We start from the raw sequence: 260,009 nt of genomic DNA, 5'->3' as shown, positions 1-260,009 counted from the left end.
CCCCAGCACCGGCGGCCGCGAGGAGGGAGAGACGGGCAGCCGCTCGCTGGGTCGGTGGGTGTTGGGGGGGGGGGTTTGTCCTGCTCTGCCCAGAGGAAGTGCTGCTCCCCCCCCCAGCCCACCTCCGTTGCACCTGCGCGCACGGATCCCTCCGGAGTATTCGCCTCCCGCTCCGAAGGGAGAGGTTTTCGCGAGGCGACGGGCTGCGTCTGGAGGGAAAGGCAGCAGCATCCCGTCGCCTTTAGGGCGCTGAATATGCCTGCGAGGATCCATCCAGCTGTAAATGTCCCCCAATAAATCAGCTGCGCGGCGCGGCGCTCCCCAAGACTCTTCCTGACACGCGCCCGGAGCCTGGGAGTTCAGGCTTGGTGCCTCGTCCCTTGCGGCCTCGCTGGCCGATGTCGCCTCCTTGAATAAAAGTGGACGTACTTGGTTGTTTAGCAGGCTTAGGATCGCAGCCTGTTAGTCGGTGACAGCAAACGCTCCCCTCCCGCCAGTCCCCCTCCCCCGCGCGCGGCCCTTTCCTAGCTGAGCTTTAACGCAAGACTCTCTTCTCTTTGTTGTGGTTGCCTTCCCTAGCAGTTACGGATCAAGCCTCTGAAGTATGCCGCCTTCTGCTCATTGTTGTAAATAATCCTGTATTGTGCGCAGGATAATTTCAAAACCTGCTCGCACCCGCCTTATGCATCTATCTTCTTCCCACCTCCCGTTGGAGCTGGGGGGGCGGGGAGTCGCTTCGTTGGTGATTAAATGGCAATAAGGAAATGTTAAATTTCACCACGGGCTGGATACTACTGTACTCTGTCTGAACTGTGCCCTCCAGATGTTTTGGACTACAACTCCCATCACAGTGGCGTAGCGTGGGTTGTCAGCACCCGGGGCAAGGCAAGTACTTTGCGCCCCCTAACCCGTGGATTTGCGCCCCCTAACCCTAACCCCCAGATGTTGCGCCCGGTGCGGCCGGCCCCCCACTGCACCCCCCACGCTACGCCACTGTCCCATCAGCCTGGGATCGAGGGTAGTTTTAGTCTGAAACAGAGAGGTCCGGCTCTTCATTCCAAGTGGGCCCCAGCAATACTTCGACAGGGTCCTAGAGCCCCACAACTCCTTCCCAAAGCACTGGGCTTTGGGAAGGCAGCACGAGGGCTGGGGGGGGGGTGAGGGTCACCAAAAAAGGGCTACACGTGGCCCTCGGGCCACACATTGGACCACCCTGGTCTAAAATATCTGGAGATTGGCAAAGTCTTCTTTAAATGAAGTAAAAAACCCTGTTCACCTCAACACTTTGTGCGTGCCCTCCCCCACAAATATCCCGTGCTGCAGACTCATATGTGTCAGGAGGGCTTGTAGTCACTCAGCGATACAAGGCCCTTTGCACATGAGAAGCAGCAGAATCATGGGACACCTTAAAAGACTTTGGCTGCCGTCCTAAATAGAGTTACTGGCTGACCCAAGGCATTTAGCTGTCTAAGGTGAAAGAAAAAAATATTTCCCCTTCTCTTCACCTCGCAATCCCACATACAGAAGTCGACTAGGCTGGAAGTTGAATCTTAGAATTATACAATTGTGTAGAGTTGGAAGAGACCCCAAGGGTCATCTAGTCCAACCCCCTGCAATTCAGGAATCTCAACTGAAGCATCCATGACAGATGGCCATCCAAGCTCTGCTTAAAAACCTCCTAGGAAGGAGAGTCTAACAGCTCTTGCTGTCAGAAAGTTTTTTGTGACATTTAGTTGGAATCTCCATTCTTGTAACTTGAAGCCATTGGTTCGATTCCTAGTCTCCAGAACAGGAGAAAACAAGCTTGTTCCCTCTTCCATGTGACAGGCCTTGAGATATTTGAAGCTGGCTATCATATCTCTTCTCACTCTCCTCTTTCTCAGGTTTAACATACCAGCTCCTTCAACTATTCCTCATAAGGCTTGGTTTCCTGTCCCGTGATCATCTTGGTTGGCCTCCTCTGCACATGTTCATGCTTGTCAACATCCCTCTTAAATTGTGGTACCCAGAACTAGACACAGTACTTCAGCAATTACAATGGATCAGTGCCATAGGCACCGACTCCATGGGGCCTGAGGGGGCCCGAGCCCCCTCAAAAATTCATTTGGGGGGGCTCTGCCCCCCAATAATCTCGGGTGCCCCTCCAGCAGAGCGCCACCGCCACCCCTCCCCCAGCCCAAAATGCACAGGGGCGGGCTGCATGCCTCCTGCCCTCCCTCCTGAGCCAAAGCTCCACCCAATTTCCTTCGGAGCTGATTAATAGGCGCAGCACGCTCTCCCCTATTCGCTCACGAGGAGGCGGCACCACTTTATCTGCATATTCATGAGCTTATTTATTATTCATGAGCTTTCGCGGGCTCCCCCAATATTTTTTATAAGTCGGCGCCCCTGATCAACGCCCTCCACTATAAGCAATGGGAGTCAGCTTCCTTAGCAGACACAGGCTGGTTATGATGTAGTGCACACAACTCTTGCCTTCTAACACTTTGGCAACACTCCTCAGTCAACCTGCATCGATCTCCTGAGGTAGCTGCTTCAGTCTGCTAATGAACATGTTGCTTCTGTTTGTTGGGGCGTAGCCCCCAGTGAACACAGTGAAATTAACTTCTGAGTAAACGTGTGGAATAGAACATATGTGGAGTATCATTGTCCTTCCAGATGATGTTGAACCACAACCCCTAACCACCACAGGTCACTCAGGGGCAGACTTTGGTCATCTTTGGTAGTACAGTATGGCACCCTGACGCGGGTGGCGCTGTGGGTTAAACCACAGAGCCTAGGACTTGCTGATCAGAAAGTTGGCGGTTCAAATCCCCGAGACGGGGTGAGCTCCCATTGCTCGGTCCCTGCTCCTGCCAACCTAGCAGTTCAAAAGCACATCAAAGTGCAAGTTGATAAATAGGTACCGCTCCGGTGGGAAGGTAAACGGCATTTCCGTGCGCTGCTCTGGTTCGCCAGAAGCGGTTTAGTCATGCTGGCCACATGACCCAGAAGCTCCCTCGGCCAATAAAGCGAGATGAGCGTCACAACCCCAGAGTCATCCGCAACTGGATCTAATAGTCAGGGGTCCCTTTACCTTTACCTTATGGCACCCTGAACAAGGCCAAAAGCTGGTGGCCCCCCAAGAATCTTCTCAAGGATGGATCTTCTCAATTTTGCACCCCCTCAGCTCAGCACCCTGTGCAGGAGAACCACCCACACCACCCAAAATCCAGCACTGGCCGTTCTTACTGGGGCTGCTGGGAGTGGTTATTCAGCAACATCTGGAGGGCCAAAGGTTCCCCACACCTGATGGAGGGAATTACGTGCTTCACAAGGTTATTGTTTTATAATATTTTATAGGCTAGAGCCTCCGTCAGATGCTCCCTTGTGGACTATGGCCCATGAATGCTTATTTCACAACAAACGTGTTAGTCTTTAGGGCGCCACAAGGCTATTTTGTTGTTTTTGTTGCAACAGGATTTTGCCTCTGGACTTTGTACTTGCCTTTTTTGTCAGTTTCACTCCACATATTTTAGACCTAAACCCAAGCTTTGAAAAAGGCTCAAGGGCTCCCTGTGCCTGTGGAGCCATTACTTGTCGCTTGGGCCACTAGACTTAGGCTAACAAGCCTGAACCCCTAGAGTGCGCCATCATCATGGTTTGGAACTTTTTGACTGCTGTGAGAATGCAAACAAATGGTCTGTCCTGCCCCAGGTCTCCAGCCTTCAAGCAGCAGCTAACCAAAATATGGAGAGCAGCCAAAATGGCCAAATAAACTAAATGCATGCATTTGCTCTTTGCATTGGCAAGAAGGAGACATGATGAGACTCCTTTACTGATTTTCATGAACAACTAAAAATTGGGCATTAGTTTATATGGAAGTTTCCCTATGCCTTAATGAATGGTATGCGTATATTTGACGTGAATGTTTTAGTTGTATGTATACTGTATTGTAATGGAGGGAGGGGGGCACAATATTTTGGGGTCCGGGGTAAGCACCAGTGAGCCCTATTTCTCCCTCCAAGCCATACAACCCCTCCCTCCTCACCTGCTAGCTCTCCAGTGGCTCCATTATTTGCAGGGTTTCAGGACTCAGGTGACCTCTGATGGCTACATACTACCTCCAAGATCATAGAATCATAGAATTGTAGAGTTGGAAGAGACCCTAAGGGCCATCTAGTCCAACTCCCTGCAATGCAGGAATCTCAACTAAAGCATCTATGACAGATGGCCAAAAGATGAGATGTTTCTGAACAGCAGTCACTGGGGAATGACAGTGGGAGAGGACTATTGCCTTCGTGTCCTACTTCTGGACTTCTCATAGGCAGTCACTGTGGAAAACAGGATGATGAGCTAGAGAAGCCATTGATCTGATCCAGCATAGGACTCTCTTATACTCCTGCATTCACCTCACCAATTTCCTTCAGCAGTCATGCCTGTTCTTTCATCATGTCTTGGATCATCTGCAAGCAACCATAACTTTGCTTGGCTGCCACAAAGCCCCATGATAATTCCTAAACCAGCTCCCTTGTGGTCAAGAGAATATACTATCCTTTAATGCAGAGATGGCTAAACTGTGGCCTTGCAGATGTTGCTGGACTGCCACCCCCATTGATCCAACCACGTCTGGAAGGCCACAGGTTTTCCCCACCACTTCTTTAGTACAAGGGGACCTTGGATTCTTGGAAATTAGGGAGTGCTTAACTTCTAAAATGCCAGGCGCTGGGGCTTAACCCTTCCTCAAATGACTGACCTGGATCCCTCATTCCAGCTGTGCCAAGACTGCTTGTCATAATGAATGCCCTGTGCATGCGCTCAAAGGTGCTCTGTGCTCCAAGTCCGTGTTCTGGCACTGAAAGGAGGTTCTTGGACCTGGTTCAAACTGAGTCCTGCAACAGGACTGGCCAAGACCGCCCTTTGGGGCAGGGGAAGCCAACAGGGTGCCCTCCAAACGCTCACCCACTGCAGGCAGCGTGGCAGATGACAAGGGACAGTGGGAGTTGTAGTCCAAAATGTCTGGAAGGCACTACATCTCCTGTCCCTGCTTTAGAGGTCATATTGCTGCCTCTTTTCTCTACTGCAGGCCCTGAGACCTGTTGGGTTTCATTTCCTGAAACAGGGGAAGATAGAAATTTCTTTGGATTGGATCTAGGAGTTTTGGTTGACCACAAACTTGACATGAGCCAACAGTGTGACGCGGCAGCTAAAAAAACCAATGCAATTCTGGGCTGCATCAATAGGAGTATAGCATCTAGATCAAGGGAAGTAATAGTGCCACTGTATTCTGCTCTGGTCAGACCACACCTGGAGTACTGTGTCCAGTTCTGGGCACCACAATTCAAGAAGGACACTGACAAACTGGAACGTGTCCAGAGGAGGGCAACCAAAATGGTCAAAGGCCTGGAAACGATGTCTTATGAGGAACGGCTAAGGGAGCTGGGCATGTTTAGCCTGGAGAAGAGGAGGTTAAGGGGTGATATGATAGCCATGTTCAAATATATAAAAGGATGTCACATAGAGGAGGGAGAAAGGTTGTTTTCTGCTGCTCCGGAGAAGCGGACACGGAGCAATGGATCCAAACTACAAGAAAGAAGATTCCACCTAAACATTAGGAAGAACTTCCTGACAGTAAGAGCTGTTCGACAGTGGAATTTGCTGCCAAGGAGTGTGGTGGAGTCTCCTACTTTGGAGGTCTTTAAGCAGAGGCTTGACAACCATATGTCAGGAGTGCTCTGATGGTGTTTCCTGCTTGGCAGGGGGTTGGACTCGATGGCCCTTGGGGTCTCTTCCAACTCTAGGATTCTATGATTCTATGATTCTATGGATCACAGAAGTGCTGGGATTGCCAACAGAGCAAAACAAAAAATTGACCAGGCTTTGTGGCTTCTGGGGCAGTTGCCTATTGTTATTTTAATACAAAGGCCAGAATTTTGGGCTCACAGCCCACATTTTGCAAGTAACGCTGGAAAGGTTTGGGGGCAAGGGAGTGTAACATCAGTGGCAGCATTCTCATGTAATCTTTGAATCCACAATCATATTTGCTGTTTATTGTTCAGCCTTGTAAAACACACACACACACACACACACACACACACACACACACACACACACACACTAGGCTGATGAACTCAGCACCCCAGAGCACTTTCAAAGGCCCTGACTCTGTTGTCCCTAAGGGAGCAGAGTGGATGGTGAGCAATAGCCACACAACACCTTAGCTGCGGAATCTTTTAGAGATTGCCTTCACACTCACATTCCCTTCTTCATCCCACACTTGGATCAAAGCATGGTATCTGCCAGCAAAAAGCTTTTACTATTAGCTGTGCCTCTGCTGGTGTCTGCCAGGCTCTGCCTGTCCCTGGGTCTGATCCAGCATCTTCTCCCTGGCCTTCCATGTACCAGAAGGTAGTAGGGAATCGAAAGCTGGCAACCTAAGTAAGAGCAGAAGAAGCCGGCAGTCAGGATTCCTGTTCTCTCTGCCTCCATTTCCTGGTGCAAAATGGAATGGCATTGTGTGCATGTGCATTTTGCCACATACACAAATTCACAATTACTGATTTGATTACTTATCTTTGATGGACTAAGAGTCTGAGTCAGTAGAAGATAACTTCCTGTGTTTCTATATTCCTGATTGGCAAATCTGTTGAATTTGTCTAATCTTTTTGTTAAGCTATCTAAATTAGAGGTCAGCACACTACCATAACCTCCAACATTTCTCCGATTAAAATAGGGACGTCACATTCCATAATGATAATTTTACTATTTATACCCCACCCATCTGACTGGGTTGTCCCAGCCACTCTGGGCGGCTTCCAACATATATAAAAACACCATAAAACATTAAAAAACACTTCCCTATACAGGATTGCCTTCAGACGGCTTGGGGTTTGGATAACTCCATACTGTCCAATGTTTCTCCAAGGAAAATAGGGGCATCCTAAGGAAAAGCAGGACATCTCAGGATGAAATCAGAAACCAGGACAGCTTCTCTAAATCAGGGATGTCCCTGGAAAATAGGGACACTTGGAGGGTCTACACTACATCTTGCCAGGGATGCTGTTGTTGCATCCTGCACTGCAGAACCAGCATTGAGCAAGGGGTTAAAAAGACCCAATGACCCCAAAGTTCCCTTCTAAGATTCTAATTGCCCATTCCTCTCATTTGGTGAACCTGAGAGAGGGAGATAAATCTAGCACTCCCCACCCCCAACAGCATTCATGTTTTTACAAACCTCAGTCATGCATCCCTCCCATTCTAAACTAAAAAGTGTCTGATGCTTCAGGCTTTCCTTGAAGAAGGTGCTTCAGTCTCTCCTGGTCACTTTGGCTGCCCTCTTCTGTACTTCATGCAATGGGAGGCCTTTGGTTTAAATAGCCCATTCAGCATTTCATTTGTTCATAACATGAGAACGCTTTTGATCATTGAGATATCTGAACGGAATTTAGTATATGTGCTCAGAACACAATTCTGTGCTTCAAGTTCAAATACTACCTCAGACCCTGTCTTTTCCCCTCAAAATGTAGGTGGAACACATTAATGCACTGTGCTATATACCAGAAAGATTTAGGCAGCAATCCTAAATGCATTTTTTAGTGTGTAAGCCCCACTGGACAAAATGAGACTTAACTTCTGTGGAAGCAGGCGTAAGATTGTGTGGACATTCGGGACCCTGTTGCAAAATTTGCTGCAGCTGTTTCCAAAGGTGCCAGGAAAGATTTAGAACCCACCACAGAGCGATAAATACTCGGAAGAATGAGACATTGCACAGAAAGCAGGCGCTCAGAACCCCCCTCCCCATTTAAAGTTTGAACTACAGCCAGCTTAACGCCTTACTCGTTTTCAGAGGAGCCAGGAAATATGTAAACCATACTCTCCCTTGAGCGTGAGGTATTTCAATGAAATTTGGTATGCATGTTTATGACATAATTCTGTGAATCCTGATCCCTACCTCCAAGTGTGTGTTCAGGGGGCGAGAGGGGGGAGTGGAATGGGGAGGAAAGCTGAAAAACTTTGCTGTTCTAAATAGTATTGAGAGGTGGCTAAATCCATGCAAAGTCATCTTGATCACTGTCATTTTTGTCCCCTCATAATGTTGCATCCGTTGAAAAGGTGGGCTAAATGATGGAGTGATAGGTCTCTTGTGTGAGAACGAGACCCAGGCGTAGACGGTTCCTCTGCTCCCTTGCCTGGCACTCCTGGCCCTCTTCAGCATAAGATAATTTATGTCTCTAATCACTTTGCGTCCCCAGCATGCTGCATAAGCCACCAACCTCCTGAAATAAACAGGATTTGCCTCTTAACCCTGCCCGGGAGAGATCGCTTTAAAAAAAGAATCCAAGCTCAGGCACATGATGCCAGGGAAGGTTGCCAGCCTGGCAAGATCTGTCCCTTCCTGTCTCTTCCTAGGGTGGGGAAGCTTCTCCTTCATGGGGGGGGGGGAGGTGTCTTTCCCACCTCCTCACCTCCTACCCACCGGGGAACAGGATAGACTATTCATGTACAAGCTGGGTTTAAAAAACTCCAGCACACATAGCTTGGTGGTTTGTTTGCTTTGCCTTTGGTTGCCAGAAAAACAGGGGGAAGGCTAAAGTTGTACATCAATTTAAACAGACAGGTTTTGTGCTGGACTCTGCCCCCAGCCCCCCTGAAAAAACCCCAACTGGGCTCCATCCCCAAATTTACAAAATAAAAATACCCTTGGCTCCTTTCTGGGCTCCACCTCCTCCCCAGAGCAGGGCCAGCCTGAGACATTTCGGCACCTGAGGTGAACCCCAAAATGAGGCACCTCTCTTTCCCACCAGGGAAGAAGGGGCGGGTGAAGCTCACCATCAGGAACAGGAGGCGGTGGGGCAAGATCAGCATGGGGATCTGCCGGCCCTGGGGAAACTGCTGCCTGAGGCAGTAGCCTCACTTTTGCCTCATGTGTGGGCCAGCCCTGCTCCGGAAAGATCTGCCTCTGTGAATTCAATAGTTCACATCCTTTTTTATTGTTCATATCTACATCTACAATATGGGGCCAGGGTGGCACTTTGGGTTAAACCACAGAGCCTAGGGCTTGCCAATCAGATGGTTGGCAGTTCGAATCCCCGCAACTTGGTGAGCTCCTGTTGCTCGGTCCCTCATTACCAGCTGTAATGATTAAGATAATTGGGGGGGGGAGAAAGAAAGGTGTAAAATTAAGTGAAAATTAAGGGTGAGGATTTGCTGAATGAATAACTTGAATTGGAATACAAAAAGTGGAGGTATGAGGAGGTCCGAGAAATAAGTTAAAAGAAAATAAGTGAGTGAAATTATATGTGTTTTTACTTTTGTATTTTTTTTGCTTTTTTTGGTATAACCTCTGAAAAGTTAATAAATATATTTTAAAAAAAATAAAGTGAGATGAGCGCCGCAACCCCAGAGTCGGTCAGGACTGGACCTAATGATCAGGGGTCCCTTTACCTTACATCTACAATATTACAAAACGTGAATTTTGGAAAGCACAATTCTATATAGATGGTGCTGTATATACCCTTCGTCATCGATGCTGCCTTCGGGGCGGGGTCCCCACTGAAGGGGCAACACCGAAAGGTGTCACCCCTTTAGGGGCAGCACTTTGGGGGTGGAATGAGGGCCTGGGGCAGCCCCTTTGTGCCAGTGCTCCACTCCAATGAGCTTCTCTCCGCTGGAAGCCAAGCCCAAGAGGGGCTTCTGCTCCTGGCCCTGCAAATGGACTGCCACGCACACCTGTGCTGGCTGCAGCAAAACCTATGCCAAGAGCTCCCACCTGAAGGCTCATATAGGGTGAAAGAGAAGTCAGGATTAGAAACCCTGGCAGATTTTACCACCTGGACGTGTGTTGCCTCCTGCCCTGAGCAGAGGAGAAGCCCCTTACTCAGAGAGGATGTCATCTGTCACAGGGCTGGTGCTCAGCAGCTTCAAATCAAATCAAAAATACAGTGTCCCACCCCCTCTCCCCACCCCCCTCTCTTTCCCATACACAAACACACGCTCAGGTCCTGTTTGTGGGCTTCCCTTGGGGGCCTCTAGCTGGCCACTGTGAGGGAGGGTGCTGGACTAGATGGCCACGAGTCTGATCCAACAAAGTTCTTCTTAAGTTCTTATCTAATAATAGGATTCTTTTCTACATTTGCTTGCCTCCTCCTCCTCACCACTCCTTCTGTTCTCCCCTGCATTATCCACATTAAATTGCCAGAGAGGAACCTGCCGAGCTCCTAATGAAATCCCATAGAAGCACGCCGTGCTTCAATTGTATTGTATAAATAAATAATAATCAGGCCACTCCTTAAAAGGGAGAAGTCCAATATGACCCCATTTCTTGTCCCACTGAGACAAACACACACACACACACACACACACACACACACACACACACCACACACAAAAGCCTCCTGCCCTCAGGCCTTCACCTGAAACTCTCATTGTCCCTGGCTCTTCCAGGCCCCATATCCCATCCCTTTACTTTATGGGAGGAAAGTCATGGCCTTTCTGCAAATGTATGTGTGTGAAGACATGTGTTTTTCAGCTGACACATTCCTTGTCACCTTTCCCAGATGGAGGAAAAGTCACCAGATGGTGAGTCTCGTTTCTTCTGCTGAAAATCAAATGGGATGAGCAATTTTGCAAAAGGTGGGTGATGAGGAAAGGGGGGATTTCCGTGTTGCCCCAGAAGATGATGAGATTTCCACTGCAATTCACACACAAAGCCTTCTGGGGTTTGGCTTTGGCCCACAGACCATCTGGGTTTGGCATGGAAATCTGGCAATGACCCACAGACCAGCTGATTCTTATACAGAGCAGCACAGAAACACTCCAGGGCTTTTCAGTAAAGGAAATGAATGGGAGGAATTGTGGGGGTAAGAAAGGTAAAGGCAGACACTCCAACTCTGCCGTTATATATACCTCACATGACCTTGGGCATGTCACTTGATCTCTCGGGACTTTGCCACCTTGCATGAGGTTTTAATCCTGTGAGTCACTGGTGTAGTGCAATGTATTTCTGATCAAGTTGCAGCCTACAGCGTAATTTAATAAAACCTATTGCTTCCCCCCTTTGCCTCTAGTCTATCGTCTAAATTCAAAGCTTTTTTGCAATACCTGGAAGTTGTCAAATGCTTCAGTGAGTGTCAGTTCTCCTCCCCCAAAAAGGAGGAGAACAGGGGATAAGGAGCAACATCTTTTGGAGCAATGCCCACTAATAGCAGTCTTGGTATTTCTTGTGCATCAACAGAAGCTGATAACATTGCTTCCAGAGGAGTTCAGTTCCATTCATTCATATTATATTTATCTACTGCCCTTCGCATGGTGCTTTACAGTATAAAAGTATTACTGGGAAGGTTGCATATTTTTTTAGACCAAATCGGTATTGAATTGCATCTTTAACTAATTCCTACTGCAGAATTCTAGTTCTGATTTTCTCCTGAGTTTCTCAGGTTCTGCCCTGCAAGTATTTCCATTGCCATCCTGTGGCAACGTGATTTGTCTTTATGATAGTCTTTAAAGTCAAGGAAGTTCTGGCTGAGAAAGCATTGCTGCCTACATGTGGAATGGACGTGGAGCCCCCTACTGTAACCAGGTGGAATTTCATGCCTGTTCCATAAATGGCCTTAGGGCTGCTCAGAACTGGAGACTTGGATGGTATCTCCAGACATCCTTTTTATAATACGTTCATGATTACTTGTTCTTATGATGGCATTTCTACAAGCCATCCTTATGTTCCTATAACAATAATCTAGGAACTTCCATCACTTTGGAACTAACCTAAGTTTTACTGCCTGTGTTTTCTGAATGCTAGTTTATGCAAAAGCACATGAACCTGATCTTTGAAGAGTTTGTAAATAAACCATTTTTAGCTTACCAAATGTGTGGTCATTTTCTACTCTAGGGGGAGTGAGAAATTTTGGAAGGGACTTAGAAGGACATATTTTAAAGGTCTAACAGCCTATATTTCCATGCTTTACTTTGCTGCATGTTTTGTGGTTTTAAATCTCTGCTGGGGTTCTCTCACCAAAAAGCACTTGCCCAAACCTGGATCCTGGCAGGAATTCTCCTTTTTATAACTAATTCTTCTTTGCCAACCAATAGACCAGTGGTGGAGCATAATCTAAAGGGGCTCTGGGTGGGCGCCTGGGGCACACCCCCGACAGAGGTGAGGCCTGTTGTGGCCAGGTGCCTCGCAAGCTGCAGCCTCCCTCCACTGGTGGGTCAGGCTTGGGTCAGCTGCGGCTGGCGGCATTGGGCCACACAAGGAAGCTGTCTCTGCAGCACATGCCAGAGTTAGGTTCCAATGAGGGAGCCTGCTGTGGGGGAACCTGGCTGTGCCCCCTAAAGGAAATGTGCCTGGGGCCACAGCACCCACAGCACCTCCATGCTGCACCGCTGCAACAGACCACACAACAGGTCAGATTATTTGCCTGCCTAGTTTAGTGATGGCTACACTGACTGGCAGGGGCTCTGCCGGATCTTTCCCAATACCCATTAACTGGTGATCCACCCTGAAGTGAGCTGTCCTAGTTAGCTGCTTATGACCCATTTGTACATTTGGTAGGATCATGAAATATACTTGGAGTCGAGTGTGAATTTCATGCTCTTTATTCAGCTCATAGTAACAATGAATGAAACTTCAACCAAAAACGTCTAGCTATATATACATCATTTACACAATGGGCCCTGTGTGATTGGCTAATTCCGGGCTGCTCCTGTAGGCCAATCAGGTTGTGGATTCACCTCCTCCAGAAGCCTGATTGGCTGCTGCTGCAAGCCAATCAGATCGTTGATTCACTTCCACCTGGAGCTGGATTGGGTGGCTCCTGCGGACCAATCAGACTGCTGCGTTCTGGATCCTATTGATCTAGGATTCAAATCAGTACATAACAGATCAACTGATAAAGCTTTTCCTGGATTCTACCACTTCAGGCTGCCAGTTTGAGGTTATGTGTTGGAATGACCCCTTTACAAAATAACACTTCTTAGGGATAAGGAAAGGCTGAATGTTTCTCCCCCAGCTGTGTGTATGTGTGTGTGCGTAGTCCTTTTAGCATTCAAATATGTGATCCCCTACCTCAGTGGAGGTTGATCTGTGCCTCTTTACCACAAGTCCAGGGGTACATCATCATCATTGTTGTTGTTGTCGACATAAAAATAATAAAAAAATTATTTATATCCCGCCCTCCCCAGTCGAAACCGGGCTCAGAGTGGCTAACAACAATAAAAGAAACACAGCATTCTAAAATCAATTCATTCTAAAATCAGTTCAAAATCAAATTTATGGCAACCATTGGGCTAGAGTTCTGTGAGGATTACCAAAGGAGGGGGTCAGAGTGTGCCTTGGCCAAAGGCCTGGTGGAACAGCTCTGTCTTGCAGGCCCTGCAGAAAGATGTCAAGTCCCGCAGGGCCCTGGTCTCTTGTGACAGAGCGTTCCACCAGATCGGGGCCACAACTGAAAAAATATGATCATGGAATCTTGATGGTCTCCCATTCACACACACACAAAATCCATCCATATCAGCCTTTCCCAGCTTTGTGTCCCAGGTGGTGTTGGACTGCAACTTCCATCAGCACCAGCCATCATGGTTCAGGGATGGTGGGAATTGTAGTCCAATGACTTTTTGGGGCCCGAGGTTGGGAAAGGCTGCCTTAAATTGTCTGTTGCCTCAAACACAATGCTTTTCAACATACATGTGTACTGCCGGCAACCATATGCTTGAGTGTGTTGTTGCCTTACTGAAGCAAACATGCCATCTAGTGTCCACGTGTTGCAAAACAGCTCATTTCTCTGCACGAATGCCAACACTGATCTTTCCCTAACTGCCCTTGGAAAGGAGGATGGTCCATAACTTGTGCCTAGAAGTTATCAGTTGCCCTCCTCTCCTAGGTTGCCCGTCCCACACCCCCTCCCCTTCTAGACCATTGTGGACATGAGAGGAGAGGACTATCCCAGGCCAGCCCTACCATTCAGCGATGTGAGGTGGATGGAAGGGCAGCCCATTTTTAGTAACTTGAATTTATTATTGTTATATTTTTTTTACTGTCATAGAGGTGCAGAGACACATGTGCCTGGGACTTTCTGCCTCGGGGGCCAAAATAATTTGAGTGGTTTGTTAGAATTGTGGGTGCCATTTGCCCCAGGCAGCAAAATATCTAGCAATAGACATTGGCCATGGCAAGGCAAGCGGAGCCTCTAATTAAGGCAGGTTATTTCTTTCCGTGATTTTTATCCCGCCTTTCAGCATACAAATCCTTCCAAGACAGCTCACTAGAAACATCAAACCACATTAAAATACACACACATATGCACCAGAATCCTTCCCACAAGACAGTTGGTGTGGGGAGAGAAGGGAATAGTCTAGATGGAACATGTGCAATTGATGGGTGCTGAGGAGCATTGCTTTTGCACTTTCCCTGTTGACTGTGTCAGCATCTTTTGCCATAGATCAGGAATGGGAAACCAGTGGACCTCTGGATCTCAATGTACTCCCGACTCCCAACAGCTTGTATTGCCAGTGCTCAGGGCCAAGGGGCGCTGTCGTCCATCAGTGTCTGGAAGGGCCACAGATTAAGAACAGAAGAAGAGCGCTGCTTGGATCAGGCCAAAGGTGCACCTACTCCAGCACCTGGTTCTCAAAGGGGCCAACCAGAGGCCTACAGCACCTATGATCAGGACTGGGCAAGATTAACGCTTGCAGTGGTGCCAACTTCAGGGGGCCTGGGCTGCCTGGGCACCCACAGAGACCAGAGGCACAGACCCCAGCCCAGTCGCCACCGTGGCACCAGAGTGTGTGCACCCCATGCCGTGCTGCCATGACATCACATGGTGTCATGATGTCACGCCACACAATGTTACAACAGCGCTGCATGCGTGCTGGGCACCCACAGTCTGGGATCCAAGTCGGCACTGCTGAACTGTGATTCAGTTCTTCTATCTGTGTCATCTATAAGAGCCTTGCTGCGTCAGAATATGGCTCAGTCTAGCAGGGCAGGTGCCTTCCTTCCTGCTGAGGAAGAAGGGGTGAGTGAACATCTACATCAGGGCCAAGGGTGGGAGGAGACCAGCAGCATATCTCCCATTTAATAATAAATGCTGCTGCACTGTGAGTGGGGAAGGCCGCTCCCTCCTCAGGCGAATTCCACCTGGCCCAGGGGGTGGGGCCCAGACTGACCCACCACCGCCACAGCTTAAGAGGCCTCATTGAGGCGCTGGGACACCACTGCTGCTGCTGCACCCTGGGCGTTGGGGACGGCCGCTCCCTCCTGTAGGCCCACTCCACCTGGCCTAGGGGGCGGGGCCCACACCCGCCACTGCTACAGCTTTAAGGACACTGGTGCTACTGCAGCAAATGTTAAAAATGTTTTTATATATTTTAAAGTGTTTTAAATGGGTTTTTACCTTTTACTTTGTTGTACCACCGTGAACGGTGGTTTTTACTGATGTATTTTTCTTTTGTTCTGTTTTATTTTGGTTTGGGGTTGGATATTGAGTGGGGTGGGGATTGGTTTTTTTGGGTACAATTGTTTTTGGTTTGGTTTGCTTTTCTATTTTGTAAATGGAGGTTGGTATGAGGCTTGGGATTGGTGGGGCGAGGGAGGTACGGCGGTGGGGGCAGATGTCATAGGCGAAGGGGATCGAGATACGGATATGCTCGTACCCCTTCCAATCTGCGCCCCATCCCGAGGGACGAGGGTAGGGTGAGCAAGGATTACTCACCTCCTTCACTGGTGTTGTGCAATGCCAGGTCTATAGGCAACAAAACCGCCACCCTGCGAGATTTCTTCACCTCGCAGGGGGTTGACCTGGCTTGTGTGATGGAGACCTGGGTGCGCGAAGGGGAAACTGTTACCTTACGAGAGATGGCGCCCCCGGGTTTCTCCGTCCTCCACCAGTCGCGCACTGTGGGCCGGGGGGGGGAGGGGTGGCATTATTAATCCGGGAAGATTGTCCTTTCAGGGCTCTACCATCGCCATCGATCCCCGGCATTGAATGTGTTGGCCTAGTGTGGGGCTCCGAGGAGAACTTGGCTGTCTGGCTGGTGTACCGGCCACCTAGCGCACCAGCAGCCAACCTGTCAGGCCTATTGGAGGCGGTGGCCGGCTGGGCCTTGGAGTTCCCTAACCTATTGGTATTGGGGGACTTCAGCATCCATGCTGATGCCACTCCCTCCTCACAGGCTCTGGACCTGGTGTCTTCCATGGCGACACTAGGGCTCTCCCAGTTTGTTTCAGGCCCCACACATCAAGCAGGCCACACGCTGGATTTGATCTTTGGCGTCGGTATAGATGTGATCATGTCTCCTTCGATGAAGGTGCCATGGTCTGATCACTACGCTCTGAAAGCCAGGATTGATGTTCCACCCCCACCCTGCTTAGGTGGCGAGCCAATTTGGGCTCGCCCGCAGAGGCTGATGGACCCTGATAGATTCTGTCAGGCTTTGCGGGACCTTGCTCCCCCTGGCAACTCATTGACTGAGCTTGTTGAGGGCTGGAATATCCAGCTCCTAGGAGCCATTGATGAGATCGCACCTAGGCGCCCTCTGCGACCCCGCAGAAACCGGGCTCCCTGGTTTACTGAGGAGCTCCGGAAAATGAAGCAGGACCTCAGACGGCTAGAGTGAGTATGGCGGGGTGCCCGTGACGGAGCCTCAAGAACATCTTATAGGGTTTTTATGAAAACCTACGAGATGGCAGTGAAGGCCACTAAGAAGTCCTACTTCTCGGCCTCCATTGCCTCTGCTAGCTCTCGCCCGGTGCAATTATTTAGTATAATTAGGTCTTTAATGTCCCTTGAAGGACAGCCAAATTTAAATAACAATTTGACACACAGCTGTGAGGCATTTGCGAGCTTTTTTGCGGAGAAGGTCCTGTTGCTCCGCCATGACCTCCCTGCCAATTTGGATACAATAAAGGAACTGCAGGCCCCTCGACTGTCCTTGGGTCCAGTATTGGACCACTTTGACCGGATATCCCCAGGCGATGTGGACAGACTCCTCCAAGCTGGAAAGCCCACCACCTGTCCTCTTGACCCGTGCCCGTCTTGGCTGATTAGAGCGTGTCCAGACGAGGTGCGGGCCCCCCTGGGTGATATCATCAATTTGTCCCTTGGCACCGGGATATTCCCAGGGGAACTGAAGGAGGCAGTGGTGCGCCCGCTCTTAAAGAAAACATCATTAGATCCCTTAGATCTATCCAATTACCGCCCGGCTTCGAATCTTCCATTCCTGGGTAAGGTGATTGAGAGAGCGGTTGCTGAACAGCTTGGTAGGTTTCTGGATGAAACATCGGCTCTCGATCCATTCCAGTCTGGCTTCCGCACTGGTCATGGGACCGAGGCGGCTCTGGTCGCCCTAACAGATGATCTCTGCAGGCAGCTGCATCGAGGCGGGTCGGGGCTGCTGATTCTTCTAGACCAGTCAGCAGCCTTTGACATGGTCGATCACGAACTCCTGGACCACCGCCTTGCCGACGTGGGGATCCAGGGCACAGTTCTTCAATGGCTGCACTCGTTTCTCTCTGGTTGGGGACAGAGGGTGGCGCTTGGGGGGGGGAATTGTCATCGTGCCACTCCTTGGTGTGTGGAGTGCCTCAGGGTGCGATTCTCTCCCCGATGCTTTTCAACATCTTTATGCGCCCCCTCGCCCAGCTTGTCCGGAGTTTTGGGCTGGGTTGCCATCAGTGTGCTGATGACACCCAACTCTATCTGTTGATGGATGGGCATCCTGACTCGGCCCCAGACACACTGACCAGATGTTTGGAAGCTGTGGCTGGATGGCTACGTGGGAGTCGGTTGAAGTTAAATCCTTTGAAGACAGAGGTCCTCTGGCTGGGACGGGGCGATATGGGATTGAGGGGGCAACTCCCATCTCTTGCGGGGGTGCAATTAGTGCCAGCATCGTCCGTTAAGAGTTTGGGTGTAATCTTCGATACCTCCCTCTCTATGGAGGCGCAGATTACAGCTATAACAAAGGCGGCATTTTTTCATCTCCGCCAAGCTAAGCAGTTGGCTCCTTACCTCTCTCGCCCTGACCTAGCCACTGTGATCCACGCGAAGGTCACCTCCAGACTGGATTATTGTAACTCGCTCTACGTGGGGCTGCCCTTGAGACTTACCCAGAAACTCCAGCGGGTGCAGAATGCCGCGGTGAGACTCCTTATGGGGTCTTCGCTACGAGATCACATTCATCTGGTACTATACCAGCTGCACTGGCTCCCGGTGGAGTACAGGATCAGGTTTAAGGGGCTGGTTTTAACCTTTAAAGCCCTATACAGCCTAGGACCCTCGTACCTACGGGACCGCCTCTCCTGGTATGTCCCACAGAAGAAATTACGGTCTGCAAATAAAAACATCCTGAAGATCCCAGGCCACAGAGAGGTTAGGCTGGCCTCAACTAGAGCCAGGGCTTTTTCGGCTGTGGCTCCAATCTGGTGGAACACTCTGTCACAAGAGACTAGGGCCCTGTGGGACCTGACATCTTTCCACAGGGCCTGTAAGACAGAGCTGTTCCACCAGGCCTTTGGTCTGGGCGCAGCCTGACCCCCTCCTCTGGCAATCTGCACAGAATTTTGCTTAATGGTTGCCATCAATTTGATTTTAATTAATTTTTATAATGAAAGGTTTTTAGAATGTTGGATTATTTTGATTGTTGTTAGCCGCCCTGAGCCCAGCTTTGGCTGGGGAGGGCAGGGTATAAATAAAATTTATTATTATTAATAATAATAATAATAATAATTTTTATTTGTACCCCGCCTTCCCCGGCTGGAGCTGGGCTCAGAGTGGCTAACATCATATAAATAACACAGTATACATAAAAGCAGCCATCAATTAATTAAAATACATCTTAAAATTAATTCAGACAAATTAAAATCTGGACAAATGGCAGCTATCAAGTTAAGACTGAGAGCGGTTAAAACTTGCCAGGACCAACTGTTTTCACTGATCATATAAGGACCTGTGAACAGGCTGGGATAGTGCTAGTTGCAAGTCTGCAGAACTTCACATACATTATCTCAGTAATCCTCGGAGTACCCCTCTAAGTAGAGTAGCATTATTATTCCCATGTTGAAAATGGATTGGGGTCATAAAATACTATTTTCAAAAAACTATGTTAGGAAAAAATGTGTTAGAAATTTGCCAAGAGGTTGCTAGGGGGCGGGGGGCGGGGGAGGCTGCCAAGGAGGCGGCAGATCCAGTCTCTGGGAAGCGCACCAAAGCTATTGCTGCACCACGGTGGCAGCAGCGTTGGAAGTGGGCAATGCCTCCCTTGGAGGCTGGGTCTGTCACCGCACCTTGTCTCCTGGGTGGGCTGGCCCTGTCATCTGGCAAGGGATGCTCTGAACACCAGTGGCTTTGCATGTGCTTGTGGAGTGGCTTACAAGCAGGGCAACACAGGAACAGCCCTGCCTTGTTCTTTGCCCCAGAATCTGTAATAATAAGAACCACCACCAGATGCTGTTAGGAGGATGTTAGAGAGGCGAACAATCTGCTTACATGTGTCAACAAATAACTGAGCCACAGGCTTGCAGAGCTATTCACATGTAACATTTTAAGAGGGTTCAGTCTGCATACGCAGGAATTGAATGTGCAAATCACCGAGTGTACACACACTTGGCCCTGTGTAGAGACATACTGTAGCTGTGCTCAATACGAGGTGCCACGTGAACAAGCCTGTATTCAGAGTGCTTCACGTGTATGATCTGGTCCTTTTGACAACCATCCCGCAAGGGCAATGAGAATTGTTCTATGATGTCTCTGAATTGCAGTTGGGGGGGTGGGGGGGTGGGAGGGTAGCGCTGCAGCCCAGGGGGACTTAGTCGCGATCTTCCAAGAGAGGACTTCAGCTCCCTCTGCCAAGAGATACACTGCCGCCGCGCGTGGAGGCTCTGCCCGACACCCTGGACCGATCGTATGGCCTCTGAGGGTCCCTCCTTCTCAGGCAGTAGCGGCTCTGGAGTGACCACTCGCGTCCCCCTCCGGCGATTTCCAGCCTCTCCGGAGAGACCACGGCGCCGGCCAGTTATTTCCTTACAAGGCCGGGCCCAGCGCTGCTTTCAGGGAGACGGGCGAGGAGGAGGCGGGTGGAGGGAGCCGGCGCGCCAGGCGTGGAGGCGGGAGGCGGGCCGCTCTGCGTGGCTGGCGGGCTCCGTGGGCCGGGAAGGGGCTGCCGGGCTGGGCATGGGCTGACTCCGCACGGCGCTCCCGCCTGGCTGCCAGCAGGTAGGATGGAGGGCAGCCACCCCGGCTTGGCGGAGGGCAGGGCAGGGCGAAGCGGGGCTGGGGAGGGAGTGGGCTGGGGGGGGCTGCTTGTGTGCGCGCGCGCATCCCACTCCCGCCGCCCCCGCGAGGCGCACGCAGCGCCAGTCTGGGAAGCGCGCAGGACGCGGACGCCGAAGGAATGCAAAGGACGGCGGATTGCGGCGGGAGAGGCGCGCGCGCTGCTGGTGGTTCGGGCAGCGGAGGATCGGGCGCGGGAGTGAAAGGCGGAGAGGTAGGGCAGGGCGGCGGGAAGCCGCGCAGGGCTCGCGGGGGAGCGCGCCCAGCCCTGCGGGTTGCCTCGCTCGCGCCCGGGCCGGCAGGGCGCTCTCTGGCGGCGAGGCGGGAGCCCAGCCCGGGGTCCTGCGGGTGGGGAGCCCCGGGCGGCGGGGCGGGTGCGCAAGGGACAGGGATCTCAGCTCCCCAAATCGTTCTTCTTTGCTGTGTCCCCAAACAGGAGGATCCACCATTTGCTGAATTGTTTGTGTGTCTGTGAATATGTAAGGTTTTCCTGAGCTGTTTTTGTTGTTGCTGAACACATGCGAGACTTGCCTGTTGTGCTCCTGTAGTAGAGCTCCTGCTCTGCTGTTTCTCTGCTTGCTGCACCAAGCTGGCTAGTCGTCGAAGCTTGTATTAGTCCACCAACAGGTTCTTTTCTGTCTCCCCACCCCTCGTCTGAACCCTTTTTATCCATCCATCAGTTTGTCCAGCCATTTTCTGGATTCTTTCAGCCCCCACAGGCTCCCCTTCCCATGGCATGCCCATGTGCTGCCTCCATAAAAATGTCTTTCCTCTTCAGCTAATGCTTCATGTTTTCAATCTTCATCAATATTGTGTACCAACTCTCATCCCTCCATTCATATCTATGCACCAGATCCACCCTTAGCTCACGCTCCCCTCCCATGCCTCCATCCTTATCCATTCATGCCTATTTATATCACTTCATATCCATCTATGCATCCTCAGGTCTGACTGCCACAAAATGAGACGGTACACATGCACGTCCACATTTCAGTTGTATGCAAACACATGTTATTTACACCACAGATTCAAGTGTACCTCCAATGTACGTACATGCAGATTTTCAAAATCTCGTGTACTGGCATACATACATGCAATCATATTCATGCAGTGTTTGGTAATGCATCTGCATCTTCCTTGCGTTGCAGTCTTCACATGCAGCCCCCCAGTGCTTTTTCCTGGGGGGCCACAGGGGTACGCATACCCCTAAACATTTTGTGAATCTAAGTTTGGCCTCATTGAGGGGCAGTATTTCAATATGAGTAGGGAAATGAGAGTATCTCCTAAACATTTTTTTTTTAAGAAAAACAACAACACTGCAGCCCCAAGTTCCACACACATCATTTGGGACTTCACACACGCATTGCTAGCTCACTGTGATCGTAATATGATGCATGATTTATGCAAACATTATGCTTTCCACTCAAATTTCCCAGTATGTTGGCAACATTCATTGCATGCCAAACATTACACTCCCCCAGCATATACCTCCATCATTCATTAAAAATATAAGAGCAGTTGAATACACAGTCATCCCCCATCACAATCAGACACATTGGTCCTCACATGTAGATCCAATGCACATTCAGACCCAGACAGCTATATAACCAAGATATAACTGAGTGTTTTATAACGACCACAATACTCAGGTAAACAAGGGGAGAATGTGGTATAATTATGGGCAGATTATCAGATGGAGTGCAAAGACCTGCTGTTAATCACAATGCCTTGGGCAATTTATTTTCAGCATTTACTGAAAGTTAATCCTCACAGGCTTGTTGTGCAGATAAAAGGGGGTAACGATCCCAGCTATGCTGCCCTAAGATCCTTGAAGGAAGATACAAATGTGACAGTTAAATAAGAACAGTTTGCTAACACACACATATGTGCAGACACACCCGCCTCTTTAAACACCCTGGTTGGCAACACAGTCCCTGGTTTAGGCACAAAATCCACATCCTTCCTAATTCTGCCCCCCACTATATATATATATATATATATATATATATATATATATATATATATATATTTGCTTTCGTAGATTTTCACGGGTACAGGAATGCAGGTTTTGGTGTCTTCGGGTGTCTTCCCGTGTAAGAGTCGGGGTGTCTGTGCGACGTTTCGACGAGGTCTCACTCGTCATCTACAGGCTGGTGCTTTCGGCTTCTTGTTACTGGAACAGAGCAGAGTCTGGTGTTTGAGTTCCTATAAATACTGTTGAGGGGTGTGGTGTATAGCCTCCAACGTTCTGGGCAGAGAGGAAGTTCCTAGATTAGTGTGCCTTTTCTTCTTTTGTTCCTTAATTACTTGAGGGATATCTTGGGTGATTTCATGAGTGATATTCAGAATATCACTGGGTGGGTCATTAAGTGTAGATTAGTTGCTAAAGCTTTCGTGTCTTGACCTCTTGAGCTTGTGAAGAGTTTTTCTGAGAAGATGGCTGTGCTGCATTTAGTTGTGCTCTGGCTTGGCTTCGTGTATAGGGGCGAGCTATGGTTTTGTGCCTTGTGCCAGCCAGATCTGTGTAGGGATTGCAGGGGGGTGCAGCATCCGGAGGTGCCACTATAGTTTGGCTACTGGATGGAGTCTGTAATATGTCTGTGGAGAGGGTCTGGGTTTGGGTCTGGTGTGGTTGATTGGTGACGGCGTTCTGTGTGCCTCTGGTTCTGGTGTCGGTTTTTGTGGGGAGGGCTAATTTCCAGATGTCTGGCAGGCGGGACGTGTCGTCACGCTTGTTCATGTTGTGAGGGTGTTTCTCTATCTCGATGGCTTCCATGATTATTATCTTGTGGTGATGTTCCATGTTAAAGAGCAATTTGGAATCTGCAAAATTAATTTCATGTCCTGTTTCTTTCATGTGTTGGAAAAGAGAGGAAGTTTTTTCTTCATGAAATTAATTTTGCAGATTCCAAATTGCTCTTTAACATGGAACATCACCACAAGAGAATAATCATGGAAGCCATCGAGATAGAGAAACACCCTCACAACATGAACAAGCGTGACGACACGTCCCGCCTGCCAGACATCTGGAAATTAGCCCTCCCCACAAAAACCGACACCAGAACCAGAGGCACACAGAACGCCGTCACCAATCAACCACACCAGACCCAAACCCAGACCCTCTCCACAGACATATTACAGACTCCATCCAGTAGCCAAACTATAGTGGCACCTCCGGATGCTGCACCCCCCTGCAATCCCTACACAGATCTGGCTGGCACAAGGCACAAAACCATAGCTCGCCCCTATACACGAAGCCAAGCCAGAGCACAACTAAATGCAGCACAGCCATCTTCTCAGAAAAACTCTTCACAAGCTCAAGAGGTCAAGACACGAAAGCTTTAGCAACTAATCTACACTTAATGACCCACCCAGTGATATTCTGAATATCACTCATGAAATCACCCAAGATATCCCTCAAGTAATTAAGGAACAAAAGAAGAAAAGGCACACTAATCTAGGAACTTCCTCTCTGCCCAGAACGTTGGAGGCTATACACCACACCCCTCAACAGTATTTATAGGAACTCAAACACCAGACTCTGCTCTGTTCCAGTAACAAGAAGCCGAAAGCACCAGCCTGAAGATGACGAGTGAGACCTCGTCGAAACGTCGCACAGACACCCCGACTCTTACACGGGAAGACACCCGAAGACACCAAAACCTGCATATATATATATATATATATGGAGGTTTTGGTGTCTTCGGGTGTCTTCCCGTGAAGACACCCGAAGACACCAAAACCTGCATTCCTGTACCCGTGAAAATCTACGAAAGCATATATATATATATATATATATATATGCTTTCGTAGATTTTCACGGGTACATATATATATATATATATGTGTGTGTGTGTGTGTGTGTGCGCGCGCGCGCACGCGCAACACAGTCTAAAAAGAGAAAAAGGTTTTACATACGTATTCCCACTCACTGTGTAGTCACCTTGTTTTAGTGAAAGGCACCCATGCAGATTTGATGGCGGCAGCAGCAGCAGATTTAAAAAATAATAGTTAAGAACCCTCTGTCCATTCTGGCTGGTGATAGGTGAGGGGTTGTGGAGGGGTGAGGGACTTCTGTGCCACAAAGACCTCTGGCAGGGGGAGCAGTGGCCTGAGGTCTTTGTGCCACAGGCCACCTCCCCCCCTCCCTGGCCAGCATTAGGTTCTGTGAGAGAACCAGGATACCCATGGCTAGGGGTGGAAGGCTAGCTTTGTCGTCGTCGTCCCCCCAAGTGTGACACTTCCCCTCACTTCTATCAGTGGTATACTTGGGGTGTTGAGTGTTCCTTGCCTCTTAGTGACTCCAACCAAGGAGGACCAAAGTAGATGAAATAGCAGGAGATCTGTGATCGGTACAGGCACTACCCAAATCCCATCAGATTTCCTTATTGAAATTCCCGTATCTGCAGCTACAATTTGCCCCCCCCCCCAATAACACACATCTGGGCACCCTTGTGGTGTGACAGCCCCAGTCTGATTTTTATCCCCACTTGCAGAACTGCTATTTAAAACCCCGATCAATCTCTGCCTATATTAATAAAGAAAACGTCTGTGCTGGCCCTGAGAATCAAGCTTGCCCTTCGTTGCCTTAGCCCATCTAATTGGTTCTGCTTTTTGGTCAACACAATGCCAGGTCCGGGGCTGGTTTTTTTCAAGCCCCAATTGTAATGTCAGCCTCCACACTCCTATGTATTTTATTTCTTCAGTAAATTTTTCTGCCACTCAGGGCAACACTCTCTCAAAGTGGCTTATAAGCACAACTAAAATAATATTAGTTTAATAATAATAATAATAATAATAATAATAATAATAATAATAATAATAATCCAGTTATAAAACTAAAAAGAGCTGCATTTTAAAAGACCAGCAAAACACTTTTTGTAAAACTCAAGATGGAAACAAATAATTTTTAAAGGATATTTAAAAGTCACATGGGTGTGGTATTTTATGTTCCTTTTGTCTTACTTTTTCTTCTTACTTCTTTGGTTTATTTTGTGGTTAAGTGAGTGTATCTTATTGTTTTGTTTTGTTTGTTTGTTTGTAAGTACGCCTAAATAAAATGTTTAATTAAAAAATAAAAATAAAAGTTAACAAATACTTCCTCTGAGAGATAGTTTCAGAGATATGGGGCCACCACGGAAAAGGCCCTGTCTATAGGCTGGGAAGTGGGGCCTCTGAGACTTATCTTAAGGCTTGAGCAGGTTCATATGGACTGCTGGGGAAGTTGATGCTACTCTCTGCCATCTGCAACCCCAGTTTGGATGTTTGTTGGTTCAGTCAGGAAGGAAGTGTAGGCACAGTTACACTCCCACCCCAAGCCTGTCCTACCACCAAGAAGCCACCACAGGCAGTTGGATGTTTGGAGGAATTGAGGTTGGCGGAGTGAGAGACAGGCAGCTCGGATCCATGGGCCTCTTCATCTCAGTGCAACTTGCACAGGCAAACTTCCTGCTGGATTGCAAATTAAGGGGAGGGTGGGGGGCTGTCTTTTCAGTTGCCTTCTTTGAACACCCCAGGTGTGTTGGGTTGGCCCTGATCATGTGCCTGCTTTGCTGCACAATCCAAAATGTGTAGTGATTGTCTTTGGCAGAGGAAAGGGGCAACCCACATATTCTTATTGGGATTTTTCAATGTTTTTAACCACCTCTATGCCCCACATCCCTTCTGTTCCCAGGCATTGGGGCAGACTACACAAATTAGAAAGCATCCTGAGGCCTAGCAGAGATGACACTTTTTAAAAATAAAAAAGAGATATCCTGGATGTATATTTTATACATTACTGTTAACCACTTTGACCAAATTCTATTTTCTTGATAGCTCTTCTGTTCCTTAGACAGGGGTCTGGGTGCTGGAAGTGTATTTTGCCAATCTGTCCCCATAAAAGTGGCCAGATTCTGTAACAAAGTTGACACCCTCTAGCAGCAACTGTTTCACAGTTAAGGAGGGTGTGCGCTCCAGCAGAGCATCACACACACACACACACACACACACACACGTGTATAACATGCAGAGTCCTAAAAGTGAGCAGTGGCCTGCAAGTGTGGAGATGGAACTTTGTTCATGTAGTAACATTTTCTCTGTCTCTTATCACTTAAGCAAAAATTACCTCTTGAAACTACAGGCAAACCACACACCTGGATTTATTTATTTTTAGTTGGCGAACCTTTTAGCTGGCTGTGGCACAGCTCCCATTCATTTCAATGGGGAGTTGGATTTTAAAGCACCCACCAATATTTGACCCAAACTCAACTTCTCTCCTTCTGGAAATTAATAAAAGGAAACCATCTTTCCAAATACTTACTGTACATAATTTTTGTCTGCCATTTCCTATACATATTCTGTCTTCATCTTTTAGCATAGCTATTATTTTATTGTCAATTAGCTTTTGCTGTTGTTGCCACAAACTGCAACTAGCTGCTGCTATAATGTATGGCATTAATTTCTCATTTTCAACTTCTGCATAACCCTTCATATTTATTAGAGGAGGGGGAAGCAATGGTCCTATATTTACAAAATACTTGGTTTTTCTTGGTTCACGTCTTTAGCCTAGGTTTGCAGTGGCCCCTGAAAGAAACAACGCCCAGCAGCCTGGTCTTGCTCCTCTGCAATTTAGCAGTCGTGAGATCTGTAGAAATGAGCAAGCAATGCTTTTCACAGCACATTACTTGTTGATGTCTGCAGGAACTAATAGCACAGGTGCAAGGGCAAATAAAGAAGTAGACAACCCTGGCTTTATGTGGCCTGTTGCTACACAGTGACGGGGGAGAAGAGACTATAAGCTCTTCAGGATGAAATGGCTATTCTCTGTCCCCCCCTTTGCTTATGTGACCATAACAGTGGTTGAATGGCCTCCTAAATAGTCAGGAGATGAATCCCAAACACAATCAGCATTCTTTTTGTGTTGGACAGCTACTCATTACGAAAGAAAGAAAGAAAGAACTTTGCATAAAAATGTGCATATCCTAATTTATATAAAAGGTAAAGGGACCCCTGACCGTTAGGTCCAGTTGCGAACAACTCTGGGGTTGCAGCGCTCATCTCACTTTACTGGCCAAGGGAGCCGGCGTACAGCTTCCAGGTCATGTGGCCAGCAGGACTAAGCCGCTTCTGGCGAACCAGAGCAGCGCACAGAAACACCGTTTACCTTCCCGCCGGAGTGGTACCTATTTATCTGCTTGCACTTTGACGTGCTTTTGAACTGCTAGGTTGGCAGGAGCAGGGACCGAGCAACGGGAGCTCACCCCGTCACGGGGACTTGAACCGCTGACCTTCTGATCGGCAAGCCCTAGGCTCTGTGGTTTAGACCACTAATTTATGTATGTACATGCAAATTTGGAAATAATGATGACAATAGAAATGAAAATATAATAAATCTCACCATAGTGGGGAAGACTTGTGGGCCTGCTCCGTCTGCTTTCCAGGTGCTGCAGATGGACAACTTCAAGGCCCTCTCCCTACTCTCTCTTCTAAGGGCTCTTTATCTTTAAAACTGTTCAAGTGGAGGACACCTTCAAATACAGAGGCATGTTCTCTGAAAGCTTTTCAAATAGGGGATGGTCTTCTGTAAAGTAGGACACATGAGCCCCCTATCTATATACTCTGGCCTCCTAAACCAGCCCTAACCCCAACTGTCAGGAGTGAAGGAATATCAGGGATTACTTATGCAGACCCCTTACTTACTCCATAGATGCATACTGTGCTGTTGCTCTTCCGCTTGGACCCAAAACTGCTTGCACTCTTGAGGAGTGGTGTGTGTGTGTGTGTGACTCCTCTTTTGACATTTCCAGAAATTCTTCCCTATGTATCAACCTAGAGGGCCCCTCAAGGGGGTTAGACTAGATGACCCTCGGGATCCCTTCCAACTCTACAGTTCTATGATTCCCCCGTGGATTCCATGCCTGGCACCAGGTCAGGGCTAAGCATGATGGGACCCAGAAACTGCTGCTAATCAGGTTGGACCAAAACGTTTTGCTGAATGAGGCAAAGCAGCAAGTGGCACCCCCCCCCCATAAGCCAAGATGCATATAGGACCCAAGCAGCGGCGGAGCTAGCCGCTCAGGCACCTGGAGTGGTGCATATGCCATGGGGTGATCCGCCCAGGGGGGATTTTGTCACACACACCCTGGGATGACACCTGGGGCATACTGCCTTCCTACACCCCTGGACCCAAGGCAAACTATTTTTGCACCTGAGGGAGAAAATCTCACAAGTGCTTGTTTCTTCCCTCGACAGTAGAAATACGCAAATCAATTAAATTAATTAGAACAAAATAACAATTTTCTGCCCTTTCATGATACCCCAAACCAGCTGCTTGAGATGGCTGCTTTGCTTTGTCTAATGGTAGGGCCAGCAGCGGATTTTGGGCACCATTCAGGATGGCAGAGTGGGAGGCAGCTGGTTCTCTTCCAGGGATCCCAAGTGCCCAGTGTCGCCTGGGAGACCTCCCATCTCGTTCATTTCAGAAAAGCTCGAACAGAGAACTTCTGAGTGGATCATAGCCAAATTAATACATCTGCATTTGGAGCAGGGGAGCTGTTTGGATTTTCTGCCACAGGCATCAAAGTGTCTTGACCTGGCTCTGCACTGGGCTCTACATTCGACAAATGTTTTATATCTCATGACAGAGGAATGATCTCTGAAGTTTCCGGCCGAAGAAGCCGTGGGAATGAGCTGACCCCATTTCAGTGATCTGTTTTGTGTGTGTGTTCCTTCCGACATCTCTGGGCCTAGCTATTCCTGCGCTGCCCGTCTGAAGCCGTCCGCAATGCCGCTCGGGAAAGGCTGGAAGAAAAAGGTCGAGGACATCACCAGCGTCTACGACATCAAAGAGAAGCTGGGCACGTGAGTGAACCGACAACGGCTAATGGAAGACCTGTGTGGGGCACTCTGTGCCATGTGGGTCCTGCCAACGACACCCACTTGGGAACTGAGGCTTCCTGGCGTTCGTCATTCCTTGATTTTAAAGCCCCCTTTTGCTTCCCATGTTCTGGGCTGCCCCTTCTCTGCTGCCACAGCAGACTTCCTTAACCTGGTGCCCTCCAGAACTTTTGGACCACAAATCCCATCAGCCCCAGATGGCAAAGTAACATCCTCTCTTCCTCCCACCCACCTTAACATCATTTTCTCCCTCTGCTCCCAGCTCAATCCCTGGCCAACTGATCTGAACCTACAGGGCTTCTCTCATGGGGATAAACTTTGGTTTTGCTCTGCCATTCCTCAAAGCCCTTCTCCTTAACTTCAGTTGACAAATCAGTACTCATTTTAAACATTGTCAACATAAGCAAAATTAGCCTTTCCCATGGGTTGTGGTGCCCTTAGGTAATTTTAGATTTCAGACCTCATGGTCTTAAGGGTGGAGCTATTAGGATGGGTAAGGCAGACCACTTATTTAGGAATTTTTAAAGGCAGCTCTGCTGTGTTTGGGCACCCTGCTGTCATTCTGCTGAGCGGAGCCCTGCAGGGCCGCCCCAAAACCCTGTCCTGATGGCACCACTGGGCAGGGAAGGTGATAGGGGCGGCTGTGTGCTATGCTGGCAGCTCACACCTTACCTTCCTAGTTCCAAGCCCAACATGATGCCTCCCTCCATCCTCCACTCTCCACCTGCCCTTCTCTTAGCCCCCTGGTCCTGCCCCATCTCCTCTGCTGCTCCTGCAGTTGGGCACCTGCTCCCCACTGCAGGGTGTCTCTTTCTGCAGAGACACCCCAGGAATGGCGCAGCCTGATGCACTTCATTTGCATGCTGTCATCCTATTGGCTGAACTGGGGGGGGGGCTCTCACACATGTCTGACGTGTGTATGGGACAATAATAGACCAAGAGTCCAGGGAATCGGAAGGGGGGGGGAGTGAGAGCAGCCACAAAGTTAACTCTTCCCTAACTGAGTGTACAAATCTCTCTCCCTCCCCACTTTTGGGGTTTTCAGTGTGGTTAGAATGTGGAATAGAATGGGGTAGAAATAGGTGCCATTTCAGGAGAGGCATGTAATCTGGAACATGACTCAACTCACCCCCTGCCCACCACTCCACAAAAAAACACTTATTCTGCCTGAGCAGGGGAAGCTGCAGGCCTGGGTCCACACAGCTGTTTTCTCTGTAGCATCCAGTGATTGCGAGGGAACTGGCATGTTGCTAGATGTCAGTTTAGAAACCTTTTCGCTGGAGGCAGCTCACACATTTATCCAAGGACCATCAGATCATGAGAAGAGGGAGGGAACTTGGGAGAAGAGGCAATGGAGGAGGACTGGAAAAAATTTAAAGACTATTTGCAAAAGTATTATAAGTTGTATGAAACATAAGACGCCGTATGATTTGGAACGTTAGCCCCAGCAATGAAATTTAATTATTTATGAAATTGATAACATTCATGAAAGAATCAAAGTTTAAATGGGTAAAAATGACATTATGTTATATCTTTAGAGTAAATGGAGAATAAGAGATTTAAACTTAAATTGCAACTGAAAATATAAAGAAACACATGAAATAAGGGTATAATTTGCTGATAACTTTATTATCAAGAATGCATTATGTGGGAGATGTGGGGAAGTCCAATGGAAATTTGAAATAAGTTGTTGAAATGGTGATTTTCTGTTCTTTTTTCTTTTTTTTCTTTTATTCTGCTTTTCCTTTTGTTCTTTCTGTAATTTGGAAAAAATGTAATAAAAATTATTATAAAAAAAAATAATAATAAAAAAAGATCATGAAATGTCAAGCAGTAAACAGAGCTGTGCAAATCTGTTCCCCATGTGATGAAGAAGCAGGATCCCGCTGTGAGCACTTGCAGTAACTCTCAAAAAGTTGTTCCCCTTGTGCATTGTGGTAACACTTGGGTCATTTGCCCTATTAAAAGGAACCCACATCTGATTTAACTTAGTAGTGAAATTCTTAACTGTTTTTGCTGTTGTTCCCAGCACCAGTACGATGCAAGCTGAGGGGTTTTTTTGGACTGGGAACAAACGAATGTTAAGGGCTTCCTGTGAGAAAGTGAGAGAGACAATCTGTGACATTTAAAAGCTGATTCGCTATTTTGCATCTTTTAGGCTGGAATCCTATAGCCACTTTCCTGGGAATAAGTCTCGCTGAGCCAACTCAGTGAAACTCACTTCTGGGTAAACATGCCTGTAGGATTGTGTTGTCAAGGGCTACTGCAGCTGTTTTGATTATCCCACCATCCCTGGCCAGACCATAATGGCTGCCTGCATCTTTACTGAAAATATTATAGCCAGTGGTGCAGTTAGGTAAATTTAGACTCTGGATTTTATGTTTTTATGAGGAACACCTTTTTAGAGTAAAGCGTGCCACATGGGAAAACAGCTCTGTGGCATTGAGGGAGGTGCACATGTGCGTGTGTATGCAGACAGGTGGGTTTATTCTGCCTCTCTCTGATCCTCCTGCTGCCCTTTTCTGACAGAGGGGCCTTTTCAGAGGTGGTCTTGGCACAGGAGCATGGATCCCAACGCCTTGTAGCTCTCAAATGTATTCCCAAGAAAGCTCTGCGGGGCAAAGAAGCAGCAGTGGAGAATGAAATCGCTGTTCTCAAAAAGTAAGTAACTGTGTGTATGTGTGTGTAGAGATAGATACCTAGATATATTCATGTTCCTTCTGGAATACAAAATGCATCCTCAGAATCTGCTTTCATTACTGGGGTTCAACTCTGTTCAAACAATGGTAATATTGCTAGTTTTATTATGTTCCTCAAAGCGTGTACAGAGAACCTTTCCCTGAGTGAGCGAAGTCCAGTCCCTACAGATCTGGGATTGGGGATCTAGGATCCCACTTTTGGGTCAGAGAATGTGGCTTTCCGTTAGACTTTTAACCACCCCCGCCCCCGAGCATTTCCTATGCACTGGGTCTCTTGGTTTTTGAGCAACTAACCACAGGTTCAACATGTTGCAATATTTTTTATAAATTGCATTTATTTCTTAACTTTACTCCAAGGAGCTCAGGTTCCTTCCCCACTCCATCCCAGGTGGGTTAGGCTGAGAGGAAGTGACTGGCCCAGGTCACCTCACTCACTTTGTGGCCGAGTGGGGATTTGAATTAGGGTCTAGCTTGTCATGCAAGCTAAATCTGTTGAAATTCCCTCTTCTACACCCATGTTAAAGATTCAGGGGGAGCCCTTTCCTCTTTGGCATCTGAGCCACCCTAATTTGAATTTGGGTCTCCCCAGTCCAAGTCCAGCTGGACTCACCACGGCACTCTCAAGCCTGGCATGTAGACCCTTGACTGTATTATGTTCTAGACACAAGCCTGTCTCACAGCCAGGGGGGGAATCCAGGGTTTTCTGTCTCATGCCCACTCCTCCATCTCTTAGTTTCTGTTTAATCTCACTGGCACTGCAGGATTCAGCATGAGAACATTGTGGCTCTGGAGGACATTTATGAGAGCCCCACTCACCTGTACCTGACCATGCAGCTGTGAGTAGAAGTCCCTTGTGCTATTCATTTGGGTCTGGGTCGGGGAGTGTCCTCAGAGTGTCTTGGAGATGGCTAGTCCTTTCTGAATTGGCTGGGAGTGGCAGGTGTGACACTGGGTTAGGTAGTTCAAGGGCTGATGGAGCACGTGCAGCTACAGGTATTTAGTACTGCTGCAGATGAGAGCTAAGGGGTTACGGCCTTTGAAGAGACCTGACAAGGGGAGAGAGGAAGTGCTGTGTTGGAGGATCTGATCTCGGCCCATTAGGATCGCTTAAGCCAGGCATGTCCAAAGTCTGTTTTGGGGGCCTAATCCGGCCCGCCAGTCAATTTAATCTGGCCCCCGTGGCAGTAATGCAAAAAATAGCTAAAAAACTTTGGGGTAAAATCCTTAAAAAAGCTCAACAACATTGGTCAGCCCTCATGCATGTTCACTTCATCAAATCTGGCCCTCTTTGAAAAAAGTTTGGGCACCGCTGGCTTAAGCGTCTCAGAATATACCAGCCTTGACTCTTGTTATTGGGGAAGGGCAGGCAAAATCTGCAAAAGAAACTATTGCAGAAGGTAATTTTTGTAGGGGGAGTTAGATGATAGAACACCTGGATCTGGGCTGGCCCAAGACATTCTGTTGCCTTATATAAAAGACAAGATCACTTATCTTCCTCCCAATCCTTGCATTTCATGTACGGGAGTTAACTGGACCTGCAGTTTAATATTTGGGCACCATCTGCACATTTAAAGCCACATTGCTACTTTGAGCAGTCATGGCTTCCCCCGAAGAATCCTGGGAAGGGTAGTTTGTAAAGGGTGCCAAGTGTTGTTAGGAGGCCCCCCATCTCCCACACAGAGCTATAATTCCTACTGTGGTTTAACAATCAATCCCTCTTCCCAAGAAACTCAGGGAATTGCAGCTTTGTGAACAGGGGCCTCCCGCTTGAAATGTAGATGGGGCCTGGAGGTAAGCCACCTGTCTCTGGTTTGCAGCGTGACAGGAGGAGAGCTCTTTGACCGCATCATTGAGCGGGGCTACTACACCGAAAAGGATGCCAGCCAGCTCATCCGGCAGGTGCTGGAGGCAGTGAACTACCTGCACAATCTGGGCATTGTTCATCGGGATCTCAAGGTGAGAGCAGAGGGCCCTGGGATGGTCTGGGGGGGCAAGAGTGGGGGTGCTATACATGATGTCAGGTGTGGGGTAGGTGAGCATGTGGTCTCTTGGGTGCCAGACGAAGAAATTTTAATCTTCTCAGGCTTTGAAACTGAATTTTTTAATCCACTTAGTTTTAAACCTGTTGTGTATAGCTAGTGACGTTGTGTATTTTCTGTGTTGTTTTATTCTCTGCTGCTGATTCGTTTTCTGTCCTTTTGCTGTGTTTTAAAGTGTTATTGTTTGCAAGCAGCTCAGAGAGCATGGCTATTGGGTGGAATTCAAATGCTACTAATAAATGAATAAAGCAGGGAGGGAGGAAAGGCTACAGTCGCCGCTCACACTTCCATAGGAATTCATTTTCACTCCTGGGGGGCCTTCAGAACTTGTCAGCCACCAAGCCGAACGCAGCACATCAGCCACATATGCCCGCGGGCTGGTCACATTCCTCCCCACCATTTTCTGCACCTGTGGGTGAACTGCAAAAATGGGAGGTTTTTTGGAGAACTTGGATGGACTGCACTTGGCTTGATAGGCCTGCGCAAGTTGTGCATTTAATGGGTTAGAGTAGCAGGTGGTGCGAGGGGCCTCTGTTATTTCTCAAGCTGATGGAGAAAGAAGTTGCGTGGGGACAGTCCTTGGTTCACATGCTAGTTGGGTTTAGTGGCAAAAACCGGACTTAGATGGGGGAGGTTCAAACCCCTCCTCACCCATGAAGCCCACTGGCTGAACTCTTGGTACAACTGCCTCATGTTTTTGCTTGAGGAATCTAATATTTGTAGATAGAATTGTAGAGTTGGAAGGAATCCCAAGGGTCATCTAGTCCAACCCCCTGCAATGCAGGAATCTCAACTAAAGCATCCCTGACAGATGGCCATCCAACCTCTGCTTAAAAACCTCCTGTGAAAGAGAGCCCACCACCTTCTGTTCCACTGTCAAATAACTTTTGCCATCAAAAAGTTCTTCCTTTCCTGTAACTTGAATACATTGGTTTGCGTCCTAACCTCTGGAGCAGGAGAAAGAAGCTTGCAGATAATAATAATAATAATAATAATAATAATAATAATAATAATAATAATTTGTACCGCACCCATCTGGCTGGGTTTCCCCAGCCACTCTGGGCAGCTTTCAACAAAGATTAAAAATACATTAAAATATCACACATTAAAAACTTCCCTAAACAGGGCTGCCTTCAGATGTCTTCTAAATGTCAGGGAGTTGTTTATCTCTTTGACATCTAATGAGAGGGCATTCCACAGGGCGGGCGCCACTACCGAGAAGGCCCTCTGTCTGGTTCCCTGTAGCTTTGCATCTCGCAGTGAGGGAACTGCCAGAAGGCCCTTGGCGCTGGACCTTAGCATCCGGGCAGAACAATGGGGGTGGAGATGCTCCTTCAGGAGGAGCTGGCAAATAGCCCCTTCAGGGACTGGCTGGCTACAGAGTTCATGGGGGATTCAATAGTGCAGTGCAGCCCACTGAGCTTGAAGGAAGTGCCCGTCAGCTGATGATGGGCACTGACTTCAAGCTATGGTTTTTTTGCTGGGTTTGGGCTGGCTAGGGAACTTTGTAGTGAAACTGATCCCAGTTGGTTTGCTCTCACCAGATGACTGGTGGTCACAATAGCCTCTCTAGCCAATGTACAATTGGAAGTGCACTTTAAGGCTCCCAGCTGTGCACTGGGAGCCATGTCTCCAGTTGCCCCTCATCTGGCATCAGATGTTATGCCTGGTGTGCAGCCAGCCGCTAGCCATGGTTTGGAGGGAAAGGGCTCAGGCCAAAGTAGGCCAGTGGGATGGACAGTCAGCCATGTTTTACTATTTTGTTTGTTGCCCTGGGCTCCTTTGAAAGGAAGGTGTGTCTGCCAGTCCATCAGTTGGGTTGCTTAGGGGAAAGGAGAAATGGAACTAATATGCAGGTAACCCAATTTTGTGCTACACCCCAAACAGCCTGAAAACCTTCTCTATGCTACTCCGTTTGAAGATGCCAAGATTATGATTACAGACTTTGGGCTGTCCAAGATTGAAGCTGATGGGATCATGTCCACAGCTTGTGGTACCCCTGGCTACGTGGGTGAGTGTGGCACGGGGGGAGGTGAGCATTGTAAGCTGAGTGGGAGCAGTGAGATGGAGGGTGCCTCTTCAACTAAAAGGGGAAATTCATCTGCTTTTAGCCTTTCTTCATGTAATTATGGCAAACTGCAAAAATGGCCTGGTTGGCTGCTCTTTCTAGGGCAGATAATATACAGATGGATGCCTGAAGTATGGATGTTGTGGGGTTTGTGGAGGGATTGAGGTAACAAACTATACATAAGCAAAACACTGTTCCATTGGCACAGCTTCCAAAAATACTGCCCATGTGTATAGACATAATCTTGAGGTGAAGAATTCTCTATGCTAAAAAGGAAAAAAAAGCCATGATAACCTGAATTCTACAATCTATATAAAATTATGTAACCTTTTTTCTGCTGCTACTATTCACTGAGGATATTGCAAGCAACAATTACAGGGCACGGAGGCTGTACCCATGACCCCTGGCCAGTGGGTAGTGTGTGGGGTGCCAGGGGTGCTGTTGCCCCAGCCACAAAATCGGGTGGGGACATGAACAAGGCTCCCCCTTCGCAGAGATCCCTGTCATGCCCCCTGTGCCCCGTCCCTGCCTGGCACACGAGTGCCTGCCCAGAGGCAGTGGGGGCCAAGGTGCATTGAGGATGCCCTTCACCCTCTGCACCCCAATCCCACACTTGCCTGCCATGCGTGCGCACACACCCGCCCTAGGCGCTGGCAAACAATGCTACGCCACTGCCCCTGGCAATCTCACACCCATGGCTTTTGAATCTTTGCCAGTCATTACGTTTACACTTCCATGCATGTTTTTCATAAGTATGCATGCTGCTGCCTTTTAATTAATTACCAGACAAAAGCTGAGGTTTCCAGGTGGCAAATTTGGAGGTGTTTCTGTGCCCCTACAGAATGTCAGCATACACACAACCCTGTTTTGTAATCCCTCAGATTCTCCCAACTGGAGTGATTCAGAAGTGGGTGGGTTGGGGGTGACCTAGCTAAGGCCGCTCGCCCTTAATTGTGCAGGGTCACAGTGCTACATGAGCACACAGGGGTGCATTGTGAACAGGTACAGTCGACAACAGAGGCCCAGTATGACACTTGGCAACAGGCAGGCAATGCTCTTGGATATTGCCGACAGGGTGAAAGGCTACTCTGAATTTCCGGAGAGGTGCCTGGGCTCAGATCTGGGCAGGGTGGCAGGGAGAGCCCTGCTGTCTGTCATGGAAGGAAGTTCCGCCCCTTAATTCTAACTGTGTGGCGGTCAGGTTGTGTTTGCTCAGAGAAAATAATTCCATATGCACTCAGGGGTAACGTTATTTGTACAAAAGAGGGAGCGTAGTCACAAATGGGAGGGTTCTACTAAGTTAGAGGAAGCGGGGGCTGTAATAATAATAATAATAATAATAATAATAATAATAATAATAATAATTTATGATTTGTACCCTGCCCATCTGGCTGGGTTTCCCCAGCCACTCTAGGCGGCTTCCAACAAAGATTAAAAATACATCAGAGTATCACACACGAAAAACCTCCCTTCAAATGTTTTCTAAATGTCAGGTAGTTGTTTATCTCTTTGACATCTGATGGGAGGGTGTTCCACAGGGCGGGCGCCACTACTGAGAAGGCCCTCTGCCTGGTTCCCTGTAGCAAGAACAACAGCACCTTTCAAGAAACATTTTGTGGGAGGGGGGGCCACGTGTGTGCTGCTACACTGTCAGGCAGGGATGCACAACCTGCAGCCCTCCAGATGTTGTTGGACTACACCTCCCATCATCCCTGATGACTGGCTATGCTGGCTGGGGCTGATGGCAGTTGTAGTCCAGAAACATCTGGAGGGCTGCAGGTTGTGCTAAAAGAGGTGGAATTGAAGATGGGGCACACATCAAAGCACCATGCCCTCTCCTCACTCTTGCCCATTGTGTGCTCTACAGCCCCTGAGATCTTGGAGCAGAAACCGTACGGAAAAGCCGTGGACTCCTGGGCGCTTGGCGTCATCTCCTACATCTTGTGCGTACCTTTCTCTGCCTTCTCCCCTGCACAACCTCTTGCAAGTTACCACGGGTAGCGGCCTCTTTTGCAGGCCTTTGATTCAGTGCCTTTTGCTGCTCCCTGTAGGCTTTGCGGTTATCCCCCTTTCTATGATGAGAACGACTCTGAGCTTTTCAACCAGATCCTGAAAGCCGAGTATGAGTTTGATTCTCCATACTGGGATGATATCTCTGAGTCAGGTGAGCGGAAGCGGGAGGAGGGCCGGGGGGGGGCATAGGGAGGGCCACCTATAGAGTCGTTACTAATACGTAAGCAAAAAGAGAGAGAAAACACATCCTCCAAAAAGAGGACAAACACTCATTTGTGAAAACTGAGAAATAATTAGCATAACTTACATAGAAACACAACAGAGCCAACCTGCTCAGTCCAGGGAGGTATTGCCCGAAACCAGATGTTTTAATAACCAGATGTTAATAACACAACAATCTTATATTGTTGTGAGGTTTACCAAAATAAATCAGTCCCTCATGTTTTAACTTCAGTCTTTATGGGAAATTAGATACAAGACAGACAGAGGGCCATCTTGTAGGATCTCTCGTTGGAGACACCACGGAGATGGATCTGAGCTGTTACTTCAAAGCTGCAAGAGTCCTGTGGGTGTTTCAGTCCAGACTATTTATATATTATGACAACACAGCAGCTAGTCAAAAAGCAGCAGCATAAATCTTGGTGCTATTAAACTTGGAACCCCCAGGAGGCTTCAAAGAGGGCAGTAAGAAAATGAAGAGGAGGAAGATAGCATTGCATTGGTGAAGGGGTTTCCATGCCAAGCAAAAAAGCAAAGCCTTGCCGTGGATTTTGGGTTCATTGCAAGGCAGTGGCAGCTGGCAGACCCGGCCGTGGTGCGACAGCTAGGCAGGACCAGTGGACAGCTGCTAGATGCCACATGGAACTGTTGAGAAACATGGAAAACTGAAGGCAGGAATGAAATGATTATGAAGGAAAAATAAAAGCGTGAGAAGGGAGTGGGGCAGTATGAAAATACTTTAAGCTGAGCTTGAAATAATTGCTCCCAGCAGAAAGTCACAGGGGATGTACTGACTGTGAATGAAGCAGTGTGAGCACCCCAAACATTTGCAGCCGCACGTGGTTTTGAAAGCGGGATTAACTGTGACCCTACCTGCCAGTGAGCATGAATGCACAATAAAAAGGGCAGCTGGAGGTGTCCATAGAATGGTGGTCTACATAAAGGAAATGTCTCAGTGGATAACTCTTTTAGAGGAAGCTTTCTACTTCAGGCAAGATCGTAGACCGTGAAAACCATCTTTCTTTGGCCAGCCTTCCTCTGCATCCAGTTTAGGGAGCGTGATAATTTTTACTTCAATGAGTTTATTTTGTTAGAAACTTATTAGGAGACCCCAAATGGAAGAATTTTGTTGATTAGAGAGACATTGGATAGGAAACAGTATACATTTGCCTCACTGTTTGCCCCAAATAGTAAATAAAAACAATTCATAATTCATAATCAAAATGCTTAAGAAATTGATTAAGTTTTCAAAAGCGGAGGTAATGTTGGCCAGAAGCCTAAATTGAAGTTTATTATATGGTTAGAACAAATAAAAATAGTAATATTGTAAACAAATGAAACACTGAAAAAACACCACCCAATTACAGTAATATAACTTGTTGAAGAAAAAGACGTGGGTGGAATCTTTCTTCCTTAAGTGGTGGATTTCTGTGGGGAGTGAGAGGTTTGTATGGAAGAGTATTACAATAACTGTCTGAGGTGGTAAAAATGTAGATGCCGAGCTACTATGTCACTGAGAACTAGGGCTCCATCTTAACAGTAAGCTTTTCAGATAACTGGCAATTGTTATCCATTGCCAACAACAAAAGGGAACAGCATCACTGTTGCTCCCTGCACTGTTCCTCAGCCTACCACATTAACCGACAAAATGGTGGTTCAGCAACCCAGAAAGCGAGTGCAGCCATGCCAAGGGCATGTGCCCCTTGGGTTGCCAGGGAGACACATCAGGCAACCACCTTTTGATTAAATCGTGAGGCTTGCCCCTTTGTTTCCACACAGCCAAAGATTTTATCCGACACCTTCTAGAACGGGACACTGAGAAGCGATTCACCTGTGAACAGGCCCTGCAGCACCCCTGGTAAGTCCCACCGGGGGGGGGGGGGTCTGCAAAGGTCTTGGTGGGAAGGGGAAGGAAATAATTTCCCCCACTGCTGGCATTTCTGTTTGTCCCAGAAGATTGTGTGGTGAAGAAGAGTTTGGGAGATAAGACAAAGATACATACATAATACTGCATTAGAACAATACCATGTTTTGTTTCATGAGCCAAGCTGCTCCCATTTTTGGTGTTCCCATATTATCAGCAATGGCCCTTTAGTGTGTGTGTGTGTGTGTGTGTGTGTGTGTGTGTGTGTGTGTAACACCCACCCACACCCCTTTGGGAAAGGGAAAGATGGTGTGGAGAGCAGCAGTGAGGAGGGGGCACCCTAACCCTTCCATCCTTGCTCTTTCTTCTCCTAAATTCTCCGTTCTCCTGGCTTTTCTGCCAATGGACTAAAAATGCATTTTGGGCTGGGGAGGGGCTAGCTGGTAAGGGAATATGAAGTGAAGAGCAGTGGGAAGAAGGTTAAGCACTTCCTCGTCCACTCAGAATGTTCCTGACCAAGCTTTGCTTTTCTTCAAAACAGTGGTGAGGCTCCACTAGATCAATTTGATTGTAACAGGAAGGAAAACAATAGATCACACTTCCGCCGGGTTCCACCCAACTTTTGGGGGCCGGGCGCATGTATGACATCACGTGGCAGAGGAGGCTCACCAGCGCCTGTTGCAGCCATAGGGAGGCTTACTGGGGCCTTGAAAATTTTGGGGGGCCTCGGCCCTGGCCCCAAATGGCGCCCCTGTTCTGTAGTTATATGTGTATTGCTTTGATTCCACAACCTTCTGTATTCTGATGGAGCTTAGGCCCACCTGCAGGCCTAGTATTGAGTACTTTAATTCAGTACTGTATGTGGTCTCTGAAAAGTGTTCTGTCTGGAATGAAATAGGTAGCAAGACTGCATACCAAAGCCTCATGATAAATCCTACTTTTCTGCTCTGCTCCATCTCTTTCACAGTTTATACGTGTACAGTACCACGTTAAACCATAGACACCAGGGCACCAAGATTTCCACACATGCGAATATGAAGTGGCCAGAAAGTGAGCTGTGCATCAGTTGAGCTAGACCAGTCCCAGACCAGTGATGACACCAAGGCAAAATAATTTAATGAAAGATAATTACCCTGCCTGTTATATATTTCAGGATCTCTGGGGACACGGCTTTGGAGAAAGATATTCATGGCTCTGTGTGTGAGCAGATCCAGAAAAACTTTGCTCGCAGTCAATGGAAGGTAAAGAGTAATGTTTAACTTTAACCCAAGGTGGAGAAGGGTTTGCACTCTTTCTGCAATGCTTAATTTTAAGGAAGTGGTTCTAGGGTCTGCAAACCTCTGCTCCACACCTGATAACAGGTGTAGGATGGGGTTTTTGTGACATGGCCAGAATGAACTTGTGGGCCTCATTAAGAGCATGACCTGCAATAATAATAATAATAATAATAATAATAATAATAATAATAATATTTATTATAACAGAAGAAAACTTCAAACATTAAAAACTTCCCTATACAGGGCTGCCTTCAGATGTCTTCTAAAAGTTGTATAGTTATTTATCTCCTTGGCATCTGACGATAGGGCTTTCTACAGAGTGGGCCCCACTACCAAGTTTCCCACCACTGCAGAAGAGTTTCCCCTGCTAATTTCTGCAGACCAAGCTGCTGCTTCAGGCCGGGCAGTTTTCTGTTAAGCTGGCAACCTTTTCCACACTTCCATTCTTACAGCGAGCATTCAATGCCACATCCTTCTTGCGCCACATCACCAAGCATGGACCTGGTGCGGAGGGCGAGGAAATTGGAGAGGCCACTTCTGGAGCGCATCATGGGAAATGGTGACCAGAGAGGTGCGTGTGATAGAAGAGCATTTTGCCAGCCGGGGGCTGCTGGGGGCTGGGGGGGGTGCAGATCTCTCACTTCTTTCTGCTCACTGCCTCGTACTCCTTACCATTCGCTGGATATGCAGAAATTAAGCAAAGGCGGCTTCTCTTAGCATGGTTATTTTGTCAGTGTTATTTTAAAAGCAGCGGGGCAGGAATGTAATCAAACTATGCAGTTGTAGGCAGGGACTAAGCCCGAGAGCGATACTCACAAGACCACCCTTGCCACTCTCTGCCTGCTTGGCCTGCGTTTTGCAACGGAGCGTCAGGGGAGATGAATTGAAGGGCATCATGCAGAAGGGGGTGGACTCTCCTTCCTCGGAGGTTTTTAAGGTGATGGCCAACTGTCAGGGCTTCTTTAGCTGCAATTCCTGCCTTGCAGGGGGTTGGACTAGATGACCCTCGTGGTCCCTTCCAACTCTACACTTCTGTGAAAAACTCCAGCCTTTCTCAACCTTGGGTCCCCATATGTTTTTGGCCTACATCTCCCACCATCCCTGGCCACTGGTCCTGAGAGCTAGGGATCATGGGAGTTGTAGGCCAGAAACATCTGGGGACCCAAGGTTGAGAACCACTGCAAGGGGTACGTTGCCCCCATAGGTAGGTTTTTCTGATTCCTGCTCATTGGTTTTGTGGCATGATTAGAGCCCGGGAGGGGGGAATGAGGTGGGGGGAATGGCCGTGGCAGTGGTGCGCAGGAGGGATCCACTAGGGCACGGCTAGCTCAGCTGAATTGTGCACACGGAGTGAGCGAGAGAGCGCGATTTGGCTCACTCTGCGGGCTGCTCTCAGAGAGCGACTGCTCCTAGGGACTGCTAGCAACCCAGCTTAGTCCTGGCTGCCATGTTTCATTATTGCAAGCACAGTGCACAAGGAAACCTAGGTGCTGGGACTAAGGCATGGGCAGCATACAGAAACAGGCTGCAGGGCAAATAGCAAAAGGAAGGAGGGGACGTCTCAGTGGGTGCAAGAAGGTCTTATCCAGGACCAGGGCTCCAGAAGATGGGGCTGCTGTGTCCTGGGAGTCCTGCAAGGGCGGGGACTTATTATCACAGAAATGGCCTGTCTTTAACCCATTTCTTGCCACCCGCAGGTGCCTGGAGAGCCTGGGCCGCTGCCCTTTGCATGAGCTACCCTCCTGCATGCGGCTTCACAGCCATGACGCTGCGCCAGTACCCTCACCCAAGAGGTGGGCGTGCCCTTTCATTTCCTGCTCCCCCTTCTGGGGACATCTCTGCCCTGAGGGGCCCAGGAGTCACGTCAAGTCAGCCACTGTCCAGCCTGCTTTTAGCAGGGTCTGAAGTTGCCCTGCTGCCTGGGACCAAAGCCCGCCGCCCCCTTAAGGCTGGTGAAGCCCTCACAACCCTGCTGTGTTACTCACCACACCTTCTTCCATGTTGGCTGTAGAGCCCAGCGAGAGCCCTGGATGGCTTTGGGCGGGCGAGAGAATGCTGTGTTGGTGGAGGGGCTGAAAAAGACACCCTTCCCCATAACCCCTTGGGGGGATTCCAAAATGGATTTGAGACTCTTTCTCCTCCCCGTGAGAGTAACAACATGGTAGCTGCCAAGCAGAGAAGATCCGGTGGAGCAGAAGGACCCCACAGTAGCTGTGTGGGAATAGTGGAACGGGAAATCGTAAAAAAGCAGCTGCCAGGAATTCTGAGACAGGGAGGTGCCATTTGATAGACATTGGGGGGGGGGGCTCGGGAATTGGGCTCCAGGCGGTGAAGACAGATGTAACATTTTAAAGACGGATGCTGGTGGTTTGTAGCAGCCTCACTGTCTCCAAACTAACTTAAACTTTTCTGTCACAGGGTGCACATTTTGGGGTGGGGGGTGGGGATTCTGTAGGGTTTTTCTTAGCATGGTTCAGTTTGAACCAGGGAGAAGTCAGCTGTGATGAGCACCAATTTGCAAGTACCCAGAATATCTCCAACTTACACCTCCACATTCCGAAGCAGTTTTGTAGCCATTTAAAAACAAACAAACAAACGTTGAGGTTGTGTTTCCTTTTTTTAAGATGAAGGAAGGACACATCTAAGCCTCAGCACATGGGCAGTGCTGCCACAAGTAACAAAACCATAAGAGGCAGACAGGTCTGCTTCATGTACAAGGCATGGGGCAAGGATGTGGGGCTGACACATTGCCTTGCAGTAGGAAGCCACTGGCCAATCCAGCATTTGACTTGTTGGCACGTCTGCAGCATGAGTTGCTTAGCTGGCGCTGCCCTGTGGGGCGAGAACCTGCTCTGAGAATGCTACGTCTGTCTTTACCTCTTGCTGATTAGTGTTTTGTTTTTCAGTTGGGCCAGTCAGACAAGGTGTTGGTAGATTCTAGGGAGAGAGAGAGTCAGCTGGGACCAGCCAGGAGCAGCCAAGGCCTCCTGGATTCATCAGGTGCTCTGCTTTATGTTCACAGATCCGTCGCTACTTGCCCCTCTCCCCAGGGAAGAACTGGGCTCCCTAGGACAGTTGCAGCACCCTGTCCAAAATAAAGTTGCTTCTTTGGGTGCAGCTCAGGGATGCCCCACACGGCGGGGGGATGGGCTATCCCCTAATGTTCCCCAAAAGATATTGGTGGGGAAAGCAGGGGGTTCAGCAAGGTCAGTTGCCCTCCTCCTCTATTCCACACCCTCTACCACCTGCCCTTGTATTCCTGTCAGACTGAACATTTGCTTTGCCGTGTTGCTCAGAGCTGGAGATTGTTCTTGTGGTTCTTGTGGGAACTGGTGGGGGGTTGTTTCCGTCATGCTTCCCCTCCCCACACGTGTCAATAAATGAAAACTGTAACACCGTATGGGAATGGTCGTCCTTTCTGTGTGAAGCCGGGCCTCTTCTCCCCCATCCACAGGTTATAAACAAGCAGAGATGCCTACCTAGAATGTTGCCCTGCCACAGAATCGGTGGCACTGCTTCACATATTATTTCCCTGACTTGTTTCTACCAAATAATGAGAACAGTTCTCTTCCACACATTCGAACTGAACGCTGTCTCTCCCACTTCCCAGTTTGTGCTCCTGGTGAATTATAGTTAGGCTAGAAGCCCCCGTCTTTCTGCTACTGCTTCCCATGTCAGGGACTACTTCTACTGGGCTGGACAGTCACTTTGAGGGTACAGCAGAGAGCGGGTCAACCCTGTTCCCCTCCTCGTGCCCTGCTGGCTGCTGTTGATGAGTCCTGTGTCCACACCCACTGTCACTGCCAGCTAGACCCACAGTTCTGCCTCTTCACTGGTAAATGGTGGGAGTGGATTTGGCCCTGCACCTGCCTGTTGCTAATCCTTAGAAAGAAAGTCTATCCACATTGTGCTGGTGGATAAGAACCCAGGTATTCTGTCCTTCAACTTCTGCTTGGAGGAGGCAGTCACACTATACTTTGCATTGGTGTAGCACATTTTGCAATGCGTTATGCAAGAAGTCTTTACAAGAGCTCTGAAAGAAAGGTCAGAGTTGCCATCTTCCATGTTACAGATGAGGGACAAGCTAAGACAAGGAAAGCAGCTTGGCTAAGCTGATCCAGGAAGTTCATGGCCCAGGTGAGATATGAAGTGGAGACTTCTCTGTTTGCTTTGTTTGGCACTCGTGTTACATCAGCTCTATAATACAACAACCTGTTAAGGAGCAGACCATTTGGAGGAATGGCTGAAGAATGCCTGCAAATTAGCAGCAGTGAGTAATCCTACCTAACACTCCAGCAGCTTCCTCCTACGTAACCAGAAGAAGAGGGAAGATGTCAGAGAGGAGCAGAAGAATGATTCACAGCCCAATCTTATGCATGTTTACATGGAAGTAAGCCCCAGTGTTTTCAATGGAGCTGATCATGGGCGTAGCCAGGATTTTTTTTTTTTGGGGGGGGCAGATTTTATGTTGGTGGGGGTGCAAAACCGAGTTAACTATGATGCAATTGGTCAGTTAAGTATTTTTATTTATTTACTTGATTTAGGGGGGACAGCTGCACCCCCCTGGCTATGCCCATGGAGCCGACTAGCAAGGGATTTAGAACTGCAGCCTCGAATTAAGCCACTGACCAACGAGTCCCTTGCTTTTGGACTAGGAATAGGCAAATCTCAATGTTGGTTTCTCGTTTTTCCATTCTTAAATTCAGTTCTCCACATTTCCACATCAGTTTGCAATTATTTTTTGCTAAGCCCTTTAAAAAAAATCTGCATTTTAGTTGAATTTCTCCTAATGCACACATTGTTTGTAATTATCCCTAGCATCACACACATTTTTGTTATTTTCATTAAATATATGCATTTTTAGGAACACTAGCAATTGCATTTTTGTACACATTGCTTAACTAGATAACTACATTTCAAAATTCAAATAAGAGCAACTATGGAAAGAAGTCTCTCTGTCAACAATTTGCACATTGTTGTGGAAAGTGTGATTTTTGTAAGTTTGCCTTTAAATGCAAAACTGACGAACCTCTCCCCTCCCCCTACTCAAGACCCAGCAAACCTCAGAAAGCCAAGTACCTTGTTGCACAAACCAGAAATAACTTCATCAGGAGAGGGGGCTAAATTGAGCCAAAATATATGTGACAAATTTGGGAGTCACGTGACACTTCTAAAAGTGCTATTCTTGCTGCTTAAAGCAAAGTTTTTAAAAAAGAATTCTTTGTATATTATTGGAGGGAATATTTATAATTGACTCCAAAAGCAAAGCTGAAGCCTGCGGTTTACTTCGAGCAGATTCTCTGCTTTCAGCACAGTAGTTTAGCTTTGGGTGCTTTCGGAGTCCAGGAGGCCAAGACAGTTGTATGGTGTCATCTTCCCACCACTGAATTGCAGAAAATTCAGACCACCCCCCCCACCTGCCCACTAAGCAGCAGCTGGAGCTGGAGCTGCTCCTGTGCAGAACTGAAGGGAGGAAATTCTGAATGCAAGTTTTGAATGTGCATGGCAATCTGATTTTTGAGCAAAAACTGAGCAAGAGCCAAACTCTACATTAAAAGAGACTCAGCGCTGCCAATCCTCCCCTTCGGAGATGCTGATGCCTCGCAGAGGTGGTAGACCTGCCTCTGTGTTGTACTACTTCAGACACAGGTAGGTAAGCATTTGATTGCATGACCTTGCAAACCAAAACCCCTCACATAGAAAATGAGCAAGGTGGGGAGAAGGCTAAGCTAGAATCATTTTTTCCCCTGACACCTGGGCTGTGTAGACAGCATGCATTTAAAACATGTGACTTCCCCCAAAGAATCCTGTAATAAAAAGTTTAAGGTCTTATATATATAATAAATGTTCATAAATGTACCAACCAAGCACGTACATAGATATGTGGACCACATGTCTGGAGCAGCACAGGAAGACCGCCCTGAAACCATTTTCACTCCCAAACTGACCAAATGTTTTCTCTGCAAGGAGGGAGGGGGTGAGGGAACCTTCCCATTGTCTCAGGAATTGGGTAATCACCATCTCAAAGGAATGGGCAGACTACCAGGAAAGGCAATCAGATAAGGCATTATCAGATAACCTGGCAGACAGGAAAAACAACAACTTTCAAATTTCTGTTGTAGACCACCTTTTCTGTGATGTAGGTATGATGTGTGGAGGGGTGGTCTTGAGCTCCAGGGCAGGGAATTTAAAATGTCTGTATAAGGGCAGGCACACCTTTGTTCTGGGTCCTCCTCCTCTCTCCTGTGTGTGAGGGGAGCACCCTGTTGCAACAGTTCAATAAAGATCAGGCTTACTAACTGCTTTGCTTATCAATATTCGCTGGTTGGCCTCTGTTATTTTATCCTACCGACGAAGAACCTGCAAAGGACTCTATAAGGGCTCTTGTGTCCCCCATAAGGGAATAAGGGTAGATTTTGTTTACAACATCCTATTTTAAGGGTTCTTGGAATTGTAGCTTTGTGAGGGGTAAACTACAGTTCCCAGGATTCTTTGTGGGGAAATGCATGCTGTGTATGCCACCCTAGTTTTCTGCATGGAGTTTTCTTCCCTTCTAAAATGGAGGAGTGATTTACCCTACAAGCTCCCACCTGCAGCCTTTGCCTCTTAAGAGTTAAGCCCTACACCTGATATGTGAAAATGCCCAGTTGTGAACATATAATGCAAAGTTGAAGGGAGGCATTTGTAATCTGAATGAGCACTCCTGGCCCCTTGCAGACTACTGCCCTTGCTACTTGAAACCACATGTGTGAAAATGCATCTTCCTGCTTGGACGAGCTCGCTGGTTATGTAAGCTGTGTTTGTGCTGGCTGAGAGCTGTAGATGTCTCTCTCGATCTCTCTCTTGCTGCAAGCGCTCTTCCCCCTGCCTGTTCTTCTGCCTTTATAGTATGTGGTTGCCAGGTTGCAACCTGGAGGGTCTCTCTGTGCCTTTACGCCATTCCTTCCACACCCTTGTGTGCTCTCCTCCCTGCTGTGCTGTGCACCTGGTACCTTGCTTGCTAGACCAAGGGGAGACGGATGGAGGGCAAAAGGACGAGAGAAGGAACAGGCAAGAGAAGCCATGGCTCACTTTGTTGGTCGTTTTAAAAGCATGTAGCAAACTGACCTGGCAAACACCCACCCCTTTCCATTTGTGTTCTCTCTGCACTTTAAATAAATGCCAGTTTTAGACTGACATTTGCTTGCACAAATGTGGTCTTCAATGACGGTAGGACAAGAAGAAATCAAAAAGGCGATGCTTTCCCCATCATCACTCCTTCATGCCGGGAAAAGCGTCGCTTCCTAAACTGGTGCATGGTGGGCTGCTTCTGAACGCACAAGGGTTGTGGTCATTTCTAAATGCTGGCAACTGGTTCTCGTCTCTCTAAAAGCTCCGAAGTTAGGCAGCATTCAGGAAGTGCAGCACCAATAGAGTTTTCTCTGAATTTTGAAAGGAGCTTCAGCAATAGTGTTGCCAGCACAAGGGCACCACTAGGCAGAACGGGGAAGGTCCACAGTTCATTGGTAGAGCATCTGCTTTCCATGCAGAAGGTCCCGGGTTCAAGGCCCACTGGCATATCCACGTATGGCTGGGAGAGACCCCTGCCTGAAATCCTGGAGAGCAGCTGCCAGTCAGTGCGGACAATACTGAACTAGATGAACCAAGGGTCTGACTCAGTGGAAGGCAACTTCCCTCCTACAAATGAGTATGAGTCGCCGCTGCCACCCCAGGCAGCAGGGTTGGCTTACCACGATTTGAAGCAAGTGAAATAATGCACAAATCACCAACTAAAGAGGTGGGGACAGGAGGTTCTGTAAGACCATTAAGTCCAGAGTGCAAAATTACCCAACTGTCCCACTGAACGTGAGTCTTTTTTATATATAATAATTTTTTATTAGTTTTCAGTTATAGGCCAGTATAACAATACCAATTTATGATACAAATGTTAATACCAATCATTCTAATACTGAATTAAATAATTTAGTTAATGTTGCTCCCCGTGTGCTAGGTTTGATGATTTCATAATCTTTAATTCTGTGTTCCAAAATCTTATTAGTTTCATAATAATAATCTCTTATACAACAACTACAATATTAACAACTTCTATTTGTGTTGAAACATTAAATGATTTATAAAGCTTCAAGTGAGGAATAACAACAACAACAACAACAACAACAACAATTTATTATTTATACTCCACCCATCTGGCTGGGTCTCCCCAGCCACTCTGGGTGGTTCCAAACAGAATATTAAAAACACGATAAAACATCAAACATTAAAAACTTCCTTAAACAGGGCTGCCTTCAGATGTCTTCTAAACGTCAGGTAGATGGGAGGGCGTTCCACAAGATGGGCACCACTACTGAGAAGGCCCTCTGCCTGGTTCCCTGTAACCTCACTTCTCGCAGGGAGGGATCCACCAGAAGGCCCTCGGAACTGGACCTCAACTCAAACTATATTCTTGCTCATCCTGTGTGTGGCAATTATTCCGTCCATGGTATTTCTTCCTGTCCTTGTAAGATGTTATGTCTTTCCCTCAATTGTTGCTGTTATTCATCATGCCTTGGGCGGAGCTGATATCCAGAAATTTCTCCATTGCTCTGGCTCATTCTTCGTTGTTTTGCACCAAGAGCTTTAACAACAAATGCAAAAGTTGCTCTGTCCCAGTAAATAAACTGTTTTCACCATTTTCCCTCTCAGCCTGGGAAAAAGAGTGGTCTGTCAAATTGCAGATGACTCAATAAAGAACCTTATCAGTTCCTTGGCAGCTCACAGACTCCTTTCATCCTTCCTTCCAGCTGAAGATATATGGCCAGTTATCCTTCCAATTAAATTAAATTCCAAGCCCTCTTAGTGTTATTCAGTTCACTTCATAGATAATTAAGTTTCTAAGTTTCTGAGAGAGCCAGTGTGGTGTAGTGGTTAAGAGCGGTAGACTTGTAATCTGGTGAACCGGATTCGCTTCCCCGCTCCTCCACATGCAGCTGCTGGGTGACCTTGGGCTAATCACACTTCTTTGAAGTCTCTCAGCCTCACTCACCTCACAGAGTGTTTGTTGTGGGGGAGGAAGGGAAAGGAGATTGTTAACCGCTTTGAGATTCCTTAGGGTAGTGATAAAGCAGGATATCAAATCCAAACTCTTCTTCTTCTTTTCTTCTTCCATCGTAAACCTTTTGCAAAATATAGCTTCCCTCCCTTTTCCCTTATTTTTACACACACAGTTCTGTTTGATGTTATATTCCAAATTTATAATCCAATTTCTTCCATCCTCACTTGTACAAATATAATTTGAACTAACATTCAGTGGAGGGTTGCCGAATCCTAATTGTAGAGAAGGAAACTTTAAATAAAGAAATTGTAGGCTTCCCTCCCCCCATCTTTTGCACTGAATGAAGTCTTATCTCAAATTCAAATTTTAAAGTCTGCACTTGGTTTGTTCTGCAGTTTGTGATCTCATTTCTTCTAGCATGCACCTGTACTTTAGTCCAATTAAGCACTAATTAACAGGAGTAGCTCTGCTTCTTAATGGCAGCGTTGGAGTGTTTTTGCCAGGCAAAGAGCTTTTGCACTCAGCGCCTCCTTGCCCTCCGCATTCCATGCAGGAGTGAGAGCCAGGTACCAAGACCAAATGCGAGTGAAGCCAGTTCCCACCGTCCCTGGGGGGTTGGGGTTGCAAGGATGGTTTACCCTCAATCATTCTTGTTTTTCCTTCGCCTACAATCTCCCACTGTCATGGGGGCTGCCTCCATTAAGGCAGAGCTGAACCAGAAGCCCCACTAAACATGAGTCTTGTCCCTTTTGGAATGTGGTCACTCTTAACTAGATGGGATATTCATTCAGCTACACCTTGCTTCAAAGTGTGACAATAGGGAGCATGAGAGGGAATTTTAGCAGATGCAGCTTGTCCTCAGCCCTGCATGATGTGCTGCTCTTGCCTCAGTTCTGTCTTCTACACTACTAAATCGGCAAGAGCCCTATTGCTTCCTAATGCCATAGCTTGCTTCCTGCATTTTTACATAGAAGGTAAAAATCCCTGCCTGCTTCTTACATTCCTGCAGTCCTGGACAGGAAACATACTGGGCAAAGCTTTCTCTTCTCTAGAGAGACAACATGGCAAAACCTGGCTCCTTGAAGGAGGCTGGGGTATGTCAGGCCCAGGGGCCACCTGCCCTCCTCTGAACCTTACTCTCTGGCCCTTGGCACCCTCTGCAGGCCACACTCTCTCGGCTCCCAGTCCACGTCCTCCTGGGCTGCTTCTGCCTGACTAGACTGTGATGATACATGAGAAGGGAGCTCTGCGTGTGGCCTTTTGTGCAAAGAAAAGCCACGTTCTTGTGCCACCCGTGCCTTTTACCTCTTGGAGCATGGCCCATGGAAGGTTGTCCACAAGGGAGCGGGGCTCTTGAGCTGAAAAATATTCCCCACCCCAAGATGCAAGGATGGAGAAGTCTCTTTTGCCCATGCAGTTCCCTTGACTCGCAGCAGATGGCAGGCACACCTCGCCTCAGAGTCAGTTTGCCTCTTGGCATCCCATGCGAACTTGGTGGGTGTTTTGAGGTTGCTGCCAGGATTATGCAACCACCAATGACGAATCCCTCCTGTCTCCTGGCTGAATCACACCTCCCCACACACATCAAGGCAGCCTCTCAGAGCCCTCCTCCTCCTCCTCCTCCTCCTCCAAGTGCACAGCTGATCTCGGTGGCCCTTTTGTGCTGTGCGAGCGGGGATTGGGGGTTCTTGCCCCTGGAGATGCTGCTGCAACCCAGAGAGAACGGAGAGGGATTATGAGGCACAGGAAGGAGGAGCAAGAGGAGGAAGACTTAGCAGGAGCCATCCAGGGCCTCTTGCCATGGCTCCTTCCCTCCTCACCAGTGCTGCCAGCAGGACAGGGCTTGCGGTGTGTGTGAGGGGGAGATTCCCAGGGATCGAATGAGCAGTAGGGCTCCCAAACACAGAGTGGGCCTAGCTCACCACACATAAGAAAATAAGGAGAGTCCTTCTGGATCAGGCCTAGCATCCTGTTCTCACAGGGTGCCAATGAGAAAGCCACAAACAGGACCCTGACCACCTGCAATTCCTGGCCACTGGTATCTGTAGCTGCACCACTGTTCCTCTCCCTCTGCAGCGTTTTCATGGCAGAGGGGAAGCTGGCACCATGAGCAAATCTGGGGGCAGGGTTGGCAGTTAAGCAGAATGGGGGCAGGGACAAAACAGCCGAGCCTGCTCTGGTGCCTGTAACAGCAGCATGATGCGCAGCAATGAGCATGTGAAGCCTTTTCCTGCCCACAGCATGGAGGGTGAAGCATCACCATCACCTGCCACTCGCAGGCATGGCCAAACTCGGCCCTCCAGGTGTTTTGGGACTACAACTCCCATCACCCCTAGTTAACAGGACCAGTGGTCAGGAATGATGGGAATTGTAGTTCCAAAACAGCTGGAGGGCTAAGATTGGAGGGACGCCTGTGTTTTTAACAGTCCTAGGTTTTCCCCATGCTTTTCTCCCTTGCATGAAAAGCTGCCTCTGCTGTGGTTTCCTTTTCTATGCCAACGTAGCCCTGTCCTCCTTTGAACCTGGCCATCCCACCTGTTCACACCTTCAGATAAAGTGGCCACTAAAGGAAAGGACTGGGGGGGGGAGGAGTTATAAAGTGGGCAACACTGCCTGTGCTGAAGTCCCTGTCATCAAGAGTCTGTGGCACAGGCCCTATGCATTCTGATACATGAAAACCTTCTTCCCGACTCTCCAAAGCACATGCCTGGTAAAGTAGCCAATGGAACCTCACGCCTCAGTAAAAATGGTCAAGTTTTTAAGGTGTCACATTGCGATGGTTGACTTTAGTCAGATATATTTTTCTCCTCCTTTGTGTGATTTCTGAAATGTCGAAGGTTCAAATTACGCACCTTTGTAAACAATGAAGTGTGTGTGTGTGTGTGTGTGTGTGTGTGTAGGAATCCACCCTGCCTTATAAATATGAAGCCCTGTCCAGCAGAACTTTCCTATGATCCTGTTTCATGTTGTCCCACCCTGTTTTTGCCAGAGCTGAGAATGGCTTTCTTTCTTAGGAAGGCCAAGCGCTTCAGCGGAAGCGGCACTTCCCCTTCTCTCAAAGAAGGAAGCCAGATTTGGCTCCAAGATCAGGCTGGCAGGAAGGCCTGTTGATCTGGCGCAAAAGCCATCATGAAAACAGAAACAGCATTTTTAGTGCAAGTTGTGGCTTGTTTTGAGGATGATAATAGGTGGCACCAGAGGTGGGGGCATGGGGTTATGCGCTCCCCGAGAGAGGAGCCTACCCTCCATTTCTGAACTTCTGTCATTCACACATGCTGTTATTTTTCCTTTTCACCCACCTAGAAGTATACTTTGCCTCCACATATTTTCCCCTCTCATGCTGCCATAGTTTAGTTCAGAGTTTTCCAAACTGTGTGTTGCGACACGTTAGTGTGTCAGCTGCAGTGTGTAGATGTGTTGTGTGAACACTCCCTGCCCTTTTCTCAGGGCTGGAAAGGGGTTGGTTTGCTAGTAAAACTACGGTAAATTGCTGTGTTGCAAAATGATGCAAGTCTAAAAAGTGTGTCACCAACATGAAAAGTTTGGTAAGCTTTGGTTTACTCTCTGCATGCCTTTCCTTTCAAGGGTTGAGCACAGGGCAGCAGTAATGCGTAAGCTCATGGCGCCCGGGGCAAGCTTGCACTGGAGGTGGGGCATGGAGGGTGAAGCAGCCCACCGGGGCACCCAGCCCACACTGCCAACCCTGCCGGAGCAACCTCACCCCAGAGCCAAGCAGGGCTGCACTGTGCCACCTGCCCACCCATGCAGGGGGGAGCCTGGCCAGATGATGTGGCACTTGGTGGGTACAAACTAGGCATCTCCATGCCGGCACCCCCAGTGTGGCCCAGCCCAGTGCTCCTCTACACGAGCAAAATCAAAGCTTTTGTGACCTCAGCCACACTGTGCATTTAACACATTCTTATATCCATTGAATAATCATGGTTTCTTCCAAAGAATCCTGGAGAACTGTAGTTTGTTAGGAGTGCTGTTAGGAGACACCTCACGGAGCTAGTTCCTAGCAACCTAAAAAAAACTACAGTTCCCAGGATTCTTTGGGAGAAACAGTGACTGTTAAAGTGGTTATAAGAGTGCTTGAAATGTATGGTCTGCATGTGACCAATGCAAAACCTCCAAGTGTCCCTATTTTCCAGGGACATCCCTGATTTATAGAAGCGGTCCTGGTTTCTGATTTCACCCCGAGATGTCCTTCTTTTCTTTAGGATGCCTCTATTTTCATTGGAGAAATGTTGGAGGGTATGGAGTTACCCGACCCCTGAGCAGTCTGAAGGTAATCCTGTATAGGGAAGTTTTTAAATATTTAATGTTTTGTTATGTTTTCATATATGTTGGAAGCCGCCCAGAGTGACTAGGGCAACTCAGTCAGTTGTGTGGGGTATACAGTGGTACCTTGGGTTACATACGCTTCAGGTTACAGACTCCGCTAACCCAGAAATAGTACATCGGGTTAAGAACTTTGCTTCAGGATGAGAACAGAAATCGTGCTCCGGTGACGCGGCAGCAGCAGGAGGCCCCATTAGCTAAAGTGGTGCTTCAGATTAAGAATAGTTTCAGGTTAAGAACGGACCTGCGGAACGAATTAAGTACATAACCAGAGGTACCACTGTAAATAGTAAAATTATCTTTATGGAATGGGACGTCCCTTTTTTTCATCAGCGAAATGTTGGCGGGTATGCCAGTGATGTGAAAATGCATAGAAAAGTGTGGGATAGCACTTGCTGGATGATGTTGTATAACCTCCCCACAAGCCAATCAGAATGAGAGCCTAAGAAACAATTGACATCACTTAATGTCCCCGCAAACTTCATGCAAACCATTCAGGATGAATGAGCTGCCCTGGTTTCAGTTTCTCTATCAGTCATGAGGCACATTGGGTGACCTTAGACCAGAGACAATAAAAGACACTATGCTGCTGCGCAGTCTCCCACCCTAACCTATTTCACAAGGTTGTTGTGAGGATAAAAAGTGCAGAGGCATTTTATGCCACCCTCTCTTCCTTGGAGGAAGAGCAGGGTGGAAGAGGGTGGGATATGATTTGGTCCTTAGTTCGACCAAGTGGGCTCTCTAGTCCACAAAAACTTTTGCCACAATATATTCTTTCATCGTTCTGGTGCCACAGATTATCTCTTGTCATTTTCCCACCCACAAAGCATTTAACGTCCTGTCTTGTGGCGTTTTTTGTGTGGACACAATAAGGACTGTAAAGCACATAGCACAACACAATGAGGACAAGAATGACTGTTCAGGCGACAGCAATCTCCTCTGCATAGGAAGTTGCCCTTCCTGTCCTCTGACAGGAAGAAAACTGGGTGAAAATAATCCCTCGGAAACAGCTTGCAGGAAATGGCTGCAAACAGGGGAAGGGTGGTGGTGGGAACGGAAGCTCACAACCAGAGAACCAAAACTGTGCCTGTGGAAGAGAAACCAAGACACACCGGGGCAGCTAGTTCTCCCTATAGGACTGTGACATATCCCCCTCCCGTCCCTTTAACACAAGGACAGAACTGTTTCCTGGCATGGAGAAAGCATTTTTATTTAGCAATAACCACTTGCTCCACCACAAGCTGTGGAGAACCTTTGCCTGTCCCCCCGATGCTGCTGAACTATAACTCCCATCACTCCCGACCATTGCTGGGGCTGATGGGAGATGTAGTTCAGCAACCTCTGGCAAATCAATGGTTCCCCACACCAGCCATACAAGAAGCGCAAAGTCACACACGTGGTTTTCTCCACACAACCCTTTATCGCCACAACAACTCTTTCAGGTAGGCCGAGAAAGAGAGAGAATGGCTGGCAAGAGAGAATTTCATATCTGAGTGGGAGCTTGAACCCAGCTCTCCAAAGATCAACATTATAACCCTTCCATCTCCATTCTCTTCTAAGGTAAACGAGGCTGAGAAAGAAATGAGTCCCTCCTCAAGACCAAACCAGGATGCAATCCATGTCCACACTAGCTACTCTGACTTTTAAATGGAGGATTTTTCCGTTCTGCCTTTGGGCAGCTTTTGAAGGCCCAGCCTTCTGAGTGGTGTGGGGAAGATGAGAGCTGGATTAAAGTGGTAGAAAGAGATTGTCACACGTGAATATATTTCTGTCTTCTTGTGCTGCAACCATTTATTTTTGTCCTCAGGTGCCTCCGTCCTTCAGGCCCAGAAATGATAGCAGGTCTGGGCCTCCCCACAGCTCAATCTGGCATTCGGACGATACCTGCCTGATGGTGGGCCTGGGTGTGACGTCTAATTGGCAGGTTTCTCCCACACTCTTTTCTTTTTAAAAATGGCATAAATTTGTCCCTCTAAAATCTGGTGCGACTGCCAGCAGTGTGACATTCCCAGGAACCCCTTATATGTTGTGGACGCCAGTGACACAGGCCACGCATGCACTGCCCCCTGGGGAAGTGAAAGTGTGTTTGTATGCACACACACACACACACACACACACACACACACACACACACACAGTGCCAACTGGTGGAAGGGAAAGTCCAATATGGGCATCCCCCAGGATTACAGCTAGTTTCCCTCCCACTCCACCCTCTTCTCAGAACAGAAAAGAGCCTGGTTACCAGGCAACTGAGTAGAAGAGTTTTTAAAAAACACAACGAAATGAAAAGACACAAAACAGACACAGATGGGAAGAGTGCAGAGAGCGCCAAGGGAGGAATCTTGTACTAAAGCTGAACCAACCACCATGCTGAAAAAGGGAACCACAAATTATATTTGAAGCATGAAACAGGAACATGCAGCCCAGTGCAAAAGGGCACGGATTTGCGGGTCAGCTGAAAAAAAGAAGTACCATTAGATGTGTGGAGATCTCCATCTGAGTTCTTTGCTGCCCATCATCAACATGGGCACCCCTGCCCTTTCTCCCACTCTAGCAAGGTGGCAGAAACTTCCTAGAGCAGCCAGGACCATCTTGGATGTGACCAAAAGAGGCTGCCATGTGAGGAAGCAAATGTTGAGGATGCCACTGAGACACTGGCATTTTCCTTCCAGGCTGTGGAGTGCAGCTAGGCTTCTGGTCAGGTTGTTTTGGCCTGAAATTCACCCAGTTATAGAACTAGCTTACAGAAAACTACGTATCTGCTTATGAGCAGCGATTCCTGCCCCGCAGAGTAACATCCAAATCTCCCCCTTTGGCCTGCTGGCCTTCGTTTTCTTTTACATTTCTGAATTCTGAACCTCTTTTTCATTCAGCTGCACTGCACTAAAATATTGACCAACGTCATCCTGTAATGGTTGGGTTATAGCTGGAGTCGTGGCAGTATCTGGGCAAGCCTGGTAAAACATGGCCAGGGATGACGGAGGGATTATAATCCAGAAACAGAAACAGAAGGAAGAGGACAGTGAGATGAGGAACAGGCACACATAAAAGGTTAGAATGAAATGTGGTTTAAATGCTTTGAGGGGTAAGTGACCTTAGGAGGACATTGTCCTAAAAGGCAGAATAAAAGTATATAGGTATATTTGCAAGGCAATCTTAAATAGCAATAGCAACTGTCTTTGGAACTGTGCATGTGCAGCCCCCAAATACATTGGGGACATAAAAAGAAATGTGTGTGATGCAACACTTGGATGCTGTAAGTGGTTGCGGGATGTGGGTGGCGCTGTAGTCTAAACCACTGAGCCTCTTGGGCTTGCCGATCAGAAGGTTGGTGGTTCGAATCCGCACAATGGAATGAGCTCCTGTTGCTTTGTCCTAGCTCCTGCCTACCTTGCAGTTCATAAGCACGCCAGTGCAAGTAAATAGGTATCGCTGTGGTGGGAAGGTAAACAGTGTTTCCATGCGCTCTGGTTTCTGTCATGGTGTTCTGTTGTGCCAGAAGCAGTTTAGTCATGCTTGCCACATGACCCGGAAAGCTGTCTGCGGACAAACGCCAGCTCCCTTGACCTAAAAGGGAGATGAGCGCTGCAACCCCAGAGTCACCTTTGACTGGACTTAACCATCCAGGGGTCTTTTACCTGCTGTAAGTGGCCTAAATATGAAACTCCTGGATTTGCCAGGTCTGGTTTAAATACTATCAGGCTGGCCTACCAATTCTTCCTTCACTGGTCAATAGCATAGCCAAAGGGATGGGACCCTCCCCAAAGTTGCCGGACTACTCCCATCATCCATGGCTAGTGACCACACTGGCTGGGGCTGACAGGAGTTGGTTCCCCACCTCTGCCATAGCCCATCATCACAAACTGTGAAACACCAGGCAATTTCGGTTACAATTAGTTTTGAAATGGTTGCCACTCTAGGCTTCAGGTCTCTGTTAGTGCTTCCCAGAACTCAGTTCTGTCCACTCGCAGAGCAATTTGGTTCCTAGCATCATTGCATTTGGCAAGTGCTGCAGATCTGAAGATCTTTCTTTGCTTATGATCTGCTTTCACTTACACACATCCTCTGTAAGAAAGAGTAGCTGTTAATCAAAGACCCTCTGCTCCTCTTATAGCCAGTAATTAACCACAACCATCCTGGGATGCAGGGGGGCAGGAAAAGAGAAGAGTGTTGTACAGGGAAAACATGTTGCCTACATCCATAGCTCAGTCCCAGGCATCTCCAGCTAGAGCAGCCAGCAGCCCTGGAAATCCAGTCACGGTCAGTGCAGACCAGGAATGGGCAACCCTTTCCTCCTATGTAGGGACACATTGACTCAGGAGTAATTTGTGGGGACAGAACAGAAGCAGTGAGCAGAGACAGAGTTGAAGATGGGTGAAGTGAGAGACAATGTCCTGAATTAATCATCTAGAATAAAAGACCCTCATGGTTCAGTCTTCCTCAGATTAGAACGCCAATCCTGTGCAGGTCTTCTCAGAAGTAAAACCTACTGGGTTTGATGGGGTTACTCTCACCTAAGACCTAAGTAGGGGGAGGGTTTTGTTGTTGGTGCTGTAGTACAGCAGACAAACACAGCTGCTGTTCTGCAAAGCAAGTGAAAGTAACTCCCAATTTTAGTGCCACACACGGAGAGCAGATGCCTACCTAATTATTCTCAGATAGCTGGCAGGTGGACTCATTTTTCCAAGGCATAAAAGTGTGATTTGGGGCGGAATCAAGCAAAATACTGTACCAATTTTCCGGAACCTACACAAGAGGGAAGAAACTATTTTAAAAGCCTGGAAAATCGAGGAATTCAAGGAAACCCGGCAGCTAAAGAGGTAGAGGTTAAGGGGCTTCAGGTATAGAGAATTCTGAGCTAGTGGTCTGACTCTGTGTAAGACAGCTCCTAAAATCACCTCATCGCAGGCTTCTTCTGCCTTCCTGGGAATATCTCTCCTCCTTGAGCTGCAGTCAAAACCAGAAATCTCTCCATTCCCCCTTCCAGCCCCACCGAACCCTCCCATCCTAATCCAGGCTAGAGGCACACACTTAACTTCACACAGATTACTCTGAAAGAGAAGCTGTTTGCTGACATTCTTCTTTTCTTACATTGGTTCCCCAGATGTTGTTGGACTACTAGGACCCCATCACCCCCGAGCGCTGGCTAAGTAGCCTAGAGATGATGGGAGCTGCAGTCCATTGAAATTCCGGGACCCAAGACTGGCTCTGTGGTTCCTGCCATCACCCACCAGCTTTTGTTCTGACTTCTGATCAGCCACAGTCAAGGCCACTGGCGGAGAATAGCGCAGCTGGTTAGAGCATGGGGCTGATAATGGCAAGGGTGCAGGATTTCTCCCCATAAGGGACATCTGCACAATCCTGCATTGCAGCGGGTTACACAAAGGATCCTCAGGGTCTCCTCCAACTAATTCTGATTCTCTGTATCTAAGAAATGACAATATAAATGGTAAATTCTGCAGAGACCCACCTCTTTTGCTTCTCCCCACATACTTAGTCAGGGGAAGGTTAAACAGTAAGTTGTCTTCTACTCAAAACATCAACGAGTGAGGTTTTTATTTATTTCTGAGTATGTCTATACAGCCACATTTTAAATTATAAAGATGGTGTGCACTATAAAACACCATTCTGTTTTTTATTTAAAAATCCAGATGATCTCAGTGATGACAGTCATGGTAGATGTGAGGAACCTTTCCCCCTCCAGATGTTGCTGAACTACAGCTCCCAACAGTCCTAGCAAGCCTGGCCAATAGCCAAGAAAGATGGGAGTTGTAGTTCATCAAACATCTCCAGGGCCAGAGGTTCCTCACACCTGGGTTAGTGGCTTTCTTTGGATTGGTCTTGTGCATGTGAAGTGGTTCGCCATCAGCTGCTTTCATCAGCATCAACACCAAACAAATCCACACTCCTTTGTATTGTTTAAAGGCCTGTTTTTATTGAAGTGACTGTGTTGCCCATGGCAATGACAGTCTTTGCCTGTCTCTGCAGTTGGCTCCGGAGCCATATACATTCATTTGAAAAACAAAGAGACCAGGATGCCAACTATTATTATTATTATTAATTATTATTATTCTTAAAAAATGACCATCCTAAGGCAGTTCTCTTAGCTGCCATGAAGAAAAGAGGAAAAGAGAAAATGACGGACCTGCATTTTTCACATACAGGTACACAGGACTGAAGTCTACAGCCAAATAAAATTAAAGGTTGTGTCCAGGCAGTCCAAATTCCCCCCTGCCCAAAGCTGAATTCTGCAACCCACATGAATGGTACTAGATGAGCAAATTTGCGTAATTGCTTGTATTTTGCACAACCTAAGCTGCAGTCCTCTACACCTTTACCTAGGAATAAGTCTCATTGGACATCATAGGACTTAATTCTATGCAGACACATGTAAGATTGCACTGTTACTCTGCAAATTTTTGCTTGCAACTCTGCATCCTTTATCCTGCTTTTGCTAATCATAAGGAGGTCCACTATGCAGGACCCTGAAGCCCACCCACTTTGACCCCTGGAGCCCCTCACTCTGCAGCTGCTCGAGATTATTTCAGCAAGCTTTGCCTGCAAGCACTTGTAAGCATATCTTCATAGCCAAAAGGGCTAAGAAAGTTGCTTTAAAAAAAGATCAAGAAAGAAAGGCGGGATCAGGAGAGAGCCAATCCTGCAAAAATACCAATTTATGGAATTGCAGCAGATCCACAGCCCAGCAGATCCACAGTGAAGAAACCTAGGGAACTTATCATTAAGCAGGGGGCACCAGAATGCCCTAGACATAGTTTAGAACATACAGGCACAATCTGTTATCTGACTACACTCACTTACAGGCAATGGTTAAGTTAATTCATTTTTTTAAAGGAAGTGCTGAGTGCATGCCTACTTAGTACAAGTCACATCCTTTTACCCAAGAACTGTAGCCTATTGCAGGGGAGCAGTCTGTGGCCAGCAGTCTGCCCATTTATTTACCTACTACTTCTTTGATTGTTTTTCTGCCCATGCTCAGAAGTGCTCTCTTCTTTGTTACTACTTAACTTGTGCCTGGATGGAGCACCTGACACTGAAAGCAAGTTTCAGCCGTACGTTCTGGCCACAAATTAAGCCCTGCATGCAGGCCAAGCAGACGCTGTCTAGTACTCACATACACAGCTCTGGCTGCTTACAAGCAGGCATTAAGGCATACACACATTCAAAATTTGTACAAACACAGACATGAAATTCTGAGCTGCTCCACTTTCTCCACCTCTGTGCAGGAACTGATCACCATGCCCCCTACTATCTAGGTCTTCCAGCTGGCTCCCTGATGCAAATCTGCTCCAAAGCTTTGACCCCACACATTTTCCTTCTGCTTTTCCGAAATAGCTGGATTAATTCCAGAGTGGCTGGCCGGCCTGCTTTTGGGATGGGAAGTTGTGGGGCAGATGATGGTTGAGGTATGATGAATGATACAGGCTTCTGAATCTGCATCCAAAGCTCATAGGTTCTTGACCCAGAGATTCCTTAACTGTCCCAGTTCCAGAGCTGCAGTTCTTGCATCAGGCATGATAGGATTAATTCCTAGAACTGGAGGCCAAAGGCTTAAAAGGGTGTAGATTCTTTTGTTTGGTGTTTTGTACCATTCCTGGCAGGGGCTCCTTAAGGCAATTCTAGAGTCTCAGACAATACATGCCGTGACATCGTTTTGGATTCTGTGGTTCATGGTTCTAGAACCAAGAACAAGATAGATAGTTGGGGAACCTTTCACCTTTGAGATATAGGTTTCTAATCTGGATTATCCCTTTATTCATTAGAGAACTGCCAGAGGAGACTTGTTTCTCTCTTTCATACCCCCCCCCATTTCCCCCCTTAAACTGAATGATGTCACTCTAGAACCAGAAGTCCTGGGGAGAGAGGATTCTCATGGGAGCCGTAGGTCTGCAACCTAACCAGTTTCTAGATTATGGCTGTAGAATGGGAAACGTCCTATATAAGATGGGCATTTTAGCAACCAGCAGGTTCCAGCCCTGAAAACGGCCCATTCCAAATCTTTTAAAATCTAACAGGATGGTCTAGACCACATGGTCTGTGTGTCCAGAGGAAACACTCAACTTTTGTCCAGGGATCTTGGGGGAATGGAGAGGCAGGTGGAAGGGTTGTGGGGGCAGGGAGGGTCTTTGGTTATGGATCTGGCCCCATCAGCTGAGCTGCATGTTTGGGAAGGTGTGCAGCATCCACAGCAACCAAGGCAGCTGTAAGAGGAGCCTTCCTCTCTGGCGTGAGGTATTCAGTTGGTCCCCCAAGGGACTCTGCCACCAGGGCAGGCAGGTAACACTGAAGAGGAGGAGGCCAACAACGATGACAAGAAGAGAGGCCACCGCCCTGTTTTGGCCCTACGTGGGATCCAGCTCAAAGACGCTGTCGTCAGTTGGCGAGGTGAAGAAGCAGCTCTGGCCAGAGGGGGGGCGCCGGCTGGCCCTGCTGAGCCCCAGCGACTTCTCAAAGTCCAGCAGCTGTCCCATGAAGTTGAAGTTGGGCGAGATGTTGGACTTCTTCCGCTTCACCAGATCGTAGGCGTCGTTGAGGGACAGGTTGAGCTTCTGCATGAGGTAGGCTACAGTGACAGTCACCGAGCGGCTGATCCCCGCCAAGCAGTGCACCAGAATGCCACAGTTCCGGGACAGGGCCTCATCTGGGACAGAGAGGGAACGAGAAAGGGAAAAGGGAAAGAACAGGTCGGGCGCATGAAAATGGCTGCACTGGAAAAAAAAAAGCAAAGGCATCACCTTGCCAACAAAGGTCCGTATAGTTAAAGCTATGGTTTTCCCAGTAGTGATGTATGGAAGTGAGAGCTGGACCATAAAGAAGGCTGATCGCCGAAGAACTGATGCTTTTGAATTATGGTGCTGGAGGAGACTCTTGAGAGTCCCATGGACTGCAAGAAGATCAAACCTCTCCATTCTTAAGCAAATCAGCCCTGAGTGCTCACTGGAAGGACAGATCCTGAAGCTGAGGCTCTAATACTTTGGCCACCTCATGAGAAGAGAAGACTCCCTGGAGAAGACCCTGATGTTGGGAAAGATGGAGGGCACAAGGAGAAGGGGACGACAGAGGACGAGATGGTGGGACAGTGTTCTCAAAGCTACCAGCATGAGTCTGACCAAACTGCGGGAGGCAGTGGAAGACAGGAGTGCCTGGCGTGCTCTGGTCCATGGGGTCATGAAGAGTCGGACATGACTAAACAACAACAAAACTGGGGCTGTAAGGGCTGGGGCAGAGAAAAAAGTGGGGATGAGGGAAGGGTGGCAGGACAAGGGAGGCAGGTGGGGAAGACCCCAAGGGTGTGTGTGAATGTTCAGGTTAAGAGCAGCGCTGAGGATATCCTGCAACTTCACTAGTGAAGAACTCAGCTTCCTAAGGATCCTATAGTGTGTGTGTGTGTGTGTGTGTGTGTGTGTGTGTGTGTATATATATATATATATCAAAAAGCAAGTTTCTAGTCCTCAGGGCAGACTATATATAGACATTGACTGTTGAGATTTCACTAGCCAGAGGTGGGGCTGAGTAAAGCTCCCAGTGATTCAATAGGACTTAAGTGCCCCACATACTGCCATGTTCCTCCAACTATTTGAAGCAACTAAGAAAGATGTAGATATGCTTGGTCACATAATTTATACATGTCACCAAATTGCTTTGCTCCCCCCCCCCGAATAAAAGTGATCTTGCTTTGACTTTTCACACAGACAGGCTTGCCTAAGGACCACCGCAGCAGAGCAACGGCCCTTTACATCCAGATGGAGACAACTTTGACAAAAGGTCCTTGGTGGGCGTCATCTCTCCTAAACTGTCCCAGAGACTATTCTTCCATCACTCTAATTCTTTTTTAAAGGGAAGATTTTATGCTGAATTTTCCAAAGGAAAAGTCTGAGAATTGTATGTCCATGATTGCATGCACTGCAACAGCATATTTCAAACTGTGCCAAAGAAACACAAAATCTAGGTTTAGAAAAGAGTGTGCAAATTGTTCTCTTCTGGCTCCAGTTCCAGAAAGGCTTGCAAAGAATTTGGAAGTTTGGGGGCAAAAGGAAGTGGGCAGCAAAAGAGAGAATGAAACAATGAGGAAAAGGGCATTCGAGCTGACATTAGAGGATCAGGGGAGAAAGCTAAAAAGATAGTTGTGGCCCATGATAAGGGACAAAGGTAGGGAGTTTGGGGGAGGGGCAGGCACCCCCTTCCTAACCACTGGAAGGGAGGGGAAGTGGAATGGAGTTGCTGGAATCCTGAACAGCAACACTCAACACTGCAACATTTTGTTGCAAGGCCCCGCTTGCAAGAAGCACTTTGTGAAAATTTGAGTGGCCAAGCAAAGTGATTAGAATGAGGAATGCAAATAAGTCAGTTTATGAGAATGCATTAACTCTGTTGAACAGAGAGAGAAGGGAAAATGCCTCTCTTTGAAGATGCGGTCTACGTACCTCAAGTTTTGGAAATGTTTGGTTTAAAACTGTAAACTTTTAAAATAAGAATTCTCTGTTTTATCAATCAGAGGCACCCGAACAAAATATTTTAAAATAATTAATCTGGCAAATTCATCAATGAACCATTGCAGGCCTAGTTGGTACCCAGGCATCATATTCTGTGGGGTACTCTACAGATGATGCAGGAACAGAACCAATCTGAGGATGCACAGACCACAGACCTCACTGTGTGCACACACTGAAGCTGCTCAATGAGAAAGAAAAGGGGGAGACTGGCCAACAGCAAAGAATCAGTTTGGGAGTGTAGGAGACTTAACGTCAGGGAAGATTGCAGGTCTGTAACGCAAAGGAAGAGTGAGGTCCCTAAAAGACATGGGATGGCTGGTGGGGTCAGTTAACCCAGCCCATGTAGTAGATACACTGAGCAAGGGTGATCCAAAGGGTGATCCACATTGCTCACAACCATCTAAGGCTAACCTCAGCAGGTAAAGGACTCCTACTCTCCAGCAGCACAAAATTCAAAACAGATCAGTATGGGGCTGCTTGAAAACTGTGCCTGCTGAGAGTGTCATGAGGACAAACCAGAATGGAATGGCACACCATCGTGTTGCCTTCTCCCTGGGATGCTTAATTACTGTACCTCATCACTAAAGATGCAGATCAACTGGGAGCCCCACAAGTTCTAAGGACTTTGCCTAGTAAGCTGCCTGAGGACCCATGAGCCTTATTCCTGTACAGCAGGTATGGGGAACTTTTGTTTCTCCAGATGCCACCAAACTACAACTCCCCTCAGTCCCAGCAAGCATAGCCAATGGCCAGGGATGACGGCAGTTGTAGTGCAGCAACATCTTGTGGGTGGGGGTGGAGGGCAAAGGTTCATTCGCAGGTGATGCACAGGAAGAAACTAGGAGGCAAAGATCTGGCCCCACTGACTTTGGGGCGAGGCCTTTGGATCACCCAAGCCAGGGATGAATACTGGAAGCCAGGCCTCCTGCCCTTCCTTGGTCCTACCTGACCTTAGTTCAACCACCAGCAACTCACTATGGGGACCCTGGCTTGGAAAATGGGGACCCATTTTCAAGTGTATCTACCTGCCCACTGGCCCCAAAAACTAGATGCACTAGTGCAGGCATCCCCAAACTCGGCCCTCCAGATGTTTTGGGACTACAATTCCCATCATCCCTGACCACTGGTCCTGTTAGCTAGGGATGATGGGAGTTGTAGTCCCAAAACAGCTGGAGGGCCGAGTTTGGGGGTGCCTGCACTAGTGGGACAATCTCTGGGGTGTTGGTCCCAGCTCCTTACTCACTTGCAAGCCCCAGGGTACTGAAAGTTCCCAAGTGGTATGTTACAAAAAACTGCGGTAGACACAGTGTTTCTAGCTTCTCTGCCTCCTTATGAATCAATCATGAATCACAGAATTGCAGAGTTGGAAGGGACCCCGAAGGTCCATAAGTCTGCCCCCCCCGCCAACATGAAGACACAAAGGTGAGTGACGGAGCCCAACTAGTAGTCAGTCAGCTGTGAGCTGCAGTGAGAGCCAGTTGCCTCTCAATGGACTCAGATGACTGTCTCAGGGACACAAGCCCTATTCCAGGGGTCTGCAACCCGTGGCTCCGGAGCCGCATGTGGCTCTTTTACATCTTTGCTGCGGCTCCGGGGCGGATACTAGCGAGGGGAGGAGGCGCATTGTGTGCCCCGACACTCCTCACTGTGGCGGGTGCTGTACTGGCTGTGACGTCGCATGGGGGCGGTGCGTGCGTTAGTTACGCACCGTCCCGACATCACCTTCCCGCCCACTGTCAGATCGTGGCTCCGGAGATATATTTGTTTTAAATGTCGCAATGGTTTTGCGGCTCCCAGTTGTTTTTTCTTCGGAAACGGGTCCAAGTGGCTTTTTTTGTCTTAAAGGTTGCAGACCCCTGCCCTATTCCCTCAAATGCTTTGCAGGGGCCATGGGAATGGGTCCTCCGATGGCCAGCAGACAACAGCCACAGGAAAACGCAAGCGGGAGGCCAAGGGTGGGGTTTTCTGCCTGCCTTTCCCTTCACTCACCAATGAACTCAATGGCCTCAGGGAAGAACTGAGAGAGGTTCTGGCTCCAGTGGTCCGAGATAGGGATCTGCTTGTAATGGAAGTCGCCGTTCTTCTCAAAGAGGTTGGGCAGGTTGGGGGTGACGTTGAGGATGTAGCGGATGCCCAGCTTGGCCAGGGTGTCCATGTTGGCAGAGTCACGGGCGCTGCCCAGGTAGAGGTTGGGTAGAATCTGCACGGGGAAGGAGGGGGGGCTTGCCCCTTCCGACTCCATCCCGCTGCTGAGGGGCCCCGTCTCTGCATCGGAGCAGTCGGAGCTGAGGCTCAGGCCGCCCAGTCCCACCACAGGAGCTGCCGGGGGCACAGGTGAGCTACTGGCACTGGCTGTGTCCAGGTTGGTCTCACAGAGGTGCGGCCATTCAGCCTGAAATTTATGGAAGCCTCCTGCAAGGAAGGACAAAGGCAAAAGACAACTCAGCAGCAGCAGCACAACCACAGTTGTTACATGCAGAATTAAAACACTGACACTGGAGGTTCCCCTGTCATAGTGGGGACACCCTTTCCTATAATATTAACAATAATAATTTATTATTTGTACCCTGTCCTGAGTTGCACCAGCCTCTCTGGGCGGCTTCCAACAGAATATTAAAAACATAAGACATTAAACATTTAAAAAAATCAGTCCCCTAAAGGTTATATAATTACTCATCTCCTTAACATCTAATGGGAGGGCATTCCACAGGCTGGGTGCCACTACCAAGAAGGCCCTCTGCCTGATTCCTTGTAACCTCACTTCTTACAGCAAGGGAACTGCCAGAAGGCCCTTGGTGCTGGACCTCAGTGTCCGGGCTGGACGATGGGGGTAGATATGCTCCTTCGGGTATACAGGACCGAGGACATTTAGGGCTTTAATGGTCAGCACCAACACCTGGAATTGTGCTCAGAAATATACTGGGAGCCAGTGTTGGTCTTTCAGGACCGGTGTTGTATGGTCCCAGCAGCCACTCCAAATCACCAGTCTATCTGCTGCATTCTGGATTAGTTGTTTCTGGGTCACCTTCAAAGGTAGCCCCATGTAGAGTGCGTTGCAGTAGTCGAAGCAGGAGATGACTAGCGCATGCACCACTCTGGCGAGACAGTCTGCAGGAGGCAGGGTCTCAGCCAATGTACCAGATGGAACTGATAGACAGCCGCCCTGGACACAGAATTAACCTGCGCCTCCATGGGCAGCTGTGAGTCCTGCACACCTGGTCCTTTAGGGGCACAGTTACTCCATTCAGGACCAAGGAGTCCCCCACACCTGCCCCCCCCCCGAAGCAGTACTTTTGCTCTACCCATATCCATGACTTTCTGTACTTGGCAGTACAGTTAAGAGGCAGTCAGGAGCTCCAAGTCCTGAATCCTTTCTGCTGGAGGCCAGACCTCTTGCCCCCACTTTAACACGCCCCCCCCTTGCTTACAGAGGCTGCTGCAAAGTGTTGTGCCGGGAGATTGTTTGTTTACAGACTGTTGCCTTGGTGATATTACTTTTTGATTGCAGAAATCTACAGGGCATGTTTATCATAGATTACATAACAAAACACTTTAACTGCTACCATTCCAGGATTTTTACATTTTCTAAAAGAGCACAGAATCGTAGACCTTGAGGATCATTTAGCGCCAACCCCTTGCAATGCAGGAATGTGCAGCTGTCCCGAAACCTGCACTCCTGGCAGTCTTCAGTGTTGTGGGAGCAGGGGTGCGGAGAATGAGGGAGACCTGGTGAAAAAGGGCCGTGCTCCTGCACTTTTAATAGTTGTGCACAAGAGAGAATTTCAGAGCAGCTTGCACTGTGTGGAGGGAAAACCTGCATTTTCATCTTCCACCTAATCACTGTTTCCAAAGGACAAAGTGAGCAGCGACCTACATGTTAAATGCTGCTGGGTGTAGCTTTGCCTCAATATATTTTTAAGACCATCTCACATGAAAAGGGAGCCGCAGAGAGAGTGGAAGGTCTGTGGGTGGGAAGGAGAAGCTTTGCCTACGTTGCCTTTGTGCTGAAAATCACTCACAACTACGTTTCTCTCCAGGGAGGGAAAAACACAGGTTCAAGAATATTTTCCCTGATGTGGAGAAAAAGAGATGAAGGGGTGATTTTGAAGAGACAACCACCGCTGCTGGTGGAAAGGTTAACCGTTCCATCTACCCAACTCGGCAGAAAGGCTTCAGTAAAAAATAAATAAAGAGTATCAAAGTTACACAGAACTGTGCACTGTGTTTGGCAACCCTACAATTAGTCAGTCAATAGGTGGACCCGGATTAAGGGAAGCCAACCTGGTGCCCTCAAAATGTTGTCGAACTACAACTCCCATCATCCCTGACCATGCTGACAGGGACTGATGGGCCTTGTAGTCCATAATCTGGAGGGTGCCCCATGGTCTAGCTAAGGGGTAGCCAAGGGTTGAATCACAGCAAAGCTCCATGCAGAGGAAGGCAAAGAGACAAAGTGGGAGCTTCATATACCCTGCTGTAGGAGCTAAAGTGGCATTCTCATAGTTTGGACTGCACTGGTGGCACACTTGCCAAAAGGCTTGCTGAGATTTAGAGTCGCAAACTGATGATGGGTGGGGGGTGGATTGGCAAGCTCTTTTGCATTTAGCAGCAGCATGTTGTGCAGAAATCTGCAAGTGAAGCTTTTCACAGCATTGCAGAGAATCACCATTTGCTAAGGGTCTGCAAATCAAACTTTTGTTTAAAGCACAGCTACAATGGCCAGTTGAAAAGCTGGCAGCCTTATTCACTACTGTTCTTCTATTCTGGCTCCTGGCCCGGTTGCTCTGATGGGTCAGGCCTAGGGTGACACTTAACAGGCTTGGGCAGCGGCCAGGGAAGTTTCCCAGGGCAGGCCTGTGCTGCGTTGCCATCCACCCCCCCCCACCCACCCTGGCAGTCCCTCTTGTACATTTAAGAGCTGGGTGATAAAGAAGACCTTGAAAGCATGCAGATGTAGCCAGGGGAAAGCACTTCACTTTCTGAGTTTCTGTACTTCAAGACTTCCTTTTTTTAAAGTCACAATAACAAACGAACACAGTACCCCATCAGTTTAAAAGGCATGGGAGATGCTTTTGCCAGGCGCCTAAAGATATGTAATGAAGGGCGAACTTCCCTAGGAAGAGACTTAAAATCTCAGGTAGGTGTGAGGAACCAGTGGTACCTTCCAGATGTTCCTGGACTCCAGCTCCCACCATCCCCCAAGCCTTGGCCATGTTGGCTGGAGCCAATGGGAGTTGGAGTCCACAAGAGGGATACAGGTTCCTCCATCTCTACAGGATAATATTCCTGGCTAAGGTCACTAGGAAGGGATGTGTAACAAGACCAAGGCTGTGTCCACACCCCAATTTACTGTGTCCTCACTGCACTTTCAGGGCTGGGTTTGTAATCCATGTTCCCACAGCATTATCCAAAATACATACGTATCCTGCACTTTGTTATCAGAAGCTACCGTTTGAGGCGTTGTTTCTCAAACTAGCTTCACACTTGATTGGAGGCCTTAAGCCATTCTGTAATTCATCTCTAGCCAATGTGTTGCAGGGTGAAATCATCCGCTGCCTTGTCCCCCCACCCCCACGTGTCCCCTGTGTGTTGCACAAACAAAAACTAACTGAACTCTATGGTGCTGATATGGACACACCCTTAGGCCAAGTCAAACCCCAGGTCTAACCCTGATGGCCAAGTTCTGCCTCGGCTGTCAGAGGCAGCAATTCTCCTGAGTTCCAGTTGCTGGAAACCTGCTCTGCCCCGTTGCCACAGCTGAAAAACTGCTGATTAGAACAGCTGGGGGGATGGGACATGGCAGTACAGGGAGGGGTGCAATTGTGGTTATCTGCTCTCCTGATTCAGCAGCAAATTTAAAAACAGAGGAAATCTCTGGCTTGAAATCTGGCAACAATATTCCCTGCTCCACTGGAGAATGGACTGGTTAGGGGAAGGGTCCACAGCTCACAGGTAGAACACCTGCTTTGCATTCAGATGGCCCCAGTTTCAATCCCCAGCATCTTTGGGAAGGGTTGGGAGAGGACGCTGCCTCAAACCCTGAAGAGAAGCTGCCAGTCAGTGCAGACAACACCAAGATGGACCAATGGCCTGACTGAATATAAGGGAGCTTCCACATCTTTTAGGCAAGGGCCACAGCTCAAAGGTAGAGAGCATCTGCTTTGCATGCCGAAGGTCCCAGGTCCAGTCACCAGTATTTTCAGGTAGGGCTGGGAACGCCCGGCCCCCGAAACCCCAGAGAACCTTTGCCAGTCAGTGTGGCTTGTCCTGAGACTGATGAGGTGGACTCAACATAGGGCAGCCCCCTAGGAAAGAGATAAGTTTCCATATGTCAGGTAGCCCTGCCCCATCTCCCACCTTCTCAAATCCTGCTTTCCTCAGCACACCCACCTTGCAGGTAGTAGGCGGGGCAACCTTCCTCCCGCAGCTTCTGCAGAAGCATCACCAGCACTGACCCTTCGTCCTCCTCCTGGCTCCCTGGTGGGGGCAGCTGGAGCGTTCCCTCGTCATAGAGGAGCACCGTGCTATCCCTGAGGGCCTGGGGAGGCCCCGGCAGCAAGGACCCGACTGAAAGATTCCCCTTCCGGAGACGACGTAGCAGCAGCCCCGGGAGGGCCACGCTCAGGGCCCGCTCCACGTGGGACGAGTCGTACAGCTCCCGGCTGCGGCAGTCCAGGATGTGGAGGCACGGAGACGGGGAGGCCAGCTCAGCCCGCAGCCACGACGTGGACTTTCCCAGGTCTTCCATGTGGCTACAAGCCACGGTCTGGAAGATGAGAATCTTCACGGTCAAGACTGCCCAAGCCAACCCTGCCAAAATCTCAGAGCGCCGCCTGGATTTCCCCCACTTGCAATGAAGCTTGCCACATCCAGGACCTGAAAAAGGGAGTCTGCAGGGGAAGGTTTTGTCCAATTGGCAGATTGTTCCAAACTCAGGATCCAAAGTCCCAGGTGCCTTTGCCCTGAAGGAATCGCTACATCATGTTACCCATCCATCGCAATCCAAACAGCCTGGGCTAGCAAAGCAAGAGGAGGGTACAATGAGGGGTGCCTCCATGCATGGAAATCATCCTTCAGTCTCTTTTTTTTGGAGGGGGGAGAAAGGAAAGGAATGGTATGGTGCCCAGCCTCTCAAGAGGTGAAAGTAGAAAAGGAGAGATGGGTCCCAGGGTCCCTGAAGGAGAAGAGGCTACAGAGGATTCTCGCAGAAGGAGGGAAAGTGGCTTCTTGGACACTCCGCTCAGGATCCTGACCTGCCTTACCGCTGTGGTTTCCCTAGTGCTGCCATGCAAGGGGAGATCTTCCAAATCAGGGTCAGCTGTAGCCAACCAAAATTAGGATCGCAAGTTGTGCCAGATTAGCCTCCCCTGTCTCTGCGTGTGAATCCAGCTAATATTGTTCCTGAGAGTTACCGGTAGATCTCTGCCAGTCAAGGAAAGCCATAACTTGTGTCCCAGCCTGAAGAAAAATCCCTCGATCCTCCTGCCAGCTGAAGTCTATCCAATGTCGCTGGAGAGGATGTGCTGAAGCAGAGGCCAGGGAGGCGTGGGTCTGTGGTAAGCAGGCATCCAGGTAAGCCAGTGGGGGGTGGGGGGAGGTAGAAAATGAAGGCGAGAGAGAGAGAGAGAGAGAGATGCAGGCTCTGGGTACCAAGAACAGCACCTCAGGCTTCCAGAGAAGAAGGGGAGGCTAGCACAGATCCTGGAGAAACCTGCAGTGGGAAAGCAAAACGGGAGAGTGAGGCTGGGGAGTGAGGGAGAGGGAGCACACAGGCAGCAGGCTAAGGGAAACAGGGGAAGTGCGTGTTCCCTTCCTGGCACCTTGCTGTCCCCTCCATCCTGGCCAGATGCTGACGAGAGACTTCCTGGCAACCAGAGGGAAGACAGCAGCAACTGCCAAGAGTCGGATGACAACATAGGCTGTGTACACACTGCAGGCACCCGGGGCTTTCATTCCTTAATTTCAAACCAGCCACATTTTGCACACCCAGGAAGCTTTTCGCTCTGAATCCCAGATGTGTGTGGGGTGACTAAAGGCGAAGAGGCACTCCGCACGAGCTCAGAAGCACCCTCTGAGGACCATAGCTCCAGTGGTAAGAGCACGTGCTTTGCGCCTGAGCAAAGGTCCTAGGTTCAACTCTTGGCTCATCCACCTAATGGGGAAAGGGCTCCGTCTGAGACACAGGACAGTCACGGCCAGGCAGTGCTGAGACAAAGGGACCCAGGCTGACTCAGGACAGCGGCTTCTTGCGTTTCTTATACTTTAGGGTTTCAAAAGGAGGAAGTTGGCAATTTCCTTATTCATGCTTTTCAAAACTATTGTGCAAATCTCTATGTCCAGTTACAGATTATGAATCAGTGGCACATACAATTAATTTATTGTATTTAATCAATCCGGAATAATCACCACCCTTGGCCCCATAATGCTCAGTCGTATTTAGGGTTGTCAACACCTAACCCCACCCCTAAAAAACCCTGCCCCATAACCTGGCCTGCTCTTTTCCCTTTAAGAGGCGATTGATCTGCAGAAAATCAGCAGGAAAAAAAGCTTTTTGAGGCCTGGAAATAAGCATCACAGGCTAATGCCCACAGATCAAGGGCTTCTGCTAAACGTGCAGGTGCAAGAGCTGGTTGAAAAGTTGGCCAACCTAGAGCTGAGAGAGATTAAAGCCTCCACTCAGCAAAACAGAAAAGCACAGATCTATTCTACAATGCTTATATAATGAACACAAGCAGGAGAAATTAATCAGCATTTTACAAGTTCCTAGTATTATTATTATTATTATTATTATTATTAGCAGCAGCAGCAGTAGTAGTAGTGGCATTTATTAAATTTATATACAGGCAGCAGTGTTTTAGGCACATCCGATATGCTGAACTTGGAAGTAACCTGAAAATGTCAGAAAAAAGGGAGGGAGGGATGGGGCCGGAATGAGGTGTTTGCAGGCTTTTTCAATGGTGTTTCAAATATACAATATTTCACTTAAATGTGCAGTGCCTTGGAATGCACCACCCACGTAAATTGGGAGTTGCCTGTACTGCCCTTCATCTAAAAATCACAGGGAGGCTTACAGCATAAAAGTACAAAACTCATTTACATAACAAACAAATACATAACAATACATAACAATACATAACAATACATAACAAACAAAAACAAACAAATCAATAACCCCTCTCCCACAAGCACACAGAAAAGGCCCCAGATCGTTAAAGAGTCAAAGGCCTGGTTGTAGAGGAACATTTTCATTTGGCACCTAAAGACATATAATGAAGGCTCCAGGCAAGCCTTCCTGGGAAGAACATTTCCTAAGTGGGGAGCCACTGCAGAAAAGGCCCCTTCTCGTATAGCCATCCTGAGGACCTGTTAGACAGTTACTGCCGTCTAGAGGGGCACCACTGCGCTATAGTCAACACAAGCGGGACAAGACGCTTGTTCCAACAGGCTTTTGGAAATTGACTGCTTTTAATGAAAAGGCTGGTGCTGTGCTTTTTATTGTAATTATTTGTATGTTTTAAACATATTTTATATATGTACAGTCATACCTCGGGTTACAGACGCTTCAGGTTGCGTTTTTTTGGGTTGCAGGCCACCGAAACCCAGAAGTACCGCAACGGGTTACTTCCGGGTTTTGGTGGTCACGCATGCGCAGAAGCGCTGAATCATACTTTGCGCATGCACAGAAGCGCCGAATTGCAACCCGCACATGCGCATGTGCGGGTTGCAAACAAGCATCCTGTATGGATCACGTTCGCAACCCGAGAATCCACTGTATACAGTTTTAATTCCATTAATGTTTAACTGGATTTAAAAGATTGTGCCCCCCCTCCTATGTTTTTAATGACTTGTTTTTATCTGTAAACTGCCTCGAGTCCCACCAGGGAAGAAGATGGGGTATAAATAATAAATCTAATAATAAAAAGCAAACTGAAACATTTTATTCTGTAAAAACTTACAGCGCTCCAGCAGGAGGTTATGGGGAATGTATCAACTGGAAAGAAAGCAGGATGTCCACCTCAAATCTTTAGCAGGCACCAACAGTATGGAAAGCAGGGTCCCATATAACCACCCCAATAGTACCACGAATCATCACAAAATCCCCCCAAAAGGGTGTCTGGAGGGCGCCCAATGTGGAGAGCATGCTGAGCTTGCTGGAGCCTCGTTGGTAGTGGCTGGTGAGGTGGTACAAGTGGATCCCTAACACCGCAGGTTGCTGCTGCTTTCAGAGAGGGTTGAGGTGCAGGGAGTATGGTGTGGCTTACAGTGGCAGGAACATCGGATCAGCTGCACTGCCATGTGCCATCCCGCCTAGTTCCCTGTGCCTGTCTACCCTCCTTCCCAGTAACCCAGGAGAACAAGGGAGTCCCACCTGCACCAGCCACAACTCAGACTAGTTACAGTTTATAATTTATTTGGAACGTTTCATTCGGTAAGAATTTTGCAGGTTTCGTCTTCACAACACTGCTGCCAAGTAGGACACCGCTGAAACAGACAAAGTTCACATGCAGTCTGCCTATGGCAAGAGGTGACACAAGTCAAGGTTGCCTTAGATCAGGTGTGGGGAAACCTTGGGCCCTCCAAACATAACCAAACTACAACTCCCATCTACCCCAGCAAGCATGACTGGGATGATGGGAGTTGTAGTTCAGCAACCTCTGGAGGGCTACAGGTTCCCCACACCTGCTTTAGATACAGTGAACTTTGGGAGGCATAAAAGGTAATGGAGCGGATGACTGGGGTTCTCCTGTGCAAGTCCTGGGCGGGGGGAGATTGCGCCAGGTCAAGTACTGGGAGGGTAGTAGTGATGATGGTGCCATTTGGCTGTTCTGCCTCAGGCCTGTCTTGGATCTACTCCATCCATCCCTTTCATCAGTGCTCTTCAATGCTGGGTTCTCAGATGCTGCTGAACTATAACTCCCACCAACTATAGCTCCCTGTGCCAAGGCAACCTCTTTCCTGCTGCAGCTGAAGCCAACCAAGACTAAACTTTTCATCAAAAAGTCTATTGTTTGAGTCTTGCCTCTGCCATGATCCCACTTCACAGACAAGCCTCCACTCTCTTGATCTCACCCTAGCAATGGAGATATTAATAACGACCTTTCTTAAAGAGTGGAGGCAAGGATTGCAAGGTGTGTACAGAAAGGGCATTCAGTGGAAAGAGCGTCCAGTGGAATAACACCCTCCCCCTCAAAATAATAATAATAATAATAATAATAATAATAATAATAATATTCTGCTTTGCCTAGTAGCCCTTCTCTTAATCTCTAATGTGCACGGGAAGGCTGCCCGTGGTTCCTTAGTGATGGCACTTTACACATGCTCAAAAGCACCATTTACCTTGTACCGCTATGCAAGTTTACTTAGGGCCTGTAGCTAAAGCAAAAGTACTTCGCGCGTGCCCAGAAGCCCCGACTTCTCTTGAATCCGCCTCCCATCTTCTCAGGGCTGGAGTCAACCTGCCCGCCCTCCTGAGTTCAACGCACGGGATCGAGCTTCAGGCTGGTGTCTTTAGGATTAGGACTTCCCACGAACTTTGCGCAGCTTCACCCTCGGCCCGGCAAAGCAGAGGTCCCGGGGCTGAGCCCTGCCCGCCTCAACGCTGCGGAAAAGCGGAGCCCAAGGCGCGCGTTCCTCTTACCATCCCGCCGGCGTCTGCGCCCAGGACGGGCCGCGGTTTTCGGAGCGAGCCCGACGCCGAGGCGCCCTCCGCGCGTCTCCTTCGGCCTCGGGAGAAGAGCGAAGCGGGCGGGGAGGACTCCTGCGCCAAGGCGGCTCTCGAGGCCAAGCGCTCCGCCGCCGCCGCCAGCTCGGCTGCTTCGCTGGGCTTCGGCTCAGTCGCCTGATGCGGCTCCTGCGCTTCCGTCGCCGCGAGAAAGGCGACTCGCCGCTGCGGCAGCGGGAGGAGCGACGGAGTCCTCGGCCGCCTCCATCTGCAGGGCGGCGGGGCGCGCGCCCAGGGAGCGCTGCTGCGAGCAAGTTCCGCGCGGGACGGAGAGAGACGCTGGGGAGACACTTCTTGGTAAGATGCGCGAGAGAAGCAGGCAGGCGAGGCGGCCTCGAGGCACCGTCTCCAGCGCCGCGCGGCCGGCCAGCCTCACTCTCCGCCTCTCTCTGCCCGCTCGGCCAGGCGCGTCCCCACCCCGGCTCCACGTGGTGGCTGTGTACAGCCCGGAGCCCCGCCCCGCCCCTCCGCCGCGCCATTGGCCGGAGGCGCCGCCCCGGGAAGGCGGAGCCGCTCAGCGAGGCGGCCGGGCGCGCACACGCGCGCGCACTTGCGCATCCAGCCAGCCAGCCGGACAAGGACGGGGTCAGGGGGGCGCCTTGGGCCGGGGCTCTGCTCCCTCGGGCTCTTAATGGCAGCCTGGCAGCGTCACTGGGGTTTTAATACGCTTGGTGCCCTCCCTGGGCCAGAACGGGGGCTGTGTGGGCTTTTGGCTGCGTCCGCATCATACTGTTACGGATATGAGGTAACAGGGCCTATTAGTGAATAGTAAGGAAAAGGTAAAGGGACCCCTGACCATTAGGTCCAATCGCGAACAACTCTGGGGTTGCGGCACTCATCTCGCTTTACTGGCCAAGGGAGCCGGCGTACAGCTTCCGGGTCATGTGGCCAGTATGACTAAGCCGCTTCTGGCGAACCAGAGCAGCGCACGGAAACACTGTTTACCTTCCCGCCAGAGTGGTTCCTATTTATCTACTTGCACTTTGACGTGCTTTCGAACTGCTAGGTTGGCAGGAGCAGGGACCGAGCAATGGGAGCTCACCCCGTCGCGGGGATTCAAACCGCCAACCTTCTGATTGGCAAGTCCTAGGCTCTGTGGTTTAACCCACAGCGCCACCTGCGTCCCGCCAATTAGTGAATGGTAGAAGTTAATAAATGGTAGGGTTTTGATTATCTGAGATTTGAAGGGAAAATACCAGCTGCAGAGGGATTCCTTGGCTAGCCTAGGGCAGATGTATACAGGAAAGCTCTGGCCGTTGAGAACCAGTACAGGGCCATTGAGGGCCATTGGCAATGCAGGAGAACTGTCCCCTGAGATGTGAAGAGAGACGGGGGATTTGGAAGGTTGCCAGGATAACAGGATAACGGGGTGAGTTGTCACAGGAAGAGTTGGGGGGCCTTTGGTAGGAGCCTTGGAGTAGCTGAGAACAAAGGGCAGAGCCATCTTGGCAGGCTGGCTGAAGGCAGGCTGGGAGAGATGCCTTGGGCTCCAGTGCTGCACTGCTGTGGGGGACAAGCCCCTCTTGAGGTGACCACACTGGACTTCCTCTATGTAGACTAATGGTGCAAATATATGTATTTTAACCATAATTCTAAAAGGATAACAGTCTCTGCTGTGTCTTATTCTCACTGGAGTGTAGACTGTGGGTGAGCACCTGGAACCCCCTGGAATCTTGACACAGCTTGGCAGAGATTGGGGGTGGTGTCCAGCTTTTGTAACAGTGCATTTAAAACACAGTCCCCACCCCCAAATCCCACCTCAGAGCTACCTTTTCCAGCACCCATAACAAACTACAGTTCCCAGGGAGGGAGAGGTCCTTTAACTGTGGCATATATGCTTTAACAGCCATAGTTCTGTGGTTGCGGCAGATTAGGATATTCTGTGAGATTCCGTATAATGGGGGTGGCAGCTTTGGCAAGAAGGGGTTTCCTTGCAAACAGGAATGGGGAACTTGTGGCCTTCCAGGTTCTACTGGGCTCTGACTCCCAGCATTCCTGTGCTGGCCAGGGCTGATAGGAGTTGGAGTCAACAGCATCTGGAAGACTGCAAGTACCCCATGTCTGGTGTAAAAGCATGCACAAGTGCTTTATACAACTGTGTCATATTTCAATGGAGACTGCAAAGGAGAATTCTCTCCAGGATAGTGCTCGTCTTTATTTAAAACATATTTGTACACCGCTTTTCATCAAAATTGAGTTCAAGATGCTATACAATATTTTTGTAAAAGTAGAAAATTATCATGTAGTAAACTGACAATAAAGAAACATTTGTCTGGGAGAGCTGTTTCAGTTTCTTGGGACAGGTATAATGTTATGTAATGCAGGTTATGGCATTGAAATAGAAAACAATTCAGTTGACATAGTCCTAATCCCTGCAGGAAAAACTCAAAAGTTTCATTGGCCATGACAGGTGGAGAGAGACATCGCTATGCGCCTTGGTGAAAATTTATATAGCTTGCCTTGAAAGTTAGAACGAAAACCCAGTTTTCAATTTTAGGTCAGAGACAACAAAGATGATTTGTGGATTTAAAGCAAAACAAAACAAAGTAAAAAGCACAAGAGGTGTGATAAGTGATGACAATGGATGAAATCTGTCTGAGCTAAGAATCTGAGGAACCCACTGGCAACAGAATCCCACATGCACCCAGCCCGCCTCCTTGACTGATGCCACAACTACCTTTCCACTGTGGCATTGCCAGTGGGCAAGCAGCTGGGGCTTAGAACAGATGGGGGTGAGCGGGCATTGGTAGGTGACTCAAGCAAGTGCAGTAGGTGCCACAAGGGTATCAGAGTCGGCCAGGATTCAGAGCTTCCTAGTCTGCTCTTGAAGGGAGCTGCTGGAGCTGGAGGAAGAAAGTGGCAGTATTCTGCCCCCCTTCTCAAACCAGTCCCAGTCCCCCTTCTCAAACCAGTTATCCACCTCACCTCCCAGCCATTTCAAAATAGCTAACCCATAAATGGTTCTAGTTTTTTACCTTAGCAGAAGCCAGACGCTGGCCTTGCTTGCATGGCCTATTATCTGTTTGCTTGTTTGTCACTTTATTTATTTTGTGAGTTGTTGTTTTTTAAGTCTCAAAGCAACTTAAGAAGATAAAATAGAAAACAGATAAAATCAGTTAGAAGCAATTTTTTAAAAAGTGTACAATACAAAATTTCTAGAATACTCATCCAACAGCACAGTAGGAAGGACAGGGCCTAACCCAGCTCCCTAAAAGGTGATCAGCACAGCAGAGTCTAGCCTCAATACATTTAAAGCACTTGCCTTCCCCCAGAGAATCCTGGGAACTGTAATTGACCTCTCACAGAACAACAATTCCCAGCCCCCTTAACAAGCTACAGTTCCCAGGATACTTTGGGGAAAGTCATGCACTTTAAATGCATGGTGTGCACACAGATTTCATCAGAGACTCTGACTCAGAATCAATTCTGTCTCTGGGTTGGCCCTCTTGCGGATCTGTCTCATTTCTGCACTGCTACTCTTCTGGGACTTGCTCCTTCAAGTGTGGCTCTTTACAGCCTTGCACTGACCAAGGTGATGGGCATAATACCCTTGCTTGGTGGCCCATTGAACTATTGTGACATGGATGCAATAAGCAGATTTTAAAGAACAATGCTAGATGGACATGCTTTGTATTTTTCTATCCCATCTTTCCTGGTGTTCCTATTGCCCTTACTGTGCAGGTGAAAACACATGCCTACAGCCCTGTTTCAGTCATGGAGAACTAGCTAAACACGGACCTAGGTAGAAGCTCTGTCAGTGATTCACAGTGAAGAAAGAATCTAGGCAAAGTAAATTTCCAAGAATAGTTTTATGAAACACACACACATGTCTGTGTTCTCCCCTCCTCCTCCAGTTCTAATCTCCTTAGCAACCTATCCATTTTCAACTTGTGGTGGGGGGGGCATGGGGGGGGGGAGCTAAAACAAAAATGGATTTTCCAGTTTCTATGCTATGAGTGGGTGATTTTCTCTATTAATAATGATCCGTAAGTCTTGGTACATGGTAAGGTTTTTCTGTTCTTACATTAGCCAGGAGGGCTCATGGACACCACTTGATTTAACCCAAGCATTCCTAAAGCTTGCTAAAAGCAATGGCAGAGATGGTTGATGGGGGAGAGGGGGGAGGGGTGGGGAAGCCAGCAGTGACCCTGCTTTGGGTGCAACATCCTTTGAAAAACTGGTTGTTGGCCACTGTCCTAGAGAGGAACCTGGTGCTGTGAGGTGCAGAGAGGGTGGCTGCCCCCAAATCCATACCTGAGTAGACGCCAGCCTCAGAAACAGAAATCAGAGATTCCATACCTGGATTTTGGAATATTCACCAAAAAACAGTAAGCAGAAGGTACTTCTCTGCCCCTGCGATATATAGTAGAGCTTTCAGTCCATTTAACTACTTTCATCACCTTGCCTCCCTCCCTGTTCTTGATTACAATTCTTACTGCATTATAGAAAGCCTTATAGAAGTTGTTACCAGCACTTTGACAACCCAAGAGCCATTAATATACCACCCACCATTCAAAAAGCCTTCGCATTAACTGGTGGGCACTGCAGTGTGGTGAAGTTCCACTGGGTGGTTGTTTCTTCATTTGATATTGGGTCAGAGGCGCCACCTTCTTAACAGGATTGAGGGCGCCCGTGCATGATGCAAGGAGCCAGGGGGCAGAAACTGTCTTGGGCCTTGGAGTTGGTGCTCCTCTGCTGGTGCCTCGCCTCACCTGCTCACCCTTACTGGCGCCCAGTTGGCTTTCAGCAGCCTTTGGTGGGCGAGTGTAGAGCTCTGGCTGGCTGGCCGCCTGGCAGCAGCAGCAGCAGCAGCAGCCCAAAAAAGGCCACAGGGGATCCAGTGCTTCCCAGCCGGCCCCGCCTTGGATTCTCCTTGGAAGGTAGAGCTGCAGGTGTGCAGCCCCACCAAGCCCCCACTGCACCTCACTCACCTCCCTGTTCAAATGGGCTCTGCTCCAGTCCTCCCCATCTGTGCTCCCAATTCTCGGCCCCAGGCTTGTGAAGCTCCCAGGAAAAGTGCCCTTGCAGTGCTGCAAGGAGCCTGGGGGCAGAGCTGAATGCTCTGGGAATATGGGGGGGGGGGCTCTGGCCCCTCAAAAATACTGGGCAGGGGCAGAAACTGCCTCGTCTCCTAGGGGTTGGCACACCTGTATTGGGTGGTGCTACTTTTTACTCATGGTAATCCTGCTGTAATGAACACTCTGGTTAAGGGAATGGCAAGAAACAGTCCCTAGAATGAAGGTGGCAAATAGGGGTGCTGGGCAGAGGTAGCCTTAGTCCATATTGTTCCATAGCTAAACAACTGGTGGGTTTGTATCCATTGCCAAACTCTGCACAGATTACATAAAGGAAATCACTATATATTTCACGCATATGCACTTTCTAAATAATTCATCCTGCTTCCAAAAAGAGTGATGGAAAGCTTGTGGAGTCTGGGTGAAACTGATCAACAACAGCAGAAAATAATCACGGTCGTGGGAGAAAGATAATATTGTTTTTTAGGATACATTTTCAAGCTGCTCCTGGAAATCCTGAGGGCTAGGAAGTTAAGGACTCTGCTGATACAAAGGCTGGCACCAACCCAATCACAATTTTAGCAGGTTTGAAGGAGTCCCTGCCCTAGCGATTGCCTCCCCTCATTATGATTAAAATTGTAGAAAGGGTGCAAAGGCAAGCAGTTGTGTTGTATGGCAAATGCTTCAAACATTATTCCTGAAGCAAAGAGTGAAGGGCTGTTGGGAACTTTCCCCTAGGAAGTTTCTTCATTCCCAAAGGGCATTGTAGCATCAACCTCTCTTGACTCCCCTTGATGGCAATTCTCCCTCCTAAAATTACTCACTGTCCGCCTACACATCATCCCAACTGTCTCTTCCCTCGCACACAAGGAGCATTCCCATAGCCACACACACAATACAGACTAAGCCTGCGGTCCTCACATACACTTACCTGGCAGCCAGCCCTGGGGAACTGAAGGCAAGTACACCCTCGCAGCCATACACAGACCGCCATTTTCATTTTCATCCCACTAGTACATTTACCCCACAGATGTAAACAGCCGCAGCACTCGCCCTGCGGAGGGACAAACACACGCAACAAGGAATGCTGCTTGCTCCCTCCCACGCACGCACACTTCAAAACACAACTGCAAGCGTGAACACAAACATCCTCTTTTCTCTCTCATGCAAATAAAGGCATCCATTCATCCCACTTGTGAAGCCCAATCATACCACTCATGGACTGGAGAGTCGTTTCTTTGGCCAATATGTGGAATGAATCTAGGCCCTCCCACCGTCTCTGAATGAGCTGGATTGGCTAGCACTCTCTGGCCTGAGACCGATTCTACTTCCCCTCTCATCAAGGCAGGGCTATGGGATTCCTCGTATTTGTATTTGTTTTCATTTCTAAAATTTATGAGTGGCTTCTTTGCCAGGCACTTCAGGTGACGTGGGGCTGTTTAAAACCAACACCCAGAGCGGATTTGCACACAATGCTAAGCCAAGCAATGATTTGCTTGTAGGTGGGCATCATTAATATCCTTTGGTGCCAGCCAGGCTTTTGGCGGATTATGACAAGGTGGTTGATGACCTGTTGCAGTGGTTTCCAACCAGTGTGCCGTGGCACCCTGGGGTGCCTTGAATGATGGTCATGGGTGCCGCGGGCAACACTGGCCTTTGTCCCTCTTTCCTTCCTTCCCTCCTCTGATGCCCTCTCATGTCTCTGCCTCCCCAAGGCTTACACCGCTGTTCGGTGCAGCAGCCCTGGCTACAAGCTTTGCAGGCAAATGGTGTGTCTGGGGCTGGCCAGGGGGAGCTTCCCAGGCCCCTGTGGGGCAGTGTGAGGAGGCACCTCTATTTGGGGTGGGGGTGGGGGGCAGCTCAGAGACTAGGGATGGCTGCAGTGGCTGCCCAGAGGACGCCCAAGGAGAGGGAAGAGGAGAAGGGGCTGAGGGAACCCTCCACAGGGGAGAGTGTTCGAAAAGGGGTGAGGGGCTGCTATCTCTGCAGGCAAGGGGTTACATAACTGGGCTCCTGAGCCCCACAGGGGTGCTGCAGAATGTGTGTAGTTGGTCAAGGGAGCCATGGACTCAAAAAGGTTCAATGTGCCTATTGAATGAAATGTCCTTGCTTTTTCTGCAGGGTTTGTTTATGGGTTATTGGAATGGTTTTATTGTTTTATATGGTGTATGTTTTTGGTCTGTCACCTTGTGGTGTAGTGTGGTGTGGTGTAGTGGTTAAGAACAGGGGACTCGTAATCTGGTGTTTGGATGCAGTACTAAGCCTTAACTATGGTGGCACCTGCAGCTTAAGGGCTCCCCCTTGGTCCCTTCCTTCCTCCAGTAAGGAATCAACCATGCAGGAGTTGGCTTAGTGCTCTGCCCAAACTACTGATCATGGTTTGTTTTGCTTCGAGAGAAACAAACCATAAGCTTTGTTCAGGTGAAACATTAAAACCAGACATACATCTGATCCAGGATGTAAATTAAGGATAGGAGGCATATTATGGATGCCATGTGTGGTAAAGCAAGGCTTCTCATGCATTCCAATATTTCAGATAATTAGTTTTAGATTTGTTTCTGTTTGTGTTCACACCAGGAGTGCTGACCAGGTGTGTGCTCAATGCGTGTGTATGTATGTATGTATGTATGTATGTATGTATATATGTGCCTTACTGGCAGCACAATCCTAAACATGTCTACTCTGAGTAAGTCCCATTGAATTAAAGCCTAATATTATGAAATATAATAAAAAAATTCCTTCTAGTAGCACCTTTAGAGACCAACTAAGTTTGTTATTGGTATGAGTTTTTGTGTGGTGTGCATGCACACGGAAGCTCATACCAATAACAAACTTAGTTGGTCTCTAAGGTGCTACTGGAAGGAATTTTTTTTATTTTGTTTCGACTACAGCAGACCAACATGGCTACCTGCCTGCAACTAGAATTATGAAATATATGCTTTTAAAAATGTGTATATCACAAAATTTGTACAAATATGTGTATATTATGTGGAAATGTGCACCAAAATGCTGAGGAATTCTCATGAGGACTTTTTTCAAAAGAACTCACAAACTGGTGTGAAAATGACCTGTGAACCAAACTTTAGATTGGAGAAATAGGAAATAAAAAGAAACTGAAATGAACTTATTTGCTGAGCCCTAGTGCTCACAGCAATACAGGAAGAACCTACAGAACAAGAGAACAACTCACATAACATCTTTATTAATGCCCTGTTTCCTTTTCTCTTTTACTTCCAAGATGCAGCAATAACTTATGAAATGTAGTGTGAAGGCCAAGGACTTAAGACAGTTTGAATACAGATTCATGGAAGAAAAGGCTGTCAATGGCTCGTCATCACGATGGCTATGTATTTCAGCCAGAATCAGAGGCGGCATCTCTAAACACCAGTCGCTAAGGAACCACAGAAGGAGAAGGAGGGCGCTGCCCTCATGTCCCTTAGGCATCTGGCTGACCACTCAAGGAAACTGGAGGCTGGACGAGGTAGGAAGTTGATCTGATCCAGCAGAGTTCTTATTATGTCTGCAACTCAACACAAACACCTTGTTGATGGTCCGTGGGCCAGCCATGACTCCCCTGTTCCCCGCAGCTTTTACTTAGCTGAAATGCTGCTGGCCTCTGAGTGTATCTCTCAGATGGCACCATCTCTTTGGAAAGACAGAGACATGCCAGGAGCACATCATCAGTCAGGCTCACACACAAAGGAGCAGAGAGACGGCAAGAATCATCCTGACAAACAAAGGGCTAGTTTCACAGGCCAGCGATCAGCCCTTAAAAGCCTCCCTCCCCTCCCCACTTTAATGGAAGAAGTAGTGAGTATAAACAGATGATCTCATCCCTTGGCTGGTTCATTCTGTTTCTCCATTACCCACTCAAGAGATGCCAGTGTGTGATTCCCGTACTCTCGGCAAAGCTGAGCCAGAGCAGAAAAGAAAGCACAATTTATGATATGTGTCAGAGAAGTCGCATGTCCTTTATTAAATCTTTCTTTCTTTCTTTCTTTCTTTCTTTCTTTCTTTCTTTCTTTCTTTCATCAGAAACAGTTGCCTAATGCTTCCCAGACTTCTGATATAAAAAGCACCTTTATTTTCTTCCTCAATTAAAATTGGAGTAGCACTTCCCTCTTACATACTCCTGGGAAGGATTACTTTTAACAGGTGAAAGGCAGGCAGGCATTATGGAACAAGATGCAGAAACCGGTGGTTGTTTCTTTAAACAAACCTCAGCTGCGTTCTGATAAAGCACCTGTATCTGGGACACAAATGTTTAACCCAGCCTTGGCCAGACTGGTGACCTCCAGCCAGATGTTTTGGACTACAGTTCCCATCAGCCCCAGGCTGATGAAGGCTGGGATAGCCATTTCTTCTACTGCACTTTGCAATGCATGTCTACCACTGGTCTGGTTCTCTCTGCACCTGCACAGAGGGAGGGGTGGACTAAGGCTCTGTCCACACAACAGCCTGTTGAAGGGACCCTGATTGCATAGGCTCCTGAAGATGCTTAGGGAGTCAGGGCAGCAACCTTCTGGCCTGAAGATGCTTTGCTGCTTCTGTCCATGGCCTCTTGCCTGATGTGTTCACTGCACTCTTGGGCTGGTGAAGAAGTCTGGGAGGCCCTGAATTCCTAGGGCCCGAAGGAAGGTGCCTGTGAAGGTCCTTGCTCTTATTTTATGCGCCATGGTCCAGTGGGAGCCAGTTTAGTGTGCACCAGCCTGCCAGCATCATGTTCCCCGAGTCCCTGATCAGCAACATCAGGACCAGAGCCAGGAACCTGGTCCCCCTCCTCAGCTTGGGGCACCAGGGCTTCCGACTTGGAATCTTGGTTGCTGCTGGACCATGAGGCCCGGCACAAAAAACTAGGATGGGCAGAGGGAAGGAGAACAGGAGCAGCTCATCAACAGTTTGTGTGGATAGCTGACTCAGCAGGCCGACAGATCACTTAATCACAGACTTCATCACTTGAGTTGTACCAATTTCTAAAATGGCAGCTAGGCATATAAATTAGCATAGGTTAATAAATATGTGTTGCCCTTCAAAGTGTGTGTGTGTGTGTGTGTACATGCCTTCTGCATTTCCTTTTCTTTTTTGGATGATGCAGAAGTGGCCATCCCAAGATCAAAAATGTTGCGGGAAAGGGGACAATTTGACAACTCTTCCTGGGCTCGGATAGTTCAGTGGGGCTGGAGAAACAGATAATTCTATCCATTGATTTTTAAATAAGGTTTAGCTCCCATCATAGAATAGCAATGACATCATCTTAAATTCAGGACTACATGCCTTGCATGAGTCATTCAAGAGACTATACCAAGGTGAAGAAAAGAAAGATAACATGACATAATACGGTCTGTGGAGAAACAATTGGTATGTTGTATAGGCCTCTTCATGGGGGAGTGTTCAATGATGGGGCCTTATCTATAGCTTTTGCTTAAGGCTGGATACAGCTGATATAGATATAGATATAAATACAGATATAGATGATAGAGCTATAGACATAGATATATGGATTCAGCCTGCTGTGTGTTTTTCAGTCTCAGCATCCCTCGATACAACCTGAAAACCTACATCCAGGAGAATCTTATCCAATTCAGGGCATTCCCAGGCTGTCTCTGTTTTTAGGTGGGTTTCAATCACATGCCAGCAAATTCAGGTTGCACAGTTATGATTGATTTCAAACTCTTGCCCAATAACCCCTCTCCCAAAGTGGGCTTTTTGCAATCTGGGAAGTGACAGAATAAGTGTAGGATAACATTTGCTTGATGTGGCATTGTCTAACCTCCCTGCAAACAAATCAGAATGAATGTTCATCTGGAATTGACATCTGTTTCTCAGAGGGCGCTTCAGACTGCTGCTATTTTCAGGTGGGATTCAGTCACATAGTCATAGTATGACTTTGCTTACATTGCATTCTGTAATTTCTAAAGGGCAAGCAGGTGGTGCAGCGGAATTACAAGAGCAGTGCCCTTAAGCACATGGCCACAGGCCCACACCCAGCCATGCTGCTCCTGCTCTCTGGTGACGGGGGTGGAATCAGTGCCGTGGGGATTGTACCTGGAAGAGGAGGGAGCTGTTGAGGAGGAAAGGTGGGCCTCAGAGCCATGCTAGCCACAAACAGGCCTTCATCCCTGGCATGTTGGTGAGGAGCTGCCAGTGCTTTGACTCCTTCCCACCGATGCTTCCCAGGAGTCTCCCTGCCCTCAAGCCAAGGGTCATTGTCACAGATGCTTTGTCAGGATGCAATGATTTCAGCTTCGTATACTTGATTTTATAGTTTATACACTTAGCTGGAGTGCAGCCATCTTGGCTCTTGAGAGAACCTGTATGAATGTGGAGGTGGAACTGTCCATCTTATTTAAGATGATGGTGCTGATGGTGCCATCGTTGTGGCTGGTGCTCTTTCCCGCTGGCACTACAAGCTATGCTATCCTTGCACAGCCCAAATCTCTTCCCGGCCCCCTCCCAGCTGTCTGGCTTTGCTGCCTCCTTTCTCAGCCCTGTTTCTGCTGGAGCCTGTGACCGCTGAAAGAGATTTGACACTGAGTGAGGCTGCTATAAATAGAAAAAGGAGAAAAATCAATAACTAAGAGGCCAGACATAATGCAATTGTAAACCACACTGTATCCCATCCCATAGTGCTTGCTCCCCCCCCCCCCGGTGTCTTGGCTACCTTGCTTATATTCCTCCCCCCCTGCTCCCAACTGACATTTTAACCAAGATGGTGCTCTTCTTGAATACAGAGTATTTTCAGTGACAGGAAATGTACTTAAGAACAGCTCAACGTAGTTCCCTCCCCCCCTTTAATTCTATATGCACAACAGTTTCTAATTTCATATTTGAAAAAGTTCTCTTTCTGTTCTCATTCTCACATAGCATGTCCCCAAATAACCTCCAAACATGGGATAGGCAGGGATTTTCATTTAAAAGTCTCAGTACTTCTGAATCACAGATTATTAAATTTATTTTTCCTGGCAAGGCAAAGTCAATTCATAGTTGAAAGCCTTTGAGGCTGGAAATATTACATATCATAATGGCTGTGTAGACTCCTGTCCAGTTTTCAAAGTGCTGAGATGTCCTGGCCCTGCAGTCCATTCACCCAGGTCTGGTTTCCTTGGGAAAGAGGTCACTGTACCAGAAGCGGTTTGAGAATTGTGCGACCAGTTTGGCCACACTGGGTGCTGTGCTGCAGGGGACGCCACTACAGCGCTGCACAGTGGATCATGAGAGGCAAAGTCTGCCATTGGCTGGACAATTACTGACATTCTGTGTTATATGGTTTGTGTATGCATACATTCACATACAGGTTGAGCAGATCTCCAAGCCATGCAAAAAAGAAAAGAAAAAAAAGGTCAATCACATGTGAATCAGCCTCCTATTGCAGAGCCCACTGCATTATTCAGTTCTGTTGTGAAATAAAGATAGTACAGTCTCTAAAAGGCTGCACTTATACCCATTTACCCACTCTGAAGTAGGCCACATTGAACTCAGATGTGCATAAGATGGTTTTGTAGACCTCTGGTCAGCAGCTAATTTTCCTGAAGGGTCATTTAGAAGGAGGGGGGCCACAGGCCCACACATCTGTCCTCTTCAGTGGCCTGTCAGAAAAGCTCCATTGCAAAGGAAGCCAATTTCTTCACACCTCTTTCTCTTTTAATAGCTAGGAACCTCCAATAGTTGACCTCTATTCTAAACCATTTGGACTTTTATATTTGGATGGGCAGCTACTTGCAAGGTCCACCCAAGACATTGTGCTGCCTGAGGTGAAAGACAAAGTGATAGCTCCTCCCCATTCCAGATATAGAAGCTGACTGTGTTGGTGGTTGAATCTTGCTTCAACACTGGCGACTAGGCTGATGTCCTCCCTAGCACACAAGGGCAGCAGGCTAGCTTAGAAGTCACAGGGTAGACTGTGGCCCTCCACACCTCTCTCTTTGGCCCTTGGAAGTGTCCCCAGGCCACACTTCCCACTTGCCTTGCTTCACAGCCCAAATATGTTGGTCTGACCAGAATGTATCCTTGCTTATTTGGATAAAGAAATGGATAGGAGTATGTGAGGGCGGCTGTGTACACATTCCTGTTTACTCTGCGTCCAGCACGCTCCCACTGCTGCCTTGTGAGGCTGCAGACACACAGCGTTAGCCGCAATACATGTCTATTTTGCAGTTCCCACCAAACCAGGTCCAATCTGATTCGAAACTGTAAGTCAAATGGACACCTACTTCCCCTCTCTACCCACTGGTGTCAGACTGTGGGCAACTTGGAAATATATCCAACTATAATTTCTGCCCAAGGTGCTTTTCTCACTGTGCCTAATGGTAAGGATGGCCCTGCCTGGGTCAGGCAAGGAGGGCTCATCCATGGCCACCTGGATTGCTGTTTGACCCTGGGCAAATGATCCTGAGATGGATAGGAGGAGTACGTGGTGGTCGGAAAACGTCTCTGCTTCCTCACCTTCTTTCATAGAATCATAGAGTTGGAAGAGACCACAAGGGCCATCGAGTCCAACCCCCTGCCAAGCAGGAAACACCATCAGAGCACTTCTCTTCCCCATGACCTGCAATGTCTTCTCTCTCCCTCCCCCCCAACCCAATTTGCAGTTAGCATTCTGCCCGCTTCCCTGATGATCAGCGGTGACTTCAAGGAGATGTGATACCTGAGACTTTTAAAAGGCTCACTACTTGACATACTCCTAATGGGTCTGATTGATTCTCAGGCTGTTCCCTGCCCACCCCACCCCCATGAAGGCTGCTGGAAATCAGCATAGATCCTAGCTAAACAGTAGCAAATAATAAGTTGTTCTCTCCATGTTCCCCCGGCCCAGGAAAAAAAAGTTTCTAGTCACAAACTGATGGCTCACATGTGAATGGAAACCACGGGAAGTGGGGGGAGACTGTTTTAGCTTACCTCCCTATGGTGGTGGTTGTTGTGTGTGCGCATACACACATAGCGCTGTGGTTCTTCAGACAGTGCATTGCTTTGTGGCAAATGTAGCACATCAGAGAAAAGGGCTTGGACCTTTAGCTGCAACGGCCAGATGGAATGAAGGTCGGGAATCGTGAATACAGAGTGAGTCTCACCAGGCTTAATACGTCTAGAACGGCTGCCGCCTACATCTCCTCTTACTGCTTCAGCTCTAGATGCCTTTTTGCATTTATAGGCAGCTTCCGCAACAGCATGGATGCGACCTTCTAGAGAACAAACACCAACAAGCTTTGGGATGCTACAGTGTTCTACCTCGTGCCAAACAGCTCCATGCACCTCAAAAGCTTTCTTTCTTTGATCAACTCAACATGGCTGACCATCCAAGGAGCTGTGACGCCACATGTGAGAGGGGCTGGATCCATGGGAAAAGTGAGGGGATGCCTCACCAGCCTCTGTCCACACGCCCCTTTTGCAAGCCCACCAACCTCTGCTTTACGTGGGTTTCTCCCTCTGAATCTGCTCCACACTTGAACTGGGATAATTCTTCTTGCTTGCCTCAGAAAGAGGCACATGCAGCAAACACTCTGGCTTCCATGGGGTTGAAATGGAACCTGCAGTACGAAGGTAAGAGTCCCATCCATTGCTGCGGCTGCTCTTCTCTTTGGCCTTGGCTGCTATGACAGTGTGGACCTCGGATGTGGCCTTTGGGCTGAAAAACTTTCCTTGATGTAAAGATGCAGTTCTGACACCGGCTGCTTTCTTCAGTAGCACATGTGCAGGAAAGGTGATATACAAATGTAATAAGAAAATTTTAGAACTAGAAACCAGCCTTACAAGGTGCTTTCCTCGGGGCTCTTTGCAAAGCTTTGCAGTTATTAATCTATTCCAGAGGCCAGAGGTGGGGAAGATCTGGCCCACAGGCCAGTTTTGACCCTCTACGCCTCCCCATTTGACTTGTAAGGTTGTTTCCCCTGCAGGCCCCGCCCTTGATGTCAAAGTCATGGGTCTGGATCAGCTGCACCCTGTGGAAAGCAGGATTGACCTTCCTGCACATCAGCTGAGGGGCAGGGAGTTCAGTCTTGCTTTGTTCAGGTGCATGAGCAAGTTCCCTGTGGGAACTCAGATGATGTCAGATGACTGAGAGGTGGGGTGGTTCTGCCTATCTGTCAAAGTTGGCTCATAGGGTAGGGGTTGATGAAGATCTGGCCCACTGGGCCAAAAAGGTTCCTCTTCAGTCAGACATGCTCTTTTTTTTGGGGGGGGGGAATAAAAGGTAAAGGACCCCTGACAGTTAAGTCCCGTCGCGAATGACTCTGGGGTTGCGGTGATCATCTCGCTTTACTAGCCAAGGGAGCCGGCGTTTGTCCCCAGACAGTTTTTCCAGGTCACGTGGCCAGCATGACTAAGCCTCTTCTGGCGAACCAGAGCAGCGCATGGAAACGCCAATTATCTTTCCTCCGGAGCAGTATGTATTTATCTACTTGCACTTTGACGTGCTTTTGAACTGCTAGGTTGGCAGGAGCTGGGACAGAGCAACAGGAGCTCACCCCGTCGCGGGGATTCAAACCACCAACCTTCTGATCGGCAAGCCCTATGCCTAGTGGTTTAGGCCACAGCGCCACCTGCATCCCTTTGGGGAAATACTCCATTCCATTTCCCCCACAGCAGTCATTCAACATACTGTGACTACTAAGAATGCTCAGTCTTTGTTTTTTGGATTATTTTCTAAATATTTTGTTTCTATTTCCAGGAACTGTGGGTTTTGCATGGATGGTGCCCCTTTGACTATATGAGTGTTGGCACTGAAATGATGAATTTGTGTGCGCTCTCTCTCTCTCTAATAACATTATTGATAAGCTAAAAGCCCACCCCACCCCCCACCATCAGAGGGAAGTGGGCTGCCTTCTTCAGTAGCATGTGGCTCTGTTCCCCTCAATGAGTCACACAGATAATCTAGTAAAACAAATTCCTTGATCTGGAAATACATCTCTGCCGTAGAGTTAAAAGCTGAACCCCAGCTTTCTATTTTCAGCCTTTATTTAATTTAGAATAGTTTTGTTGCCACTTTATAATCCTGAGGGTCTCTCAAACTGCAAAAAAATCTCAATAAAAATCACATCCAGGTCTGGTATCAGGGACATTAATGCCAGAGTGTCTCTGTGGTGCCAGGATTAGTCAGCAAGCATTTCCTGCCTTGGTCTTCCTTTTGGCTGCCATGTGGCTTCTGCCTAGTAGGTAGCAGAGCCTCCTTCTAGGCACAGGACTGGTGCTGGACAGCTGGACCTTTCTCAGCTCATGATGGAGGTGCATCTTCCCTTTCTGGCAGTTGCCAGGCAACAGCTCCCTCCGAGGCAAGAGAGTAGGGCTGAGCATCTGGAACAATGTGGGAACCTCTGTTCAAAGGCAACACTTAGGAAATTCATTACCACACATGCCATGGCAGCTCCCATTGCCACAACCTCAAGGAAAGTCCAAAATCCAGGGAGCTGTGTTGATCCAGGAGACATGAATTTACATCCCTGATCATCCATGAGGCACAACTGTGGTTCTGTGCATAATTTCCTGGCAGTGAACTGCATTGAACTTAGTAGTGCTTACTTCTGACTGCATAGGTTCAACTTGCAAATCACACTGAACTTTAAGGCAAGACCTGGGAACACCTTCAGCCAACTGATACACAACATGTAGCCTAGAAAAGCAAACAACTCTGCAAAGTGGTGTTATCATTTTAAATTGCGGGCATGAAGTAGGAACCCCAACAAAAGAAAGCCGTCTCCAGCCTCGCCTTGTTTATTCCCCATCCTTCTCCGACTTCCTTTATGTAATTTGCAAGAAACTTGAAATCTTCTTTACCACTTCATTCCATTGTCAAAGCAATGAAGGTTCATTAGCTACCTCCTGGTAAACAGATTTGGCAGATTTGATCTTGTTTCAAAAGCATGCAAAACTTGTTTGTTGTTGTTGGCATCCGCCTGTCTTAAGAGGCAATGGAGAACTACACTTTGTGTGTGTGTGTAGTGATACCACTGGAGAATCACAGCACCTGCTGTGGCTGCAGAGACCAATAACTTGTAACTGCTACCTCCTGCATTGTTTTTGCTGTGTTAGCAGCACCAAAGGAACCTCCTTGTGGCGCACGCTTGGGCAGAGTGTATGGGGGTCCTGGCCAGCCCAGACAACAAGACCCCCTCTCCCAGCCTCACTGATGTGGTCCAAAGGAAAGCAGAGCAATACATTTGGCACCAGCGTGGCTGCAAGAGTTTCCGGAAGGAGGCATACAAGAGACTACTGTGGAACAAAAGGAGTATGTGAGTAGCACACCACATGAGTGCAGTTCTCTCATGTTTTAAAAAACTGTTGTCTGTCACTGGCCTAGAATTAAATATATTTCTGCTAAAATGCAAAAGTAGCTCCCATTATGTTTATCCTGATTTCTCAGCACTCAGCAAAACCCTCACGATGCATCTCTCTGAAGGGTCAATTCATTCTGTTGCTTGTGGCAGCAGTCTCATGCCCAGAGTTTTCCCTGTGTTAGGTGCTCATGCTGCTCTTTCTCACTGAATTCAGACGGAGTTCAGCCTAGGAGATGGCCAGGTTGCAAGCAATGCCTCCCTCTGCTCTTCTGACCCAGGTAGTAGCTGGTGATGATGTGTATGAAACATTTCTGTCAAGGTTGTAGTGTTCTGCACACCAGCAGTGCAAGCTGCCGAGTATCAATTACTGATGGGAGTACAACAGTATGGAACTGGGCAGGTGCCAACTCATGGCTCCTTCGCACAACACTGCAGCTTGGCATGATGTGGCTTCTGGCAAGGGTGCTAAAGAGAAGTTTTAATCCGCTCCCCCCCCCCTGTGTTAATGAGATTCAAGCAGGATGTTCAAATGGGATGAGGGGAGGTAAAGGGGATTTAAAAGAAGTTCATGAGCCCCACCCTTGACTCACCACCATTTTCCCTCTTCTAAAAGCAACCAAAGAAGCCCTCACAAAAGGCAAGGGGGACAGATCCCCTCTGCCCCCCCTCCATATATCAAACACTGGTTTTCAGCTACTGCAAGTCTTAGATACTTAGAACACATAATCTGAGACACAAAGCACAGGTTTTAATATAGTGGAATATTTTCACATTCTTTATTGGAATAACAGGTGAATATAAACTGTTAACCATCAGGGCTGTGTAATACAGTATTGAGGAAAACCTGAGAATATGTTAGTCTTGTTAGAATTCACCTTTAAGGAAGCTTCATTTACTATAAACCAAACTAAGCTACTTTCTGCTCCTTGTGGTTTCAAAATTCTGTTTTGAGGTTCTAAACAACTTTAGCCTTTGAACGTTGTTGTTGTAATACTACTACTAGTAGTAGTATACTGCCCTTCAACCACAGATCACAGGACAGTTCACAACATAAAAATACACAAGAATACATCACAAAGCAAAACGAAGAATAACAACAAGCCAATAAACCCTTTCCTTAATTTACACCATCATAATAACTTACGTACATTTCCCTCCCCAAATGACCTACAGATATTGAAAGATAATATGTAGGATTTGTGGCTGAGTTGGATTTTGAAACCAGGTTTTACAAGGCCAAGGCTACAGCATTATTTGCTGTGGCACACAGTATTCAAGCTCTGATGTTCCAGAAAATGTAGGTCATGTTTTGTTTGTGGCTTTTATCTTGCTATCTGAATGTGTTCCTTGTGTTCCTGTTACCTTTAAATCTTGTTCACTGGGTTTTTTCTTCTGGTGTACCTCAGTGTCCAGTGTGCTCTTCCAATTTACTCTATGTATCTGGTGAAAGTTAGGTTAGGCTTAGTAAATTTGTATTTATATGTTAATAATTTGCACTTTGTGAAATCGACTCTTGACTATGGATTTGAAAGTGCACGTCACAATAAACTGCTTGATTTTTCAGATGCCGCAGGACTTTTTCACTGTGACAGAGACTTGAACCTTGGAGGCATGTTCCTCAACAGCCTTCTAACGAAAAGGATATCCTCCCAAATGTTGTTTCAGACCCCCAGTCACTGCAGTACAATTGCATACATTGAAAATGTGCAACCAGCCATGAGTTGAGCAGTCTGCATGAATGCAGGATATTTCCTTTTTTCCAGGCTTCATTGGAGAACTCCACTGGAGGCTGGATGGGGTTGGGGCTGGTGAGGCAATCGTGGGCTCTCCCGTCCATTTTTTTTTCACCTGCTTTTATCATTTGTCTCAACTCCCAGTCCCCACCCTACCAACCTGCTTGGCGAAGAAGTGTGTGAATGGCAGCACCAGATGGAAGAGAGGCAGGAAAAGCCCCATTCTCAAATTTAAAGGGGGAAACTCTGGGTTGCAAACTGACAACTGTGCTGAAACTGACCAGAGGCTTCCAATAGGGTAAACACCATGTGTTTTCCTGTAGAAACACCATGGTGCACAACTGGATGCCCTTGTCTGCAACAAAACATGTCTCTCCTGCATTGGTCTCAACAGCCATAGCAGGAGTTGTAACTTTCCATGGGTTGACTTTGCCCCCCAATGGCACACTCTGAGACAGACAGATGCCATCAAGAAAACCAAGATCAGCTGGCTCTGATGTATATTACGGTATAGAAAAAACAGGGTGTTGGGCTTTTGCTGCCCAACTCCCAAGGGACTGAGTCCCCTAAGTCCATGATCAGAGATGAATGGATGGAGGCAAGATCCATAGAAAGCAAGGCAGATCTTTATTTTTCTGTTGCAACAAAGTTCCCTCCCCTCCTTGCAAGGAGGTAGGAGAGACCCAGAACAATGGTGCGCAAGCCCTTATTTTGAAATTGCCCACCCTATAACCCAAAACCACCTCCAAAACATCATACCTACATCACAGAAAGAGGCGGTCTCCAGCAGAAATTGGAGTGTGTTACTTCTCTCCTGTCTGCCAGGATACCAGATAATGCCTTACTTGATTGCATTTTCTGGGTAGCCTGGCCATTCTTTTGAGATGGTAAATACTTTAGTTACTGAACCTCTTACACATATTGATAGTTTGCTCAGCTTAACAGATACTTGCCAGACTGTTTTTGCAGGGAGGTGTAAGCCCCTACAGTCCAAAAACAATCGGAAAACTTTACCCATTTCCTTCCTCCTTGCAGAGAAATACTTGAGGTCAATTTGGGAGAGTCAAACTGGCTTCAGGATTGCTCTCCTGTACTATTTCAGAGATGTGGTTTATATATGTTTGCCTTGTACATTTATGAACATTGATTCTGTATTTGAGACCTTAGAATTCTTATAACAATTGTCATCAATGTGCATGGTGCCTTACAGTCTAATATTTATTTAGCTGTGATTCCTGCATTGCAGGGGTTGGGACTCGATGACATTTTGTGTCCCTTCCAAGTGCAGAGTTCTATGAATCACAGAAATGTCGAGTTGGAAAGAACCATGAGGGTCATCTAGTCCTACCCCCTGCAGTGTAGGAATATTTTGTCCAATGTGGGGCTCAAACCCCAAACCCTGAGATTGAGAGTCTCACGCTCTACCAACTGGGCTACGATTTGTATTATAACATAAACAGGAAAGCAAGAGGACGTCTTCTTTTTCCTATTTTTTATATATGTTGTGGTGTTGGTTATATCTTTTTGGTAATGCACTATATTGTTTTTTCTTATGCTGTCTTTTTTGTTTTTCTTCTTTGTGTTTTGTTTGGTCCATAAGTGCTATAATTGTGGAAAATGTAATATTTTTTTGGGGGGGGGGGAAGGAAAGCAAGAGGACGTGAGTGGAGGCAGAGCAAACATGTTGTTTCAGTCGCACGTGCTTAGGCTTAGGTCTAGTGTGCGCTGCTGCTTAGCAGTTTACTCAGAAGTAAATCCCACTGTGCCCAATGGGAGGCTTCCTCCTTAGCGATGGGTAACTCTGGACTCATCCATCCGTCAGGCCATTTGGTTCCAGATGAATTTTGAACCGGCACCCTCTCGTGGGGAATCGTCGTAAAACACACGTCACGGCTCTTCTCAGTTACAGGTAACTCGCATCTTACACTTGCACGACCACAGGTTTATGCGGGTAACGGGGAAATAAAGGGAGAGTTGCCGGGGACGGGGGGGGGGGACGTGTCCGTGGAAAGAGCTCTGTCTTGCTCCCGGAGCCCTCGCCAGTCCTTCCCGGAACCTGGAAGGCTCCAAAAGCTCTTTCCGCGGTGTGCTTCCCCGTTTGTGTTTTCCTGCTGTTCGCGGAAAAACCTGCCCGGGCCGGAGCTTCAGGCCTCCGCTTCCCTTGCTTCCCCGAGCCCCGGAGGCGAGGCCGTGTTTCCCCGCGGAGCCCTGGCACTGCAGCGCGGCGCCGAAGAAGCGCGCCCGGGGCAGCAGCCGGCGAGGGCGGAGCTGCGCCTGGAAGGGGCTCCGGCGGGGAAGAAGTCTCCGCCCCGGCGAGGAAGGGAAGGCCGGCCGAGGGGCGGAGAGCAGGAAGAGCCGCGCGGGAGCGCGCGGAGGAAGACGGCGCCGCGCCCGAGAGGACGTTTCCTGGCGCGCGCCTCCGGCCCGGCTCCGCTTAGGGGCGACGGGGCCGAGGGAGCCTCCTTCCCCGCCAGGGGCCGAGGGAGCTGCGCGGCCGGGCCGGGCCCCTCCTCCTTCCGCCTCGCCAGCTGCGCGCCTCGGCTCCCGCCAGTAGCAGGTCCGCGGAGGCGAGCGAGTGCCCGGGGTGGGTCGGGGCCCCGGAGGGGGGCGAGGGCGCCCTCCTTTCCTTTGTGCAGATGGAAACCGGGGAGGCTCCGGAGCGGGACGAGCCCCGGGCGGGGGGCGGGCTCTGCAGGGCCGGCGCCATCCTTAGGGCACCGGGCAGCTGCCCAGGGCGCAGACCTCTCGAGGGGCGCAGTCTTATGCAGAGTGACCTTCGTTGTATCTTACAAAGTTCTGATAACATTTTACGTTTGTATTTTATATTTTGAAGGATGTTATAATTTGTACAAGACATGCTGGTTTTTTTTTTGACAAATCGAGGTGAGCAACCAAAAAAATTGGGTGGAAGTACTTCACTTTGCCCAGGGTGCAAACTAGATTGGCACCAGCTGGGCTGAATTTTGCAGACTCTGGGTGCTGCTGCGTAGGCCCCAGCGCTCTGGAAGTCTGGTGTCCTGGCACTGTAATGCCAGAGGGACTTTCCTACCGTGGTTCAGGGGCTGAGCATGGTGTGCCTTTCTTGCGCTCATCCTTCCTTCCACTCCACTGCCTTCACTGACTGGAGAACCCATTTTTGGAGATACCTTAAGAAATGTTGCTGGATGCAACTCCCTTGATCTCTTAAAGGTAAAGGGACCCCTGACCATTAGGTCCAGTCGCGGCCGACTCTGGGGTTGCGGCGCTCATCTCACTTTACTGGCCGAGGGAGCCAGCATACAGCTTCCGGGTCATGTAGCCAGCATGACTAAGCCACTTCTGGTGAACCAGAGCAGCACACGGAAATGCCATTTACCTTCCTGGCGGAGCGGCACCTATTTATCTACTTGCACTTTGACATGCTTTCGAACTGCTAGGTGGGCAGGAGCAGGGACCAAGCAAAGGGAGCTCACCCCGTTATGGGGATTCGAACTGCTGACCTTCTGACCGGCAAGTCCTAGGCTCTGTGGTTTAACCCACAGCGCCACCCACGTCCCTCCAAGCACTGCATAGGTGCTGCCAATTTGTTTATTTATTTCATAGAAATTATAGACCTCTTGACTGTAGAGAAAACCTCAAAGTGGTGTTCCTGCCCCAATGTTGCTAAACTACAACTCCCATCATCCCAAGCATTGGCCATACTGGCTGGGTTTGATGGGAACTGTAGTCTATAAAACTGCTAGGTTGGCAGGAGCAGGGACCGAGCAACAGGAGCTCATCCCGTCGCGGGAATTCGAACCACCGACCTTCTGATCGGCAAGTCCTAGGATCTGGACTCGCTCTGGACACAGTGCCACCTGCATCCCCCCTGATCTCTTATTGTTGCTCAAACCGGCTGGGGCTTTGGGGAGTCCCAGCAGTACCACAGGTTCCTCCATCCCTGTCTTTAAACAGTCCTGGCATTACTGAATTGTGGGTTTCCCATTGGGGCACCTGGTCAGTCAAGGTGAGAGCAGGATGCTGGGTTGGAAAGGCCATTGGCATGATCCGGCAGAGCTCTTCTTCCGTTCTGATTCATGTTAGTTGATTCTGCGTGTGCATACTTCCTCTAGAGTAGAAAAGATAGCTGGAGGAGGAGAGTGGCTGCCAATATATATATATGCATATATATGTGTGCTTATATATGTGCATATATGCACATGCTCCCTCCCTTGCCTTCCAGAGCCATATTCTCTCGCAGGGGCTCCCCCACTTACACAGAGAGAAAGACACATCACCCTCCCCCACACACGAAGATGTTTCATCAGGATGGGGAGGGAGGGCAGGTTTAACGCCCCCCCCATCCCACGCACACTGCTATTTGCTTTTCTTAACTCATTTTTATTGGATGGGGAAGTGAAGGCTTAAGACTCCCCCACCCCAGCAATCCTGAGGAACATCACCCACGAATCCCGCCTCTGCCGAACTGTGGGTGAGGTTTTCCCTGCTCTTCTGACGTTTGAGGAGGAAGAGGAGGGGTGTGTGGCTGTGGCAGAGGTGCCATGGGGCAGATCCAGCCTGTAGCCTAGTGGTTCTTCCTCACTGGCCTGTACAGATACTTTCACAGTGTCCTGCTGGGAACTCCTCTGATTTGTTTGCAGTGGGAGGAATATCAGTGTCACACTCTTCCAGTTTGGCTTGCATGGCAGATTCATCTTCCCTCCTCCTCCCATGTGCTGTTCTGGGGGTTCTCCAACACCCACCCACTCCCACCCACACCGCTGATTCAGTGGAAGTAGGCCAGAGCTCCATCCCTTCTCTTAGTGTGTGCATATAAAGTGTTGCCTTATCATATGTTAGGAACAAGCGCGATCTTGTATTTTCTGGATGCCGTTTCCATTTAATCCTGTCCTCCTTGCACTACAACTTGCTCTGAGCATGGGCGCTAGTATTAGGTGCTGTCCTGCTCCTCTTGACAGGAGTTATAAATAGTTGCCCCCAGCTGTTTTATATAATGTTTTGCTTTTAGGCAGAGATGGACTTCCCTCCATAAAAAGGTAAAGGGCCCCTGACAGTTAAGTCCAGTCACGAAAGACTCTGGGGTTGCGGCGCTCATCTCACTTTATTGGCCAAGGGAGCTGACGTTTGTCCGCAGACAGTTTTTCTGGGTCATGTGGCCAGCATGTCTAAGCCACTTCTGGCAAAATCAAACGCTGTTTACCTTCCCGCCGGAGTGGTACCTATTTATCTACTTGCACTTTGACGTGCTTTTGAACTACTAGATTGGCAGGAGCTGGGACCGAGCAATGGGTGCTCACCCCGTCGTAGGGATTTGAACCGCCGACCTTCCAACTGGCAAGCCCAAGGCTCAGTGGTTTATATCACCGCACCACCTGCGCCCCTTCCCTCCATATCTCCTTAATTCAGTGCAGCCTGAGCATGCAACTCTTGCTAGACTGCCATGGCCTTAGGGAGTGGGGCAGGTGGTAGCAGCTGTCAGTCAAAGGAATGGGACTCAAAGAGCAGCATCCTACTGGGAGCAAGGGGCTGTGCCTAGGACGTTTCCTAAGGGGTGTTTCCTAAGGCGGTTTTGGGTTCTTTTTGCTTCTGCAGACTCTTTGGAACGTACCAACATTCATGGATTCTGCTGGGTTGTCAGAGGCCGGTCAGGTATCTGCCGATGCCAGGACACACTTCAAAGTCTGCAGGTTCATCATGGAGGCAGGTGAGAGGGGTGCTGGGCTCTGCATTTTGGTGCAGCTGAGGAACGCTTGGTCAGTAGTGCCCCAATCCCTGTGAGAAAGGAGGGTTATGTTGGAAGGGGAAAGGTGATTTGAGGAGACACAGGACCAGGTGTGGCAATCTTTGTGGCTTGGAGGGTAGAGGGTCCTGCCTGGGTTGGAGACAAGCCCAGAGCTGCGAAATGGAGGAGTTGGTGGGCGTCATTGTAAGTCAATGAGAAACAGGAAAACAATTCAAGCAGTATGCTCTTTTAAAATTAATGCTGTTTTCAGTTAACTGTAATAAATTGTTAAGCTCTATGACATTTTGTTTTTAAAAATAAATTGCATAGTGTCGGTACTTTTGCACTCACAGGAATACTGAAAGGTGGTGGAGGCAGGCTTGGGGTAAAAACATTGTCTGAATAATTTGTCATATCTCCAAAAGGAAAAGGCTGGTTGCTTCATTTTAGAACGGAAGCTAAAACGTCAAGGAAAATCAAGAAATATTGTTTAGGAGGAAATCTGCCTTGATAGAGGGAAGGGGGAGCCCATAGGAATCTTGAGGGTGGAAGCGACATTTAGGTGCCTACAGGCAGAAAATCTGAAAGCCCCTTCCTCCCAATGGTTAAAATGGGATGTAATCCACTGGAAAAAAAATCTGAGTCTGCATCACTGAAAGGAATTGGATCTGCGCATGGTTTTGCACAGTTCCCATTCATTTTAGAGAGGTTTGCGCAGGAGAACTTCCCAGTGGATTTTCCCTGACCACAACCTTGTTAGTTTGCCCTCTCCCTCTTCTGCACCCTGCTTTGTGGCAAAGCCACCTGTGAGTCAAGGGGCCCTGCAGTTTGCTCCCCCCCTCAGTCCCCAGTCCTTGCCTTGCTGATTCTCTTTTCCATTGACAGGTGTGAAGCTGGGCTTGCGCTCTGTCCCCATTGCCACAGCATGCACCATTTACCACCGGTTCTTTATGGAGGTGCCTCTGGAACCTTATGATCCCTACTTGGTAGCTATGGCTGCCCTTTACCTGGCGGGGAAGGTAGAAGAGCAGCACCTGCGGACAAGGGACATCATCAATGTCAGCCACAGGTAATGTGGACCGAGTGTGAGAGCTGGACTTAGCTGTATTAGGAGTATATGTCTACATGGATGCAGAATAAGGCAAGCAGTTCAAATTTTTCTATTCCCTCCCCAACAGCCATTCCTTAGCCACTGAGTACGCTTTGTTCTCACTGGCCTTTTTGGGGGAGAGTCCCTTTCTAATTTACTTTTTTTGTACTTCTGCAGACCTTGGGGTTTCCCCAAGCCTGCTGATTCCGTCTTCTTGGTGTTGTACCTACATAAGGAGGCATACTCGGAGAACTGAGTTTGCTCTTCGGATGTACGGAATGAGGGATTATACAGTTGTGCCCCTCCTCACTCATCTTGCCATTGTACCCTCAGCTTTCCACAGTGGGTGGGTGTGCTTGCAAGAGCAAGGAATAACAAAACCACCCCTCTTTTAATTTGGTTAAAGACATACACATCCCCACTTGCTTTTCTGAACTGCTTAAATCCAGTTATCCTCTTGACTGGCTTATGTCAAAGTTTATTCACAAGTGGCAGTGCAGACATTTGCCCTGTATAGTAAAATTTGTAGGTCAACCCTAATATGAACAGCCCATGTGGCATAAACAAAAAAGGACCCCTTGCTGCAACCATCAGCCAGACTAAAGAGAAATCTGACTTAAAAAGTGAAATAAATGCTTTATCAATTAGGCTTTCTCCTTGTTGATTAAAAGTGCCCCCCACCAATTAATCAACTAACAGCTGTAGTTGATAAATCTACTAGTTGTGGGGAACAAAGGCTGTAGCCCCATTCAGAATTCTAGGCAAGGGATTTGGCTTTCCACAAGATTTCCATAGAAGATTGTTCAGGCTTGGAAGGAACGCCTCCCTCTGTAAGACATTTGCACGCAGCTTTTTTTGGGTGTTCAGAGAAAGAGAAAAATCAGTTTAATTTGTCACCTGCAAGAAGGAACCCCATAACCCCCCAGAATTTTTCCTCTTCTCCCCCACAGGTACTTGCACCCACGAAGTGACCCCCTGGAACTGGACATGCATTTCTGGGAGCTGAGAGACAGCATTGTCCAGTGTGAGCTGCTCATGCTGCGGGTGCTGTGTTTCCGTGTCTCCTTCCAGCACCCCCATAAGGTGCGGGCTGCTCAGTGTGGGGGCTCAGGGTGCAAACAGGGTGCATGACTTGTTTGGGAGGCAAAGGGCTACACCTTCACGACTCTCCTCCCACCTGGAGGAACTGTTCCTTGCACCCCAAGCCTCTGGGTTCTGCTTCCACCTTCCAGATGGGAACAGACTGCAGAGGGTTAGACTAGGAGGAACAGATCAGAAGTCGCAGTTCTGGCCAGAGAAGGGAAGGGAAGGCAGACCTAGTAGCGGGGAGGAAAGATGGGACCCAGCAACACTCGTTCCCCAAGTGGTGGGGGAATGAACCCAGGCAGGCTGGGAGCCAGCACTCCTGACTTTGGAGCCCTTCTCCGTGGTTGAGAGCAGGTGCAGTAGGATTGGATCCTGGGGCAGCAGGATGTAGGAATGCAAAAGCCAGTGTGGTGGCATGAATAAAGTACTGGGCTTGCGGGAGAGACCTGAGTTCAAATCCCTCACAAGTCATGAAGCTCACTGGGCAAATAGCTTGCCAGTTTCATCTGTTTTCCAGGGTTATTGTGAGAATAAAAGCAACACCTATTTTGCTTTGAAGAGTTGTGTAGAGATTTTTCCACTACCAAGTGGCCAGGTGGTCTTCAGTGGGGCTGGGGAAGCTGTGGCTTCCACCGTTCTCAATCTTTAGTTGGGCTCAGGTTGTGCCTGATGGGAGTCCAGCAACACTGAGGGCCACAGTGGTTCCCTGTCCCTGGTGTTCAGGAGTTATCCAGTTTTTTTTTCTAAACCAAGGTGACCGCCATGCTGGAGAGCCACACACACGTGAGGACAAAGTGGGGGAAAGTTGTGAGATTGTGTTGTTAGCCCCAAGGGACTGAATCATGGGACCAGAAACCAGTGGGGGTGAAGCAAGGGACATGGCCTTTGAAGAGCATCTGCCATGGATTTGCCACAAGCCCTAATCCCTTTTTGAAAGGAAGAGCTTTTGTGAGAGATGCTGCTCACAAGCGGAGCCCCTGGGTTTTCAGCCATCGCTGACACTTGCTGTTCTCTTTCTGCAGTACCTTCTCCACTACTTGTTGTCCCTGAAGCACTGGATGAACCGGCACAGCTGGGATCGGACCCCAGTGGCCGTGGCAGCCTGGGCCTTGCTGCGGGACAGCTACCATGGGCCTCTGTGCCTGCAACACCCCCCTCAGCATATCGCTGCATCCGTCCTTTACCTGGCCCTGCAGTGTTACGGGGTGGAGGTGCCTGCTGATGCTGAAACAGAGAGGCCTTGGTGGCAGGTAAGGGCGCGGGAGTGAGAGGTGGGCGGGCCGCTGGCGGGGCAAGCAGTCAGGTATCCCCCTTCAGCTCGACCTAGACCTGGACCTGGACGCTTGTCTTGGAGCTGGCCCACGCAGTATCCTCCTTCCTTCTTAATGGTCCGTTTTTATCCTGAATCAGAAGTATATAGTACCACCCATTGACTGTTGCGCCTCTGCAGTCACATGGACTCCATGCTCCACACCAGCCACTTCCCTGCTTGTTATACAGTCATACCTCAAGTTGCGTTCCACGCTTGTTATGGACTTTCAGCTTATGAACACGGCAAACCCAGAAGTGTTTACTTCTTGGTTCGCGGCATGCGCAGAAGCGATCTGCGCACTTCGTGCACATGCAGAAGAGTTGGATCGTGCCGTGCACATGCACAGAAGAAGCGCTCTAGTTGCGGACTTTTCAGGGTGCAAACGGCACCCTGAAATGGATTAACTCTGCAACTAGAGGTACCACTGTACAGGGATGTGCTAGGCCTGGGAACCAGCACTGAGGGAGGTTGCAAGGCTGCCCCTGCTGCTCATCAGATCCTCCTCCAAGCTTTGGTATGCTCTTGAGGGACAACTCAGGATTCAGAGGCCAAGTGATGCAGGATGCAGGTGATCTGCAGTCCTCCCAGTTTTTTATGGGAAAAAGTAAAAAGGCAGATCAGCCACAGGACCATTGCACTGGATCAGGACTGGGGCACTAGGGAGCTGCTGCTGCTGCTGCTTTGTATAAAAGCCCTTTCCCATACCTTGTCTGCTTGGTTCAAGTGTGCCCCCCCAACCAGCTGCCCTTTATTGAAGGAAGAAACATTAAAAGTGGTTCTGGTATTAGACTAGTGCAATGTAGTGGAAGATTTTTTTTTTTGGGGGGGGGAGAGAGGAGAGGTTCAGGTATGGCGTACTGGCAGAAAAAAGCACTGTCCCAACTCCTCCCTAGAACATCTTGCAGAGTGTAGTAGTGTGTTGAAGTCACAAATCCTGTATCTCGGTTTTCTTTGCGGGTGTGGGCAGCATTAGTTGTGGCAAATCGTCACTCTAACAGGGGCAGGGCCTGCTGTTTTCTCTGCTTAGGATGAGGATTTGCCGTAGCACTGGTGTAGCTGTGAGCATGAGAAGGGTGCCCTCAACCTCACTTTTCAAAGACATGGTTTTCCACCTCTTAGACTTTTGGAGGAACTCCTACAGAGCCTCTGAGATAGGAGATGTTGGATCAAGACCTGGTGTTTTAACTTGAGTGATGTCATTCAGTCACTCCTCTTGGAGGCAGAACTCCTGTCCAGGTACGGGAGTTTTTGTGAACTCAAGGGGATAGGCAAGAGAGGCAGGGTCCTGCGTGGTTGACAATTAAGGCTGGAGACAGAAAATAGCTTAAAAATAAATAAGCAGCTGAAGGTGAACTGAGAGAAGCTTCACTTCCATAGTGCTTATGCACATTGTTTTTGTCTTCCTGTTCCCTCTAGTGAAACAGGTATCCAAAGCCTGTTGCAGAGTTGAAAATAGGCAGAGTAAACATACCACAAGCAGCAATCTACCTTTCCAATCACTGTAAACTGGAAAACCACCACCACCATCTGTTTCCACCTTAGTGACTTCCCTTCTCTGCAGAACCTTTTCCTTCCTACCTGGTTCCTTATGAGGAACAGTTGAAGGAGCTGGGTATGTTTAGCCCGAAAAAGAGGAGACTGAGAGGTATAATAAAGGTAAAGGGACCCCTGACCATTAGGTCCAGTCGTGGCCGACTCTGGGGTTGCGGCGCTCATCTCGCTTTATTGGCCGAGAGAGCCGGCGTACAGCTTCTGGGTCATGTGAGCAGCACGACTAAGCTGCTTCTGGCAAACCAGAGCAGGGCACGGAAATGCCGTTTACCTTCCCGCTGGAGCGGTACCTATTTATCTACTTGCACTTTGATGTGCTTTCGAACTGCTAGGTTGGCAGGAGCTGGGACCAAGCAACGGGAGCTCAACCCGTTGTTGTGGGGATTCGAACCGCCGACCTTCTGTTCGGCAAGCCAGAGAGGCTCAGTGGTTTAACCATCTCAAGGACTGTTGGGTGGAAGAGGGAACAAGCTTATTTTCTCCTGTTGGATTTGAGTTACAAGAAAGGAGATTCCTAGTAAGCATCTGGAAGACCTTTCTGACAGCAAGAGCTGTTTGACAGCAGAGCGGTCTCGCTCGCTTGGGAGGTGGTGACCTCTAATTCCTTGCAGGTTTTTAAGCAGAGGTTAGATGGCCATCTGTCATGGATGCTTTAGCTGAGATTCCTGCATTTCAGGGCGTTGGACTAAGTTATTCTTGGGGTCCCTTCCAACTCTACAATTCTATTCTGATTTTCTCTCCTTCTAGGTGTTCAGCGAAGATCTCTCCAAGAATGTCATTGACCAGATTGTCTTGGGCTTGATCCAGATTTATACTCTGGATACAGAAATTTCTTAAGTATATCGGGCCATAAGGAGTAAGCTTCAGCGTCCCAAGTTGACTGGTCACTTTAAGTGGGGTTGAGGTGATAGTGTTGCCGCCTCAAAACACAGCAAATTTGTATCCTGTTTTTTTTGAGTGACCCAGTAGAACAAAACGGGCTGCATTGGTGTTTGTGCCTGGATAGACTGTGTTCTGTGGTGTCCCTGAATCCCTCTCCAGCCTGGAATTAGTCTGAAGCCTTTGATCCTCTACTCCCAACTTGGTGCCAGCTCAGAGTCCATGGGGAAAGAAGAACATGGAGAAGGAACCTGTTGCCTCCCTACTACAGGTGAAACATGTTGCCAGGATATTTCCCCCACCTGTTTCTGGAATGGTTCCCCAAAGCTTCAACGTACCAGTCATAGATCTTGGATGAAGTACTGTGACTCCATGACATCTGACAAAGACTCCACAGCTGTGAATGCCTTAATTCCAGAGTAAGAAAATTTCATGGATGAACTATGGCTGCCAATGAATAGGAAAAAATGTCACTACTCATTTCAAGCCTCATCATGCCCCCTGCAGTTCTTTCCTCCCAGTGTTAGAAACTCAGACATATAAACTAGGAGCCAATTGGCACCTTGAATCCAGGTTGCGGTTGCCCCAACAGAATGCCTCTTCACCAGGGGGGTTGGACTAGATGACCCGAGTTCCATCTGACAAATTGAAATGTTGGCACTGATTGAACAGTCAGAAGTTCAATCCTTGAGTTCTTCCCTTTGCTCTTTCAAAACTCTAGAACTCGAGTTTTGTCCAATTACACGGCAGTATCTTCAGGACATGCCAAAGTCTGTATGCTCATAGCACAAAATAATTAATGTGAGATTTATTGCCATGGAATGTGATGGCTCTTAAAAAGGATTTGGCAGATTCATAAAGCCTTGGACATTCACTGCTATTAGCCTTGGTAGCTACTGGATGCCTTACTGGGAGCAATTCATAAATAAAATTAATAATAATAAGTAATGTGTCCACAGACAGTATACCTTCTGAGTGCCGTTTCATTCTTGTACCTCTGCCTGTTCCACTTGGGGTGGGAGTCAATTCTCCATGCTTCATAATGGCCAGATAACAATTGTTAGCCGGTCCTAATGTGGCAGAGACAGCTCAGGGAGGCTGCCTGCCTTTGGCAGCGAGACCAGTGTGGGCCAACTTCCAAAGACATGCTGCAAGTCAGGTCGAAATGGTGAGCCACTGCTGCTGCCATGTGCACTACAGTCACCCCCCCCCATTTGTGGTTTGGGGTGGTTTTGCCCCCACTCTGCTGTGAATGAGTGGAGGCAGATGCCAGGAGAGCCCTTTCTAGGGCATAGCTCTTGCGCCAGAGCCCCCTGCTGCCTGTGCCACCGAGGGCTGCCAGCTCACCACTTGCTAACTAGTTCTATTCCAGATTGACCTCTCATTGCAGTCCATTTGCAGCTCAGCTCCTGCATGTCTGTCATATTTCTACTTTAGTATATTTCTACTTTATGTTTCTACTTTAGTGACACACATCCTGAACTTGTAGGAATGACTCTTCAGTCTTCAGTCGCCCATGGAAGCAAAAATGGCATTTCTTCATCTCTAGGGTGAATGCCCTTTATACTTCGTATTAGAAGTCAGAATGGAAAACCAGTTCAGTTTTCAAATGGAAGTGAACTTAAGGACTGAGGATGTCTGCGCTTCTAGTCCCCCCACCTGTGGTGTGTCTTCCAAACCTGGCAATACCCTTAGCCAGCATACTCTAAGAGACAATCTACAGAGAGTATTGTCAGGCATCAAGTGGAGAGGATGCTGGAAGTGGAGTTGTAACAAAGGAAGCATCTGCTACTGGTTAGAACAAGTTGGACTAGCCACACGGTGTTGCAGAGAGACGTGCTCCAGCTCTTGGTTCTAGCAAGCCAGCCACCCCCTCTCCCCACCACTGTCAGTCAGCATCTTGTGTCCCACATTGCATACTTAGTTTTCATTGTTTTGGGACCCCCTTCTGCTTTTAGGGTTTTTTTTCTACAGTTTTTTGGGACAGTGGATGGAGCTTACTATTAGTGTATAGTCCTTAGGATGGAGGAGAGTGGGGAAAAAGGTTTACCAAACTTACGCAAACTCTAGGTCCCTTATGGATGGACCCCAGTGTGGTCCACTTGACACTGATGGTGGTAGCAGCCAAAGAAAGGAAATAAACTCTACCTATTATTTATTACAGCCCATTGCATTTTGAGAAAAAGTCCTTTATCAAAGGCACTGTAAATGTACAAATAACAAGAAGGATAACTGGTACAAAATGCAATAGATTATCATAAATGCCTTTTAAAATTTATCTGATACCCAAGTTCAGTGGTTTATATATTACTTGTACATTTACAATGCTCTTGATAATTCCCCCCCCCAAAAAAAACAAACTGGCTTACAAACAATATTTTGTAGCACTTGTAGTTTATTTCTCCCCCATTTTTGCCTGAAAGTGTTGCTATCCTGGGACTATGGCTGGTTTTCTGCTTTCGCTTTGGGTAGCAGCCTGGTCTTGTTTTAATAATCAAGGCGTTAAAGCAGGCTTTGTGATTTTTGGATGGCCTCTTCCATTTGGACAAATGTACAAGCGCTTTTTTAAACTTATTTATTATTATTATTTATTATTATTTTTAAAAAACCTTTCACCCTCTCCCCCTTTTTACTATGATTTAGGAAAAAAAATATCCCCAATGAAACGGAATCCCCCCTCCCTTAGAAGGAATGCCCTTACCCTCCCACACTTGTGAAATAGCAGAAACTCACTGATAAACACCTGGCAAATTTGTACAGCAGCAAAGTGATCTCTTTTTTGTTCGGATGGGGTGTGGGGTGTGTGCATATATAAGCCCAGACTGGGACTAAAGCTTTCCTTTGGTGGCCCATTCCGTTTACTTGAAAATTAAACACTTAAGATTTCCATTTTTATTTTTTTTCCCCTTTAAACACTCAGATGAGGAAAAAGAAACTTTTTTTTTGTTTTCGTTGTTTTTCTTGGAAAGAAAAGATGACGACAAAAAGATTTACAGATGGGTTTGGCATTTGCCCTTCCGAGGAAGGGATGGCTTTTCTGACAGTGCTGCAGCTGGTATTTTCAAGCAGGTTTGCCCTGGGAAAACGCAGAGTACGTTCCACAGTTTCTAAATATTACAGACTTTTAGTTACATGTTTTTTATATGCGGAGAAAGCTGGGGCTGCAAGGGGTTGAGGGCGACTCATCTTTGCAGCAAAAGACAAAACAGTCTGGTCAGGGACAACACCCATGAATCCTGACTCCTTCCCCATCTCTCCCTGGCTGCTGTAGCTACAGCTCCTTTGTCACCATGTGTGACAGAACTATGAATGGTTCTTTGGTGGCCTCTATGTAGCCCCACATTGCGGAACTGTATCAGTGCAGACCACAGCACCAGATACTTGTAAGAAACTCTCAGCATCAGCAAAAGGGTGCTGGCCCTTCATTTAAGTTCAGTGGTTGCACTCTGCCCAGATCCGTGCTTGCTGCCATGGAGAGCCAGTGGCAGTTTGGAGCTTGTTGCAGGTTCTTTCTGGCAGGAATGTTGTATAACTGAGGTTAAGATAAGCTGGTTTGGTTTGGAAGAAGATGAACGCAAGCTTAACCTGGTGGAAGCCAGTATTCTCTCTGGGCAATAAAGGCGTTTTTCTGACCTTATGACACCATGTGCTGCTGTGCTGTGAACCTCAACTTTTCTTTCTCTGCCCTCGCCAGCTAGACCAAAGGTTCTCTAAGCGAGAGCCAATGCAGTGCATCCATCCAATAGCACGTCAGAGTTAAACAAGGGAAATCACACCCGGCCATGGAAGCTACTTGGTGGCCTCTGATACAGCATGAGATTCTTGATCTCAGGATCGTGCGTTTGATCCCACCTTGGGCAAAAGACTGCTGCAATTTTGGTCTAGATGGTCCCTTTCAACCCTAGGATTCTATGAACTCATTCTCTAACTCTTTGTCCTGATAGGATTGTTGCAGGACTAAGATAGAATAATGCGCTATAGGCTACCCTGAACCGAGAGGAAGAGTGGGATATAAACGAGCAAAGAAAACATTACCTCCTCACCACCTCCTCACAGCACTTGTCTGTGCATAGGATCAAGGTAGCATGTGAGCCAGGAATACACTGTTCAGCAGCCGGAATCTCTGCCACCTTCAAACGGTTGCCTTGTGATTTTGGCGTACGAGGCAGAAATGTGTACAAATGGTACGCATTCTCTACTGCTGACTAGTATGAGGCACAGCCCACCAGGTCATTCACCTAAACGGGCTGAACAGTAATGCATGGGAGCTGCAAGAAAAGGCAGCAGTGCTCTCTTTTCTCTGTGCGGCAGACCAGCTTCCCAGTGCGTTGGGCCTCATGGACCTGTCTCCCACCTTGTCACTCCTAAGGGCACCCCAGTCCTCGCTGCCATGGTACCTTTGGGATCTTCTCTGATTGTGGGGATTGCAGAAGCTGAATTTGTGGGTTCGTGGCTCCCATGGTACACAACTGTGTGAAGGAAAAAAATAGTGAAGTAGAATGGAAATGCATGAAGTCTCCTTAAGGGAAAGTGGAATTCTCTTAATAACCTTGTTTCTCCCAGCCCAGCATTTGCAGGTACTGTCATTGGGTCTGGAGATATGCAGTCCTTGAAACCAGTGTAAAAGGAAAAGCATTATAACATGACTAAACTCTGGAATAAAACTGAATATAAATCAGCATTATTAAGTAAACATGAGTGGAAGCCAGAACTACTCGATGAGTAGTCATTAACTGCTGGCCACTAAGCCTGCATGCTTTCAAATGTCTTTCCACAACCATGAGGGCTAGAAACCTATTCCTTCATTTTGGGCACAAAATATAAGATTATCAGAAATACAACTTCTTTGCCAGTCTGATCAATGCTTTGAATGAGAAATTTAAAATATCAAGAAAGTGGTTGCTTTCTTTCTTAGTAGATTAAAAAAAAGTAGTTCAATCTTTATCTTTCTCCCCTTTCTAAACAGTCTCTTTTGCTCAGATATTTATTGGAAGCTGATCAAAATTACCAGCTTTAGGAAGCATTTGGATTGAGAGTACTTCCAGGGAGGGGGAAGTACACCATTTCAGGGAGGCCTGCTTTGGGTCAGTTTCTGGATAACTGCCTGAAAAGGCCCAAATTTTTGCCAGTGCAACTAGACTCTTAATTTCCGCCACTCTGCACCTGTGCAAGACCCAGCCCATCAGGGCTTCTGTTACTGTACTCAGCAACTGCCCCACAGTCAATTCCCACTCCCAAGAGGAAATAATCAGTGTTCTTTCCCCGGCAAACCCTGATATAAAATACAAGCTACAGCAAGCAATGATCTTTTTTTAAAAAAACAAAACAAAAACAGATTTGCCCCAGGCTGAAATTCCCTTGGGGGAGAGGGGAAAGGAGAAAAGAGGGTTTGATAACAGGCATGCGTTTATGGTCAGAAGGTCCGTTAATACATCTGTTGGTTGGTATCATATATATATATTTAGGATAATAGATGTCTAGATTATTCCTCTTTTTTCCTTTTTCCTTTTTTTTGTTTGTTCTTTTTCCGGTGCAAATATAGTTCCTTTTTAAAACTTTTTTTTTTGGGGGGGGAGGGGAAACCTGAAAAGAGGTCCCAGAAATAAATCAAAGCAACCCCCAAACGGGGGATTATCGTGGGTTCGGTGTGTGTGTTTTGTGTCCAAAGAGAAACGAAGAACAGACTAGAGAAATGGGTGGTTGTTTTTTTTCCTGTACACCCTCCGGGACTCAGCCACAAACCCCTCATGGGTGATTCTGAAGAAAACTTTTCTCCCCCTTCACAGTTTGTCTATCGCTTTTCATTGCATCCATTCAGTTTCTCGTCTTCATTTGCCTGAGCCAACCAGTGGCAGAAACCGTGTCCATTTCCACCCCGTTAAGAGAAAAAACCTCCAGTGTCAAGAGGAGAAACGCCATCTCCTGCCCGCTTTCTTTCCTGACTCACTCAGCTAGTCCTTGTCTCCCAGGAGGAACTGAGCACCCCTGCTGTGCACAAAGTCATTTTGACTGGTTGCATGGTGGGGTTGTGTTAGAGGGAAGTTTCCATGCTGTGGAGCGGGCTAACAGGGCTGGACGAGGAGGTAGGTGTCTTGCTGGCATCCGTGCTTAGGTAGATGCCGCTGTCAATGGCGTTGTTGTTCTTGTTGGGGGATGGTGGGGGACTGGCCCGGAAGCGCCGTCTCGGGGGACCCTCGCTCTCCTCCACGTCTGTATCATCAATGAGGGGGATGTTGTGGATGTAGTCGTTGATCAAGAACTCGGGCGTTGTCATGAAGTTATGGATGGAGGTCTTCGTATCTGGCTTCTCCAGCCCTTCGTAGAGGGAACTACGGAACGCTTTCACTACGCGGATCTGCAGGGAAGGCCAAGAGGAAAGAGAAGAGAGAGAATGAGAGCTTGACTCTTGAGAGCCGGAACTGACGCCAGGCCACATTGGTGGGACTTGCTAACTTTGTCCTTTGCCAAGCTGGCTTGGTCAAGGAGAAGGCTGAGGAGAAGGGATAGGACCTTGCAGTCCTAACACTTAACTTTCCTCCTCATTCCAGCCCATGTCAGTGCAGGCCAAGCATTGTCAGTGGTTCTCCAGGGTTTCATAAATATCTCAGGTGAATTTGTTTTCAGCCCTGCTAGCTAATTGAGGGCACTTCTATGCTACAAAACAGCATATATCAGCTTTATACCAGTTTAACTGTCATGGCTTCCCTCAGCAAATTGAAGCACAGTGAGGGGGCTAAGAATTCTGTATGTCCCTAATTCCAGTTAAAGAGTTACGATTTCATGGGAATGACTGTTAAGCCAGGATAAGTCTGTGATGTACATTTTAAGGTGATGGTAACTTGGACGTAAGCTAAGCCATACAAATTTTGTGTGCTGCATAAGCTCTGCTCTGACCCACCTTTCATAGGCTATAAGCAGAAGCAAAGAGGCCAAAGAAAGGCTTGTGCAGCTTTATACTGTTCTTGATATCACCTTCCGCCACCCTACTTCATTTTCTTTGGCTTCTAAGTCCCAAGGCCCGACTCAAAGCTGGTGGAAAGAGCGGCCGCCCATGCGGACAACCAGCCCCTCTGCTTTCTTAACTATAACCAGTTTTCGTGTGTTTTGTTGTTCTTTATTTTCCATTTCCTCGCCATACCTGGGATATTATTTATGATTCCTGGTGGACATTGATGGAAGGGGTGATTGGGGAGAAAGGTGAGGGGGACTAAAGGAGCCCTCATCAGCAGTGAAGAACTAAAAAAACTAAAAGGGATGAGAAGAAGAATCAATAGAAAAAATGGCAAGTGCGGATGGTTAGAACAGGAATGGGGGAGGGTGTTATGTGGCCAACATTTTTTTATTGGGTGAAACAATCTAGTGGCTTTGTAAGGGACAGAGAGTGGAGGGTGGAAATGAATTTAATCTAAAGAAAGTGAGAGAACGGAAAAGAAATTGTGTGTGTGTGTGTGTGTGTGTGTGTGTGTGTGTAAAATCCTCTACACTCAGGAAAAATCCTGAACTTTTTCTTTTGGGGTACAGCATTTCATACCTGCTCTGTTTCTTTGCTGCTTGTTTCCCCCCATCTTCTCGCCCCTCAGTCTGGCAATTGACACAGGCGTTTAAAATTCAGTTGGGCTCCCCTTAATTTCCTCAGAGTTGAGAACATAGCAGCTAATTTACCAAAGGTGACAGGGGAGTAGCATTTGATTTCCCAGCTTCAGAAAAAGCTTAAAATATTCTCAGCCTGTCTGGTTTCACGAATGGAATGAACCTGCTGCCTCTTTCAAGGCAGGGCTGGGGGGAAATGGCCCCAAAATAAACAAGCAGTGTGCTTACTGCCATGTCCATCTTAATCAGCCCTGCAGTGCTTTGTGGGTAAAAATCCTACACAATTCTGCTCCTAGCTCAAAATTTCTGGTGAGTTTTGGTGTGGGAGAAGGGGGAACACTTTTTCTCCCATGAGAGAGGAGTGGCTCATCTTGATTAGCGCTTAGGAAGCTGGTGGTGGACAAGAGACGCATAATGTGGACTCATCTGCATGCGCAGTGAGCAAAAGAAGTAGGACAGAAGCACAACATTCTAGGGCAGCACATGCAGTTGGGTGCCTTCATGCCACATCATGCTTTAGGGGCCCAGAATCCAGTTCCTGTACCCAGGAGATGGGGTGGGAAGGATCAAGCTGAGGAGAAGGCCTAAAAGAGAAAGACAGAAAGCAACAAAGCAAAACCCAGAACCCCAGCACAATTCGGAAGCATGCAGGAAAGGCAGAAATACTGGGTCATATACTGAAAGGTAGCTAAGCAAATAATGATGGAGCTTAGAGAGAATATGGTATTTGAAGGTCTGAGGCTCCTAAATGCTCTTTCCTCCATTGGGAACGATGTGCGGCTATTATGTGAGAAGAGAACCATTTTAGATTCTACAGTCAGCAATGAGAAAAATATGGTTCTGTTGCTGTTCATGGTAACAATGGGACAATGGTAAATCAAGGAGTCCTACAACCGACTTTCAGCTTTGTGCAGAAAGTGAAAAACAAAACTAGAACCCAATATTTTAATGTGGCTGCTCGGAGTAAACTTTTAGTGAATACACACGATTTTTTGCTGGGTGGTAAGATACTAGATGGTGCACACAACCATTTGGTAAGCCCATTGTTTCTATTGTTCTGCCAGGTTGTGAGGAAAATCTTCATACTTATCAGAAACCCAGGAAATATGGGGAGAGGTAAAATTTGTGTTAGCACATGATAAAACCATGCTGGCTTAACAAGTGGTTACATGTACACTGGTAAATTACCAGCTAGTAAATGGTCAGCTACATGAAGGGAAAGGGGGCAAGTTCCTATGCAATTGTGTAGTCGTGAATGTAGCAGGTGCTACATTCTACTTAGGCCTCTCTGGGACTGGGAGTGGAAAGATTTGTCTTAGCATCATATAATAAATCTAAAAGACTAGGAATATGTTCAGTTTACTCTGTTCCATGCTGGCAATGTCATTACTTTGCTCTTCAACCCTGGTCTCTGATTAGTCAAAGAAAGTAATTATATCACCCTGGGTTATATCATGTTTCAGTCCCAGGTATCTTGGTTGCTGCATTACGTGTTTAACTTGACATTATCTGTTGAGCCTTTCCCCCCTCAGGGTAACACTGTGCCCCTGCCATGAGGTAAAGTGAGCTTGTTACCTCAGACAGATTTTGTGCACCATTAAGGGCAGCAGAGTTGGAGACCAATCCAACACATGAAGCTCAATCCACCAGGATGTTCTCATGCGCAAGTCCCACTAAAATGAACAACTGCTTCATAATGACACAATGGTTCATTTCAAAAGGGTGTGAATATGAGACATTTTCAAGGTTAGTTAGCAGGAGGGAGGCCATGTTGTTTTTCCATCTCAATATGTCTTTGGCCAGCCTTGTCTACCTTAAACATTGCTCTCCTTTTTGGTTTCCTGGCTCTTTCTTGCTCCCTGAACTGTTGGCAGTTGACTATCTTGGACCAGTGACCTCTCAGCATATCGCCATCTACAGGGCAAGTTTTAAACGTTTCCAAGCACAATTCAAAGTGTTGGTGCTGACCTTTAAAGCCCTAAACGGCCTCGGTCCAGTATACCTGAAGGAGCGTCTCCATCTCCATCGTTCTGCCCGGACACTGAGGTCCAGCGCCGAGGGCCTTCTGGCGGTTCCCTCGCTACGAGAAGCCAAGTTACAGGGAACCAGGCAGAGGGCCTTCTCGGTAGTGGCACCCGCCCTGTGGAACGCCCTCCCACCAGATGTCAAAGAGAACAACAACTACCAGACTTTTAGAAGACATCTGAAGGCAGCCCTGTTTAGGGAAGCTTTTAATGTTTAGTAGGTTATTGTATTTTAGTGTTCTGTTGGAAGCTGCCCAGAGTGGCTGGGGAAAACCCAGCCAGATGGGCGGGGTATAAATTATTATTATTATTATTTATTATTATTAACTGGTGATTGTTAGGGTTCCACCTGTCAAAGAAGGTAGATTGCCAATCATCATACTGGAAAGACCTAAATCACTCTCAGAACTACATTTCTCAGAGTTCCTTAGGCAGTATCCCACGAGAGACAAAAAGCTTTTGGGGGGCTGGTGGGGGGGGGAGGTTTCTTTTTAGTAGATAAAGACCTAAGGGGCAAAGGGTAAAAAGCAAAAATAAAACAGCCCTACATGCAGCATGTCTTCATGTGCAGTTTGTCTCTAAAACCTGAAGGTGGAGCAGGGATGCATCACCTTTTCTCTGTCCGGTTCAAATTGTCATAAATGGGTATTGTAACCATACTGTATGTAGCTCACAGGAGAGTTGAGAGAATGGATTCAATGAGACCTACATAATTTGTAATTCACCAAGCCAGCCCACGAGCTTCCTGTTTTTGGTATCTGCCTGTTTGTGTCAAGTATCTACCAACTGGTGGTATCTACACAGCTGGTGGGTTACATTCAATTTGCAGGGCCAAAGGCTGTGCAGAGCTGAATGAAATGCCCCCATAGTGCTTTTTCCCTCTTAAGAAGGGATGGAAACAGAGGATTATTACTGGGGCAGGAAGGGAATCAACTAAAACAATTTGAGATTTGAAATAGGGATATTGGTTGGGGGGTTTTGATTAAAGGAAGCTGGTGATGCCATCAGACTACATTCCTAACCAAGCCATGGACCCACTTGGAGTGCTGCCCTCTTAGGAAAAGGTTGCAGTGTTGTGCTGTGCAGATGGGAAAGCAAGGTGGTGGATGGTTTGCAGCTGCTGGTACATATAGCAACGCCCCCCCAATGCACCACTGGGAGAGTGCAAGTTTTGGATGGAGGAAGTGGAGATGAGGAAGGAGGGGTTGCTTTCATGCTGCAAGAAAACCAGGGCAGAAAACCCCAAACTGTGACTTCAGAGAAGCAAAACAGCTCAGACAGACAGACAGACAGACAGACAGTGAAAGATGCCTCCAATCACAGCCTCAGGACACGAAGTGAAGAAAAACCCATGCATTGCTGCAACAGTACGGTAAACTTTCGAGTATTGAGGCCCATCCTTGCTGTTTTGGGGAGGAGACAAGGGAAGGGAGGATTATGAGTTCATGCTGTGCCACTGGTGCCTCCGTCCATGCCCCACAGGCTACCCTCTTGCCCCTGCCCCAAAGCGGATGGTAAGACACAGAAAAGAAAGATGAGCCAGCAGGCTGAGGGAAAGCCGCAGGTGAGGGGGGCAGGATAGGACCCTTTTGGAACATAAGGGCTCAAGACACTGGGTATATAGTGGAAATACATATGATTTAGCATTGGCTCTGCACTAGCAGTTCAGGAAAGGTTACAAAACCCACTGCTAACACCCTCCCCCCGACATGTCTGAATTCCAGCCATAAACTGATCAAGTAGCAGTTCTGCTTCTGGGAAACTGCAGTTCTCTGACAGGAGCGATGCTTCTGTAATGGAGAATTCTCACCACCCTTACCAAACTACAGTTCCCAGGTTTCCCAAGGGGAAACTGACCTGGGCCTGCCCCACTAACAGGCTGAAGTTTCAAGTGTTCCAGATTTCATAGAATTTACTTTGTACTCTAGAACTCAGATCTCAGATGAAACCACTGATTCCTGAAATTGCCTGCCATCCCTTCGTCTCGGCACTTCTTCCTCAGCAGAGCCTGCCTCTAGGTTCCATATTGTGGTCATGTTAGAGCAGGGGTGGAGAACCTGGTAGTCTCCAAATGTTGTTGAGCTCCAACTCCCATCAGTCCCAACCCAGCATACCCAGTGGTCAAGGATGATGGGAATTGCAACATTTGGAGGGCTAGAGGTTCTCCCAGCCTGTGTGACAGAACCACTGGCTTTTATAAGATGAAATTTAGATGCCAGATCTAAACTCCAGCCCTCTTGTGTCTCCAACCTTAGCGAACTCATTCAGCCAGGGGAGGACTTCGGTCCTTCAAATTTCAGCAGCACCCTATGCAAGGCAAAAATTAGGCACCTGACTCTTGCCTTCCTTTCTGCTCAATTCACTACTTCATAGTTGTGGTGCCCTGCGCTGCCCCCCTAGGCTGAATGCCTGGTGCAGTGGAAATGGTTGTGCTGCCCTAAACCCGCCTCTGATTGAGCTACTGTAGGCACCCCTTGCAAGAGAGCCTTCTTATATTAATGGGGGCTTGAGAAGTAGAAGCTCCTCCCCTCCAAGAATGAATGACACCACTCACATACATGGGTGGAAGTAAAGGCATGTATTCAGGAATACCACATGGATAGGTGAATCCAGTGGGTCTTCTTCCTCTCAACACTGTTCTGGATTTTTCCAACTAGATCAACCAGATCAACCATGTGGGGCCTCTGGATTTCAGATCTGCTTTCTCCTTCATTAAGAGGCCCAAATGCCTGGTGAGCCTCACTCTCAGCTTTCTAAAATGCCCTTTACATGGTCAGATAGAAACAGTATTCTAAAACTGAAGGTGCTGGTTTAGCAGGCATCTCTCTCTTCGTTGATCCTAAAGAAGCAGCCACTATAGAAAATCTGGACCTTACTGGGCTATGCTAAAATAGCTGAGGGTCTTCCTATCTTTTTCATCCTTTCTTTGTTTGGTGAGGTGGCAAGGGTTCCTGGGAAGGCAGGCTGCATCCTATCCCTGCATGTGATGACCCAAGTCCCCATGAAAAAGCAGAAAGCAGCAGTGATGAGATGAAGGTGGCAGGTGAAGAGAAAACGAGGAAAGGGAGTTGGGGGAGGGAGAAGGGAACACTTTGGCTGGTTTATTGTTTGGGGTTATTGTTTTTTGTGTCTATTTTTTCTTTCTTTCTTTTTTATTACAAAAACACTACAGGAAATCCCCGGCTGATACTGAGGTGGTTCCATCCATGATATCTCGGCAGCTGCAAAGGGGAGAGAATAGGAAGGGAAAGTTTGTAAGGGAAAGGTGCAAGGGAGAAGGAAGAGGACAGGGGGTTCATGTCAGGCTCTAGTGAAAAGGGGTTCCAAAAATAGGTTCCAAAAAAGTCCAATGCAGCCTTCCCTCACCTGCTTCCATCCACCTATTTTGGATTACTGCTCCCATCAGCCTTAGCTACTGAGTTCTGAGGCTGATGGTAGATGTTTTCTAAACTCCTAGAGGGGACCAGGTTAGGGAAGTCTGGTCTAGTGAATATTGGGCAGCAGCCTGTGGGAGGCTGCAACCTTCTACTTAGGTATCCAATAGATCTTAGACTTGGGTATCGAATATTGGGTTTTGTTTTATGTTGTTTTTGTCATGCATATTGTGCTTTGTGTATGTAATATGAACTCAGCCTCCCTGGGAAGGTGTTAGCGGAACTGGACGTGTCTCCCTAATACTTCCTATTGTCAACTACAACCAATTATACCTTGATAACGTTATTAGTACAGACTTCTACTACCACATTCTGGTTCCAGATTTACAAACATGAATCAGAGCCCAAGTCTTTACTAGCCCTTGTTATTACAACAGCAGGATGGCTATTAGTGGGCAACAAAGTCTGTGTTGTCTTATACATGCTTATCTGGGAGCAAGTCCCATTGAATTCAGCTTATTTCTGAGTAGAGAGGTTTAGGCTTGCAGTGAAAGTTGCAAGTTGTGATTCTGATTATGCACTCCTAGGATGCCTCACGTCATGGCTGAGCTGGCAAATTGTGTACTGATTATATCTTTCCAGATCCATGGAGCTGGTATTGTAGAGGCCATACAATACATGTGCCCCATTTTGTGTGTATGTGCGAACTGCTCTCACAGTATTGGCCAATTTGATTTTGCAATATAACAAATTCCTGAATGTATAACCAGGACTGCTGTAGTAGATACTTTTACCTCAGCAGTGGAGCACTTGGGTAATTTTAGATTCTGACTAATGGTCTTATGTGTGAGAGATGTCTTTAGAATATTTGATTATTTCAATATGTAGCTAGCCAGTCCTTTTGAGTTTGTGGGCTCTCCTGATCATTCTGCTGAGTAGAACCTTGGACATCTGCCCCAGAATCCTGCCCTGACAATATCACTGCTGTTCATGATAAACTAATTTTGTCTTTCTAGCTTATGGTCAGGGAAAGTAACGCTATGATAAAAACATATAAGCAAACATTTAAATTGAATGAATTTTCTTAAAATAAATATTAAAACTCCGCCCCACTCTTATTTAAACACTAGCCCTAGCAAATAATGAAATGCACACCCACATCCGGATATGATTCTTACGTAGGGTCTACAATACCTGGCACATCTTTAAGAGTACAGGTAACTCACAACTTACGCACATTTAACTAGTGTGCATTCAGCTTTACATGTTTGGCAAAAAAATGTGCTTTGACTAAATGCAGAATGTAAGCCAGTGTAAGTTGAGAGTCGCCTGTATATCAAAACAGATGAGCACTTGAGCAGTCAAAGTTTTTCCAAGCAGGCAGCTGCAGCCTTGAAGGAACTTTCACTTGTCACCAACTTGGATGTCGGAGTCTGCTATGAATGGCACAGAAGTATTGCCAATAACTGCTCAGCTCATGTGTATAAGATATGATGTTAAGGGCTCGTCCACACTTCCACTTGTTCCACTGCTTTTCCACTGGGGAAACCTGCTGTTTACCACTGAATCAGAACAAACCTGTTTTTCTGCAGATTGATGTTTGTCATAATGCAGCAGTGGGTTTTCCCAGGGGAAAGTGGTGGGACAAGCGGAAGTGTGGACGAGCCCTAAGCTACAAGGGGAATTGCAATTGACTTTCCACACTATCAAGAGGTATATGTGTAGTTTTCTGTGCAGGCATCCTGTTGTGTTCTATCCCAACCTGCTGTGGTTGAAGCAATCTGAAATTCATTCACTATAACCCATGCAGTGAGTGGCGTTTTATGACACCACTTTTTAAAAAAAATCATTTTAGATTAGATCTGAAATGTTATTCCACCTTTATTTTCTTTAATGAAAAACAGTTATGCAACAGGAAAATGCTGTTAAGTGTCTTTCTGTATTAAGGTGTTATAGTGCTAAAACACTGTAAAATAATAATGCTAACTAGTAATTTGTTGCCACCCTGCCACAGCCCTGTCTAGGTAAGCTGCAGCAATGCTGGTGTCAAATGGTGTTGTTGTTTTTTTACAGCTCTGCCTACTACCGAGGCTAATTCTTTATTTAAAAAAGATGTAATAAACTTTTGGGATGTCATCCATTTTATCAACATGGTTAACGGCAGTGGCCAAAAAGGGTTCCTGGTGTACAGGACTATACACCTCTTTAAGTAAATACATCTACATTTGTGGAAATTGTGTCACTATTCTGTTCATGTCAATTTCACCCAATCATTTAGTGTAGAAGCACAGAAGCATTTGTGGAACAATGATAAGAGGAGGAAGGTTACATTGGAATCTATCAGGCTTCATTCAAGAGGTGAGATAGCTGCCTGCGGCAGTGATTTTAGGTGTCATTAACAGTTGCAGGACACAATCCACCGGGACGTTCTTGTGCAGCTGCCACTTTGAAATGAACTGTTACATGGGTTTATTCATTTCATTATGACTTGATCAGGGGAGCTGCTCAGTATTTTGTGCCATGTGCTAATTAGGGGCAGGGAAGAGGGAGGGTGGAAAGTGCAGTTTGGATTTTCTGTTTCATGCATCAAAATGTTTCAGGTGGTCCCTGTTTATTCTGTGAGCCTGAAATGACAAACTCCCCTTTGGAAAAATTAGGGTGGAGAAACCCATTTGCCATCCACAACATGGTTCCTAAAAAAGAAACATAATCATCATCAAAACAAAATAAACCAAAATAACTGACACAGCACTTCCAAGATGCAAGAGGTGGGGGAAAGACCAAAGGCCATTAATGGATATCAATTTCCCAAGGAGCAACAGCAGTTCGCTGGAAGGGAGGAAGAGAGTTTAATATAAAGGCAGCATTTAAAGAGAAAAAGAGAGAGAGAGAGAGAGAGAGAGAGAGAGAGAAACAACTGCTGAAATTGCAGCAAAGATTACGAGGCCATACTCGAAGGTTTACGTGGTAGGGTGCACACCCTTTGAAAAGCAAGGCCAGTACATGTCATACCAAAAGGTACCATGAAACTGCCACACCACAGTGCTGGCATGACCACCAGCATGGCTTTGATTGGTTAAAAGAAAAGAAAAGAGACTGTTGAAATATTCTAAACAAACCAACTTGCTGAGAATACCTGAGACCTAATCCGAGAGCTGGAGTTCAGGGAGTGGACAGCTTACCTCTTTGGTTCTTTCACTGTCGTGCAAAAAATGAAAAATAAAGAGGGGTTTTGTGCCCCCCCTCCAAGAAAGCATTGGCATAGCATAGTTTCTGAAGAGGGAAGGATAGGTGAGGCACAGGAAGGAGACTGAGGAGGAAAAAAGGAGCAAGGGAACCACTTTTTTCATTAACATACGGAGGAACTGGTCCATGACACCCCTGTGGGTGCCTTCAAGAGGCATATTCTCACCTTTTGCTTCTGAGCAAAGTGAAAGGCTCCCCTTTCCTGACACACCCCAGACCCCAGAGTTTCAGTCCTTTCCATAAACATGCTTTTCACTCTTGTAATGCCTTGAGCCTTCAGAGCAAGGATTGTTGTTTTCTTGCACAATCTCTTTCAAAGTATTTGTTTATTCAGAGGCTTTCTATAATAAATTCACTTTGAGTGGGGGGTGAACAAGAGCTGCTTTGACATCTTCTCTGGACCCCATATGCTGTCTACCATGCATATTTAAACCAGTTTCAAACCTGCTGCGCTGCTTTGGCTCCCAGTCTAGGAACCAAGACAGGGCTGATCTAACATACAAATAAATGTAGTTTGCTGAGGATGCTGAGAATTCTGTTCAAGATCCTTGCACTGCTCCTCCACACAGAACTGCAGTTCCCAGGGTTCCCAAGGAAGAAGGAGGAACTGTTAAAGCAGTTTGTCTCTAGTGCATATGTGCCTGGAATCATAGATTTCTGATAGCTATCTTACAAAAAAAAAAAAAAAAAAGACAAATCTACTCAACACCCTGGATTTTTGATGGGCAAGCCTGACACTAAACCTGTCCGCACTGGTTTAAATGTGAAGTGTAGGTGGAAGATGATATTTGGAATCATGTAAGTGAAGATGTTTACAGCTGCTGTTGAGCAAAGCCTCTTTATTCCAATGTAAATTGCACTACAGCTATTAGTGGCCTGAATCAGCCTCATCTGGTGTTTAGAGGTAACAATGTGAGTCTGACCTGCCAGCTCATTCTAGTGTCCTCTCCAGTCAGGGGCATGAAGTCATGGTTAGAAGGAAGAACTTCTCCTGTGTTGGTTGACTGGTTCTATGCAAAAAACTGCATTTCTTTTTCTTTTTGGTACTGACTTCCTACAGATTTAATCTACACCAGAATTGCCTTGATCCTCACTATGATCAACAGATGACTTCATATTTATCCCAGGAATGGTGATGCAATAAGCTGTTATTGTCCAAAAGTTTGATGTTGTGGGGTCTGGTACCCAATCTTTTGCTCTCCTCTACGCAACACCCACCCACCCCACCCCAGCAAAACTCTGACGTGCAACAGTGAGTGACACACACCAAACACCACAATAAACACCAATCACCATCAAGATGTGTGGCTAGGCCGAGAAAAGAAGCTGGATCCCCAGCTGGTAGTGCTCTGCGGTGCTTCAGTTCCTTTGACTGAAACAGAGCCCCCTGCCCATGCAGACCCCTCCCTCCGTGCCCATGACCTCACCAGCTGGGGATCTGACTCCAGTCCATTAAAAACCAGCAGCCACTGATAGAGAAGGTGAAAGAGGTGAGCAAACGAAGGAGAAAAGGGGTGCAGGTGGCTAAAGAAGGAGGGGCAAAGCGCAGAAATTGTATGGCTTTATATAAGTTGTAAATCCGGCGTGACTGAGACCGGACAGAGAAAAAACTGAAATAAATAATATTGCAACAGTGATTGCAGCAACGAGGGGCCAAGGGGGTGGGTGGGTGGGGTGGATAGAAGAGAAGGGAGGGGATACTGGAGGAGGGCAGCAATAGGATGGGTTTTTTTTTGTCTTTGTTTGGTTTGGTTTTTTTAAAAAAAATCACAAGCAGTAAGAGGAAATCAAGACTCACTCCCGGCACCGGCGCTGGCATTTGCGGCGGAGAGAATTACGTGAGTGGGGGTAGAAATATTGGTTACATCGTGCAGTTGGCTGAGGACGGAAGAGCGGCGTCGGACAGCCCCCTGAAAGGAGCCACTTCTCTTGAAGGTGCTAACTACCTCCATCTGCGGGAGAGAAAATGAGATAGAAAATTTGGATGGCAGCGGGCAGCGGCTGCAGTGGAACAGCGCATACCAGCCAGAATTGGCCATGCTGGGGGTTTGGCCTCCTGCCACAGTCTATGAAGCATTATGCACCAGAGGCCAGCTAGTGGGAGTTGGCACCACACTGATGTTCTTTTATGGAAAGAGCAAATTGCACCAGCAGAAGATCGAGGCAACTGGTCACACTTGAAGGCTCCATTTCTAAAGAGTTTACACAAAGTACAAACCCTTAGCAGCACATTATACCAGAATTGTTGGGGGGAAATCCAGCAAGACACAAATGGCTGCAGCCAATCCACTAAGAACAGAGTGCAAGGCACAACTGACCTGAGAAACTCGTTGCTACAAGATGTTTGTGAAGACCAGTGTTACAGCTTCGTTGGGGGAAATAATAAAATAATTAAAAGACAAGAATCATGGACAATAGGTTCATCATTAGCCATCACCAAGGGGCAAAGACTATAGCCTCAAACAAGAGGATGGTCATAAAACATTTGCACATTTCAAATTGCTATACAGTGGTACCTTGGGTTACATACGCTTCAGGTTATATACGCTTCAGGTTACAGACTTTGCTAACCCAGAAATAGTACCTCAGGTTAAGAACTTTGCTTCAGGATGAGAACAGAAATTGTGCTCCGGCGGTGCGACAGCAGCAGGAGGCCCCATTAGCCAAAGTGGTGCTTCAGGTTAAGAACAGTTTCAGGTTAAGAACGGACCTCCGGAACAAATTAAGTACTTAACCCGAGGTACCACTGTATAACTGAGCAGTAATACAAATCTCTCATTCAAGAAAAGTCTGTTCCTTCTCAACGTATGGCCACATTCTAGCATGCCCAAGGAACTGAACCCAAGATAGGATTTTACACATGAAGGGGTGGGGTTTTGTAGAACAGCTGGCTGGATCCTTGAGGACTGGGGTGACCAGCGATAGGGAGTAGGGTTACCTCCACTTATAATTGTGTCCCAGTGTATACCGTTTCACTTCCTCTTGTGCATGTGAACAGCTGGCATTAATTCCTAAGGGGAAAAGAAAAGCACTGCCCTTGAGGTCACAGTTGCTGTCAAGGCAAAATCTACTCCCTAGTGCCTGGCCTTCCTTGGCAGGACTCCGACAGAAGCAAGTGCAGTCTCTAAATGGTGCATTTTACAGTTCCCCTGCTCTGAATCTTGGGGGATACTATGTATGTTTTGAGCAAGATTGCCCTGAACTCAAGCACAGTTGATTGCATGAGAAGTCGCTGTAAGAATATACCCAGCTCCATGAAACTTTCCACATGTGTGGAAGCCCACCAGGAGCTATAAACAAATGAAACATAGTTGTAGGTCCCATTATGATATGTCAACCACTTTGAGATCTTCTTGTGGATAAGCAGCATATAAATATTTTCTAAATAAATCTGAGACAAATTATAAATATAAGGCTAATTCACACATTCATACAATGAGATTCTATTTCTTTTATACTGTTGAAGTTGCCAAAGAAAACCGATTCTCCACTTCTGATTTGTTGAAACAACATGAACACAGTGGGCTTACTCAGAACAAAGTGCTATTTTGTTCTGTTGTTTTTATTTCCTGCTAACCCACTTAGAATTGCAGCCTAAATACTGTATATAAAAACCATCCCTATTTATTGTTGAAGGTTGATTATGAGTAGCTTTTCATTCTGTAGCCTATCTCATTGTTGGAGGCTGGCTAGGAACTTATTTTGTTTTGTTTAATCTTAGTTATGCAAATAAAAATTGTTGGCAAAATTAAGTATAAAATAAAATGTCTGGCAGCCGAGTCCTGGGAGTGTGGCCGGTTTGTGCGCACTGGGCGCAGAGCCACAGGGGATGTCAGAACTATACTTCAGAATGGAGAGGGGGCAGGCACTGGATTTTGGCCCTGCCCAGGGCGCCGGGGAAATTTGAGGCCCCGAGGTCCCCCACTGCTGGCATGGCTAGGGCAATATTACGTCTGGGATGGAAGAGCAAAATAGCACCCCTGCCTTCCTGTTGCATACGCCTTATGGGAAAAAACGGAAGAGTGTGCTGTTGTGCAGCTAGCTAAATGAGTGCTCCAGTGTTGGTCTGTATAGAAAGGGAACACACTGCTGCCCAAGAGATAAATAAAAGAACAAAAAGAATAGTAAATTATCATTAAATTGCTCGGTCGTGTGTGAGCGGAGACGTTTGCCACTTTTTTGCTTTAAAATTGAGCTGCCCTACATTGAAGCATGCTGTGCCATATAAGTAATGAATCAAAGGACTAATATTAGAATATTACTGTGTAGAAAAGGCTGTCTACCTGAACAAAAAATCACAGAGCATCTACCTCCCAATCCTGCAAATTACCCTCCTTAAATTCTTCTTTGATATAGTTCACTACTATACCAGAGTGTGAAAGCAAACAGGCCAAGATGTTTATCGAAGACTCAAGCAAGCGAGTCATAGTCACATGGTTAGGAAGACACCCCCTCCCCAGATTTAATGGGGGGGGGATTTCCCCCACCCAAATATACCAGTTGTAGTTGGTACTTCTGAAACACACATAGCTAATTCATGCAGCAGGGTTATGGGACCATTTTATACAGAATTGGGGTGGATAGTGGTGTCATCCATTTCTGCAAATGCCTAAGTGAGTATGCATAGCTCACATTATTTGTCCATTGAGAAAAAGGAGTGCAGGCATCGTATGGACAAGCCTGCTGCCATAGGCATTTATGTTTGTAGACCCTGGTTCAAAGTTTTGGACGGAGGTAAAAACACACCTGACTGCCTGTGTCACCTGCATGCCAGGGTTCTCTTTAAGCCAGCCCTTAGCCACTAACCACCTCATCTCATCTCCTTCCCACCCAAAAAAGCATAATGAGGTATTAAAGCTATTGATAGATTCAGCAGAATTAACCAGTGAAGCTTTTCCTAGCACTTTGGGGAATGTTCCCCAGAAACAAACTTGCACAAGTAGAAAACTACGTATGTCAGGGAAAACATGCCTTGATATGCCATTTTTCTAAATGCAAGGATGTGTCATTTATTTTTATTTTTATTGTAGGAGGAATCATTCCAGTATGTAAACAACACCTGCAAAAGGAAATGGTATAGGGATAGTCCATAGAAAGCCTTACCATTTGAATTGCACTCAATGTATGAACAAGTTGTGTCCCATGCACCCGACTGAGCAACTACGTCTAGGGGGCTCAGTGATGCCACAGGGGAAAGGGATGGTGGGAAAGGGAAAGAGCCCTTCAGTGAACCATGCGTAAATAGCAGAACCATAGAATATAAGAGTTGAAAGGGATCCCAAGGATCACCTAGTCCAACCCCCTGCAGTGCAGGAATCTCAACAAGAGCATCCATGACAGGTGGCCATCTGAAGTACCAGAATAAGAAACGAAAATCTGACTGCCGTTAGCAGTTCTCAAATATAGGCAATTGTATGGAACATGTGATGAATTTCGTCTGTTGCAGAAATCACAATTCTCTCAATTCTCAGTCTTGTGGAGTATTTGAGTCACACTGCAAGGTCACCTTCATTGCACCTTCACTTTTTCATGACTACCAGCAACATGTGAGCAGTGGCGCAAAGCCAGTGTGGCTCTGCAGGGAAAATAAATTAAGTGTGAGAGTTTTAGCTCAGACATGGACTCACTGAGGTGGCCTTTGGCAAGTCACTCTCTTGGCTGCACTTCCCCCCAGTTATGCAATGGGGAACTTGTCCTCACTAGGTTGCAGCAAAGGTTGTGTATATTGTTATAAAACCAGATGAACCCATCAGGGAATGGAGGGAAGGCCATGGACCAGTTGGGAATTCTTGATCTCCTGCTGGTGCAAACGGGATGAGCAGCTGGATGCTGGAGCGCCTCCATCGTTCTGAGGCCAGTCATCTTTTTATGCAAGGCATAGTCTGAACCACAGGAAGCACCTGCTCCCTTCTTCCTAGGCTGGCACCACAAAAAAAGCAAACGCATCAGCCAAAAAGGAGGACAAAGGAGGACACAGATTGCATACAATTTGTATATGCTAGTTTATATGTATAGGTGCAAGTTTAGAAATAATTACTATAATTTAAGTCAAAACACAACACATCTCACCATAGCAGGGAAGAAGACCATGACTAGCTGAGCTCTGTGTGTCTGCACAGTCCATATGCTAACTATTGATGGGCAACTTCAAGACAGGGCTCTTTAAACAGGGCCTGGACCAGACAGACAGCCCTTCAGGTACAGGATTATCCCCTGCAGAGCAAGACACATGGTCATCCTACCTCTTTAACAGCTAGCCGGCCTCTTGGGAAATGCTTCCACCTTGCAAGTTGATGCAGATTGGTATTAACACCAGGTTGCTGCCATGCTTTGCCACCATCTCACAGGATAAAGCCAGTTTAGCGGGCTGGGGATAAGGCACAGTGCTTAAAAGTGAAAGAGCTGGGGCCTGGGCCTGCCTGGTAGCCCTACACTCCATTCTGGAAGCCCTGCTCCTTCATTCCTGCAGGGGAACGTCTTGTGAAGTTTACCGTATGGAGCAAAACCAGGATCCCTGGGTTGCATTGCATTGCTGACACATGCTGCATATGAGTGTGTGTTATTTTCTTCTTAGAAAAGGGAATAAGGGGTGGGGACAGCTGGGCAGACTCCATCACTTTGGGATGCCTTGGACTCAGCCATATTTACATGGAATGGAGCTGGTGCAGGAGAAGAGTTGGGTTTCCGGGTTCTATTCATTTCATTTCATCCATTAAGCAACAACTTTGCTATGCAACATGCCATTGGTCATTCCTCATCATGCTCCAGGCCTGAGAACTTCCGAGATCCCATGAGCATCAAGTCTTAAGGCAAACCACCTTTTGTTTGACTTGCTAAAGGGAAAGAAAAATTGCCAGGCACATGTCCCACTCCCTCTTTAAGGCAGTTTGAGGAAGTGGGAAGGGAGGAGGGGGTGGGGTGGGGAAGGGCTGCAATCAGAAAGCATGTTGTTAGAACATAGAAGCTAGACATGGTTGTCTTGAAATCGTTCCTCTCACATGGACCTTGTTTGAAGTATGTGGCACAGAAGCCCCACAATGGCTAGAGGTGGTACAACCTGTCCTCAGGTGGGTTTTGTGTCCGAGTATAATCTTGCATTCTTTTATTGCAGAGATAAGACTGTGGTACTTGATCTTCAGTGCTGATGTCAGATACCAGATAATCCTAGATTTGATTTGCCTTTTAGAAATAAGACACAAGTTTCTGGACCTCATGGCTGTTTACAAGCCTGATGAAGTAAAAGTGGTTGCCTGAGGGTGCTTCCAGACTGTAGGCTATTAGACATTGCTCTTCTGCTTTAAACAACATGTGAAACTGAAATGGACTTCCCATACTTCACTCAGCATTGCACTTTTGGAGTATGTACATCTTATTCTGTTCTGTCCATATTAAAGGGTGTAACATGGCATTATGGGTAAGAAGGTACGGCAGGTTATTGTGGACACTGGGCTTAGCCACACTTGAATTTTGCTCCACTCTTTAGTGTGGATAAGCCCACTGTTCTGCTCATGCTTCCAAGTTTTTCACAGCATCCACACAACAACAACACCACCAAAAAGATGTCCCATAACCCCCCCCATTTAATCCCTATTTATCATTTTCACAGGTTCCCTTTTGATGAAGACGACTTTGAGTGGGTGCTGCACAAAACTTGTATGTATGAGCAGCACCAAGGCTGCTACAATAAAGTGCCACGTGGAAGCAGTGCAAAAATGCATTTCAGCAGCATGCTCATTTTATTTGTTAATTTTAACATTTGCAGTAGAATGCTTTTTCACTGAAGCGTTATTGTGTCGCTGCTCTTATTTTTTTCTTAATGTGACAAAGCATTTTAACACAAATCTAAAAGTAAAGCTTAAAAAAATCAACACACTGCTAAAATGGAGCCAGATGGATAGGTAGTAATGAGTGTTCTAAGGTGAAAAGGTGTGGCTCAGTTGCCCCAAATGTCACTGCACACATCAAAACTGCATTTCTTAAAAAGATAAAAAGAAGGACAGAAGAGTAGAGTTAAGGTGCTTCTGCAGCAGTTCCAACCATGTCGACATTTGTGGGCTCTCAAAAGAAGTTGAAAAAACTACAGGGAAAATATAGGGCAGGTGCAATTTAATGACAATGTCATGTAGATGTCCCTTAAAAGAGTAAGTGGACAAAGAATGGCAGTTCCAGAATAAACCCCTAGTGTGGAAGCAGCCTGAGACTTGAAGGAGAGTTGCAAGGTTTCCAGTGACTATGGAAGGAGTTCTTTTCTGTGTGTCATAGTGCCTATTTTCTGTGAATACCTCTTTTCCTTATAACTGGGATAATGTCAGTGTCACTGGGTGGTATTCAACTAAGATTTACTCAGGATAGACCTACTGAAATTAATGGATCTGACTTAGGGCTTATCTGTATTTCCTGTTGTCCTATTGCTTTTCCCTGGGGAAAACTGCTCTTTAGTGCTCCATCAGAGCAAACAGCAATCAGGTTTTCTGTAGATGTGGATGAGCGCTTAGTCATGTTCATTAACTTATATAGGCCTACTCTGAGAAAAAACTTGGATGAAAACATCCACCGTGTCACTGTTGTAGGTGCCAAATGAAACTTGTGTCTAATAAATCACATTTGAATGATTTATGGGTGTGATAGAAAACTAAGTACCCAGTCAATTAAGCACATTTGCAGAATTTGATCTCCATAGTTTATTCTTATTGTGGCAAACTTGTAAAATCTGGCTATAAGGAAAGCAAGGACTGCCTTACAGAGGAAACAAGGTGCATGTTCATACTTTGAGGCTCTAGATGCTACTCAGTGCAGTCGCCACCATATGGGGACTATAGACATCATTAATCTACAGGGAGGTATGTTCCTGCCACTAGTAAGATGAAGGGATATAAAACCCAAATGACTTGAAGGGCCAAATTCCTCATCGCTCCACCACTTAAATGCCCATTCTCCTTCAATTTGACAAATATCATTTCCCCCAAACCTATATTCCATTTGTCCACCACCCACTGCAGGTGCTTCACTTTCTAAAATATATTCCAGGCAGGGAAGAAAAGAGGCTTTGAAAGAGGGTTCATAACAAAAGTCTGCTTCCTGCACCTCCCCAGTACAAGGAGGCACACAGACATTTGCAAGTATGTCTTAGGCACAGATACCAATTTAATGTCAATAGCTTGGGCTATTTCAACAGTGGCTTGGCTTGAGAGTAAGTACGCCAGCCTGTGGCTTTGTGGCCCTGCAAATGTTCAGATTGTGTAGACTGTAGTAGGGTGAAAACACTGCAGGATCTTATGTTTGATGCCCCAGCTTTAACACCTCACTGGGGTCCTGAAAAAACAGGAGCAATGGAGCATGGAGCATAACATCTTGGGTGATTTAGACAGTGCATGTTCTGCTGGCCTTACTATGGCTGCCTTCTGCCCTTCAAATGGGGCAAGAGCACAGAATATGGGCTCAGCTCCGGGAGCCTGTGGCTTTGCAGGGATCCTTGCTACTATCAGAGAGGTCAGAACTGAGTCCGTCTTTAGCTACAGCCACACTGGATGGCCTTGGACAAGTCACCATCTCTCATCCTCCATTCCCTACAAGTAATATGGGAATTCAAATGACCTGCCTGATAACTATAGAAAGGACTACTCTATGACTGCTTCTACTACTGCTACTTCCACCGCCACCATTTCTGCTGCTACCATCTCAGCCACAGATTTTGTTCTCATTTTTCTGGGCATTTCCAAACCACCCAGCAACTCGTCATCCCATTTCTGCTTCTATAGGCTGCCTCTGTTCATGCATCCAAGCACTGCATTCATTAGTTCTTTCTGCTGAAACAAGGCAGCGGGGAAATGAAATGCTTAGACCAGCATTGGAGGTCTCTCTCTCTCTCCCCCAGGCATGAGCATCAGGTGTCTTGGGATGGGGTAGGAGATAACCAGATGAAAGGCTTATCGTCAAGTCACTGCTAAAGCAAAGGAAGGGTTGGGCAAGGGTGAGGGAAGCCCTGGCGGGAGGCGCCTCCCCATTATCTCATACCTGGGTCTGGATACGGTTGAGGCCACGGAACCAAAGGATCTGGCCACGACGGAGTTCCCGCTCAGCATGGTCAATTTCCTCCTCATCCTCCGCCATTTCCTCATCAGTGATGTCATCCTTCCCGGTGCCATGCCCTGCCTCCTTCAAGCATTTCAGGTGGCTGGTGGGGATGGTGGCAATGACCTACAGAAGGGAGCAGGTGTCAGTTGCACATCTCAACATTTTCTCAGTAGACTAGGAGCCCTTATGTGACTGCATAGCTTAAGCCAGGGGTCAGCAAAGTTTTTCAGCAGGTGGCCAGTCCACTGTTGCTCAGACCTTGTGGAGGGGCGGACTATATTTTGAAAAAAAATTATGACTGAATTCCTATGCCCCACAAATAACCCAGAGATGCATTTTAAATAAAAGCACACATTCTACTCATGTAAAAACATGCTGATTCCTGGACCGTCCATGGGCTGGATTTAGAAGGCAATTGTGCCGGATCCAGTCCCCAGGCCTTAGTTTGTCTACCCATGGCTTAAGCACACAAGAGCTGAATCTGGTTGGCTAATTACGTGTTACTTACGAATGCCTGCTGCTTGATCTCAATGCCATTTACTAAATTACATTAAATGAAAAAGCCACTTTAGGAGTGGGGAATTGGGAGAGAAGTATTAGCAGGGCAGAAAAGGGGCACTCAATCATTTCCCATGTGACTTTCATCCCTATCAAGATCCCCAGAATCTGCCCAAACTCTCTATCACCTCCAGAAGCAGCAAAAACAGTTTTTTTACAAGTATAAATTTGCTTGATTGCATGCGTTTGCATGCAATGTTTGGTTATAACTCCCAAGATTCACAGCATTGGTTTTTTTTGTTTGTTTTTTGTTTAACAAAAAGTTTCTAGCTCTTCAGGTGAGGCCATGGGTTTCAGACAGTGGTGGATCACCTTGACCTCACAGCACTGGAGTCACTGCAATTTACCCAGAGGATACGAGGGGCAAGGCCAGCATTCTGCAAACATATCTGTGGGAGCACTAGACAGACTCCCCAGTGCCTTGCCCCTCTCTCAGTGACACCTGCCAGAGGGGTCAGGTGAGAAGGCCCTCCACTCTGCTCTACCTACTGCTGCCAGTGGGTAGGGCCTGAGGGCTCCATTGCCTTCTGGGGAGCCCACTGAGGATCATATGCCAATGCCCCAAAAGTGACCACCCCACAGCTCTAGTATGTCCAGTTAATGAGTCAGCTCGTTAACTGGACATACTAGAACTAAACAAGGGTGTTGATTGGTGCTTCCCCAGTTTCAAGAGAACATGGCATGCCTGTCTTTAGTATCTGACTATATGGTGCACTCTGACAACTCACAATAAAAGAGGAGGTATAATAAACTCAATCTTCTAATCCTACACGGTGGTTGTGCCAGTGGGCAGGATTCAGTGGCTTGCAATTTCTCAGGACAGCAAGAAAGAAGTACCTACATATGCTGCCTCTGTGCACAGTCCTTCCTAAACATTAGTCAGCCAGATCAGCATTTTGTTCCCAAGCCAGGGCCGGCCCACCCATGAGGCAGTTGCTTCAGCTGCCTGCCTCAGGCTGCCTCAGGTGGCAGCACAGGCATGCAATGGCATTTTCCGTTTTGCCCAGGGCAGCAAAACAACATAGGCCCAAGGTAGCCAAAATTCTGTGCATAGAAAAGCTAGAGTCTGTAACATATGTACATTATGCAAAGTAAGCATATTTTCATATATTTGTGCTGAGTTCGCAAAATATATTCTGTTTCTCCAAGTCATAGGAAAGAGGCAGGATACAATCAGCACACTGAAACCATACTCATGGCTTCTGAGATTTCACTGTGCATTTCAATGCCATCTTTGTAGCCACAAGGGCTAGGAACTTGATATTTGTTTTTAAAAATGAAAGCAAAGATTCTTAGGAAGCTGAGTTCTGCACTCTGCACCCAGCAGTTTTTCTGCACTTGTTTGGGATAGTGCAGTGTTACAGCATGGCTGGGAAGTTTAAATGCTACGTGAGTGTGGGAAATAATCTTGAGCCAAAATAATATTCAAGTTTTGCTAGATAATCAAAGGTTAAAAGACACATGGAGTTCCTCTGTAAATTCCCAGAGAGGACACTCTGTGAGGTCTCATCTCCTGCTTGCCCCAGTGGGAAAAGTAACAAAGGAAAAGAATCCTTACTGCTTCCTCTCTCCTCAGAGTTCAGTCTCGTTTTGCCATGGAACTGAAGAGAAAGGATGCTTGTTCTGTGTTCTCCCGAGAGCAGATTTCATTTTTTATCTCAACCATACATTTTATAGCATAGAAGTATATTCTGCCTGTCTTGTTTTCGCTGCTATAACCAAGTCTGGAACTTTATGTAAGCAAACAATATTTTTATCCTGACATGGCTTCTGTGTGATTCTTTTGTTTAGAGGGATGAAAAGGGGGAAGGCCCAGCCTGCTAAATTATTATCCGTCCTGGATAATTATTAAGAAGGTTAAGCAACCTTGTCCCAGAGGTTTCTACATTTTATGCTGCACCCTGCTAACCAGACATTAAACTCACACAAGTGAGGAAGGGGAAGGATAAATAATAAATAATATCCTATCCTACACTCCAAAACCATCCAATGATGAGCACAAATGAAGACGACAGAAGAAGGGTTTTCTTACCTGTCCCCAGACAAGCTCCCCAAAGCCCACAAAGAGACACCAGAGCCATTGCTGCGCATTCAGCGGCGAGCAGCTGAACGGTTTCCCCCCAAACTGCACAATGACGATCTGGGGGGGAAGAGAGGCAGAGTGAGGCAAACTCCTGTAGAGGGAAGCCCACCCTCCGTATCTATACACACTGTTGGGAAAGGGTGGGCTCATGGGAGCTGGTGGCCGGGCAGGACTGCATATAGACGAGAGGAGATAGAAGACTGGATCCAGGAAGATCAGAGTGGGCAATACTGACAATGGGAATGGAGAGCACACAACCAAGGCTGCTTAATACTCTCAATGGGTCATTGGCAACAAAGCTATTGTTATTATATTGGATTTCCCCATAAAGGGCTAATCTGGATTAAGAGTCACCTTGGTTCCCAGCTTGAGAGAAAGGTGGGATACAAATACGGTACATTAAATAAATAACTAAAAACATGGGCTAGAATATTGATGACAATAACACTGTGCAGACACTGCAAAAAAACTTGTATGCATGAGAACCAATCCCACAATAAAAACATGTCTGGAAGCACCCCAAGTTGAAGGAAAGAGTCACAGATGTAACAGCAGGTCAAGGAGAACCAGAGGTCTGAAGAGGACAACCATGAAGATACAAGGAGCCAGAGCTCTCTCTGAGGCAGCCATATAGCTCTGAGGCAGAACTATGGAATTTGCTCTTCTCATGTTCTTAAACAAACTGCCCACAGTCTTGTCCTGACTTTTTCAAGGGCTGCTGGGACATGGGGCTAGAGCAATGGATATTTGTGGTTCGAGGACCCGATCCCCGCATAGTGGAATGAAAACATGAGGACACGTGATATAAGGTTAATGGGCAAGAAAAGGCCACAACTTTATTGATTACAGCAAGTGAAAAGGTATTGGCTTAGGCATTGGATTACGTCAGCTGACTCCACCCCCTCAGAGAGGGGTGAGTCTAAAACAGGGGGGTTTATTCACCAGTAGGTGGAGCCTGTTGATGCTAATCCAACTATAAGCTCTCCCCTGATGTCACCGAGGGTCGTGCCATGGCCTCCCGCCAAGCAGGCATTGGACAGAATACACGACCGCCAGATTCCTTTAACGGAATACCCAAAAATTGAAGGCATAGGCGATGGCCACACCTAGCCCTTCGACACACCACAACACATTATTCCAATGCCTAACCTACCCACCAATACCACGAAAGTTGTGACGATTGCTACGAGGTAGGCGAAAAAACCAAAAAGCCTAATGCCAAATGGAAAAATTCCTACCAGGCCCCCCGGACAACCCGGATGACCAACCTAAGGTCCATAGCAAGGCCAAAAGAAAACTGAGACCCTGAGCTCTAAGGGAGTGGAGGGTGGGTGACTCGTGACGGGACGACGAAAAGTGAGGCCGGAAGGCTTGTGCCGCAGCAATTTGGGCTGCTAAACACGCCCCCTCGCAGGCACCTGGTTGGGTGCCTGCCCGTGGGTGTAGGCCAGCCAGGTGAGTGGGAGGCAGGGGGCTAACGCCCCCTGCTTGAGGCGGAGTCCGGCTCCCGACCACAACCACTCCGCTCTCTTGCAGGAGGAGAGTCTTTATTCCAGCTGTGCCTCATTCCTAACCCCTCAAGAGAAAGAGAAACCTAAATACATATATATGCAATTGCACACACCTGTCTTCTGTTAACGTTGCCTCCCCCTTTCCCTCCCTCTCTCATCTTCCTCACTTTCAACATTTATACAGTAAGTTCCTTTAAAGCATATTCAAAACACATACTTTCCCTCAAAGAATTCTGGACACTCGTTTGCCCCACACGGAGTTACAATGTTCAGCAATCAGCCCCCCCCCCAGCTGGAACTCACCAGAGCTCGGTTCTGGCAACTCTCATGTGGGTGCCCTTTCCATTCTAAGAGAACAAGGAAGACACTAAATCCTGGCACCTCTTTTTCTAGAAAAATAGCACTGCCAGCAACCCTCAACAAATGACAGCGCCCAGAATTCTTTGAAGTGGAAATGTGCTTCGGATATGCTTTAAAGGTTTAGTGTGTACACAACCTCAGTTAAGATGCTTGATATATTGATATAATAGCAACAGCAGCCTATGGGGCCAGGGGCCTATGAAACCTTATAAGACACAAAGAGCACAAGCAACAATGTATGATAAAATTTATTATTAAAGCAAGAATGTATGAAAAGCCCAGTTTCTTAAAAAAACAAGAACAACTAGCCAGCCAGCCAGCCACCAATACACATTTCCATCCATGTATTCATCCATCCATCTTGTCTTTCCCACCCGCCCCAACTCAATTTGGTCCTTCACATCCATTTAGACCAGGCCTGTACCTGTATGCCAAAGGTTCCCAGCACAATACTGCAGAAAATGGGGTTGCCAAAAATGCCATCAAAGACATTGCGTTCGCCGTGAATTTTGCGGGCGTTGATCTCATTGAAGAGTTGCATCATGACAAAGGTGTTGAAGATGATGGTGTAATGCTCTGAGGGTGGGGAGTGCAGGGGCGCATTGCGGCCGCTGTCAATGTCAAAGAAAACCTCACCTGCGGGTGAGGAAGGGGGTGTGTAAAGCAGTGCATCACAGAGAAGACACTACACCCAGCAAACCAAGCCTCTCCCTCCTCCCTCTCCGAACTGTGGACCCAGACCCACCCCTGCCCCTCCCAACTCCAGCTCAGTGTCCTAAGAACCCACCCACAAAGAGGAGGGTGAAGATGATAACAAGCTGGTAGACAGCATGGCCCAAAATATTCTTCATCATGGTGCGGGAAATGAGGGGTTTGTTCCGTCCGTACGGCTTGCGCAGCAGCAGGGCCTCCGTCGGGGGCTCGGTGGCCAGAGCCAGGGAAGCAAAAGTGTCCATAATCAGGTTAACCCACAGCATCTGCACTGCTTTGAGCGGAGAGTCCTGCAAGAGAAGTGGAGATGAAGGGGCATTGCGGCATTGGAACGTCAGGTATTTGATGGGAAGGGATGGCATTTTGATGGCAATGACATTGTACGGATGCTGTGAAAAAACATGCATACATCAGTCCCACAATAAATAAGCTTCTCTGTCTGGAAGTATCCAGTGCCATCGGGCGAACAGGGTGGGAACTCCACATTTGTCTTGAAATAGGTAGTTCTGCCCTGAGGGTTTGGAGAACTGTTGGAAGTCAGAGTAGTCCTTGGCTCAGGAAGTCCTTAGACTAGACAGGCCAGTGATCTAAGGGAGCCTTATATGCTTGCATTTATTTTGGTTCAATCCACTTTGCAAAGGTTTGTTAGGGCATGGAAAGCAATGAACTGGACCGGTATTAAATCATCTACAGGATTAGGTCAATCCAGAGAGAATTTACAGATCAAATTTGGAGGTGTTTCTTCACGCTGTTCCTGTCTGCTAAAAACTCCCCTGTTAAGGGTGCTGGGGTTTTTTCTGTCTCTGAAATAGTCCTGATTCAAAACCACGAAGCAGTGGTTTTGTTTACCTTTATCCTTCAAGACAAATGGGCCTTACCTCACATATTATCTTTGGAGCCTGGTAAGCAACTACTCCTAAAGGACCAATTTACTCATCCCCAGAATTCTCCCCACTTTTTCAACATTCTGCTCAGAACATGGAGCTGGGCCTCAAACCTGCTTCCTGCCTGGTTCTCAAGTATGTTCTTATAGGAGAGCCTGACTTGATATTCTCCAAGAGCCATATATAATAGAGCAGCTGTATTCAGCATTTCTCTCATGTCAGCTTAACCTCTCTGCTCCTCAAACATTCATTTTCCATGCACCTTTCCATGATTCTCCCCATATGGCTACTCTTTTCCAGAAAGACTATGAGATATACCTACAACTCCCAAATGTGTAATTTCCTAATTTTCGGGCAACATTAGCTATGTTCAGCAGGCATTTGCTTAGACGTGCAATTGAGCAGGGATGGGAACAAACATACAAGGGACATACAAGTACCCCACCCCCAATGTCCCAGGGCACACACGTCAGATCTCTATGCAGGTTGGTGAAGAGGGTTTACACACCTCAGAAATGGTCCCCACAATCAGGAAGTCTGATATGGCTGGCTCCTACTTGTGGGGAAGTTTCTAAGCACATCGCATCAAACACACTCAGAAATCCTCTCCCGGGGCTGGCTGAGGGCAGGCTGAGGTCGGTGGGGCAAGTGTCCTCTTCCTCCTCATGGGCCAGCCTCCTCTAGCCTTTGCCACTACTGCACAGCAATGAAGCCTACCTGTGTGATGCAGGCGCCAGTGAAGGCCACAATGACTGCCACCACATTGACTGTGAGCTGGAACTGCAGGAATTTGGATATGCTGTCATAAACGTTGCGCCCCCACATCACTGCCTTCACAATGCTGGAGAAGTTGTCGTCAGTCAAGATGATGTCAGAGGCCTCCTTTGCGACATCAGTGCCTGCTATGCCCTGGGAATGGCACAAAATGAAGGGTACTTTATGATAAGAATCCTCAACCATCTCTCTCCCTTGGGCCCAGTGGGTCAACTTTATAATAGCACTTTAGCCTCACTGATGCACAAGGACCAAGCCAGCAATTCAGAGAAGGACTTCTTCTGCAGGAGCTTGAACTGATTCTACCTTCATTGTCTCTTGTTGGAAAAGATGTAACCTATTAAGTTTTTCTACCAACAACACAACCACAAATTTCATGCCTTTCTCCACCACTTCCTTTCCTCTTGGATGTCAAGATTTACCTTGCCAGAAAACTCTGAACACTTTCAAAACTTGACTGCTGGGAATATAATACATTATGGGTGGTAACCAGGCAGGTAAATTACAGTGGTATCTCAGGATGCAAACGGGATCTGTTCTGGAGCCCCGTTCGCATCCTGAATGGAATGTAAGACAAGACGGCACGTCTGCGCATGCGCGGGTCGCATTTTGCATTTTCCACGCTTGAACGTGACATCATTTTGAGCGTCTGCGCATGCGCAAGCGGCGAAACTCGGAAGTAATGTGCTCCGTTACTTCCAGGTTGCCGTGCAACGCAACCCAAAAGCACTCAACCTGAAGCACATTCAACTCGAGTTATGACTGTAGTTGCATTTTCCCCAGGAAAATAAATGAGGCTTAAGATATGTCACACAACTAACTTCTTCAATTGATTTCAGTGGGATCTGTGTTCAACTAACTGGTTAGTCTGCATCCATCCCTGTGCAATTTGAAGCATGCAGTTTTATTTGCTTTACATAATTAATCGGATTGCGGAATTTGTGTTTCATCAGGTAGCTGCATTTTAATTGCATATTCAATGTTAAGTCTTCATTTACATTTATCACACATCTGCAGAACATATCCGTAAACTGAAGGGATAGCAACGATGTTAACAAAGAATAACTGCTCACCTGGGGCTCTGGGTGGGCGACATTTGCCACATGGCATGGCTGTGGTGGGTCCAGAGAAGCTGCCATCTTCTTCAGCGGCCAAGGGGAGGGGTTGGTCACCTGGTGCCACCCCACCTCCGGCTGTGACAGTCTTTCAGATATGGGCAGGCAATGCCCAAAAGGCCAATCAGGGGCAGGGGCTTGGGGGTGCACCCAGCCCACTCCTAGCCTATTTAAAGGAGTGGCAAGGGGCAGGCTGGATTTCCCCAGCCACCCACCCTGTCTGTTAGGGCCTGATCAAGTGAGGAACAGGCGTGTGGTGTATGGACCTTGCTATGGTTTACTCACTTGCCATATTCAGGGCCAGGAAGGAATTTTCTCCTGGGCAAGCAAATTGGCCAGCTTGCAGGTTTTTGCCTACCTCATAGCAACAGTAACAACTTTGGCGGATAAGGCATTGGGCTGGATCCTTAGTCACGGGAGTACCCTGTTAGAGGGGTCCAGGAGGGGTGACTCTGTCCAGCAGTACACAGGGGGCCCAATGGGCTAATACACTTTGCCCCATGGTGGCCTGTGTGGGGTCATGGCACCCAATCCATGTTGGGGGCAACTCCCCAACACAGGCTGACCCCACCAGGTTCATAAACATGCCCAATGCCTGAGCCAAACCTACTCTTTCCTGTAATCAAAGTTGTGGCCCAATTCAACACAATACCAGTTTCCACTATGCGCCTGCGCTGGCAAAGAAATGTCTATGGAACATATTTTAACCTCTCCTTTCTCCTGCCAACCTAGAAGCCTGCCTAACCATCACTCTGACAGTAACCTCTCATTTCCCTCTACATCCCACATGTTTTGCTCATCTACATTATTCCCACAATACACTAGGCATGTGTATTAGCTTAGTTTGATCGATTTTAAATTTAAAACAACATAAAAAACAAATGTTAAAATAAAGGGTGTGATGCATTGTACCTAATGTGATATATAAGAGAGCACTGCAATATTTTACCACCAAAGCATTCCAGAATGGTATTCATATTTCCCCCAAGTTATCTGTCTTTAAAAAACCAACCTATGTTTGCTGTTCTGTTCTTCTATCTATGACTGGTGTGGGATAACCAGCCTCATATAATCAACATGCTTAAGTCTAATTAATGCCTGAAGGGGTTAATACCATAGAGTAAGCTGTCCTGCCAGGCTTAGCTATGTCCACTTCCCTTACCTTGGGAGGAAATAGGTAATCAGGCCTATTCTTCTTCTCCAGTCTACCTGAGAAGCTCAGGGTGTGAAGAGGTTTAAGCTGCTTGCTCCAGCTCAGACTGCACACCAAACCACTTATAGTTCCTATACCAATAATTTAGAAACTTATACCACTTTGTAACTGTCAGGGAACTGACATCGGAGGAAAGGGAAGTGGTAAGGCTCCCAGAGACTGGGAGAGAGTCAACAGCCAAAGCAGGGACCAGCAGGGGGAGCACGGGGTCTCTGGAGGAGGATCTCAGTAATGCTGAGAGAGACGCAGCAGCCCAGGCAGGAAGCAGCAGGGGAGAGAAAGGGGTGAGAGACACTTCGAGCGAAAATAGCGGGGAGGTGTCAGAAGCAACTGCAGGGAGACCCATACTTCGCCGGAAGCTGCCACGTCGTGAGTCCAGGAGACGCGTTTCCGTTAAGGAACTTCTTTGCTGGAAGCGCTTCCGCAGACAGCCACTGTCAGACTCTACTAGTGACTAGAGCAGACATGTCTGAGGAGCTCTGTCACACACAGAGGTTTGTGGGGTCGCACAAACTCTGAAGGGGCACAATTTTAAGCACAAGCAGCTAACCATCCCCTGACAGTAACTAAGCCAAGTTTTACTGCCTGTGCAACTTTTTCTGAATGCTGTATGGATAAAGCACATGAATCTGATCATGGGGGACTTTATAAGTACACCATTTTTAACTTACCAAATGTGTGGTATTTTTCTATGCTAGGGGAAGAGGGAAACTTCGGAACTCACTTTAATAGGGCACATCTTAAGGTTTTACAGTTTATATTTCCACACTTTACTTTGTTGCATGTTTTGTGCATGCAAAATCTCTACAGTATTGGGGTTCTCTCATCAAAGAGTACTTGCCCCAAATTTGGATCAAGGAATTCTCATTTGTATATACTGATTTTTTCCTCGCACTGACAAATGGAATACGAATGGAATGGAATTTAGTGAATTTTCAGAGAAATTGTTTGGCAGTTACAGAAGTTCTTCCAGGACAGGCTTCTTGTGATTCACTCATTGTGCAAATTTCTGGGATATGACAAAATATTTGGCAATTGTAAAGGTGAAATTGCTCACTGCACTGATAACCAACTTGTTATATAGAAATTATCCTCCGAAGGAGCAATGACTGAACATGTCCCACAAGATGTGGACTAGAAGCAGCCATTCCATCAGGTTGCAGCAGAAGGAGAGATGAGACTACAGGGCCACTCCATCAGCTCTGCTGGGAGACCAGATCCATGTGGTTCCTCTCAACTGTTTCCACCTCAGCTGGTCATTATGAGAACTTTGCAACTTTAAGAACTGGTGCCTGAGTTTGCTTATTGTCCTCTTCCCTCCTCATCCCTTTTCCCTTTTGCGTCCTGTCTTTTAGATTGAGGGCAGGGGCTCTCTTATCATTACTGAGTTTATGTAAGCTGCTTTGGGAGCCTTTTCAGCTGAAGAGCAGGGTAAAAAAAGCTTCAAATAAATAATTAAACAGTTGCCCCCAGCATTTTGCATTTGCACTTGGGATTCACCTTTTTGTCAGTCTTTATTGAGACCAGTAGGCTCTGAGACATCTTCTGCAGCACAAAAATGCACATGGCTATCTAGTGAGATTTCTTTGATATATTTTTGGATTGGATACTTGGGTAGCCTGATTCCATATTTCAGGTCCTGTAAAGTGAATTCAGCATCAGAGTTTAAAATTTCGTAAACTAATATTGTACCTTTATTCTGAATGTTTGCTGTTTTCAGGATCATACATATTTATGGAGCAGGTTCCTGGACCACAAAGTTTAAATAAAAGTTGCATCAATTGAATGCAAATATAGGGAGTGCACATTTTTGTTGCAACTCCAGAAACAAAAGGACATTAGCTTCACAATTAATGTCATTGCACTGTTATACATACAGGATTCACAAACACAGGTTTTTGTAGAAATTCTTAGATCCTGAGATATTTCCATATTGGAGAGAGAATATGTATAACTGGGACTATTCCTTTTTACTAGTTTAAAAACACAGGAGTTTCAATGTGCAAGATAGATTTGTGCTTTGCAGTCAGTGCTGCTGGCCCTTCAAGCAGGGCTGGTACCACTGATCCAAATCTTACTCAGTTCTTGTACAATCTGATGGAGTCCATTTCATTGGCTTTCAAAGCACTCCTATACATGTCCACTCAGAAGGAAGAGATTGAATTCAATAGCCTGTGCTGTATGATAAATTTAAAGATTAACAAGGTTAAAATTAGGGATGTGCTGAATTTTCATGTTTGAACATTTTTGATGTAAAAATAGTGCTTTTAAGGGCTAGAATAACCACCAGCCTGAATCCTCAAACTCCATTTTCACTCTTGTTTGAGGTCTGTTCATTTTTCAATTAGCTGTTTGTTCTGCACCATTATTTGCTTATTTTCAATAGTAGGGGTTGTGTTCAATGAACTTTTACTCTGACTAACTAACTGACTGACTGACTAACTAACTAACTAACTAACTAACTAACTAACTAACTAAAAACTATTGATTTCACCAGGTCTACTCTGAAGAAAGGTTAGCTGGATACAACACAGGGGCTTCTTCCTGGCTATGAGATTCCAGCTAATAGGAAGTCAAAGAACTAGCATGACAGTGACAAAACATCAACATGTAGCCAATGGGATCTGGCTATGTGATGCCAATTCAGAGCGAGGGCAGGCAAACTGTCCTCACTCTACGTGGGCAAGCATTTCCCTCCCTGTCTGCAGACCCCACAGACAAAGGATATGTGAAGGAAATGTCCCTGTGGACACAGGGAATTCAGTTCAGCATCTCTTACCATGGCAAAACCCACATCGGCCTTCTTGAGTGCTGGTCCATCATTCGTCCCATCACCAGTGACAGCAACCACCTGGCGCTGGTCCCCGATAGTGCTGTCGATTATGCCTTCAAGGGCAAGAATGTGGGTTAGCTAGTAGTGAGTGAGCTACACATCCAAATAAATACCAGTGACTTTACAGAGAAGTTTGCATCCATATATGGGTAAGACTTAGATAACCTGATCTGCATATTTGGAGTTCACCGGCTGAAAATGACAACCAGACCCCATGAAAGTCCTGACTCCCACCACCCCATGTTGTTCTTCCCTGCACTGACTAAGGGCAAAGAGACTGGCAATCTCTTACCTTTCACCAAGGTGTGTTTGTCGGTGGGTGATGATCGAGCCAGAACCCTCAGTTTTGGCCAGATTTTATCAAGGCGTTCTTGTTCTATCTGCAGGGCAGAGAGGCAGAGACAAGTAAGATATGGCTACCAGATTTTTTTCAATGAATCTGGGGACACTTTTTTTTTGAAGCTGAGTAGCAACAGGTACTGGGGATGGTGAGGCAAAAGACCCTGGGCCCAAGCACACATGCATATTGTATAAAGGTGCAAAGCCCTTCTTTTGCACCCTATAAAACATAAATGCACAGTTTTTAAAAAACTGGGTGACGGCGTGCTGCCTGCCAGTGACTCCCAAGCCTTCCCTGATCTCTTGCCCCCCTTCTCCCTTTGTTTTGACAGGTCATGGGAGGCTTGGGAGTCGCGGGTGGCTGGCCGTTGCCCAGTTTTTTAAAAACTCTGCGCATTTATGTTTCGCAGGATGCAAAAGAAGGGCTTTGCACCTTGCCTGGCACAGAAACCATGTGCCTTGCTGGACAACGGCCAGCAGCCTGCAACTCCTGAGCCTCCCCCGATTTGTCAAAACAAAGGGGGAAGGGGGCAGGAGATCTGTACCGCTGGACGTCCCCGGTTCACCTTTGGCAGTGGTGATGGCAGCAGGCAGCTCCTGAAGCCAGCTACAGCCAACTGCGCTACCAGACTGGCTCTGGGCTGCTGAGGCTGCCACTGCCATGTTTCCCGGGGACAGATTTGCAACTCTAGGGACATTCCGGGATGGAATTTGTCCAGGGACAGATTTGCAAATCCGAGGACTGTCCCCAGGAACCAGGGACGTCTGGTAACCCTAAAGTAAGAACTACTCACTAATAAAGCGAAATGAGCTGCCTTCTATTGAGTCCATAGAGTTTGGTATTGATTGGACCAACTGGCAGTGACCCTCCAGGGTTTCAGACAGGGTCTTGCCAGTCCTACCTGGAGTCGCTAAAGACTGAACCCAGAACCCTTTTCATGTAAAGCACGTGCTCTGCTCCTGAGACCCTGGACCTTCCCAGACACGGAGCACACTTGTTGCAGACTGAGGCAGAAATAAGGCCGTAGACTGGGCTGCACTGTTGCATATTTCATTCATTAATAGAAGGATCTATACACCACCCTTAAGTATGACCTATCAGGGCAGCTAATAATATAACAAAACAATGTAAAAGTCTGTCGATTTTGGAAGAAGAATTCAATTCTTTTAAATGTTCCTCCCTGCGGGAAAAGTAGGCTGCAGAGCTGGGAAAACTTCCCTGTGGTTTGTTCAAAACTGAAAAACGGAATGCAAAAGCTTCTGACTTCCTCTTCTGGTGTGCAAAAAAGGAGGAGAGAAAAAGGAACACAGGAAGCTGCCTCACTAAGTCTGACCATTGGTTTAGCTCAGTGCTGTCTGCACCAGGGAATAGAAGCCTCAGGTCTGGAGCCCACCAAACCTCTGTACCTGACCCTCAAGAATCTCTCCAGGCCACATCCTTCACCAGCCCTCACTGAGTGTTTTTGCCTGGCTGCAATTTGTCCTTGAACTCTGACAATGCTACTTGCTTGCCTGGACAGAGGATGGTGAGGGGTGTGTGACCATGAAGAAACTAGCCTGCTGTGCAAAAGTAAAAGTCACAGTTAATACTTGCCCGACTTTTGCCTCTGGCCCTGCCCACCATTGGCATGTGGCCCTCATAAGGTTGACCAGGAGAGAATGTGAAAAAGGTCCTAGGGATCTTAGTGAACCACAAGCTTAACATGAGTCAACAGCAGCAAAGAAGAAGAGGAGGAGGAAGAAGAAGAAGAAGAAGAGGAAGAAGAAGAAGAAGAAGAAGAAGAAGAAGAAGAAGAAGTAGTGCTATTTTAGGTGGCATCAACAGAAGTCTAGTGACCAGATCAAGGGGAATAATAGCACGATTGTATTCTGCCTTGGTCAGACTACACCTGGAATATTTTATTGCGTGTTCTAAAGTTATGTTTTATTATCACATTTTTGTATTGTATTGCATTGGATTGTTATAAGGTGTACATTCTTTGTTTCTTCAGCTTGTAAACCGCCTGGTTTTGGCTATTGTAAGATAGAAAGATGGTATACAAAGTAAAAGTGATGATGATGGAATACTGTGTCCAATTCTGGGCACCACAATTTAGGAAGGATGTTTACAAGCTGGAACATGTGCAGAGGACGGCAACCAAGATGATGAACGGTCTAGAAATGAAGGCTCAAATCTGCTGTCACTTTGCACTGCTGTTGATAATCATAGAATCCTGGAATTTTAGGAGCAGCACCATTCCAGGCACTTAAAATAATTTATTCAGTCACCTCTCCCTTTTCATTGCGGATCCGCCGGTTGAACTCCTTTCCTTCTATGCACAAGAAGTCCTCCCCTGGCTGGATGATGCCACACTTGGCGGCAATGGCCCGGGCTGTGTTTATGTTGTCTCCTGTCACCATGCGAACTGTGATGCCGGCACGTTGGCATTTGCGAATGGCATCTGGCACCTGCAAAGGAGGCACAGGGCTCACGTTGATTTTCTGCAATTCAACATGTTTGCTGAGCAATCACTTGCCCCCATATTGAAACTGCTAGCTGGTTTTGTTGTAATATACAGTTATTGATTCCCTCACATGCATGAAAGGGTTAACCTGAGCCCTGAGCTCAAGTTACCAGAGAGGATCAGTCTCTCCCCAACCCCCTTCTGGGTCTTTTCTCTTGGTGCTTCCTGGAACAAACAAGAAGCCATGTAAAGCTGACTTCTATATATTACTCAAATGAAGGAAATGGGCACAAATGTTCTTACATTTGCAAGTTATTCTACTAATTTTGCTAATGATGGGAATTCCTTCTCCAACTGCTGGAAATCAGTTAGCCATTTCTCTGGCTTCTAAAATTTCAGTAGGCATTGCTAGTTATGCCTTTGCTGCCATGAGAGCTAGAAACATGATGCCCATTTTGCCTAAAATTATAAAAGCAGAAATTCTTAGGACGCTGAATTCTGCAACAAATTCTGGGTTGTTGTTGTGCCATTCAGCAGAATTGCAGCATTCATGGAGCATTAGCAAAGTTCTCCCTGGGTCCAAGTCCAACATACTATCTACTGTATCATGCAAGTGGTTGAAATCCATATTTTTGTCATTGTTATTAGCAGGGGTCCTGTCTGTCTGAGATCTTAGAACTGGAATCAATTCTCCTCACCCAGAAAACACTCAGGATGGGCTGTGAGTCCCAAAGGACAGACAGGGATTTGTTCACAGAAAAGGCACCCTAGTTTAGCTGTTACCTCAGGCCGCACGGGATCCTCAATTCCCACCACAGCAATGCACGTCAAGTCTATTACAATATCGTTCTCACTGTCCCATTCGGGCTCCTTCCCTGCTGGGAAATCGCGGTAGGCTATGCAGATAGTCCTCAGTCCATCACATGCCATGGGCTCTATCACCTTCTTCACCATTTCATCTCGGTCACGGGGCCGGAAGGTGCGCAACTCCCCATTACTGTTGAGAATGTTTGTGCACCTGGAAAAGGGGTAAAGAGGAACAGTTTACAGAGGATTATTTTCTCTTGAATATGCAGCTTTGCCACACATGATATGCAGCAGCTTGGTCCACCAGGCTCCTTATTACTTGCACCTGAAGGGGTGCCTCAGGGTTCTGTTCTAGGCCTGTTGTTGTTCAACATCTTAATACACAACTTGGATAGAGGAATTGAGGTGATGCTCCTCAAATTTGCAGATGACCTCCAACTGGGGGCGGGATAGCTAATGCCACCAAAGACAGCATTGGGATTCAAAACAACCTTAACAGACTGGAGAACTGGACCAAAACTAACAATATCAATTGCAATATAGGGCCAAATGTAAGGTTTTACACTTAGGCAGGAATAAGCAGCTGCACAAATCTAAGATGGGGAACACTTCCAGTGTGATTACTTTTGTTGGCATCCATCTGTTGCAGTAGACAGTGGAGTGCACCTCCAGGGGTGAAGTCAAGATGCTGGAGAATCATAGCACCTGCTGTGGCTGCAGAGACCAGGCTCTGACTTCTGGACATTCTCAATGGTCTCACTGCCTTCTGAAGTAAGGCAACCTTCTCAGTACAGTACTGACATCCAGTAGTCCAAAAGTGCCCTGAAATTTCCTTTCCCCCATGTGAAGACCTTTTTATGTGCCTTACTTCTTAAAATATAATTTGAAACTGTTTGAACTTACTGAGTTTTTTGTGTCCCCTAACATCACCACCATTAGTGATGTATACTTCTCTGCAGCTTTCTTGTTTTAGTAAAATTTGCTCTTTTTATTTGTTTTAAATTGTGAGCAACATTGAAAGCATTTTTGGAGTTAAAAAGCAGGGCAGAGATGCTGCCAAAGGACTGCATGATACTGTACATACATTATCGTGTATTCTCAAGTGTTGTTGTTATGTTGGTGCAAATTTCAGAGCACTCAGCTAATTCTGGGGCAGTAGCAACAACTTGTGTGGGCATCATTTAAACTCATACAAGGGAGCGCAGACTCACTTTTTAAGGACGATTTCAGAAGCGCCTTTGCTGAAGAGGCGGTAGCCGCCATCAGGCATGCAGATGACGGTGCTCATGGATTTGCGGACAGAATTAAAGGTGTAAACCTTGTAGAGCTTCTCCTCAGGGATCTGTTCACGCACAGGCTGGTAGTCACGTCGCAGGTCAAGCACAAAGCCCAGCAGTGAACACTCCGTCTTGTTGCCGACCTGGCGTGGCAAGCCCCCCTCTTTCTCTGGAGGCTGGAGGAAGCAGAGAATAAGAAAGGAGAGCCTCATTCTTCAGTTCTCCAAACCTCATCCGTTTCCTCCGCCAATGGGCTGAACTAAAAGTTTTGGGATCCCACAACTGCAGCCCTGCAACAGGCCTTGAATTTGGAGGAATATCTACACATACATTTATACTGTGGCTTCCTCTCCGCATGGATTTTTGGGAACTGTAGTGGATTACAACTTTCTGATCAAAAGTTCTTAGTGTCCTCAAACTACAATTCCCAGGGTTATTTGGGGAGCACAACAACAGAAATACAGCTGTGTAACCAACGTAAGTATGCAGAATGCAGCTGAGGAGAGTTGAATCCTCCCCAAATCCTCTGTCTATCTTCCTGCAGGCTCGCTTCCTTATTTTATTTATGTTTATGATTATCATTGCATTTATTCATTGCTTACTACATAAAATATCTCAAAGTTACTTACAATTAGGAAAGCGTGTGTAATACAAAAGCAAAAACACATCAGAAAGTTAAAAGAGCATTATTGTTCATCCTGCAATAACATAAAAAGGAAAAATCCTATGCCAATCTACTAGACACTTTTTATTCTAACTGGGGGGAAAGTGTCTGGGAAGCAGATTGCAAGGAGGTAAACCCAAGGAATCAGGAGGGTTCAGATCCTATCTCACTCATATGTCATAAAGGTAAAGGGACCCCTGACTGCTGACTCTGGGGTTGCGGCGCTCATCTCGCTTTATTGGCTGAGGGAGCCGGCGTACAGCTTCCAGGTCATGTGGCCAGCATGACTAAGCCGCTTCTGGTGAACCAGAGCAGCGCATGGAAACGCCGTTTACCTTCCCGCCAGAGTGGTACCTATTTATCTACTTGCACTTTGACGTGCTTTCGAACTGCTAGGTGGGCAGGAGCAGGGACCGAGCAACAGGAGCTCACCCCGTCGCGGGGATTCAAACTGCCAACCTTCTGATCGGCAAGTCCTAGGCTCTGTGGTTTAACCCACAGCGCCACCCACATCCTCATATGCCATACCAGCTCTTAAAACTGATATTTCTCCCTTGCTTTATAAATGATGGGGGCAAAATAACATTTACAGTGGACCAAGAGAATATGCCAGAGTCTTCCACAACATTTATGAGTTCCATCCTTCTGAGCTGCCCTAACATTCAAATGGCACCCAAAGGTAGTATTGCAGCATTGGCCTATCTAGCCTGAGGATGCAGTGGGGCAGCATCCCTGGCCCCCACTCACTAGTATCTTGGTGGTGTAGGCACTGTTGATGGCGATGGCGTGCACAAGCAGATCCAAATTCTTGGGTGTAAGGTTGCTGGGGTCAGGGGTCTCCTTGTAGTGAGTGTCACCCATGTAGGACTGCACAACGGTCATGCGATTGGTGGTCAAGGTGCCTGTCTTGTCAGAGCAGATGGCGGTGGCATTGCCCATGGTCTCACAGGCATCCAGGTGTCGAACCAGATTATTGTCCTTCATCATTTTCTGCAGTCAAAGAATGAGATCAGGAGTTTAGCTGTACCCTAGTGTCTTCCTCTAAGGTGCTGAGGGGTGTGTGTTGAAGCAGGACCTCCCACAGTCAGCTACCATCTAGGCTGTCAGCTGACCCCACAGAAGACCCCACAGTCAGCTGACATCCCAAAATATGCTGAGGCACCAGCCATTCCTTCTAAGCATGTCAAGTCATCTGAAAAATGCTTCCCATCAGCCAGCAATGAAGACTCTCTCTTGCTTTGCCTAACATCATACTAGCCCTGAACCAGCTCCCTTTACATCATATATCTAATGCAGTATTTGATCTCAGCCTCTTCTGCTTCTGTGTCACGGTTCAGCCGACACAGACCTTGAACCTGATGAGGACCAAGGGGAGCAGGACCCTCCAACGATCTTCATACTACCAATGACTCCAACAAACCAACACATCTGGACATATTTGCCCCAGGACTGGAGATACCTTACACCAGTTGCCATTCTGCCCCTTATTTCTCACTCTAGGGTCAAGGAGCAATGGAGACAGAGAGCTGGGCAGGAACTTCAGAGATGCTGCTGAAATGCTTGCACATGAGGCTATCCAGGGGATGGGGCAGTGCAGGGAGACAACTGCTTGGACCAGGGCCTGGTGGGCCTCCAGGTCCTATACAAGCTTCCAGTTTGAGCTGCTGCATTGCTGGAGCAGCAAGACCCATCTAAGCTGCAGCCTTCCTGACCTGGGGAAATGGACACTCCTATTTTCCTGACCTGTAGCTTGTTCATGACTATGCCTCCTGTCTAGCATGTCTACGGCCTTATCAAGGCCAGGCCCAGATTCTTTGGGACCTTCTGTAAGCTAGGCCCCAGGCCTGGCACTCTTCTTGACTGAATCTAGCAGATATTGTACTGAGGGCAGAGCAGAAACAAAACACAGAAGGATCTAAAACACCATGCATCTAACTCCCATGGAAGTCTATCAAATCAATGCTATACCTTAATTTGTAAGAGATGACTGTCAGAAGGCACTACTTTTGCCAACCTGGTATTTTAGAGACAGTCTCTCACATGGGAAGGATACCAACCCTGTGATGTATGCCAGACACAGAAAATTTGATTCTTACCTTCACAGAATAGGCTAAGGAGATAGTGACGGCCAGTGGGAGGCCTTCAGGGACGGCCACAACCAGGACAGTGACACCAATAATGAAGAACTTGACAAAGTATTGCACATAGACAGGGGTGCACTCAGCCAACCATGCCTTCCCATCGATTACAAATGTCTCAATAACAAAATACAGAACCAGGATGATGACAGTGATGGCTGACATCACCAGCCCTGGCAGGAGTAAGAGAAAGAAAGAGAAACGAACAATCAGGTGTGACAATTAGACCTACGCCTGAGTACCTGTGATAACCCACCCAGACCAAGTTCCACACTTTAAGAATATTATGGCTCTAAAGCCAGAACACGAGGAATTGAAACTAAGGCTGTGTACACACAACATTGTATTCAATGCTCACTGAGATCTCTTTTTTTTCTATCTAGTCTACACACATTCAGGACATATTGCACATTTTATGCCCCTGAAAATAGCTTTTCACAGCAGTGGCGTAGCGTGGGTTGTCAGTGCCTGGGGCAAGGCAAGTAATTTGCGCCCCCTAACCCCTAACCTGCCACCGCTGCCAGCTTCTTGCTGCTGCCTGGTCTGGTCTGGTGTGGTTCTCTCCCGCGCTCAGCGCTGCGCTGGGCGGCCGCTGCACTGTCCCTCCCCCAGATAGTCCCTCGCTCTCTCTCCGCACCGCACGCCTGGCACCCACCCCCTCCACAGTGGGCGGCGACCCAGCGGCTCAGATTGGATTCGCACAGCCAGCACTGCAGTGAGAGAGAGTGAGTGAGCCAGGTAGGGGCAGAGAGCTGCGAGTGCGAGCGCCCCCCCGATGTTGCGCCCGGTGCGGCCGGCCCCCCTGCACCCCCCACGCTACGCCACTGTTTCACAGTTCCAAAAATAAAGGCTCAATGCAAATTGATTTTGCAATACACCTCACCCCTCCCATGTCCATTTGGAAATGGACGGAGTCAGTCCCAGTAATGAGGGTGTATCCACACCTGCCTAACAATGTTGTGGGCCTAACAAGGTCACAATTACCAATTCTTCATTCACCTGGGGCATGTGCAGGAAGGAAAAGGTGTGGGTAACCTAACTGAGGGATTTCAAGCACATTGTCAAGGAATCCCACCTACCCTTGCGGGCAGCAGGGTCATTCTAGAATTTATGTTGAGGATTAGCATGAATGATTCCATATTCAAAAAAACTACATTTTTGCACTACAGATAGGAAGTGTGTCCACATCCTAAGTCTCCTTTGCAAGGCGCCTTTGCACATTACTCATTCAGTCCCCAAAGCCACGTCAGTTTTTTCTGCTAAGACAAGGGTTGATAGGAGCGAAAGGCAAAGGAATTAAAATGTTCAGAAACTTGCAGGGTGATGGGGTGGAAGAGAAAGAGGATCAACGGGTAACCTCTTTTATATTGTTTCATATCTAAGTTGAGCAGTGAGAAATTGGGGGCAGCCTTCACAGGTCACAGATATTTTTGGAGAACTGAGCACTGGAGACTTGTTATTTACAAATATGCAAATTGATTTATGGAGGTGCCAGAGGAAGCAAACAGGTGATCAGTGCTGCCTCGCTGCAACAACTGAGTTTTTAACCACTTTTTTGCTACCCAAATTCAAACTACCGTATTTTTCGCTGTATAACACGCACCCGACCATAACACGCACATAGTTTTTAGAGGAGGAAAATCCGTAGGCATGCCACCCGTAGGCATTCCCTCCATAACACACATAGACATTTCCCCTTACTTTTTAGGAGGAAAAAAGTGAGTGTTGTGGTGCAAAAAATACGGTAAACACTATTCAGTTCTCTTTGTTCACAAAGTTCTTTTGACCTTCCTCAGATCGGAAAAACCTGATTTCCCACCTTCACCTTAGCGAGTTGGGTGTGATTTCCATTCTAAACAATTGAGGCAGCCAAGTGCCCATTGTCTCCTCTCAATGACCAGACCAGGCAGATCTACTATGAAACTAATGAAGCTTAAGCTTCAGGGTCCCTAATCTCTGAGGGGCCCCAGAAGTGACTTTAGTGCACATTGCTTTAAAAAATGGGTCTAGTACAACTCAAATTTACTAATTTTTTGTTGTATACACAGTATTTCAAAAATCCCAAGTCTGAGTCTGCAGCACAGATGTTGTAAAGGTGGAGGATTGCGTTAAGTTGGCTGCTAATTCTTTCCCCTTTTTAACACAGGTCAAGACCACTGAGATGAATAACAATGAGTTCATGAACGTACTTAAGCGGATACCAAAAATCGCACTCACAGAAGATTTGTGGAGATCTGCCATGGAACAACCCCATTGAAGAAGATAGCAGTGGTTACCCGGACCTTGTTGCTGGTTGTGAAGCCCCCCCCCATTATTTCAAGCTTCAGGGCCCCGAAAATGTAGGTCCACCACTGGACCAGACCACACAAGGCTTAAGGAGAGACCCATTTCTCCGCAGAGCAAAGTGGGGATTGGGTCACACAACATTACTAATTGGAAGAGTTCTCCAAAATGGGGCAGGCCAATGATGCATTGGGCACCACCACCTCCAGTCCGTATGGGAAAAGGCTGCGTGTCAAATTCAGCTTCCTGAGAATCTCTGTTTCTAGTCCTTGTCAAGGTTAAGACGATATGCCTCAAAGTGGTCAATGCCTGCTGAAACCTCAGAAGACAGAGGAGAGGCTGAATATGGTTTTCATTGCTTCTGGCTGGGGCTCCAATAACCAAGACATTTCATTTCATTGTCCCTCCCAAACATTGATAAAACCTGAAGGGATGATCAAAAGTGTAAAAAGAGAGAAATAAATTGTTCAAAATAAAAGGAAATAAATTCATGCAGAACTTGCTTTTCTTCTTCTTTTTGGGGGGGCGGGAAGGAGAAGAGGAATTCATTTCTTTTTGTCATGCAGAGCACAAAGTCCTAGCTGCATCTTGTTTCCCATCCCATAAGAAAGGCCACCCTCCTGCTACTTCTCAGCATGGGTCGCTCTGCTTGGTCCTGTGAGACGGCACCCCAACATACCTGCTTTCCCGATCTGCACAGCCAGTTTGGTGAGCTTCCCTTGCAGGACAGATTTCTCTTTTTTGGGCACACTGGCTTTCTTCTTCTCTCGCTCTTCCATCTCACCACCTTCTGCACTTTTCAGGGGTTGCATCTCCATGGCAACTGCCCCATCCTGCTTTTTGGCTACAGAGAGAGGGGGGGGGAGCAAAACACTGGTTCACCCATAAGGGAAGAATATCTGTCCCACCCTACTGTCATATTAATCCTACAGCTAGGATTGACACAAAACAAAACAAAAACAAACAAACAAACAAAAAAGCCATCCTGCTCTTGTGCTGTTAAACAGCGTCCTGAGGCACTAGAAATAAGATACTGAAGCAGGAGCTGGGCAGCCATCTGTCAGGGGTGCTGCCATTGCAAGATTCATGCATGGAGCAGAGAGTTGGATAAGATGATACAGGAAGCTGCCTTCTAGCCTTGGTCCATGTAGCTCAATATTGTCTACACTGGCTGGCAGCAGCTCTCCGGGATTTCAGGCAGAAGTCTCTCTCAGCCCTACCTGGAGATGCCAGTGGGGACTGAACCTGGGACCTTCTTGCATGCTCTATCACTGAGCTACAGCCCTTCCCTTAGGGTCCTCTAATGACTTCCAAGGCCCTTTCCAACTCTAAATTCTATGGCAGATGAGGTTTTCCACATATAAAGGTAAAGGTAAAGGGACCACTGACTGTTAGGTCCTGTCATGGCCGACTCTGGGGTTGCGGCGCTCATCTCGCTTTATTGGCAGAGGGAGCCGGCGTACAGCTTCCAGGTCATGTGGCCAGCAGGACTAAGCCGCTTCTGGCGGACCAGAGCAGCGCATGGAAATGCCATTTACCTTCCCGCCAGAGCGGTACCTGTTGATCTACTTGCACTTTGACATGCTTTCAAACTGCTAGGTGGGCAGGAGCAGGGACCGAGCAATGGGAGCTCACCCTGTCACGGGGATTCGAACCGCCGACCTTCTGATTGGCAAGTCCTAGGCTCTGTGGTTTAACCCACAGTGCCACCCGTGTCCGTTTCCCCATATACCCCCCCAAAAAAACCCCCAGCAGCTGAATTTCTGTGTCACAAGGGTCTGGGTCACAGAAAAAGTGGCAGCCCCATCCCCTGACTGCTCTAGTGGGGCTCCATTCCCTGCAGCACATCTTGCGCCATCAGGGATGGGGAAGCCTTCCCCTTCTGGGGGCCGCATCCTGCTGATGATCGGGGCCAAAGACAAAAGCCCATGGGGCAACAGGTGTGACTTTGTACAATTTGCCACTTTCCAGCCATGCAAAAAAGAACAGCAATAACCACCCCGGAGTCCCTGCCTCTCTCTCATACCCCCCCAAGCTAGCAAGAGGCAAGCAAGAGTTCATGGACACATTCAAGCAGCCAATGCACTTAAGGAGGGGGTGCAGTAGTGAGGAGTGTGGCCTGGGGGGAGTCCTGTTGAGGGCTAGACACAGAGGAGTGGAAAGCTAGATTTGACCCCTGCCTTGATGTTCCATTCCCCTGTTCCAGAAGCTTCCTTGGGGGAAATAGGAATTTGCCTCCTCCTAGGGTAAAGTCGAGTGAAGAGCTGGTTTCTTAGAGGACCAGTTTCAGATCTATCTGCAGAAGGCAGCACACACAGGCATCCACACTGTCTCTTGTTGCCTCTTTCGCATTTTCTCTCAACCCACAATACACCCCAGCTGTCCAAAAATATATACAGCCACTCTAGTGCAGTCTTATCACAGGAATATCTCCCATTTAGAGACAGTGGAACTAAATATAGTTTAATTGTCATAGCCTCTCCCAGTGAACTCTGGGAATTGTGGTTCCCTGAATGAGATCTTTTAGACAAAAATCTCAGCACCTTTACACAAAACTACAATTCCTAGAGTCCTTTATAGGAAAGTCCTTCTAGTGCACAATTCAGGTGAACAATTCTTTACATGGTAGGTCCAAAAAGGCTTGTGCTCAGTTGGACAGCACTTTCTAATACTTACATACATGGCTATTGAACCAAGAGAAACACAGGCGTGCATGTGTGCGCACACATGCACACCACTCCTATCCCTTGTGATTCTAAATACCCAACACTGTCTGACATGCCAACACGTATTTTGATAACACTCTCCCACTAGCCTTTGTACAAGATGCTCATTTCCTGTGAACCATAGGAGTGTCAGGTCCAATACTGGAGTTCCAAAATCTCTGAGTTTATATTCCAGCTCCATAACTGACAAATATATGCAATCTCTGCACTTTGGTACACCCCTGTCTGTAAACAGGGGATGTTTTTATTCTTTTGTAACAACTACAGGAACTTTTCTGGTTGTGTTGGCTCTGCTTATTCTGAGCAGCAGGTGGCAGGCCAAGGACTCTCTTAGTGTGACCAGAGGCAGAAGGAGATCAACCCTCCTGCTTTCATAATTGCACAGAAGGAAGAATGTGGAGAGGTGCAGCTTGGCGGGCAAAGGTTGGAAAAATTGCACCCGCTTGCCAACTGACCAGGATAAATACAGCTTGGCTACCTTTTATAATTTTTAGGTCAGTTGCCAGAAAAACAAGGGGCAAAATCACTCTACCCTTCAGTCCTCATTCACATGTGTGTGTTTTAAGCTGTACAGCTAGGTGAATACAAAGATTTTGTGTTGGTGCTACCAAGGGTTACCATCTGAAGACCTCCAAAATCAGGAACTCACTGTGAATTTTTAAGAAAATAATGTATAACATGTGTCAGAACATTTTAGCAGCACTTCATTTGAATATACCACCCTTGTAATGTACGAAATTGAAGTTGTTTTGTGCAGTTATGGTGCATGTCACAAATCAATGAGGTTTCTCGTTTGCCTTGAAATGAGAAAGTCTCAACTGCTAGACTTGTTCAGAATGTATGGGCTCTGCCCACAACTTACCCAAACTTCACTGGGCTCTGCTCCTGTCTCCATTGCAGGCTGGCTCTGGGCTTTGCTCCCCAAGTTAGCAAGCTTATTACCCAGCTCCACCTCTCATGTATTTCAAGAGATAACAACCCTAACAGGAGCTCTGCATGCTTTTGCCTTTGGTCACACAAGGTCTTGCTTTGCTTTGTTTAAACATGTCAGTTTTCTGAATGCAAATTACATATAGGGCTAGGAAATCTAGAATCAGTCTGTTAAAGCCTGGTGATGACTAACTGTTTCCACTATGGATACTACTCCAGCTAAATGTAGAACTACAGGGGAGGCATTCAAAATGTGTTGGGGGAGTGTCCCGGGATTTTTACCTTTGTTCTGATTATTCTCCACTGCCCCATCCTGCTGCTTTCCTACAACAGAAGAAGGGAACGCAAACACAGGACGCTTGAGAACAGACAACACGGCACCAGCACAGAACACACAGTATGGAGACAGCATGGGCATTGACAAACAAGACATCCCACCCCATCCCACTTTGCCCCATGGAAGAAGCTGGCTAGGTGACTTTACAAGGACATATGGACAGGCAGAGCATCTATTGAGAAAGAAAACGGACTTAATCTGGAGGGCTCCATTTCTGAGTCAGTTAGCAGATTTCCTGCTCCACCCACTACAAAACCACACACATAGCCCAGGCTGGGTGTGATCAAGAAGGATATCTTATTGGTTGTAGAAGTGCAGAGGGTGGGAGCTGGTTAAGGCAGGTTGCTGTTAGTGCACAGTGCTCAAGGTGAGAGAGAAAAGGAAGTGGGACAGTTTAGTGTCTGGTTAGGCTGGACTTGAACTGCATCCATTGAAAAGAAATGGGATAGCTTCAGATCCCTCTGAAAAAGAGGGGGTAGCAACTGACTCTGTCTCAACCCATAGCAAGCCCTGGATGTACATGCAGAATACATGGATATAATGAAGTGTGCATTAATACAGCAACAGATATGCATATGTTTATTGGTTATTTAAAGTGAAATGCACTGAAAAACAGCATGTTTCCTACTATAGAGGATGTTTCTTAGGGAAGCCCATTAATATTGCCCTATGAGGACCTTTAGAAAGCTGGTAAAATGTTACTTATTTTGCAAGAGAATGGGAATGTGCATATGTGAACTTTTGCTACTGATTCTGTGGTTTGGCTGTTGGAGTTGATGCTGTTTTTGTGTAAACCCAGTGTTTCCATGGAGGCAGCCACAGTCCCCCCCCAATACAATTCCCTCAGAGAGTGACAGAAGGTCACCAGATACTGGTATTTTTAGGGGAACTTGCTTCGCTCCACTGAAAGCAGCAGCAGCAGCTGCAGCAGCAGCAGCAAGAAGATCTGTCACATCAGCTGCTCCAGAATTCTTCTGCAGCTTTCTAAAGACGGGAGGGGCTTTTGGCGGAGGACCAAGGCCGGCATTACTGGGCCCTCAGATTGGTAGGATTATGAGTTCCAAAGTGGGCTCTGTGATCTGGTCGTGATGATCCACTTGGCTCCCATCAGGTGAGATCCAAGCACTGCTGCTTCCTCCTCCATCCCTGCCCATATATTATAAACTGCTGCGGCTTTGACAGCATCAACTACATTCCCTGGGCTCTCCTGCCAGGCTTTCCTTTTTGGTTTTAATGGTGCTGCTTTAAAAAGGATTGATTGTGCTGCTGTTGCAATGTTGCAGCGAACCACCCTGGTGCGCCTCCGGCAAGTTGGATGGCAGGTAATGAACAAGCAAGCAAGCAAATAACCTAAATGGCAGCAGTGTGGGTTGTCTGTGTTGCAATCACAGCTGACAGGAGTGCCCCTTCAAGAGAGCTGTGGCCTAGTGTGTGCATCTCTATGTGTGTGGAGGAATTGCTGCCTTCTAAGAATGTGCAAGGATGAAGGGGGATGCTTAGAAATGCATGTCGTCAGTGTCACATGGTGAGGTGGCAGCAGCATGCCTCTGACTGACAGCTGCTAGGAGGGCAACGAGGACGGTGGTGTTAGGGATGCTGTCCTCATGCCCTGCTTGTGAGCTTCTGAGGGGCATCTGGCTGAACATTGAGAGGAACAAGGCTGCTGAACTAGGTGGTCCTCTGGCCGGAACCAGCCAGGCTCTTCTAATGTTCTCGCTGGTGAGGACATACGTGTCATGGATGCATGTCTAGCATGCATGGTTGGCCTGTCTGGGAGCGTATGCATGTATTCTGGAGATGCAGATATATGCCCTTCTGCACATACCCCCCTTGTTCTCAGTTTCGGAAGTCTCTGCATTAGCGTCTAGGGGAAATGAATGAAAGAAGGGACCATGGGAAAGAGAAGGTTGGAGTGCAAGAGGAGGGGAAGAAGTGCAAGAGGGGTCAGACGTGGTGGGGATCAGGGAAAAGAAAAACAAAACATTAATAAATAAATGTTCAGGGTGAACTGACAGAACGCAGCCGCCAGGGGGCCAAAAGGCCCTCCTCTCCCAGTGCTCCTTTCTGGGCTTGGTCCTGAAGGCAGGTTCAGAACCAACGAAACACAGTGCTCCAAATTCCTCCTCCCCAGAGCTGATCCAGGAGGATATGGAGGCTGATGGTAGACCTGGGTGATATTTCAGTTCAATAACAGTCTGAAACTGGTATGAAGTTCAAATCGTGATACTGGCTTCAGAATTTTTGAGCTGGCAATACATTGCGGCTCCCTGGCTGCCACCAGCACAGGGCATTTTACTCCCTGTATGTTTGCCTTTGCCCAAGCAAGCTGGGTCGGTCAGGAGGAAAGAGGCAGCCTGCTCCGCTTGGCAAAGGCCAGCACACAGGCAGGCAGGCAGGCAGGCAGGAGGAGCACCTTCTCAGGCTCTCTCTGCTGAGGTTGGGTTGCAGAGGGAGGGAGGGAGGGCGGGGGCAGGATCTCCTTTGCCCAAGCAAGTGGACAGCCTCCTTCCCTTCCTCCTGGTTGCTCCTCTCTCCCTCCACAGCCCAGCTGCTTTTTCAGCCTTTCCCTGTGTTATTTCAGACACTGTTATTTCACTATATTGCAATGGTTAGCTGGTGATATATCACAATGTTGAAAACCAGATATTGCCCAGCCCTTGTTGATGGTATCAAATGCCAACAAGAGATCAGGAAGCAGGAGCAAGGACACACTCCAGCTGTCCTGCTCTCTGCAGAGGTCATCCATTTGACAAAGGCCAACTCAGTTCCATGAGCAGGCCTGAACCCAGATTGGAACGGATCTATATACTACTACAGTGATACCTTGGTTCTCAAACTTAATCCATTCTGGGAGTCTGTTCAACTCCTGAAACCATTTGAAAACCAAGGCATGGCTTCCAGTTGGCTGGAGGAGCTTTCTGCACTCATGCAGAAGCAGCATCAGATGTTTGGCTTCCAAAAAACGTTTGCAAACCGGAACACTTACGTGTGGGTTTGCGGCATTCGGGAACCGATTTGTTTGGCCACTAAGCCGCTCGGGAACAAGGGTTCCACTGTACTAACAATAACAATGATGATTTTATTATGTGTACCTCGCCCATCTGACTGAATTGCCCCAGCCACTCTGGGCAGCTTCGAATAAAATACAAAAACACAGTAAAATATCAAACATTAAAAACTTCCCTCTACAGGGCTGCTTCCAGATGTCTTTTAAAAGTCAGATAGTTGTTTACTTCCTTGACATCTGATGGGAGGGTGTTCCACACGGCGGGCGCCACTACTGATAAGGCCTTCTGCCTGGTTCCCTGTAGCTTAACTTCTCACAGTGAGGGAACCATCAGAAGGTTATTATCCAGACCCTTGGTGCTGGATCTCAGCATTTGGGCTGATTGATGGGGGTGGAGATGCTCCTTCAGGTATACAGGGTTGAGGCCATTTAGGGCTTTAAAGGTTAGCACAAACACTCTTAAACATACTGGAAGCCAATGTAGGTCTTTGGACCAGTGTTGTATGTTCCCATCGGCCACTTCCAGTCACCAGTCTAGCATCCACATTCTGGATTAATTGTAGTTTCTGAGTCATCTTCAAAGGTAGTCCCACATAGAACGCATTGCAATCCAAGTAGGCGATAACCAGAACATGAACCACTCTGGTGAGACAGTCCAGAGGCAGGTAGGGTCTCAGCAGGCATATTAAAAGGAGCTGGTAAACAGCTGTCTTGAATGCAGAATTAATCTGGCCTCCATGGACAGCTGTGAGTCCCAGGCAGCACACCTGGTTCTTTAGGGACACAGTTACCTCATTTAGGACCAGGGAGTCCCCCACACCTACTCACCCGCTGTCCCCCATAAATAGTACTTGTCGGGATTCAATCTCAATACATTGACTGCCATCCATCTTCCAACTGCCTCCAGACAGGCACACAAGACATTCACTGTCTTCACTGGTTCCAATTTAAACAAGAGGTAGAGCTGGGTATCATCCACATATTGGTGAACACCCAGCCTCAACCGCCTGATGATCTCTCCCAGTGGCTTTATATAAAAAGCACAGCAGAGTGGACGGAGTCCTGAGTCACCCCACAAGTAAGCACCCAGGGGTCCAAACACTCACTCCAACACTACTTTCTGGACATGGCCCAGGAAGAAGGAGCAGAACCACTGCATAACAGTGTCCCCAGCTCCCAACCCTTCCACGGTTTTTGGGAACGATAGATCAGCAGAGTTGTTTAGCTTTTGGGGGGGGGGGGCAACAAGGATCGACAAGGAATGGCCCGTGATCGACTGGTTGGACATTCCTGGATTAAGATATGTTTGTCTTGAGGAAGTATAGAATTAGGCTGCCTGTTGGAAACAACAGAAGGAGAAGACTGGGAGGAGTGAAAAGATTTCGTCCTATAGAGCTATTTTCCTTGAAAACTGGAACCTTGTTGAACTGGGAGTGATTGAGTGGAGTTACTTCAGTGTTTCTACACCTTATGTGGGTCTGAGGTAGTTAATGAGTTGAACCCTTCTTGTACTGAAGGCCCAACAATAAAGAGACAAACGCCGAAGGCTTTGAGTCATGACCAGTCTCTTTTCTGAATCAGACTCCAAAAATGATGAGCCATAATTCGGCAGATGAGTCAACAATGTTGAGCAAGAGTGCCGAGTCAAATGCAATTACACTGTGATGCCCTTTAGATGTTCTCCTGGCTGTGTGGGAGTCACTTACCCATGTGCAACTGAGAGGACATTTAAATGGCCCAATCACACGGGCCTTTCCCATGGAATCAGCAAACCCTCTCCCTGCTCTAGGAGCAGCACCTTTTCTGTGCAAAGGACCCTCGTAGTTTACCTCTCTGCATGTGGCTGGGCTATTTAAATGCTCCCAGTTGCATGAGGAGCTGCCTATGAATAATCAGCTCCTATGTCGCCACAAGAACATTGAAAGGACACTTGTGCCAAAGGACAGCTGGATGGGACTGTTTTACATCAGGGAAAAGAGGTGACCTGCACCTGCACCTGGATCTGGATCAATAGGGCAAAGGGATGATGGGGAAATTGAGAGGAGGGCTGGCAGCAGAGCTGGCTGGTCAAGCATTTCTGCTTCAATTTTTTATTTTCTTTTTTAAAAAACACACAAGTCCTTGTGAAAGTTCATCAGTATTTTAGTGTAGATTTCTTCAAATAAATACATTTTTGTATGCCATTTTGCCTAATATGTGGGAACTAGGTAAGCTGAAGAGAGGCTTAGACTGTCAAGAAGTGAAGCATGTTAGACAAAAGCAGGAATGAGGAGCAAGGTCTGTAACAGCTGTGTCTGGTTTCACAGATGGAGAAGTCACAGGAAAAGGTAGTAGGGACTGAAAGAGGCAAGATCCAATCCAGATAGGGAAGGTGGTAAAGTGAGGGACAGAGCCAGAAAAGCTGGTGGGCCCGGGAGACTTAATGAGCCCAACAGAGGTGCAGTTCTGTCTCAGCCCTCAAGTTTGAGTCTGCTCTCCACCACTGTAAGAACCCCCCTAAACTGCTATCCAGGAACAACAGGTCAACATCTACAGCCCACAAAATACTTATTTGGTATCCAGTGCTACTGACCAATGATGCTGAGTTATAGTATGAGGCAAACATGTTTAATAGTGTAAGTTAAACAGCCGATTCACGGAAAGATCTGGGCAGCAATATAGTACTGTGTGAGATATTGACTCTGTCCACATTCTACTTTTGCAGCACTTTTGAGTCACATTATTTTCCTCAAATAATTCTGGGCATTGTAGTTTGTTAAGGGCTGGAAATTGTTTGTGAAAGGTAAACGACAGTGCCCAGAATTCTTTAGGGAAAGAATGTCTGAAGGCACAGCTCTGCTTGTATAACCAAGGACAGCAGGATGATGCTAAACTTGAGGGCACTTGAATGAATTTGATGACCTTGAAGGCAATATCTAAGTAGTGAGGTCCTATTATGTTGTAACCATGATTGTGTGCATTGACTTAATACTACACAGATGAGAGACATTGTGGACAAAAGCTGGCCAATTTTGAAAACATTGTTGAAAGACAGACCAGAGAGAGACTGATCATGTCACTTTTGCATTGGTAAACAAATGGCTGACCTGAACATGAAGACTTGAAATGTGTCACAAAGGCTACAGATATGCACTGGGGAATGGCTTACCTAGGCCAGAGGGAATACCTTACCTTTTTTGTCTTTCTTTTCCTCCTCTTCTCCACCAGCACCCAGCAAAGTGAAGATAATCCCAGTCTGTGAGTTGACCCCAACGGCTGTAACAACCATTCGCCCAGAGCCTTCCATGACGTGGGTACCTGGGAAAACAAAGGGAGAGTCCGTAGGGTATCAGAAGAAAGTTGGAAACCAAGCCAAGAGCAGAAGCCTCAGATCCCTTGGAGTCACTACAAGATCCCATAGGCCAGTGGCTATTCAACCGTGCCCTGGGGAACACTGTGGTTCCGTGGAAGCTGAACAGGAATTTCTTGATGAGAAGACCAATAAAGGCAAACAACTCCCCTGAAAGGTAATTTGCCAACCACTAACAATTTTCCTTCAGGATCTGCAGCCACGGGAAAGTACAGGGTGATTTTTAGGTACATTATGTTTATGTGGGACATTGGTGAGCCTGAAAGTCCTGGCCAACACTCTGCATATGCCCCCTAGACCACCCTCCAGGATCCTTTGTAAATGTTCATGAGTGTTTTGACAGACAAAATGAGGCACAAAAGGTTTCCTGAAGGTGGAAAGTTTGAAAACCATGGGGTGGTTGCCTACTAAGTGTTGCTCAGAGTAGACCAGTTGAAATGAATGAACCTAAATTAGCAAGAGTCATTCATTTCAGTGGGTCTGTTCTGAGTAAAACTTAGTTGAATACCACCCCACAGTTGAGTAAATGATCACTTGGGTAGCCCCACTTCTCCCAGCTTCAGCCCCTTGTTGTACAGGAATTATGGGACTTGGGTGCCAACTGTAGTGGATGGATGAGGAGGAAGATTGTCAGGGTCCTCAAGCAGTGTGAGGTGCCTCCAGCCCCATATTTCCTGAAAGGAGGTGGGGAAAATGCAATTTAGTAGAATAGTAAAAATAATGGGCATTGGTGCGTGTCAGAGGCGCCAGCTTGCAAGGGTGATTGGGAGCCCCTATGTCATGTGTGTGATGTTGTGATGTCCCAATGTTGCACATGTGACGTCAAGATGTTGGGAGGAGCCAGAGATGGGTAGGCTTTGGGAAGATGGTGGGAGGGCTCTTGGACCCTGTTGGAGCATTGCACCTCCCTCCCTAAGCTGGGCAGAAGCTTCCTGGGCTTTGGGAAGGGGGCGCCAGGCATCTGACAGGATGCTGGAGCCCTCCTTCCTCCTTCCCAAAGCTCTGTGCTTTTGGGACTTCGGGGTGGGGATGGCAGTGGCTTCTTTCTCCTCCATGGCTGTCTCTGGATATGTTCTTCTCCCTCCCTTTCACTGTGCTAGGCTTTAGACTGTCTGCGCTCTCTCCAAATTTCAACTCTCCTTAGAATCTTCTCTAGTTCTCTCCCAGCCTCTTCAGAATCTCCTCCAAACCCTCCAGGCTCCTGCAGTAGCTCCTGCAACAGCTCCCAACATGCTTCAGATGTGCTACTGCAAGCTAAATGGTGTTAAGATCAGCAGAGAGAGCCTTCTAAGCTACTGAATAGCAACAATAATAATTTTATTATTGGTAGCCTGCCATCTGACTGGCTTGCTCCAGCTACTCTGGGTGGCTTCCAACAAATATAAAAGCGTAAGAAAACATCCCTTCTCACAGAGGTCCATGCATCTGGCCCCTTCATTGTATAGTGGTACCTCGGGTTAAGTACTTAATTCGTTCCAGAGGTCCGTTCTTAACCTGAAACTGTTCTTAACCTGAAGCACCACTTTAGCTAATGGGGCCTCCTGCTGCCACCGCGCCGCCGGAGCACGATTTCTGTTCTCATCCTGAAGCAAAGTTCTTAACCCAAGGTACTATTTCTGGGTTAGCGGAGTCTGTAACCTGAAGTGTATGTAACCTGAAGCGTATGTAACCCGAGGTACCACTGTATAGCTTTTGTCATATGCTGAAGACCATACCCTATTATTTCAATAATAAATTGTTTTAACTTATTTTAAGATTGTGTTTTTCAATTGCTGTAACACACCCTTATGGTGAAGGCCGAGTAATAAATCTAATAAATAATAATAATAAGTTGCATTTTGCAGTTGCACTTTTTTTTAAAATATTGTTGCAAGGGTGACTGTCACACTTATTGTGAACGGAGTATGGTTTTGCAACAGGAGCTGGAACTGATGGAAGGCAATAGGAGAACTGGCCCAGTCGCCAAGGCAATGGGGGCACACTTCTGCTCCTGACACCCATTCCTACATCATTGGCATATGCCAAAGTCACCATGGGTGCCACAGCAGCATTCGCAAGCTCTCCTACAGCAGAGGTTTTCAAGTTGTGATCCAGGGAGCTCCGAGGGAAGTTTATCTGGGGCTTTGCAAGGAGAAGATCAGCAGTGGTGATAGCAGCTACAGGTGAAGCTACAGGGTGGCTTTAAGCTTTAAGACTCAGTTCGTGTGAGGCAAGTAGGCCCCCAGCTCCTTAAACCAAAGGGGGCTCTATGGCAGCCACACTCGTCCCTTGCAGATGCACCACAGTGGAAAGGGTTTCCTGAAACCAGAGAATTTGGAGGCTACTGTCAGGGGCGGAGGAAGGGGTGTGTGGTGGGGGCGGTGCAGCCCAGGTGTCATCACTGAGGGGGTGACATTCGGCGTGCCGCCCGCTTATGACTCCCAAGCCTAACCTGAGCTGTCAGGGGAAGGGGTGGAGCTGTGCCACCTTGCCAGCGGCCTTTCCCCCTTCCTCCTTCATTTTGATAGCTTGGGGGAGGCTTGGGAGTCACGGGTGGGTGGCGTGCCATTGCCCCCCACTCCCGGGCTGCTTCCTGGGGGAGGGAAGCCTCCCCTGAGCTGTCAAAAGGAATGGGGAAGGGAGGAAGGCTACTGGCAAAGCAGCATGGCTCCCTCCCCCCCCCCCCGCCCAGGAAACAGCCTGCCATGGGACACTGGGAGCACAGGGGCAGCTAGTTCCGCCTCTGGCTACTGTCAGTGCACAGCAACCAAATCAGCACATGATCCTTCTGGCTTTCCTGAACTGCATCCCTTTCTTTCTTGTTCGCTCACCTGACAGCAGCATGGGATCCTTTTCCACTGATTTGCGCACGTGATCTGACTCCCCCGTCAAGGAGCTCTCATCAATCTTGAGATCGTTCCCCTGGATAAGCACCCCATCTGCAGGAAGCAAGTCACCTGGAGAAAGAAGCAGGTCAGAGTCATGGTCTCAAAGAACAACTCTGCTTAGGCTGCAATCCTATAAACACTTACCTAGGAGGAGTAATTCCCACAGGACTCAGTGCATCTCAGGAGACATGCACAGGATAGTGCTGTTCGTCTCCAAATACCACCTTCTGTTCCCTATCCCATCTCAGTTTCTTAACGCTAGCAGGGGTGCCCATTTAATTACCCAATCCATATACTATGTTTGGAATATGTGGTCTGCTAGAAGGATGTTCTCAATGTTTGTTCTACCACTGCAAAGCTTTCTGAACCTGGAATTATGAGGATGCCTTCTCCCCCATGTGCCACTGCAAATCTCTTGACAGTGCACCCATGCATCACATCTGCAAGGGAACCTCGCATAGAGGTAGTCTCTTGGTAACTGCTCCACAGCTGTGAACCAGCCCCATCTGATGCCACAGGCACCCTTCATGCAGCAAGGATCTCAAGGATTCCTCAGCAGATGTTAGATCTCAGGACTGTCACAGATCAAATCCCAAAAGTTTATCTTGATATCACCACCCAGGCTCTCCCTGTAACAGTCACGCCTTCAGCAGGCCCCCAGTAATAAATCCAGCCCAGCCCACCCAGTCCCTTCCTTGCCCCTTACCATATTTGATTTGAGCAATGTCCCCGGCAACCAGTTCAGCCACAGGGATCTGGACCTGTTGCCCATTGCGGATGACGGCAAACTTCTGCTCCTGCTCTATGCGGCTCTGCAGACCTCGGAACTGCTTCTCCTTACTCCAGTCATTGAAGGCTGTGACCAACACTACACAGATCACCGAGAGCAGGATGGCAGCACCCTCAATCCAACCAGCTTCTGACTCACCATCATCCTCTGCACTGGCTGCCAGGTTCCCGCAGACTAGGAAAATGGGGGAGAAAAAGAAGGTGTTGGAGAGGGAGGAGGCTCCTATCATTATGACCACATCATCCTTCAGTCAGGGATGACGAACCAAGGTACCTCCAGAAGACACTGGATGACAACTCCCATCATTCTTAGCCACGGAGTGGGGATGGTGGGAGTTGGGGTACAACAGTCTCTAGAAGGCCACCATTTTCCCATACCTGTCTTAAGTCTTCGAGGTTTTTTCTTACAGAATTTTTATTAAAGGCAGAGGTCTGGGGCCCTGCTCAGCAGATCACTTTGCCATCTAAAGCAGAGGTGGGGGCTAGACATTAAGATCATGAAGTCCAGAGTCTGAAATTACCTAAATCACCTAAATCCAGATTGTCAGTTCCCATTCTGTGAATGAGGCAAGTTAATTTTCTGGTGTACATATGTCCCGAACATCTCACAACCTTCAAGTATGTTCCATAAATATAAATTTATCTTGGTGAATTTGCTTGTTGTTAACTACCAACCACTACTACATGGATCTGGATGATTGCCAAAGGCTACCCTAAATGGGTCATTGTATAGGTACGCTTGGAGTGTAAAGCCCAGTTCAGACATGGACTTGTGCAGGAGGACTATGGGAATAGAAGTCCTCTACCTCAGAGGGTTGTTATGCAGCTGAAAGAAGTAGAGAATCACATAATACTCTTTGTACATTAAAAGTACTTCATAGGAACAGGAAAACAAATGAATCAGCAGAGTAGATAAATGGAGCAGTCGGTGGAAAGTGATGGAGAACTCGATAAATTTCAGAAGACTGGAAAGCAGAAATAGTTGTTGATTCGATGGATGTTTCAAGAAGGCACATTGATCTTCTGTTGAAAGACAGATCTTAGTTTTGACCTCAGCTTCGTGAAGCCAAAGGCAGTCTGTGTGGGCCTGGGATCAGGCCTGGGATCCCCAACATATGAAGCTCACCTTGCTTCTACAAGATAGAAGGGCATTCAAGTCTGTTAGCACCCAGGCTGTGGGACACCTTGCCTTGTAATATTAAGCAAGCACTTCAGCACTTTGCTTCAAATGCCTGCTTAAGACCTTATATTGTTGTTTAATGAATGCTAGCTGCCCTGGGATCTTATCTTGTTGGACTTCCAACTCCCATCAGCCCAGGCTCTCACAGCCAATGGTGAAGGATGATACAGCTCAACATCTTCTGGAGGGCCACAGGCTGCCAGCCCTGCTGCAGGGTCTTATGGGAAAGGCAATATTCTAGATAGGCTGGCTCAGAGCCCGCCTTTTTCCTTTAATTCCAAGACTAGCAGGCCATTACCTCCTTGAGAAGGGAGTTCTGCTCTCCAACAGATCTAATGACTCTATAAGGAGCACATCTCACCTTCACTTTCTTCGCCTGGTGGAGCATAAAAAGACAACCCCAGGGAGATTATGGCAGCAATTTCAAGAATGATCAATGTCACATCTTGGAGGGCCTCCCATACTAACTGCAGGAAGGTCTTAGGCTTCTTTGGGGGGATGAAGTTCTGTCCGTAGATCTGCCTTCTCTTTTCCAGGTCAGCTGTGTTGTCCGAGAGGCCTGCGGAGGTGGAGGGGGGAAGAAGAGAGAGCAGATGACATCAAGCTGTACAAGTTGTAATTCCAAAACTAGGTGATTTATGGAGGGCTGTTGCCTGCTTGTCCATAAAAATGCTCCAAGTGGTGTGTAAAGTTCAAATGTACTAGGGAAAAATACATTTAAAAAGCAAAGATTAAAAAACAAAGAGTGGATTTCCTGAATTGGTGAGGGGTTGGGTAGATGGCTTTTGAGGGTCCCTTCCATCTCTAGTGTCTCTTTGTGTAATTTCCAGTTCCCAACATTCTTTCTCCCTGTGGCCTAGGCTTAAATACTTGCCCTTGATACGCTACTCTTCCATATGCAAGCTATTTTCTTTTAGCGTGGAGGAGCATCCAGTCAAGTGAACCCATCCCCTTATACTTTGAAATGGTACAGCCAAGACACAGGCTAACTATCCCAGTGAGAAATTCCTGACTACATGTGCCTAGACCTGGGATGGGGAACCTGTGGCCCTCAGATGTTGTTGGACTCCATCATTCCTGATCATTAGCCATGCTGACTGGGACTTGAGTCCAGCAGGTTCCCCACGCATGACCTAGACTATGAAATGTCATGGATGGAACCAGGAGTTCCCTGTTGCTGTTGTTTGGTTTAAGAGAGACAGGGAGCACCTCCAGTCTATTGCCATTTTGGAGTGGGATTCAATCATATACAGTGGTACCTTGGGTTACAGACGCTTTGGGTTACAAACTCTGCTAACCAGGAAGTGGTTGCTCCAGGTTAAAAACTTTGCCCCAGGATAAGAATGCAGCGGCAGTGGGAGGCCCCATTAGCTAAAGTGGTACGTCAGGTTAAGAACCGTTTCAGGTTAAGAACAAACCTCTGGAACGAATTAAGTTCTTAACCCGAGGTACCATTGTACTGTACTGGCAAATTCAGGATGTACAGTTATAGTTGATTGGGAGGTCTTCTGCAATAAACCCACTTCCCCCCAAAGTGAGGGAAAGTGAAAGTGAAATGCAGTGGAAAGGTTGGGGCACATTTGCCTTGATGCAACATAATCTAACTTCACAAGCAAATCAGAACAAATGCTCATTATATATCCAGCCTCCTCTAATCTCCCTGGAAACAACTCAGGATGAATGCTCAATAAACAGGTTGTCTGGAAGCAGCCAAAGAGAGGCCCAATAAAGTCATTGCCTGGCTTCCTGACTGGTGTGTCCTCTAAGCTGGGGATGGGGAATCTCTGGCCCTCTAGATGCTGTTAGACTCATCAGCCTCAGGCAGCAAAGGCAAAGGTCAGGAATGATGGGAATTGTAGTCCAACAAATATCTTGAAGGCCACAGGTTTCCCAAACCCTGCCCTTCGCTTTCCACAACAAAAGGATATATTTTTGTTGGGAGGAAAGGGTGATGGAATGGAAGCAGAGGCTTGACAACCATATGTCAGGAGTGCTCTGATGGTGTTTCCTGATTGGCAGGGGGTTGGACTCGATGGCCCTTGTGGTCTCTTCCAACTCTATGATTCTATGATTCTAAGTTGTGCACTGGCATTTGGATATTTCACCCAGAATCATAGAATCATAGAATTGTAGAACCTGCTTCACCACAGCTTGGGCTTGGTCACATGAGGATCCACAAAGAGGAATTTGTTCATTCTGTTAAAGGTACTCAAGGACTGCCTATCCCCATATGAACTGACCGGGACCCTGCAATACATGGGGCTGCCTATGAAGACCGTTCACAAACTTCAGATGGTGTAGAATTCAGTGGCCAGGTTGCTCACTGGGGCAAGACAGTTTGAGCATATAACACTAATCCTGACCCAACTGCACTGGCTACCAATTATTTTCTGGGCCCAATTCAAAGTGCTGGTTTTGACCTATAAAGCCTTATGGCGCAGAACAGCAACACCTTAAGGACTGCCTCTCCTCAGATGAACCTATCTGAACCCTGTAATAATCATCTGAGGCCCTTCTTCTGTGCCTCCTCCACGAGGGGTCCTAAGGATGTGAACACAAGAATGGGCCTTTTCTGCAGTGGCTCCTTGTTTGTGGAACGTGCTCCCCAAGGAGGGCTGCTTGGTGCCTTTGTTACATATCTTTAGGCATCAGGGACAAACATTCTTCTTCTCCCAGGCCTTTGGCTAATTAAACAATGGGGTGTGTGTGTTATTGTTTTTGTTTATTACTGTGGTGTGTATTTTTGTGCTTTTATATTGTAAACTGCCCTGAGATCCTCAGATGAAGGGCGGAATATAAATTAAATAAATAAATAAATACAGAATTAAAAAATACCCCCAATACTCTCCAACCTTATCTGTTTAGTACTCCCTCTTCTTACACTTGTGGGGAACTATTACGAGGATCAGCTACATACCTGAGTGGGGGCAGATGCATCTGGACTGTGGAGCACCTGGATGAAACTCAGGTATATAAAGTAGGCACTAAATGGCTCCTTAAACAAAGGTTGCAGTCACCAAAACAGGATGTCTATTTGCCATTTTGGGGCAAGACGGCTCTAAAGTCTTATTTTCCAAATGATGGACTGACTGTGATTGATTCTCAGTTAAACATCTGGCTAGCTGAGATGACAACCTTGAGCTAGGCTAAAAACGTTGAGAAGAAGTTCTTCTCAAAACAGAAAAGTCCCTTGATCCAGGGACAGTCCACATACTGTATATATTGGCCTATTCCTCCTTCTTTTTCTTAATGGTGACTGCTCCTGCTCAGGCTGCACAGAAAAAGCCTTTTGGTTCCTGAAATTCATTCTGATTGTGTAGATAAAATATAACTAATAGAATTCTATAGGATGTGGTGTTAGTGTGTGAAAACAGTCAAGATCCGATGGTCCCCATACATGCACCTCCAGATGGTGCCAGCCTGTTGCCTAGGCATCTTCACTTGGCTGGGAGTGGTTGACAGCCAGGTGCAAAAAGCGCCTGGCTACTGGTTGATTTCAAACACTGATATTGGCCACTAAACGCCAGTTTGTGGCAACCCTTGCTCTATACTCTTCTGTATACAAAGGACAGAATGTTCTGAAGGTGTTTGAACTCACAGCTGATCTCTCACAGCCTGATCTGCGATATCAAACATTGTGAAAACATTCTAAAGTATTACCACATTTTTCCATATATAAGATGCCCCCTATTTTTTTGAACCCTAAATTAAGAAATCAATATTTTAAACATCAAGCAGAACAACTTTGATATTTTATTAAATATTCAAAGCACCAGCACCGGTGTAACAACTCCTGCTGGTTCCTGGGGGTGGTGGGGGTGCTCATCTGTGGGGAGCAGCACAGCCTGCCCACCAACACCTGAGATCGCCCAAAGTTGTTGTGTTTTTTTGGGGGAGATCAGCCAAGCCAAGCACCTGGGAAGGTCAGTGGCAGCTTCTGGCAGCTTCTTCATGGCAGCTGCAGGAAGGTACCATAAGTAGTGGGGTTTTTTTAACCCCTGTGCATTTACCATCTGTGTATAAGACAACCCCCAAATTTTGTCTAAACCTTTTTAGCAAAAAGCATTGTCTTCTACAGGAAAAAATATGGTATTTTCTTTTGTTTCAAGTAAATGGTTATGGGCTGTATACACACCATACATTTAAAGCACATTGCACACTTCAAAGAATTATGGAAACTGTAGTTTACCCCCCAGCGAGCTACAATTCGCAGCACTGTTAACAAATTACAGCTCCCAGGATTCTTGGGAGTGGGGAAATGTGTTTTATTTTTTTTTTTATAATAATTTTTATTACATTTTTCCAAATTACAGAAAAGACAGAAAAAGAAAAACAGAGTAGAAAAAAAGAAGAGAAAAAAGAACAAAAAGTCACATCCATTTCCACAGCTTATTTCAAATTTCCATTGGACTTCCCCGCATCTCCCGCATAATGCATTCTTGATAATAAAATCATCAGCAAATTATACCCTTATTTCGTGTATTTCTTTATATTTTCAGTTGCAATTTAAGTTTAAATCTCTTATTCTCCATTTACTCTAAAAATATAACCTGATATCATTTTTACCCATTTAAACTTTGATTCTTTCACAAATGTTAACAATTTCATGAATAATTAAATTTCATTGCTGGGGCTAACGTTCTAAATCATACGACGTCTTATATTTCATATAACTTATAATGCTTTTGCAGATAGTCTTTAAATTTTTTCCAGTCCTCCTCCATTGCCTCTTCTCCCAGGTCTCGGATTCTTGCAGTCATCTCAGCCAATTCCATGTAGTTCATCAGTTGCGTCTGCCACTCCTCCAGTGTGGGCAAATCTTGAGTCTTCCAATGCTTGGCGATTAAAATTCTTGCTGCAGTTGTAGCATACATAAAGAAAGTTCTATCCTTTTTTAACACCTTCTGGCCGACAATGCCCAGAAGGAAGGCCTCTGGTTTCTTGGGAAAGGTGTACTTAAACACCTTCTTTAACTCGTTATAGATCATTTCCCAAAAGGCCTTCAATCTTGGACAAGTCCACCAGAGGTGAAAGAATGTCCCTTCAGCCTCCTTACATTTCCAACATTTATTATCAGACAAATGGTATATCTTAGCGAGCTTGACTGGGGTCATGTACCACCTGTATACCATTTTCATAATGTTTTCTTTCAAGGCATTACATGCCGTAAATTTCATACCGGTGGTCCATAACTTTTCCCAGTCTTCAGACATAATATTGTAACCAATGTCTTGAGCCCATTTTATCATGGCTGATTTAACTGTTTCATCCTGAGTGTTCCATTTAAGCAGCAAGTTGTACATTCTCGATATTACCTTGGTCTTTGGTTCTAACAACTCTGTCTCAAGTTTCGATTTTTCCACCTGGAATCCTATTTTTTTATCTAGCTTAAAAACCTCATTAATTTGGGCATAATGTAGCCAATTTTGCACCTTATCCTTTAATTTTTCAAAGCTCTGCAACCTCCAATTACCTCCAATGTTTTCTATTATTTCCCAATATTTCGGCCAATATGCCTCCATATTGGATGTTTTCCGAGCTTTGGCCTCTATTGGTGAAATCCACCTCGGAGTTTTGCTTTCCAATAAGTCTTTGTATTTTTTCCAGACCATAAATATTGCTTTTCTGACAATATGGTTTTTAAACATTCCATGTGTTTTCCCCTTGTCATACCACAAATACGCATGCCAACCTAACGAATTGTTAAAGCCTTCCAGATCTAGGACATCAGTGTTTTCCAATAAAATCCAATCTTTCATCCAGCAGAAGGCCGCAGCTTCATAATATAACCTTAAGTCCGGCAAAACCTTAAGTCCGGGGAAATGTGTTTTAAATGGCTGGTGTGCATGCAGCCAGGATGGCCAGTTTAATTTCATAGAGACTTTAGCTATGTGCAGTCAAGACAGTGATCCTTTCTCATGCTAATAAGAATGTATCACACAAGAGTGTTACTATTTTCAACTGCAAAATGCTGGAAAGCCTGGGCATCCCAAGTATTCTCAAGAAACAGACAACAATGCCGAAAGCACTGTTGTCATGCAGCAAAATTTGTTCTGAACTGCTGTACACCTGTGTTATAGACATTTCAAAGAGTTAACACCTGTGGTGATGGAGGAGGCCTTCGCCCCAGGCCCGGATCCCACTCCTGTGAGATGAAAGAGCCCCAGGGTAGCACTGCAGTCATTCTCTCTTCCTTTGCTTAGCCTTGGACTCAGGGTGGGAGGGCTTTGTGAAATATTAAAAATGTCAGAGACCCAGGCAGCCAGCAGGAACCACAACTCAGGGTCTGTTGTCAGATCCCCTCCACAGCTGGCCATGAAAGAGACCGGCCAGCAGATCACAGCCACCCTGAGTCCCTCTGACTAGGTGTGACTACCTTCCAAAAGCCAGGGATTCAGATTCCACTGACACTGCCTCCCAATCTGCTCCTTCTCCCTCGACCCAGGGGTGAAACAAGGCTTTATTTCACCCGGGTCAAAAACCCAGTTTGGCATCACCAGCACACAAATACACACAGGCTGGACGCCTCATTGGTGCGTCACCCGGGGCTACAGCTCTGCTCTGACCACTCATTGTCATCCCACCACCAATCCTCTAACTCTGAGCCCTCTTCCCCGGGGGTTCCCGACTGGTGCCTCCCACCGCTCCTCTGGGGAAAGGGTTAAACCTGCACCTCCCCCCTCACTCAAATAAATCAGAACGAATGCTGAATAAACAGCCAACACCAGGAGCTTCCAGACAACCTAGTTACTGAGCAATTCATCCTGATTTGTTGGCAGGGAGATTAGACAACATTGGCTATTTAATATGCATGTTTGTTTGTTTGTTTGTTTGTTTGTTTGTTTGTAGGGATATTAGATGCTGTTGCATTCCAGTGCATTTTTCAACCTTTGGAGAATGTGGGCTTGTGAGAGGCTTCCCAGCTGCTTTGTGATTGAATCCCATCAAAATATAGTGACAGTCAGGAAGTGGCCGTCATGTAACCTCTCCACAAACTTTGTGCAAACATATCAAGATGAACACTTAATAAACAAGTTGTCCAGAAGTGACCCTCTGCCCACAGGCAGAAAACAAGGGCCAGTCTTTTCTCCTTAGATTAGAAAACAAAATGCCATAAACCTTGATGGTGCTACATAATAAAGCTGCAATTCTAAATGCATTTGCTAAGGCCTAGGCTCTCCTGAACACAGTGGGACTTGTTTGGGTAAGCATGCAGGGGAACTGTGCCCAAAGTATTTTGGGGGTGATTGTAATAAAGAGAGTCTATAAAGATCAAGGAGAGAGTTGCTGTTTGATGGACAAGATCGTATAGATGCCTGTGAAGTTTGAGGCCAAGAAGGGATCTACTGACATTTTCCTGTCTCTGATGCTATTGCTACTCTCCCCCTGAACATTCAACTTGGATTTTGTAGTGCTGCAGGCAGATCTGAGTCACCATCACTCCCCACCCTCCAATCAAATTGTTTGCTCCCTCTCACACATTGAGAAACTCCAAGTACAGGATGGGGAGTTCCCCCTGGTGAAAAAGGATGACTTTTTTCAGTCACACTTGATGCCTAGAGCAATTCTACCTTCAGCCCATATTATACTCCACTTGTGGCTGTGAACAGGGCTGGCCCTACTGTTAGGCAGAGTGAGGAAACTATCTCACACAGCTGATTTTGAAAGTCACAGCAGGACAGCACCATGTGACTTTTAAATTTATTATTATTATTATTTAATTTGCTCCCAGGGAGAGGCGCTCATAAGATGCTGAGCCTCAGCTGCCAACAGCAATCGACCAGCCGAGGTATAAGGCACTTTGACTTGGGTTGCGTTTGCAGCAAAATGTCCGGAGCTGGTCCTGGCAGTGAGGCCTCTAACACAGAGTGGCTGAGCTGGGATGACACTTAACCACTTGGCCTTTGGGTCTCTTTTGACTTTGTTGTTCTGTTTAATCTGGAGGATTTTGTGTGTGCGCACACACAGTACTTCGATTTACAACATGCAAAGTTTCCAAAGCACTGCACACACATTATTATCAGGAATTCTTAAACTAGCACCCTATGATGTAGGACGGTATAGCACCTCTTCTAAATGAGACTGAAGCCTCGTTTATAAAAACACCAATCAGAGGTGACATGCAATGCCCACAAACAGTTCCCTGAACTGGACCCCTGCTTGCTCCCTGAAATCCAGCCTCAAGGGGTGGGAAAGTGACTTTGACTGGAGAAGCAGTTTGGGGAAGGAAGGAAAGAAGTGTTGTGGGGTGTGTGTGTGTGTGTGTGTGTGTTTAACCCTTTCCCCTCAGGCCATTGTGGAAACAGCACCCTGGGTGTGTGTGGATTTTGGTCAGAAAAACAATGCAGTGGCCAGAGGTGTGTCGGGGGGCACTTCTAGAAGACCTGCTTGTTGAGTGTTCAGCCTGATTTGTCTGCAGGGAGATTAGATGGTGCTGACTATTTACTGACTGTTCATTCTGATTGGTTTGTGGGGAGGCAGGAAGACAGATGCATCAAGGCAAGTGATGTCCCACACTTCCCAGTGCATTTCCCCACCACTTTCCTCATGCAGGAAGCCTGATATTTTTTGCAGAAGTGGGTTTACTCAGCAAGTTTCCCCAATCAGCTGCAAATGCACATCCTGGGGGCTTATCCATACTCCCCTTTATCCCTCCCTGCTCTTTCCAGGCACAGCTTTAAAGCTCCATGTCTGAGCACCCCCCCTTTTTTTTGCCCCTGAGCTTTCCCCGTGAAAACCTGCTTTTTAAAACTGACACACAACAAATGGCAATTTGGGTTTTCTGCTGGAGAGCGTGGAGGAAATGTAAGTGTGGAGATGTCCTGAATTTGCCAGTGTGTGATTGAATCCCACCCCAAAATAGTGACAGGCCTAGAGACAGGACTCCTGTTATCAGTGATGGATGGATGGAAGATGAAATATCCGCAGGTGTGGCTGGCTGCCTGGGGTGGGGTGAGGGGAGCGACATCACCTAAATCTGGACCCATGAAATAAAAGCGCAGGAGCCCTGGAGACTTCCTTTGCATCCTCTCATGCAGACAACCTGCCAGCAACCATTGCACTTGGAATGCTCCCTGGGCTCACCTGTTTCTCTCCCCCCTTCCTCCTTCCCACAGCCTTGCTCAGACAGCTCCCGCTCCCTCCCCTGCTCCTCCTCAGTTGCAGGCACCTGCTGCCCTTCTCATTTGCCTGATTTCTCCTTCCCTTCTCCTCTCTGTGTGATGGGGAAAGGAGCCTTTAGCTCCCTGCAGCAGAGAGACAGTACCGGCTGCTGCTGCTGCCGCAACCTCAAGGACAATTCAAGGGGAAACCGGCAAAGGGAGAGAGGCAGGCAGGCGTCTGGACCAGTCTGCCATGAATCTTCTGGCAGTTTCCGAAGGTCTCCTCGTCAGGCACCATTGCCCTCAGAGGAAGGAGCATTACAGGGGGCTAAGAGGGGACTGCCTGAGCAGAGCAAGCCCCCACCGCCTCCCCACACACAGACAAAGGGAAGAGAGATGCAAACATGGGCATGCCAAGATTTGAGCCTATAGCAGATACTGGCCATTAACCATGGTCAGGGGCAGGTCTTTAAAAACAAACCACCCCCTAAACCCAGAGGTGTGAGGGCTGTCTTTGGTCACTCACTAGCTGCTAAATGAAATATATTCTGCATGTGTTCTGAGGCACTCTTTCTTTTCACACCCTTCACTGTGCTGAGGGGCAGACCAACAGGAAGATTAAGCACATGACTAAAGGTAAAGGTGAAGGGAACCCTGACAGTTAAGTCCAGCTGCAGACGAGTCTGGGGTTGTGGCACTCATCTCACTTTACAGGCCGAGGGAGCCACAGGCAGTTTTTCCGGGTCATGTGGCCAGCATGACTAAGCTGCTTCTGGCACAACGGAACACTGAACCCAGAGCAGCGTACGGAAACGCCGTTTAACTTCCCGCTAGAGCAGTCCCTATTTATCTACTTGCACTTTTTGGCGTGCTTTTGAACTGCTAGGTTGGCAGGAGCTGGGACTGAGCAACGGGAGCGCACCCAGTCACGGGGATTCGAACCGCTGACCTTCTGATCGGCAAGTCCAAGAGGTTCAGCGCCATCCGCATCCCCAAGCACATGATTAGGGCATCAGTAAAGCAGAGGCACAAAAACCCCACCTAATTTCTAGGTTTTTTGTGGGGGGTGGATCTAAGTAGCCACCTGGAAAACCTAGAAAGAGTCTATTTCCATTTCAGCATACCTGTAAATTTGGTGTCATTCTGAGAACTGTGCCCTGCAGCATCTTGCATTACCCATGTGGGCTCAGCTTCCACATTAGAAAGGTAATGTGAGGAATAACCTGTGATCTTTTTTCCTTTTTCTTTTAAGGGAGGGGGGTGGCAGCCCAAGAGGGGGTATTCTCTGCAGCAGCCCCTAAATTGTGGAACTCCCTCAGTAAAGAGCTGCACCTGGCACCACCAAGATGCGGTTTGGGATGCATGCTGAAGATGCAATTCTTCACCCTGGCCTTTAACTCCCCATTCTTTATTTCTGATTGCAATTTGTTTTAAATGTTATGTTTTAAATTTTAACCTCCTCTGGGAACTCAGGACGAAGGGTGGGCAATAAATTAAAATAATAATGATAACACACATCCACACCCACCCTTACACTCATGCATTCATAAAGGTAAAGGTAAAGGTACCCCTGCCCGAACGGGCCAGTCTTGACAGACTCTGGGGTTTGTGCGCCCATCTCACATCTATTGGCCGGGGGCCAGCGCTGTCCGAAGACACTTCCGGGTCACGTGGCCAGCGTGACAACGCTGCTCTGGCGAGCCAGAGCCGCACACGGAACGCCGTTTACCTTCCCGCTGGTAAGCGGTACCTATTTATCTACTTGCCCCCGGGGGTGCTTTCGAACTGCTAGGTGGGCAGGCGCTGGGACCGAGCAGCGGGAGCGCACCCCGCCGCGGGGATTCGAACCGCTGACCTTTCGATCGGCAAGCCCTAGGCGTTGAGGCTTTAGCCCACAGCGCCACCCGCGTCCCTCCATGCATTCATACATAGCTGTTAATTCAGACATGCACTAACCTTCCCATTCACTCACCTGCTATCTTACTTACATCTGCTCAGAGTGATTTAAGTCACGACCCCACCCACTTAGCTTTAACACTGCAGCTGGGCCATGTCTCCTCTGACTATTCTCTTCTTCCACCTTTCAGTGACCCGGGTTTTATGAAAATCTTCAACCCAGACAGAAATAGCCAGTGAATGAGTCACAAATGCCAAAGGTCCTAATAGTGTTAGAGCTGCCTATGTTGAGTCCGTCTAGTCTAGTGCTCTATCTAGCAACTGGATGCATCTTGGAGAGTGTTCAAATGGGTTGTAGTGGGGAGAAAGGGGGCTTTTAATGAAATTGTGAATTATGTGAATTATTTCCCCCCATTGTTAGCCAAATCATGCTCCTTAATCTTCTCAGACAGGAGCCAAGTGGTTGTCTGAAAAGGTAGGGCACTGGCCTCTATTTCCCCTTTCTCTCTCTCCCCCCCCCCAAATAATTTGAACACTGCTCTGGAAAACTCACAAATGAAGAAGAGAGTCAGGGGCAATTCTTTGTTGTTTCCCCCCAACATTTGGTAACTGGAGGTATAGTTCCTTTAGATATGGGAGACAGTATTTGGAATCACAGCAGAGACTGCAATGCCAAGATGGTGTAGGAGGGGAAAGCAGTGTGGGGGTCCTCAGGTATAAGAGCCTTCGCAACCTAAGCGCCAATTCTGCAGATCAGAAATGGTAGCTAAATCTTCCCTTCTGCCTCTGGAACCACACCCATTGACCAACCCACATGGTCGCCCGTGTAAGTCACAGTGGTAAGGAGAGGGGAAGTTTGAATATGGGTCTGAAAACTTGTTGCAAAACAACTGGATGAGGTGGGATCAGGGAGGAATCAGTGTCTGCACTATCCTCAGGGAGCCCTGGCTAGTTCTTTGAGTGCCATGGTTTTACTGAAGCAAGCTCTGTGAGTGAAGTTTCTTTTCCACTTTCTCACCATAAACTTACTGTCAAGTCTTAGGAACATAGAATTCCATTTTATATGGAGTCAGGCCATTGGTCCATCTAGTCAGTATTGTCTACACTGGCTGGCAGGGGTTTCCCCTGGGGCCTTCTGAATGCACAGCAGATACTCTGCGCCTTCTCTCTTCCCTTGCCACGAAGTCAGAACTGAACAGATGATGAAGCAGGAGGGGATCCATTTCTGACACCAGAGCTTTTAAATGTCAATGCTGAATGGCACAGAGGATCAAAAAGGAAAGGCAGAGCTCACTTTCTCCCTTGGATGAACCGTGGCCTAGGCAAAAACACTGGTTTATGTAACCGTCAAAGGAGGATAGCAAGCTTTGGGTCAAGCTGCCCACAGGAGGGGTGAGCTACTTTCTTTTCATGGACTACCAAATCAAACCCAGTTGGCTATTAGCGCCTGTCTGTATTAACTTTTGATGGCCAAGCAGCCCAGTTCCCTTGCTGTGTCAAGGGAAGCAGAAGCTGGAAGCTAAAGGTGGCACAACTCCACTTCTATCCATTTATACTGGGAGTGAAACTGCACAAGCTTTGCTCAGCCTTTGCCTTCACTCCCTTAACACATCCTAAACACATTTACTAGGAAGAAAGTCCTGTCTGCTCAAAAGCTTAAGGGGGTACTGACTATTCTGCTGCCTGGGGACGGGTCCTAGCTTACCATGCAGAAGGTCCCAGGTTCAGTCCCTGACATCTCCAGGTAGGACTGGTTGATACTGAGCAAGGTGGACCAATGGTCTGACTCAGAGTAAGACTTTCTATGCTGCGTTGTTTTCATGGCTCAGCTGATTCATCCTCGCCTCATCCTTGTGTCCATAGACCAAACCTCAGATTGCGTTCAACTGGACTTATTTCCAAGCGTTTGCAGAGCACGACTAATGCTTGCATTTTAGCAGTACCTTGGCCCTGACCCTATTATCTCTGAAGGAAACAACACTTCCAAAGTCTGAATTGGAAGTCTGCAAAACACGAATCAATTTTCAGCGTTTATGCCTCCAGCAATCCATCAGCCAATTTTGCTTCTGAGTCGCAAACGCAGCAGCAGAATTGACTAAACAGATGAACATCAGTTAGATTATAAATAACAATAACAATAATAGTAATAATCATGCAAAAGTGATTCACTATACTTAAAACTAGAAATTGCCATGAAGATATGCCTGTCAGTCTAAGACTAAAACAGACTGTAATAAACAGCTGGTCTTGTTCCACAACTGAGAAGTAGCTGCATCTCAGCCTCATAAGAAGAGGGATCAGACCAAAGGAGCCAATTGCATGTCTATGGGAAGCTCAGGCACATGAGGCCAGTAGCCTTCTCCTGCTGCTGGTATTCATGAGGCAGACTGCCCCTGCGGTAATATAAAGCCATCATGGCAAAGAACCACAGAGGGCCTTGTCTTCCAAGTATCTGTCTAATTTCATTCCACATCTCAGAACATTTCGTTGTTTTAACTATGGTGCAGAAGTCCTCTTTGCCTGCTCTAAATTTCTCATGGTTCAGCTTCATTGGGTGACCCGCGGATCAAGTACTGTGAGAGATGGAGAAAAAACTTCTCTCAATCCACTTCCCCCATGCCATGCATGCTTTTTGCACTCCAAGGTGCAAGAGAACCTCATTCCATGCACATAGCATAGTTTAATCCTGCCTGTTTTGGGGATTCCAAGTCCCACCAGCCCCAGCCAGCAGGGACAAATGCCAGGGGGACAGGAAGTTGCATTCCAACAACATCCAATGTCCCTCACCTTTAGACTATGGCGCTCTAGGAGCCAGGATCATTGGCCCCTATTAATTCTGGGATAAAAATAAGATTTGATGGTGATAATAAAAGTAATATCATCAACAACAACACCGTTGTTATTAATAAATTAACTAAATTTATATCCTTCTCTTCCACCCAAAGGAGCCCAGAGTGGCAAACACAAAAGGATCAAAAATAAAATAAAAGCACATTTAACACATTTCAAAACATGTAAAATTAGGTTGAGATGGGACAGACTGGACCATTCCATTCCTCTAATGAAAGTATGATAATGAGAAAGCAGCAAGTGGAGTTTTAAAAAGACACTGGAGGCAAATATCATCACTTGCTTGTTTGTCGCAGAGCTGCCACTAAAGGGTCAGAAGAAGGAGCATGTTAAAAAGCTGGCAGCCTCAAAAATTGGCAAGTTTAAGAGCCAGTGCTCCTGGGTCCTGTTCTCACAGAACAGGACAATCTGGAGGCTCTGAGCTTGTGTCCCCAGCTCTACAGATTGGGGGCAATTCGGGTGGTGAGATACAGGTTTCTTAACAAATAAGAGAACAGACACTTTGTGTTCTGGGGTTTAAGTTTAAACTGCATGAGTCACAAAGCAAAGAAAGCTAAATGTGGGTAGTCCAATAACTGTAGTTTATCCCTACAAACCCCCATCACCCTTCACAAACTACAGTTCCCAGGATTCGGAGAAATCATGCACTTTAAAGGCATGGGGTGTGTGCAGCCTAAATAAAAGGGCTAAAAGCAATAAATAAAACAAAACTACAAAGCCCAAAATTCAAGGAAGTGGCCTGCTGAAACATTCCAAATTGGGCTAGAAGTTTTCAAGCTCTCACTGTAGCTGCGGCTTTGGACTGGTGTGTAAGGGTTGTGTGAACACATGTCATAAATGTGAGAGCTAGTAAAAAAGAAGAAGCAGAGACATCACCTTGCCGACAAAGGTCCGTATAGTTAAAGCTATGGTTTTCCCAGTAGTGATGTATGGAAGTGAGAGCTGGACCATAAAGAAAGCTGATCACCGAAGAACTAATGCTTTTGAATTATGGTGCCGGAGGAGACTCTTGAGAGTCCCATGGACTGCAAGAAGATCAAACCTATCCATTCTGAAGGAAATCATCCCTGAGTGCTCACTGGAAGGACAGATCGTGAAGCTGAGGCTCCAATACTTTGGCCCCCTCATGAGAAGAGGAGACTCCCTGGAAAAGACCCTGATGTTGGGAAAGATGGAGGGCACAAGGAGAAGGGGACGAGAGAGGATGAGATGGTTGGACAGTGTTCTCAAAGCTACCAGCATCAGTTCGACCAAAGTGTGGGAGGCAGTGGAAGACAGGAGTGCCTAGCGTGCTCTGGTCCAGGGGGTCACGAAGAGTCGGACACGACTAAATGACTAAACAACAACAACAACAACAGTAATGCTTCTGAATACCAGTTCCTGGAAACCACAGAAAGGCTGAGGACTCTTGTGCTTGGGTCCTGCTTGCCAGATCCCCACACAAATCTGGTTGGCCAGTGAGAACAGGATCCTGGATTCGATTCCCTGAGCCAGCAGACTCTCTCCTTCTGTTCTTAAGCATAGGAGACTGTGGGGACTGCCTGCCTATTCTGCCCACCCAGCCCTACCCAAAGCCTGGTACCTTCAGTGGGGGAGGTCTTGAGTCTCCTGCAGAGCCCATTGACATCGGTGTAGGTCTCCTGGACTTTCTGGATTGCCTCGGCGCCACGCAGCTCCATGAGGGAGCGCAACTCCGCCAGGGTGCAGCCAAAGCCGCCCGCATGGTTCAACTCTCGCCGTTGGCTTTTGGGGTAGAAATCCACTGAGCTGTTGGCCATGTCTCCCATGGTGGAGGTGAAGCTGCAGCTGAGCTGAGCTATGCTGGGCAAAGGTGTGGGGAAAGGGGGCAGGGGGTGAAGAGTTGCCTTGGGCTAGGTCAGCCTGGTAGACAGAAGGAGAAACCTGTGGGGATGGAACAGGAAAAGCCGTTCATTGGAAGGAAAGGAAGTAATTCCAGGAAATAACTTTGATTCCCCTCCCCATGCCCTGCATAGTAACCTGCTCAGCTTCCCTGCTTACCTGCTCAGTCACAGTGGTGTCCTCTGTTCATCCTACAGAGCCCCAGATGGAGGGGCCACAAAGTGTTATAGAGCCCAGCCAGGGGACCAAGCCATGGAAGAGGCGGAGGAGAAGTCCTTGTCAGAGTGTGGCACCACAGGTCTCCCCACTGCAGAAAGAGAACCTGTCAGAAAGGCAACGTGGGTGTTAGCAGAAAATTAAAAAGACAACCTTGCCACATACATACATCTGCGCAAACATAACCTGGATGTTTCTCTCCCCCACCCCTGCAGCCCCTTTCATTTATTAATCCCTTGTTTCTTTGTTTGTTTGTTTCCAGTATGGCCCTCTACATCCCAAGGTGTAGAGTCCTGGGTTCGAATCTCCCCATGACCATGAAGCTCATTGGACCAGTCACAGTCTCTCAGCCTGAAGTACATCACAGAATTGTTGTGAGAATAAAATGGGGAGGAAGGGGACCGTGCACCTTGGAGGAAAGGTGGGATAAAAATGTGATAAGTAAATATACAAATAACAGTTTAATAAACAAAAGCTACTACTTTATAAAAGGAATGGCCATCTTTAATATTTTCTCCCATTTCCTGTAATACACCTGAGATACTTTCTCTCTCTCTCATGCACTGATCTTGCTAGGTCAATTCATCACCAGTGGTCAGTAGTTGACAGTAGGTCACATCCATGTTCATAACACCTTATATTCATTTGAGTCAATTCTGTGATATAATAATAATAATAATAATAATAATAATAATAATAATAATTTATTTATACCCGCCTATCTGGCTTCCAAAAAAATATTAAAATACTATAATACATCAAACATTAAAAGCTTCCCTAAACAGGGCTGCCTTCAGATGTCTTCTAAAAGTCTGGTAGTTGTTGTTCTCTTTGACATCTGGTGGGAGGGCGTTCCACAGGGAAGGCGCCACTACCAAGAAGGCCCTCTGCCTGGTTCCCTGTAACTTGGCTTCTCGCAGTGAGGGAACCGCCAGAAGGCCCTCGGTGCTGGACCTCAGTGTCCGGGTAGAACGATGGGGGTGGAGACGCTCCTTCAGATACTGTAACACACTTGCCTGCTATCTCTTGCTCTGCTTGGTAAAACACACACACAAACATTTTCTCCTTCTCTTTCCATTCATGATAAACCCATTCACTTGAGATTCACTTCATTCACTTCATGCATCTGACAAACTAACTGTGGCCTACAAGGTTTCTGCCAGAAAAAGTTAGTCTTTACAGTATTAAATAATACTATTACTTCTAAAAATATTACAAAACTCTTTGTTCTAAAACCTTTTCCTTGATACGCTATTTCTCTGCATGCAGAGTGTTTTTTGAGGGCACGCATAAACATGAACACACACCTGTAGCTGAAGTGATGTGCTCCAATGAAATTATCACTCAATTCAATGGAAATCCATTGAATGCGTGAACTTGCCCTCATTAGACCTCAAATGCAAACCAAACTGGTCCCAGAGAGTGTTCTTTCCCCATAAACAAGTGGGGACTACATGCTTATTCCTGATTCTGAGGGAGGATTCCTTTACATAGTGTTTAGAGCAGGATGGGGAACAACTGCTGGGGTTCAGGACACGACTTTGTCCCCAGCTCAGACAGCAAGCCTCATGGGGAGTCTGTAGGTTTGCATAAGTGTTGCCTGGGGCTGAGTAACAAAGGGACGTCTCCAGTCCGCCCCCCCCATGCTTTAAGAAGTTAAGCACAATATTAAACTTTAATTGTTACATATTGATTAAGGAATATACTGCATGAATGCTTGCTGAATGCATGTATGAATGCATATTTTAACAGCTGGGTAACTGACACTCCTAAATTAAAGCTTTGAGATACCAAACAATCGATGTACCCACCAGGCTATAAACAAGATGTACACTGTCTGGGGCCTCCCAATCCAATGCTGCTCGCAGGATGTGATAGCAAAATAAAATAAATCTGCATTTATTAATATATTTTACTTTATTTACTTCACCTCCAAGATCCTGAATGAGTATGGTGCAATAAGCTGTTGGAAAGGATGGAGAGCTGTCCAGGGTCCTGAAGCAGGCTCCTCAGCCCAAAGCTGTTCTTGGTGCTGATGCGGAGGAATTTAGACAATCTTTTAAGATGACTGTACTAGTATTCCCACAATGGAACTTCTGTGTGACTATTACTTATGTAAATATAGTAACATGTCACAGACAAGTAGTGAAATCGCAGCTTATCTCCTCCTGAAATTCCTCTGAAATATGGGGTGTTTTGGACATATATTGCTTGCCTATTAATACATTGGCTAACCTCTGCTTTAAGAATGTTCTCTTTGAAAAAGTTTTGAGAACCCAGATCTACAGCAAAGATCTATCTTTCTTTGTCTTAAACACTTAAATCACTTCAATTCTTGTATGTGCAGGGAGTTCCCACCCCCGCCCCAAGACAGCAACCAAATATGCTATTTCTCACCTGTAAGATACAGTGCAGGAAATGTTTACCCCTGAATCTGCTGACTCTATAAACTGTATCTCATCTGTCACTGTTCATAAACCTGGCATCTCCACTGGTTCTACCATTACCGCCTAGCCCTGTTTTCATGACCTTGTCTCATTTCATACTCTTGTCTCATTTTAGCAAGGAGAACCCCCTGAACTCAGCTATAATCTGTTAGAATGCTCTGCATGTGTTAATTTCTGTTCTGCAAGATCTGATGCATGAAGACGTTCCCTTTTGTAGGAGATGAGGAGTCAACAATGGCACTGTAACCATGCAAAATTATAAAATGCTCTGAAGACCATAAGACAAACCAATCCTTCCTAAAATGAATTGTGTTTGAGGGAAGCATGTTGCTGAATGTCTTGTGCCAAGTGATTCAGGTGTGTGTGTTTTCCCAGAAGAGACACGTTCCCATCCACCTGACCACCCCCCCCTGTCCCCACTAGAATCAACCTTATCTCTGCTCTTGTAATTGTAATCATCAGCCAAGAGTTAAGTAATTGGGTGTTGTGTTATGCACACTCAACAGGGCTTTGGGCTTGGGATTGTTGAACAAGCATTGCCATCAGCAGAATGCCACAAAGCAAACTGCTTAAAAACCGAAGGGAATTGCAAAAGCAGCTTGTGACATTGGATAGGGGGGAATTACCACTGTTCAAGGTGGGGGGAAGTGAAAACCCCCACATGGTATGCCCAAACACTCAAATTTACAAAAATATATAGCAATTACTTCTATCCAATACGTAAGCTGGGGTAAACCTAATCCCTTCCTATTTCCCCAAAAATTGTGGGAACTGAGCTGTCTTCACATACTCAACCAGGCATGTGCGAGCCTGGTGTGCAATGTGTGCAAACACCAGGAGCCACTTGGGCAAAGCCAGTCGTATGGGTTGACTGCAATGTCTGAAGGAGGCCTAATTCAAGGGGCAGATTCCAAAGCCATGGCCAGGGCTGTAGGAACACTGCTATTCTGCGTAATGAGAGGAACTGTGCAGAGCTGGCTATTGGATACCAATTGGAGCGGCTGATAGAGTCAGTGGGTGGCGCTTCAGTATCCTTTGCATATCTCTTTGTTCCTTCCCAGTAGCAGCCAGTGTGGTGGGGAGGGGCAACTCTCCTGCCACCAGCATTGTCGCAGTTCACATGGGCAGGGCTGGGGCGGGGTGGTGGGGAGGTCGCAGCTGTGTGGGTGCACTGACAGGGGTGCTGGTTTGGCTCTGCCGGTGCATCTGCACAGCCCAGACCTCACCACAATGCTGCTCCACCAGAGCCCCGTTCAGCGAAGCTGCACCGATGCTGGTGATGGGATGGCTGTTCTGTAGTCCTCTCCCACCACACAGGTTGCTCTCACTCTTCCCCGTCTCTTCCAGAAGTAGATATACCAATGACACAAAATAAAAGAAACCATGTAAAGGTGCTTAATTTACACAGATTGCAGATATCAGCTTTTCTCAGCACAGAACTGGGGTTACCTGGATGCAGAATTTTGCTTATTTTAGCACACACAGCCCTGGTCATGCTTGCACTTGGATCTCCTCCCTTCTCTTGCTTCTGGTTGGCGGAGTTGACTGAATGGGAATTCGAATCTTTAAACAAAGTCCTTTGCAGCTGCCTAGTAACTGGATGACATGCTCCTTAACCACTTCCAGATCAGCCCCAAATGGGTGGGAGTGCATCCTGCCGTTGCTAAGAAACCATACAAGGCTTCTCCCCTAGTGTTGCAGTTTCTGCCAGAGATAGAAAAACAGCAATTGCTCATTGGCATGTATGCAGATCTCCTCATACCCTAGTAATGAGCCAAGGCTCAGTAACTACTCAACCAGGTATCAAAATATGCTTAAATTGGGAGCCTCTAGACCTGCACTGGACTACAATTCCCATAATCCCTGACCATTGGCCATGCTGGCTAGGGATGATGGGAGTTGGAGTCCAACAACATCTGGAGGACCACAGATTTACCATCCCAACAAAAAGCATACGCAGTGATCAGTTTTTAATGAATTTAGCATAAAGTCATCTACCTTACCATTACACGTACATCATTTTGTTAATTGCTTTCTATTTGTTATTGCTCAGGTTTTTTAAGAACCCAATTATATTATAAGGTGCATATTTCTTTTCTGAGAGTGGGTGATACACATTTCAGCTGCTGAGCTCCCAAAATACTACCAATAGATATAAAGGGATTAAATAGCTGGACATTTCTGTAATAATACCTAAGAAATTCTTTCAATAATACATCTTTAATACTGCAAACAAATACTAATGAAACAGTCTTTTCCTTCATTACAACCTCAAAAGCTATGTAGCAATTTCTAGCATATTTTATTGATCTTATATGGGCTCAACTACCATTGATAATGGATTGCAAAGACACCTTTTTAAAAGCCTAAACAACTGATAAGGAACAATATTCCAGATGGTAGCCTTCCAAGGTGGTTTAGAGAACAGGGTGCTGAATTTAGTACTGGGGGAAATTGTTTCCAAATCTTAACCAGGAATCTCACTCAGTGACTTGGGATCAGTCATTATCCTCTCCATCTACCCTGCCCTGAAGGATTGTTAAGAGCATCAGAGCCAGCCAAACACATTTTTCTACCTGGGGAAGAACAGCAAACAGTACCTACTCCCCAAGTCCAGGTGTATAGGATCCTAGACTGGCCGAGCTATTTTGGCACTCATGGCAGAAAGTCCCATAAGCGCCATTCATTCCATGGGAGTAAAGATAAAGCAATAAATGAAAAAGTAACATTGGCTAGTTTTTCATGGCACCCAGACTCTGCTGCCTAAGACAGCTGCTGAACTCTGCCAAACAGTAGGGAATAAAATGGAGAAAATCGCGATCCAGCTGCCCTGAACTCCTTGGAGGAACAGATAAAAATGTGGTGAATGAATAAACAACACTAGTATTCCATGTTCCCTGTTCCTAAAGTAGGGAAACTTATGTAACTAAGAAGAGAATTGAGGAGAGCTTTCCCACTTTTGTGGCTATCTTTCAGTCCCTAATGAAGGCTGGGCCATAAGTGCCTAAAATAAAATAAATCAGTATCAACTGAAGGTGTGAATGGACTAGTAACTTTTTGCAAACCTATTTACAAGGCTGAGCTAAATAAAGAATGTGCAGTAGGCAGCTGGAGGCAATGAGGGATACAGGGAATGTGGACTTTTAAGGCCTGCAGCTCATGCCTGAATCTGTTACAAGGACAAACATTAAATCCTAAAGTGCCCCCTAAAGGTACAGTATATAGAGATGCCCTCTCACTTCTGTTCATTGAGTGCCCAGCTGCTTCTGGATTCAGTCCCATCATATAATACTGTATTCACAAAGCATCCTCTTGAAAACAGCCACACCTGAATAATTCTGAATTTTTAGCATCCATTTACAAACAACTAAATTTTTGCTGCTGCACTAGTACCAGGAAATCCTGAATTCCTGGACATGTGTAACTTGAATACAGAGCTAACTCATGCTCTGGCAATTTATGCACACACCTGCCCCCACATTACTTGCTCTTTGAAAATGGCCTTGAAACTTCAACAGGTGCAGTAGTAGTAGTAATAATAATAATAATAATAATAATAATAATAATAATAATAATAATATATTTATACCCTGCCCTTCCTGGTTCAAAAACTGGGCTCAGGGCGGCTAACAACAAATTTAAAACACTTAATTGTAAAATCACCATAAAATACAGTATAAAACATGAATAACAATAAAATTCAAAGTTCAGAAATTAATTTAGGGGAAATCCATCTAATAAGCATTAGATAATCACTAGGGCTAGCTGGCTGAATTAGTCCTACTTGGGCCAGCGAGGAGGCCAGGGGAGAATTAGCTGTGGGGTCTCAGAGTGGGTAATCTTCATAAAAGGGGAGGGGGAGGGAAGAGAAGGGAAATAAAAGATCAGGCTGAATTCAAATTAAAGGCCAGGCGGAATAGCATTGTATTACAGGCCCTGCGGAAGGAGGTTAAATCCTGAAGGGCCCTAGTCTCATGGGACAGAGCATTCTGGAATCATTCTGGAATACTTGTACTGGTTACCTATACGCTTCTAGGCCAAATTCAAGGTGTTAGTGATGACTTATAAAGCCCTGAATGACTTGGGACCTGGGTAGCGAAAGGAGCACCCCTCCCAGAACTAGACTTCCCCTGTTTAAGATCTTTATACTGTGGTGTGGGAAGGGGCCTTCTCTGTGGTGATGCCCTGTTTATGTCACGCACTGAGGGACAGTTGTTGCTGACTCTGCCTTTGTTTGTTCTAACTTAAGATGTAGCTGTATACCAAGGCTTTAAAAAGACAGGATTACGGCAGAAGGAAGGAAATATTCTGCACAGCAAGGATGGGGAACCTTTGGCTCTCCAGATGTTGCAGGACTACAATTCCCATAATCCCCACTGGCTGAGGCTGATGGGAGTTTGAGTCCAGCAGCATCCCAAAGGCCACAGAATCCCCACTCCTATCCAACAGTCTTAAAGGCAATAAGTGCTGTTATTATTAATATTTTATCTGCTCTGCCATTCTGGGTAGTGGATTGTTGTTGGTATTAAACCTGTGCGGTTTTTTAAAAATTGGAACTGGCGGAAATGACTGGCAGAATCCGAGACCAGGGAGAAGAGTCGGTGGAAGAAGACTGGAAGAAATTTAAAGACTATTTACAGAAATACTGCAAAATTAATGAATGTTAGATTGATGTTGGAATGAAGTTAAGTGGTTTTAGCAGCAATGTTACAAAGGAGTATGTAAAAATGGATTGTTAATAGGTGAGAATCTAAAGTTATAATATATTAAGATAAAGGATTAAGATAAAAACAAAGAGGGAAAGGATTTGCTGAATTAACTAACTGAACTGGAATACAAAAAAGGGAGGTGTGAGGAGGTCAGGGAAAACAAGTAAATGAAAGACAAGACATGGAAAGATTGATTTTATTTTTCTGAATTTGCATTTTCTTTTTTCTTTTTTTCTTTTTTTTCTTACTTTTGTAATCTTTTCTGAAACTTTAATAAATATCATTAAAAAAACAACAACATTAGCTGCCCTGAGCCCAGTCTTGGCTGGGGAGGGCGGGGTATAAATAAAAAAATATTATTATTATTAATTTAATTTTTACCACAAAACAGGTATTCAAATGTGTAATTCATGTCAATATTTGAATTTCCAAATGTGTTTTATGCTAAATTGTGTATTTTTTTAATGCATTATTTGAGATGGGAATTGTATATCACAAAATTCAGAGAAGTGCAAAATGTGAAAGGCAAATATGTTCCTGTCCATCATGTGCGAATGGACTCAGTTCACTTAAAATTCTCCCTTATCCCTGGACACAGACTGCTATTTCCTAACCATGTCTGGAGCTAGAATATCCAGCCTAGATTTCTGTTTCACATGAGCTTCTGCTTTTCTGCTTAAGAGAAAACTCTTTGCCGTCACCAAGGGTCATTCTTAAACTTGTGAAAATGGCCATAAGTAGTCAGACCAGTGGCCTAGTTAACCCTGTTGTCTATTGACAGGGACTACACAGAGATGACAGGCCGGCTCTCAAGCAAGGCAAGCTTCTCAAATTGGACCCCTTCCCTACTATTAGTCTCTGCTCCCTGGTATTCAGAGGCATACTATCTCTAAATACCTTTCATAAACCTATCTTCAATTTGTTTACCGAATCTACTTAAAAGCCATCACAATGCCATGTGGGCCTGAGTTCCTCAGGACAAATTAAGCACTGTGTGAAGAAGCATTTAGCCATCTTTGAAACTGTTGTTTTCACTTTGAAAAAATGATGTGACATATATGTGCTATGAAATAATAACAAACTATTTAAAGTTTTACTAGTGGCAATCATTTGTTCCTATTATTATTATTATTATTATCAGCAGCAGCAGCAGCAAGGCAGATTAGAAGGCACATCCATAAAGTGAATGCGTCACGGCTCAGTGTCAAACTGCAGAGACACAGAACAGGTAACCTGATACTTTTTATTGGACCAACTTTCACACACATACACCAAAAGAAGTTTGTCCAGCAAAACAAATCTCTTTCCTCATCTCTTTCCTTGGAACCAATAGATCAATAATCTCTGCAACTTGCTGAGAGGAGATCAGGCAGCATTCCACTAGAATGGGCACCATTTTGTAATGACTTGAGTGAAGGAAACTCATCTGATCTTTCAGATAATTAAAACATATAAATGTTGCTAGTTGCAACGACTGCAGAGGATGTGATTTTAAATCTAAAATGATTTCGCTTTATTTGAGTACCAGGCTGGAAGCAATAAAATTAAATTGAGCACATTCAAACCATTACATATGAGAAATAAAAACAAAATGAGCGACAGTTATCTTGGCTTAGGAGCTGCTGTGGAATATCATATGTAAGCTACAAGGAGCACCATTTAGGGCTTAGCTGGACTATCGCATCTGTTTTGGTCAACATAATTTAAGGAGCAAAGAAGCAAATTTGAGATTATTTGTGTTAGCAGCAAAGGATTAGAAATGGCTTGAACATGAGACTAGTGAAATATTATTTATTTTATTTCATAAAATTTATATACCACTTGACTGTAAAAAAACAACAAAAAACCCTAACCCTCAAAGCACTTTATAACAAGAAAAACAAACAATGAAACTACCAGTAAAAACAATTAAAACAACTATTTTAAGCATTCAAATTTTCCCAACCCCATATTCAGGTGAATTGTTCTATAGGGATTCACATGGGCTCTCTGGTTGGCAAAGGTTGCTCTGGGGTTTCAGTGAGGGGGGGGGAGATGCTGCTCAGGATGCAGGGCCGGCCCACCCATGAGGCAAGGTGAGGCAACTGCCTCAGGTGACAGGATCCACAGGGGCAGCAGATCCCAATGCAGATCTTTATTTCCCCTCTTGCTCCTGATGTAGACCTTCACTCCCCACTTCTTCTCTAGCAGGGAGAGCGGAGGCATTTTGTTGTTTGCCTCATGTGCCAAAATGTCTCAGAGAATACTGGGGAAAGAGGTATTGAGAAGCTTTTGTTGGGGTGTTATTTTTGCTGTTATTTTAATTATGTTTTTGTATTGTTAAGGTTTACTATGAATGATGAGAGATTTGTTTGATTTTATTATATGATTCTCAATGAGATGTTTTCATTATCATATTATTTGAATATTTAAATGTTGCTATATTTTGTAATTGTGAATCATGTAATCCCCCCCTCCCCTTGTTGCAAACCACCTTAAGCATGGTATATAATGGAAAAGCAACATGCAAATAAATGGAGATGTTGCTGGGGGTCAATCCTGTGACCTTTTGCATGCAACCTGATATGCCTTGCCACTCAGCTGTGGCTCTTGCTAGGTTGCAGCCTGCAGGATTTTTCTATAGAACAAAAAGTTTGTAGGTATCTGCACAGGTGTATTTTGATGCGCAGGTGTGCATGCAAATGAATCTTTTGCAATTAGAATAGATTTGATACCGATCAATGTCTGCTTTGTGCATCACCTTGAGGAGCCTTATGGCCAAAGAGCAGTCCCAAAATGTTATAGATAAATAAATATTGTGTGGCCAGCTCTTCTGGGCATCTCAGTGGAGGAATCTGGTCATTGGTGTGGGCTGTCACAGTAGCCCTGTGGGGCCCCCTCCCCCATCAGGAAGTGGCGCTATTAGAGGTGTGAGTGGAGCACCCAGAAGATGGAGAGAGTGGGCAAGAGTTGCAGGAGGAGGGAAAAGGGAGGGAGGGAGGCAGACAGATGGACCAATGGAGAAGGAGTAGCAGAGCAGACCTGACCCCAATGGCCACATAAGAAGTCACTGGCAGAATGTGAAAAGTGATGAAAAGCAAACTTTTTGAGTTTCTGGTCCATGGTCTCTCCTGGCTTTGGAGGCGCCAATACACCTCCTTGCCAAGGGCACAAGGGAGCCCAATACATCTCTGTTGCTGTTTGCTCCATCCCAGCGCTAAAGAGCAGTTTCCCCAGGGAAAATGGTGGGACAAAATGTGGGAAAGCCCTTAGGCTAAGGCAACTTCCCAGGCTCTTAATGGCATAAGAATTGGCCAGGCTGTTCTCTTCCTCACCCCTTCTGGTCAACCGGCTACCCTATTTATATCCGGCAGCATTGATGGTGGCTCCCATGGCCTCCCCTCCCCCTTTATAGCCACACAACAACCCTGCGAAGCAGATGAAACAGAGAGGACTGCTCAGCTTTATGGCGTAGCGGACATGTGTGAATCAGGGCCTCAGAGCTGACTCACTACCATACGCTACTCCACACTGGCTCAGAATTCACTGCTTCTGCTGGGGGCTTTTCAAAATTAAATTTGGCAATCTTGGCTAAATATATCCATTATACTGCTTTCTGTCTGATTTCTATCCACATCAAGGTGTGAGTGACCACTCAGCCTTCGCCATGTTTCTGAAGTCTAGAGGAGAGTGGTTTTTTTTTTATGTAAACTTTTTTATTGGTTTTACAAAATTTTTGAGACAATACAAACATAAAAAAGACATACAAACACGTATAGATTCATAACCTTTTTTTCATAAACCATGTTTCTCCGACTTCCCCATACCTCCCCTTTCTGCACCCCAATGTCTAAAAGTTTTTAGCAACTCTAAATATATCAGTCCTCTGTCCTCTTAATCTTTCCTTCAACCTAATCTTATATCGCTGTAACCCTTTCTTGCTCAAAACCTCGACATTCTAACATTCAACAAGTTTATAATAGTCCTTAAGGTAGACTTTAAATTTCTTCCATTCTTCTTCCGCCGTCTCCTTTCCCTGGTCGCGAATTCTGCCAGTCATCTCAGCTAGTGTCATATAGAGAGTGTTGGTCCTTAATTAGGGTTGGCACCCAACCTGTATAAGACAGAATTGTCCCTTATTTCAATGTAAAATGCTATATCCTGTATTGATTCAATACAGGATGCAGTTTATATTTCCCCTACTTCCTCTGCACTCCCTCTTCCTCCCCGCTGCCCCCGCTCTCGCATCTTTCCTTTTTTCTCCTTGCTCCCTCTCCTCATCCCGCAAGGAGGAGGAGGACAAGGCTTTCTTGTTGCCCCTTCCAGTTCCTGCTCCTTTGGCTGGGCTAAGGAGACCATCCACAGAGCTGCAGCCTGGAAGTGCTGGGCCCAGTCCCTCAGGTTCTGAGTCTCTAGAAACAAACAGTTTTGTGTCACTGTAGCTCAGAAGCCCCAATTCTGAACACAATCTGCATGATATTTGAGAGAGGAGGAGCGAGGGCGAGAAGTCACTCCCCACAAGGCATGTCCTCCCCCCCCTTAATGTTTTTTCTTGCTAAAGCACCACAACTCACACGTTGGGAGGCTCCTCTGACTAGCCTGTCAGGGAGAAGGGAATATATTTGTATGAAAAAGCCCTCCATTGTGAGAACCTGCAGTCTGAAGTGACAAAAGGTACCGTATATCCTTCAACTATCATGAGGCAGCTGTTTCCAGAATGGGGACCTAGCTCGGCTTCCATGCCTTCTCCTTCCACACCACAGGGATGGCACATCCAGCTCCCTTAGACAACTGTCCATATCACTAGCAGAGCCATTAACAGGCCATTAACACTTTAAGGGATGCTTCTTCCACAACTCACAGGAGAGAAAGTAAACATGGTGCTTTCTAGCTGTCCTTGGACTTCAGCTCCCATCATCCTTGACAGACTGGCCAAGCTGATGAGAGATATAGTTCAGCAACCTCTGCAGTGAGGAGAAGCACCACATTCCTACAGTAACAACACCAGGTTTATTTAAGGATCCCAGTTAACTCCTGTTCTTATTCAAACTGCAATAGCTTATTCAATGCAATAGCTTAAATTGGACAGCACTAAATTGCATTCATGGGCATCATGTGAGTATTTCTTTTAATTATTATCGTATGATTGCTAAACCACTCTGCTGTAAGGAATGGTTTTAGTGAAAAACATTGCAACCCCTAAACTGGTAAAGGGGTAGTTGGAAGGGCATAATGCCCTAGGAAGGCCTGTGAGCAATTTGGCAGGGTTCACTCATGTCTCGCCCTCATTTTCCTCAGGTTTAGTTAACACAGTCAACTGAAAGAGGCAGAAAAACTTTTCCCCAGAAGTCTACCAATTTAGATTATGGGTGGGGTGGGGTGGAGGATAAGAAGGATGTTAAATGTTTGAATGGCACTCTGCCATGGAGCAAAGCAGCACTGCTGCAGCTGGCAATGACTAACACCACCTCAGATTCCCAGAGAATGGCCTAGAATTGAATCCCCTGGTGCAGCCTTCCAGCTCACTATTTCTCTCTCTGAGCCAAACTGCACATTGGCTCCACATTTTTCTGCCATCCCTGCTGCCTAGGCGCAAGGGCTAAAGAGACAAACTCCAATGGGTGTTACATTCCAAAAACTGGAGAGAGGTTCTTAGTTATCAGGAACGCATCTCCTGCAGTTCGCTTTCACTGATGAAAAATGATCGTTAGTAAGTAATAAAGAATGGTCAGCCAACATCCCCACAGCACCTTCCGGACTGCAAAAGTTGCCAGAGCTGGGATCTGTGTGAGCTCCCTGTTTACCCTGTGGTTGCTTCCTTTGTTCTCAGACCACAGACAGGTACGACCATCTGCCGGGCCAAATGTGGAGATATACTTTAGCTTGCTTAGCTTGCTCTGAACACCAGCTACGCCTGGCGAATAAGAAGGTGTGCATTCACTAAGCTTTTAAAGTACTCCTGCAGGTTTAAGAACAACATATAGTTTATTTCTTCGGAGTGCTGCTAGTTCTGGAAACTCACTAGTTGTGCACACACCGACACATGGGAAGAATTAAATGGGCATATGCACTAGGCATGCATGCAAACAGAGGCAGACCTAGGCCCCCTTGGCAAGGAGCTGTATTGGTACCCCACCCCCATCCCTTGTGCCCTTGGCAAGGAGCAGCCTGGAAAGTGTGCAAACAGCATACTCCTTGCCACTCTGGAGAGGTGCGCTTTTTGCACTCGCTCTGGGCCTGCACCCTTGGCAGGTACCCCCCTGCATGCAAAAGACACATGTCCCTCTTCTTGACTACATTGTACAAATAACATTGCTGCCTACCTATCTCCCTGTTTATCTGCCCAGCATCTACTGTATATATTAACACACTGCACACTGTTAAAATATTATTTGCCATTTCTTCTTGAATATATACAAGAAAGGGCCTTTAAACTTGGCTGAAAATCTCACCACTGCTTTTAAAATCTCACCTTTGCTTACAACTGAAATCTAAAATGGCAGATTTGCAAGTAGGTATTCCAATGAAAGATGCTCACACAGTTATTTGGTAACCATGGTGAGCAGCCTGAAACAGAGTCAAAGGAAAGGCTGAAGGGGGGGGGGGGCTAGATTGAGAAAAGGCTGAAGCAAGCTAGCAAGTCGGGTATGGCCCATCATTGATGGTGGACCACCAGTGATTTGCAGCCCTGACTTTTAGCCTAGTCTGTCAAGCATAGATTCCCCCCAACCCTGAGAGCTGTTTATACAACACACTCTCTTAGTCTCTGTTATTTATTTTAATTGTCTTTCTTAATAACTGTTAATATTGCTGCATTTGTCAGGTTTGATTTTTAGATTATTATAACCCATGGCTCTTCCAGACTGTTTTCAGGTGGGATTCAGTCACATAATGGCAAATGCAGATTGTACACTTGTAGCAGACTGTGAACTCCCTCCCCCAAACACAGGACTTTTTGCAATCTGGAAAGTGACAGAGAAACTTGTTGGAAAGTGTGAGCTAAGACCAGCTTTGATGCAGCACCATTTAACCTTCTCACAAACAGATCAGAATGAACATTCATTAAATAACCAGCATTGCCTGATCTCCCTGTACACAAATCAGAATAAAAGCTCATTAAACAGATTGTCTGGAAGTGCCCAGTCCCAAATATGACATGATCTACAGCAAAATATGCCTCAGTGGGAATCACAAAATTACATATGCTTTGAGACTACAGATCCCATGGCTGTACATGACTTAGGGTGAAAAATATGTGTGTGTGAGGATATGCAGCCTCAAGAATACAACCCCATGTACATCACTACATTACGCATATAAGAGACTTATGTGGGAGGCAAAAAAACCCAAACGAATGATTGCAAGTGGAGAGCAAGAATTGCCTCCAGGGACCCTCGTTCTATTTCTTTTAGGCTATAGAACACCAGCAATGCTCATTGAAAGGAAATTCCAGGAGAGCCCTTTATAGTGTCCTTGGGAAGAAGAAGAGTGCTGCAGATTTCTAGTGCTTTTGCCATATCATCTGAAAAGCATGCTCAGCATTTTGTGACATTTTAGTCAGTCCTAAAAAAGGCATAACACACTATAGATCTTGAAAGTTTTCTTATGGACCAACATGGCTGCTTTGATTCTTGTATTAACAACAACAACAACAACAACAATAATTATTCAGTCGTTAAAAAGTCTCCAAGTGACCCCCTATCTGGTTTAAATTCTGGAAGAAGCAGGCAAATACCAAGACAGAAAGTGATAGTTGTTAAAGATAACATCATCTTCCCAAATGTAACACCACTTAAGAGACAGTACTGGTATTTAACAGTATTTAAACATATGAAGTAAGTAAGTAAGTAAGTAAGTAAGTAAGTAAGTAAGTAAGTAAGTAAAGCAACAATATACACCATGCCTTCTCTCCTCTACCACCACTGCACCAAACAACCTAGCCAGATGCTGTTCAACTACAACTTTGATCAGCCTCGGTCAGAATGGCCACTAGGCAGGGATGATGGAAGTTGTAGTCTGGCCACACCTGGAGGGCTACCCCTCATCTGACCTGGTGTAAATGTAAGCGCTTCTTCCAGTCTCATTCGCCTGAGCTGCAAGATCTGCAGACAGTAGAGTCCTGTACAGCTTGCAATATTGTTTTGTGGCATTTTGGCTGGTCTAAGAAAGACCTTGTGTATATCTGTGATATGTATTATAATGTTTTGATTATAGGTGCTGTAATATGTTTTTTGATACCTGTCTGTTTTTTGTTTGTTTGTTTTTTACTATAACCTGTATTTGGTTGACATATAAAATCTGATGATGATGATGAAATTGTCCTAATGCAGATTTCTTTTGGAATCTTTCTTCCGGGCCGAGGCCTTTACATTTGACTTCACACTTTACGGCTCTCCAAGATTCTGAGGCAGGTGGGTAAAGGTGTCCCTAGGAGGGCTGTTGGCTAAATGGGCTTCAGATGAGGGCAGTGAGGGCACTTGGCACTCCATTCCCTGCTGGGGCCTCCTGTTCCACAACCCCTGTACTCCCAGGGAGCTCTTGCTATAATTAACTGCAGCCAGCTGGAAATTCCGCTCATCTGTTCCTATGAGCTCTATTTCCTTGGCCACCTTCTCAGAAGCTTGTAAAAATAATTATGCAAAGGGGAAAAACCTCAAGAATCAAGCAGTGGATGGAGGACTCCCAAGGGTGTGTGAATGCGAAAATGGGGGGGGGTATTCTCTAGAATATTGCTTTTCTGAATTAAAAGGCTAGCTAGCCCAAGTTTCCAAACAGGCACAGCTTGGATGCTGTCATGCTGGAATGTCACTACGACTCTGACCAGGAAAGATGCCACCGTGTCAGAGACAGCTCAGCCGAGGCAGCCCTCAACAAAGCAAGGGGAGGGGAGTGAAGTTGGGGACACATTCGTTGATTTATTAAATTTAAATCCCAACTTTTCCTCCATGGAGATCAAGCAGGCAAACATGGTTCCTGCCTTCTGGTCCTCTCAACAATCCTGTATAGCAGTAAGGAGGGCAAAACAAGGAATAATTCTGGAAATCCTTGTCAAGATTCTGTGGAACTGTAGTAAGCTCCCATTTGGATTTTATGAACATGCAAAGACATATGTGGAACAGAAACTAGCAAATATTTGGACTCTATGCATGAACTGATCTATTGGGACTTCTGTTTACTTTGTTGTACTTTATGTGTTTATGTGCGAGAGAAATATTTGATACAGTGATAAATACAGAAGAGCATTGTTTATGTGAATGCAAAACAAAACAAAACAATCCTGCATAGTGGGATGACCCATCGTCGCCTTTGACTGTACTTAACCATCCCAGGGTCCTTTGCCTTACCTTTAAGTTAGGCTGAGACTGGCACAGTCCCTGGCACATGGTCACCCAGTGAGCTTTGTGGCCGAGGGAGGACTGAATCCAGTCCTAGTCCAGCACTCTGCTCACTATACCAGAGATTAGGAACATGTGCCTATCTAGCTATTATTCAGTTCCAACTCCCATCAGCCTAAGCCAGGATGGTCAATGATCAATGATTCACGGGGAAAGCTTCACCTATGGGATTTCTACCTGGCAGGCACCCATTAAACTCTATATGTTGCTGAACTACAACTCCCATCCTCAGTGGCCATTGGCCATGCTGGCTGGGTTGATAGCTGTGGTTCAGTAACATCTGGAGGGCCACAGAATCTCTGCAAGAAATACAGGTGGCAACTTTACTGAGCCTTATCATTTGAAATAGGTTCTGGAGCTGAGATGTGGCAAGTTCTGGTTCAAGCAAGCATTGCTGCTCCGCCACCAGGGCCACAGCCACTCACTGTGGCCTCCCATCTCTGCCCATTTGAGTCTCTGTGTTTGTTGCCTTGCCTTTCTTCCTAAAGTCCGTGGGCTGGGGGAGAGATGGAAATAACCCCGGGACAACGCTGTTCCCTGCCAAAGATGCCCCATCCCAAAGTACACTGTCCAATCGGATTAACGTAGGGAAATCAAGAGAGTGCACTGCTGTTGTGCTTTATTTTATTTACATGACTCATTCACATCAGATTTGGATTTCTCAGTAGATAATTGAAGGGTTTTTATGCAAATAGTTATCACGACCAATATATATAAGCAAGTGTTCGAGAAATCTCTGAACATTTCTTTGACAGTTTTTCCATAATAAAATATATTGTCGTGGGTGACCTTGGTCTCATAAACAAGGGCAATTCAGGTAACAGGGGTGGGGGTCCAGAACAAGCAACACTGCATCATGCTGAATAATGTCTCAGCATCCCTGAGACAATTCTGGCAAGCTGAGCACATAAAACAGAGCAGGAATTCACTTGGAGAAGGCGCTCGGAGCAGAAATGACTGGACGTTTCTCCTGCAGCTTCCCCCGCCCTCCAGCGCTTGAAATAAATAGGGCATGCAGAAGATTCTTGTGCTGGTGCCACTCACCCTCTCCCTCCCCCACCCCACCCGCCACCCCATATCTCTATATTTGCAGAAGGGTGTTTCCCAAAGTGGGACATCTGGCTTCCTATGCCAATTGGAGCAGCCCAGTAGGTAGGAGCAGATATCGACTCAGGGAAACTGCCGGTTGAGGAGTCTTTCCGCAGCACAGGGAAGCTGCGGGGTTGCAGAGGAGACCTGCTGGGATGGAAAAGAGATGGAAGACTGCAGAGCTTTGTCTGTCCTGTCTGGCAAGGCAAAGTCCCTGGCCAGGCAAAGGGGTGACTTTTCATTCCATGCCCTGGCGAACGGAAGCTGGTGGCAGGCAAACTTCCCAGACGATCATGATTATTTCGATTTATAGCTTGCCCTTCTTCCCCAAGGAGCCCAGGGCAGCAGACACAGCAATAACAAACTTTGTTAAAAATTCTGAAAACAGTTAAAGGCATTTTGAAGAGAGTTTAAAAAACACTATAAGGACATAAAAAAAAATTCTTTAATTTTCAGTTGCAAAAATACATACAACACTATAGCTTCATATTGTAAGTAAAACAGTTACTTCAGATTTGCCAGGAACAGCACCTTTTGGTAACCAATGCCTAGGTAAACAGGAACATTTAAAAATTTCTCCTGACAATAGTGAAGGTGGCAGACACACCTCACTTTTGAAGGTCCCAAACTTGGAACCACTATCAGAAGGCCCTGTTACAGGTCAACACAAACCAGGCAGCCCTTAGTGAAGGCACCACCAAGAAGGCTTGAGGTGGTTGATATTGGGGGAGGCCTGCTTTTAGGTACTGGGTCCCAATATATGCTAGTGCTAGCACCCTGAATTTGGCCCAGTAGCTCCTTGTCAGCCAACGCAGTACAATCCAGACACAGGGTCCCACCAGGCAACAGTGCTTACTAGCACTCACATTCTGCACTAGCGGCAGCCTGCAGACCGTCTACAAGGGCAGCCCCACATGCAGTGCATGGGAGGAAGTCACCAGGGCATGGACAACTGAGACCACTCTATCCCAGTATAGGAATGGCCATGGCTGGTGAACCAGTTTAAGCTGGGCAAAAGCCCTCCTAGCCACGTTTGACTCCTGTGACTAGTTGGAATCCAGACCATGAACCTGTTCCTTCAGCGGGAGGGCAGTCCCTGCCAGAAGAAGTGGTGCACCTAATTCCCAGACATGGGAACCACTGACCAACAGCATTTCCGTCAGTCTCAGTATTTATTGGCTACCATCCAATCCATCACTACCTCTAGACACCTGCCCAACACCTTCACAGCTTCTCCTGATTCCAGAGACATGTCACTGTACTTCCATAGCCCAGGGCTGGATCTAGACACATCAAAAAAGGCATTTCAGAAAAACGCATTGCAGACCTCAAAGGGGGAAATCACGTTGGTGAAAGATGGAACTCCACAGCACCATCTGGTGTCACGGTGCTATAACACATATTTATTTACCAATACAGCTGAGTCCCAGGATGAGAGTTCCCAACATTTTCATATGGATATTAAATATCACACACAGCCCCCAAAGCCAAGGAACTGAGCAATGTTCTCCTAGTGCTAGTTTCTGGTAGTGGTTCTGCAAGTAGGAGTAGAACAACTGTAATACAGTCCTTCCAACTTCTATCTGAGAGGTTCCAGAACACCAATAGTGTCAAAAGCTGCTGAGAGGTCCATCCATCCATCCATCCATCCATCCATCCATCCATCCACCCCCCTACATGCCTCTCCTGATGGCTCAGAGAATCAAGAGTATGCCCCCACCTAGCCCCACACAGAGGTCAGATTAACTTTGAGCCTAATTTCCTTAAACCCACACTGAGCCTCAGTCAGCCCAAACCAGCAGGCTTTACTATTCTTATGAAATTTCATCAAGGTTGGACTGAATCTGCAGTGGGAAGGAGTATCTCAAACAGAGAACAGCCACCACCAAGATCCAGTCTATTCCTGCTGTCTGAAGCTGGCAAGTGGTCTGTCCCATTAAGGCTCCAAGGGTGTAATATTTTTCTCAGTTTTGAAAAGCAACCGTAAGGCAGCCCCAGGGGGAGAAAAACAACAGGAGAGGGTGGAAAATTCAAGAGGAAAAACACACAACAGGTTAAGTACTCCTCTTACAGCTTCTGACCAGTCACTCCTCACTCAAGATTGCAGCCTCTGAGGCCACTTTGCATTAAGAAAATTAAAGTCAGAAGAATGTGACATGTATCTGTGAGTAATCTCTCTAGTCGTCTGATCTTTTGCAGATTTCAGAGCGCCATCGTCATGTGCGGTGGGTGGGTGGGGGGACTTGATGGAAAGCTGTCTGTAAGGGAAGCTGTTTCTCCTGGGTTTTCTGGATTCAAATGACCCAGTTGCGTTTTCCAGGCCCTGCAGTTCGGTAACCCTGGGCTCCTCTGTTTCCTTTACAGCTAGGACAAAGTGAGATGCTGAGACAGAAGATGACACAGCTGACCTTTGTCTGACGGTGACAAAGCCAACTTTGACTGAGGTGCTTTTAATCTTGAACCATGCTATTATTAGCCAAACACCTTGTGAGAGTGAAAGAGAATGAATGAACAGCATCTCCTTTCCCAGGAGAACATTCAGGCTGGCCATCAAACAAAATGGGGAGTGCGGCAGGGAAGTTAGCAGTAGAAATAACCTTAACTCTGCCCCTGTGCTTCAGTCAGAGAATTGGTTTGTCCCGTCCCCGCCCCATCCCCCTGCCCCATGAGACACAAGACTCGTTTTGAGGGTGGTGGTTTAGAAAAACAAAATGTTGCCGTGCTGCTGAGTACTCCTGTTCCACATTCCAGTGAGCCAGCCAGCCAAGCTCCCCTTCCAAGCTATACCATTGCATGTGTTCATACTTCAGGGTCTATTCCATTCCACCTCGCTCTTCCCTGGCCCCCCAACACAACAGGCAGCATTCTGTGGGCACTGAGCATGCCCAGTCCATGCTGGATCATATAGGGTTTTTATTTCCTTTTCTGAAGATGCTTCAGCAAACCATGCGAACCCTCCTTGCCTGTTGATGACACTGTTTTGGCTGCATGACAGGCAGACAAGAACTTGTAAATCTGTCTGTGCTTTGCTACCTAGAGCTTAAAGAGATGACCTTTCACACCCCTGCAGTACTGTACAGAAATACATGCAGGCCAGGGCAAAATAAACAAATAAATAGGGGGGGCATATTATGATGAAGGCATGAGCTTTTCCACATATTAAATTTCTGAAGGAGAGAAAAAACTGACTTGGGAGGGGTCAGGAGAACCCTAAGAACTGAGAACAGGTGAAGGAGAAGGAGGGTGTCTGTCAAGCTGCAATGCTTGTGCAGGAGGAATGCTTGTCATAGCGTAACATTGAATTCCCCCCAATCTAATTAATCAGACCCTCCAAGTGTCCCTATTTTCCAGGGACAGTCCTGGATTTACAGGAGCTGTCCTGGGTTCTGATTTGATTCCTGGAATGTCCCACTTTTCCTTAGGATGTCCTTGTTTTCATTGAAGAAATGTTGGAGGGTATGGTGTTATATGACTCCAGAGCCAAGGAGATAAGTAGCTAAACAATCTTTAGAAGACATCTGAAGGCAGCCCTGTATAGGGAAGTTTTTTATATTTAATGTTTTATTCTGTTTTTATATATTTTGGAAGCCGCCCAGAGTGGCTGGGGCAACACAGTCAGATGAGTGAGGTATAACAACAACAACAACAACAACAACAACAACAACAACAACAACAACAACAACAACTACTACTACTACTGAATGGGACATCCCTATTTTCATCAGGGAAATGTTGGAGGGTATGAATTAATGGGATGAACAGACCTCCAGTAGAATGAACTTCTATAACCCAGGTTCAGTCAGCTGGTGATTATAGAAGCATAGCATAATAGAATTGTACAGCTGGAGGGGACCCTGAGGATAATCTAGTTCAACCCCCTGCAATGCAGGAATATGCAGCTGTCCCATACAGGGATAGAATCTGCAACCTTGGCATTATCAGCACTATGCTCTAACCAACTGAGCTATCCATCACCCCCAGCCAGCAATGGCCAACAGTCAGGGTGATGGGAATTGTAGTTCAGGATCATCTGGGGGGCCTCAGGTTCTCCATCCCTGCCGTAAAGCAAGAGGAAATGGTCCTTCTCTTCCCAGAGCAAGAGAGGATGCTCAGGCGCAATGGGTCAGCAAGCTTTTTCAGCAGGGGGGTGGTCCACTGTCCCTCAGACCTTGTGGGGGGCTGGACTATATTTTGAAAGAAAGAAAAAATGAACGAATTCCTATGCCCCACAAATAACCCAGAGATGCATTTTAAATAAAAGCACACATTCTACTCATGTAAAAACACGCTGATTCCTGGACCGTCTATGGGCCGGATTTAGAAGGTGATTGGGCCAGATCTGGCCCCCGGGCCTTAGTTTGCCTACCCATGGTGTACATCATCACTGCTATAATCCACTGAAATCCTACAGTGTCATTCAGGCTCCGAGCCCTGCATTCTCTTTGCCGTGTTCCAAAATTTGCAGGAATTTTGGGGTTTCTGATTGTCCTGCACTCTCTCTCTCTCCTCCCCATCTAGTGCCAGGACTGGAGCAGTGAGTGGAAGCTGCAGTGATGCTGCCTGTGAAATATTAATGAGACACACTCTCTCTCTCTCTCTCTCTCTCTCTCTCCACCCCCAGCTAGTTCCAAAGCTCCAAAGCAGCAGCAACAACAGCCCCACAAGGTAGGTGAGGGTGACTTGCCTGATGGGAGCGCCATAGCTGAGCAAGGATTTGGGCGACCCACGTCTCCTTGTTTCAAGTGTAGCCCAACCCTGATGGCAGTGCTGGCCCACCATCTCCATAAGCAGCGGAGTTATATGTCGTTAGGCCATCAAGCTGCACACTTCCTGCGCTGTTGGCAGCAGGGGCTCCCCGGGGCTCCCAGGAAAAGGCCTTTCCCAGCTCTGTTACCTGATGGCTCTTAGCTAGAAACAGCAGCAACAACCACCACCATCTTTGAGGCTAATTACAGCAAAAGCTTTCATGGACTAGAGAACGCTTTCACCAGTTGCAGATGGACCAGATTATGATGCCATAAGCAATTTGCTAGTCTAGCCTTCAAGACCTGTGGTGCAGTAAGGCAATTTTAGACTCTGGCTTCACAATGCAGCAAGCCACTTCTGCGGTGTCGAGAGGCCCTCTTGCTCAGTGGGGCCTGGATTTGGCCCTCAAAATCTCTCCCACCCACGTGGCATTTTGCTACAGCAGACCAGCACAGCGCAGCCTGTCCTCTAGTTAAAAGTAACAGTCAGGCGTGGACTGAACCAGGAGCCTTCTGCCTCCAAAGTGTGCACTGCTGCACCACTGAGCTTTGGCGCTTCCCCACAATCCTCTCACGGGCCAAAGGCCCTCATAACGGAATGCAGCTATCCTTCAACGTTTGCGCTTCTCTGAACAAATGCATATATTAGGGAACAGCCACACCATGATGCATGGCATTAAAATAAATCACTTGCAATAATGTGTGTATCATGTACAATTTGAAACCAAAATATGTACCTTGGGTTACATATGCTTCAGGTTACAGACTCCGCTAACCCAGAAATAGTACCTCGGGTTAAGAACTTTGCCCCAGGATGAGAAAAGAAATTGCGTGCTGGTGGAGCGGCAGCAGCGGGAGGCCCCATTAGCTAAAGTGGTACTTCAGGTTAAGAACAGTTTCAGGTTAAGAACGGACCTCCAGAATAAATTAAGTTCTTAACCCGAGGTACCACTGTATATTAGAAGTGACCACGAAATGCGTACAAATTATTGCGTTGGTATTTGGGGGGGGGGGCGCAAGATTGCAAACTGATGTGGAAACGGGGTGAACTCAACTTAAAATTGGAAAAATAAGAAACAGAGGGCCACTCCTATTCTACATAAAATTGTAGAACTGGAAGGGAGCCCTGAGGGTCATCTAGTCCAACCCCTGCAATGCAGGAATCTCAATTTAAAGCATGCATGGCAGATGGCCAGCCAACCTTGGCTTAAAAACCCCCAAGGAAGGAGAGTCCACCATCTTCCCAGAATGGCTCTACTGTCAAACAGCTCTTACTGTCAGAAGGAATGTCCTGGTTCTCAGGAAACTGTAAGAAGAGATGCTAGATTTCTAAGCAATAGAAATCTTGCACTTGCTCTGCTCTGAGGTGATTTGATCTGATGGATCATTTTTTCCATATTGAAAACATCCCATAGAGCTTTTTCCATGTTAGAAACAGCAGTGCATGGCTCCTCCCACCTGCAGTCTGAAGTGGTACAGTCCAGAGTCCTACCAGCTCTTCCTCTATACATAATGTACCCACTGACTCTTAGCCTTTTGTATAGGAGAAATGTTGTGTGCATAAGATGCAGCCCAGGCACCTATGGAAATGAAGGAGAGAAAAGCAGAAGGGAAAGAGGCACAGACATGGTGGGCTGATTGTCCAGAGGGCCAGATATTTCTCCCAAACAACCCAGCAAAGGAAAATTTAAATACAGTGGAGGTGAAAACCTTCTTTCCCGAGGCAACAATCTCTGGGGAAAACAGCAAGTTTTGTCCATCTCAGCTCTGGCTGGTATTCTGATCTTGCCCACATCAGAACCCAAAACTTCTCCCTCAGCCCACCAAGCCAAGTCCCCAGAGTGATGTGATGCAGCTTCCAGGAGCAGCAATGGCAGGAGCCCCCTGGAAAGGGCATCCCTGCCCCGACCGAGAGAGACGAGGGCAGGACTGGGCAAGCAGGAGACAACTTCCAAATGTCTCCATTTCCTAGGGGCAGGGCCATGTTTTCTGGTGCTCGTCCTTGGCAAACCACTGCCCTGTTTTAGCTTTTGGAGAATACTTTTTTAAAAATAAAAAAATAAATAGAATTTTGCACTTCCTTCGCTTCTGCTGCACTAGTACAGCAGCCACATACAGGAAACTGTGAGGCCTGCTTTTTTTTAGCAAGCTGTGTGCCAGAAGCCAGTGCAAAAGGCAGACTACTTGCGGAGTAAAACAACTAACCTACACCTAGGATTGCCAACACTTCCTCCTGCGTGTTTAACAGCAGCTTGATCTGCAGCAGTGAGCAGGTGATGACATTTCTCTCCATGCTGCAAAAAGGCTTTTCCTGTTGCCAACCCGACTACACCTACAGCAGACAGAGCAGATCGGCCTTCAGCAATTTGCCATGACAGAAGAGGTGAATCATAGAATTGTAGGGTTGGAAGGAACCCTGAGGATCGTTCTAGTCCAAGCCCCTGGAATGCAGGAATATGCAGCTGTCCCATACGGGGATCGAACCTGCAACAGTGGCGTTATCAGCACCAGCTGAGCTATCTAGGCTGAAGGGCCACTGCTCGGTGGCAGGCACAGGCTCTGCATGGGTTCAATCCTCAGCATTTCCAGGTAGGGCAGCCAGAGACTACTGCCTGAAACCTTGGATTGCTGCTGCCATTCAGTGTTGGCAGTACTGAGCTAGGTAGACAAGTGGCCTGGCAAAATGATACTGGGTGTGAGGACAGGGTGGTACCCTAATCTTAGTAATCACTGCTCAACCTCTTTTCTCCCACTGGGGTCCCATTCCTCTTGCCTGGCCCTTCCTTGCCCCATTGGCATAGTGTTGGACCATCTGCCTGCGTGCTGCCGTCCCTGTGTAGCATCGAGGGCAGTGCCACGCTGGGGGAGGGGGAAACGCCTTTGATCTCCAGCTGCTGAGCAGGTGCTCCAGGTGTCTGCCTAGTGGCGGAGTTGCCCCTGCCTCTTGGTGCTGCAGTGCCCTGGCCTGCCAGTGCCAGGCAGCCTATTCCCCTTGAGGCCTGTCTCTCCACCGGCCTCTCATTTCCAAGCCACAGATCCCTCCTAGCTCAACCCACCAGCCACTCTCAGCCCAATTACCACGTCAGAGCCGAGATATATACCGTTGCTATATTGACCGATGCAGCCGTCTCTGTGTCTGGCCAAGGGAGATTGAAGGGGTGAGGTCGGGGGAGTGACTCAAACTTCTCTTCCCCATTTAGGTCATTACTCAGGCCCTGAGCAGTTCCAGCAGGTGCTGGGAAGGACGATGTGAACTCCAGGCCTGGCTTCTAATGGAGCCATTAGCTGCTTGTTAGGCGGAGAGCAGATCTTTGGTGGAAGGCCAAAGCAGCTTAATGCACTGGCTCTGGTGCCCGAAAGAGGGTCCCCGAGGGCAAGGCAGGGTAGGGGAAGAGAGGGAGAAAGTGGGAAAGGGTGGGTGAGGCATTCAAATTCAGACCAAAGTCCTTGCTTTAACTCATTGGGATTTATCACCATTTAAACTGGGCCCACTCATGTATCTGATTGGCTATTGACACCCTCCGGCCTGGCCCACTACTTGGGGTCAGGAAGGTCTCCTCAACCCCAGGTCAGATTGGCTAATAATTCTAAAGAGTGTTTTTCTTTTTTAGCTTCCCCTATTACATGCAATTTAAGATCACTTGCTGAAATAATCTGAAAACAAGACTGTACTTGGGGGGGGGTGTATGCGGTGCAAGGGTAGGGGTCATATCTCTGGTGGGCTTGGGCCCCAAAAAGGCCACCAGTGCTGTTAACACAGTGGTTTGGCTTGTGCCTCAGGGAGGTCACTTCGATGGTGCTAGGTGTACTCCATTGTCTTTCAAGGCAGACGGACGCCAACAACAACAAAAACATACTGGTCTGGTGGGGCCCAAGGCAGGGCACCCTGCCATTGGTTGGAGCCAGAGCCAATGACGAGTGGAACTGTCTGAGTCTAGTTTTGCTCCATCGCCCTCACTGCTAAGTTCCACAAGGAGCAACACTGAGACTAAGGAGGTGAAACCTGGCAGGCAGCACTGCCATCCCCAACAGAATGGTTGGAAGGGAGAAGGCAGGCAGGTGGAGACTGGCTAAGGGCAGACTGGGGTTGTTGGGGCAGCGCCCCATTCCCCTAATGGACCAGCCTCCATTGCTCAGCACTAATATTTATACAGGGCTGAATTCTGTAACCTATATAAAATTGTGCAAATCGAGCACATTTGCACATTTCTTTTTTCTTTCTTTGCATAATGCATTTTGCAATTTTGGTTACTATTTTTGCCAAAGTCTTGTTGCGCTAATCACAAGTGCCGGAGGCAGGGATGGCAAGAGAATGAGCTACGCGGAGTGCTGAAAACCTCCCCACCCCTCAGTCCTTTGGCCACCCCTCTCACTTCCCAGATTTCAGCAAGTGTTTCACCCACACACTTTCAGGCACAGCTTCACAGCCATAAGGGCTAGAAACTCTCTCCTCTCTCTCTCTCTCTCTCTCTCTCTCTCTGTGTGTGTGTGTGTGTAGGCTGAGGTTCTCTAGAAACCACATTCATAGCCTAATAGCAATTTCTCCTCGTTTTCTGTACACCAGTGGAGATCTCAGCATGCATGCAGCCCTGTCTAAAGCTACCGGTTCTGCCAGCATTTGACTGCAGTACATCTGCATGCACACCTCCACATTTATAGACAGGACCATCCCTTCTATTTCCAGTGTTCAGGCTGTGATGCCATGGATTACGGTGGCAAAACATAACGACCCATTCTGAAGAGGGAGATATCAAGAGGCTTTGATGATGGTGAGGGGGGAGCAAATCCCAGGTATGCAGTGCTCTGGAACACAAGGTCTTGGTTACAGTTGTCTGCTAACTTATTGAATTAGTGTGGGGACAGGGCACATTTTAGGAGACAGCATGTGGTTGGAGGCTGACCTAGGACCCAACTCTCCTCTGAGTAGGGGGTGGGAGGACCATTCCTTGTTTAGCAGCATCACATAGCTTCTTGCACCTCTGTTGTTTTGCATTACAACAGGGTTTCTCAGCCTTAGGAAGCTGCCTTCTACCAAATTGGTTCATTGGCCCATTTTAGCTCATTATAGTCTATGATGATGGGCTGTGCTTCTGCAGGGTTTCAGACAGGTGGCTTTCTCAGCCCTACCTGGGGATGCCATTGGGGACTGGACCTGGGTCTGTCTGCATGCAAGGCTTCAGGATACTTGTTCAGGTAGTGGGAGGACTGTGGCTTCCCCTTATGCCTAAATCAGGTTGAAGCCTCCAGTCACTTTGCACTCCTGTCAGTGTGGGTGGGTGGGTGTGTTTTCAGGAGAACCTCTCCAAATCCCCCTAATGACTGTCATCTGGGCAAGCCCTAGAAGAAGAAAAGCAACTACCTAGAATGGAATTTTAAAAGCAGCATTTCCAACAGCACTCTCTCTTGGAGATGCCAGGGATTGGACCTGGAACCCTCTCCTTGCAAAGCACGTGTTCTGCCCCTGAGCTACAGCCCTTCCCCAACTCTAGAAAAGGGGCTCCCTTGTGGGCCCTGGACACCTGGAAGAGAGAGTGCAAAATTCCAGGGAAAAGGTCTGGGCTTGAGCCTTCCAACCCTTATCAGCCAAGACTATGGTTGATCTGAGGTCAAAAAGTTTAAGAAAGTCTGCATAACAGCATGCTGAGCTTGCCCCAGAGACTATCTCTTTGCCCCAGGCCTGTCACTGAGTGCCTGGTCCTCTAAGACTGCAGCATCAGTATAGCCAAATTCTTCCAAAGCCTGTGCTATTTTTACCATCTGTTGCCAAGCGATGGGAGGTGGAGCCGCCTGTTTCCAGCTTTGCCACATTCCCTAACTTGGCACAAGCCCATTGCAGGGAATAAGAGGGCTTAGGGGCTGCGGTAAGTATTCCCAGGGTGGTCTTGATCTACAGGATGGGAATTTCAAAAGTCTTTATAAGCCCTTGCACAGCATTTTTGTGGGTCCTCCTCCTCTCCTGCGTGTGAGGGGAGCACCCTGTTGCAAGAGATCAATAAAGATCAAGCTTACAAGTTGCTTTGCTTCTCAATATGCTCTGGTTGGCCTCTGTTATTCTCTCCTACCAATAGGGAACCTATGTAAGGACTCTATATGGGTTCTTGGATACCCCATAAGGGAAAAGGGCATATTTTTATTTACAACAATAGATAGATAGATGATAGATAGATAGATAGAAATAGATAGATGATAGATAGATGATAGATAGATAGATAGATAGATAGATATAGATAGATAGATGATAGATAGATGATAGATAGATGATAGATAGATGATAGATAGATGATAGATAGATAGATAGATAGATATAGATAGATGATAGATAGATGATAGATAGATGATAGATGATAGACAGATTGACAGAGGTGTGGGTGGGTGTATTTAGTAAGTATAAAGATAAGATAAAGACATGAAAATTAACCAGCAGTTCTGACTATCAGGCCTTCCACTGTTCCCTTTAAGGCTTCTAAGGAAGGCAGAACATCCAAGTTAATGGCTGGCAACCTTAGAAAATGAAGGAATTCAGATTCAGGCCTCAGCTGTGACCCACCTCCCTAGTCAGATGGGTAGCCAGATGGCAACCAGATGGCACATCATTCAAAACCTGACATAGGAAAACAATTGCATTTATTTTATATATTCAGCAAGCCAAATGAGTGTACCATTTTTGTAGAGTGTGATCTTGGATGCCATGTCCTGCAAAAGCAACTGTGAAAAATAAAATTTGGGGTTTACATTTCCCTACTACTCGATAAACACATTTTCACTTTACGGTGTTATAAAATTGAAAGGGGACTTTAAAAAGAAAGTGTTTGTGTTCTACTGCAAACACACCTTCTTCTTCAAATGCTTAAATCTGCCAGAAATTCGGTGTGTTAGTAAAGTTGTGAAATTCAGTTTCCAAGTAACTCAGATGCTATTGTGCCAAACCACATTGAGGCAAATGGAATGATTGCGACAGCACATAATCCTTTCCAGTGAGGCTTACAGAAGGGGGAAGGCCCCCAGTGAGATACACCAATATGTATAAGGGAGATTATTAATTTAAGAAAACTGACAGCATATCAAGGGCATATAAGAGACTGCAGGAGAATAGCAGAAAGCTGGGAACCAACAGTAACATATATTCACAACTATAATATGATTCTTGTTGGGCTGTATGGAGTGTTAGGGGAAGGGTAGTACTCCTTCTGTCATGCTCCTTCTGGGGTTGTTTGCCCACCTTTGGTCCCAACCCTGCACTCAGCTCTCACCTGTGGCTCCTAGAAGCCGTCAGCATGCGGCAGTGGCCACACCCTGGGAAACAGCTTCGACTGGCCAGATAAACCAGGTGAAGGGAGCTGATGGGTCTCAAGCCCTCGGTGAGTTAGAGACTTCACCTGCATGCAAAGGGGGGGGGGTGTAGTGATGTTGGGAAATCTTAGCAGGCTAAAACTTTGGCTCATGTTAAAGAAGAGCATTGTGGGAGAGCCAGGTGCTGTAGAATCCTGGGAATGTGTATCTGTTTCTTTAAATGCAGACTTTCTGTCTTTAAGAGTGTGAGTAAGTTATCTTCTCCATCTGTAGGAAAGGGAGTTTCTAGCTGATTTGTGGTTCTTGACACCTGGCTGTCCCGGACAGGCATGGATTCAGTGTGAATGGGTTATCTTGTTAATTTACAACTCAAAGAATCTGGTTGTCTGTGGGAATGCTTTAATCTTCAAAGTCTTGGGACAAACAGGATTCAGTTGCCAATTCTGAACACCAGTTCTGAAAGACCTACATCGGCTTCCAGTACATTTCCAAGCACAATTCAAAGTGTTGGTGCTGACCTTTAAAGCCCTAAATGGCCTCGGTCCAGTATATCTGAAGGTGCATCTCCACCCCCATCGTTCTACCTGGACACTGAGGTCCAGTGCTGAGGGCCTTCTGGCGGTTCCCTCACTGTGAGAAGCAAAGCTACAGGGAACCAGGCAGAGGGCCTTCTCGGTAGTGGCGCCCACCCTGTGGAATGCCCTCCCATCAGATGTCAAAGAGATAAACAACTACCTGACATTTGGAAGACATCTGAAGGCAGCCCTGTTTAGGGAAGTTTTTAATGTGTGACATTTTAATGTATTTTTGATCTTTGTTGGAAGCCACCCAGAGTGGCTGGGGTACAAATAAATTGTTGTTGTTGTTTCTTTGACTTTTGACAGCTGGAGCACAGAGTGGTGGTTGTTAAAACTGGAGGGACACATCATCCTATGCATAACAACAACAACAACAACAACAACAACAACAACAACAACAACAACAACAACAACAACAACAACATATTCTTTCAATCAGTTTGTGGAACAATGGGTGGGTATCCTCCAGAAACTGGAGGGTAGCAGCCCAGTGCCTCGTGTCTCTGGAGTTTCCCACCCTGCCATTTGCTTAGTCGCTTCAGGGTCCAGAGAGATGAAGCAGTGCTCTCTGGGCATCAGTGGTGCTTCTGGGGTTCCCCTGCACCTGTCAGGGGCTGGAGGCCGGGCTGCATCTGGGAATCCCAGAGTGTCCTTGCTGCTTTCTTCAAGATGATGTTAATGCCCAAATACTGGCACCGAGGGAAGACTGTCAATAATGCAAAAGGACTCCCTACCGCCAGAACTGATGGCTGTATCCAACTTGATGACCTGACTTTACAAGGTGCAAAAATCTGCGCCTCTGATGGTAACATCAGTGTGTGCCAACATAGTTAGGGAATCAATGCTCCCAAGGTTCAGCACCTTGGACAGCGTTTCCTTGCATTGCCTTTATTTGGAATAGGCTAGTCATCTTCTCGTTTGAGAGGCTACTACTACTTCTTACTTACTTCTCTCCATCACCACCCACTATGGAAAATGCTAGACTATAAGAGCAAGGAAAATCATATCCACTGCAGCAAGTTCACAACACATTATTGATTAATTGGTGAAATTTATATCCTGCCGTCCTTCCATGGAATTCAAGGAGGCAAGCATCCTAAGTGATCTCCCATCCAGATACGGACCAGAACTTGCTCAGCTTCAATGAGATTGCTGCACAGAGTGCCTTCAGGCTTAAAGCAAAGCAAAATATCATGGAGGAGGAGGAAATCTACAACCTCAGCTTTACCACTAGAATCCTGCCTTAAGGCACCACCAGAGCTCTGCAAGGCAAATATTCTGCAAAATATCTGAGCTGCCACTAATCCAGATTCAAAGCCAACGCAATTCTAGTGCTCTCCAAAGACCTGGTCTGCTATCAAGTATTTTTGTAAAGAAATCAGAACATGCAATTAAATTATTGTTATTTGAGATAGCTTTCCTTACTTATGAATAAGCCTCACTGGATGCAGAAATAATACAAGCATCACACTTCACTCTTAACTCTCATTATGTGTATAATAAAAAAGGTAAAAGTAAAGGACCCTTTGATGGTTAAGTCCAGTCAAAAGCAACTATAAGGTTGCGGTGCTTATCTCCCTTTCAGGCCAAAGGAGCCGGCGTTTGTCCACAGTCAGCTTTCCAGGTCATGTGGCCAGCATGACTTCTGGTGCAAAGGAACACCTTTATGGAAACCAAAGCGCACAGAAATGTCGTTTCAATAATAGGAATAGAATAGGAATAGGAACAGGAACAGGAACAGGAACAGGAATAGGAATAGGAATAGGAATAGGAATAGGAATAGGAATAATAAGCTCCACTGAAAACACTGGGACTATATCAGAGGAAATATTCATAGGATCAGGCTGTTAACAATAAGAATATTTTTGTTTGTGTTACAATGGTACCTCGGGTTAAGAACTTAATTTGTTCCGGAGGTCCGTTCTTAACCTGAAACTGTTCTTAACCTGAGGTGCCACTTTAGCTAATGGGGCCTCCCGCTGCCGCCATGCCACCACCTCACGATTTCTGTTCTCATCATGAAGCAAAGTTCTTAACCCGAGGTACTATTTCTGGGTTAGCAGAGTCTGTAACCTGAAGCGTCTGTAACCCAAGGTACCACTGTATTGTCAAATACTATAGTGATGTTTTCTCTTGCAAAAGAAAATATACTGTATTTTTCTGTGTATAAGACTAGGTATTTTTCCTAAAAAATAATGTCAAAAATTAGGGGGTGTCATACATGGATATATCTCCCCCCGTTTTCTTAAATCTGAGTCCCCCAAAATAGAGGGCATCTTATACATGGGGATGTCCTATAGATGGAAAAATACAGTATATCTTCTGCAGATCTGTGTTAAAATTCTGACTTTTCTCCAACTGAGTTAACAGCAGCATTTTATTTATCTTATTAATATTCCTGTTTATTTCAGCACCAAAGGTGTTTTCACACACAATGCTAAAAGCCAAGTGTACAAACTGTATTACATCTGGTTTAAAAATGACTCCTGCCAGCTTTCCATCATGCCTTCACATTTGCATGTGAGCAAGAATGTGCAAGGAGGGTTGAAATTCGTTTTGGTAGTGGTGGGCTTTGATTTTTGTTTTTTAAGTCCATACTCCCTCAGGATCCCAGATAATTACATGTCTCTCCAAAATCACGCCAAATGCAAAAGGTCAGGATAACCTTCCTGGGTTAACATTAGCAACCAACACTGGTCCAAATGAAAAAGTGTCATAGCATTTCTGGAAAATGTTCAGATTCTGTCCATGCTCGGTGAAGTGCGCCATAATTGTGGAGCTGCTTTAGAGAATTATTACCTATAGCACCACATGGATTTGCCACATTGTGGGAGCGGTTAGAGGAGCGGAGCCTGCAGAGATTGTGATGGGGTCCTGGAACAAAAGGTAGCCTTCAATAGAGCATGATGAGGCCAAGCAAACTGAGGGCTTCAGGAAACTCATCATCTTGAATTCTGCCCAGAAAGCAAGGGAAAGGCCCTAGAACGCTGGATTAATGTGCACCTGAAAATTTCCAGAGGAACATGAAACGTTGCCTTATAACCAGTTCAGGGCCCTTCCAGTCATCCTTTTATTGTGCCTTCATAATGATCTGTGCTCATGATGCTATCAGAGCAGTTATACACAAGGCCGCTTTCAATGTTGTAAGTTTAGGGGTGGACATTCTGCTTCATTTCCTATCAGTTCATGCCCTGTACCTTCCTGTTGAAATATGGCAGCTGCTCATACCACAAGGCCCTGACTGATGATGCTCTTTGCATTTGATGCAGCAACTTTTGCCCTGTGCTTTCCTGGCCTGTATCTTGAGTGTTGTTGTTTTATTTTACCACATCACTTTCCCCAGAGAAACATGCTTGTTACTGCTTAATCAGAGCAATGGGCAATTCAGCTTTTCTACGGATTGCCATTTGCTCCAATTTGGCGGTAAAGAGCGGGTTTTTGCAGAGAAAGCAGTGGAGAGGGGAAAAAACACACTTGGACACAGAGCTTTAAAGAATAGACCAGTGCCTGGAAAGAGTGTAGGCAAGCCCTTACATAACTTCAGTGTAAGAGCATTCTTGTATTTAGGTATTCTGCAGCTTCTCATTAAGATACAGGTCCCACCCATTTCCTTCTGCAGTACTTGAAATGTGTGAAAAGGCACCAGATCAGACAAGGAAAAGAACAGGCCACAACTATGCTCAAGGGAGGGAGTCAGATTACACGTTGCCTCACATGGAATAAAAACCAAGATTCCACCTAGACCAGGCGTCTTATCCTGAGCCCTAGAGGGGCTGTCACTTTTCAAGGAGGACGAGGTGCGTCCGGCACAGTTAACAGTTGTGCAGAAGACGTTCCACTCAAGAGGCTGAAATTCCTTCTACACGACCATTAAAAAGGCAGGAAGAGCCTTGTCCTCTTTTCCATCTGACCACTCGAATCCTGACTGCAAGTCTCAAGCTGGAGCCTCGCCCAAATTGCAAGTGCAGATTCTTGAAGTCAGGCTGCTATGGATAATTGGTGTGGGGGCACATTCATCAGCCCCTCCACCTTTTATTTTTATTGAGCAAAGGTCCAGGGTTGGGTCTGCGATTCAGGAACACTGGATTTTTCTCAATAATGTTTCTTAAAAGTTAAATTAAATAATTAAATTAAAAATTAAATTAAATTAAATTAAATTAAATTTGGAAATTCAGTAAAATATTATAAAAATAAGGAACTGCAGAAAGAGGGGGAGGGGAGTTGAAATTATATATACTTAATAAATTGTTTGGTTTTTAGGGGGTTTTTGATGCTGTAAAACTAATTTTATAAATAAAAATTTAAAAAATGTTTTTAAAAACAGCACCTCAAAAACCTCTATTGCCAGTACTCTTGCATAAGAACCTTTCTCACTGTCTCCTGTTTCAGCCACTCTCATTTAGCTGTACTGCCTTCCATCTGCAACCCTGGCGCTACTTTAATGAAAGATACTAAGCAAAGTAAAAAGTGCTACAGGCCAAACATGTCTGAACATGTGCAGCAAGGTCCCTCTTATTTACCACTCAAGCAGCTTCCGCACCCTGAGCAGCCCACCTCCCACATGCTGCTGGATGACAGTTTCCATCTTCCCTGTCCATTGGGGCTGATGGGCATTCAGAGTCAAATATCTGGAGGCACCAGGTTGGGAAACGCTGCACAAAAGCAATTGCAGCCAGTCACTTGCTCACTTAGAGTTAGTTATCAGAGCTTCCTTCCAGGTCAAATGGCAGGGTTGCTATCTCTGCCTGAACCCTAATCTCTCTCTTTAAAAGAAATGAAACTGATATGACAATATGGACTTCAAATCAGTTTGTGATGATACATTGATGTATCACCCAGCCTTACTAATCAGCATGGCCAGAGGACAGGAATGATGGGGACTGTAGTCTGTTAACTTCCGGAGGGACATTACGGTTCTAGGTTATGTGCTCTCAAAACACTGCTAAATCTTATACCTGTGTACACCACCTTTGAATTCTTTTTCACTCCATAAGTTGTTTCACATATGACTAAATCTTCAATCCAATGCCCATTTATAATGAATAAACCCCATTAAACTCTGTGCTGTGCACTTGAAAATGTCAAGGCTGGATGTGACAAAAGAAGTGTGTTGAGGGTATGCTGGACTGCTGGCCAACCAGAGCATGTTGCCGTGTATTATGGTGAATGGCTGGGTGCCTGTTCACATTTGCCACAGATTTCTTGCAGTGTGGCCCTGAATTTCTAGTCCACCTAACAGGGCAAGCAACAAACAGAAGGGGAAGAAATGCAACGTAAACTGAGTGCTCACAGCACACCCCTCCGCTGTAGGATCAGCTCCAGCTTATTCCCAAGTTCCTAACTGAAATGACAGGCAGGCAAGTCCGCAGACCAAGATGATGGCTCAGTAGTGCTGTCCCTGTCACCCACTGAAACAAGTGGTCTGCCCTTTTATTTTCACAAGCACTATGTGAACATTCTTGCACTTATCTGTTAATTTGTTGTGTTATTAATTTTTTTCTTTTAAAGAAACTGAAGTCTTGTCATTGGAGTTTCCCTCCAAGCATTTCACTGATGTAAAGGCTGTGGGCCACTCAGCACCCTGAACCAGCCTCTGCCTCCAACCTTGCAGAACCAGTATTCACCCCCCACCCCCCGCAGCTTTGCATCCATCTTCACCCATAAATTCTGCCTGCAGTGTTTCTGAGGCAGGAGCTACACTCCATTGTCTGATTGAAATGGGTACTGGCTGCCTAAATAATGTATAAGCTGTTGATAGCAGAGAGGCCTGGCTGGCTGCGTTCGGCCAAAGGGGTAGGAGACCAAGGCTGATCAGTAATGCACTGACCCCTGGCAAGGGCCAAGCAGGAGAAGCGAGACACAGAGACACAGAGAGAGGCAGGCAGGCTTCAGTTGAAATGGATGGTTCACAGTGTTTTGAGGGAAGTATCTGTAAGGATGGATGGAGAAACCTGGATGAAAAGAGGAGGAAGGAGCTTGAGTAGGAGGTCAGTATCCACCTGCTAGGACTCAAACCAGGAGTCTCCTTGGTCTGTGGGCTAGTAGCGCCCCCATCCACTTGAGATCACAGAGGGGGAGAGGGAAAATGAATTTGATGTAAGTGAAACATAGCTCAGTTGGTAGAGCATGAGACTCTTAATCTCCGGTTCATGGGTTTGAGCCTCCCATTGGCAGGGGCATAGGAAGGGGTGTGTGGCCCACCCCGGGTGTCACCCTTGAGGGGGGTGACAAAAGCGCACACTGCGGGGGTCGACACTTACTGCAGGGCCTGGCCTGCAGTGCGCCTGAGACGCACATCTCTCCTGGGAGTAACACAGTGGATCCGGGCCCAACGCTGCCCAAAATGGCAGCGTGGGGCTTGCGTCCACCAGGCGGACTCCTTGGGCAGCTCGCTGCACTGCCCCCCTGGGCAGATCGCCACAGCGCCCCCGTGCATGGATTGCCAAAGCACCCCCATGCAGCACCCCCGTGCGTGGATCACTATGGCGCCCCTGTGGGTGGCTCGCCCCGCCCCTGCCGCTCCGGGTGCTGGAGCAGCTAGCTACGCCACTGCCCATTGGTCAAAAGATTCCTCCATTGCAGGGGGTTGGACTAGATCAACCTCACGGTCCCTTCCGACTCCACACTTCTGTGATTCTATTCTCTCCCTGCCCTGCAACTCCAGTCTTAGCATAGCTCCATCAAAGGCAACCCCTTGCTCCCATCTAATCAGATCTGCATTTAAGAATCTCTTCCTGACTTTGGCCTTGCTTGTATGGCTTGCCAGATCTCTGCCTGCCTATTCCTCCCCATCTCCCTGCTGCTTGATTCTGGCCTTGATTTCAGCCCTCCTTCAGGTGAGTTTAGCAGAGCTCAAATCCTGGCATACCATTAACTCAGCTTCCAGGTTGGCTGGCCTGCAGATCTGCTCCAGGATGCCAGCAAACTCTGGTCCTAATCCTTCCAGGGCTCCTACTTCAACTCCATGTGCTTCACTGCCTGTGGCCCAGTGCAGATGGTGGGTCACAGATGCGTTGGACAAAGGAGCCATCAGATTCAACATATAATCATAAGATTATGACCACCGTAATCTTGGTGAATCTCAAGTGGAGAAGACCATGCTGAAGCCCCCCTGCATACCAAGCAGAGCCATTTGCTATGATGAGGGCTGTACACATGTTGATTCTTTGAAAGTGAAGCAAGGTGAACCAATACTGGGCACAGTATTCAGTTTCCTTTAATGTATGAAAAGCAAGGTCCTTTCCCTAATGGAAACAAAGCTATGTTGAGTGCTAAGTCTAGCAAAGTTTTCTTGGAAATCAGAAAAACTGCTGAATCATCTTTCATTTGGGCAGATTTCTTAACCTTCTGGTTAAAGAAAAGCAGCAAATATTATGCAAAATAATATTTTGCATATTTTATACAGGTAACAGAATTCTGCTGCTTGAGGATTTGAGGTTTTTTGTCCCTGAACCCAGTGCTATTTTTCTAGAAAAAGAAGTGCTGGAACTCACCATGAACACCTCCCTTGTTATCTTAGAATGGTAATGGTGCCACCTGAGAGGCTGAGAGCTGAAAAAAGCCCTGCCTGAACCACAAATCATCATGTTCAGTTAAAAAAAATTCCCTTCCCAAAGATAATCAGTCAGTCAAATCATGAGCACTCATGATCATGAGCCACATTCCAATGTATACCAAAATTTTCTCATTTATATAATAATATACAGAGTGGGCTACGCGGGTGGCGCTGTGGGCTAAAGCCTCAGCGCCTAGGGCTTGCCGATCGAAAGGTCGGCGGTTCGAATCCCCGCGGCGGGGTGCGCTCCCGCTGCTCGGTCCCAGCGCCTGCCCACCTAGCAGTTCGAAAGCACCCCCGGGGGCAAGTAGATAAATAGGTACCGCTTACCAGCGGGAAGGTAAACGGCGTTCCGTGTGCGGCTCTGGCTCGCCAGAGCAGCTTTGTCACGCTGGCCACGTGACCCGGAAGTGTCTCCGGACAGCGCTGGCCCCCGGCCAATAGATGTGAGATGGGCGCACAAACCCCACAGTCTGTCAAGACTGGCCCGTTCGGGCAGGGGTACCTTTACCTTTACCTTTATACAGAGTGGGCTACTAGTGGGTTTCTTGGCCTAGTAAAAATATTTGGCTTCTTTGTGAGGTATTAATACAATTGTTTTCACTTATTGTTACAGACTGAAGGCCTTTCAAAACGCAACTTCTGCCAGGGGCCAGGTTTGCGGGCCTCTCAATATCCCACCAGTGGATTAATGCACAGATGGATAGAAAACATGTAATCGGGTGACAAATGAAAGAGAATGAATGAGTAGCAGAAAATCAATGCACTATGGCAACCTTGGGCACCCGGGCAGCCTCCAGATGTTTTGGACAACCAGCTCCAGCCAATAATAGTCTGAAACATCTGGAGGGCACCAGGTTGGCAAAGGCTGGATTAGGGCCTGGATGGAGCTATGAGTGGAAGTGTCTGAAACCAAACCTGGCATTGATCTCTTGCCTGAAATGAACTTCCAAGGACTAGGAAAACTACTTCTCAATTTCCCCCTGAAAACGCCCCCTTCCCCCAGGCCATTGTACATTGTGTTCCCCCAGCCAGGTTCAGAAATTGGAAATAAGCTCATCTGGAGGAGGCAGGCGGGGGGGGGGCAGAGACACACTAGGAGAAATAAATTGAAGGCAGGGGATTAAGCATCATTCTCATCTATGCATTCTCCTCTGCAGTTGCCCCTACACACACACACAGGAATTGTGCATTATCTTGGCAGACAAAGGTTTGGAAAGAAACACACACTCAGTGGTTTTAGCAGGAGCCCCGGAGCTCACCTTCCTAGTATTTCCATCAGATCTGGCCAATCCAGAGGATTCATACTGCCTTCTAATCACAGCAGCTGGTGTTGTGCTATGCAATTCCCTGCTACGCCTGAAGTCCCTTTCCTAGGCTAGATCCCAAACTTGAATATTCATTAAGTTTCTGGTTTAAGCATCTGATATCCTAATAAGGTACATTAAATATGCATCTGTAGAGATATTCCATAGAAGATGTGGAAAGCCAAAGGTGCAGAAAATGCCCCAAGAAGAATTTCTGGGGTTGAATTATCCAAAAAATACTAGTGCACACAATCTCTCTCCTCCACCCACAATTGTTTACATAATAGACTCTGGGCAGGACAGATCATACAGACCAAATAACAAATACAGACAAATAACATACTATGCTAAATAAAGCTAGGAGAATTTGCTATCAATGGAGATACAACCACTCAATCAGAGGTGTCATTCATGGGCCAGGGCATCCTGTTATTCAAACTACAGGTGTTTATTGGCCTTATTACTTCTTACTATCTCCATGATAGAACTCTGCATATTGAAAGCCTGTTGTTACGAACATACAAATGGACTAATTTACATAGTATGCACACCAAAAGCACAAATCCCTTTGCTTTTATTTTTAAAGGATAAATAACAACTTACAAATATTTTCTAAAAGTTTTACAGAGATTAAAAGGCAGCACAGAAAGAAACCACAGAGAATGCTCTTAGAATGTCCCTTTCCACACTTCTGTTCTTTACAAAAGCAAGTGAAAAATATCACTCTTATTCCCAGCCCCCAAATCTGAAAATGACACCCCAGTTGTTGTTACAGAAAAGCTGTAGCCTTCTCTAAGGGGGGGAGGGGAGAAGTTTGTCTGGCTGGTCTGGGACCAGAGATGGGGCAGGGTGGGGAGTGGCGGAGACATGACAAGGGCGACCGCAAGAAGGGGAAACACTTGAGCAGGTTACTTAATACAGGATTATATAAGCAGAGAAGGGGGGGGGTGTAGGTGGATGCTTAGTTACTGGAGCTAACCATGGTTCTTGTGGAGAAAGCTAAAGAGAAAGCTAAATTATGGAGGAATCTGAGGAGAAAGCTAAATTTCCAAGGCTGGAAATTTCCTGGAGGTCATTAATCTCTCCCTTAAAACAGCATCCATCATAAGCACAAGGTCTAATTCGAGAAGATAGATGCAGCACAGATTTCCCCACATTTTAGCAGTGAAGGGCTGTGGGGTCCCTGCAGTTCTGAAGGAGATTCCACACACCATATAATTTGCTGTGTTGAAGATAGATGTGTGTAGAAAATAACAAGCATGAGGGACATTCAAGATGGCTGGATGAATGAACCCAGGCACAGCTCTGTGGGTACCACAGACCCATGTGAGCAGGTGAAGGGAAATAGATGGGTCGGCTAAGAGCTGTGTAAATATAATAGACTTGTGAAGTGTGGGTATGTGGTTGGATAAGGAGAATTTCTAAAAACAAGTTGTACACAGTGTCAATGACAGAAGCAAAGAAGAAGATATATATATAGTAAGGAGGAGAAAGGGAGCGAATAGAGCCTGACTTGCACGCTGACTGAACTGACGGAGGAGACTCCAGCCCACAAAAGCTGCTGCCACATTAAATTTCTCAGCCTCCCAGAGGCCATCTGACTCTCTGCTGTCTTCGCTGCCGCAAACTCAGTTACCTCTCTGGAAGTTGTCACCAGGCTGACTATCATTCCTCTCCACCACACAAGCATGAAATTTGTGTGTGGGGTAATCATACGTCCAATTTGTTTGAGGGTGTTATTCGTGCATTGTGAGAGTTGGGTCTCCCCCTGGAACACCCAACATGTGTGGGGTCGAGGGGACCCTGCTCTTTCCCACCAGACAAGAAGGAATGCCTGCCTGGGAAGGGCATGAACCAAGGGAGAGGAAGGCAAGGCCCCTTTTAGGCCGTAGTGGACATCACCCTTCCTAAGTCCAGGTCTCACTTTTAAGCTGTGACTTGGGATCCATGATTTTTATCTCACATAGTTAGGGTACCGTAACCTTTTACTTGCTCACTTTATCCAGGCTGGCTATTTTCTCGCTTCCCTTCTTTTGTCCTATTTCTCTGCCAGGCTTTCTCCTTCTCTTGATCTCTGTTCTCTCTTTCCCTTTCTCTCTCATGTTTTACTCTTTCCCTCCTCCCCTCCTCGTCTCCAAGAGATGGTTGCGGCACCATCTTGCCCAAGCCTCCTCTTTCCCACAGTGGCCATGCAGACGCCTCGGGGACGCAGAGCACAGGCGACCCTTGGATCCTTCACTGCTTGTTCTCACAACATATGGTACCCAAAGGTATTCTGCCTCTGAACGTGGAGGCTCCAGTCTGGCTACAAGCCACTGGGAGGCCTCTCATCCTTCGCGCCTTTGTCCCATCCTCTTCCGCAGCCACCTCAGCAGCAGCAGCCAGGGCCCCAGACATCTTGTGCGGGCAGCGAATTCCACCAGTTCATTCTGCACAGAGCGCAGAAGTGCCCGTCACTCCGTTGCACCGAGGGGTCGTGAAGTTCTGGCAGCAGCAGAGGCAGAGGGAGGGAGACAAGTGGATGACCCTCAAAGGGAAGGAGTTCCCTCCCCACCCCGGGAAGGAAAGGCAAAGGCCAGGGGGGGGGGGGCTGCGGGGGGCCATCCCGGTCTTGCCAACCTTCCTGCCGCCCCCGCCCCCATTTGCCACCTGCTGCCGGGCCCAGAGATTCCTGCGCTTCCGCCCCCCGCGTGGGAGCCCACGGCCCAGCCCCCTCCCCGCCAAGGCCCCCTAGCCCTGCCCGCCCCGCCTCCGCCAGACTCTTCCCCACCGCCCCCCCCCCACGCTGCCAATCAGGCCTGCTCGGCCAATCAGGAACAGAGAAAGCCAGCCCCGGCAGCCTGTGGAGCCCGCCCCCTCCCCTGCAGTTGCCTGGAAAAAAGCGAGCGCCGGAGCGCGCCCGCCCGCCTTGCCATCCCAAGCAATGCGCCAAAGGAGAGCGCGGAGAAGGCGCTCGCTCGCTCGGTGCCCTTGGCGAGCTGCCGGCGGACTCGGCGGCCGCGCAGGCAGGCTCTCCTCCCCCCCCCTCGGCGCCGGCCGCCTCGTCTCCTTCACCGCCCCGTCTCCTTCCCAAGACGTCCTTCTCCGGAGCCGGCCGCCCTCGCAACGAGCTGAGGTCGCCATGAGGCCCGTTGGCTGGCCCGGGGCGGAGCGGGCGGGGAGAAGGCCAGGAAGGCAGGGAGCCTGCAGGACAAGCAGCAGTGTATCTCGAGGGGAGAAACCCCAAAGGGAGGCTCACATCCCCTCGCATCCTTCCAGCGCCGCTTTTGCGCTACCGTGGGGGGTCTGGCTAGGCTAGCCTCTCCCGGGACCGAAGGGAGCTTTGGAGCTGAGCGAGATCAGCCGGGCTCCGAGATGGAATACCCCACAGAATACCCCCCCCTTCATCTCCCTGCTGTCTCGGGCCTTTCTCGACCCATCCCCGCGTACTTCAGCCCTTTGCCCTCGGTTTTCTCTCTCGTCATCCCGCCAAGTGATACAGCGATCATTTCGCCTCCTTTCTTCGTTCGCAGTCTCCCTAGCCAATCCCTCGGCCCCTCCGTTTCCTTTCATTATCCAGCCCAAGCCACTGAAAGAAGCTGCCCCCAAAGGATCCCGAGAGATTCGTTCCCACATTCACATGTTCTTCCATCAGCCAAGACATTTTGGGGAGGGAGAAGGAGCAAGAGGAGGAGTGTTCCCCTCCCCCGCATACGACAGCAGGGATGGGGGAGGCTTGGAGCTGTCAGAAGCTTAAGTGGCTGCTGCCCCCTCCTCCTCCTGCCCTCCGTTTAATGCAGGTACATCGCTGCAGTGGGTGGGTGGGAGATCCCTATTGGGCTTGAAGTACGCCCCCACCCACACCCCCTTTGCTGATCTGGCCAGGTACGTCACCGGTGCTGCCTCCTTTCTCGCGCTCCCTTTTCGCTCCGTGTGCGTGCGCGCGCGCAGCGCTCTCTCTCTCTCTCTCTCTCTCACACACACACACGGTCACCACAGGAACATGTCGCTGTCACCTTGAGATGCAGGCAGGCATTGCAAGGTGCACCGGCGGAGAAATAGACGCCAAGGCAAAAATGATGGGAAAGGGCAGTAGAGGAGGTGGGAGCGGGGACACGCGCAAGAGACCGGACGCTCTCCCCCCTCCCCTGCCCTCCCCATGCACATTTTGCCACTTCTCCCTCCCTAAAGCTGGAGCCGCTTTCGAATTCTGCCTCCTCCTCCTCCTCCAGGTCTTCTGCTCAATGCCTCTCCTCTCTTCCCTCATCCCTAAATTAAAGGTTGCAGGGAAAGTCTAGTAAGGTGGTTTTTTTTTCTTTTTAAATCCCACCCGACCACCCAGCCTTCTTTTCTGCAGTGACTTGTCCGCACGCCATCCCGACCGCATTGCCCTCCCTCCCCGCGCACCCACCCCCAGCTCCGCGCATCTCTGCATTACAGATGACGGAGGCTGCCCGGATTCCCCTCCGCAAGAGGAGGAAGGGGGCGTCTTTCATCCATATCCCCCCTCCGTAAAAAAACCCCAGGCTCTTTTATTTTTATGTTTTGACCGACAGTCTTTTCCATCTCTCTTTATTCCCTCAACTCCCCTCCAAAATAGAAAGTCTCCTCAAGAGGAGCTACTTACCAGGCCATGCTAGAACCCAGGAGAGACTGAGGTGGGGAGGAGGGAGGCAGGTGAGGGAATCCGCTGCGGGGAGAAGATGAAGCGCGGGGTGGAACTGCGGGTCTCTCTCTCTCTCTCTCTTGGCCCGGATCCAGTCGAGAGGAGGAGGAGAAGGAGGGGGAGCTTCCTCGGCCTGATTTGCCCCCCTCAGGAGGGGACCGGAGGGAAGGGGAGGGTCAGGGCAAGGGTGGGGGGAGCCGGTTGTCTACAGCCCCGGGGATGCTGCGGCTGGCATCGCAGCGGCTACATCCTGCAAGGATGGAGAGAGCTCGCTGAGCGCTGGTCCAGCTGCAAATCTCAGCAGAGCGGGGAGGGGGAAACGAGGGGAGGAGGGGAACTGTGGTGCAAGCGGGGGGGAGGGAGATGTGACTGGAGGCCGAGAACCAATCGCAGATCTCAGCCTCCTGCACCCCCTCCCCCACTTCACGCAGCCAGGTCCATCCCCCCACTCCTCCTTGTTCTCCACACCTCCCCAAATCAAGAGACACCCATAGATGTATTGCTGGAACTCACAGATGGCTGCTTCCTCCCCCCACTCCAGTCCCAGTGATGGTACGTTCCAAGCAGCCTCTCCGTCACTGATGGAAAGGATGCAGGGATGCAGCGATGGAAGGACCATCTGCTTGGTGCAGATCGTACCTGCCCCTGTAGCATCACAGCCACAGAGTCCTTGGCCAAATGGGCAGCTCCGGATGCCTGAGTGGTGCTGGTGGTGGTGGATGGGCTGAGAGGGAGTGCCTTTCCCAAGGCCATCCACGGAGCTTCATAGCCAAGTGGTGATTTGAACCTGGGCCTGCCACAGCCAAGCCTCAAACTCTTATCCATTGCATTCTAGCAACGCAGACACAGAGTGGCAGGACCCAGCTAAGGGTGCCACACACAACAGAAGAGAGGGCTTTTTCAGTCATTTCGACAGGGTGCTGTGGAGAGTCAGGAAAACTGCCCTTGCCACCATGTCACCCAACATCACTACTATTATGAAGGGTAAAAAGGAGGAGCCCTTTACCCCTTTCCTCTACTCAGAGCCTATTGAACTTGTACCTGGTGCTTTTGCTGGATCCTGCAGCTATCAAACAGAAAGACCCCTGGGTGAATTTGGATCAATCTAGCTGATCTCCTGTGCCGATCTTCTTTCTATCCTCTTGTTTGTGCAGTGCCAGGTTTTGGGTCATTACAACTGTCTGTGATCTCTCTTCCAGTCAACTATTCTCATTTTTTTCTCCTTCTGACTGCTGAAAACTTCATGAACAGGGCCACAATCCACCTCAGCGCTTGGTTATGCATGTTCAAGCCCATCTAAATAATGAAGTGGCTGAAAACAAACATTCCTGATGTTCAGCTACCTTTCCATACTGCCTGATGAAGCATTCTGTAACTTGAAGCTTGCATACTCTGATGACAGAATAAACTAGTCAGTCAGATTACATCTGTCACCAAAACTAATTTGTGTTAGAAGTGAACAGAAATGTATCAGAAGACTAATCCCATCATTTTCTCTCACCGTCCCCTAGAAAAAGTAGGCCACTTTGCAGGATTGTTTCCAAATATTCTCCAGTGTGTGTGTGTGTGTGTGTGTGTGTGTGTGTGTGTGATGCCACTGCACCCTCCTCAATGCCCTGGAAGGACTCCAAGTCTGTGTATTGAGAAGGATGCAAAAGAGTGACCAGGTACACAGTTGCTGCTGTTGCCACTTGCAAAAGCTACAATAACTAATCACAGGGTTGGGGGGGGGGGAAATAAAACTATGCTACTGTCACTGCTTGTAATAAGTCTCACCTCTGAAAAACTGCAAGAGAATTTCACCCCAACTAGGAAGAATTTAGTGAAATGGTCTTCAGCTTCCACCTCCAATTTCTTTGTCCACAAATAAGAGGTGATTCACTTCACCAGGCACACAGATTTGCCCCCAAAATTGACACTCTGAGGAGCTATCTTCTGCAAAACAGAAATCTAAGAGATCAGCATTTGCTACCATAGAAATATTATTGTCCTTCATTTTGTACAGGTTTATGTTGCCACATCTAGCGTGTTATGACCCCTTGAGATGAACACAGGTCTTCCAGATGCTTGAGAAACAGGTCCCTATCCTGTGTGTTGCTGTTACGATTTATGGAGCAGTTTGCAGTTCTAGGCTGGCAATGAAAACAGGAGGTTTATCAAGTTCTTCTTCATGGACACTCATACAAAGCAATTGGTTTGGTGGGTGTGGTGGTGTAAACATTGCACTTACCCAGGGTTGCTGTGGAGCTATTGATGAAGGCTTCAACTGATGCAATTCATAGTGGTCTGACAGAGGTTACCAAGTGCAGAGTGGATGCCCCGGTGTCTCTGCTTTTTCACTGCCTACAATCAGTGCCATTAACTATGACCCCCCAAATATGGGATCCCCTTCAAACCAGTGCCAAACTTTTGCAGTTGATTTGCAACATCTTGCAGAGATAACCAGTGCTTTTTTCTGGGGGTACACAGGGGTACATTTTGTGAATCTTTGTACTTTGTCCATTTACTGGAGATAACCCTGCACTTTGCAGCACCCCACAAACTGAGCAATTGATACACCAAACATGGGGTTTGTACTTAACATTGACTATGAACCCTAAAATTTGGGGTTCCCTCCAAACCTTCCTACAAACTGTTGCCTGATGATGGCGTTGGCATATAAATACCAAAAGAGCCCAGATTTTCATTTCTTTGAGGCAACCAGTGGTCTCAGGCTGACATCATGAGAGCCTTTCTAGCCACACACCCCAGAAAAGTCCAAAAATGCAGGCAGATATGTTGATCTACATATTTGGATCAGGTTCAAAATCTATCATACTCCAGAATCCTGTTCCCACTGTGACCAGCCAGATGCCAGTGGGAAGTTTGCAAGCAGACCAGAGTATAACAGCGCTCTTTGCGCTTCTGCTACCCAGCAGCTGCTGTTCAGAGGCATGCTCAAAGCCCTTCATCATCTTGGTTACTCTTTTCTTACCCCCCCCCAGCTTTCTGAGAACCTTATTGAGATGAGGCACCCAGAACTGTACACAGTGCTCAGGTGCAGTCTCACCACAGATTTTGTATTATGACATTATAATATTGACACTTTTATTTTCAATGCCTTTCCTAGGGATTCCTAACATGGAATTTGCTTTTTTCACAACTGCCACACACTGAGCCATAGCTGCCAATGTTTTCCTTTTTTTAAGGGAAATTTCCTTATTCCAAATAGGATTCCTCACAAGAAAAGGGAAAAGTTGACAGCTATGCACTGAGCTGACACCTTCATCAAGGCCAAGGTCTCATTCCTGCTCAGTCACTGTCAATTCAGACCCCTAGCTATGGGAAGTTATATTTTTTTGCCTGATGTACTTCACTGTTAACTTGTTTACACTGAATTCCATCTGTCATATTACTGTCTATTTACCCAATTTGGAGAGATCCTTTTGGAGTTATTCGCAATTCCCCTTTGTTTTATCAATCCTGCAGAGGCTGGTATCATCTGCAAACTTTGCTATCTCACTGTTTACCTCCAAATCTAGATAATTAATGAACAAATTAAAAATTGCTGGTCCCTAGCACTGATCCTTGGTGGACTCTGCTTTCCATAACCCTTTGAAATACTGTCCATTTCTCCTCTCTGCTTCCTGTTTCTTAACCAGGACCTCTCCTCTTCTCCCATGACTGTTAAGCTTAATCAGGAGTCTTCAGTGAGGTACTTTATTAAAAGTGTTTTGAAAGCTGAAGTACACATAGACAGCTGGATTGGTTGTGTGGATGCCATTCAGACCCCGTAATTTGACAATCTTCAATTCTCAATGAGGCCTAGAAATTCATCATTTGTCACTATTAGTCTCTATTATAATCAAGCAGCAGTACAGAGCACAGAACTCAATTTATTAGACTTAGCATTAGCACAATCGTAAGCACAGTTTCCTGGGAGTAACTGCATTGAACTCAGTGGTGCTTCCTTCAGACTACAAAGGTTCAACTTTCAAAGCATATAGAGCTTTCTTTACCGAAGGATCTTCAGTGAGTTGAAATGCAGCCTTTTGCTTTTAATTCAGAAGGCAAGCAATCTCGTAAAGAAGTGTTACCTTTAAAATTGCCTCGAAGAAAAGGAAAGAAGTATCCAGCCTCTGCTTTATTTATTTTCCTGATTATGTGACTTCTTCTGTGCTAATCTTTTACAAACAAACTGGAAAGACTCATTATCCTCTCATTCAAGATTTGCCAGAGCCAAGAAAGGTTCGACAGTTATCCCTTCACTCTGCAAAGAAGTTGCCTTTCCCTCCTTCCTTCCTTCCTTTCCTTCCCTTCCTTCCTTCCTTCCTTCCTTCCTTCCTTCCTTCCTTCCTTCCTTCCTTCCCTCCCTCCCCCCTCCCTCCTTCCTTCCTTCCTTCCTTCCTTCCTTCCTTCCTTCCTTCCTTCCCTCCCTCCCTCCCTCCCTCCCTCCTTCCTTCCTTCCTTCCTTCCTTCCTTCCTCCACACCAGTTAATAATTTTTCTGCAATTCCATTGTGATGCCTATGGGCTCTTGAGAGGGCTCTCTGTGTGTGTTAGCAAGGCAAAGGAAGGTGCATTCTAGGTGCTATTTCCCCCAAACTAAAAAGCCCCATACTATGGAGATCAACCCAATGCATGAGCCCCCCCCCCCCGGTAATGCAAATGTAATAAGAACAAGTCACCCCAAGCATGGAAATTAAATTGTCATTTTGTCCTAAAAGGTGATCTAAAAATGTCTAAATAAACATATAATTAAAATAATATATTAATGTATATCCCATGTTTCAGCTTAAAAATTGCCCCCAAAGGTGACTAACAAAATCACATCAACCATTAAAGTCATTAGCCTGGATTATCAAGTAGACATTCTTATCACGTGTCTGAAACACATTGAAAAAGCCAGGAAACGGTGTTTTCTTATGGGTGCTGGGAATTGTAGCTTTGTGAGGGGGTGAACTACAGTTCCCATGATTCTTTGGGTAGGTGCAATGCGCTTTAAATGTTGCATGTGTCTCACAGGGGAGGTCATTCTTTAACACAGCGGCCACCACAAAGGGCAAGCAAACTTCCGCAAACTGTGGCACGCAAGTTGTTTGTTAGATGACTGTGGGGAAAGGCAATCTCTCTTTAAAAAAATCATAAACAAATTTATTACAAAGAAGAACTAGGAAACAAATCAGGAAGCAATAATTTAAAGAAAATGGACACTGTATTGAGAATATGGAATTGAGAATTCCATATTCTCAATACAGAGAATTCCATAATTGAGAGAATTCCATAATTGAGAATATGGAAATAGCATTGATGAAATAGCATTGATACAGGCATTGATATCTGACATTGTATCTGACAATGTATCTGACATTGATACGTAAATGGAAGAAGGCAGCCAGCAGTCTCTAGCTTACCTGTGTGTCATCTGATTTAAGCACCTGCCCTAACAAACAATACGTGCTAGATAGATAGATGATAGATAGATAGATACTTTGGGCAGCTCCACACGCCCTCCCTCAAAGCAGGCTGGCAAATGCTCAAGCAGGAGTGCTTCCCCCAGTCCCCAAAGGATAATGATTTATTAATTTTTTGCCTTGCCAAGCAGGTTGTTTTGAGCAAAGCTATCAGCTAATGGGCACTGCTGGCCAGCTGGCAAGGCAAGCATGATCCCCAGTCCAGGAGCCCACTGTCAGCAGCACTTACTTGCACCATGAATTATGGATGCACCCTTGGTTTCCGCTCTTTGGCGTTCCCAACTGGCAGAGACCACGCTTGTCTTCACCAGCCTTCACCAACCTGGTGCCCTCAGGATGTTTTGAACTACACTGCTGCCAGCCCCACCTGGCACAACCAGCAGTTGGGGATGATGGGAGTTGTGCTCCAACAACGTTTGGGGGCACCATGTTGGGAAAGGCTTGACTCAGAATACTTTTCCAGCAGCAGAGCAGAGACGAGGCAGCTGAAGAGAGAGAAATGAGGCTGTCAGCATCAGTGGTGGTGGTGGGGGCACTGCAATGGATGGGGGTATTTGCTGGAAGCTCAGAAAATGGCGCTTTCTCATCTGTCAGCCAATGCCTCAGGATGGCACAAGGCAGGCCTATAGCTAAGTAGGGAGTGGGGTGGGTACAGTGGCGTAGCGTGGGTTGTCAGTACCCGGGGCAAGGCAAGTAATTTGTGCCCCCTAACCCGTGGATTTGTGCCCCCTAATCCTAACCCCCAGATGTTGCGCCCGGTGCGGCCGGCCCCCCCTGCACCCCCCACGCTACGCCACTGGGTGGGTAACTGCCTTCCTGGGTACATTTAATTCCCACCCCCATGTAAAAATAAGGTGTGCATGATTCTGCCTGCACACGTTTCTTAGTTTGAGGTTTTTGTGGTTGCGTGGAAACTCTCAAGGAGTAGTACAATGTCTGTCAAATATGTATCTTGCTTTTTCTTCGATTAAGGAAAAAAGCACTTTAGAAAAGCCTTTTGATTGAGTAGAGGTTTTTTTTTTTTAATCCCAAGTGCCTATGAAGACAAATACAGTTGTGCCCCTTATAACCAGCCTGCTCTGCCTCCCCCTTGCTGATATCCTAGCAACGGCCCTGACACAAGTTACTGGTAGAGAGCAGTGTGGAACTTCAGTGTGAGATGTGTGTGTGTTTCAATTTAGTCTTGAAACATATACAAGAGCAGGCCTTTAACCTTTGCTGTAAAGCTCAGCCTCGAGATCACCTTTTCCTACCCCCCCCCAATAAATCGGACCATAAACTGGGTTGCCACCTGTGTGGTTTCACCTGCTCCAAATGCTTAAAATCTGGGAATTGCGTCATCACCAGGCACCTTCTCTAACATAAACACAGCAAGTCCTGTGCTCTTGAGGGCCTGGGAGATGACAGAGAGGTGGCTCAGGAAGAAGGGAATAGATTGGTTTGGGTTCTCCCTGCCTTCTGCCATCAACTGGCTGATTTTTATGTTGTTGCACATGGGAGTTTAGATCACATCCACACCATACTCTTAAAGAGCACTATAAAGAAACCTGGAAACCGTAGTTTCTGAGGGTGCTGTGAATTGTACAGTAGCTCTGTGGGTGCGTAAACTACATTTCCAAGGGCTGTTTGGAGAGAGCCTTGCCTGTTAAGGTGTGCGGTAGATATGACCTTAGATCTGTTGAGAGCAAGGAAAAGATGAGCCATGCCAGCACAAACCCTGTGACTCAAGTCATACCCACACCAAACATTTAAAGCACTCTTATGCTACTTTAACAATCAAAGAATCCTGAGAACCGTAGTCTGCCAAGGATGCTGAGAGCTGGTGAGAGACTCTCCCACAGAGCTGCAGTTTCAGCACCCTTAACAAACTACAGTTCCCAGGATTCTTTGGGGGAAATCGTGACTCTTAAAGAGGTCTTTAAATAGCAAGTGACAGCAGAGGAGGAGGAGGGAGCAGTGAGGGTGGGAAACACAGCAAAACACCTGCATTCCCCAGACAAGTCTATCTCTTCTCCAGGATTGGTGGAAGGTTAAGAATAAGGAAATAAAGGGAGTCCTGCTGGGTCAGACCAAAGAGCCACCTAGACATGGGCGTAGCCAAGGGGGGGGGAGCTGCCCCCCATAATCATTAAAAAGCAATACAAATCTGATGTTCTGCCCCCCCTAACGAAAGCCTGCCCCCTAACAAGAATCCTGGCTATGCTCATGCATTTTGACCAGCACCCTGTTTCCTATAGCAGCCAAGGCAGTGACTCTTGGAAGGCCACAAGCAGGGCCTGAAAGTTACAGCCCCCCCCCCCCGTTGATGGACCTGCCCTCTTTAACTGTGTCTAAGTCTTAAAATAAAAACTCGTTGGGTTGTTATGGATCCCTGAGCAAGTGAGCATCATCCCCTCTCCTTGCTACGCACTACCTTTGTCCAGAAGAAAGAGCACCAGCACCCTCATCCCTGTGGGAATGTTCAGGGAGGCAGGAGAGGATATATTGTTTAATAATATCCTTCCAAACTTGTGTTAGCAAGTTCTATAATTTAGCAGAGTAACATTCCCTTTTTAAACTTACACAGCGGATAACTTGTTGCCAGGCTTGCATAAGCCTCAAAAATAAGTTTCCTGGTAATTCCCCTTTATTCCCTCCTGAAAAAGAACAGACACGACGTAGTCTTGTATAAAAAGTATAAAATGGTTTACTCACACATTTTGTTTACAGATGGATCCCAGAAGGCAGACATAAGTTATAAAATATATACACTTGGAATCTATCCCATAAGGAGATAATTCCTTTGTCCTCTCTTGGCTTCTCAGGCTGATGCTTCTTCGATGAAAGCAAAATGGAGTAGAGAGAGACGTGGTGGCCAGCCCTGTGTTTTGTTACCTGCACAGGTGAGGTCACACCCACCTCTGGTCACATGTAGAGGAAGTTTGTCCCAGCCCAGGAGGAAACAGGAAGTTTATCTACTGGCTGGATAAACATCCCTCTTCATATCCACTCTAGGAATGTTTTATTTGACTGCTCTGTGTTTCACATCCCACATTCCCAACTGCTGCCCTGACCTATGAGAATGCCTTCACTTTAGAGTTGGACTGTGCATCCTTCGTCTCACAGCCCCAGTCCACTCTTGACAGTGATGAAAAGGGAAGGAGCAGCGGCACTCAGTTTGCTTTGGTGAGAAAGTGGAGGGAAGTTAAAAAGTGATGCCACTGACAGCCACAAATGAGGCTTCTTGTAATGTAAAGGCAGGTGAACGAAGCTATTCTTTGTCTAATGTTGAGCTGACTCCATACCAAACCTTTACAAAGTTGTGCAGTGTGTATAACGACGGTTTCAGTTAGCAGGTGCTCTATGGAAGCCTGTGTTCTCCGCAGAGGACAATATTTGGACAAATGAATGAGATTGTGCTGGTGTTTGGTGACGACATTGATGTGCTAAAAGCAGCAGAGACTCAGTACAAGTTGCATCCTGACAAGACTGGCAGTAACTTTCTCGATCACATAAGCCAGGATTACTTGGGGCAGTTTTCTCAAACACACACATAATATGTATATACATTCAAATACAAATGTTATGGAACAAAGACTGTGAAATGACTGGGCAGCTTGACATTTATTATTTATTTACTTACTGTACTTACTTACTTACTTGATATTTTTTTTTAAAAAACCATCCTCCAGATGACTGTGGGAAAATAAATTGCGTGTGAAGGTATAGGAAGAAAGGTAGCTGGAAGGAAAATTGATTTCCAGGACAGGACAACTCCCTCCTCTGCCTCTCCGCAGCACTCAGCTGTCACTCAGCATGCAGCTCCCATTCACCCAACCTGTTTTCTGCTGGTCTCGTTGTGCTTGACCAAAGTTGTGTGCCGACGGGAGGAGGAGGGTGTCTTCCAGGGAAGGTGGCTCTTGAAATCTGTTCTGTGCCTACACTTGTTTTTATTTTAAATGCACGACACCCCAGTCGACTCTGGGCATGCTTTTGAAAGGTCTTTGCATGTGACCAGTTGTGCCATATAACATGCGGATGGGGACCGACTTCTGGGATATGCATGCAAAAATGCATGTCCCATTTAAATAACGCAGTGCACATGGGTGCACTTGGGTGCACATCCAGGTCTTATGCTCATGGCTCCTGATCAAGCAGAAAGACCACTTAGATGCATTGATTGGGGTGGATGGCTGGGAAGGCCCGGACACAAATACATGTACAGTGGTACCTCGGGTTACAAACGCTTCAGGTTCCCAACTCCACTAACCCGGAAGTAGTACCTCGGGTTAAGAACTTTACCTCAGGATGAGAACAGAAATTGTGCGGTGGCAGCAGGAGACCCCACTAGCTAAAGTGGTGCTTCAGGTTAAGAACAGTTTCAGGTTAAGAACAGACCTCCAGAACAAATTAAGTTTTTAACCAGAGGTACCACTGTACATGCATTTGAAAAATATATGAATGTGTCATTACAGAGATTTAAGGTGGCACCCAAAAATGAAGCTTATTTTGGGAGTGGGGGACCTCCACTACTGTTGCTGTTAAAATCGTTGAAGCTGGAATGTTGCAGATCTATGTTCAAATCCACAGTCAACCATAAAGCTCCCTGGATAATGTGATCTTGGGCGACTCACAAGTCACTTGGGCTAATGTACCTCCCAGGGTTGTTCCAATAAAAAATGGGATAAACCCACATAAGTCCAGCAGGAGTTCCTTGGAGGAAGGTCAAGATAATAATAAAAAGTGATAAATAAATTATGATTATCAAGTGCTTAAAATGCTACTAAGTGTTGTACAGAGAATGAAACACAGACAGGCCCCTGCCAGGATGGGGGGTGATTTATTACCATTATTCTAATGGCCGTGAGACACATTTTGTGCTCAGTCTAAAAAACTGTGCAATGCGAAATACGCTTTTGTGCAGTTGACTATATGGGATTTAATAAAGAACTAGGTACATTCTAAAAAAGAAATAGATGAGAAATGATAAAAAGAAATAGAAAATGAAGATGAATACAACTTCATTTCTAAACTTCATAACCATTTATATTATGAGATTGATTACTTCATTAGTCAAATGCATTTATTGACTTATATTGAACTCTACTTAAACAGTGTGTGTAAGTGTACAATTGTCACATATCAGTACAAAGAAACACAGAACAGAAGATTGCACAGTTGTGCCATTGTGCCTCCTCTCACATTATGATGTGCACGTTCACATTTCTTCTACAGTGGTACCTCGGGTTAAGTACTTAATTAGTTCCAGAGGTCCGTTCTTAACCTGAAACTGTTCTTAACTTGAAGCACCACTTTAGCTAATGGGGCCTCCTGCTGCTGCCGTGCTGCTGGAGCATGATTTCTGTTCTCATCCTGAAGCAAAGTTCTTAACCCGAGGTACTATTTCTGGGTTAGTGGAGTCTGTAACCTGAAGCGTATGTAACCCAAGGTACCACTGTAGTTCCTTTGTCCTCTCACGGCTTCTCAGGCTGATGCTTCTTCGATGAAAGCAAAATGGAGAAGAGAGAGATGTGGTGGCCAGCCCTGTGCTTTTGTTACCTGCACAGGTGAGGTCACGCCCACCTCTGGTCACATGTAGAGGAAGTTTGTCCCAGCCCAGGAGGAAACAGGAAGTTTACCTACTGGCTGGATAAACATCCCTCTTCATGTCTAAACATGTCCACTCCTGCTGCTGGTGCGCTGCTGGAGCATGATTTCTGTTCTCATCCTGAAGCAAAGTTTTTAACCCGAGGGACTATTTCTGTGTTAACAGAGTCTGTAACCTGAAGTGTATGTAACCTGAAGAGTCTGTAACCCGAGGTACCACTGTATTTCAAAATGGTCAGATTGTCATCATCTGGGTCTGGGTGTCATGAGCAGTTTCGCCTGCAAGCCTTTGGAGGGGGGAACCCCTTAAACCACATCTGCTCTCTTAACTGTGTCTTTGGTTTTGTGCTCTTATGCTTTGTCATTTTTTAATTGAAACTTTTTAATATATTAAAACTTTTCAGCATACAAGGCAATAAAAAAAAACAAAGAAATCTACATAAAAAATAAGAAAAAAGAAAACAAAAGAGGAAGAGGAAGGGAAAAGAAAAGAAAAGAATACAAGCCCTCCATCAGCGGTAATCGTAACTCTTGTCTCACACAAAAGCGGTTAAACCCTCTCATCTCTCACCTGAGAGCATCCCTTTCTTCTCCTAGCTCCAACCCTGGTAGATCTTCCCTGCCTCTCACACAGGGTCCTTCAGCAACCATCCATCACCTTCCTGTGCTTACCCTCATTAAAGCAGAACAGAGAACATCAAAAAACAAAACATAGGCAAGAGTAAAGTGAATAGAAGAAGAAAGAAAAAGAGGGAAACAGGAAATAGATAATATTAAAAGGGGGGGACTTGTGTATACTGTATAAAGATTATTCAAAATATTCAGTGTTCACTCTAGGGTGGTATCCAGCTATATTCCAGGGTAATAGCCTGCTGTTCCTCAAAATGCTAAGTGGTGTTTTCCAAATCTTCAACCCTAGATATCTCAAGGGTTTTGTTCCTTTCCACACAAAAGGTCCAAAAGGGGCTCTTCAATTGATATTATCACTATATGTCAAGAATAGTTTTTCTCTTGTCTGGTATAGCAACTTTTTCTCCAAGGAATTCCAACATCCATTATTAGAATAATAATCCATAATTTTTACTTGGTGTATATTCAATAATTCATACCTAGCTCCATATCTTATGATCCCATTTCCTGTTGGCCATGATTTTCCACCCTAATTTAGAAAGAAAGTTTCTTCCATTTCTGCTTCTTACAGTCTTTCCCCAGAAGAACCACTAGGGGCTTGGTGGCTTTTCCCTCTGAATTCACTCCACCTTGTGAACAGGATCATTTATCTCTCACCTCATTCTTTGCCATCTCAATATGTTTCTTAATGTCTCTATCACTGGTTTCCTTCCACTCCTCCAACATCACAGCTCCATCGTTTGTCTGTTTCACTCCTCCAGGCACCTGTGTGGAGGTCCTCTCCATTCCATAATCTGTTGCCTCCTGCTTTACCATTCCACTCTCATATTCAGGCAGATCTTGATGAGTATTTCCCCACAAAGTTCCTGTGTATTCTTTGGTTTGATCTTTCTTTGATCCATTTTTATTTACCATTTTACGTATCTCAGTTCTGAGCTCTTTTAATTGCTCATCCAGTAATTGCTGCACGATACCAACAGTCAGTGGGGTGTTCAGCAGTACCTTTGCCGTATTGGGCTCTGTTAGTCTCCCCCTTAACAGTCTCTGCCTTGAGTAAGTCTGTCCCATTAAGAAAAAAGTGCATTCCTTTCCCATTTTCATTTTAAAGCCAGCACTTCACAAGCAGGGTGGAGAGCTAAAAGTAATATAAAATGAAGATTCTTAACAACCATAGCGCCCTTATCCATGTATAACCTTTCTTAATCACAAGAAATTAAGATACACTTTTTGCTTTATTCTTAGGTCTGTTAGTTAATGCTTATTCTGATGCCAGCAGTCAATTTGCATTCTAGGTGAAAATTAATTGGCAGACAGAGCACATAAATTGTAATTCCTCCCAATCTTATAAGTAATTAAAATAAGGGAGGTTTAGCTGACCTGATGTTCTGAGGGCAAACCTTCAGGGCTATTGTGTGGGCATGATGGCAGTTCCTCACTCCAAGATTCCCCTCTGGCATGAAGAGCATTTGAGATTAATTCCTTGATCTTTCTGTCTTCAAAAAGAGGGTGTAACAACCAAGATTTACATCTTGACTATCATTAATCACTGCATAATTATCTCTGTTGATGGAGTTTCAGCAGGCAACGATTATCCAACCATCTTTCCTTCCAGAAGTTTTGTGCTCTCATTTTTTTAAAAAATCATTGATGCCTTAGAATTCTGTTCAATGCCTGATGACACATAGTGATAGTTATATATGTATTTATTTTCTGAATCAACTTAGAGTCTGTTTCTGTTAACTGACTTCACGGTGATGCCTCTGCTGATGGGGCTTAGCTGCCAGAAGACAACCATACACTTTATGACTTTTCTGTATGCATCAGATAATGCAAGAAAGTAAACCAAAAGGGGTGATATCATTGTGTGAAGATCACTAATGTTGTCAAGCTGAAGTATCTCCCTGTTGTCTCCCTCTGGCCTCTACTGGCTCTCCAGACCAGGACTTGCCAGCAGCTGTGCTAATAGGGCAAGGGCCAGGACCCTGGACAGGCAGGCAGCATTGGAAACATGTGCTGCCCAGCCAGGCATGCACCAGTTGCTGGGGCAGCTCTATAAAGCCTGCCTGCCCTGAGGGTGGGATCTTCCCTCTGGGAGTGGTACTTTGGGGGTGGAACAAGGATGTGGGCCATCCTCCTTGTGATAAAATTATGGTTTTAATGGGGATGGGGTTTTAACTTGGGTGGGTGTTGCTTCTTTGTGAGGTGTGTGGGGTTGTTTTAAATTGTTCTTAAGTGTCATATGTTAATTTGCATTTTGTATTTGTATCCTTGGCATTATAAGGCTGATTAATATTCTACAGCCTTTTAAATGTGTTTGTGGGAGGGAGTTATTGTTTTGTTGTTTTTGTTTTAACTGTTTACTTGTATTTTTACCATGTATTTTTATCCTGTGAACCACCCTGATATCTTGTGATGAAATGCAGTATACAATTCTAATTGATAATAATAATTTAATATAATCTAGAGAAAGTTCTGTCAGATCAAGGTCAGCATCTAGCACCTTGTGAACCTCTTCCAAGTTTACTGAAGTTTGCAAAGTGGCAAAAGGCTTCATGCTGAACAACAGTTCCGCATCAACTTCAAAACAGTTCAGTCAACCACTTCATTACAGGCAACGCCAACACCTCTCCTTTCAGATGCCTACTGGTGGTGTTCCTTGCATTAGTTTGTTCTCAGGAGCTGAATTCTTTGAAGCATTGAGCATTTTCTCATGAGCTTCATCCTTGAAAGCATTGATCCAGCAGCTGTTCTTTCAGTGCTGAGAGTGCTCTGTGTCAAGGATGGTGATCCCATCTCCTTGTAGATGCTTCTGGTACCTACTAAAGATCACAAGTACATCATCCAGAAAAGACCTAAGTTTGAGATTTTCCTAATGCCTTTCACTGGACTTAACCATCCAGGGGTCCTTTACCTAATCAAGGACGAATGCAAGAAACCCACTTGCTCCCTCCTCCTCAGACTTCTTTAAGAATGAGAAAATGCCCAGGCTCTAGTACTGAACTCACTAGAGAGAAGGAAACCTCCACCCACCTGACCTCAAAAAGCTTGGGGAATACAATGAGAGGGCAGTGGCTGGCTTCTGCAATGTCTTGATGGTCTCTGGACCTCAGGGCTGATGTGTTCAGCCCTACAAGCTGCGGGAGCATGTACTCAGCTTGCCTGACTGAGTTAAGCGTTCATCTCTGAGTAAGATTAGATCTGTGAACTCCACATCAGATCGTCAACAGGGGGACAGAAAATTATTGATCATCACCCCTGATTTTGGAGTGGAAGATAACCCTCACCTGACTTTTCTCCTGCATTGATGGATGCTCTGTAACCAAGGAGGATGCATACATGAAGATATGCCTAGCTACTGCAGTTCCAACTGTCTTGCTGCAGGGATCTTTGGCCGTCCCCAGTATTCATTTCGCACCATGGCCACAGGGTTCATTGGCACATAGAAAGTACAGCTTCTCATCATCAGAGTTTGTGATGAATTTTGCCATTACATAAATTGTATAATTTCTTGTTTGCTCCACACTATTACATCTCATGGACAATGCCAAAGTGCCAGCAATTAAGTGCACTGCATAAATTCTTTGTGGGCAGCTGGAGTCAAGTACTGAAAGTCCATCTTGGGCCCACATACTGACTGTGTGCTGTTTAAAGAAAAATAATATGCTGCTTTATTCAAAACCACTATTGCAGGAAATGAACAGGCACTCACAGTCTGCTTCTTTGCATCTGCATCTGCATGCAGCAGGAGGCTGTGAACTTTGCACAGTTTTCATTTTCCTTGGATATTGCTTTTCCCATAGAAGAAGTCAGCAGTTTCCACAGTTTGTCAGTCAAAGTTCTCTAGTACTTTCATAGCATCATAGAATCATAAAATTGTAATGTTGGAAGGGACTCCAAGAGTCCCTAGTCCAACTCCCTGCAGTGCAGGAATCTAAACTTAAAGTACTGTATTTCACCACATAATGGTCACCACTGCATAATAGTTGCACCCCCTTTCTTCGATCCCTAAAATCAGTCCCAAAGCATTCACCACAAAGTAGTCGCAGAGCATTCTCTGTACCAGATGGATGGCCAGACAACTTCTGCTTAAAAACCACCAAGGAAGGAGAGTCTACCACCTTCTGAGGGAATCCGTTCCACTGTCAAACAGCTCTTACTGTCAGAAGGTTCTTCCTGATGTTTGGTTGGAATCTCCTTTCTTGTAACTTGAAGCCATTGGTTCCATTCCTACCCTCCAGAGCAGGAGAAAACAAGCTTTCTCCATTTTCCATGTGACAGCCCCTTAGATATTGGAAGATGGCTATCATATCTCCTCTCAGTTAACTCCCACAGCTGTTCCTCATAAGGCTTGGTTTCCAGACCCTTGATCATCTTGGTTGCCCTCCTCTGTACATGTTCCAGCTTGTCAATATCCTTCTTAAATTGTGGTGCCCAGAACTGGACACAGTATTTCAGGTGTATAATAGAGTGGGATACTAGACTTATGCTGATGCAGCCTAGAACAGCTTTAGCATTTTTATCCTACCCCCCCCCCATCACAATGTTGGCGCATTTTCAGCTTGTGGGCTACTAAGACCTATCTAGATACTTCTCATATGTGCTTATATTTGGGCAGCTGCCTGTTCTTCCTGCCTATTTGCAGAATCTTACATTTGTCCTATTGAAATTCATTTTGTTCTCCAAAGCCAGTGTGGTGTAGTGGTTAAGAGTGGTAGACTTGTAATCTGGTGAACCAGGTTCGCATCTCCTCTCCTCCACATGCGGCTGCTGGGTGACCTTGGGCTTGTCACATTTCTTTAAGTCTCTCAGCCCCACTCACCTCACAGAGTGTTTGTTGTGGAAGAGAAAGGAGAATGTTAGCCACATTGAGACTCCTTAGGGTAGTGATAAAGCGGGATATAAAATTCAAACTCTTAAGGTCATTTTGAATCCTGATTCTGTCTTCTGCAGCATTAGCTACCAGTCCCAGTTTGGTGTCATCTGCAAAATTGATGAGCACCCCCTCAGTACCTTCATCCAAGTCATTTATAAAGACATTGAACAACAACAGGCCCAGGACAGTACCTGATGGCACCCCACTTGTCACTTTTTCCCAGGATGACAAGGAACCAGCTACAAATCCACCCAACAACTACCTCATCCAGCCCCTATTTCACCAGCTTCTCTACAAGAATATAATGGGGGACTTCGTCAAACGTCTTACTGAAATCAAGATACACTATGTCCACAGCAACCCGCCTGATCCACCAAGCTTGTAATGCTATCAAAAAAGAGATCAAAGTTTTCTAGCATGACTTGTTTTTGAGAAACCTATGTAACCACATAGGTAACCACAGCATCCTTTTCTAAGTGCTCACAGTTTAAGTATCTGTTCTAGGACCTTTCCTGGTATCAATGTCAAGCTGTCCGGTCGGTAGTTGCCTGGGTCTTCTCCTCCCCACCCCCTTTGAAGTTGGAAACATCTGCCCACCTCCAGTCTGCAAGGACCTCACCTGTTCTTCAAGAATTCTCAAATATTATAGACAGAGGCTCTGAGTACATCCACAAGCTCCATTAGCCCTCTTGGGTGCAGCTCATCAGGCCCTGGAGATTTGAATTCATTTAAAGTAGCTAAGTGGTCCTTTACCAACTCTTTTTCTATCTTGGGCTGCAGCTTGCTCCTTGCATCATATTTCTATTATCACAAGGCTGGGCATTGAAGGCAGAGGCAAAGTAGATGTTGAGTAGTTCCCCCAATAGCACGTCTACAGTGAAAGGATTGCTCCAAATGCTTCTTATTTGGCTTTTTCCAGTAAATAGTTCTACGTTCTTTTGCCTTAGGGGGCACTTTAGTAATAGCTGAAAATATCCTGGAAACATAAAACATGTTCTATGTTTAACATATTGTCAGCTATTTTGATGAAAATGTTCTAAGTCATTGTCATTTGGGTCATGGTTTATGAACTTGGAAGAAAGCTTCATAAAGTCCTTACGTCCTGATGTTCTACCAGATGTGGTTGACTTGGACATAGTGCTTTCAGTGTCTTCAACTTCCTCCTGATTGCTGATGGGGGAAGACTCATATTTGATCATTAGTGGTGCAACAATAGTGTTACAGCAGTAGATTCTTTAGCAGGTCAGATGATAACATAGCTGCCAATATTGTGTTGGAAGATAGTACATTATCTACATTGGTGAGCACAACCACTGTAGGCGGTGGTAGTGAATTAGAATCATAGAATCATAGAATTGTTGGATGTTACTAGCTAGTGCTGCAGGAGAGTTGGCAAAGTGAACTTTTAGGTCGGAATGATTTACAAAAGACACAGAGACACCAGCACTGGTCTACACAGTCCTTGCCTAGCCAGCCAGCTGGAAAGGAGTGTCTGTTTGCTCACCCAGTCTGGAGACTTTAGCTCAGGGGTAGCCAACCTAAGGCCCATGGGCTGGATGCGGCCCAATCGCCTTCTCAATCCAGCGGATGGTCCGGGAATCAGCGTGTTTTTCCATGAGTAGAATGTGTCCTTTTATTTAAAACGCATCTCTGGGTTATTTGTGGGGCATAGGAATTCGTTCACCCCCCCCCCCCCAAATATAGTCTGGCCCACCACATGGTCTGGGGGACGGGGGACCAGCCCATGGCTGAAAAAGGTTGCTGACCCCTGCTTTAGCCACTTGCCGCACTAAATGCTGTGCCCAACCCATGCTTCAAAAGGAAGGTGCATGGAGGGAAGGCTTTGGTTCTTAACTGGTACCCAGCCATGCCTTTGACCTCTCATGTAACTGCCGATCCTTGCAACCTGTGACTTGCCTTATGTACCATTCCAATCTGACAGACAATAAAAGCCTTTGGCAAAACTGGAGTCAGGAGTTCTACTTCCTCCCTGGACAGGGAGAGCCTGGACACAAAGGGATTCAGAACCACGAGAGACTTCCGGTTCGGCGCCAGCGCTAATGGCTGCTCCCTCTCCGAGCTCCGGAGAGAGGACGGCTCTGCGAGTTCGGGTCTGACCCGCTACGGCAAGCGGGGGACCCCTAAAATCACAGGAACGGAGCCTGTGAACAAGGAGATTCGGTGGGCACCTGAAGCGCCCCCCTTTACCGCAGAAAGAGCCTTTTTAAAGGCTCCGGAACGACAACGGGGAGCGCGGTGCTGAGAATCGCTACCCAGCCCGCAGGGTGAAGCCGCGTCGCCATTAGTGGAGAGCGCCGATTCCTTCCTGAATAATTTGGACAAAAAAGACCCGTGAGTAAGATTGAACCTCTATTCGTGTCAAAACTACTTGAAATTAGGCTGAAAACGGGAAAGGCGAAAATTAAGGAAGTCTGCCTTCCCCCGACTGCATGACAATTAAAGCAACGAAAGTTACTAAGCTGCATCCGTATGGGATATTGTTTTTAACTGCTTGAATCCGACATCTGGACTTTGACTATCCCCTCTAGCTTGCAGGGCAGAGGGGAGGAAAAAGCGACTTTATAAGCTGCATGATCAATTTAAAGGAAAAGGAAATTCTCTGCAGCCTCCAACCTGGCACAAACTGCTTATAAAACAAAGGAACACTGAACTGACTCTAGATTCCTGTGAAAGTAACAAAGTGGAAGTCTTACTGCTTACTTGATACAAAGTTTTGGGACTCTGTGGCTACAATATGTCAGGGAAGGCTGGGACTGTATCTATTGGGAAAGTGTTGCAATATACATATAGAAGCCTCCTGATATACTTGCTTTTTAAATACTCTTTGCCTTTGTTTGTGGACATTTTGATTTGCTCCCTCTAGAGGGCAAATTAAAAGTTGCTATACCTTGGGACAGTGGAATTTTCCTTTAGGAGAAGACTCCCGTGGGAAACGACCTTGGGATATGAGTGGCCCAGCAGACGAGATAAGCACGAGAGCCAAGACAAGGCAACATCAACAACAGCTACAGCAACAAAAGAAAAGAGGCTCGATCTCAGGCATAACCCCTACAGTGACAACAGGACAAGAAAAAGGTACAGCAGTCTCCATGGATGCAGTGTCGCAAGCCCTTCTTAAGATAAACCAATCTCTGGAGAATCTAACAAAGCAGATGGCAGAAAATACCAAGAAATTGACAGAGAATTCACAGAAATTGACAGATTTAACAACAAGACTTGACCTGAATACAGAATCTATAAACAGGCTTACGCAAGAAAATTCCGCCACACGTCAAATTGCGGAGGAAGCCAGAACTATTGCTGGAGAGACCCAAGAAAAATTAGAACCGATTGCTAGGAAGGTCTATGACCACGACGCAACTCTGGCATTGTGGGAATTACAAAGAAAAGAAAGGAATTTGAAATTACGATCAATTCCAGAGGACGAAGGAGATAATCTTACGGACTTCTTAACGCAAGAGTTTGCTGACGCCTGGGAAGATCTAGAGGAAGACGAATTTAAAATCACAACAGCATTTAGACTGGGCAAAAAACAGAACAGAAAGGCACCGAGAGACTGTTTGATTACCTTGAGATCGAAGGAGGAAAGAGACAAAATTTTAAGACTGCATTTTGAAAAAGCCTTACAAATCGGGAACTCACCGATACAGATCTTTAAAGATATTCCTAAACACATTCTGGACTTGAGAGCTTCTTATAAGGATTTGGTCTACCTGCTGAAGAAGAACACCATTCTCTTCAGGTGGGAATTTCCACAGGGATTGTCTTTTGATTACAGGGGGAAGAAGGTGAAAATAAAGACGATACAGGATAAAGACAGGTTCCTGCAAAGAAATCAAGAAGACTTACAGAAAGGAACTGTAGACCCAATTGCTGAGCAAAAGAGTGTAATAGACATCTTGAACCTCTCGTTTGGACAGAACCTTCCACCACCAACAGAGGAGGAACAACAATTGGGAGCTGTTGGAGGAATACCAGAAAAATAACAAGATGGCCCTGCAATTCCTTAGTTGGAATTGTAATGGGATGAACATGCCTTTGAAGAGACGACAAGTATTCCATATTTTGTACAGAGAACAACTGGACTTGATTTGCTTACAGGAAACTCATATAACTAGAGCTCACAGGAGACTGCTTATAAATAAAAGATTGGGACAAGAATTTATTTCGTCGGACAAAGTGAAAAAAAGAGGAGTTGTGATTTATGTAAAAGAGAAGTGGGCCCCAAAAATGATGTTCAAGGATGAACAAGGAAGATATTTAGCGGTGGAGATACAGGTACAAGGAGAAAATTTTTTGATAATTGGGATCTATGCACCAAATGAAGGTAAAGCAGAATTCTTCAAAAAACTTCATGAAACCTTGATGGACTATTTGGAATATAATATGATAATTATGGGAGATATGAATGGCGTAGTCTCTACAAACATGGACAACACACAAAGACTGACACTTACTAAAGAAGGGAGACTCCCGAAGACCTTCTTTGAAATGACTGAAAATATGGACTTAATAGACATCTGGAGAACAAGGAACCCTCTTGAAAGAGAGGGAACCTTTTTCTCCCAAGCAAAGATGACCTGGACCAGAATCGACCAAATATGGGTTACTAGTGGAATGGCTCCGAAGATTAAGAAGGTAGAAATCTGCCCAAAAACCTGCTCCGACCATAACGCCGTGAAGATGGAAATGAAATTTACAACAACTGGTCAGTTTAGATGGAGAATGAATGACACCCTGTTTCGAGATAGAGAGATCCACAAGAAGGCCCAAAAAACTCTAAAGGACTATTTTGAAATTAATCTAAAGGGCGATGTGGAAAAAAGAGTGATCTGGGACGCAAGTAAAGCTGTGATGCGAGGATTTTTGATTCAACAAAACTCAATAAAGAAGAGAAAGCAGAATGAGAAAAAGGAAAAACTTTTGGAAAAGATAAAAGAAGGAGAGAAAAAATTAAGATCAAAACCAAAGTCCCAGGAGATTTTAAGGGAGATTAAGTTATATCAAACACAATATATGGAATTGATGAACCAAGAGATAGAGTGGAAAATAAAGCAAATGAAACAAAAGACATTTGAGTCGGCAGACAAATGTGGTAAACTTTTGGCATGGCAACTAAAGAAAAGACAGAAATTAAATACAGTTACAAGTCTAGAAGTGGATGGAAAGACTATATCTAAACCCAACGAGATAAGAAATTGTTTTGTGAGCTATTTTAAAAAACTTTATTCTCAAGGATTACAAAATGAAGAGGACATAGATAAATTCCTTAATAAATTTGGATTACAGAAAATCTCTCACCAAAGCAAGATGGATCTAAACCAGAGAATTACAGAACAAGAGATAGAGGGTGCCATTCAGGACATGCAATTGGGCAAATCTCCAGGGCCAGACGGACTGACTTCCAGATATTACAAATCTTTAAAGGAATGGCTGATACAACCGTTAAAGGACGTCTGTAACGAGATCTTAGAGGGGAAAAGGGCACCCGAATCGTGGAAAGAAGCATATATTTCACTCATACCAAAGACAGAGACTGAAAAGACTCAACTGAAGAACTACCGCCCAATTTCGTTACTCAATGTGGATTACAAAATTTTTGCAGACATTTTAGCAAAAAGATTCAAAAGAGTACTGATGGAGAAGATTCACAGAGACCAAGCAGGCTTTCTCCCAAAGAGACACCTCTCAGACAATGTTAGGAATATAATAGACATTTTGGAAAAGTTAGAGGTGAACATAAATACTAAGGTAGTTTTGATATTTGTGGATGCGGAGAAAGCCTTTGACAATATTTCTTGGAGTTTTATGAAAAAGAATCTTCATGGGATGGGGGTAGGACAAGGATTTGAGAATGGTATGGGTGCAATATATTCCGAACAAAAAGCTAAGTTGATTGTAAACAATGTAATAACTGAGGAACTTAAGATAGAAAAAGGAACACGACAGGGGTGCCCAATTTCTCCATTGCTTTTTATTTCGGTCCTGGAGGTGTTGCTGAACATGATTAGAGAGGACCAGCAAGTTAAAGGTGTAAAGGTCGGAGCCAAACATTATAAGTTAAGAGCGTTTGCAGATGACTTGGTATTGACCTTGCAAGAGCCAAACACTAGTACAAAAAGAGTGTTGGAAATAATCCAACAATTTGGACAGGTAGCTGGATTTAAATTGAATAAACAAAAAACTAAAGTCTTAGGGAAAAATCTAACAGACATGGAGAAGAATAAGTTTCAAGAAGAGACAGGTTTGATGGTGGTTAAGAAGGTGAAATATCTAGGGGTTAATTTAACATCTAAAAACTTGAATCTGTATAAGGATAACTATGAAAAATGTTGGTCAGAAATTAAAAAAGATCTAGAAATATGGTCAAATTTGAGATTGTCAATGTTAGGCCGAATTGCAGTGATTAAGATGAATGTATTGCCTAGAATGTTATTCTTATTTCAAACTTTGCAGATTATTGACAAGATGGACTGTTTCAAGAGGTGGCAGAAAGACATTGCGAAATTTGTCTGGCAGGGCAAAAAGCCCAGAATAAAATATAAAATACTAACAGATGCAAAAGAAAGAGGGGGATTTGCCCTGCCGGACTTAAAATTGTACTATGAAGCAGCAGCATTCTGCTGGCTGAAAGAATGGATGCTCCTCGAGAATACAGATATCTTGGACTTAGAAGGTTTCAATAATGCATTTGGTTGGCATGCATATCTATGGTATGACAAAATTAAAGTGCATAGTGCCTTTAAAAATCATATTGTTAGGAAAGCGCTGTTTAATGTTTGGATGAGATATAAAGATCTGTTGGAAAACAAAACCCCTAGATGGTTGTCACCTTTAGAGGCTAAGGCACACAAGAAAGTCAATATGGAGGTCGGATGGCCAAAGTATTGTGAGATTTTAGAACAGGATGGAGAGAAATTGAAATTAAAGAGCCATGAAAAACTAAAACCCAAAGTACAAGATTGGCTCCACTATTATCAAATAATGGAGGTTTTTAAACAAGACAGGAAAATTGGCTTCCAGGTGGAAAAATCAAAACTTGAGACAGAACTGTTAGAACCCAATACTAAAAATTTGTCAAGAATGTATAACCTGCTGTTGAAATGGAATACACAAGATGAAACAGTTAAATCAGCTATGATTAAGTGGGCACAGGACATTGGTCATAATATTATGTCTGCTGACTGGGAAAGGTTGTGGAACACCGGTATTAAATTTACGGCATGTAATGCCTTAAAGGAAAACGTGATGAAAATGATCTATAGGTGGTACATGACCCCAGTTAAGCTAGCAAAAATTTACCATTTGCCTGATAACAAATGTTGGAAATGTAAGGAAACTGAAGGTACTTTTTATCATCTTTGGTGGACATGCCCGAAGATTAAGGCTTTCTGGGAAATGATATATAATGAAATGAAAAAGGTATTTAAATATACCTTCCTTAAGAAACCAGAGGCCTTTCTCTTGGGCATTGTCGGCCAATTGGTGCCAAAGAAGGATAGAACTTTTTTCATGTATGCAACAACAGCAGCAAGAATACTGATCGCAAAGTATTGGAAGACACAAGATCTACCCACCTTGGAAGAATGGCAGATGAAAGTGATTGACTATATGACATTGGCGGAAATGACGAGCAGAATCCGTGACCAGGGAAAGGAGACTGCGGAAGAAGACTGGAAGAAATTTAAGATTTACCTTAAGGACTATTATAAACTTGATGAATCTTAGAATGTCGAGATTTTACAGAGAGAAAGGGTTGCAGCAATATAAGATTAGATTAAGAAAGAACTATGATGAATTAGGACGGGAAAAAACATTTACAAGTTGCTATAAAAATTTGGACATGAGGATGCAGAAAGGGGAGGTATGGGGAAGTCCGAGGAAAGAAGTTTATGAAAGGACATTATGAAATTATACTTGTTTGTTTGTCTTTTGTCTTTTTAATGTTTATTTGTTATAAAAACTTTTGTAAAACCAATAAAAATCTTAAAAAAAAAAAAAACAGAACCACGGGTGTACAACATGACCAGACATTTTAAGCTGTATGATGAAGGGTAGCATACTTCTTGTTAATGAATTGCCTCTCAGGAGAAATACGCATATGTCTCTGATGCTGTCCAGCAGTTCCTAATGGGTCAATCGCCTAACGTTGCACCACATTCCTTTGCCCACAGTTGTGACTTTGAAGGGCACTTGTGAGATGGCTCAGATTTAGCACTGTTTTAATTCTGCACCAATATCTGTGCACTCTGTGAGAGATCCTGTGAGCCATGACCTCTATACTCTTTATTTTAGCATGTCAAAATAAAAAAATTCCTTCCAGTAGCACCTTAAAGACCAACTAAGTTAGTTCTTGGTATGAGCTTTCGTGTGCATGCACACGAAAGCTCATACCAAGAACTAACTTAGTTGGTCTTTAAGGTGCTACTGGAAGGAATTTTTTTATTTTGACTATGGCAGACCAACACGGCTACCTATCTGTATTTTAGCATGTGTCAGCTTTGCTCAAGTTTTGAGTCTTGTTTCATTTGTGTGCGTGCAGAATTTGGGATATTGTTCTGGCAAATAATAGGGTGGTAACAGGAAGGGCAGTAGTGTCAAATGATGAGTAGTAGAGTTGTGTGCACTTGGATTCATATCCTGGGGCCACAAGGAAGAGACTGGTAGTTATAGGGACCCATAAACATCTCTGTCTGAACACTGAAGTCTTTTCCTGACACTATTAGCATTTTAGTTTTAAATGGCCTCCCCATCAAATAAGAGGGCCAGCAAGTTTATACCCCCCACTGTATATAAAATATGATACACATGCAATTTAAAGTCTGAAGAATCAGTGTTTTGTACTAGGTTTATTGTTCCACGTGACTTCTGCACAAATTGCATTGCACACAGACTCACAGGTGAAGAGAAGGCCATTCTGTCCACATATCACTAGTGTGCAAGCATTGCCAATGGTCCAGAAAACAATAACATGCCCTGCTCTTGTACTTTTAGACAGCAGCATGAAGTACAGAAAGCAGCAAGCAACCCTTTTCACATCATGAAGAGGAACACCTCTTGCTAATGTCTGCAGCTTCTGTCAAAGGCCCAGTTACGGAAGAAAATAGGGATATGGGAATGTGTCGTATTGCTCTATTGTTCCACCTAGCTCAGTGTGGTCTGCCACAGTGGTTGCCTCTCCAGGGTTTTGGGAGAGGGTCTTTCTCACTCCTACCTAGAGATGCTGGGGATTGAACCTTGGACCTTTTCCATACAAGGCTGATGCTCTGCCCTTGAGCTACAGCTGTTCCTTCTTAGGGTAGTTGCCCTGCCCCTCTCAGTAGCAGAGGCACATGCAGCCACCCCAACAGAACCCGGCCTCTCATGTTTGCTCTGCTTGCTGCACTGTGTCAGAGGGGGCAGGGAAGCAGGGAGACACGCACATCTAAATTTAAAACAGCTCCTAAGGCAGATGGAGACTTGAGTAGTTGGGTCACGTTGCCATGGCAACGAAAGTTTTCTAGTTTGGGATGGTGGGATGGACTGGAGAGATAAGGGATAAAGAGAGAAAGACAGGAAGGAGGCTGATTTGGCACCAAGGAAGTTTATCACAAACTATCACCAGAGCTGTGTGGATGCTGTGATTCTGTGAGAGGCTCCGATTTCCTTTCTTTGTCAGATGGGGAAGATGATAAAATTGCTGCAGGTCAAATGGTTCTTAAAAGCACAGCTAAAGGGACCAGTTCAAAAGTTTTACAACCCAGTACAGATGACTGCGGTTATTCCTTAAGAACATTATTTGTATAGCCATCACTAGACTTTGCACACTGAGAGATTATTGTAAGAAGTGTTTACATGCTTATAGATACAGTTTCATTAATAAAGTAAGTAGTTAGTCCTATGTTGATAGCAGCGCTTCAGTTTTTATATTATTTATTTATTTATTTGTTACCATCCTAAATTTGTCTTTTTGCAATTAACCTATCTTGAATGTGGGCGCAGACCTTTGAACCTTGCTGAGTGTCTTGCTCTGACCCCCTTTATGTGCAGTGTGAAGAAGCACTTTCTGTGGTCTGTCCCGAATCTCCTGCCAACCTCCCTCATCTCTTTAGCCACTTTACTCAATCCATGCCTCGTTTTATGCACACCACATACACACTGACTCCCCCTCCCCCCTCCCCCACTACAATAACTGAAGCACCGTAGCCTTCCTAACAGGGTGATTGCTCCCAGTCTTTTTACATTTTGGTTGCCCTGTCTCCCTTCTCACTTGCCAGGTGGCCTGGAGACAAAGGTGTCTGGTGTCACCTGCAGCACTTAGACATCCCAGACAGTCTCCTTTCCAGGGACCTGCCTGGATTGCCAGATCAGGCAGGATGGGGTCCACTCAGAGCTGCAGGTGCTGGAGAATGGACCTCCTCCTGTCACAAAGGTCAGTGGACCAAGTCACACCACTCGACCTTGACCTTTATATTTGCCTGCCTCTAGGGAACTCATGAGGGACGCGGGTGGCGCTGTGGGTAAAACCTCAGTGCCTAGGGTTTGCTGATCGCATGGTCGGCGGTTCGAATCCCCACGGCGGGGTGAGCTCCCGTCTTTCGGTCCCAGCTCCTGCCCACCTAGCAGTTCGAAAGCACCCCTAAGTGCAAGTAGATAAATAGGTACCGCTTTCTAGCGGGAAGGTAAACGGCGTTTCCGTGTGCTGCGCTGGCTCGCCAGAGCAGCTTCGTCACACTGGCCATGTGACCCGGAAGTGTCTCTGGACGGCGCTGGCCCCCGGCCTCTAGAGCGAGATGAGCACGCAACCCTAGAGTCGGACACGACTGGCCCATACGGGCAGGGGTACCTTTACCTTAGGGAACTCATGATCTCCTTCTTAAAGTACCAAAAATCAAAACGAATTCTGGAACAGGTGTTCTTGGGGGGAAATAATGTGCTTTTACTGTTTGGTATGGATGCAGCCTAAGTCCTCCTATCTCCAAAGAAAGGGTGGAGAATCTTTTGCCCTCTAGATGTTGTTGGACTCCAACTCACATTACCCCCAGCAAACATGTCCAATGGTCAGGAATGATGGGAGTTGTAGTTCAGCAACTTCTGGAGGGTCACATGGCCTGGCCTCCCCCCATGATGTAAGGCCCCACAATACCGCCATCTTTCTTTGCTCTTCTTCCTGTGAGCGGGCATATCAACACGTACCTTTCCTCTGCACGTTACAAGCACAGCCTGCGCTTTAAAGCACCCTTTTATTTTGCTCCCAAAATGTTGTTCAAAGAGCAGGTTTTCCAGGGCAAAAAAAGTGCTCAGACACGAAGCTTTAAAGCAGGGAACCAATGCCCAATTTGGGGAGTGACGGTGGTTCCCTTGCACAGGATGCTGAGCTGAGGGGGTAGCCATAATTGGGAAGATCCATTTTGGGGCAGCAAATTTTGGCCTCGCTCAGGGTGCCACACTACCAAAGATTACCAAAGTCTGTCCCTGGAAAGAGCGGAGCAAAAGGTAAGTGTGAATTAATGGCTCGGGAATTGCCAAAATAACCTTGATGCTTCTTCTTAATGCCCCTGGTGAGTTTCCTGCAGAGGTAAAGCCTGAGGGCTTCTCCCCCCCCCCCGCTTCCTCTTCTCCTGATGTGCTCAGTCGGAGCAAGCGGGAACTGGGTTTTCTGCTGTCTGTTTTTAGGAGACTGCTTCCTCATGTATTTGAAAATTATAAAGGCACCATGATTAAATAACTACAAGTCCTCTCTCTCCCCCCTCTCTCCCCGCTCTCATATCCAAACTGTAGCCTTGTCCCTGGAACACCTCACTGCTCAGAGAAGTGGGCAGTGTGTACTGATATTCTGTGATGCCCTTTGAAAACTGAGATGCTGCAGTGATAATACGTCCTGCAGCTTGGCTGCCCCCTCTCCTCCGCACAGAATTCACACAAGGCATCAGAGGTCCTGTTCCACACCCTTGCTGTAATTATACACCCCCCCCCACCCTCCAGAATGGCCTCCTGGACCCACATTCCTCCCACCGCTTCATGTCAGCATCACCACTTACTGCTGCTGCTGTCTTTCTTGGTGATGCTGTTAGAGCCAGTCTGAGTCCAGGGAGGGGGAGGGGAGAAAACAATTATCCTCTCTCGATCCTAGAATGGACTGCTCCCAACAATGCTTTTCCCTTTGGCAGGCAATAAAAATCCCCTTCCCCAGCCCTGTGAAGGCATTGGCTCAAATCCTTCCACTTGCTTCTGTCTAAAAAGCACTCTGGAAGGCATTAGCTACATGTTTTAAATTATAGAGTCCTCTTCTTGTAAAAGGGAATGTTGGACCAAGTGGACTCACACTGGCAAATTCAGGTTGCACAATTCTAGTTGACTGTAAAGACTTGAGATATTTCTTGTGTGCAAATGTATCTTCAGTCTCTGAGTCTGCCCCCTTGCGACAGACACTACCCAAGCTTTTTGTCTCTTAGGGCCTGAGCCCCAGGATACTAGGCAATAACCCAAGCCATATCCCATCCTAGTCTAGCTAATTTCCCTATCACAGCTGACACTGTAGAGGCTTTCCTGTCTGGGAGCAAGAAAGAGCCAACCTGTAGGGCCTGCTGGCACATTCTCCTGCCCAAACTCCACTGGAACAATCGAGGAGCTGAGCTGATCAAGAGCCCTGCTGTGGACTATGGTCTTTGAGAATGCCAGGGCTGGCCCAAGACTTTTTGGTACCTGAGGCAAAATGGTATCTTCCTCCCTGCCAGGGAAGAAGGGGTGAGCATACCCTCCAACATTTATTCAATGAAAAT

General features: G+C 46.7%; 4 protein-coding genes across 13 annotated transcripts; 2 read left to right on the top strand and 2 right to left on the bottom strand.

Moving 5' to 3' along the window:
• Nucleotides 1-28,949: 28,949 nt before the first annotated feature.
• PNCK (pregnancy up-regulated nonubiquitous CaM kinase) lies at nucleotides 28,950-44,699 on the top strand. Its single transcript, XM_082205630.1, has 11 exons — nucleotides 28,950-29,084; nucleotides 31,650-31,781; nucleotides 32,581-32,655; nucleotides 33,637-33,775; nucleotides 35,746-35,869; nucleotides 37,794-37,869; nucleotides 37,978-38,090; nucleotides 39,938-40,016; nucleotides 41,176-41,263; nucleotides 41,752-41,870; nucleotides 42,997-44,699. Exons 1-10 carry the CDS (start codon nucleotides 29,008-29,010, stop codon nucleotides 41,860-41,862), a joined length of 1,014 nt encoding a protein of 337 aa, XP_082061756.1. The 5' UTR covers nucleotides 28,950-29,007; the 3' UTR covers nucleotides 41,863-41,870; nucleotides 42,997-44,699.
• Nucleotides 44,700-60,580: 15,881 nt separating this feature from the next.
• Nucleotides 60,581-82,918, bottom strand: DUSP9 (dual specificity phosphatase 9). 2 transcript variants are annotated; one of them, XM_082205736.1, is made up of 4 exons: nucleotides 82,851-82,918; nucleotides 71,573-72,893; nucleotides 67,172-67,594; nucleotides 60,581-63,330 (listed from the first exon to the last, which is right to left on the bottom strand). In XM_082205736.1, the coding sequence occupies exons 2-4, from the start codon at nucleotides 71,928-71,930 to the stop codon at nucleotides 63,032-63,034; spliced, it is 1,080 nt and encodes a 359-aa protein (XP_082061862.1). In that variant the 5' UTR covers nucleotides 71,931-72,893; nucleotides 82,851-82,918; the 3' UTR covers nucleotides 60,581-63,031. The 2 variants fall into 2 exon arrangements, with proteins under 2 accessions (XP_082061862.1, XP_082061861.1); XM_082205735.1 differs by lacking the exon at nucleotides 82,851-82,918 and adding an exon at nucleotides 76,520-76,801.
• Nucleotides 82,919-97,806: 14,888 nt separating this feature from the next.
• Nucleotides 97,807-108,481, top strand: CCNQ (cyclin Q). 2 transcript variants are annotated; one of them, XM_082205741.1, is made up of 6 exons: nucleotides 97,807-97,827; nucleotides 101,490-101,601; nucleotides 102,505-102,688; nucleotides 103,660-103,792; nucleotides 104,818-105,045; nucleotides 107,406-108,481. In XM_082205741.1, exons 2-6 carry the CDS (start codon nucleotides 101,514-101,516, stop codon nucleotides 107,493-107,495), a joined length of 723 nt encoding a protein of 240 aa, XP_082061867.1. In that variant the 5' UTR covers nucleotides 97,807-97,827; nucleotides 101,490-101,513; the 3' UTR covers nucleotides 107,496-108,481. The 2 variants fall into 2 exon arrangements, with proteins under 2 accessions (XP_082061867.1, XP_082061866.1); XM_082205740.1 differs by lacking the exon at nucleotides 97,807-97,827 and adding an exon at nucleotides 98,387-98,475.
• Nucleotides 108,482-110,414: 1,933 nt separating this feature from the next.
• ATP2B3 (ATPase plasma membrane Ca2+ transporting 3) lies at nucleotides 110,415-230,997 on the bottom strand. 8 transcript variants are annotated; one of them, XM_082205714.1, is made up of 24 exons: nucleotides 230,648-230,997; nucleotides 186,891-187,053; nucleotides 186,454-186,773; nucleotides 171,386-171,583; nucleotides 169,762-170,019; nucleotides 168,999-169,124; nucleotides 166,011-166,136; nucleotides 161,658-161,696; nucleotides 159,778-159,819; nucleotides 156,519-156,683; nucleotides 153,515-153,729; nucleotides 152,166-152,408; nucleotides 150,689-150,930; nucleotides 149,454-149,688; nucleotides 148,495-148,674; nucleotides 146,180-146,267; nucleotides 145,834-145,940; nucleotides 140,670-140,861; nucleotides 139,145-139,358; nucleotides 138,782-138,993; nucleotides 136,436-136,543; nucleotides 133,786-133,968; nucleotides 125,637-125,723; nucleotides 110,415-113,892 (listed from the first exon to the last, which is right to left on the bottom strand). In XM_082205714.1, the coding sequence occupies exons 3-24, from the start codon at nucleotides 186,656-186,658 to the stop codon at nucleotides 113,569-113,571; spliced, it is 3,789 nt and encodes a 1,262-aa protein (XP_082061840.1). In that variant the 5' UTR covers nucleotides 186,659-186,773; nucleotides 186,891-187,053; nucleotides 230,648-230,997; the 3' UTR covers nucleotides 110,415-113,568. The 8 variants fall into 8 exon arrangements, with proteins under 8 accessions (XP_082061840.1, XP_082061834.1, XP_082061833.1 ...); XM_082205708.1 differs by lacking the exon at nucleotides 125,637-125,723 and adding an exon at nucleotides 190,844-191,098 and having other exon boundaries at nucleotides 230,648-230,996; XM_082205711.1 differs by having other exon boundaries at nucleotides 113,752-113,892; nucleotides 125,570-125,723.
• Between the last annotated feature and the right edge of the window lie 29,012 nt (nucleotides 230,998-260,009).

Source organism: Podarcis vaucheri (assembly GCF_965113315.1).
Source record: "Podarcis vaucheri genome assembly, chromosome: 17".
Classification (NCBI taxonomy): domain Eukaryota; kingdom Metazoa; phylum Chordata; class Lepidosauria; order Squamata; family Lacertidae; genus Podarcis; species Podarcis vaucheri.
The sequence above is the reverse complement of the archived record's forward strand: the minus strand, read 5'-3'. Positions and strand labels throughout refer to the sequence as shown.

Bases quoted from the DNA above. Each gene is read 5' to 3' on its own strand.
- PNCK (XM_082205630.1), top strand. From the start codon at position 29,008: ATGCCGCTCGGGAAAGGCTGGAAGAAAAAGGTCGAGGACATCACCAGC. The intron at 32,656-33,636 runs GTGAGTAGAAGT...TCTGGTTTGCAG, and splicing joins CTGTACCTGACCATGCAGCT to CGTGACAGGAGGAGAGCTCT. The intron at 33,776-35,745 runs GTGAGAGCAGAG...CACCCCAAACAG, and splicing joins TTGTTCATCGGGATCTCAAG to CCTGAAAACCTTCTCTATGC.
- DUSP9 (XM_082205736.1), bottom strand. From the start codon at position 71,930: ATGGAAGACCTGGGAAAGTCCACGTCGTGGCTGCGGGCTGAGCTGGCC. The intron at 67,595-71,572 runs GTGGGTGTGCTG...CCTTCCTTGCAG, and splicing joins CCCCGCCTACTACCTGCAAG to GAGGCTTCCATAAATTTCAG. The intron at 63,331-67,171 runs GTGAGTGAAGGG...TCTCTGTCCCAG, and splicing joins TGAGGCCATTGAGTTCATTG to ATGAGGCCCTGTCCCGGAAC.
- CCNQ (XM_082205741.1), top strand. From the start codon at position 101,514: ATGGATTCTGCTGGGTTGTCAGAGGCCGGTCAGGTATCTGCCGATGCC. The intron at 103,793-104,817 runs GTGCGGGCTGCT...CTCTTTCTGCAG, and splicing joins CCTTCCAGCACCCCCATAAG to TACCTTCTCCACTACTTGTT. The intron at 105,046-107,405 runs GTAAGGGCGCGG...CTCTCCTTCTAG, and splicing joins CAGAGAGGCCTTGGTGGCAG to GTGTTCAGCGAAGATCTCTC.
- ATP2B3 (XM_082205714.1), bottom strand. From the start codon at position 186,658: ATGGGAGACATGGCCAACAGCTCAGTGGATTTCTACCCCAAAAGCCAA. The intron at 149,689-150,688 runs GTGAGTCTGCGC...CCCCTTTTCCAG, and splicing joins TCTGAAATCGTCCTTAAAAA to GTGCACAAACATTCTCAACA. The intron at 138,994-139,144 runs GTGGGTTCTTAG...CCTCACCCGCAG, and splicing joins CTTCACCCTCCTCTTTGTGG to GTGAGGTTTTCTTTGACATT.